The sequence below is a fragment of the Acanthaster planci genome, linkage group LG20, assembly GCF_054643075.1.
Source record: "Acanthaster planci isolate LZ-2023a linkage group LG20, COTS_SCS, whole genome shotgun sequence".
NCBI lineage: Eukaryota > Metazoa > Echinodermata > Asteroidea > Valvatida > Acanthasteridae > Acanthaster > Acanthaster planci.
This window is the reverse complement of record NC_141796.1, coordinates 4911252-5195758: the sequence shown is the minus strand read 5'-3', so window position 1 is coordinate 5195758 and position 284507 is coordinate 4911252. Positions and strand designations below refer to the sequence as shown.

Below are 284507 nucleotides of genomic sequence, written 5' to 3'. Positions count from 1 at the left end.
ATCTCACTACTATTTGAAATTAGAAAATAAAACGCTTACACTGTGGAACGTACAGCACACCCCTCTCCTTGAACCAGCCTGAACTGAGATTTTCATTCGTCACCCCGTTGTTCTATTTTGATATATATCAATTAAAGTCAGTTGTAATAGACCAGTTCGCCAATAAATTCTAATTTATGTGCATATGATTAGGATTTATTAGTGAACCGTCTATAGAGTGTGTCCTGCGGACTGATAATTAAATACACTGTAAAATAAACCGGATTTCCGCCTGATCAGACTTCGCCAACAGAGGGCGCTACCCCAAACAACTCATGCCATCTCTAAGTGCTATAATCTGTGCACAATTTACCTGCAGTCTCAATACTCAGGGAAAACAGAGTGGTAGAGCGTAAATTATTTTTGGTGGTGCATTTAATCATAATGAGAATAAACGTTTTTGAACCGTCAATTTTATATTTTGCAAGCCAAAATCTACCGTGACTTTTGTCCTAACAGTGACTTGGCATGTCCAGGGTGACTGAAATATCGACCGCCAGTGGGTTTCGGTATTGGCCACACGTACTGGCCGTTTTTCTTAAACACAGCATCAGATGCTCTCCTGATCTTCAGCAATGTATGCATGGGTGCCACGTCTTTGCCAATAATGTGGAGGCTTTTAGCTGGACACTCCTCGCTTGACGCACTGTGCATGAAATTGAACCACTCAATGCAACAAAAATCTCACCAGGAGATATTGATTCGAAGTGACTCCATTCCTTCGCGTTTTCGTTTTCTTTTTTCCTGCCTATATACACGCGCCCTTCTCTGATATTTGAGTTTTAAAAGGGCATTCTCGTCACGGCGCTGAAGATGGAAAATTTGCAAAAGCTTGAAACTCGAGTGTTATTCCTACTCAGCCGAGTGGAATTCCTCTTCATTTTCAGGCGAAGACACCAGGATTTGACGGCAGAAAGGGACGTGGTAGGGTTGAAATGGGCGGCAATATCGCTGGTGCTGTGAGGCAAGCAATCGAGGTCTGACGACCCCCCGTTGAGACCACCGTCCATAATGCATAGTAACTGGGAGACAGAGAGACACCATGTGTAAGGGCAGATGCGTGTAGGGATTATCTCTATCGGTACAGAAAAGATTGGGAAATTAGATCAAGGTCGAATACGCGCTTTTTGTTCCCAATACCACACCATGATTTTTCAGTTCTATTTTTTTGTCGCATCCATGAGTGACGCCGCCATCACGCTAAACAAAAATCCGTTAAACCAGCTGTTGTTAAGCTAAGCAACGGGTTGGCAAAGCTACATAAGGACACGGGTACCTCCCTTGCCCTATACATCCTTCGAAACGGATTTCTCTAAAGGCAACGTGTTTGACATATACCGAGTAGTAGACGTGATTCGATATTCTACCCCCACCCTCCCACACACACGCACACTGACCTCCCCCAAGGGGGACATCTGACGGAAGTTGTTCCATCGTCCCACCGATCCGCCAGCGATCTCATTCACGCCGGCATGGCTGCCCTACTTGACCGCCAGTGACTTGCGGTGGATTTTTTAAACATGAATTCTCGCGTTTTTATCACCGCGTTTTGAGAGGTTTTCCCCCTTAACACACAGTTCCTGGACCATAACAGGCGCTATAAGAGCTGTCATAATGTTGATACAGCGTTCGATTGGCCTAACAGTCATTGATTTCCTACAGGCATTTTTTTCACATTTTCACCTCACCGATTTGAGGCCATATTTTACTTCCGAAAAAGAAACAAATGGATACAGAAAGACCATCATTTGAAATTGTGTCCTCCACAAAATAGGGAGTTAAGGGGCATCATTTCAGAGAACTTATTCACACTCGGACAATGTGACAAACAGACCTTTAAAACTGACAGATGCGTGTCATGCAGGAAAAAATGCCGATAGACGTTAAGTCAGGTAGCATACCTCACAAATGCAATTCAGACCTTAAAACAACAGTTATAACAAGCAGGAAAGCAAACCTTGTAAAGGTGTTTCCCTTTGGAAAATCGTTAACTCGGACAAGAACTGACGAAAACACCGCGATCGTTGAACTCTAGTCCTTTCCAAGGAATAACCGAGCGGACGTCGGATGTCACACTACACCCACTGCTATGACATAGTGACTGCGCCATCGATTTGGCGGAAAACATTACTCCCGCGCGAGGGAAGCGCGCTCGTGTATCGGATGTCGCCGCGTATGCGCGCGTGTTGCAGGTGGCGCTGCCCAGGCAAAGAACGAAAGACTCGATCAGCAGCGGAAGAGTGTAGACATCATCAGGTCTGAAAAAAACTAAACTGCTACTGGAGTGACCGTGTGAGAGATGGAGCTGCAAGCAATACCTTAGTTTGCATCTTATAACGTTTGTCTACAAATTTTCACCGCCCTGCAGTGTTGGGCTCATAGAGTTGTTCTTGAGTTGCAATGGTTAGCGTGGACAGTCTTAGTTTGTTTGTCATGTCAATTCCTCCTTCTCGTGAAAACCCCATAAACACATGCAAAAGCTTTGAACAATTATTAATTTTCGGATCCCAACGAAGTATCATCACAAACAATACCTATCATTGCGTAGACACATGAAATGGACCCGTCCCTGATGAACGGCACTGTCATGATCAAAAAATGGAGTAAACCATCAAACACGAATGAAACATCCCATTGATCTTTTTGTCCAAACACTTTCATATGGTTGAAGACTGCTGAACAGGACGAGGAAGACAATCTGTGTAAAAATCAAGTCATCGCCCAATTATGTCCCTCCAAGAAAAAAATAAAATGTTGGAAACATTAATATTGTTCACAATCTCCATACACAGTCCGCAAGAAATCGTAAAACCTTGTCAGATAGGTTGTCTTGTTGGTGAAAATAGAATGGGACATGCCCAGTACAGTTTGAAAACCTTGGAAGAAAAGTAATAAATAATCAAAATCGAATGGTTTTGAATCTTCAACGCCACGTTGAGAAAGTACTTCGAAATAAAAACGGACTAACTGATTTCATTATTTCACGCAGTGGTCTAGTTTTATTCTTGTATCATGTGTATCATGTGTTCATAATTTCTTTATTTTTTCTTCATCCGATGTCATTTTTTTGGTAACGCATATAATCTGCTTGTCGCACATCAGCTCTTCAATTTCTGATCTCAGCTCCCTGTCTGTGGGCCTCTGTTCCCAAAGGCGGGGAGATAGAAGAGATTGTGTGAAATAATTGGCACATTTCCCCCCGAATCCTTCCGTCTTCGAAAACTTCAGCCAGGGATATCGTCGCTGTCTTTGGCTGAAATTCGATCTCGCCAAGCTCCAGCGGGAAGAAAGTTGGCTGAATTATTTAAGAATCCTGTCTGTCGCAATCCGGCTCATACATTTTGCAAGCACGTCGAGTTTTGAGGGTTTTTTATACAGGTATTAAAGAGGCAGACACTAAAATTAGCTAACAGAGAACAAACGATTTTCAGAGTAAACGTATCGTAGAGCAAAAGACACCACTAATGAACGAATTCCTCCCAGTGCGACCACTGATTACAACAAACGTTCCTGTTGAATCAATATTACAATGGGAGATTTGCTGCCAATCTGCCTGAAGTGCATTTCGTATACTGCGCGCGCAGTGCCCTCTCCTGAAACGAATATAATACGTACCATGGACTAAATTATGCCAAATTGTTTTTTCTGGTTACACAAGTCACCAAGATACGATTGGAATTATTCAATCCAGTTAGGTTAGGGGGAAATATACATTAGGCAAAAAATGTGCGATAAATGTTTACAATGCGTAAAATCACTGATTAATAATGTGCTCCCATATTGAAATGATAAGTCTTTTGTTAATTATTGCGCTTCACATCGTTCAGAAGTCAGAGAATGAAGAAAGAATAACTCAGCTTACCACATCCCTTGACATTTTTGTCTTTTTTAATGTCTAAAACCCAAATAAAGGAAAGCAAAACACTAGGTTAGAAAAATGAAAGATAACAAAATTGTAATACTGATATGTATATCTTAGCAACCAAAATTGCAGACTTGTAGACTGTCCATGTCAGTGCACCCCTTTAACCACACTTACCATCTCGTCATTAATTTTCCCCCTTTCTTTCATCTTGGGTTCATTCCAAGTCCCTTTTCCCTAAGCCTCAGTAGCAACTTTCTGATGCAAATGGAGCGTTGCGGGAATCTTCCAGAGTGATCTATTTCCTGCGGTGGTTCCATTCAAGATTTCATCTCTCCGGAGACAGTGCGATCTCGTCTGCTCGATACGGGTGCCCCACGAGGGGGCCAATAAAGCGAGCCAATCACGACTCGCGTCGGCCCCCTCCGCGACTGCATGCACCGGCTACCGGCCAACCTGAAGGGCCTAACCATTATCCAGATTTGCGTACGACAGATTGTTCTGTCCACAGGAGCAAGCGGTCTTTACTCTTTGCTCTTTCGTGTGTCCATGGAGAACAATTTTTTGTTGAGGATTTTGCTTGACAGCTTATAACTGTCATAGAAAACACTCCATTTGGATTTAGGGGAAAGGGGTATCGATTTTAAATTAACGGTGATTCTTGTACTTTTTTTCTACGGCGTCTGCTCACCCTAGAACTACGAGAGCTGGGTGAAAAGACCTCCCTGCATTATGAGAGACACTCGGCTGTTGCTCCAGGAAACGTGTTTGTTGGTCGTGTTGGACATTTGAGAGGCGTATATTAGGGGATCATTTTTTGCAGGTGCGAGTAAGAAGAGGAAATGAAGCGGGAAATGAGAGCGGATGAGGGAAGTAGGTTTACAGGGCACGCCAATCTCCGAGTGGAACAATCAGACTGGAACAGCAGGAACGGACCACGCAAAAGGTGAATGTCATTTCAGAACCGAAAAGGTATATCGGACTGAAACACTTCAAGAATAGTCATCTCTACAAAGGCATAAATTTACCTCCTACCGACCAAGTTTGTTCAATTTAAGCCATATCCCACGAGATTCTATAGCAAGGAACCGGGAACAAAACTTCTCGACATCCCCTCCAATTGTACAACCATAGTGTCTACGGTGGCCCTGGGGGGACAACACAACGACTGTCTCACGGCGTCGCACTTTTCGTTCACGATGTCGGTATAGTTTTTCCACGATACCGCGACTCTGTTGCGATGTGGTATTCCCAGATACGATATACGATATGCATGAAAGCATAACCAGGGCCAGTGGTGATCGTTGATCTTAGCTTGGACTGGAAAAACAAACTTTGACTATCGGGTTCAACACGTCAGCTCTACTCAACTTATGCACACTTACAGGCAGATTATTGTGGTTCAGTAAGCCTTATTCACGAGTTGGCCATACTGAATTTGAAAGTGAGGTTACATATTCATTTTGGGAACCTCCGAATGAAAATGAAAGCAACACTGAAAGTTCATCACAAGTTAAAGTAATTTAAACTGACGAAAAATAACATTTGTGATGAATTATATAAAATGTTTTAGGCTATATTCAAAAAATATAAATTGGGGCATTAAACCCCAAATAGTCTGGTACCCCATTTAACAGTTTACACCGAATAAGGCTGCATCCGAATCTTTTGTCTAGAGCTAGGTCTAGGTCTTCCCTCCATTTGAAATGCGTGGAGACGATAGACCTTGCCATAGCTCTGGAAGCCCGTTTCGGACACAGCCTAAGATAGATGTGGGGAACACAATCAAAAATGGCTTCCCTGTGAACAATCTGTTGATGTTGGACCATGTTCTGTGTTCAAAATTCGCTCGGTTTCACCGTACTGTTTTCAACAGGATTCCGGTCGGTACAGAGGAATGAGTAAAATACACTAAACATTTTCATTTTGGAACCACACGCGACACATATTTCAAAACAAATTTTCACTGTGTAGCCATTCGGCAGCAGTGCAACAAAGGTAACGGTGCGCTATCCACAATGCCCTGGGTTTCCTTCACAAGGGATAAGTCACCAACCGCGCCTGCTATTGGATGGGATAGTGGGATGAGTGGGGACGTATGCTATTGCAAGCCGTAACTCTCAGTTCAAAGTTTGACGTTTTTTCCTTTTGCAATGCTCTTGAAGCATTCATGAATCGAAAATTTTATGAATGACATGCTGCTTCGGGGCTACCGTATAAGTTGCAGAGTCGAAGTAATGGAGAAGGAAGTCACAGAGGGCAAAATCCGTAGAGGCAGGTGCCTTCACATCGAAGTGTCAACATCCTACACTCTTCTGTGTGGCTGCATTTTACACAGGTTCATTCTGTGAGGAACTGGTTTCCAGTACTCTGCCTCAGGAGGTGTAGATCCTGTCAAAAGATCCTGTTGTAAAAATTTCTAAAGACTGGAGCGCACAATGTGTTAATGAGCAGAAATGGATTTATCCAACACACAGCCGAACAAGCCTGACAATGAAGGGGGAAAAAAATCACTCATCAGCACTATCAGACAAGGGACCACACTCTGGGGATTTGCAGGAAGGTACATGGGCTTACTGTTGATTCAAATCTGCTCCAGTGTATGGGTGTTAGTTTGGATGAGATTTGATGGATGGAGCGCGCTTTGCTGCAAAATGTTATCCACGGGGCAAAAACCTATGCTGGTGAAAAGACGACGCGCACAATCGATCAAGGCGACGTGGGATAGGTATGGAGTGCCTGCGGGTAATAATTACGAAAATGTACAGTGCGCTACCGTGACGTGTAATGATGATATGCCTTGTTAGATACATGTTTTGTATAAGAGCAGCAGCGACGAAGGGCTAGAATGTCACGATGAATTATTTGTTTGTTTGCCTCCCTACCTGCGTGCACGCTATTCAGTCTGAATGTCCCGAGTCTTTAAAATCTTCCACTGAGCCACGTAGAGCTTCGATCTATTGCCTGCACCTTCTTAATCCAGAGCTCTAACTACTGCAGTTGGCAGGTCTTTTAACATTTCACAAAAAAGAATGCAATAATAAAAATAAAATGACACAGCTTCCAGATCTTTACAAACACAGAATCAAATACATTTTCTTTAATTGCTTAAGCTTTAAATTAATAATGCTATAAAATGATATTCTGTACATTTGCACTGCTGAGTATTGGTTAATCAAATATGGAAACTTGTCACAATGCCGACGGTCTAGTTCGTTGGCTCATCTGTGTCAATGACATCACAAGCTGAAAACCATTGCAAAGAGGACACTCTGCCCTTTCTAAAGACATATTTATCTGTCCCATGCATAAAGTAGTTTTGCCATTACAGTAATTTTTTATCTGGGTTATATTTTTATGTGGACACCCTGTATAATGGTTATGCCCATCAGTGGAAATTCTATCGATTATGGATATTTATCGTTGATACCTTAAAAATGGCAATTTTATTCTTAAAATGGTGTGACTATATAATCATGGATGGTGAAACTGCTCGGCGCTGTAGACGCTTAAATAGTTTTTGATATTACAAATTTTCACAAGTTGAAATGCAATAGGTCTCGTTCCTTCAAGGTCACCGTAATCAGACATTTCCTTTGTTGTAGCTTGGCATTGCATATGTGTGGATCATACTTCACAGACATAGGGGTAAATCTACGCACGTTTAACAGCGTGTGTTCAATTTGAATAAGATTTTGTAGATAAGCGCCCATGGGAAGATTACAGATGACATATCTCTGTATATTTGAAAGTCTAGTTTTTCTCAGACGCAACTTGGCAATATAGGCCCTAGTAGGAAAAGCTCAACCACAATGAGTGGGAGTGTTTCCTTTTCATTCGAAAGGAAACTAGAATCTAAAGAACAAACCCAAATCGTTTGATCACAATTGCGTAGACTGGCACCGTGCTGCCACAATATAACTCTTGTTAATTCAAGTCACCTGTCATGTGTATGACCATGTAAACAACCCGATCTCAAGGCAACATGCACGTTAAAATCCTTCCATGTGTCTCCCCATCAGCAGACGCTTGGCCAAAATAGTGAAGGATGGGGAAACAATTCACAGGCGCTTTAAGCCCGTTCTTTTCCATCTCAACACACCGTGACCTGGCCCGCGCCTCTAGCTCGGTGCAACACGTATTGGTAACTCCTTCATCAACTACCGAAGCCGTACGCCCAATTATCAATGGGTTAACAGTGAAATGTGCACTTTTGCATCAAAGGAAGCATGTAAGCGGAAGAAATATGGTTTAAGTTAGATCAACGAGGCGTATGGAGCACTCGACATCCCTCTGCGGTACTGGGTCACAGTCGTTAATTGCTGCGAAATGATTGTTCTGCATCGTCAATGGAAAAAAATAGGGCCTTTCATTTCAATACCTATTTTTGGTTCAACGCGGCCGCCGTTGAATGTGCAATATTATGAAAAACGTGTTTCACTAATTTCAATAATTCATAGCCAACAGTACAACATCCTGCTCTAGTGGAAAATTGTTTGAGTGAAAGCCTTTGTGCAAACATGACAGTGCGCTCAATGAGTCATAGTGCAAGGCAAATAATAGAAGCGACGATAGGCGGTTTCACATTTGCCAAGCATTTCAGCGCAGGTCTGTCATGGATTGGGTCTGTTGGTGACTTCATTGTGAGATCCAAATGCAGACAAATGCACGAGTAAGGCTTCCTTTGGGAAACAGAATATTCCTTCGGTTGAAGTAGGCGGAGACTGGTTGATTGATTAGTAAAGAATTTCTATTGAGACAACGACAGGCGTACTCTTCAAAGTGAACAATTCTGGCGAAAAAAACATTGTTATAATTTTCGCTTGTCGTGGTCCCTGGTTTTGTGTTTTCAAGAGTTCGTGCTGTTGTTGCTGATTCCTAGATCGTGCTAGGAGTTCATCAAAACTCACGAGCCCCCAGTTTTAAAACTCATTAACACCGTCCCGCATGAACGAACAACAGACGGCCAACCTTGAATAAACCCGGAAAGTGATAATTATGGCCTACAACTGGTCACCTGTAAACTGGTTGGTGCCATTGAATCCGTATAGATCAACCGCTACCACTCAAGGTGAAACTTAACTCATACAATGATCACCACATAATTGGCTGCATAAAATAAGCAGGTAGAAAAAATTTCTGAATGTAACCCATCAACTTTCAATTAAAATGTTTTTTTTGTGATAAGGATCATATCACCCGCTCTTTTTTATAAAGTCTCCCGTCTAAACACGGCAAATGTTTGGAGGAAATTCTCATTCTTTGCATTTTAGCAAGTGAATAACGGAGTGCTTCGAAGACAGAAAGTGGAAGGGGATATTTTCTCGAATCATTCTTCGACTGATCAGACTAACTTGCTGACAGGGGAGACGGACTTGCAACTGCTAGTGAAAACACATCGATTTAATACACCGTCCACGAGCCCATTTGGTATTTTAAGTGAGCATTTTAAGTATTTTTAAGTATCACAAAATTCGACGAGTGGAACTGCAGAATAAAAAAATCCGCATAAACTTACAGAAATTATAAAGGGAATACTATTGCTGAAAAAGTGTCTGATATGCATAAATAGAAACATAGTCTGCATTTCATCTTGTTTTAAACCAGCCTATTTCTTATGCTGCTATCTTTGATGAAAGCCGTCGTGTTTTAGATGGCACATAAATGAAACGTGCACATTTTCATTAATACCCCACAGATCTCTGCACATCTTACTCCCTGTGTACTCGAAATCGGCAACCTTCGAAATGTGCATGCGTAGATGGAATAAAGAACCAGCTTGTCTTACGGTTGAACGGAGTTCGGTATTTGGATTGAGGTTGAAGGCTCGGAAAGATGTTGAAAATGTCGCCATTATGTCATGTCTCCACTGCAGACGTTGCCAATTGGCCACAGTGACAGTGAAATGCAGAGTTGGTTACCATACAGATTGGGGCCTCTGTTCCAGTCCATGGAGTCACCATAATCACGTACATTGCAATTTTTGTAAAATTTGCGTTTCAGCAAACCCGGCAGGCAACGTCGCAAGAAAGGAACTCATCCACAATGCCCTCTCAATAGGAGGTAAAACAGATGTCCACGTGGATGCACAGTGACAATACGTAGATTCAGTAAAATGGGTAGTGCCGATTGACAAAGGTCTATCGCTCACCATAAACCCGGACAGCGTGCAAGGCCCTGAGAATTCACGCCTCGTCTGGCAAATTCGAGCCCAATGTATCTCGCCTGGCGGTTCGCTTTCAACCCTTGCAGGGAATGCGTCTTCATATCGCAGTATCATTTTTTAATGATTCGGTCATGTTGCTCTCGAACATTTTGCGACGAATGTCAGCTGCGCCGGTGTTAGCATTACTTACGGTAACTGACCCAATTTGTGCACCCATGAAGATAAACAGGAATATCAAGTTTTTGTTTCTTAGGAAGACCATAGAAAAGAATATAAATGACAGTGGAGATGACAGTGCACGGACTCAAGAATGAATGAGGCGATAGAGAAAAAATAACCTAAGTGATTTCGACCATGCATGATCACAGTGGTCCTAGCCTCTGGTAATGATGACCACGATTACAATAGTAAATTGGATGATATCAAAGGTATCATGATAGTGTCAGTGTCACTGAGTGACAGCAAATAAGGGAATTAGATACGATATACACGACAGGTATTTGACACTAATTGCAATGTTCAGTTGCACTTTGACTTTTTATGCCCACTCATTCAAACCTTGCATGGTTACCTTGCTATCAATTCAGAAATAAAGCCAAGGGTGGCCAGACAAAACCCAGGCTTGTTTTGGTGCTTCTCTGAACAAGCCGCAACTCCATCATTGTAAATTTTCATTGTCATGTGCACGTGCGCGCCATGAATTGTCACCTGTCGTATGAATAACGTTAGCAATCTTTGTTCATGATGGATGGACTTGCTTAACTAGGGGAAATTAACTCACATATTTGCAGACAGAATGTCCGTCCACTTTACAATTATAAGGATTTTAAAAGTCTTTGTTTCATTCGATTTTTATTCGACTCGTTGCCGGTGGAGTGAACGTAATTGCTGATGAAACAGGAAGTGCTTCTTTTGAGATGATTAACACTCAAGAATAAGCACTCGACGCACTGGTGCCATCTTGTAGGAGACGGTTGGCCATAGATCGAGCCGTGTTATGAAGGAACAGACTGACGCAAAACATCCATGGGCTCCTACAGACGGGAATTTTGTTCCGGTTTCCCTTTGTATGCTGAACTAAGCGGCTGCTGATTGGTTAATCAGGAAGAAATACACGGTGTGCGGTAGACTGAAATGACTAACTCATCACTGATAACAATATAAACAGGTAGTTCGTGAGATATAATTTATGAAGTAGTTCCTACTAGGAAAGTTCTTGGGAGTCGGTGATCGCGACAGTTCATGGATAGTTGAAATGATAAATCTAGGTACCATACTCGTTTTTGATGGCAGAAACAACCAGCCCGCACAGCACTGCGTCAAAGTTGTGACCTGAGTGCCCTATTTATACCAAGGAAATAAACCTGTCAAATTTTTGTCTTGCATTATGGGACTGGATGACGAATGAGCGATGCATTATTGGAAAATAATTGTCTTAGCGTAGAAACGTTTCTTGTAAAATGTGCGTGAATCTATGACTTGGTGAGAAAGTACATATATTATATTTTGAAAGAAAGTGCCACTTTACATTTGACTGTATGGTTCCCTTCCAACAAAGGTTCACACCGCTTTTTTGTCGTCCACTGTGATGCAGCGAGAATGCCGAAAAGGTTTGCAATGTATTGCCAAAGAACGGAGTATTTTTTTAACGAGAAACCGCATTAACAGTTTGTTAGCTGACAAGGGTTGTGTCAGATCAGGGGAGGATCCGGGATTTTTGCAAAGGGGGTTTCGGGAAATGTTTGTTCGTAGAAGGGGGATTTCTATAGTTGAAGCCGTTGGTGAAGCCGTTCAATCTAAGACCCCTACGTGAGAGTGGGAGTGCAGGCGCAGATCCGGGACAGGGGGTCAACTCCCCACCCCCTGCTCTTAAATAAGGTTATAAAAAGGGGGAAAATAATAAAAAATAACTAAAGTAAGTGCACCAATACTATTGTATACGATGGACCGCGAGTATTCATTAAATCTTTTATTATCGTTCCACTTGTCTGAAATAAATGAGATATTAAAAATTCTCCGGCCTGAACTCCCCGGAAAAATGTCTAGATCCGCCCCTGGAGCGTCACCTGCAGCGCAAATGTAAAATCCAGGCTAGCATTGGACGATCAACACAGAAACGATACGAGCAAAAGACCCACTGTTACAGATAAATATTAACTCTGGCGTAGTTTTTTCCAACAAATTTGGAAAATCTGTAAGCTTTTCTCCTCACCTTGGAAATTCAAAACAGTGTTAGAAATAGCCCCCTCATTTAGAAATGAGCCAATGTATTATACTTTTCTTTACCCGATGAAATAATAGCGGAGGAGTATTCCACGATCCGCTGCTAAAAACAATTCAAGGTTGTGTAATGCACACTGCACCGCCTCCCCTATCTGTACGAAGAATCTTTCTTCTGCTTTCTGTAGTTCATTGCCTCCATCTATCCAGGGCCCTAGGCCTTGCGACCAGGCAGAATAACTCACAGGTCTTTAACCACGAAATGTAAGTGAATCCATGTTGTAGGTCGTAATCCCGTCACTCCCTTGCAAAATTACCTTATTCGGAATCTTGGTTTACTTTCTACCTTGGTTCAGTTTTTGCAAGAGGAAGTGCTGCAGATGTGGATAACTTGTTGACAAACTTCCCTGCGGGTGACTTGTTGACAAACTTTTGTGGAGAACAAGGCTGCTATTATCCACGAATCACCATAGAAACGCCCCTTCAGCGTATATATAGCCTTGGCGATTTCTTCGAATGCCAGATAATGCGTCGACTGGCCTGACAATGTTTGGACGTGGTGTATTCACGCGATCAGACAGGCAGAAAATGCCTGAATAATGGTCATTTTACCCCCCATGCTCCTAACCAGTGCGCTTTCAAGATCACGCCTTCCTCTGCACCCTGGTCATCTCTTAATACGCGGCCCACGTTATACATTTTTTAAAACCGATGCTTGTGGACGGCTCGGTATTTATGTTGTGACGATCGACCTTAATCGAGACAGTGGTTCAATTCAGTCAAGAAACTTGAATTTCAAGTCGTGGTGCCGGAGGCCGAGTTTGACTCCACAGGCAGGCTGGCTGTTATGTGCATAGCATGAAATAAAGGGGACTGGTGCTTTGCCGTTGTTTGTGATAGCATGAGGGTAGTGGTCGGGCAAGAAGCACTTAACGGCAGGCGTGATGCCCAGAGAGGTTCACTCGGCAGCAGTCTAGATGTCCCGGGAGCAAGTTGATTCAGAATCTTGAAGGTGTACCTTTTCTTCTGTGCTAGAGGCATTACTACTGTTCCGTCGTTGACTCAGGGAACGCAGCGGAAATTTAAATCACAGTTTAAATCACAAATCCGTCGACTTCAACAAGAGGCTTACCTGACAATGTGGAAAAAGTAAGCTTAATAGGAACAGTTATTCCCTTTCTTTGGTTTAATGAGTTTTGAGTTTTTCAGATTCCTTTTATCTAGTCCAAAACTGAAGCCTGGCACTGTACCTGGCCCATTAATAACCTTTCCAAATGTTGACAAAAATATTGGTTGTTCGAACATTTCTGGATGCATTCCAGAAGGATTCCACGCGAGAGTATCGGCATATTCAGCTTCTATACTCTCTTGACCCTAAGTATACCACTGCTGTTGGGATTTTCTTGGATTTTCATTGACTTAATTGGGAAAAGGACTTATGAACTGCAAGTTGCTCTGAAAGCTCACTATTCACTTTCTCGAGAAGTCTTGTGGCTAATGAAAAAATACATGATTTATGTATAGAGAGCGCGAAAAAGGAAGAAAGAAAGAAAAAGAAACAAATCTTTAAAACGTGCACCGCTTTGGAGGCAACGTTTTCTAACGGTTGCGCACTCAACCTTCAGTGTGATACAACGGAGGCAAACAGTAAAAGAAAGTCCCACAACTGTAGAATTGAAGTGAAATTTTGGTAGTAAATCAACACGACAGAAGCACTACGTCTAACCTATACCGTAAAGCAACTGAATAGTTAAAGTTAAAGTTCTGGCATATATTTTGAAAGGATGTCTTTAAAGTCAGACACAATGATACTGTGCACGATATGGGGCCGATGGGCCCCCCCCATGTCCAATTCTTGTACGCCCTCTAGACTATTGTTTCCTAACACACACCCCTAGAAGTCTGTAAAGAAGTCCTGAGATTCCGATCAAACAATGACCAACACAAAGGCGGGGGGGGGGTTCTCTCCGCCCCCATATCTTGCATCATATGGACACAATCCCTCCATAGGTAAGTGTGCACCAAATGCCAAGCAAGTTAACATTCCAAAGAGCCTTTACCGTCGCAACTCGCATTCAACTTGTAAGGATTTAAGCTGGGGCCGGTAGCTGGGAACCAGCTAATTATCTCGCTATAGACTGACATTGCGTGATCTAGTAGCGTGAATTACACCCAGAAGGGAACGATTACCTGCTGAAATGCGTGCGGAGTCATTGCATATATACTAATTACTATATGCACAGTGTTTGTGCCGATGGGCTTGGACCGTGGGGAAGCTGGAATAGGCTGCAATATCAACTAAATACGAGGCCGAATCAAAAATGTGAGTGCGCGTGGAAGCCGAATATAAAATGTGTCTTTGTGGCATCAAATCTGAAATCCATAGTAATTGTCTACCTTCTCCAAACGTACCAGAATGAAAAACTCAAAAATAGACCCTATGCGTGTGACGTCATGTTTGAGGGTATTTTGTTTTTTTCCTCGTGGAAAAAAAAAAGATTGCCTCCGGTGACTTTCCCTTACCGCATTAGATCTACAAGGTATCATACGAGCTACCGATGCAGTGCCTTGTTTTATTTGAAACTTGCTGTGTAGTACCCTGTAAATATTATTGGTCAATTATTTCAAATTGCTGCTAACGCCTACACCACTAACAAAATTCCGTCAAGCAATTAACGGCTGCCAGCACAATGTGTAAAGATCTCATGATGTAAATGCGACAGTAACCAGACGCGCAATTTCACTAGCTGTTGACTACTGCTGTTGTTTCTGAACCTCGTTTGCTTCGGCCAAAAGCGCAGTTGTGCCAACTGATCGCCGTTAAAATAATGGCTGACCTTATGTACAAAACCAAAGGTGTGACACACTCGTCTTACTAGTGTCCTGTAAATATGAAGCACTAAATGAATGCTGAATACTTGTACTAGATATTAACAGAAGATACTTCCAGTATTTACACTAGCCAAGAAATGTTAATTTTTAGGCAAATGCTAGCCAAGGGTAACCTTTCTGCAAACTTTTGTTCCCCGCAAATTGTGACAAATGTTTAAAAAAGGAAAGGGTTACGCATCATTTTGATGTCATGGGGGCGCACTGCACGAACAACGGACAAACGTCCCCTGTGCACAGAGGGCGCCGTGCGAACAGAAATAAAACGCCCGCAAATATGGGCAACAGACAGGAATTAAACTCGAAGGCAAAATAGTTCTCACACTGTTAAACGTTTCAAATTTTTAAGATGTATGTCTTAAACAGTTTCAAATAGGGTATTGCTGACACTGGGTATATCAGTACAGCTTTAGAGGCTCATCTCAGACACTGCATGTACATGTAGTTCGAAATTGGATTTGCTTATTTTGTTGGTAATTTCAGGTTCTGCTCTTCCGTACGATTAAACTATCATATCTTGCAGTAACACACTTGACCAACGTTTAGAAATGTTGAGGTCGTGTTCATATCATTTTGGAAGTTGATCAAGCGTTGGCAATTGGTACGTATTCGACTTTTGTTCATTTGCTTTGTTAATTGTTTGTTGAACGGAAAGCATATTTAAAATTGAGCGGTTTTTAATTGCAATTTATTTAAGGGAGATATTCTATGTAAGTATTCAACGTATTCGGGTAAATTTATCTACTTCATGTCTACAACGCCACAAACACTTCGCTGATACTGTGGCCACGTGCATTACCCAAATGCGCTCATCGGAGATTTCATTTATCACCGTCGTTGTACGACAACAAGAAACGTGAATAAAGAATGGATTTCATTTCCTCAGTTAATCGACGGCTTTAGTGGCCTAATTTAACAATGTTAATGTAGTCGTTTTGATCTCAGTTACTGTACGATGATACAATATCGTATCGTGCCCTATGATTCTTCCGCATCATCGCAACCTAGCTCCCAGAATACAAGGAGATAAACACAGTGAACGGAACAGCTATTGAAGATGTCAGCTATTGTGACGGGCTGGCGGCATTATGACAACAGAAATGCTATTGCGTGCCTCCATTGTATGGTATCGATTCATTCTTACACCCGTGTGATTCACATGTGCATGTTGCAAGATGTCTAGGAGCACCCACTCCGGTGTAATAATACCGACCAGTGGCAAGCTACATCTTTTGATGATCTTTGAAAGAGTACACTGTCTTGCAATGTGAGCAACATGACTTCACCCTTCATCTTTGAAGACGACTGAAACACCAAAAGCGTGAGTAAATTGCTTCTTGTACCGTACCGAGCCTCAATGTATACTAGTCAGTCCCTCAACCTACACTGTCTGATCTTCAAACGTCATGGCACTCAAATAACAGTTGTATTCGTAATGAACTCTGATTGTGTTAAACTTGCTGATAATAGTGTGGAAACTTGATGTGCACACTGCCAAGGACTGCCGGTTTACGAGGCAGGTTTACAACTGTGGTCGGAGCCTAGGCCTGCCGTTATAACGTTAGTCGGTGAAACATCTATCCCTACCAGTGGCGTGGCCGGAGGGAAGGGCGTTGGGACGCACCCCCGCATGAAATATTGTTGTCCCAACTAAAAATGAGGAAACAACCAAACTACGGTATTATTAATTTAAAACCTGCGTCCCCATCGTAAAATCAAGTTCCCCCCTCGCCCTCTGCAGACAGAACCCTGGCTACGTTGCTGACCCCTACGCGTTTTCAGCGATTGGACACTGATTTAAAAAAAACAGAAGCCCAGTCTGACTGCATGCCGTTGCCAAGCTAGGTACTTTGGCACTGAGACTTTGAATGCTGTAAAACATGGAAAGCAAACCTGCGCTAACATTTCCCACGCTTTAAGGCAACAACATTATCCCAAGAAATCCCCACTGAATTTTCCAATTCTTCCCAAACTTGCATTTCATTTGAACGGTTTTCCTTAACGTTTGGCCGGGAGTGAGGACTCAAAGCAATTTATTTAAAATTGTGGAACTGGATATCAAGGTTTGACATCCAGTAAGCCGAAAGTGAACCTTCCGTTTGCTGTTGTTTCCTGCAGGATGATACGCAAAACTGCATACGTGCTGATTTCAACTTTGGCAGCGATCAGTTTGACATATATGTATGTCGTCTCAAAAAGACTAGGTGAGTGCTCATGAAATCAATTCATCTCGTATCAGATGTGTTTGGTGAGTCCTCATGTTTCAAACATAGAGCAGAAATTTGATGTATTTTGACGAGATCATTCTGACTTCTCTATGACTTTGTTTTTATGGACAGTTTTCTACTTTCATCCAAACGACGGAGGCTTCATGGTACGCAGTTTACAGCTAAAACATGCCCCCTCTGGGCATCTTCGGCCCAAGACCTTGTCCGATGGCGTCTGCACTGAGCATGCTCAGGGAAAGAAGTCGAACAAAGTTGTCTTGACAACGACCAATGCCGCTTTCCGAGATTTCACCGACAACTGGCTGGAAAGCATCAGGCGGACGAGGGCGTGTCCCAACATCATCGTAGTGGCCGAGGACGACGTCACGGTGACGTACTACTCCAAAAAGGTGCCGGATTACCCCGGCCTCCATGTCGTCAAAACAAACTCTGGTGTGGCCTCCTCCGGCCCTCTGGTATTCGACACGCCGATCTACAGACGCTTTGTCAATAAACGCCAGAAGTACATTCAGGAATACTTGCGCCAGGGGTACGAGGTCCTATTCACGGATGTAGACACCTACTGGTTCAAGGACCCGTTCCCTTTTTTTGAAGGCAACTTTGACCTAGCAGTAGAGGAAGACTTGCCGAGATTTTACTGCGCGGGGTTTGTGTACTTTAAACCCACTAACCGGACGCTAGCATTCCTTTCCGAGTGGATAGAATTCATGAGGTCAGACACCAGTTTAAAACCAGACCAGGTTGTGATGAATAAATTCATCGAGCAGAGGAAGGTGCCCAGGCTAAAGGTCAGGATACTAGACTCGAAGCACTTTCCTAACGGAAAGCTGTACTCAAATCGACAGTGGAGGGAATACCACAAAAGAGACGTGGTGGTCATGCACAACAATTTCATTATAGGGCATGACAAAAAACTCGAACGCTTCAAAGAGTACGGAATGTGGTTCCGTCGAAATGACACTGAAGACTTAGGGCCTATAGGACAACCTATTTACACGTGAACTGATCTTCTCCGAGTCTTAAGCACATTCCCAGCAGTGCAACAACCTGTTTCAAGCCTAGGTTTCCCATGTCTGCTCAGAAGTTTAGAAGGTATCGGCTGATGATAGCAAGCGGTCTAGTCTAGTTAATCCCCCTCCCAAAACCTGTAAGACTAACTCAAGCACGAGATCTGTCACTCAAAAGAAGTTTGAGAAAATGAAGCCCATTACTAACACTTTGGTTATCTTCTTACTCCTCCGTGCTTTATCGGTAATTGTGACCCACTCTGTGAAAATGAGTCTTAAGTTGCCAAAGTCACTTTGGAGTAAAAGTCCTTTAGAATAATTTCGCACGGTGGAAATCAGTAGGAACCCACAGTATTTTTCACCATGGAGTATCCACTTTTATCAGGATGCCAAAGTGAGTGATACGTCAAAAAAAAAACTTAATTTGCTCTTTCCAATACAAATGAAAACTCAAAATGTGGCTCTGGCGACTTATGACTCATTTTCACAGAGTGGGTCACAATTGTGAATGTTATGCATTGTACCCCGAATCCTTCTACGCCCAAAACGCCAGGAGTCACACAAGGTACCAGTTCTCTCTACTTGCGCAATGGTAACCCCAAATCCCGAATTCCTGAGACTGTTGAATAATATTGTGTTCTCCTTTAAAACAAACAAGTTAATTTGGCTTGTCTCAGCATGCAACCTTGTAAAGGAAAGATTTAACTGTAGACGTATAACTGTCCAAACCTTATGTGGATGTGTCTCGTTCGTCGACGCGTCGACCCTGTCGTTGTTTTTGAATAAAATCTACGATAACTGCTTTGTGCATATATGTTTTTATGCACTGCAAACAAGGTCATGTATTACTACAGAAGTGAATCCGCTAAAATAGGGTTTTGAGAGCATAACCTAGAATTACCATAATACTACGCGACCCCCAGTCTGTCATTATTACTTATAACTAACAATCATACAGCCGACACGTAAGCTAGCTGCCTGGGATTTACTTTCATCAATGAAAAAAAGGACAACTTTTAAACAAGATAAGTAAAAGCAAAACAACTAAACTTTGTGTACTTTGCATTATTTTTAACGATCTGTACGTGTGAGATTGTTTTCCGACGGACCGATTCAGTGACCTAACTTCACAGGAAAAAGAACAAAATGAGAGACAGGTTTGAATTTTAAAATAACGCGACGGGAACGCCTCGATGAAAGCGGTTTATCTTAAATACTGTAATCTGGCATTTCATGACGAAGTCATGACGTCATCACTTTGAGCACCCCGTCCGTATGTACCTGTCAAAAGATACAAGGCTTTCACACACAATAACAATTTCGCACAATTATCATCAGGATTTTCACCCGTAAACGTCACAGCTTGCCCGAATGATGACTATATCATCAGCGTGCGGCTCCCCGCATCGTCGGTGAGTGCATTGATCCACATGGGCCACCCAATGTTACATAACAGTTTGACTTCATTGTCCTCGCCTTAGTAGGCCTAACCAGAGTTTGAATGGGAGAATGCTGCTCACGTATTGATGGCCAGCTTCTTCAGGGTCACGCGGGAGCTGTACACAGAAAAATATTAATAAAGCTTCACATCCAACCAGTCGAAAATACAGAGCTGATAGTCCTACACTGCACACCCAGTTTTGGAGTACATGTACATGTAAACGCGCATGTTCAGTGAGTGAACTGACCGTTTGCGCGTGGGATTTTCAGGACACGCGCGAGAACCGACTGATGCCTTTTGTTGAACCATGGACGAATGAGTACATGCAGGGGTTGATTCGTCGATCAGGATCGATGCTTTATGTTTCCAACGCTGGCGGACGGAGCTCGGCTGATAGAAATATGGTGATGCCGGTCGGTCATGGAAATTCCTCTATTTGTGAGTAGTTTGAATCTAGACCAACTAGCAGTCCAGACTAGATGATGTTTGTTTCCTTGATGTAAACTGATAAAATTTGCCGCACGAAAAAAAAACTTTCCCAGTCTGACTAATCAACTGTCAAAATACTCATTCAAGAGATCAATTCCGTCTTGTGTTCAGCTTGGCTTTTCCTTCATCCCCATTTCGTTCAAGATTTCTCTTGTTTATTGCCATGTCAATTCGTTTTCCGTTCGCCTTGAAAACTATGTTTTTTGTAAATGGCCGGTCAGTCGAAGGGAAAAGTTGAGGCCATGTGCCCCACCATTTTCTTTTTACAAAATAGGAACGATATTTTGATACTACTGTCCTCCCCAAAGTATGTGAAACTTTACAAAACCTACCCTGACATTTCAGAAACAATGCTTACGAGTACATGAAAAACTCAAAATTGCTCAATCTGTAGGGCGCCCCCCTGGAAAAAATCGGTTGTGGGGTTCCTTCTTGTTGCAGGCGAAGTTGATCGTTGCTTGCGATGTTCACCTTCTATAAATGGAAAACTTAGATTCGAGTGCCCTTTCATGCTTTTGAAAACTTCTGATATCATCATTTACATCGGGCTATTGACAAACAATCGATTAAGCATAAAAGTTGAGAAATGGATATCGGGGAGACCTGATTTAACTACGTGACAATAGTACCAAATACAGAGCCATGCACCTATACGCAATTTTTTTCATAATGTGTTGCGTTCCATCTTTCAGAGCTCTCAAGGCACTCTTAATAAACAACCGTCTCGTCGACATTAAAAACTGAAGAGAAATGAGCTCTCTCAAGGGAAGCTCCCCGACGAACAGCAGGTAAATGGGATTAGTTTACACGAGTAGCCATGCAAGTTTGCATGCAGCGTAATCGTGTTACCAAACCCAGCAATAACAAGAAATGCGCACTGCATGGCTACTGTTCCAAAATGGCTGCTTCAGGGATGGAAACAATAAAACATGTTAGCGAATATATACTAGTTACTTCCCCTGAATCAATGGCAGCGTTGACAGGAAACATGGACACGCCCCCCATTCGCCCGAGGACTATTCGCGCTTGCCCCCCCTCCCGACCAGAATTATGGGGAAGTCAAAAGAGCACTCTGTGTAATGGTTGAATCTGCCATCAGACGTCGCTTGCTTTAAAATTCAAGTGATATCCCGTTAATTTAAACTCGAACGCAGTCACCGACTGACTGTACATAGGATGGAATCTGTCCCGACAGCAGTGAAAATGGGCCGTCACTATGGCATTAGGGTGGGACGTACGGTGACTTTGAAAGGTTAATACAATATATACACAATGAACTAAAATAATTTACATGGCCAAAAATACTATTTCACTAACTTTTTCCAAAAGGCAAGATCATAGTCCTGTTCAGAGCTGCAGTCCTTCATATTTATTTTTTTCCCCTACAAAGAATAGGCTGAAACTTCCCTGTTTTCAGGAGGATGTGTGAGGTTGACTTGATCTGCGTGGACATGTCAAGGGTCAAACTCGTCTGCAGCCATATATGGTTCTGATCAACGTCCCCCGTTTTTCAGACTATAATTAATATTTGTTCAAAACAAAGGACATTTTTACTTAGGTTGCACCCAATGGTCGTGCCCCAGCATTGCAATAACCCAGTATCTTGGAATTGAATTGTATTTTGTATTTCTCTGGACAGGTTTGTGCTGAAGATGGGCTCGGTAATCGTAGCGCTCCTGACTGCGGTCGGTTTGTTGTTCGCCGGTGTTGAACGTGGGTACAATTCATTATGTGGCCTTCGGAGCTGGTTCTAAAATGAATAAGCAATGAATCACTTGAAAAGATTTTTTTTAATCTATATACATGTAGATGCATTCCTCACTACACGTATGCCCCCCAAAAACATGTAGTAGCGCGTTTCAGTAAAAGCATTGTGTCTGAAGCCTTGTTATGCTCCTACAGTTTCAGGTGAGTACCGTTTGCGCAGCCCTGGAGCAGTTGTTGGCAAGAAAAACGATCAGGGTTCACTGCGCAAGCTTCAAATTGTTACATCGGGCTCATTGGATGGCTCAGATATTTCCGAGGATGTGCGGGCTAAGCAGGAGCGACGGGACCCATTGCCCGAGATCCAGCGTACGGCGCTGCCACGTGCGCCACATCATGACCAACAGTACTGTACCGACACTGATGTGGAGAGACGACCCGGTAAAATTGTCCTGACCACGACAAACATCGCCTTTATAGAACTGACCGACAACTGGCTGGAGAGTGTCCAGCGAACCAGAGCTTGTCCCAACATCACCGTGGTGACAGATGATGACACAGCAATGGCACACTACTCCAATAAGTCTTTACGATATCCTGGACTTCACGTCCGGAAAATTAATCCAAGAAAGATCTCCCGAAGTAACCCTGAATGGGCTTCTAAATCTCAATTTATGGACAATCGGCAAAGAGTCGCTCTGCCATTGATACAGAACGGTTACGAAGTTCTTTGTACCGATGCAGACATGTTCTGGCTCCGAGACCCCTATCCTTACTTTCAGGACGATTTCGACGTTGCAGTTCAGCGAGAACTCCCAAACCTTTACGACGCTGGTTTTGTCTACTTCAAACCCACCAGGAATGCGATTGCGTTTCTCATCCAGTGGATGGATGCCGTGAGGACAGGGGACGAATCACTAAAGCCCAGCCAGGCGATGAATGAACTCCTCAAGAGTAAAACGATCCCGGAGTTGCAGGTCAAAGTGTTACATTCGGACAACTTTCCCAACGGGAAGCTGTTCTTCAATGAAACATGGCGAGCGAAGAAGGGTGAAATTATAGTGGTGCACAATAACTTGGACACTAAACTTGATGTGAAAGTGAAACGCCTCAAAGAGTATGGTATGTGGCTCTCCAATTCTTGAACCCGTAGGCCTATTTATATTATTTTCGGAAGTCAATTTGGCAGGTTATTTTTCGTTTAGGTCAGGTAATTTTTAAGTTTCTATGAATTGATATGCTAGCAGACATTTTATCAAAGGCCTTTGTACGAGTTGAACTTTTAAGAAGGAACTGAATAAAAAAGTTATAAATTCCAAAAATGTTTTGCATGTTATTTTTCCTATAAAAGCACGCGATCAACTGCGATCCACTTGAGGTTTCGTCTAAGAGAGGGCGCGATTGTCACCTTTGCACTGCACACATATGCATGGGTGCGTCCCCGGCCCCGGGCCCATACATACTCGATCGCGCACAGGCCATGACTAGTTCAGGTTCAATAGGACATCACTGCTGCATCATTCAAGACGTGAGCATCGAAAGTGAATACTGTGCAAGCTTGTACCCGTAAGTTGTATTGAGTTTGTTTTTAGGCTACCTGATGCTGGTGTCTGTAGATTCTGACGACTGACACTTTCATGACATTTTAAGCCAAGGATCATGCTGAAATGCAAGACTAAGCACAGCCAGACATGCCAGATGTGCGGCAAATGGAGTCCAGCGAACGGCACCTTTAAATTTTATTTCTGGAAGCTTGTAAAAGTGTTTGTTTTTCAATCAATGGTTTCTGCCCTTTGTGCATCAAACTCTTACATTTAAAAAAGCAGTTGTGTTGTAAAAAAAGAACCTAAATTCGTGTTAGTACCATTTATTATGTCTGTTTGCGTCGAGTTTTGGGTGTAAGGTATGATAAAAATAATGTAAGATTGGAGCCACTTACACTAGGCCCTACTTAAACAACTGTGTGCGGCCATCTTTCTTTGTTGCCGTGTGACATAGGCTGCATCTGAATCTCTTGTTTAGAGCTAGGTCTGGGGCTTCGTTCCATTGGAAATGCGTGGAGACGCGTAGACAATAGACCTACATGTAGCCGTAGCTCTGGAAGTCCGTTTCGGACACAGCCATAGTCTCGTCTAAGCCTAATAATATCTCGCGAAACTCAACCAGGTTTGGAACAATGATGTCACTATCTTGTAGAGCTTATAATACTCTTTCATTTGATAAAGAACTCAAGGCATTTGACCAAAGCACCATCAAGACTTGTTTTGGTTTGTGAAGACTACAAAAAGGTAACCAAAAATGCGCATTTTTCTATTGAAAATCCCCCCAAATCATGTATAAGGAGTTGATGAAACATCTATGACACGGTGTTTATTTGGAAGAAAAGGAAAATGTTGTTTTGTCAAAAATCGATGTCGAACTGGTGCCGAACAGTCCCTTTTGTATTCGGGTGCTGTGGCACAACTGTGCACATACATGTACATGTATGGTGTACATGTATGCATGTGCATCTGATTGATGGATGATGCACGGGGAGCAAGATGCAAATAACAATCGCATAAACCACATGTTTCAATCAAATGTTATCAAAAGACCCTGTCAAACACGAACAGGCTTAAAATCACATTTTGACAGGTCTGAAGTAAGTTTCACTCAGGGACCGGTAGGCATGATGCGATGGTTGATGGGATTTCCTTGGAGCAAATAGTTATTCAGAAGGGGTTTTGGCTTATGAGTTGCAGCCATTCGAAAGCAATTTGATGTACATGTATGAAAACCCAGCTGCCATTTGGTCTCCCAACTGCATACATGTAGCTTGGTTATGTCCTCTTGAAGGACTTTTTGTGTCACTAGAATTTTTTACTTCCCTACACTGGATACAGTCATCAGCAAATAGGCTAACATTCGATGCCAGGTTTTTAGGTAGATCGTTAATATAAGTCAAGAATAAAGGTCAGAAGCACGGTACCTTGAGGTACTCCAAAAGAACGTGTAACTGGACACTGGTCTGGTGACACTCTTTCAACTACATGTACATGTATAACTCTTTGTTGTCTGACTAAGAAAATGTTCTTGTTAAAGAATTAATGGAAGCAAAAGCCTATGGAAGGTACTTGGACCCTACTATCGTCCAACTACCGACCATGTATGTACAAATGTTTTAAAAAGGCAATTTGTAGGATCCAAGTTACTTGGACTACATGTACATGTACTTCTGTAAGGGTCATAAAAACCTTACAGATAGCCATGTACAAACTCCCATGAACACATTTTGACTGTTGACAGCTATTTGTGCAACCAAATTTCATGTACATGTATGCCTTCAGATGTAGATGTCTGATGGGCAGGTTCATTCACCTTATAAAGGTTTATATCCTCATTAAAATGGTGAAATTCTCGAGCATTTCGCCCATCCACACTACAGAAAATCAGCAGCGTGTACTCTCAATAACTGTCAGCTGTAGGATAGCTCAACCAATCACTACATGTTCATAGCTCCTATCATTTCCTTTTGTTTTCCTGTCATCCACAGATGAAAGCCGCACTGTGATTTATTGACCCAGTTTGCTTCCATTCCAATGACCAATCATAGCTCAGCTTTCATTTGGATGGGGTAAGGAAAACAAAACAAAAAGAAAGGAGCTGTGTTGCGATTGGTCAAGCTGTCACATAGCTGACAGTTATTGACATTACTGTACTGTGGCGATGGACAAAATGCTCACGAATTTTAACCATGTTAATGAGGATACAAGGTGAATAAACCTCCCCATCAGACATCTAACTTCACCAAAAAGTATATTATTTATGTGTGTACATGTGTGACGTTTTGTTGTATATATCTATGATGGAGGAGTAAGTTGGCACAATCAAAACAGCCAAAACGTGTTTAGAGTTTTGTACATGGCTGTTAGTAAGGTTTGTGCATAAACCTTACAACTTCTGGAAGTATGCTACAAACACATGTAGTCCCATAGAGCTACATGTGTGTACACAGGTTGTTGGGAAACTGAGATAAATTTCTTGTTTCTTTAAAGACAAATCCGACAACCACAATTGGAAGCCATTACTACCCGTATGCCTACTGAGCCATCCTGTTCGCATGCAGGTGGAGTGCGTGCGTGAAATTCCTCCTTGAGTAGGCCTAGTCAAGTGCAGAAGTGTGCATGTGCGCTCAGGTTGAGACAGCTGCGTGAGTGTACATGAACATGGCCCCTCAGAATGGCATCTCATTAGATCTGTCCATTGTGACTAATTCTTTTGGTAAATGGTTACCGTAATTAGTTTTGATATGATGTTCTCTTTTGTATGACACCAAGAAATCCAAATTTCCCTCACGGATGATTGAGCAGAAAGTGGGTTAATAGACCGAGGCAGAAATGGCTTTGCCTCTCATAGGCCCTCTAGAGCTGTTTTGATGTTGAATTTGTCAGATTTGTCCTGTCCATAGATGGGTTTGCTAGCATTACCTTATGCTTGCTAGAATCTTCAAAATGCATGTTAACCACTCAAAAACAATGAGAGCAAGGGCAAAAGGTTGCATTGGAAGAAACAGAAGGTACATGTATGTTGAAGGACGCTCGGGTTAGGTTTGGCAAGAAGAAGCTTCTACTGGTAACTGTGGTTGTCTTTGAATGTACAGTATGATTTTGGTGGTGTAAGTGTACATACATGTACATTACATACATGTACCGGTACTTAATACTGTACTTCACTCTGTCTAAATCTGTATGTATGATGCATCTGGTGCAAAGCCACTTCTGGCTTTTTAGAAGCAGACAGAAACCTGACGCAAGCAGAAAAGCACACTCCAGGGAGGAGGAACAGCATTAAGATTGTCTCAGTTGTTGTGCTACACAGAGTGTGGTCAGAGCCTGGGGCCAAGTTATATGGATTGAAGCAAGGGCCAAAGTAAACAAATGGGGGGAATCACCAACAGGAAAATACACACTAAACTTTGTATTTTTATAGGGGAACTACGGTACTCACTATGAAAAGACGCTTACAAAAAGTCTAACAAATTTCTAGTTCTGCCACACTCACCCGATCTTAAATCATTGCTGTCCCCAGCAATGCGTCTACGGTGTACCTGTACATGGAAAAGTTGAAACTCTGTTTACCAAACTGGATCTTGGAATTCATCTGGTGGGGGAATGACACAGTGGCTTTTCTGTGGCACAGGTGTATATGTAGACTGGTCTTGTTTCCGATGCCATCTCATATAGCTCATTGTCTCATTTTGAACACTTGGCCAGAAGAATATCTGCCGCACAAGCTTCAGTACCCGTCCATACATGTAAGTCAAGTCTCCATGGTGAAGTCCCTGGAAAACTGGGGTAGCACAGTCAAGTACCAATACCTGGCCTTGGCTCCACCTGTCTTGTACAGAAGTAGACTTCCCTTCACTTCCAGATGCTCCCACACATGAAGTAGCCTCTGTTCCGTTTTTGGTTGATGTGCCATCTTCCTTCTACTGATCCCCTTGGAATTGGCCAACTTGAGCTCCACCACTCTTCTTATGGCTGGATAACTCCTCTGGGCTTCTTGTAGACTTTGGCTCAATCTTGTGCCTCTGTCATCTTTGCTTGACTTGCTACTCGACGGGGCAATGGTAGGGGCTTCGTCATCGGGACTACATGTAGATGAAAGGGTGTTGGATGTTTCTGCAGGATGCGGGGCTGCTGGCTTTCTGGTGGGGAAACGGGGGGTAGGATCATCTTCCATATAAGGTGCGTCTTCTGGTTTAGTTGCGACTGATGTACATGCAAGGTGCGCCCTAATCTCTGGATGTAATGCCGCTACCTCTGTTGCTCTCCAATAACTTGAGTTAAAACTGACTTCAGCATCTGGATCTGCTGAAACTGCAGTAGAATGATGCCTTGCATGCAGGCCTAATGACTTGCATGCAGGCCTGATGCCTTGCGTGCAGGCCTGATGCCCTGCGTGCAGGTCTGATGCCCTGCGTGCAGGCCTGATGCCTTGCGTGCAGGCCTGATGCCCTGCGTGCAGGTCTGATGCCCTGCGTGCAGGCCTGATGCCCTGCGTGCAGGTCTGATGCCTTGCGTGCAGGCCTGATGCCTTGCGTGCAGGCCTGATGCCCTGCGTGCAGGTCTGATGCCCTGCGTGCAGGCCTGATGCCCTGCGTGCAGGCCTGATGCCCTGCGTGCAGGCCTGATGCCCTGCGTGCAGGCCTGATGCCCTGCGTGCAGGCCTGATGCCCTGCGTGCAGGCCTGATGCCCTGCGTGCAGGTCTGATGCCTTGCGTGCAGGCCTGATGCCTTGCGTGCAGGCCTGATGCCTTAACACTTCCAGCATACTTGAACTCTGCTCAACTGTCATGACATCATCTGTCTTAGGGTTAGGTTGTCTTGGATGGGGTCAAACCCACAAAGTTGGAGTGGAGTCAGGATATCAGCTGTTGTACAAGTACCGGTAGATTCACAAATCCACTAAACAACATGTAGTGATTATTTTGACCTAACCTTTGATCAATTAACATAAAATACCATTGAAACCCTTAAAAAAGAACAAATTACATGTACCTACATGTAGTCCCTACTATAACAGTTTCAAGCTGAGTTTTGCTAAAAACATTCCCTACCCAGATCTTTCACCAAAACTAGAAAAAAAAGTAACCTAGAAAACTGGCATGTATATACTATGGAGGAACTTGCAGAACAACAAAAATCTCTTACAAAACCAAGGATCTTTGAGGGAAAGGTCGCAGGAAACTGAATTAATAAAGGGACTCAGAGACCAGTATTCAATTTCAAAAAAAGGGACAAAAACAAATTAATTAATTGAAAAGTACAGTACCTCCCCAAAAATGAAAAAAAAAAGACTATAAGACTGAAAAGACTTACATGTAACACCAAAAGACTACAACTTTGAAAGGACTTTGTAATGAAATTTGAAAGGATGTACATATACAAGTATATGTATAATATTGATTTTTTTAATACCTACAGTACATGTACTTACTGATGCACCTGTGTACATGTAAAGATGGGCTTTGCAGTGCACAAGACAAAAATGTGAAATAATTTGATTTTTTTATTATTATTTTTTCTGTTTCTACGTATACTGTATGTGTGTATTTTGTTTTACTAGGCCCATACCCCATAGTTTACTGTAATATAACATTTTAACTGTTTTGTGCTAGGCCACATGGAAGACCACATACTAATGTGAATGGGCAACCCTGGGTAATACAAGAAATACATGTGTAAATAATCAGGGAGACACTGGGCAGGACAGTGAGTAACTTTGTAACGTACATCTCTATTACTGTGTTGATTTTGTCAGACATGTACATTTCCATGTATATGGGACTGTAAACCAGTCACCAATTGGTTTTTCACAGGGCACTGTACAGTGAGTGATTAGGGGGATAATTTTGACCATCTTCCTCTGGTATCATCGCTTGCAGTGTGCAAATATGGTCATGTGTGAGATGGGATTTAGACATTGTACAGTTTGTCACTCAATACCGGTACAGACGTTCATCCCAGAAACAGATGTCTAGCCGTGTTTGCACTGGACTTTTTTTCCTGTGAGTTTTGCTGAGCCAATGGTCAAATAAAAAAATTTCAAATGTGACCTACTAGTACTGTTTGCACTTGGACTGTCAACACAAGAAATTTTACCAAGACCGCAGGTAAAGTAACTGAGCTAGCAATGCAGTGACTTATGAGGGCTCTTTGCGTGATTTTTCTGCATTCATTTTTGTCCTCAGACACAACGTTACAGTCCTCATTATCATCTGGGAATGGTGCACTCTTAACACCAGTTAATCTTACAACAGTGTCAATAACAATTTTTGGCTTGATTAAGACCAAAATAGGAAAAGATTTACAGGAAGTATTTGCCACATGCCATAGTGAGGCAAAATATGCAACGCGCATGTGTACAATGTAGTTTCCCCTGAATGCAGCATGCCGCTGTGCTTGGGCCAGACGTATATGGATCGGCCATTTTCCCATGTTATTACCAACTCGCACTGTCCGCACTGGACTTTCCATTTCAGGAAAAGTGTCTTGGTAATTTTTCCTGAGCAGAAATGACTGCGCGGTAGGAATGATCATCTCAGTAAGTTTGACCAAAATGTCCATTGTGAACACGGCTTATGTCTAAAGACATGAATGTAGATTGTATATATTTTAGAATATACATGTATTTCCTGGCTTTTCTTTCTGTTTTCAAAACGCAGCCCCTCTAATGATGGAGTCTTCCTCAGCATCTGACAATTTACTGGAATTGCCAACAGAACTGCAGTATGGCATACTCCAATATATCTCAGCCCAAGATCTGTGCCACATGGCACTTTGTAATCGATTCTGGAGGAATATGGCCAATCAGGATGCCCTCTGGCGCCCTCTTTGTCGGCGTAGAAGTTGGGAGCGTTTTGGCACCACAGAGGATCTTTGCAAGGAGGTGTCAACTGCTCTGCAGGGGGGCAGCACTAGTATTGCCTTCCCGAGGGAAGCAGTTGTAGCTGCTTCCGACTGGCCTACGCTGGCCCAGACCTGCAAATGGAAGGAAGTGTACATGAGAGCGCAGCACCTTGAGACCAACTGGATCAACAACCGTTGCCACACTGTCTCCTTTGAGTTCGGAGCAGCCGGCTGTCGTGAATATTATTATGATACTGTTGAGTCTGAGTTGTTGGATCCAAACAAAACTGATGATTTGACAGTGAGCAGTTTGGATGTTGAAGGAGCCTGCCTGGCTGGGAGTCTCTCAAATGGCACCCTGAAGATCTGGGACATGACAACGGGGGGTTGTCAGCACACCATTACAGTGAAGGCTAGCGGGAGCGCTAATTCCTTGAAGGTAAAGAGTGGCATCGTAGCAGTTGGATGCACAGATGGCCGGATCCGAACCGTCTCTGCCCAGACTGGAGAGAAGCTGCAAGTGCTGGGAAAGTTTTATCAGGAAGTGACTCATGTCCTGTTTGATGGTGAAATTATTGTCAGCACAGCCCATCCAGAGGACGAGCACCATATATATAATGTTAGTAGTAGTGAAGAGGAAAGTGAGGGTGAAGATGGCAATGACAGAGGTGATGGTGGAGATGATGACAGTGATGGGGATGATAAGGATGATTTTGACAATGATACACCTATTTGGAGGGCAGAGGAGCGACTGCGGTATAATCTTAAGGCGAGGAAGGTAAAAAATGAAATTAAGGTTTTTGGGTCTGGAGATACCTCCAATTTCAGTCTCCGTTATGGTATGGGATGCTCCCACCTTGTTCATGTTGACTATCATCATAAAATAGTTGCCGCTGCATACAAAGCTAAAGTAATTTGCTTGTGGGATGCCAAAAGTGGCACCCGTCTGCACACAATCAACACAGGGTTGAACTATTTGGTGTCGTGCCATCTTGGTGACGGGATTGTTATCGGCACCAACAAGAAAAATGACCCTGTCATGAAAATGTGGAACTTGTCATCAGGGCAGCTCATAGAAGCATATTACTGTCCTAGTGTCAGCTTTTTTAATGAAGAAGATGTCTTCGATGTTAGCAGTCGGATGTTGTATCACTTTGATCCGGGTAATGCATTTATTGTAGCTCGGTCAAAATGTGGGGAGCTGGGCATGTTTGGCTTAGACGGGGGCTACTATGGTGATACAAAAAGCTTCAAAGTGGATGACTCTGAAGAGCCCTTGAAGTTGACTGTACCCTGCCTCTACGGCAACAAAATGATCGGAGGCGAATTTTGTGATGGAAGAATGTTCTTGTTCACACTCAGCACTGCAGGCGGCTTCAAGCTGGTCAGGGAGGTGAGACCCATGATGTATGACTCAATGGCTGAAATAGATGATGCCAAATTTCAAAAGGCTTGGATGAATGCCACCAAACTGGTAGTTGTCTCTTACTTCCGGTATGAAGAAAAGGAGGAACCCATTGAGGAAATCCAAGTGCCCAAGATCATAGTTCACCATTACTGGTGAAGAGTACAGTGATTCTGTTCCTGCCTTGCACCTCTGTGACTGGGGCTCGAGTCCCACCCTGTCTGTGGAGTGTGGAGTGGGTTTTGCTCTGATTCAAAAGTGTTCTCCAGAAAATTTTTTGAGGGTTTCCTCTCACGTTTAAAACTGAGTATTTCTCCATTGTCTTCACAAATGTTTATTTAAAGCTTAAAGAGCTTTTGCAAATGTACTACATGTACATGTGTATTTGTAAAATGTTTCTTCATCATTGCTCATTTGTAGTAAGTGGCTTAACAGATACATGTACATGTGGGTACATGTACATGTATGCATGTACATGTATACGTGTACATATTGTTGGAAACCAAATTAAAATCATAGAGTTATTGTTTGGAGTCTTTTTCTGGGTTCATGAGAAGTAATTGAGCCAGTATTGGATTGCACTACATGTACTAGTACATTGTATTTCTCTTATAAAATTTGTCAGTGTTGATACAAACCTGGACTTTTGGGGGAAACATATAGCCCTCATGCTTCATCCAAAATAGAATTTCTGCATTTACTTGATTTTGACAGACACAGGACACAGACGCATTACATGTACGTGGACATTATTCTGTGTTCCACAAACATGACAAATGTGATAAAAAATTCATCTCCATGCAAACTTGATATGCAGTAAAGATGTTGTAGGGGCCTTTTCGCATGAATGCACTACCTTTGAATTTAAGTAAATGCTTCAGGTGTGCAGTGTGAGTCGGAAGCAGTGTACAAGGTACATGTATGTACATGTATCACACTGTTGCCATGGCTCTTCCTGTCAGAATTGGGAATCCAAGTTGCTTGAAGATACCGCGGTAAATTGAGAACATGTGTGTGCAGTCCTGCATGTCAAGACCTTTAGTTTATTCCCACTTTCTGGCAATACATGTAGGCCCATCATATGCTTAACTTAATTGGGTGATGTAAAATGTACATGTTTCAGTTACTATACAAATTGCTCCATGCAAATTTAGGTTAAGTGGGAACTACAAGCCTCCATGTGTACATGTACACTGTACATGTAGTTGCATAAAACAGGATTGATGACACCTTTTCAAAATGGTTACATTTACTATTTGCTTTTTGTATCTGGAAATGATAATCTGTAACATTTTTAACACTCTGCCATTCATGTGTACCATATTAGCACACTGTAGTGATATGCATAAATAAGCAAATACATTTATGTTCAAAGTAGTACATGTAATACATTCATGGTTCCCGCTAATTGGGAAAATGCTTTTGTAAATGCAGTCAGTTTGTCTGCATCTACATGTGTATTGTTCCAAGCAAGGTTAACAGAAATGGGCTTTACTGGATGTACTTGTTTAATGATTCAGCAGTTTAGGGTTTTGACTGGTCAAATTGGTGTTCACTTGAAAATACATGTAGATTAGCTTGAAATGTGAAACTTGGAAAAGTCAACTCAAAACTCAAAATGTCAGTTCACTTACATTCACTGACTCAAATATTCAACTTCAAATTTTAAAAAAAAATTTACAAGTCAACTCAAAACTTGAAAAGTCAACTTGAAACTTGGAGAAAAGAAACCCTCATTTGTTTTCCAAGTTGTTACAATTAATAATGAATACATGTACATGTACCGGTAATTAAGGCTGTAGGTAAATGATATATGCAATAGTCAGTTCTTGTACGGTATTGCGCATATAAATGGTAAACTTAGACATGTACATGCACACACACTCATTGTAAGAATGTATGTAGAATCAGAACATATTTTTGGTTCAAATACCTGGCATCAGGTTAAAGGGTATTGTAATGATTCACCCTACCACGCTCTTTAACTCAAGTGGCTAAGCAAAGAACGTGTGAGTGGTAGAGGCCGGCCGTTTTGAGAAAATATATCTCGGTGGTCTGCAGACTACCAGTAGATTGGGTGGGGATAACATAAAGGGTAGATGACAACAGCAATGATGATGTCTAGACAAATAAATTACCAGTAACAAAAGTTTAATTGGACTCACAATCACTGTACAATGCATTGGACCTGGTGCCCGCCTCCCGCACATGGTGGTGCTAGACGAACAGACAATCAAGAACACTCACGCCTCCTGCACGAACTGCAGAGTGACCTTGATGATGCACTGGTGCCTACATCCAGGGAGCAACTGCCCCACGTGCTCTGCATGCGGCTATACAGTACATACATGCCTATCGCGCTCTGGGTACGTCACATGACAATCTAGCTATAATCTATGTATTCTGCCCTCACTAATTTGCATTACAAAGGCGCCTCGTTAAGTCAGGACAGCCCGTCCTAAGAGCTTAAACTAACACCCAGCAAATTAGGATCCATCTTCAAATTATGTAACATACAAGATAGCGACCCTTCATAATTGATTTTAACCCAGTTTGTCAACAGTTAAGTAACACATAGACTTAGTCTTTGTCAAGAAAAGGGAAATTACCTTAAAACTTTGAGTAACAAAAGAGTGTCTCCAGGAGCATCACTCATAAAAACAACTTCTTCCTAATTCTTCTTAAAGTCTGCTTCAAACAAAACGTCATAAATGTGGGTACGTCTGCACTCCTCTTGCACAACACCGGACTGGTACTTCATCACGATGAGCATCTCTGTAACTTCCCTCTCAATGCCTCTTGCAGGTTGATGTTGGGAGTGAGCTCACCTCCAGACATCTGGGCAACAAGACGGGTTCTTGGTGTTCAGGACATCACTCCCTTCCGATGCAGATGAATCAGAGGGCTGCATGCTCTTCAGGATTCTTACTAGGGATTTTCCTCCTGGCTTTACATGGGGAGATGGAGATGTAGCTGGTAATCTTCAGTCGGCACATAAGATGCGATATTGCTGTTGGCTGTGGCTGGCTCTACTGTACCAGTCATTGCAGGTTTGGGGTTTGAGGTGGGGAAACCATCGAAATAGTCGAAGGTGCAAGGGATAGGGCGTCATCGGGATCTTGAGGCCTCTCTCACCCAGACTGTTGGGAGGTACCGTCACAAAAGCGGCTACGGTTTGCAGCTCACTCATCTCTCCAGCTTCAGCGGATGATTCCGGTCATGTAGCTGTCTCAGGTGCCCTTGGGTGCCTCTATCTGCCGCTGACGAGTAGGTCCGATGGCTCTGCCTCTCCAGCCATGCCTCCATGCCTACTTGGTGGAGAATTTTCCCTCCTACGACAGCGTTCGACTCGTTGATCGTGGCGGATCACATCAATGACTACCCGTCTCCCGATCATGGTGTGAAGGTGACGGTCCCTCTCACTCTCCGATTCTAGCTCAATGAGGTCCATGTCCTCCAGTTGTACTTCGTGCTCTTTTCGGTAGTGGCGGCTGAGATTATCTCAGCGATTGCACCGGAATGGGCACCGCCTGCACCACGTATAAACTGAAGGGCCATGCTCAATCTGGCGATGCCAGTTGAGACTTCGCCTCTGCAAGAAGACCTTGCTGCATTTGTCACATCGGTAGAGATAAGCTGTGTCCAGGTCCTCCGGTGTCCGTCCTCATTCTGTCCACATTCATCTGCCACAAGAGAAGATGAAAACAAAACTATGTGAATTACGCTGAAATTTCACATACCTCCTTACCTGCACCTCACTATTCACACTCTAACAGTACCGTGCCAGAGGCTTCCTCTCCCTTGGAGGGTTTCGCCTCTGTGGTACTACACATTTATCACTCGTTTGGCTCATCACTTTGTTCCACTTGTTTGTTTGAGTCGTTTGGGCGGCTGTCCATCACAACCCTTGCTCTGCTCTGCTCAGGTGTACATCCACCCTGTTGACTGCTTGTGGGAGCAGAGGTCTCTGGTTCTCCCGGCGCCTCTAGCCTGGGGCCATCCTCCTCAGGTGAGACCTCCTCCCACACCATTGGTAGTGTCCCCTTGTAGGGTTTCAGGTGATCATAATGCACCACCTTCTTCTTTACCTTCAGACTCTCCTGTATACGAAATACAACATCAGATAGCTTGGCTGTGATCAGGTATGGGCCTTCCCAACGACTAAACCAGTTTGGGACACACACCCTTCTTTTTCGTTGGGTTGTGAAGCCACACGAAATCTCCTTTCTTGTACGTCTTGCCGGTGGCCCTCCGGTCGTACTTCGTCTTCTGCCTCTGGGTGCTTTTCTGGAGTTGTTCGCGAGCTCTCTGGTGAGCTCCTCTTAGTGATGCAATTCATCTGCATAGTCGCTATCTTTGGGGCTACTCAGATGCAGTTCTGCAGGAAGTGACACCTCCCTTCCAAGCATCATCATCACCGGTGTCTCCCCGGTGCTCTCTTGAGGGGTGCTGCGGTATGCAAAGTTCCTTAACAGCAACTGCCAGTCCCAGTCCCTCTACTTCTTATGAGGATGGATCATTGTTGCCACCATGTTGATTAGGGTCCGATTAAAATGCTCGATGAGGCCATCGGACTTAGGGTTATATGGGGTGGCTCTTGCCTTTTGTATGCCAAGAATGTTGAACATTTCTTTGAAAACCTCAGATCCAAAGTTCCGGCCCTGGTCGGAATGGAGTTTGGAGAGGACTCCAAACCGGAATACAAACTCCTCTACAAACTTTCTGGCAATCGTTGTCGCCTTAGTGTCCTCAAGTGGGTAAGCTTCAGTCCACTTGGTAAAAGTCCCCTTCAACGAGGATCCACTCGTTTCCATCATTTTTCTCAGGGGGCCCTGACAGGTAACTGCTGAAGAGCTGCCCCTCTTTTCTTTGGCGGGGACATCCTTTGCGCACAGCGCTCGCATCCTCTCAGGAACGAATGTACTTGAGCGCTCATCCCAGCCCAAAAGTAACATTCTCTTATCCTAGCAAGGGTTTTTCTATACCCAAGATGTCCTCCGGTTCGCCCACCATGTAATTCTTTCATCAAGTCATTGCGAAGTGGCTCTGGCACCACTGCCTGCCACCTTATCTCCCTGGCATCATCCAACTCCCATCACCGATACAGTGCACCACCCTGAACTTCCAGCCTGTCCGTATTAGACCAATAGGCCTTGGAAGCGGGACAGGTATGGGTGACAGACTCCCAGTCTGGTCAGATGGAATCCTTCTCTTTGCCTCTGATTACCCAACTCATAGGAGCCCCTCGCAAATCCTGAACTGTTATGGCTGGTGTGGTTTGTATGAATCGTATGGTGGCCTCCTTAACTAATTGCAGGGCGGGCTCTCCTCACTGCCCAGTTGTCGACCTTCAGGGGTCCTCCCACACTGACGGCAAGGCTGCCAGGACAAGCCATCTGCATTGGAGTGCTTTCGTCCAGGTCGATGAACAATTGTGTAGTTGTACTCCCCAAGTACCTGCAGCCACCTAGCCAACTCCCCTTGTGGATCCCGGAAATTCAAAAGCCATTGTAGAGAGCAATGGTCGGTTCTGATTAGGATTTTCTGTCCATAGAGGTATTGTCTGAAATGTCTCACAAAGTGCACGACTGCAAGAAGTTCCCTTCCAGTCGTGCAGTAATTCTGCTCTGGCCTTAACAATGCTCTACTAGCGTAGGCAATGACTTTCTCTGTCCTGTCTTGTATCTGTGAGAGGACACCTCCAATCCCAACACCGCCAATCCCAACACTGCGGGCATCAGTATCGAGGACGTATTGGCCCTCTGGCTAGGGGTAGCCTAAAATAGGGGCCTCCTGCAGCCGGGCCTTCAAGGTGGTGAATTTCCTCTCACAATCTTCCTTCCATACGAATTCTCGCGACTTTTCAGTCAAGTGATGGAGTGGCCGTGCTATATCTGCAAACCCTCTGATGAACCTCTGATAGTAGGAGGCCAATCCAAGGAAGTCCCCGATTTCCTTGACATCTGCTAGGGTAGGCCAATCCTTTATGGCCTGGATCTTGACTGGGTCTGTAGAGATTCCACCCTCGGACACTATATAGCCAAGAAATTTCACCGTCTCTCCATACAGTGAACACTTCTCCGGCTTCATCTTGAGACCTGCCTCGCAGAGTCACATGAACACCTCCCTCAAGTGATCTGTCTCTTCCTCTACTGTTTTCCCGTACAGTATTTCATCATCCAAGTAGACCAGGAGGCATTCCCACTGAAGGCCAGCCACTACTCGCTCCATCAGCTGCTCGAAAGTGGCTGGGGCGTTAGAAAGGCCGAAGGGCATCACTTTCCATTGGTATAGGCCACCTCACGTGATGAATGCCGACTTTTGCTTCACCTCCTGATCCAGTGTCACCTGCCAATATCCGGAGGCAAGGTCAAGAGTGGAAAATCACCTCGCCCTGGATAAGACATCTAGCTTGTCATCGATTCTTGGCATCGGGTAAGCAACCCTGATGGTCGCTGCGTTAAGACCTATATAGTTAACACAGAAACGCTTAGTGCCATCCTTCTTTGGCACTAGTATATCGTTTGAAGCCCATGGGCTATTGGACAGCTCAATTACCCCTCTGTCAAGTAATCTTTTCACTAGCCGAGAAACCTCTTCTTGAGTGCAGGCCGGCTGTCTATGTAGCCTCTGCCTGATCGGATGGGCTCCGCCCGTATCTGTCTGATGCTAGACCAGATCTGTCCGGCCCAGGTCATCTTCTCCCTTAGAGAAGATGTCACCAAAGTCTGCCAATAGTTTCGCCACGACGCCATGGACGCGTGGCTCCAGGTTCTCTACACTGCGGTGCCAAAGGTCTTGGAGATGCGGAGGTACCTCTGCCTCCTGTTTCTCCTCTGGTGCCTTAAGAGGATGCGCTGTCTCTATCTCCTCTTTTTTTACAGGGGTGAGCATTCCCGCCGTAGTCCCACTACGAAGGCCACATTCTGCTCTGCCTGGGTTCAAAACCCTTACTACCACTGGTCCCTGACCAGTCCTCACTAGCGTTTTAGCTAGTATGAGCCCTCTAGAGGTAACTTCACCACCACCTTCCATGGGTTCTATCACTCCAGTCTTCACTCCGTCAGAGTCTGCCTTAACATATGCAGGAATGATTGCCTCGTGCCCTAAAGGGATTCTGGTAGTCTGTTCTACAACCGCCCTGTAACAAAATTAGGATCCAAACTGGTCTGCCAATTTGATATGCTACCCATTCAGGGTGAGCTCCATGGTACAAAAATCCAAACTTCCTTGGAAAGGAAGTCCATTCCCAGAATTACAGGGACACCAATATCTGCTACTGCCGCGTGAACAGAAACTGTGGTTCAGCCAACCTGAACATCAATGCTCGTGGAACCTCACATGCTGTCCATTGGGGTTCCGTCTACCTGCCAAACTGTCAGGTCGCTCATCAGTAACATCAGCATGATTTCTAAGTCAGCCTACTACAAGATTCCAAGGCAGAAAAGCCTTGGAATCTTGTAGTAGGCTGACTTAGAAATCATGCTGTTCGTTGCACCCGTGTTAATTAAAAACTGAATGTCGGTTGACCGCACAGTGCCGTTTGCAAACAGCCCTTGCTGCCGCCATGTGGCCTCAAGCTCTGTGGGTTCATTTCCCTGCATAGTTTTCTGTCTCTTTACACTCTGTCCTTCTGTGGACCCTGCTGTTGAGTCGGTTTCCCTTCGGGTCCGAAGGTCAACTGCTCCCCATTTCCCTGGTTCCTGGCCCTCGGGGTCGGGCATTCACGGGCAAAGTGTCCCTTATCCTCGCAATTGAAACAAACATTGCTTTCGTTGGCCTCCTTGTCACAGGCTCACTTTTGGTTTGTGCAGGGCCTCCTCGCCTCGCTCTCCTTGTGTGCCTTGCTTGGAGGAAGCTGATCCTGAAATTGTCTCATCTGTTTTTGTGGACTACTTGTTTTATTTGTTCTACGAACGGATCACCCTGAATCTCGCTTGCTCAACAGTGCTTTGGTCCTCTCTGACTGGACCTCTGCGCATCCATGCACTCGAAATTCTCAGTGGCGAGAGCTGCCCTGATTGTCTCATCCAGGGTCTTGGGTCTCGCCCTGAAAATTCTTTCCCAAATAGTCTGGCTCTCTATTGCATCTGTAAAATGCCCTCGAGCCAGTCTATCCCTGCCTTCCTCCAAAAGTTCAGGGTAAGCTAAGACTATGAGCTCCCGTACAGCTTGTCAGTGATTCCTTAGGGCCTTGTCTATGGATCCTGAGCTCCATCAGATAATTCTCTGCCATTTGGCCTGGGCCAAACTGCTCTCCAGTAATTTCAACAGCTCCACGTAAGTAGGAAATTTTCCCTCCCGGTGGCAACGGCCCAAAACTTTTGAGGCCGTGCCCTGCAAACTTGCCGCTAAGAATGCAGCTGGCTGGTCCTTGCTCCAGCTATTTGCCAACTGGCACGCCTCACAGTGCTGCTGGTAGTCCCTCCAGGCAGTCTTCCCATGATATTTAGTTGTCTGCTGTCGAAGTTCGAAACAAGCCTCAAACTCCTGCTTGTCATGTACCCGCTTGTCCTTCGTAAGAAGCCAAGGGGTCTCTAGCTTCCTTTTCTCACCCAACTCCACCCCAACAAATTTTGCGCCTCCATCCAATGCAAGAGTCCTCTGTACAGGACCTCCTTCTGGACTTCCCATGGACCTTGCTCCACAGAACTCGGGGAATTTATGACTTGACCTCATGGCCAGGACCTCTGTCCTTTATCCTGATGTTTGGTGTACTTCCTCACCCAAACTTCCAAGTTCCACCTCAGGATCATCCTTATCTGCTAGCCGATAAGTCCCTGGGCAAGGTGTTGACCGCCTCCACCCCAGCTCAGTGGAGGGTTCTCCCTCACCACAGCCTTGTGGTGATGCAGCAGTTAAACATTGTAGGAAATATGCACATGGACCAGGACCTCTAATGGAATAGAATAACATTCCACCATCAGCACTTAAGTAATTTTCTTCATTTTAAATATTTTGACCCATTGATGAAGATAGATGCTGGAAGGCACATACGCATTGTGGAATTCTGTTGGTTTCAATGTGAAGGAATGATTGGAGGCATGCTTAGGCAGTAGGCACTGTGCTTCTTAGGGACAACAAACAGAAGTCCGTTATAATACAGGTATGTCTTTAATAAAGAGGAAACAGAGATAAATTTGTTTCTTTAACATGTTGAATGTGACTAATTATTTTGGTAAATGGTAACCATCATCAGTTTCGTCATGATGTCTTCTTTCGTATGACACCAAGAAATCCAAATTGTAATCACATGACTGAGTAAAGTGGATTAATGGACCAAGTCAGAAATGGCTTTGTGCCAAATACATGTAGGTGTTGAGATGGCTTTTTGTCAGAGTTACAGGAATATTGTGCTAGAATCTCCAAAATGTCTGTTACCCATTTTAAAAGTGGTGAGAACAAGGGCAAAAGTTTGCATTGCAAGAAATGGGGGGGGGCTAATGTTGAAGGACACTGGGGTTAGGCTGTACGGTTGCAAGAAGAACCCTCTAACTGTGGTTGTCTTTGAATTAAAGATTTTAGTAGCTACATGTAGTACCTACAGGGTAGCCACAATTAATTTTTCTTAAGACACAATTTTTCTGCAGCTTTGTAGTTGTAAAAAAAAAATACATCTTGAAAATAGCTTCTTACTCTTCAATAGATGAACTCTCTTTGACACTCCTCTTCAGTAAACTACATGTACACTGAAAACTGCATTTTTGAAACACGTAAGATTATCCGAGCTTTCCTGGACAAATAAGGGCGCTGATGTTGCTGTAATGCCATCCAGGGAAAATACAGTTCCCCGCACAGATTTTTGTATTAAAATTGTGAACCAAAAATTTACTTACTGCAAAACATTTCTGAGAAAATCATTGGTGCTAACTTATTGCTACATGTACGTACATGCACATTGAGTGGCACTCCCCTTCAAGTTGCTCACAGCATCTGCACATTCCTGAGACCATCATACATGTACATGTCTCAGCTCCCTTAAGGAGTATACAAGCCTGATGCTGCCATGCCAGGCACAATTGTCTAAAAACAATAATTTGTCTACTGTACCCTCAAATTTAAAGGTTCACATGTACATGTACTACCGAATGGTGAGAGGCACAGAGAGGGGAGGAATGAAGTAACTTGTCCAAGGTCGCAAAATGTAACCACCTGCCAGAATTTGAACCCCAGGGCCCAGACCCTACAATTGGGTAGCAATATACATGTACATGTATGTACAAATGTCCCCCCAATAGCATCATAACAGAACCAGAGGTGAATGTAAATTAACATTAACGGATGTAGTGAAACTACAAAAGCCCTGGAGTGCCATGAATTTTCAAAAAGTGAAGTATATTTTAAAAAGTCTGTTTTTTAGGAGAGATGTTTTTCTCCTTCGTTTGTTCAAGACGTTCACGGGCGGCTTTAATATGGCACATATAGCTGTGAACTGTTCTAGAAATGTTGGACCAGTTCTCACAGCAAAATGTACAAATTTTGTACCTCAAACATACCAAGCCAGTGTGGAACAGCGATTTTGTAACTGTCTGCCAGGGTTACTCATGATAAGCCTTCAGAAGGAAGGTTGGACAAAGTGAAGTAACACCCAATTGCATGTTGTAATTAGGGCCACAAACTGGCAGTGTGGATTAATGTCGCGTGTGGGTTTAATCTGCTTATCTAGATACATGTGTGACGCCATAGTGTCTTTACTCATATAGGAGGGGAAAAAAGACTTCTGGATACAGTCTGTTCCCTGCATCTGCTTTTGAATATGATAGAAAATACCTGCGATACAGATCTGAAAGGCTCAGTAACAAATACTGTATCTCAATAATTGTCACCTTTTTATTGATGTTTGCTGGCTTTTCTTCCTGTTTTCAAACGCAGCCCCTCTCAAGATGGAGTCTTCCTCATTTCAATGTTTACTGGAATTACCAACAGAACTGCACCATGGCATACTCAAGTATCTCTCAGCCCAAGATCTGTGCCACATGGCACTTTGTAATCGATGCTGGAGGGATATGGCCAATCAGGATGCCCTCTGGCGCCCTCTTTGCCGGCGTAGGAGATGGGAACACTTTGGTACCACGGAAGATCTTTGCAATGAAGTGCCGATTTCTCTGCAGGGGGGCAACACCAGTACCGGTATTGCCTTCCCGACTGAAGCAGTTGTAGCTGGTTCCGACTGGCCTACGCTAGCCCAAACCTGTAAATGGAAGGAAGTGTACATGAGAGCGCAGCATCTCGAGGCCAACTGGATCAACAACCGTTGCCACACTGTCTCCTTCGAGTTCGGAGCAGCCGGCTGTCAAGGATATTATTACAACATTCCAGAGTCTGAGAGGTCGGATCCAAATAAAACGGCTGACCTAGTTGTGAACAGTCTGAATGGTGAAGGAGACTGTCTTGCTGCAAGTCTCTCAAATGGCTCCCTAAAGATGTGGGACATGTCATCAGGAGAATGTCAGCACACCATCAGAGTGAATGCCAGCAACAGTGCCACTTCCTTGAAGGTGAAGAGTGGCATTGTAGTGGTTGGATGCAAAGATGGCTGGATCCGTACCTTCTCTAGTGAGACCGGAGAGCAGCTGCGAGCTCTAGGGAAGCATCAACAGGAGGTTACTCATGTCTTCTTTGACGGGGAAATCATCATTAGCACGGCCCATCCGGAAGATGAACGTCATGTTGATAAAGAGAGTGATGAAGACAGCAGTGAATATGAGAGAGGTGATGTAGAGGAAGAAGAGCAACCACAGGACAATGCTGAGGTAAAGCAGGCAATGGAGAATGATATTCTTGTCTTTAGGTCAGGGGATGCCTCCAGTTTCCTCCTATGTTATGGCTCAGGAATTTTCCCCCTTGTTTACGTAGACTATCGTGACAAGATAGTGGCTGCTGCTTTCAAAGGCAGTATACTTTGCCTTTGGGATGCCCAAAGTGGCATACGTCTGCATACAATCCACACTGGCATGAACTTTTTGGTGTCGTGCCATCTTGATGACGGTGTTGTCATCGGTACCAATCATAAGACAGACCCTGTACTGAAAGTATGGAGCCTGTCATCGGGACAGCTCATGGAGGCCTTTGCCTTTCCAAATGTAAAACTTTTTGATAACAAAGACACCCTCCAAATCAGTTCTCGGGTGTTGTATCACTTCGACTGGGGTAATCCGTTTCTTGTAGCTCGGTCAAAATTTGGGGAGCTGGGCATGTTTGGCCTGGTGGGGAGTTTTTGCGATACAACAGACATCAGAGTGGAACACCATCTAGACTTCTTATGTGTGATTGTGTCCTGTCTCTATGGCAACAGAATCATTGCAGGAGATTACTGTGACGCAAGGCTGTTCTTGCTCACAGTCAGTGCCACAGGTGGCTTCAAGCTTGTCAGGGAGGTGAGACCCTTGATGTATGACTCCTTCACTGAAATGGATGATATAAGATTCCACAAGGCTTGGATGAGTGCCACCAAACTGGTGTTTGTCTCTTACTTTGTGGAGAAGGATGAACTCGAGAAGGAAATCCAAGTACCCAAGATTGTTGTTCACCATTACTGGTGATAGGAAAGTGCAGTGGTACATGTATACACCTTGTACTTCTTCTGTTGTATTTCAGCAAATGTGACAAAGGCTCAAATCCTACCCTCGCTGACTTTTGGAGTGCACATCTTACCCTTGCTGACTCCTGTGGAGTGGCTAATCCTACTGTGGTGTTTGCTAATTGTTTAGTGCTGTAGTCACTTGAGGGCGCTATTCATGTTGTCCATGAATCGCTCGGTACGTTGCTGTGTAGTAATCTTGGTGTTTGGGACATGCTATGCGGGCACGAGAGATAGTGCCAGGTTTAATATTGCATTCATTTATAAAATGTTAATTGTCTGGATTATGTGAGTTATAGATAAATGCAAATGGGTAGATATTTAAAAGTCCAGATCGATTAAGTTGCAATCAGTTAAGCTCCGGTGCCCATGAATATACGTGTAATCCGGTGCCCATGAATATACGTGTAAATTGGTCGTTCGCGCCACAACCTTGGATCTTTTCCAAAACTTCTAGACAACTTTGTAGTCGTCAGGTTCAGGGCCTGGAATGGTCCTGTGGATTTGCTGAATTGTACCAGCAGGGTTGGAGGCCCTAGGCTAGGGGCAGATTGGCTACATTCATGAGCGAAGTGGAGATCTCCAATAAACCAAAATTTGGGAGTACACAGGAACCCGAAAATTTGGCCTCACCGCCTCACTTTCTCTCGTCACCGGTAATTACACTACATACGTCAAATGTAGTTAAGAGATATTTTGAGTACATGTATATTCATTGACAATAACTGAGATACATTCATTGTATTTGGATTTTGATTTCTACATTTAAATGCGATTAGTTGTGCACTTTGTGGGGAAAATATCAATGCAGTAGATTAAAGAAGCCTCTTATAAATATTGTGGAAATATCGTGAAAAAAATTCTCATCTGTATTTTGTTTAGGCTTACATGAAAGTTGTTTAGGTAGTGACACCGCTTCTGGAGGTCAACTGATACTCCATCCGTTTGACGTATTTTGTCGATGGTTAGCTATTTTGTTGACAATGGGGACGTCGTCTGTTAGGAATAAAGGGGAAACAATATGTAAAATGTGTGCTAAAGCGAAAACGACATCAGCTATAGAGGTAACTCACCGATGCACATTGCAACGCAACTTTCCACTCGCCTGCCTGGAAACTCACCTGCCTACCTTGGAAACCGAAGAGCCTGTTGCCAAAATCAAACCAATAGACTTTAGTATGTACGTAAATGTCAGAAGGAAAAATCAATGAAGAACTGTCATCACTTAAACTGTTGTCCTCATATGAAACTTTTTTGCAAAAAGTTCATTTGAGGGCTTGTACAAACAAACACTGGAAGCGCACAGTATATGGAATACAACAATAACACGCAAAGCATTAATTGCTAAAAATATCCGAATATGTACCAGCATGGCTGTATAACAACATAGGGGTAACATGCCAGGTGTACTGCACTCTACAAAAGCGGGACGAGAGGCAGTTGACAATGGTCATGACGAACGATCTGATCTGAATTCAGTCTCCAAATGTGCAAAAATAATCAGGCCTGCCATATCAAATGTAATAAAGAGAGAGCTACAAGGACGCCTTGTGTTCAAAAGGCTTCATAAGCAGCCATTTTCAAGTTTAACGTGTGCCTGAATACCGGAATAGGAACTGACTAGGTTGTGTTTGGTCCTTACATGACTGCTACCATTGGAAAGGCTTAGTTCTTGTAGTTTATTTGACGGTTTGATGTAAGTGGAGACAACGCATACCCGAAGTTTAAGAGGGGAATAATTGCCTGTATTAAATTTCAGTTTAGTTCAGTTCGTATTTGTTGTCCAAATATGTAAGCATAGAAGAAAATTTGCTTTGTTCGCTCTTACATTTCTTACATTTTGTTACAAAACTGCACAGGTATTTGAAAAAAAAAATTTTAAAAATAAAGCAAAATACATAAATATCATTCATTAAGGAATTAATATGATCATTAAAATTCTTCATAAAGAACGCCAGGAATATGGGCAATTTGTGAGCCGGGGGAAATATTGTAAGGGAAACTTTAGAGGTAAGAGTTACAGGTGCGCATTGAGGTGGGAACAAAACACTTTAGGCATGTTAGGAATCGTGAGGTTGGGGAGGGCAATGACCTGAGTCGTTTTCCTGATTGCGTGAATTGGTAACAGTCGGAGAGTGGCTGAGAATCGTTACATAGGATTTCCTTTATTTTCTCCAATAGTTTGGTCTTGCATGCTTCATTTAGTTGTTTGTGTTCACCGATCATTTTGCTGGCTTGTTTTGCAATTCTTTCAAGTTTCTCTTTGTTTAAATATTATGAAATTAATTTAAAAATTATACCTCTAAAACTGGTGACCCTGAAGTTTGCAATATTTTCGGCTTATTTCGTTGGAAAATAAAAAGAAATAACCGTGTAAGTAAGAAAAGAAATTTCTTAGCTCATAATGACTACATTTACTAATGATTGATAACTCGTTCGCGACACATTTGCGAAGAAGTAATCGCCGATAGTTTGTTTTCAGAGCTGTTAAACATTAGAATGCAATTGTAACTGCACGGGCCACAACTACATGTATATATTTATAGTTATGTTTGATTGTCATTCTTTGATTTTTGGCATTTCTTGTTTGTTACTTCTGTTATCAGAAAAGCACATTGAACGATTAGCCGAAATGCATTTTTAAATATATTTTCCAGCTTTTTTGCTACGTGAAAATCAAATTTCATTTTTTTTCTGACAGACTGATTGTTCAGAAATGGACATTATGCTTTGTACTTTTTGTCAGCAACTAAGCTGATTGACATCTTCGGCAAAAACGTTGTTCTAACTCAGCAGCCAAGCAGGTTACATTGATGGTTTGTCAGATACATAGTTAGAATATGCCCACTGGCGCAACGGGATGAACAAACGACAGAAGCACCCGATGGAAAAAAATATACCGGCAACACTGCGCGCGAAGGCAATTTGAAAACTTCTCACAGTGCTGCTCCTTTGTGCCTGTCTGTCAATGGCGTAAAATTGTATCGGAAATTGGTGTGATGGGGGTGGGAAAAGGTAGGGGGATGGCTTGCCCGGCCATAAAAATTTGAAAAGTGGGGGGGGGGATATGACTCTATAATAGCGGTCGGTGTCCGTGATAATTCATGGATGTACATCTGTAATGTGTATTCATAATGGCATAAGAATGACTTTAAAAGTTGCTTTCCATTTTTGAAGTGATACTGAATACCTTTTAGTCATTCAACATCGCAGAAATTCACAAAAAAGTGGGGAGGAGTTGAGATGATTCACTAGCCCGTGGGGGTGGGGTCGAGGAATGCATGTATATCCCCACTGCCAAGGTTTTACGCCCGTACTGTGTGTCGTCGACTGAAGTATGGCGTTGGCGGAGCACGGTCCATAATTTTATGGGTAATGGAATGGAGGTAACGGATAGCAGGAAGGCAGATGGCCACTTTGACATCACGGTGATAACATGTTCAATCCAATCTCTCGGAGAGTAGAGAAGTGGAAAAACACTTTTGTAGAAAAGTGTTCAATCAGCTTTTCTGGTCGTAAAAAAGCATGCTGTCTTTTTTGAACCGTCATTTAAGGGTAAAAAATTAATCTGACTTCTGTGCTGCAGAAATATATTAGCATAATTTTTTTAAAATGAGATTTCAATAATGTTTAAACTGTTTTGTGACAGTAGACAGGCAGACGTTCACTTTTGGACCTCCATATTGCCGTCACAAAGCGTAGACCGTATGTAAATTGTTAGCGTGCTTTCATTGTTCGTAGCAATTATTCGAATTAGATGGCATTGGTAATCATCAGTTTGGATATAAACGACAGTAGTGAGAGTATAGTTATGTTTCGTTATTACGCACACCCGATGCATCATTTGTGTTTCGATATTAAGAAGCAAAAATTGATACTGTTTGGTTAGATTGCGACACGTGACCTTTCAAAAAACAAACCTCATGGACACTGTATTTGAATTCGCATTTTGAGAAAGAAGTGTTAAGTTGCCGTGGTGGCACGTCGAGAGATTTTCTGTATTGTGGCTAGGTACAAAGCAGTAGGAGAACTCGGTGTGGAGAGAAATCACTGAAGACATATTGTTCCATCAAATTTGTTCTGATCCAAAAACTCCAAACTATTTATGAATATTAATTGTTCCAACGCTTTAAGTTTCTCTGATGCAACAAAGAAGTCAAACGAGATACATTGTAACACTGATATAAGGAACAACTAACAAGAATGATTTCATGCGAATGTTGCACTAAGAAAATAGTAAGGAAATGTTGATTGGAAAAAGTTGACAATGATAAGTAATATCTTACATAAACAAGGTGTTCTTACAGGCGAGAACTTCGCAAGGCACCCTAGTGAATTTTGAAGAACGCTTGTCTCCACAGATGGCGAAAAACAGTTCAGTCCATGACGGTGCAAAATTGAGCCGCAATGGGGACGAAGACCGCGTCCAAAAAGAGTGACCTTCCTCGAGACGAAACGGAGAGGGCGTGATGACCGTCGCAAATACGGGACTTGTGCTCCCACAAAGTGGAACTGAATTCAGTTCCCAAACTGTGTTTCCAGGATTAAAATTCTGCTCGACATTTCACTTGGTCTGGACGAACTTACAAGTGCCGCTCCAAAGACGACTCGCCACCACATGTTAAAATGGTGCAGAAGTTAACAAGTCGAAGACTTCTCACAGCCCGCCTACGGTAGAGTTGCCTTCCAAAATCTCTCTTGCAGGGTGTGTCTCTCTCTCTGTCTCCCCCGTTTTTATAGTCTACAGTTCTCCTAGAAACTTCTTCTCATGACGTAAGTTCCTTAAAATAAACTTTTTAGCATTGCTTAATCTTACGAGAAACCTCCGAAAAATACACTACATACCTAGAAATATTGTCAGCCTACAATACATGAAATTTTCTGGACGTACCATGAAAATATTCATGACTACTCATTCACCGTGGCTGGCCTGGGGTCAAATGTGGGTCTCACACACGATCGTGGGCGGTACCATTACGTTAATCTGCCACACGTGCAGGCGTGGCATACATAGTGTGGACCTCTGCATAAAAGAAGTCCACATAAGGTAGGGTGCGATGGCGTAGTGTGGACTCGCACACGTCCACACAATGTTTCCCCCTCTCTGAAAAACAGTTTCAGAGGCATTTTGGGGTCGAGGTTATCTGTGGCAAAATGAAGAGGAACAGTCCAGGGAATCATCATTATCCTGGTTGGAGAAAAAGGAGCATTGTTCTCAAGTTTCCTTAACCACAGGAGAACAAAGGAAAGTCCACACTCTGTATGTAAAATAGGTATACATGTGTGTGCAAACAAATTCGAATTTTTGAAAGTGTGGTGTTGAGGCAATGAACTCACATTTTAACTATTTGTCCGTTCTAATTATCTCTTTGAAATGTCTGACAAATGGGGAAGAATACTTTTCACATATAAATGTGTTTACTGTAAGTAAACAATTGATTATTTGAGAATGTGACTTTATTGTTCTATTTTTATCAACGACGAAACGTGTGATCTGCCAGCACAAAAAGGCGCTGTCTGAAGCATTTCATCATTGAGCATGCGCAGAACTGAATTTCCGTTTGGACAGCGTGATTACCACCTTTGCACTGGGATGTTCGGTGAGAATGCACGCCTAACATATAAATCACAGAAATTGCATTTCTATATATAGGTTTGTGGGAAACGGGACCTAGGCCAAACAGACAGCCTATCTCAACTTATTTGAATATTAATGAGAGGACATCTCTACTGCAGACGTGAGTATGTCGAAAGTTTGCAGTAAGTTGCTTCCATCGATTTTGTGTTGCGTTGTGTTGTATTTGCTGCTGGTTGTAGACTTTCATGACGTCTGACACATTCATGACATTGTCCATTTGGATAAAAACGTAATTTTCCCAGTTGAGCAGTGTTAGCCAATAAATAAACACCTACCCATACCGTAACTGTGGCAACTACGACTAAACCCAAATGGCTGTATTGCATTATGATAAGATACATGCAGGGTACCGTATCCACATTTGCACGTACCCTCATATTTGTGTTTTTATGTGGCATTTCCGGTCCTTTGTTCTTTTCTTAAAATTATTCACTGAGTTTCAAAATCACTCCCATTTGAACCAGGCTATCTTTCCTGGGTTCACTTGTGTTTCCTATCTTCTCGACTAATATGCAAAATACAGTTTCCAATAGGTAAAATTTATACCTTGGAAATTCCTCATTCTTGGGTAAATTCCAGAAATCTATTTCGTTAAATTCTTGTGGGGTACCCAACAAGGAGCCCGCAAGGACAGCGCATGATCATTGACGGATATATTACTTCCGATTGGTCTTTTACAGTTGTGTTTTGCTTCTAATTAACAATTTTTACCATGCGCGTTGGTTAATTGACCGGACCTTCGTGAACCAAACGGAATACAAGCGCTTCCCAAACTTTGTCCTCCAAGAGTTTTTAACGCGTTGGCCAATCGCGGTAATTGGTAATGCTACATGATTGTGAAATTTAGCCTCAAAGTGGTTTGTATAAGGTAGTGGAATATTTTCAGTTTCGGCTGACATTTTGTTTTACTTTTTTTCAATTTTAGAGTTTTTCCGAAGAAGTGAGATCTTGCCTACGACAAACCAGACTGAAAACTACAGAATCCGGTCAATTTCATCTAGCTAGATTTTTTTTTTGGGGGGGGGAAGGGGTCGACATTCATGAGTCTAGATACCATCTGCGGAGCGCAATTGTTGTATTATACTTGCACCAAATCGATCCAGCCATGAACGTTGCACTACGACCAACGGCTTGTTGTATAATGGATGAATGTACTGACGTCCATTAGGCGTGGTGGTGTGCATAAAGTTCACTTGTATAGTACATGTACCGGCACTGGGGATATGTACCGTCTCCAAATGGCAGTGTCAGAATTAAGAAGGAAAATCACTATTACAAGGTCTTTTTACAGAGCACTATTCCTGCTTTGATGGGAAAGTAATAGCAACAACAATGAAATGGGATTTTCTGAAGAAAAAAAACAGAGCCAGAAAACCTAAGAAAAAATTATCGTCAAAATTGCGCCTTTATACCTTGTTGATGGGCCCTCACACTTCTATCCACCAAGACCATTTCTATACATGCGTGCATAATTGTGAATTCATTGTGGAAAGGTCTATCAGACCCGATTAAACTGTCTCGTATCCATGTGCCAGCGCGTGGTTTACGCAGCGACCATAGACTTCTTCACTAATTCATAATGTAACCCGTATACAAACCCACAAAAAGAACGGGAACTGCTTCACTGTTAAGGGCACAAAAGTGAGCTTGAAATAACTCTTTTATTTAGGAAGAACTCCTCAATCTAGGAAACTCTAGTTCGAACAAATAATGAATAAATGAGCGATTTATTCGTTATTCGGATTTTAGGCCGACTTCAGCCCCTTCTTACAGCCAGAGTCAGAAGTTTCTCAAAAGGATAAACAGTTCCGCTTCCTCCAATTTCAGTTCAGTAGTCAGGATTCAGCTGAAACTGTGTCTGGGATCTGCGACCAGTCTATGTGACGGCTTGAGTCCGTTCACCACCAGTCCTCAGGTTTAGAATCTGCCAAATATCTTGTTACTGCGAGTGAACCACTGAACTATCCACTATCAATGTAAATTCACTGATTTAGGAAACTGACATATTCAAAAGATATGCCTTGACATAAAACGATGTGTGAATAAACCCCATAGACTTTAGCAATGTATGTGTGGGACCCTATACAAAGATAACCCCCCCCCCTTTGCATTATACAAAGTTACATACATGTATTATCCAGCACTGCACATGACCATGCGCAAGAATTGACTGTACATACACTGAAAGCTCTTACAAAAAACCTCCTTTGTCTTGGGTACCTTATTTCAAATCATGCAAATATATGTATTAGGGCCTAAATGTATCGTTTTATCCTTACTGCCACTCAAAACAAATTATTAACCCTAACACTCCTCAATCCTTCACCTGTTGGAGGATTGAGGCGTGTTAGGGTTAATCATACACACACTTGGGTATGGCGATAGCGAAGCACGCAGAGACGTTAGAACACTAACAAAGCAAGAGCTCGCTTAAAGTTTAAAACATATAAATTTAGAACAAATTGTAAATACAAGCTAACCTAACCTACAAGCACAACGTTTGTGTGATTTCTAATCCCTTTACAGATGAATCTTGAAAGCCACCTTAAATTCAAAGTTAGAACATTATCAGCAAAATAGGGCAAATTGTATACAGAACTTAATTTAACCTATAAGTCCAACTTCGGCGTGATTTCCAGCCTCTTCTCTAATGAAACTTCGATATACCCGTCCGTACTCTCTTCTCTTTTCCACCTTCAGTGCCTCTTCAGACATCGGTCTGCCACCTGACTTTTGGCTGCAGCGGTTGCACCGCCCCTCCTTAGTGAATGCAAGCCCAAGTTAAGCGAAGGTGCCTCTGTATGCAATAATTTCAAAATGCATTCTCGGGCTCGCGTGTAGCTTAATTTCTTATCCTTATAGATTAATCTACAAACTATATTAGACCTAAACACGGGCCGGAATAGAAAAACGTATGTTTCAGTAGTCATACCCACTACGGATATATATTTAACCAACATAGTGTAGGGACAAGCCGATGTCGTGCCCTTAGAAATTATCACCTCCTGACCCGACTTATATTGATCTACTTTGCTCCTTTGTAGTACAATTTAAAAATAATGATCTGAAAACGATAAATCACGACATCTTATGGCGCTGAGCTCATCGAAACGCAAAAACCCAACAAAAGCAGTTGTTATGATCATACATACATCTCTTAATACCAACAAATCCTGATTGTCAGCGATTTGTCGCAGAGCTGGATGATTAAATCTGGGGTAATCGCGTCTTTCTTCACCGCCTTTCTACCCGTCGCACGTTTAGCTGCTTCGTGAAGGTTTCTAACGAATGAGTTATCAGTGCAAGAGTTCGTCTAGCCCATTCATTTGGTGTGCCCACCTGATGGCGTATATAGCCGACGATATAACATGATGTGAACTACCTGTGTCCAGAAGCTGAGTTGCGTAGATTGAATAGGCTCGGCTGGTATAGCAGAATAGCCGCACTTGACGCAAAAGCTCTACCATCTTTTGAAGCTCCCGAAGTACTGCTTGACCGTATTATCACACTTGGATGAACACATGTGTGCACACATCCTTACTGCCAAATCCGTATCATGCACTCTTGTGCGGTGTAGTGCATCCTGGACGCTGAACGTTCCCTTTCAGACCGATCCCTGTCATAAAAATAAAAACCTAGTTAAGTCAAACAATCCGACTCAACCATGAACAAGTTTGCAAAACAGATTCAAAAATCGATGTTCAACGCAATCATTTGAAATTTTAGTTCACCCTGGACGAAAATACCCTTATTACCATTATTAGCATTATTAGTCTCTTATGTAAGCGGGATTTTAGTACTCTGTAAAACAACTTAGCATTCATACATTCTCATGTGCGCACGAGAAAAATCCCGCTTCGATTAGAAACTGCAAGCAAAAATGATTTAATGGGGTTTTCTGGAGGAAAGAAAAACTGAACAAAGCTTCAAACCTGAGAGAAAAAGATCGAAATCGCAACCCCGTACATTTCCAATGGCCCTTGCCGCCAAGGCTATTGGTGCACACGCATGCATAATTGTGAATTTATTAGTGAAGAGGTCTATTGTCTCAACGGGCATTATCGAAATATTAATACACGGTCACGTGACGTGTTTCGACCAATAGGAATAGAAAAACTGCCCCAGGTACATGTATGTATGAATGGCAAGTGGACCTCGGTTTCATTGAATTAATGAACTTAACACGTAAAGTTAATGTACAGCACCTTTGTGTTAGTCTTTCATTCCCCAAACACTGGATTTATTGCGCTCGCAACGACGTACGATTAATGCGGGAATGAAGGTAATCGTTGCTGAGCTGGATCGATGTGCAAACGCTTCCATCCACTCGGGACCAAAAACCTTCACACTTTTCTCCACTATAGCCCGCGCTTAAAATTTCAGAAAAACTTCTAATTCTGTGGTTCACACCTGTAAATACTGTAGTGAAACAAACAAGTTTTACGCTAAAATCACCAGTTTTGACCATTCTGGTTCTAATTCCAATTTAGTTTCACAAAATACGTTAGAAAAAAGGCCTAATCAAACCATGCATGGGTGGAAATCCGGGGGGACATGTCTCCCATGAATTTGGTACGGGAGGACACAATATCGAATCCCCCCCCTATGTTTTAAGCAAAACAAAATACTAAAGGAATTGATGGATCGATGGATGAATTTCCCTTTTGAGTTTTTTTTTATGGAATAAGATAATAATAACATAAAACTATTAGTTTTTGTTTTACATGTATACCTATTCAAAGAAAAACCTCGTACAGAAGTCATACGTAGACAGTTGTTTCCGTAGGTGGTATGCACATAAATAAACAGGTTTAGATATTCGAGTTATTCCCTCAAAGTCTAAACCTTCGAGTCTTTCACTGAAATCTGAATTTAGAGCAATTTACTCCAAGTAGGAAGTTTCAGTTTAATCTGGAAGTCTGCAGTTTCCAGTTATTCACTCGAAGTCTAAATTTCATACCGAGAGTCGAATTCCCAGTGACGAATTTTGAATGAATACCTCTAAATTGAATTCAGACTTCGAATGAATGCGTCAAAAATTACTCTGTCGAGTGAATGACTCTGGAATTCAGACCAGACAATTATGGCTGTCTTACACGATTGGACTATTCATGTAATTACTGCAGAACAATCCTTTATGCTTCTGCATGATCATGGAGCTATGGGTGGACTTTCTTCATGCTCCAATTCAATCATCTGCATCCGGGATGGCAATTTAAGTGTGTACATCTAGAACACATGATCGAATTTTGGAACAGTTGAAGGCCTGATGCACAATGCCCTCCTTACACTGCACCGAAAAACAGCAATGAAGTAGCAATGCTTGTTTCACCACAAGAAAATTGTGCTCTTGGCTTAATTGGCAGTCGGTCAGCCAACTCTCTGGCCTGATGTGAGCACCCCTGATAAATTGACATGTTTCAAACATCTTTTTTTTTTAAATCAAGCGACACTTGATTCGCTGGGTGGCGGTATTTAAACTTAATAGTCGAAAAAAGCGTCTTTTAAACGTAGTAAAAGTTTTTAAAAATCCCATTACGCCAAGAAGTCTCCGCTTTCTGGTCAGGGCTCCAAACGTGTTGCAGTGACATTTTTTTACCTCACTTTTTTCCCTAGAAAATAGGTGTACAGGCGTGGCATACATAGTGTGGACCTCTGCACAAAAGAAGTCCACATAATGCAGGGTACGATGGCGTTGTGTGGACTTGCACATGTCCACACAAGGTTTCCCCCTCTTTGGAAAAGAAGTTTAGAGGCATTTGGGGGAAGGGGTTATCTGTGGTAAAAGGAAGAGGAATAGTCAAGGAAACCTTGTACAAAAAACTAGCCAAAAATCTTGTTCCTGGTTGAAGAAAAATGAGTATTTTCACTGAGTTTTCTTAACTGCACGAAAACAAAGGAATGTCCACAGTATGTGTGTAACGTAAACATGGGTGCACACACGTGTTTTAGAACACATGGCCTTGCTACTGTGAGAAGTGTCAATAAACGACTTTATCTTAATAACTGAAGTTAAAGATGGTACAGCTTGTCAATACAGATCTTTAAAGTCCGAATGTACATTGTTCTCTGACTTTTCTTTTCTGTTTTCCAAACACAGCTCCTGTAGTGATGGAGTCTTCGTCATTATCTGGCAATTTAGTGGCATTGCCAACAGAACTGCATCATGTCATACTCCAGTATCTCTCAGCCCGAGATCTGTGCCATATGGCGCTTTGTAATCGATCCTGGAGAGATGTGGCCAATCAGGATGCTCTCTGGCGCCCTCTTTGCCGGCGTAGGAGATGGGAGCGCTTTGGTACCACAGAAGATCTTTGCAAGGAGGTGTCGACTGCTTTGCCTGCGGGCAACACTAGCGTTGCCTTCCCGATAGAAATGGTCGTAACTGATTCTGATTCATCTACATTGATCCAGACTTGCAAATGGAAGGAAGTGTACATGAGAGCGCAGCATCTCGAGGCCAACTGGATCAACAACTGTTGCCACACTGTCTCCTTTGAGTTCGGAGCAGCTGGCTGTCACGAATATTGGGAGAATCCTGCTGAGTCTGAGTTGCTGGATCCAAACAAAACCGAGGGATTAGTAGTGGCCGCTTTGGACGCTGAAGGAGCCTGTCTGGCTGGGAGTCTCTCAAATAACACCCTGAAAATCTGGGACATGTCAACGGGGGATTGTCAGCACACCATCACACTAGATGGTTTCTCTAGTGGGAGCCCGAATTCCTTGATGGTTAAGAGTGGCATTGTAGCAGTTGGATGCTGGGATGGCCGGGTCCGAACCTTCTCTGCCCAGACCGGAGAGAAGCTGCGAGTGTTGGGAAATTTTTACCGGGAAGTAACCCATGTCCTCTTTGACGGGGAAATAATTGTCAGCACGGCCCATCCCGAAAACGATCGTTATACATATGATGATAGCGGTGATGAAGAGGAAAGTAAGGGTGAAGATGGTGATGACGATGATGGTGGTGATGAGGAAGGAGGTGACAGTGGAGCCGGTGGCAGTGTTGGAGGTGACATACGAGCCTATCTTACTCGTTGGGGGGAGCCACGGACCTCTGATATGATAGAAAAGGTAGGAAATGAAATTAAGGTCTTTGGGTCTGAAGATACCTCCAATTTTCGTCTTCGTTATGGCTCGGGACGGTCCCCCCTTATTCATGTTGACTATCGTGACAAGATAGTAGCTGCTGCGTACGAAGCCAAAATAATTTGCTTGTGGGATGCCCAAAGTGGCTCGCGCCAGCATACAATCAACACAGGGTTGAACTGTTTGGTGTCGTGCCATCTTGGTGACGGAATTGTCATCGGTACCAACAAAACAAATGAACCTGTCATGAAAATGTGGAAATTGTCATCAGGGCAGCTCACAGAGGCTTTTGACTGTCCCAGTGTCCGCTTTTTCGATAAAGCAAACGAAATAAGCAAAGTCTGCGGGCGGATGTTGTATCACTTTGATCCGAGTAACGCATTTATTGTTGGTCGATCAAAATATGGAATGCTGGGCATGTTTGGCTTAGACGGGAGCTACTATGGTGATACAAAAAGCTTCAAAGTGGCTGATGACTTTGAAGACCACTTGAGGTTGATTGTACCCTGCCTCCACGGCAACAAAATCATCGGAGGTGAGTGTTGTGATGGAAGAATGTTCTTGTTCATACTCAGTAGTGCAGGCGGCTTCAAGCTGGTCAGAGAGGTGAGACCCATGATGCAAGAACTTTTTGCTGGGCTTGACAATGTCAATCCTCTGCATGCTTGGATGAGTACCACCAAACTGGTATTTGTCTCTTACTTCCGGTATGAGGAGAAGGAGGAAATCCAAGTGCCCAAGATCGTCATTCACCATTACTGGTGAAGAGTACTCACTGACTCTCTCTCTTGCCATCTGTGACTTGGGTTCAAATCCCACCCTGGCTCTTTGCCCAAGACTGGTTCAGCTGTATGTTTTATGTTTTTTCCAGGATTCCTCCTAACTTCAAAACTGATCATTTCCTCGTTATCGTCAAAGGTTTCACTTTTATTTAAGACTTTAAGAGCTTTTCTGTGTCGTTTTTGAGACATTTGTTTGAAATTTTCTTGGAATGAAAGTACATGTCTTCACGGGTTTATGTTTTCAATAAGTTCACTGACTTTGACATGATTCAGCTGTTCAGGGCTCTGGCTGTTGAAATAGTATACTGTCAATTCCGTGGGGGTGTATTTGGTACGCGTACGTGATGAAGCTCAAATCGGACAAGTGACACTTCACTTTTCAAGTTACGTCACATAATCAAAATATTAAAAAGGATGTAACCAAAAGTATATACTCGTATGATATAAAAAAAACGGAATGACTGAAGTGTGATAAGTGAAGTGTGCAGACTGCACTATCTATCGCTTCAGGGCTTAGCATGATAAACCAATTGAGTTGCATGTGCGAGTAGCTCCTGAAAGTCAAGCATTTTAGTTTATCCTTACTTTGCGACATAAATATTTACTTACGTGAAAGAATGAGTAACAGGCAGATTACTGTAGTAATGATGCATCATACTTGTGAGAATAGCTAGGCTCCTCAGCGTGAGCATAACGTAACCTTTAAAATGGCATATACACTGAGATCTATAATGGAGTGGCTTCCACGCGTACACAAATTTCAACTGCATTCAAATTTCAAAATGTATTCATTTGTAGTTGCTAAATCAGTCCATCAACCAAACGCCACTTTCTTCTTGAAACGTTTTTTGGAGGGTATATAATATGTTTGACAGATTTCTATGCTATAGATCATAGACAATCAGATTCTACATGATGATCTTTAATAACGTTTGGGCATTTAGAGATAGAAGTGACAATTTTCTTCATTTTGATCATACTTCAAAGAGATTTTGCGTTTTTTGAAACATTTATATTGTAAAGTTGAAATTTTATTGCAGATTCTTATATGAAACCATTGGATACACACATAACATTTAAAAACGCAATAATTTTATATTGTTATTGTTTTTTAATCAAAAAATTAAACAAAATTGTTTATCACGTGAAATAAGCATACTTTTGAAAGATTGACCAATTTGATCGGTCTGGTGCGGTCCAGACAGGATGTGCTAGGACTTTGAAATAGGTTTGGGTGCACAGACTTGTAAAAAATGTTTACTGGACTGGTCCCAGTCCCTATAGCGACCGGTAGCTAGCTGCAGTTTAATGGGGTAGAGTAGCCCTGTCACTTTGGATGCTGAATGTTTTGTCAGGCCGATGGCAAAGCCTGAACACAAAATACGTATCAACGGGGAGGCAAATCAAACACAAGTACCTTTCCTTGTCAAGCCTCTATTGGTCACATTGTACTCATTTATTTTCATAGATAAATCATTTACAACAATTTATTTCAAACCAGTAGTCACTGTGTCACTGTGTTTAACTTTAGACCAATGAACAACTTATGGTGAAGTTTGGAAACGAAGAAGAAAGAACAGAATATGTTATGATTTGTGCATGGAGCGTGCATCGTTTCCTCAATTTACATTCACCCGACAAGATATGGGATGCATTATACTTGGTACCAGTCCCTGCGTCCGGAGAAAGTCTGCAAGATGCCTGGAGAATAAGTATAGGACGGGGAACAAGTCTTATTGTTCATGCGCATGCTGCAAATTATGACTTTGCTGGTACCTTTAGTGGGAATTTCGTTGAAGTTTTAACCGTAAATTTGCAACCGAAATGTGACAAAACTGATTTGGTAAGCAGCACATTATCACTAACATGTGTAATTGTACATTGAGATGTCGTATTTTGTACGCAAAGTTCAATTGATACCAGTTTTATCAGGCTTCTTGCGTTTGAATTATCCGGTAATAAGTTTAAACGTTACAGCTTACACTGAGTAACGTTATAATGCTAGTGTTGTGACGGTTGAGGCAGTCCGCTGGCCTTATAAGGAAAAGCCAGTTTTAAATTTGCCCAGCCCAACCGTCAAATCAGAATGAATCAAACACGCTCACCCATGTTGTTTTAATATTCAAACAATTAGTTAGCATCCGAATAAGACACGGAAACTTTTATGATTGTGGAAAAACTGAATTCATGTCCATTACATGTATGTATAAAAATGCAATGAGATCTAGTAATCATGCAGTAATCATGCATGTCCAATAAACCACATCAGCTTCAATCCAACCTTTGCCCAAAATGTCGTCTTGTGTCGAACCATAACCTGTCGTGTGTATAGAAGAAATAGGCCGACATTGGGATGGTTTCCGTGAGAAGTTAATAGGTTGCAGGAACAGGATAAAATTCCATGGCATAAAATACTACAATTACCTTCTGCGCAGCCCTGGAATTGTAATGGCGAGAAAAGGATCAGAGTTCACTACGCAAGTTTCAAATTGCTGCATCGGACTCATTTTGATGGCTGATATATTTCCAAGGATATGCGGGTCAAACACGAGCACGTCGAACTGCCAGCCAGACAGCCAGAGTGCAAATATGCCTCATAATCAACGGCGGTACTGAACTGACGGTGATGAAAAGAGGCAGCCTGGCAACTTGTCTTGACCACGACAAATGCTGCCTTTAGAAACTTGCCTGACAACTGGCTGGGGAGTGTGCCTGGCGAACCAGAACTTCTCCCAACATCATCACCATTTTGACAGATGATGACTTAGCAACGGCACACTACTCTATGTCTTTACGGTATCCTGGACTTCATGTCTGGAAAATCTATCAAAGCAAGATCTCCTGAAGCAACCGTGAATTGGCTTCTGATTCTAAAATTTATAGACAATTGGCAAAGAGTCGCTCTGTCATTGATACAGAACAATGATGAAGTTCCCTGTACCAATGCAGACACGTTCTTTGCCTCCGTGCATAATCCCTTTCCATAGATTTTAAGACGAAAAGGGACCGCCCAATCCATCTGCAGGTTAGCGTCGATTCACTGGGAACTGTGTACCGTGACAGCGCGATGATGGCTGAAACCGCTCAGTTAAGGAGAAGCAACGAAAAAGTGGACATTCTTTGATTCAAATGGGCGAGGACGGGAGTCGTTTCTCCGACTTAAACCGCGACCCTCACACACCCATTTGGAATACAAAAACTGCACATTCTTACTAATTCGTTGAGGCATGACATGAATGAAACGTTGGGTATACTACCTGGTACCTACGGGAAAACTCTGCTCTGGTCTCCTTATTGCGTAATGAAACAAAAGACTAAAAGGTTCAGTTCTTGCGAGTGAATTAAAAGTGGGGTTTAAATGCCCAGTGCCTTGAGCATGCAGGTCATTTGTTGTCGAACAAACTATCTTCCTTCTGCTCCGCCCTTCTTGTCGGTCAGTGCCAGCTCCACCATAATGTATTCCAGTGATGACGATTTGTCCTTATATCTGACTCAAACTTCATTTCAAGATAATGTTGAGTCACCCTCAAGTAATGACTCAAACTAATACCCGATATTTCTGGACGTATCTGATGATGAAATACATGCTACTAGCGAAAAGTTAGAAGTGGCAAAATCAGTGGCGAAACAACCTCGAATACTCTCTAATTTGGAAGGCCCCAGCCGATTCTGGACCCCAGTAACCGACCAGGAAATGATGGCAAAATGCAAGAGAAGGTAACAAGACCATATTTTTTGTTATTTCAACATTTGGCACGGTTTGTTGCACGGGGACATGTTTGATGACTTCGAAACTCGAGTTCATAACACGGTGTATTAGCACGTTATTTGTAAAGTTTTCTACATTTGTATTTCAAATATGTTTTCACCAGCTACCGGGCAGAAGTGTGTATGGGCCGTCGGGCCTTTTGATGTGTAGAAAGCGGAGAGAAGTAGATCAGCCGTTATACACCTAAGAGCTAAACACCACTCCACTACGTGTAGCATTAGTTGAGATGTCCAAAGACGAAATCTGTTACTCTGTTGCTTCGTCATGGCGGCTAAGAAGGAAAAGGGACAGGACTACCCAGCCGAAACACTGTACGAGCTCATCATTTCCTTGCAACTCTATCTGGCAACGAAGGGTAGAAGTATGAAATTCGTTAATGAGGAAATTTTCAAACCTCTCGAAAACACTCTCGACTCCCGCATGATGGAGTTGTCAGCCGTTGGCAAGAGGGCACCACGAAAGCAGGCAGAAGTCATCACTGACGAGGAGGAAGCTGAGCTGCGGTCCAGAGGAACCCTTGGCACTGACACACCCGAAAAAAATGGTGGACACAATGCTTTATATGATCGGTCTGCACTTTGCACTCTGAGCAGGAAAAGAACACCTGCACTCCGCTTTGTTAATTCCCAACTGCCTCTCCACACCGAAAATCATGGGAACAGATTTCTTAGATACGAAGAATATGTTTAAAAAAACTGCCAAGGAGGTCTACGGCTCAGGAGAGTAAAACCAACAGTTGCCGATGCATACGAACAAAAGAGACCTACATCAAACATCGACCGACGTCTGACAAGTGTTCGCCTGCATTTTACCTCCAGCCACTAGCGAATCCTACTAATAATGTGTGGTACTCCTGTCAACCGAGGGGACAGCATGAGTTGGCGAAGATACGCGTATACAGCCTCTCTTAAAATTTTGCATGAATTCCAATGCCAGAAAATATGTGAACGAGGGTATGGTTGAGACCTTATGTTGAAAATATTTTGACGTACGTTTAGCATCACCCTCATACTTGTCATGATAAAAATTGATTAGAGCTGTTTCCATACTTGATAGTGGATTAATTTTTCATTTTTTCTTTCTGTGATCCTTAATTTTTCCATGGAGGAAGGACACAGAAGGAGTTGGAACTCAGGCACTTCAAAGTGTTCAATGGCGGTCGCCGCCGAGTCAGATGGATAATACAAAAAAACATTTCAAAATGCCTGATACTGCCAGTAACCCGGACCAGTAATATCGTAGGAATACTTGTATTTTTTTGCTTGCAATTAAATGCAAATTATCTATGTGACCAGGAATAAGAGAGAAAAATTCCTGATATTAGGCCTACTTTTTGCGAATTGCCATCGTAAATAAACTTTTTAAATTTTGATACACTGTTCCATTATCCATGCAAAGTTTGTAATTTTATTCTCCTTCGTCCAATACATCAGTGATCAAAGACTTTGTACGAGTTTGGCTAAGACTGGCCAACAAAATGTTCACTACAACTGGAAAGCTAAGTTCATTAGGAACAAAATGCGCTATTTCATCACAGAGAGTGATCATGAAATCTCATAAAATACGCCTTTGTACAAACGCCATAATAAAAAAGTTCAAACGAAGAAAACTGAATATCTTTTTGAGATGCAAAGGAAATCAGTTAATCCTTGCAAGTCAACATAGTAAAGTTTGGCCTTTCTGTTAATGAGGTACTGGTATCCAATGGTATCTCAATGTTTTAAGCCACACTGAAAAAAATGAGGCTTGGAGCTTTGGAAACCCAAATGGTCTAACACCAACCCATTTAATATATTATATTGAACATGACAGATTCAAGAAACAGAAGATAGGAAAATGCTCCCCGTAAAATAAGGTCCATTCATTATAGAGCATTTGCTCCAACCGAGAGTGAAAGGCCAGTCCTCAAAGGTCAGTGAACACAGGGATATTTATTGCCATAAAAACCAACCTAGACTTAGCTTGAAGTGTTGGTCTAAATAGCGATTGATTGTCAATTTTAAACTTCTCTTTGAATGAAAAGTTGCAAGACATCAGTTGTAATGGAGAACAGATCATGGGAGATTTAAAGAAAACAAAATCTGGTCTTTCGCAAGAGCTGACACTCTGTGATTTGAGCAATGGAACTGGTTTTAAAAGAACAATACGTGTACATGCATGTGTATACTTTTTCAAATATGATCGTTTCTACCAATATTGGTTTGAAATAGACATCTCGGTGTAGCCGTACTCAAGTCAGTAACTTTTCTGGCCCGTTTCAACAAAGTATATCATTTTCATCGTCACACATGTACATGTGCGTACATAGTACAAATTGCGATTCTCACAGCATAGTTTCTTTTCACATTATGAAGTGGAAATTGTTTCTGTGCATGTACAATGTAGTGTGTCACAGAAAGACTTCATTTCACAGGTCCCCAAACTTTGTGCAAATTTGTGCTACAAGATTGACGTTCATCGAGGCAGAAAGGAATCTGTCGTGAATTTAATTGTTTTTAATGTGTTACTCCATGCATTAAGCCTATCGGAATCAATTATTTTTCAACATTTTTCAACAATAGTTTTCCAACCCGTCAAGTTGTGATCGGACACAGAGTGGCGTAAAAAAGGCCCACAAAGTTGCTAAGAAGGTAACAAGATCCTAGGAAGGTAAGTTCTATTCTGGGAAAACCTACATGAATTCGAGGAGGAATCCAGTGGCGTAAATCTGTGTCGGAGATTGGGGGTCGAAAGATAAGGACTTGCCCAGCCATGGAAATTTGAAAAGCAGGAGGGGGTGACACGCTAAAATTATACCCTATCGGGGGCGATTTTCATGCTAAAGATGTATATCAGTATGGCCTTTTAAAGTTGCTTCCCCTCTTTATATTCAATTCAATATTCAACTTTATTCTCCCTGATAGGAAATTCTATTGACTAATCACATTAAGATACACGTCATAATTAAAAATCACAACATTGATATAAAACGTTAATTAATGAAATATTTCTGACAAGAAACACACATAAAACACAAAACACAAAAATACAAACACCAAAAATAAATCCAAGAGCAATATCACACACATATAAAAACCCATATAATTTCTAGTAAAAGCTGCAATAAAACTTGTGTATCACTGTTATATGCAGAGTATATCATTTACATGGACATCACTGAGTCATCGCTCACACTGCTCGTTAAAAAATTGGACTGCGGAAGGGACGAATGTTTTGAAGAATCGCGAGGTTCGAATTCTCCGCTGCTTCTTGCACTTCTCCTTCAGTGGGTGGGTGTCATCTAATCAAATCGTTTCAACCTTATTCAGCAGACATGTACAGCCATTGGTCAATACTGATTACGCTACTCACTTGTAATTACTCAATCCAGTTTAATTAACTCGGTCCAGTGTTCACATGTTTCCAAAAACATAAATAAGACAATAGGGCCTAAGTCCGAATACTTTGCATATAGCAGACTAATAAAACATTTTGTAACGATATAAATTTCTTTAAAAAGAAAAGTCGCTGTAACTTATTGCACTTTGACGTAGCACATTTATGAAACAACTTTCATTGTTCTCAATATCGACTCCCAATAGGCCCTACTTAATTAAACTCTGTATCTCTCCAGAGGTTCTCGAGTCCTTTATAATCACAGTGGCCGGAATGTGTCTTATATAATGGGCCTTCTGTCCCCTGTTTGTCAAGAAATCATTGACCTGCAATATGATGTTAGAACTGACATTAAGATCCAGCGATTTCTGGACCATCAGATGCGGCTGAATGGCGAAAGCACAAGCAAAAGCTACAAAACAACTTAGTAGCCCTGGCCGTTTGCAAATACCACCATTTATCAGTGCGATAACTGCATCTTCGGAATTCATTTGTGGTCGATATGCAAACCGATAATTATCAACAGAACCCCAAATTTCAGCAATTAAACCATTCTGAATTATTTTCCCCAAACATTTCACGGGTACCGAGGAGAATGGTATTGGAACAATCGCTGACTTTTTCCGTAATGCCAGAATCAGTGCCCTACTTGCCGATTGCTGAAACAATGACCGGAAAGGTGAGGCTAATTTCCTAGAAACTGACCTTCAATACCTTTTAAATTCAAACAAGAACACAAGATCAATTCTTGTTTAAAATTTAGCTATGCAGACAACAAGTACCCGCCCTCTCTCGACGAAAACTAATTAAGTGGACCCAGACTCCGTAATCTGGCAGAATTTGGGCTGAGTTTGGGCGGCTTGTTCTCGAATGTTAACGAACAGCTCGATTTGTTGTTCGTTGGTCGGCCGCTCGAACGCCGGGAACAAACAACCGGTTAGTCAGTTAGTGGCAAGCAACATGGCGGCGTCCATGTAGGCTACGTTATTCTTGAGTTAATGTTTGGATGGGCTGAATTCTTTTTTATATTAACAGGAGCATTCATTTCTGTGTTAAGGAAAATAATCAATGTTAATTTTGCTAAACTTCCCATTGTCTATGGCTTTGGAAGCCATCTCTCTACTTTTTACAGCTGTTCAAAAATCAAAATCTCACGAGTTTTTTCGTGTGTTCCTGTAAACCCTGACGAGGAGGTGGTGTGTGACCCTGTCCCGAGAACAGTGTCTTGAGTCGTGTTCCCACCGTTCGAGCGCGAGAACAAGAAACCCGTGTCAAGAACAGGCCATCCGAACTCCACCACGGAGTCTGTGTCCACTTAATTAGTTTTCGGCGAGAGAGGGCGCGATTTTTACCTTTGCACTGGAATGCGTACGTGTGGGCGTGACACGCGTACGCGACGCTAAACGAACTTTGGGTGCCGGTAGACCTGCATAGACCTAGAGGAGAAAGACACGAGCTTCTGAGGGTAAATTTGTGTAGGCATGCTAAGTGCAAGTTGTCGTAAGTTTGTTTTAGGCTACGTTGTGTTGTCACTGTCGGTGTGTATAGACTCAGTCTGATGACTGAGAGTGACATTTAGGATCATGCACACACTCGTTACAACCCATTGGCTACCCCTACCTACATGTACATGTACGTACTTCCTGAACAGTGAGGGCTTGTTCTAGCCCCACACGTACGTGGGGCTGTAGTGGCTCTCTTTTACAATCCATCACATATCTGTCGCCGCCACCACATGACTACATTTTGTACATATTGCATCAGGTGCTTACATGTTGGGTACGGCATAAATTTGCATTCAGTTTATCAAGCACATGATGGTACCTGTACCATGCACATGCTCTTTGTATTCGTGTGGGGTAGGTACATGTGTTTACCCTTTATTTTTGTGCCCTGAAAATTAATGTGTGAAGTGCACTGAGTTTCCAAGTCACAGCCATTTGAATCAGACCACATGTGCAATGTATATGCATGTATGTTGTATCTTTTCTGGTGTGATAGTTAAACCAACATGTAAGCACCTGTCATACTACAATTTGTGATGGATGCCTAATTCTTGTACAGTAAGTCAGGCACGCTCATAAGGAAAATGAATGTTTCCTGTTGGGTACATGTACATGGACTTCCTATTGTTTTAGTTCCCCAAACTCAAGTAAAGGCTTTAATCATTCAAATACCTGTAGAAATTGCTCACACATGCTCAGTGCGTCCAAGCTGACATGCGCAGGAGGCATGACATACCCCAAGGACTGCCACTGCTTTTTCAATAAGCCCTCTCTCATTCCCACTTGGAGTGGATTGTATAATGTTTCCTTTCCATGATTATAAAAATCACATGTACAGTGTACTAGTACTGGTACAGCTACATGTACATGTACATGTAGGTTTGACACCTTTTCAAAATTATTACATTTTGTAAGTTGCAGTCCGCATCTGATAATGATAAATCTGTAACTCTGCCATTCCTGTACAAGTACACCTTAACCCTAACACTCCTCAGTCCTCCAACAGGTGAAGGATTGAGAAGGGTTAGGGCTAGTAATATGCAATCAGTGAAATTGGAGGGTTGGGACTGTAAGGATTGTTCACACAGGTGTACAGTGTGTATGGGTTCATGCTCATTGAGAAAGTGCTCAATGTCCATATTGGTACTGTTCCAAGAAAGCTTAACAGAAACAGGCTTTAATAAATGTAATTGTTGAATAATTTGCTGTTTAGGGCTTTCACTGGTCAAATGGGAAAACTTGTAAAAGTTAAATTGAAACTCAAATAACACGTCAACTTTCAACTCGACAAGTCAACTCAACATGAAAAGTCAATTTGAAACTTGGAGGATAGAAATCTTATTTTGTTTTCCAACTTTGTACATTCAATAATGTAAGGCTTTACATGTGCATATACAACCTTTGTTTGCTTTGAAACACCGGTACTCATAGCTGTAAATACCGCGGGTGGCATTAAAGTTCTGTTAATGCATGTACAGTAGTTACATGTACAAAGGTTACATGTAGATTGATTGGTTGATGGAATTAATAGGTTATCAGGTCAATCAGTGATTTCTTTTCCTTTTTGCGTGTAAGGGACAATGGATGTTGTCTTTATCTGCGATAAAAATTACCCAATTATTAAACGTGTGTACCAGTTTTTGTCATACTCTCTATAAATGTCGACCCGCCAGACTTATTTCATGTATCATACTTTGTATAGGGCGACCCCATTTGTTCATTCACAAGATTTAGATTAAGTGTGATGCATGTTATACTTTGATGTCATTGTCGAAAACGGTTAATGTTAAAGTCCAGAAACAGGTGTAATTTTCCCCCAGACTCGACACGATCAGTATCATAAAATATAAGCCTTGAAGATTTCAATTTAAGTAAACTCAGTTGAGGCTTTTTGGCAGTGTTGGAGTTGAGTTCTCAAATCCGAGTACAGATCACTCCGAATACTTTAGGGGCCAAGTCCAAGTACACTCGTGACCAGTCCGAGTACAAATCTCCGAAGCCAATTACTGGGCTGAGTCCAAATAGCTTAGTCCGAATCCAAATACAATTGCAAAGCAGTACCATAAACAAATAAGTAAATAATTAAAACTGAATTATACAGGCACGTGGTCTTCATGCAATACAATTACCTTGTATACATTGTCGCGTTCCCCCAGTTTTGGGATAAATTAATACTAGGATCAACAATGAAAATCATGGCAGGAAGCGGGACTTTCGGCTGACAGTAAGACTCTGGTTTATTCACAACTTCTTCCTTTGATTATACACAGTAGAATAAATAGCAAGGGTGGCATCCGCTGATACATGGTAGCGTACGGTATTGCAACTTAAGATTTAAGAGTATCGAACTGTTTACCACCAGGCAAGGCACACGCGTGAAGTTTAACAACTGACCACGTGGTGGAAGTTCCGCCAGGTGGCCTGACCGTAGCGGGAGTGGGCTGCTAAGGCTCCGCCAGCTAGCCACACAGCTATGTCTGCCGGACCAGCATAGGCTACTACCCTGAACCGCACAGCACTCTGTTGCCTATAACATGTATCCACAGCGTGAAAATACTTTCTCTAATAATAAAATATATATTCCTGTCTACCACTTTGTTTTCTTGTTGTATTTTAAGTCAGGGTACACCCTTTCTAAAAATATGCTGCTCAAGATATTTCATCCTATACATTCTAAGAAAAGTGTACCACAAAATTAGGGAATTTTGCCTCATTAAAACTTCGTTTCTCCTTGAAATTGATAAATGAAGATTTATTCGTCAAAACAATTAGATATAAGCACCGCGTCGGCGCGTCGTTTCGGCATAACCACGGCTGCACTGTACATGTTGCATGCTGCAATATAATGCGTGTCGTGGTCGCGATTTTTTTCGAAAAAGTCGAGAGCGCCTGCAGGGGTTTTAACAATCCGTAACGCACATGGAACCAAGGACGTACATGTACATGTATTTGCACTGGGGCTGCTCGCGGTTGCACATGGGTAAATGGTCCGTGACTGACGCGAGCGATCGCAACGCACTGGGACACTAGTAGCATGCATTCCCGCCTTGCTTTCATGCTGAAGTACATGTACGTGTACATGTACCAAGTTTGAGCTCTTAAAAAATTATACTGTCCGTGCATGCATTCTCAGGCTCTAGGCTATCTAGCAAGGTCTTTCATTCAGCTTTGGGGAAGGCGAGAGAATGGCTGAATCATCTTGATGTTCATGGCGAACGAAGCAAAAATGCGCCATGATGCGTGGGTGTTCTCACAAAACCTGTCCCCCTTTGAAGTAGGCAAATGCAACTATAGGTCACCGGCTTGGGAAGGTTGGGTCATCGCAGGTTAGTAGCAGCGTAGGCTTTAGTATTATTATTTAAGCGGGAAGAGTTTCATATAGGCCTAGCCTACCCCCAGAACTGTGGGGTCTGAAGTCTGCACTGCTCCCACGTTCGGAGCAGGGCGGACGTCGGACCCAAAGTTTTGGTGGTACAGTAGGCCTAGGTCTATGTTCCGTGATATAGGCCTACGGCCACCAGAAACTCTTCCCTTCACTTCAGTAGTCAGAAAGCAATAACGTGACCTAATAGAAATGGTGTTTTATACACTTGCTAGAAGTTACAATTGGAACTCAGATTTTATGATGTTGTGTCTTTCTCTTATTCTTAAAAATAATGAAGTATTTTGGGTCAGAAGTGATGTTAGGACTTACGTGTAATTTTCAGTAGGGATAGTTGCTGAGTTCTGATGGATGCCACTACTTATGATTGCACAACTTTTGTGTGATCGGTCAATCAACCTTTAATTATCAAGTTGTTGGCATTTTCAATCCAACTAAAATAAAAACTCAGTTGACATTAGACATTCGGTCATCATTTCTCACATGCTTTCTAAATTATCCCTTAATTTGGTTTTTATTCTAGGAAATACATGTACAAGCATGACATTTTCCTATGGGAACCAGGTAAATTCAACAGAATGTGTGCTTGCCATTTTGAGGATGGGAAGAAGTGTAATGAACCCGTTCTGATCACAGGAGGGGACTACAATAAGGAAAACAAGGAATATAAGATGCAGGTACCTGTACAGACTCCAGTAGCACCTGCTGATCACAACATCTCAGGCCAGCTGATCCCAAAGCAGAAAACTGAGAAAGTGCATGTACATTGACAGATTCAAGTCAATTTTTCTGAACAGATAGGTTTACATGCCGTGCACTGGCCCAGGAGCTCATGCATATCATGTAATGTTGTCCATGCTATGTTACATGACTAGTACTGAGGCTAGTACCTAGACATCTTTCTACAGAGAACCCTGCATTGGACACACATAGACAAAAGACCAGTGCATGGAACCAGATACTGTACCCGCGTACAGGAGAACCTCAAGTGCACTCGTGGATTTCATGAGTGGGACGGCACAGATGCAGCTAAAGACAAAATCCATGACCTGACAGGTGTGTAGCTGAGTGTATTTCTTCTCCTCTCAATGCTTTATGAAACTAAAATAAGATTAGTTTATATTTTAATGAAAATCATAAACATGTATTTAATGTTTATTAGTACCAGTGTTTGTGAAAAGACTTAATGGATGTGTGTGTGAATTTGTTGGCATTTAAATTATAGTAATTTTTTAGTTTTCGAACTTTGCTGGAAATGTAAAGCAGAAAGTAATAGAATAAAAGTTGTGTTTATCTGTCAACACTTTTGCACCCTCGTATTTAGGCCAGAAATATGTCTGCCGAGCTCATTAATAAAAGTTATACACTCAAAATATTCTATATTAGAGGGTCCTGAGAGCCATGCAACTGAGGACTTCAAGAAATATGAGACTGGACCTCTGGGCCGGACTCAGGGCTTCCAATTCTGAGCTATTTGGATGCAATCGGGTTTGAAAGTGGCACTATTTGAGCCATTTTGCTGAGGGAGGGTTTTTCAAAATGGCTACTTTTCTGGACAGGGACATTTTCTGCATTTTAGGGGTGGTCTGCTTCTGGTGAAAATTTCTCAAAAATTCATTGGTCAACCCCCCCCCCAAAATTGAAAGGAAAATGAAAGAGGACATGTGGAACATCATTTTTCTGTGCAGCCTGAACACCTGTGAGGGACTCTCTAATAGAGGAATATTTTGAGTGTGTAACTTTTATTAATGAGCTCGGCGGACATATTTAGGGCTTTTTTGCAAGGGTGCACCCTTTAATAGCAGGCAACTTTCATATTTTGGCATGAGAGTCCAATCAGTGGAAGCAGAATTATCTGGGAAGTAATTTTCTGCAAAAAAATTCAAAAAGTACTGTTCCTCTGAGAAACCACAGGGCTTAAGGTGTAGGGGTGTGGCTATGGTGTTTCCCAGTTGTTTCAATGGGAAAGCACGACTGCTGTGCATGTCTTGGGTATCATGAGGGCACTCAATTCTGTCCTTTCCACATCCAATTGAGAGAAATTTTCCCTCATTTACGCATGCATGTTATTTTTGGGTCCATCTGGGTTCATTTTGATGTGATTTATTTCCACTTTAGGGGCGGAGGGAGGTTAAAAAGTGGGGGGTGTCTAAGTAGTTTTCAGCACAGCTTAAACACATATTGTTGAATTGAACAAGGTTCTCTGTATTTTACAGGTGACTGTTGACATATTAAAGATTACAGGACATTTGTGAAAGTTTATTTCAGCAACTAGACATTCTTGGAAAATCTACAAGTGCGCACAATGGGCCTTTGATGACATGTCTTAATTCTCAGATGTGGCTGTCCATTTGATTGCCTCCAACTCCCAGCTGAAGATTTATTAAACCACTGCCGAGACTTCTCCTCTTGACAACCTCCAACACAAGACGAATGCAGAAGTCAAGTGCCAGGGAGCAGCGGATCAGTCCGAAGGAGAGGTCCGAGCGACATACCGGTTTGTCGACATCCATTCTGCAGTGGACCTGGGTGCCCAGGCTATTCTAGATCACCAACAGGTGCATCCAGATTGCGATGGCCGCCCCACACTGATGCCAGATGCTGAGGAGCGTCGAGGTTTGGGCGTGTCTGAGATAATGTCCTGCCAGAAGTGTGGGTTTTGCAGCGAGAAGAGAAAACTGTTCACGGAGATTCCACAGAGGGGGCGAGGACGACGGACCGCCGCTCCAAACATGGCGCTCTCGGTGGGCCTGTACAACACTGGAATTTCAACAGCTGGTGCAAGGAGGCTCTTGTCAGCAATGGACACGACTGTTCCTTCGGTGAGTACCCTGCAAAACACATCAAACAAATGCGGTGAAATTATCACCGCAGAAAATGAAAGAGACATGTGCAACAAGAGAACAATCGTGAAAGACATTCATGAACTGCAGGGTTACGAGCGAGAAAGTCCAGTTGCAGTGGAGACCGACAGACAATATAACAATCCTCTTCGAAACTGTCGCAAGAAAACACCCTTCATCCCAGCAACGCAGACAAGAGATGTTGTCTGTGAAAATGTCACAACCAGCAAATATGTCATCATGTATCACCACGAGAACAAACTATGCAAAAAAATGTGACAGTTCCAAAGCAGAGGATCACAAGCATGCCGGGAAATGCACAGCCACTCGCCTAGCGAACTACAACATGGGAGACGAACGTGAAGGCGGCATTCAGTGTGCACAAAAACTTTAAACTGTAAAGAACCTCTTTTTGTAAATAGAGTGACAACCGATGCCGATGGTTGTCTGGCAGAAGGTGTAAGCTCCCATATGCAAAGTAAGACTGCAGGTATGGAAACCGAGCATTTATTAGACCCCCCTCATTTAAACCGATCCCTCTGTGCAGCCTTAAGTCGTGCAAATTCAGTCCAGAGATGTTTCCAGGCCAAACTAAAAAGGAAAAAACAAAGCTGCAGGATCGATTTGCCGATGATGTCAGCCACAGGGCACAGGCCGAGGCTGCTGCCATACTCAAAAACAGTGGTGGGGACTCTTCCAAAATGAAAACCATGTCTGCAAATGCAGAAAGTGCAATCGCTCAATGTTACATGGGAAATCACGACCTTTGCAAAAAGTGGTCACCAATTTGTAGGGGTAGTAAATATAAATTTCCATACCTGCCAGTCAATGCCCGTGGCAAACTGAAATTGTCAACTTGTGACGAACAGACTCTTCTCAGAGTACGCAAGAGACTTTGCCAAGAAGCCATGGACAAAACTAAATATGGTACCAGTACTCAGAAAGCTGAATCTATGAATCACGCCTTTTCTGTAACCAACCCAAAAGGAACACAAACCTTCTCAAGAAATGGAACTTGTAGGGATCACAGCGCAGTGCACCTTGGTCAATAACGGACACGCCAATTCAATAGTCCGAAAGTGTAGAGCTGCAGGTTGCCCAATAACTGGTGGCTCGCCAGCTGCCAAAGCCCTTGCTGAAATGGATAAGAAACAGGAGTATCATGCCAAACGTGCAAAAAGTCAGCAATACAGATCACACAGGGCTCAGTTGCGTTCACAAAGGTTCCATCTGTACTATACCACGCAGCCACTTTACAAACGTGGCCAACTAGATCCCAAGCCAAATGATGATTTGAAGTGTGACACAAACACTGACTGGCTCCTCATCCAAAGTGAACATAATTACTGCAAACGTTTTCCAAAAAAGTAAGGTATTGCAACACTGACTAATTTTTTTGGAATGTCAACAGCAAAACTACCTTTCAGAGGCTTAAACTCAAATGATGCAGTCCCTGAGCCCACCGTGCCCTTGGCACCTATGCCGTCTTTTGCACACTTTTAGGGCATTATTTTGTGCTCTTGTTTCCAGGGAATGATGGCCGAAGCAGACACACAATGAATTATGGCACAGGTGACTTACATCGCACTGCCGTGGCAGATTTAAAGTTTCCAGTGTGTACCATGTAAGCCACCCTGTGTACAGTCTTCAGAGTGCGTTTGTTCGAGCCGAGCATTTTTACAGAAATCATTCCATATGTCACCCGCTCCTGCTCTCCAATCCTTCTCACACACCCATGCCAAATAAGGCATCCTTTCCACGACTCCAGTCTGCTTTTTTTGGCAATTATCAGCTTGACTCGTTTGCACCATAACTCCAGTTCGGCCATTTTGCGCTGTGTTTTCAAACTTCTTACCTTGGACAAGCCACACATCGTCCATGCTGTCCAAACTAAGTCAAGTCTATACAGGATATTCGCCACCAATCCAAAAGTAGACTTGAGTGATTTTTAACTGACTGAATAAAAAAATATGTCTTTTCTGTGTACAATTTCAATAATACTGTAAAAGAATAGCCCAAAGAAGACAGAAAAGAACAAGCAGTGACTGAGGTAAAAGACTCTCTGTTTACAATTTTCCAGCAGTACAGCCATGTACATGCTTACTCCATTGTGGTGTTTTTGCAATAAAAACCTCAAAATCAGAGGTACAGAGTGTCAAAGAATTTGTTTTCCTGTCTATTTCATGTTAATTATGTCCATTTCAGCTTAGTTGAGAGAAACAGCTGCAGAAGGCAAATGTTTAAATCCCAGTCAGAACAACATGGCCGCCACCATTTTCAAGATCTATAGGGTGCACCACTACAAATAAATTCCCATAGACTGCAGTGATAAATCCCCACACTTTGCAATAATTTTAAAAACACTCACAACTCTCACAGGTGTCCAGGCTGCACAGAAATACGATGATCGACTTGTCCCCTTTCATTTTAGTAGTGCACCCCGTCTGTATAGTCGATATTACGTAATCATTTCGAGCCTCTCGACCAATCAGAACGCTGGATTTGGCCTCATTAGCATAATTTGAGGAGCCGGCTCCTCATCGGACCGTTCCATGTTTGGTCAACGAGTAGGGGCGTTCTTGTGTGTGAGGGGTGTACTTATGAAAAAAAATTCTTTAGATTTCTACTTTATGTGTGCCTAGTGTATAATGTAATCATAAAATACATAAAACAGCTCCCATACCCGGTGGTATTTTTTTCTATTTATATTTAGTGTAGGATTTACGTTCACATATGTAGTAACGTATTTTTCGGAGGTGGTGTGCTGTATTTTTAATAAATAAAAAGTATCTTATAGGAAATATAAATAGGAAATACGAATAAGATGCATACACAAGTAGTGGTGGGGGGGGACTTTTTATAGTACACTTTTTATAGTACACTTTTTTATAGTACAGTTGTTAGAGTACAATAATGGTAGTACACTGTTTTAGGGTACACGTTGACCCAAAATCTTAAAATGTTCCCCAATAGACCCATGGCCCGGCTGGAGGTCCGGACGTAAACAAAGGGATTATAATCCTTACACAACAGTCCGTGGGTCGACTGCTCCGAAAGCAATTATCGGATTGGGAGTACTAATCCTAACAAACCGTGGGTGTTTGGTTTCGGACAATAGGCGGCTCGTGCCGCCGGTTAATGAGAGAGATAATCTCTAGATAATAGACTGTACGTAGTGGCTGAGCTGTGTCGGCGGACTATTGTGTTAATGATTACATTGTGTACGTTGCAAGTGAGCGTTGGTCTGACTTAACCCTTTGGACACTAAGGAAGAGAGGGCGCCCACATGCTAGCGGTCTTTGGGTTTAGCTTACTATGGCTACCGAGATTCGATCGATACGAGAAGAAGACTTTATTGTCCCTAGTAGCTCAGCCACTACGTACAGTCTATTATCTAGATCTATCTAGTGTACCCTAAAACAGTGTACTACCATTATTGTACTCTACACAGTGTACTCTAACAACTGTACTATAAAAAAAGTGTACTATAAAAAGTATACTATAAAAAGTGTACTATAAAAAGTCCCCCCCTCCACTACTTGTGTATGCATCTTATTCGTATTTCCTATTTATATTTCCTATAAGATACTTTTTATTTATTAAAAATACAGCACACCACCTCCGAAAAATACGTTAGTACATATGTGAACGTAAATCCTACACTAAATATAAATAGAAAAAAATACCACCGGGTATGGGAGCTGTTTTATGTATTTTATGATTACCTTATACACTACGCACACATAAAGTAGAAATCTAAAGAATTTTTTTCATAAGTACACCCCTCACACACAAGAACGCCCCTACTCGTTGACCAAACATGGAACGGTCCGATGAGGAGCCGGCTCCTCAAATTATGCTAATGAGGCCAAATCCAGCGTTCTGATTGGTCGAGAGGCTCGAAATGATTACGTAATATCGACTATACAGACGGGGTGCACTACTCATTTTCCTTTCAATTTTCGGGGGGTTGACCAATGAATTTTTGAGAAATTTTCACCAGAAGCAGACCACCCCTTAAATGAAGAAAATGTCCCTGCCCAGAAAAGTAGCCATTTTGAAAAACCATCCCTGTGCAAAACGGCCAAATAGTGCCATTTTCGGACGCAACTGCATCCAAATTACTCAGAATTTGAAGCCCAGAGTCCGGGCCAGGGGTTCAGTGCCATATTTCTCCAATTCCTCAATTTCATGGCTCTCAGGACTCTGTAATATAGAATATTTTGAGTGTATAACTTTTATTAATGAGCTCGGCGGACATATTTAGGGCCTTTTTGCGAGGGTGCACCCTGAGTACCGCAAGAGGAGTCACGGTTGCTAGGATGAGCGTACCCTCTCTTGGTCAAGCTCGAGGCCCGTGGTGATGAAGAAAACTTTTAGGCATAAGTGCAACATAGAATGAATAACAGGATCAGAGATACGCAACGATATTTACACCTTTTATTCATGTCAGTGAAAATGTCGATGCATAATTTGCAATGATTATTATTGTTTCTAAACAAACAATGTGGCTTATGAATACCTGTGCAGAAACCTTTGCCAAAGACGTAATTAAGTACATATAACGAAACCCCGAGATATCAAAATTGAGCAAAAAAAGCAAGACTGTAAGCCTACGTGTAAATAAAGACGTACTGAAATAGAAACCTTACCCAGTCACCTTATAACCTGCTGTTAAAACCCAAACCTTAACCATATCTGATGCCAAGACTGAGACCAGACTAAAAACTTGTACATTAGTTGAATCACAAAACAAAAACACGAGCGTTGAAGAAATGGCTTGAAAGAAATCTGAATGCACCTCAGGTTTAATTATTACTGCTGAACACTTTGTACTTTAGAATCCTTTTTTCATATCAATAGTAATAATGTCTACTGTGACTGATACACAAGACACCTTTTGGATGATCTCGCATTTACCAGTCTCCATTATCCGTGGAAGCTTGCTCATGGGCAATTCCACGCCAACTGTGACATGAATGCCAAAATTCCAAATTGGTGGTATTTTTTTCTCCTCTATGGTTTGTTAGGGGTATACCTATATGTAATGAATCTGAAAAGATTTTACCTCAGAATGTGCGCTTTACTAATTATATTGTCTGAATGTGGGTGTGCCAAAATGCGATGTATCCAAAAATAATCAAGGAAATGAAGGATGCCATAAAAATTCTTCATTTATCTCTTTAAAATTGCCGTGAGATTGTTATTTGAGATATTGGATATAAGAAAGCAAGCTTCAGATGAATGAAAAAAGAATAAAAATCTCATCAGCCAAGTCAAATATGCGTAAATAACTTCCCGTTCCATTTTTCAATTGAACTGTGTAACGTATGTAACACTTCATGTATTTTTATGCATTTTTTAGCTACAATGAAAAATAATTGACTGACTTTCATCATACCACATATTTACTGCCAACTTACTATGGGTTAACTTAGAGAGTAAAAATGTTTCAATTGTGATAATTAGAAATAGGCTAACGAGCGTTAACGGACGTTACATTACGGACGTTACAGCTTTACTTAGGACACGATAGAGCTTTATTTGTCACCACCTACATAAGATATCATCCCGAATGTTTTGTCCTTTGCTGTTACACCCTGGGAGTGCCTGCAGCATAACTCATGACCCTGAGGTCACAAGGTCATGTGGTCACTTTTCAGGGTGCAAACCACTAATTCAAGTGAGAATTTCAGGCCAGCTCATTAGCATTAACAGTGCCCCCACAGAATCTTTTGAAAAAGGAAATTGTTTGGCCCCCAAAATGGTGAGATTGTGCAAATCGTTGCCAGGATCAACTCCCTGGGTCTTTCAGCTTTCATATGAGACCACAATGCCAAAAACAGTCTTAAGTGCGTGAGAAAGTTGAGGGTTGCCGCTTGAAAAATGGCTCCAATCAGACTACGGGAAAATCACTTTTCCGGGTGATTTTGTTTTGTGGGAATAATTAAAAATGTAATTGGTAAACCCACAAAAAAATGGAAAAGAAATTGAAAGATTAGGAACCAGACAATTGAATAATTCCATTTGTGTTTGTGAAATCTCAGGGATGTTGGTATGCATGTTATTGGGCCCTGAACAGTGCTGATTTTACACTCTTTTCAATGAGGCTTGAATTAGTAGACTACCCTTCAAGATGAACACATATGGATATTGATGAGCACATGTTGAGCTGACAATATTTGGACAGCCCTCTAGAGTAAAATGTTATATCTTTTCTTCTGATATTCAGGTGAGTGTTCTCATTTTTATCATTAAACATTATCTTTGAGTATTGTAGATGAATTGCAAATAATTCAATTGTGTATCATGAAACACTCAAGCCATAGTGGGTAGGCCTATATTAGCCTATAAAAAGTTTTAAGAAAACATGTTCTGTGTGTACACAGGCCAATAAATGTACCAGTAGATACATTTCTCAATATCAAATATGAATCCATATTCTAGAAGAAAAAAAATGAAAATTTAATCATTATACATGTAGATCCTGCATCATTAGAGTTGATTAAAATATAATTTTATTGTGGCTATAGTCAATAAACTACATTGTAATATTCCTTTTCATGCATCAGACAAACAATTTAGGCTAACCATAATTCTTTTAACTCTGTTTGGTTTACCCTCTTATTAAATCTCTTTTACTGTATAATGCTTCGTAATATTCATTTGATTATCATTTTTTAAGAAAAAAAAATAACTTCAAATTTCAGTAATTGTAACAAAATTCAATGGTCCCAATTATTATTTTCAGAATGGGAAGACCAGTAAAGAGCGAGTCCTGGGAGTATTGTAAGAGACTTAAAAACAATCCTGAAAAGCTTGACGAAGAAAAGAAGAAAGTTGTCTTACGGAAACCGCAAGAACGTCAGAAAAAAAATGACACCACAAGAGCTTAGCGATCAGAGCACCAATGTTGGTAACAGAGTTCGAAAACATCGAGAACTCAAAGCTAAAATAAACAGAATGGCTTCTCTCCAACGTACAAGAGAATTAACACCCTTAGAAAAGCAAAAATCAAAACATTGTAAAACTACTTTTTTATCCGTCTGTTACGAGTGGTGTGGAAAACTGATTCCACCAGGTTTAATTGTACCCGATTTTGTTTTAGCAGAAAGTGACTATTTACCTTTTTCAAGTTCAAGTTGTGTAGGGGTGTGTCTGAGGGGTGTAGGGGTGTGTCTGAGGGGTGTAGGGGTGTGTCTGAGGGGTGTAGGGGTGTGTCTGAGGGGTGTGGGGGTGTGTCTGAGGGGTGTAGGGGTGTGTCTGAGGGGTGTAGGGGTGTGTCTGATGGGTGTAGGGGTGTGTCTGAGGGGTGTAGGGGTGTGTCTGAGGGGTGTAGGGGTGTGTCTGAGGGGTGTAGGGGTGTGTCTGAGGGGTGTAGGGGTGTGTCTGAGGGATGTAGGGGTGTGTCTGAGGGGTGTGGGGGTGTGTCTGAGGGGTGTGTCTGAGGGGTGTAGGGGTGTACAAGAACCTCAAACGGAGGATATTCTTTCCCTGTCCTTGTAGCATCACCACTTAATATTAATTACTTGGATGTATACACAAATGTATGTTTAAAAGAAAGTTGTCAATAGATGTTGTTCCCTTGCATTTTCATACACGTAACGTCCGTAACACCAATACGTCACGTCCGTAACAACTTAATTAGCCCACTTTGACAATAGAAAATGTTTAATTCAAACTTGCTGTTTACGATAACAGAGAGTGAAGTCAGACCTATTTGGGAATAGGTGGTGAAAAATACGGAAGTAACTAACTACACAGAGTTTTACCGTTATGTTCAATATGCAAAAAAGCCATGTCATAATGTGTAACGTCCGTAACGCACGCTTCCAACGCTTGTGGTTAATTACCTAATAAAGCTATAAAAATATAATTTTATTATGTTAAACACTAAAATGTGTTCTACAAGTGTAAGAAGAAATAAACTGTTCTTCCAATTGCAAATAGATTTGTTTATCAATTAAATGTTTGAAATTGTCGATGAATGTAACGTCCGTGACGGTGGAAATACCCTCATTATGCAGATGGTCGACCGAGCTACAGGGGTGTATCTTTCATCAAGAACCCTGAAAAATGGGAAACGTGGATTCTCCACAATAGAGAGTGCATGGTAGACTGCGTCCAATGATCAAATCTTGAATAAGTGACTGCGTAGTACCTCGCTGCCTTGAGCTATTTCTATCATAAGTTTTGAGAACTGAACCAAAAGACCCATCCAAGGCAAATGCAGTTGTTTTTTGTACATGCAAAATGCACAGTATATTTAACAGTATCTGTTTGAGTGCAACTCCCCTTCACGACGCTCACAGCATCTGAGCAATTCCGACACCGTCGTGCATCGCCCTTCGTGCGTCGTATTTTTTTCTGTCACGCTTGCGCAGTACTATTTTTTACTTTGACGCTTGATCTTTTCACATACTTGTTCGATCGATCTTCCATGCCTGTCTGTCCTTCCACGGATCCTAACAGATCATACCCCGGGAAATACAAGAGAAACTTTGATCTGAATGTATACAATAAATTACAGTGTTTGATTTCTTAATGTCTTTTATAAGGGACGAACTAATTCAACATTCAACATTAATCGTATTCCTTTCGATAAAATCTGCTGTATACTCCAAAATTAGACATGACTTGAGTTGCATTTATGTTATTTTGTTAGCCCCATAAATAGTGCTAATATGCTGGACAACCTGTTCTCGTTGGTCTATCCACCATGGCATACACACCCACAAAAACCAACACGTCGTATTTTCTGAAAATTAAACCAAGTGATAATTGCCCCCTAACATTCAATAAACAGTTACTTTTCCAAAGCACAATTGACAAAAACAATTTGCTCTCTAGTAGGCCTATTTGTAGATTTCAAGGTGAAATTGAGAGGAAAATATAGGATGTCTGTATCAGCTGGCAGATATTCTTTTTTGAATGTCGTGAAAACAAGTCAGCACATTTTTATACATGTAGGTCTAGGAGGAAAGAGTGAATTGTACTGCGGATAAGTTTGTCTGAACATTTTTGCGGGAATTTTTTTCCCTATTGGTTGGATTTTTAGAAAGGCGACGCACGACGGGTGACGCGCGGCAGATATGGAATTCCATACTTTTGAGTATTCAAGCCTGATGCTGCCAGAACTAGATCAGGCACAAATATAGGTAGTTTAATTAAAACAATAACCTATCTCCCTCAAAGGTATCCATGTACGGCTGAATTGGGAGAGGCACAGCGAGTCACAACATGTTACCACCTGCCAAATTCGAAACCCAGGGCCCAGATCCTACTTATAGGTTTACAAACCCCAATTAAAAGTTTAAGGCCACATTTACCAAAAATAGCCAAAACAGAACCGGAGGTGAATATACGCTGAACATTACCATAACTTCACAGATGAAGTAAAATATTTACATGCACCTAGTTAAAAGCAAAATACGTTATGTGTGATCGGTGGGTTTACAGTGGCACATTTAGCTGGAAGAGGTCCAGAAATGCTGGACTAGTTCACAACAAAATGTGTGCGTCTTGTACCTCGGACCTTACCATCCAGTGTGGAACAGTACGCTTAACTTTCTGTGTGGGTTACTCATGATATACCTTCATAAAGAAAGGCTGGACAAAGTGAAGTAACACCCAAGCATTCCACACTGAGGGACACGAACTAGCAGTGGGATTAAGGTTGTACTAGGTATCCCTGATGACGAGCGTCAAATTGGATGTGGGTTTCCTCTGCAGTTCTAAATCTTACGTCAGATTTGTCTTTACTCGCATAGGAGGAAAAACAAAAGTTACTGCATGTAGTCTGTTCCCTGATTCTGCCTTTGAATATGAAGGGATGATGAATATGAACTTAGGGCTCCATAACAAACACATGTGTTGTCCATTGTTTACAATTTATAACTGTTTCCTGTTTTTCTCCCTGGCAGTTTTCAAAACACACAACCTCTTATGATGGAGTCTCCCTCACTATATGACAACTTACTGGAATTACCAACAGAATTGCAGTATGGCATACTCCAGTATCTCTCAGCCCAAGATCTGTGCCACATGGCACTTTGTAATCGATCCTGTAGAGATATGGTCAATCAGGATGCCCTTTGGCGTTCTCTTTGCCAGCGTAGAAGTTGGGAGCGCTTTGGTACCACAGAAGATCTTTGCAAGGAAGAGTCAATTGCTCTGCCGGCGGGCAACACTAGAGTCGCTTTCCCGACGGAAGTGGTTGTAGCTGGTCCCGACTGGCCTACGCTGGCCCAGACCTGCAAATGGAAGGAAGTGTACATGAGAGCGCAGCACCTTGAGACCAACTGGATCAACAACCGTTGCCACACTGTCTCCTTTGAGTTCGGAGCAGCCGGCTGTCGTGAATATTATTATGAGGCTGTTGAGTCCGAGTTGTTGGATCCAAACAAAATTGATGGTTTGACGGTGAGTGGTTTTGATGCTGAAGGAGACTGCCTGGTTGCAAGTCTCTCGAATGACACCCTGAAGATCTGGGACATGGCAACAGGGATTTGTCATCACACCGTTGTGGTGAATGCTACATGTAGCTGGAGTGCAAATTCGTTGAAGGTGAGGAATGGTATTGTAGCCGTAGGATGCATGGATGGCCGGATCCGAACCTTCTCTGCCCAGACCGGAGAGAAGCTGCGAGTGCTGGGAAAGTTTTATCAGGAAGTGACTCATGTCCTCTTTGATGGTGAAATTATCGTCAGCACGGCCCATCCAGAAGACGAACGTCATGTGTATGATGATAGTAGTGGTGAAGAGGAAAGTGAGGGTGAAAATGGTGATGATGACAGAGGTGATGGTGGGGATAATAAAAGTGATAGAGAAGACAATGAAGATTTTGATGATGGTAATAGGGGGGCAGAACAGCTACAGCGAAACAGTGCTAAGGCAAATAAAGTAAAAAATGAAATCAAAGTGTTTGGGTCTGGAGATACACGTACCTCCAGTTTCCGCCTCCGTTACGGCTCGGGACGCTCCCCCCTTATTCATGTTGACTATCGTGACAAGATAGTTGCCGCTGCATACAAATCCAAAATAATTTGCTTGTGGGATGCCCAAAGTGGATCGCATCTGCGTACAGTCAACACAGGGTTGAACTGTTTGGTGTCCTGCCATCTTGGTGACGGGATTGTCATCGGCACCAACAAAAAAAATTACCCTGTCATGAAAACGTGGAACTTGTCATCAGGGCAGCTCATGGAGGCCTTTGACTGTCCCAGTGCCCACCTTTTCGATAAAGAAGATACCCTCAGAGTTAGCGGTCGGATGTTGTATCACTTTGATCCGGGTAATGCATTTATTGTAGCTCGGTCAAAATATGGAGTGTTGGGCATGTTTGGCTTGGACGGGAGCTACTGTGGTGATACAAGAAGCTTTAAAGAGGATAAATACTTTGAAGACATCTTGAAGTTGACTGTGCCCTGCCTCCACGGCAACAAAATCATCGCTGCTGATTACCGTGATGCAAGAATGTTCTTGTGCACACTCAGCGCTGCTGGTGGCTTCAAGTTGGTCAGGGAGGTGAGACCCATGATGCATGATGATGATTCTGAAGTAGAAGACGTTCGATTTCACAAGGCTTTGATGAGCGCCACCAAACTGGCATTTGTCTCTTACTTCCGGTATGAGGAGAAGGAGGAACTCAGGGAGGAAATCCAAGTGCCCAAGATCATTGTGCACCATTACTGGTGAAGAGTACGGGGACTCTCTCTAGCTTTCCACCCCTGTGACTCGAGTTCGAATTCCATCCTGTCTGTGGAGTACGTGGGGAGTGGGATATCTATCTGCCCACGACTGATTCAGCTGCATTTTTCAGAAAGTTTTTCGAGAGTTTCCTCGCACATCTTCAAAACTGAGTATGCCTGCATTGACTTCACGGGTCTCAGTTTCATTTTACACACGTTTGAAGAGCCTTTGCATGTGTTTTTTAGACTGTTTACTAGTTTCATTCCTATGTACAAATGTGTGTCTTCGTCAGTCAGTACCTCCTTCTGTAAAGGGGCTTGATAGAGGCACGCGTGCGTGTGTAATTGCAAGTAAGTCAAACCAGACAGAAAAATAACCGTAGTGGAGTCCTTTTTCCGGGTTCATGGAGTGTAATGAATTGAATGATACTGAGATTGAGCTGTAATATATGGCAACACTTTTTCTGTAAAAGTTAGACTGTTGATGTTGACACAAATGTAGATATTTGGGGGAAAGAGCATCATCGGCCATAGAATAAATTTGATTGATTTTGACAGATGCAGGAGTAGATGGCCCGGCTACTACGACTAGGGTTGAGTCAGTCGGAATAAATCAGAAGTGAAATATTTAACCGTCATTTTAATGAAATATTTTCTGTTCTCCTAAAAAATCCTGGATGACATGTGGAAAGGTGTAGAATGTTCTAACACAGCGATTATTACTATATTTCAGGTATAATTATTATTCTAAGCTACATGTAGGAACAGGCTTCGCTGACTTGTGACACGATTCAGCTGGTCAGGGCTCTGAATTGTTAAGTGGTAAAGGATCAACTCGATAAACTGGGGTGAACTCAAACGTCAGCTGGAATCTCGAGCAATCAACTCAAAACTTCAAAAGTCAACTCGGAACTCCAAGATTCAACTTAAAACTTGTAAAGTCAACTTGATACTCGAATATGAAATCCGTTTTTGGTACATGATGAATGGTACCAGAGGCTTCCAACTTTACCTTTGAAGAAAAATCATTTTATTGGAAAAAATAGAAAATGAATGTAACCAAAGTGCCCATAATACACTGGTAAAACAATGAGTACACTACTTATGTAGATGTTCATGACATGTAGATCCAATTTAGCGTACACGTATTATTCCTCTAAGTCAAATAGCTCCACATATCACATAAATTACATGTACATGCTGGTAGCTTGGGCATGATAAATCAATACATATTGAGTCAAGTGAGTGTTGCTCCTAGAATGTCAGGATTTTTAGTGTATTCTCACTTTCTTACACTGTACGCCTGACTACATACATGTTGGATGATCAATGTAAAGTGTGCATGTGATAATATCGAGAGCAACTTACCTGCTTTACATGAGTTTGAAAGCATGAATTACGGCAGGATAGATTACTTTATTATATTAATGATACACATCACTCCACAGAATAACTACATGTACTTCTTGAGCACAGCATAGCATTTACTAATGGTCACGTTAAGATTCATGTACACACACATGTACCGAAACTGCGCACTTGCATGGAATGTAGTGGGCTTCCATGCGTACACGAACTGCAGCGCACAGTACATGTATGCGTTTTCAGTAATCCTACGAAGATGCCACACTGATCTGCACATCATGTTATCAACAGGAGCTGTAATATGTTTGCCATTTCTGTCTCTTCTTCATTACAAGAAAGCACTGATGAAGACTGAGGTTTTTCGTAATTATTTGAGAAGCGTTTCACATGCATGTACCGGTACACGTATTTTAAATCATAGGCATGCATGGTTCAACACCAGAAGTGTATAATTTTCTAATTTGCTGTATGGAAACGATCATATGTATAACTTTTAAAAGTCTATCATACATGTACCTGTATCTCGTTTTGAGCGCCTAGTAATATGCATTTTTTATGCAAATAAAATTATCTTCAAAGCATTACATGTAATAATGTATTGGCTACTAATTGGGAAAGTGCGATATATAAATGTACCGTAGTCAGTTTATAGATCTGTATTGACATGTACATGTTTACTGTTCCAAACTGGGTTTCAACATGGGCTTTACTGACAAAGTTGTGAAACGATTCTGCTGCTTGGGGCTTTAACTGGTCAAATGGGGAGGTCAACTTGAAAATATCAAAAAGTTAAAAAGAAAAAAGTGAACTCAAAAAGTCAACTTCAACTCAAGAACTTGAAAAGTCAACTTGAAAATTGAAGAACATACCTTCAGTTGTTTTTCAAGTTTTTTACAATTGCTGATGTAAGGCTGTAGGTTTATTTGCCCTGAAATACAATGTAGCTCTAAATACTGTAGGTGCAATAAAAGTTCAGTTTACATACACGTATATGTAGTTATTCACAGGCTAGATTGATTGAGTTACCGTGGAATGGATGGGTTTGTCAAGTTGAACTGTGATGTGTTTTTTTCTTTGTGCAAGGAGCAGTGGATTTTGTTTATACACGTATGGAGTGTAACCGTGGTTCACATGTCAAAATAGCAGGAACCAAGTTTCATATTACATGTAATTTAATCCCCCTTGGAAAACTTTTGACCTCTCACAATTCAGGATTCACATACAACAGAGATTTTACTTTATTGGAGGGAATAAATTCAATCAATATGAGAAATATAAAAATGCAGAAAACACTAATTCAGATGGCCATAAATTAAAACAGGAGATTTGCAGAAAATGCTGGAGCCGGCAAAGTTAGAATACACTTTGAGGTAAAACAAATGGCGTTAGAGTTCTGGATTCTGAGTTGAGTTGCAACGCGTCTTTCCAAGGTGGGAGAACAGGAGTCCATCATGTTGTGTAGCCGTTTGACAAAAATGAAGACCAAAAGTTCGGTGGAAGAAATGTAATGCAAAGGAATACTTGAGGATCTTGCAAGATTGATGCTGGTGATTAATGCCACGGATGCCTTAATTGTCGTACTTGTGCTGTGTCTGCAATTCACAATAGCTTGGTGGCTGGGATGCCTGGGGACAGCTCTTCAGGTGGACTACAGAGACTCCCCTCAAGACCCTTTTTCAGAATATGCAGATTGCAGTTCTGCAACTAAAAGAGAGAGTATAATGGTCCATGCCACATCATTGATATGAATACATACACGAAGTCAGGCCAAAATACCATCTTGCATGTAAGTTAACATGTAAAGGAAAAATATATCTAAGGCATTCACTAAGAACAAATCTTAAATTAGACAGGATCACCTAAGGAATACATTTCTCAGTCCCACATATCATGCATGAGGTAGGAATCAATTGGTGAAAACTCCATGTTATGTTCGCTCCTGGCAGTGTGACCCATGGACGTGTATAATAAAATCTGGAATCGCAATGCCCTTTATCAGCTTATAGAGTCATTGAATCCACTCGCGGCCATTTTACCGACCCGAATACAAAGCTTTCCTAGCAATGCCAGCCTTTGTTCTTCCTGACGTCAAGAGAAGGGATCCAACCCACACATTTGTATTCGGCTCGGTAAAATGGCTGCTGGTTGGCTTCTTTTTCATACAAAGGCGTTGCAAGTCCAGGTTTTTTTTATATACGTCCGTGGTGTGACCACGGACAAAAATAACCTATAGACTGACACCAGGCGACAGCGCCTATGTAAGTCAACGTCTGGATACCGTAATGAAGACGGCGACCGACTAAACATGAAACCATCGGCGAAAGTAGTTCAGAAGTGTGCACAAGTCTATGGAGAAATCTCAGGATGGGTGATACGAATCAGAAATTTGGGATGATAATGCCCTGACGGCGACTGAAAACCCTGTCCAGCATTGGTTATGTGCTCCACTGCAGCTAGGCATTTTGTTAATTTTTTTAGAAATTAATTCGGTCTTTGCACAATAAATAATTGAAATTGGAGCAAAAGAATTACGTCCCTAGCCTGTAGCCATGGCCGCACAGCTTCTACTTTAGAATGACTTTTATGGGCTGAGCTGTGAGCGGAATAGGCTTATATAGCAATGTTAAGGTGTTGTGAATGAAAGCCTGAGCATGAGTATTGAAGAACAGGCGCTGTCTTATACTCACCTGCTTGGAATCGGTTCTCTCTTGTTTGCGTCTGAGGATGATGCTTAGATGGCAGCGGTTGTAAGAGGGTAAGCGGCTGACGGTGCCTTTATATTTGCCATTAATTTGCTGAGCCTGTGACAAGCTTCTTGATTTCCCTGCACTGTGACAAGTCCCCTCAGGCTGTCAGTCACACACGACAGGAGCGCTTTTCGCACCCGGATTGGTCGACGGGTTTGTTGATGCATGTATGAGGTTGGTGCATGTCACATTGGTGTGCAGACTGACCAGAAACCTGTAATGTCAGTACTGTGACGTGCCCAGTTCTAATTGGCGAATAGGACTTGGGTGTCGAAGAGAGATTAAACAATGAGCCTTGCAAGCTATGAAAACACTGCAATGTTTTACCCTACTTTCGATTGGTGCAACCGTGACCGTATGGGGATATTTCATATATACCGTCTTCGCTTTCTTCAGTAAATTTATACGTGTAATTATAACCCCTCCATAATTTCAATAGAGAGGAACGAACAGTAAAACCTGTTGAAAGCTGTGAGGATATTCAGCTGCAATACCTTTAGGAGCTGCTACCAGCCAATATTTACATTTTCAGAGTTAAAAAATTCAATACATACTGACCTAGCAAGGCTCCAATACTCGGCACAGACGACCTAGATACGACACAGCAAACGCAAGCAATCAATTAAACATGAGTACTTTACACTTTCTAGTTTATCTCATGACCTAACTAAAACAAAATAATGAACATTAGTTTAAGCTTTATGGTGTGATTTCAAAGGAGATACCAACAGCATGGGACGCCGTTGCTCTTTACCGGAATAATAATAATAATAATTGCCAGAGACGTAGCGGAGACGGTGCAGTTTTGGGTTCTTTTCTTTTAAATACCCAGTTCTGTTTTCAAAAGGTATATCACCCAAAAAGTAATTCAAACACCAAAATGTCCTGAACAAAAGCATGAAATAGAAGACAAGGAGGAGACTTGTGAAACATTCAGTTTTGTTTCATTCATTAATCCAACCTTATTTCGGCAAGGATACCCCAGTATGAGTTGCACAACTTATCAAAATTCCAGCTTCACGTAATATGGGCCCATAAACCTCTTACATGTACATGTACGTATATCCATCAGCGGACCACAATTCAAGTGGATGTGAAAGACAATGGAAAACGCTAATGGTAACCGATTAATTCACTTCCGTTTACTCTAAAGTTGGCTTCGGAGGATGCAGACTTAGAGACGTCCCGTAGTTATGGAGCTGCTGAACCGTTCATTACGAATCTATTCAGCGCCGGCTTGAGTCAAAAAAACGGCAAAAACGTATCAGAAACAGCCTAAAAAATGGGAGATACATCTTTCACATTCTTCCCATAAATGACCTGAGGCCGATGTACTGGATGACACTGACAATTACCAGAACGATGTAAATATTGTACAGAATGTTGTATCGATTTAAAATAAAGAGGACGTGAATAAACCCCATCACAAGTCCAACTATCATTCACAATGGACAATTAAACGCAGTCAACCGTGAATGCCATAGAGTTTTGAACAACTCCATGCCGTTTTAGGAACTCCTCTCTCTCCACATTTGAAGAGTTTTGTAACACACTTGAACACCGACAGGGCAAAGTGGGCATGGGGCGAAGCGACTTTAAAGCATCCTACTGCCCGGTGATGTGTTTGTTGCGCTTGTCTGGGGCTGAGTCAATTCGAATAATTTACTTTGTCTGAGGCTGAGTCAATTCGAATAATTTACTATTCGATGATTCGACCTTCAATTTGACCGAATATTCGGTCACATCGAACGGCAGATTGTTGATGAACAAACCATATACAAAATCAGTGGCAATAGCACACACAATTGTTCATTATGATCAATATTATAGTGTGGCGAAATTATGGTAAGGCGTTAGGACGCCCTCTATTTATTTAATTTATGCTAATGTTACCCGGGCCGCACAGCTATAAAAACCGCGTGCGGTGGCGAGAAAGTCAGTCTTGTCAGTTGCGTGTTTCAAGTCGGTCGCGTGTTCCACGTCACTTCCGTGTTTCAGAAGTCAGTCCCGTACGTGTTCCACGTCAGTCCGGAGTGAGTGTTCCAGTCAGTTCCCGGTGAGTTTCTCGTCAGTCCTGAGTCAGTTACCAGTCAATCCCGTCAGTACGAGTCAGTTTCCTGTGAGTTATTAGTTAGTCCGCGTCAGTACCCGTCAGAAGTCCCGTTCTACGTTGAAGATTTTTCCAGCCAATCACCCGATCTTTAAACCTTATTAGGCGACCCAATAAAGGCAATACCCGTCTCGTAATTATATGGATTTATTTTACAAGGTATGCAAACGCATTCGCCTGTCGAGGCGACCAGAGCTGAATAAACCAGGTCCTACTTATATGGTACATGACCAAGTCAGTGTGTTGATTTAGAAGGTCCATCCCCGAGGTTGCCCCTTCCCCGTGCCATTGCCCGATCCTGCAGTACCGAGAAAGTGACTGGAAGTCGTCTGCGACCGCCTGGCGGTAGACTGCCGCAGAACGGACCTGCACCCCTGGCCTACTCCACTGCCGCTCGTCGGGTGGGCCGAGGGCAAGCCCGGGCATCGTCAGACCCGACCGCCACAATAGCTTTTCACATCTAGGATTATCTCCAGTCACGATTTAGAAAGATTGAAGATATGAACAAGGCTCATTGCCCTGTTGAAAATTTCTATTCTTTTAAATTGTTTGATGAATAATTTACTTTTTAAATCTTTGTAAGATTTCTGATGTTTTTCATTTAAATTTGCTTGAAACAAGCCTCCATGGTGCAATTTTTCTCACTTAAAAACAAAGGAAAAGTAAGATGGAAAGCTTGCGGTAAACACCATGCAATATCTCTTTTTGAGTCTGTGTGGTTCTGATAAGAACCGGAGAGGCTCAACGTTTCGGACAGTGTGCTCTGTCCGTCGTCAGGAGACTGAAGAGATGCCGACAGGGAGTGGGGCTTATATGCTGGAAAAGCATAAAGGAAAAGTACACATTAAATTTCAACCAAGGTACCTTTACATGTACTGCATGTAGGCCTATGTGTACATTGTACATGTACGTTGTAAATTGGAATGTTCCATCACTTTCGGAGGCAAATGCCATGTGACCAGCTCTCAACCAATCAAAATGCAGAATCATTGAAAGAGGTGTTGTAATCCACAATATTTAAAGCAATGAGCATGATCTTTGTAGAGTATAACAAAAATGGTTTGGGGTGGCAGAAAGCTTGGAAAAGTGAAGATGTGCTAAATTAGGATGTACGAGAAAAAATTCCATCGGATATGTTCTAGCCGTACGTGTAGTTTGTATCTACATGTAAATGTATTGCAACCAAGGACATTTCCTGAAAGAGGTACAAATGTACTTGTATGAATGAACATTTCTTCATTTAATACTCTGTACAAGTACGCACGTCAGATCACGTGTTCAAACGAGAATGTACAGTAAACGTAGTTGTACTGCATAGTGACACAGAAATTGACAGTTGAGATACAATGTACATGCATTTGCCTTTAAACTAAGCAAATAGACAGACTTTGTATTTCTAGCACTGAAATTCCAGGTTTTTTAAACAATGGGACTTGATTGTGAAAGGTACATTGTGAAAGGTATAACGTGAGTCAAATGTTGCATTGGTGGGGTCGTTTTTGCCAAGTTCATCGTGCACTGAAATAAAGGTGGTAAAATTTAATAGGGTATAACACCACCAAAAAGTACATGTACAGTGTACTTCTGTGCAGTGTACTGTGTACGTGTACATGTACTTTGAAATTTGACTGCTGGTGATAAGAATCTGGATAGTTGGGGGAAAATAGAACCCGCACGAGCTGAAATCAAAACCTACATATGCTGTAGATGTGATTAATTTTGACAAATGCAGGACTGGATGACCCAGTCAGCAAAGGTTGAAAATTTTTGTAGAATCTTTCGTGAAAATAGATTATTGCTTTCAGTTTTTTACCTTATAAATCAAGCCAGTGTGTGAAATATTTTGATCTGCTTTTATTTTGGCTTTTACCGACAGACTGCTATAAAATTCCAAACTGTAAATGTTCATCTCTTACGAGACCGCCGCAGTGGACTGTTCTTCAGGTATTTTAGATTTTCGGAAGTGACGGGTCAATTTTTGGCAGGATATTTCTCTTTTAAATCAGGTAATTATTCAGTTTCTGTATATTGATATACTAGCAAATATTTTCCAAAGTTTTTCCGAGTTGGATTTTTTTAAGAAGTAACTGAACAAAAAAAATATTAATTCTAAAATCTTTGCACGGGTTTTTCCTATGCAAGGGTTCCGGAAGTGCGCCATCAGCCTGACGGGTCAACTTTCAGGCTCTTTTGTGAATAAGGTAGCACTGGAGCAAAATTGGACAATTTTACGAGCGAATAGGCCTAAATGTATATGTGCATGTACACTCATTCGAAAGGACTGTATTCAAGATCTGGCTTACATGTAAAATACCCGGCATCAGTAGACAAAGTGAAGCAAAGTTTGTTTAGAATGTCTTAAGTTGGGACTGTCAAACAGTGGCGTAAAGTGCTGGAAATTGGAGGGTGGAAAAAGGAGAGACATGAAAATCCAAAAAGGGGGGCATGACTCAATATGACTGGAGGTTGATGTTCATGATGTACATCCTTAACATATATCCGGAATGGCATACATGTATTTATAGCTTAAAATTGTTTTTTTCCCATTTTGAGTGATATTGAATGCATTTTAGTCATCGGAAGTCTCGAAAATTATTCAAAACTCACTTTAATTTTTCGCTCACCACAAAAAGTGGGGGATGATTAAATTGCCCACCCCTTCCCCCTCTGAAAGTGGGGGGGGCTATTACCCCTCCCCCAGATTTACGCCCATGCTGTCAAAAGAAATGGACAGGCCTGCTAGAGGAAGAAGAAATTCGTATACATGTACATAGAACTCTTGTGGAATCAAATATTGGACTATCATTACCATTTAAGGGATCTACTGAAACTTCGCTTGTTTAGCATCTTTGTAAAGCAAAACGATGGGTGCTTGTACACATTTTTTTTTAAATCAAAGTTTTGTATCAGCAATAAAAGTAAAGACTACCTAAAACTTGAAGGTCATTCAGTGTACATATACTCATTATTTATTGAAACTTTTAACCTGCATCCACCAGTTACAATCTCCTTTTAGCCAGTAGTTAAGCATGGCTCTAACTTTTCAACAAACGCACCCCCGTACCACGGATACACCGTCTCAAAACCCACAGGACGCACACTGACTGTGCCACATGCTAATACCGTACAACTGCCGTGGGACAGTTTTTCCTCTGGCAATTAGGTGCTTAGTTGAAGTCGTGGTGTTGCTACCGGGCACTGTGGTGAGGTCTAGGGTGATGTCCCGTGGGTGCGTGAGCAGTGAATGCATTCCCAGTTTTGTTTCTGTACATTACGTCCCTAGAAACGTGCAGTTGGGATGAATTTGGAATAAGACTACACTGGACTGTTGGACCTCTCTTCCAGAACAACTCTGTCACCGTCCAGTGAAGATGGACCCATTTTATCTCAAACTTGCCAGTTCACACATTCGCCATTCCTATTAAAGTTTGGAATTGGAAACTGAGCACCATGCAGCAAGATAACGTCCAACAATGTGAACAGGTTTAGAAAGGAACAAATTTCACAAACTTGGAAACTTCGTTTAATCAGAGATAGAGGACGGAACTAATAGGCTTTTTGAAACTTTACATACAATTGTACATACATGGCTTTAGGTACAGCCACACCTGCCAACAGTTGGTAGCCGGCTGGAAAAAGTGGACAAATGTGTCCAATTATGTACCAATTAAGGATAATGGCATGAAGATACTCTCAATAATCATAATGGACGGATCAAATTCCCATGGGTTCACATGGCTCTTGCTGGCAAATTTCAATAGAAGCTACAACTGTATCTAAATGCACAACTTGCAGCCCACACAGTTTGTTGACAGTGCTAATTGAAAATATTTTCTTTATCACCAATTGCTGAGGACTTTGGATCAGTCAAATGCACTGTCAAAAGCTGATTAGTGATGATAAGTTAATTCCATAATTATCCCTTCCTCATAAGCCCAGCTCAAAGTCGATTCCAAATCATCTCCAAGTAGACAAGCAACTCATACAGTGACAAAGGCATTTTGGGATTCTTGCAACAACTGTGATACACCTGTGATTGACTTGTGATCTATTCAACTGCCGCACAGGTGCTTTACTTAATGTCCAAAGCCATCCAAATATTAGTCTATACATGTTTACAGATTTTACAACAGAGAGAGGTCTATATAGAAATGGGTTTGCCGCTGGCATAGGTCTGGTACTCAGTGTTGTACATAGAAGGCACGGAGAAGGTCTCCTTGGGTCCGGATCTGGGGATCACCCAGGGCGTGTCGACGGGGCAGGAGAATAGCTCGCGATTCTTTGGATCGGACGGTGGGACATAGGAAGTAGTCATGATGGACTTGATGCCGTTGTGGGGGACGCGGGGGAACTTCTCAGGCCAGCGGACAGGCTCCCGGATGGGTGTCTTGAAGACCATGTCGTCCCGCATCGGTGGGCACTCCCGAGGCACTGAGTTCTTGGGCAGCGGGCTGGGGAATATAGCAATGATTGGAAAACAAAAATAAGACTCTAAATTGCAACATCTACCAATAACTCTTTTCATATTTTTTAGACTATTTTTCAGCTTTTGAAAAAGAAATATTAAATTCTTATTATGAATACAATGATAAAAGTTCTACACATACACAAATAAGAACATTTCTTGGAAAGCTGTCCCCCCATTCCCAAAAAATATGGAAAAAAACCCTCCCCTCAAAAAAAATCTGAAAAAAGCAATGCGCTTTCAGCAAGTTTGAAAAGGTCAACTCACTTGTGCTTGGTGCCGTGACCCCAAGCCTGGGGATAGTCCTCGCACCGCCAGTAGGTGGCGGCGTCTTTCTTTGGGTAGCCACCCAACTCGTGTCGGCTGAAGCGCTTATGGACTCGGTGGGAGGTGGGCACGTAGGGGTCCAAAAGCTGAAGGGCGCCATCATCACGCACCAGCGAGGGATTGTATTTAGGCAACTTGTCCTAAAAATAAATACAAAACAAAAACATCCTCATTAATTCATGAAATTCCAAAGGACTGGTAACATTGCAGTGAAAATTTGACATACAGTTTGACTGATGAAAGTGTTAAGTTACAATATTTAAGACTTTACCCATTCTTGGCAACTATTCATTTTTTTCCTGGCTGATCAACAGTAAGACTTTATTGTGCAGATTCAAGTGATAAAAGTGGATGAGCTGGCTGATCAGCTCAAGAGGAATATTTGTCAAGAATCTGTCTTAAAAATGCAATTAGACACATCCAGTCAAAGTACAGTGTATATGTAAAACATTATGAGCATGCATGGAATGCTTTACGTGCTGTATTTGCAGTATTATCTAATGGGTCCCTTCTGAGAAACACTCAAGCCTTCACAAGCTGGCTTCGGTAAAACACAATCCGTGGGGTTGTAGTCAAGTCCATCACAAGTCCCCTACAGGTCTATCACAAGTCCCCTACAAGTCCATCACAAGTCTCCTACAGGTCTATCACAAGTCCCCTACAAGTCCATTATTCCTTTGTCCTGAACAGCCTCTTACTTGTAAGCAGGCTGTTGAGAGGGCTTAGCATGGGCTCAGCAAGTACATCCGTGACATACTAACAAGGCAGTGACCTCTAAATACATCTACAACCTCCATTATTTCAGTAAAGGAGCAGGACCAGTTATGAAATTCAAACCATCAGAACGCCAAAAAAGATTCCATTTTGAAAAATGCCATTTTCAGTTTGACAACCCCTTTCTTTCATCTCGTACATGTAGCTGAGCCACGTACCTTAGGTGGGGCTGGCATGTTCCTGTGGTGGTCTATCAAGTCAGTGGTTTGAGGCTTGACAATGGTATTGAAATCAACACCTGGCTGGGTCTGAGCTCCCTTGAAGTTGGACTGCACTTCGGATTCTTGATTACCCATGGTCAACGGTTTCCTCCACGGCCGATTCTGGAGCTGTAGAAAAGGGAGGCAAAAGATTGTGACGTGTCTTACAGGAATATCCAACTGCTTTTCTTCACACGATAGACAGCAGTATGGTACTCGGTAGCTGTTTCTACATTCCAGTTTCTCTTCTTGCATTTCTGTGCTAGCTGTATAACCCAACACTCATATGTCTACTTAATCAAAGTGGAAATGTGAAAGTGTGTTGCACGAGAGAGATTTGGAAGGAACACTTTTTTAAAGGGGCAATACTTACTTTTTCCCGTAGGTCTTTATTATAATGGATGTTCCAGTGTCCGGGTGCCTTCTGGTGCTGTGGATTACCCAGTATTGCATCATGGTGTTTGAAGTCATGAGTCTCTCCCGTTGTGGTTGTGTAGGGCTTGATGATCTCGTCTTGTTTAGCCAGTTCTGGCGGTAAGGGATTACTGACTGTGGTCTGCACAGATGGATGGAAGACAAAATGGTTTAGTTCAATTCAAGGAGCACAATGAAGAGTGGAAACTTGCCATTCTTTATTTGCATTCAAATTTGCTACAAGACAAAAATGTGGATTTTTAGGACCGTAGACTTTTAAAAACTATCGTACAATTTTTTTTCAAAGACTTGCTTTTACTGGAGATTTTTCTGTTAAACACAGAAGTTTAAAAGACACAAATGATTAAAACTTACAATGTTGTTACAAATTTCCTGCAAGCCATGAGTTGCAAAAACTATAACACTAACAGGGACTAGGCCCTACATAAAATATGTAGATGGACGGATTGTCAAATTGAAAGGAGTGTTTAAAAGGCATGATTTTGGACTCAATTTATGGAAAGAGGCATTCCGAATGAATTCTCATGATCAGACATGCTGGAACTTCTGTACATTATTGAATAGAGTATCGAAGTGAATATGTCATACGCACACTTATGTGTATAAAAAGTGCCAGTACCAGTGCGTGAACCAATACCTGCGGGTACTCCATTCATTTGTACGGCCTTAACTGGTTCTAAATGACGTCACACTTTGGTACTCTATAGCACAAAGGCTAAATTTGGCCCTAGGCCACGTGTTAAAAGTCCGTAGTGACAATCATACCGACAGTAAATGCTGAGACAAGTGTGATTATTCACGAACTGAACACATGACTTAATTTAAGGTCTAATTGAAAGTAAACTACTGAAGTAAAGAAACAAACTTACCTTAAAATCTGAGGCCGGAAAATAATACTCTGGCTTGTAGTCGAGACCTCGCCCAGAACTCGTTTTGTGCAAGTCAAATCTTCTCTCTGGAGGCATTTTCAATTTTGATAGCTCAACAATTCTACAATACTAAGTCAAGAACTGAGAAATGTATGACTTGGACAGTTTCAGAAATTCCTGTTTAAAGAGCAGTGGTGCGCTTACAGCATGAGTATGACAACATGGGTTCATAAAACAAATATTTTCCAATCGACCCTGTAGGATTGTAGTGTAAGAATACGGTAGGCTAGATCACAGACTGCATAAACTTTGTTGCATGTGCATTGTTTACCTGTGCTAGACAACGTCCTGGCAACAGCTGTCGATCAACAAAGAAGGGCGCCACCAACAGTTATACATCATGGAAGTCCCTACTGAGGACGCTCTTCTTGTAGCTCTCGGCGAGCTGGCTGCAGACAGTGCCTATTTTAAACCCCCCAGGTGTATGTAAAATCATATTGAAATGTGAGGATTGACGTTGTTAGGGTTAAGAAAATTTGAGAAAAAGGATAATTCTAATAGCAAAAAAATACATAGAAATTGCAGGGAATTCGAAAGTGTGAAAGACAATTCAAAGAATTTGAGAAAACAGAAGCAAAATGAAAATGGTTTATAAAGATAATGGAAAACGAAACATTGAATGTCATAAAAGGGGCTTCTGTGGAATTTGCAAAAAAAGCCAGGGAAAAGAAAAAATATTGTCACATATCCACTGAAACAATTCAAGCTAATGCAGAAACGTTATTGAGCAAGCTTGGGGCTAAATACTTTATTTGATAAATTGAGAAGCCGACACTGAATATCAATACCAAGATGAATTTAAGGTGAACAAATAAACAAAAATACTCAGAAATTCCAAGATAATTAAAAAAAGGGGGAGTTCTAGAATATATCGAGAAAAATAGATTGATCCAAAGAATTCAAAAGAAAGTGAGAGCGCTACGGAGAGTTTGTCTCCCTGATTCCATTGCCCGAGCCTATGTGCGAATGTATACTCTTGATACCTTTGCACTTTCGTAAAACGATCCTGCCAACTCTTCCTTTGAATCAATCTTGAAGGACAACCACCAGGAGTAGAAACATTTTAGTGTTACAAGCCATACCAATGTGAAGGCCGTTTGTGTTTAGTTTAACATGCGGAAACAACTATTTATTTTAGGCACAATTTTATCTCGATGAAAAGTAAACATGTAACAATGGATTGTTTTAATTTCTGAGCACTTCTTAGTAGTCCAGCTAAATAAACGTGATTTTGAAATTAGTCAATTGAATTCTACCTTTTTTGCATTTCCACACTGAAACCGTCCATGTCAAACGTGTTTTTCAGCAAGCCTTTCTTGTACATGCGAGGATTCTTTTATAAGATCCAAACAGAAATTTTCCTTTAAACAGGCCTAACTGTGTCTATGCTGAAGCTTGAAGGAAACATAGAAGATTATGTCCGGGCAAAACAAAACTGGTTTGTTAGCGCCCTCTGCACGCCGTGTCCATTGTGTATACACAATGAAAACGTAATCCGCAGCCGGGACACAATTATCCCCCTCTTTTTTTTCTCTTTTTTTTCTTTTTGTTATGCAGTCTTCGAGACATTGGTTTATTAAACTCATAGAAGCAGTGGGTGATTAGAAAGTGGCCTAAAAGAGTGAATTCTCATAATTCGACGTTATGATGGTGATGATTGATAACTCAACACCTGCAAAAAAAGTACAAGAGTTGAAACTACGCTGCAAAGATCAGTTACGTTAGTGCCAGCTGTTAAGTAATCAGTCACGAGTTCCAATCTAGTTACTGAACCTATTCCAATTTATAATGGTCTACTTCTACTTTGGGTGTCAATATTCAAGTGATTTTTATCATTGTTAAAGATTATTTAATTGGTCTGCATTTGAAATTAATTGTGTAAACAGCCTCATAATTACACGATGTTAGTTTGTAACACATTTTCCAACCTGCCAACATCATCGCACTATGACAGGGCTAAAACATGGCTTCAAATTTGTTTGTCAAAAAGGGGCATGATTAATTTAGCTGTAGGAACGTTAAAATCAAACAAGGAATTCGGAGTTTGGACTGACGTTCCGTCAGAAGCTTCCGTTTCATAATTCCCAACCATCGATTAATCATTGCAAACGACTCCTTGACAGTGCGACATTGTGGAGCCGCAGGTGGGCTAGATTGGTGTGATTGGTCCGTATCTCAACAGGTGTTTCACAGCAATCGGCGTACTCAATGACTTTGCTTAGCCATTGACAAGCTTGGGATGAAGCCACAGCTTATGCCTGCAAATAGGTAAGTGCTGCTGGAATTCTTGATCAGTTAAAACTGTCCTTTAGTTTTAAAACCAGAAAAAACTGTCTTTATTCTTCAGAGTTTATTTACTGTCGTATTGGCTGCAGTGGCCGTATCCCACTGTTCAAATTAACTGTCTGACGAGACAGGCTTTGAAACTGGATTTCAGTTTCTCCTATGTAAATGACAACCCAGCTACATTCACACAGATCGAATCGCAGTTTTCGAACCCCATGCATGTTTACGTTGGAGTATAGCTGTGACTTGTGGGGACCAGTAGATCAAATGCCACACAGCCTACACATGATGAAGCATTCTGTGGGATTTCAAATGAATTACCCTGTGCAAAACTAGTGGGACTTTTAGTCTGTTTGTTTGATTTGCTGTCTTTATAAGATGACGAACTCTGTCAAACTACTGAGTATAAGTATGGATAAATGATGCATAAGCCCATGTCTACTGATGCTTTAATTACGAGCTTTCAGAGTGATGTCCTTCGAGCATTTCGACAAGAATTTCATAAATCTGCGAGCATCAACTCCGTATAAAATTACTATTTTTACACAGGTTTACCACAAAAATCCTTATTTTGTTTATTGGTCGTGTAAACGAGATACTGCTGTATCACGGGTGAAATTAATATTAGAACATTAGCCTAAATCTTTTCACAAAAACAGTACTTTATCTATTTGCTGAAGCTATACTTCTCCAAACCAACGTGGTTTCTTTAGCCAGGATTCGGAATTTATGTTCAAACTATGAGATAGTGCCCAGAGCATCCTACTGTTGTTGACATTGACGAGGTGTGTATATGCAAAAGTGGTAAATCCAACGGGTCTGGTCAAAATAAATTCAAATCACAAACTAACCATTATAATGTAAACGTCCAGAAGAAGGTGTGAACTGAAAATAATAAATTAACGAATCATATTTTTTTTTAGTTTCCAGTTCAGTTAAGGCGGCAAACGAGATACGGTGGTCCAGATATGCCAGGGCACTGGGATCTGTTTGCTGCTGATAACTATTATACGAGTGCACACACTTGGGTTTATCTCGAACGTGCTCAGGCCCTCAAAAAGTCAAAAGGGCCAGAACGGGCATGGTCGAGTTACCTTTGACGAGAGCAAAGTATACAACCCGTAAAGGGTATTCTGTTTGTCTAGGTCTCACTTTGGGTACAGATAAGGGGATAATTTCGGTGTCTGCTGAAGGGCTGCTGTGTGATAAGAAAACGGGAACAAGAATATTCGATAACAAATTTGAATAAGAGTAAGGTATGTTTACACTGCAAACATACCTTACTGTTATTCAGATTGTGTACATGGCACCATCATTATTCTGTCGCCCTCATTGTAACCATTGTTTGAAATGGTGATATGATACAACTTTGTTCCTTTTAAGTTTAGGTTTATTCATAAACGACTGTTGATTGCAATTCCGTGGAAGCACGTTACTGACCAACAGTGCTTATAAACCAACGTCTCCGTTTTGGAGAATTTTACTGCATTTTTCAGCCTTTGTTTCAAGGAGTTTTCCGTTTGAGAACCCGTTGTACTAATAAGCCAGAGATGGTTTGTCGACAAACTTTGATGGAACAGGTTATTGATTAAGCTGGTTGGTAATAATAATCGACATATCCCACAAACAGCCTCATTATAGGGTAGAAGGCGCAATGTCAAGGGGGTGGTATACATGTCAGTTTGCAGACAACTTCTGGTATAATTTTCTTGTCTTTCCAAAATTCAGTTGGGGCTAGAGTGCTCATTTTGTTATTCTCGTGGGAGGGCGTGGGGCCACTATGCAACTGTATAGAGCACATGTTCATGTCTGCACGTGTACTATGATGGTTTCCTGACACAGATTAAAGTCCACTAGTCTTCATTGCATCTTTATCGGCCTTGCCTCGATGGGGGTGAATCGGCGTTATACGATGCATCATGATTGTCGACACCATCTCCCAACCTCCTCAATGCGAACAAGCCACTTCAAACATTGGTATACAATCGGATTTCCGTCTGACATTGGGACAAGTTTGGTTACGAGTTCAGTAACGCCTAAAGCAAACACTATTTCAAGACTATATTCACTCGACTGCAAATAATGTGACACGTGATTTGATCATACGTCATTCGATCAGACGTGCTGTGACTCTGAAACTCTTTCAATTATTGATCTTATCTCGCAGTTCTGCTTGTACGTCAGCATTCCCCTCCTCATCTGGCGATGCGGGAAATATTAATTGTGACTTATGTGGCCACAGATAATTCCATGCGTGTTTTGTACATTTATACATATGCAATGTTTCATCCCAGTCAAACAAAAAATATGTTGAAATTACGGTATTCAGGATTTCAACGTCCGAGGATCATAATATTTTTACTACAGCAAAAAAATATGCCAATTTGTGGGAACCTTGCGGTGAAAAGGGGATATTTTCATCAAACCGGACCAGTGCTGAAAATCTGTATCAAAACTCGTGCGCAAGACAACACTCTGCGTACTCATAAAGGCTCGGCGAAAATGCACGGGCGGGCCTTACTTCCAACCGCGCACCTTTATCGATTTAGGGCAGGCACTAACTCGTATAACATCCTGATCGGTGTAGCCTCCAACTCTAGTCGAGAAAGTTTTGTTCGTATCTGTAAACATTGTTGGGTGCCAGCACTATACCACACAAGACTCTGGATTCGAGAGCTTAAAACTCGACCTCCTTGTTATTGAGTAAAAGACTAAGCGGTGGGTGTCGATCCAAGTATGCTCGTGTAAACTGACGTATTAATATTAAAAAGTGTCAGCTCGTGCAGCAGTGTCCTCCAATTAGTGGGGGCGGCGTAGCCACAATATTCAGATAGCATTTGTTGAGTCGAAGCAGTCCACTATTTGGCAAAAAAGGTCGGTTTCATAAATATTCACGACTTGGATCAAAGTCTCCCGTATTTTAACTGTTCAAATTTCTGACAGAACAAAATTTATTTGCAGACTGAATTTAACAGGCTATGGGAGGGGTGTCACATTTACAGTAGATTCCCATATTCCAAACTGCAACCCGGACAGATTTATTACCCAGTTTAAAATATTTGCGGTTTTCGGCGCCTTGTGTTTGTTTATAGTCCACCAGCTATTTGGACGCAAACGCTCCATTTTTAGACAATTTATTAGCTTTACATTTCAAGGTCATTTCCAGCCGTCGTAATTGGCGGCATGGGTTGTTTGTTGAAATGTTTCTTATTTACCACTCCTGAGGAGATGAAAAGTTGCGAGACCGGAAAGTTTGTATCATTCCGCAATGGCAGCCATAAATTATGTCTAGACCCAGAAAGCTTCTTGGATTACTAAATGATTCGTGTTACAGGTTGCAGATTGCTCTCGGAAGCCCAGACAGCTAACTGCTCGATTCAAAATTTGCCAGATGTTTGTCATTTTCTAGCAGAATTCGTTGAAGTTGAAATCATCAATGACGTGTGACCAGTTTATATCTTCTGTTTTATTCAATCTGGCATTGCCAGTTGCAAAACCCTAGATTCAAAACAAATATCAAAGACCCCACCCTATCTAGCTTAGCCCTACTCAGTCCAATCATATAAGCGACGAAGCCAGCCCTACTCAGCCCAATCCAACCAACGAAGCTCGATCGGCTCGGCCCAACTCGATCCAAATTAACCAAGCCACACTCAAAATCCTAAACCCTATAGGTAGAGCCAAAACTGAGTGAAACTCCAACCCACGAAACGAACGCCAACAGAACACCAAATTCAACAGCCTAGTTTACTATGTACCACCGAGCTGTCAACCCTTAACATCGAAATTCTGACTTTCGAGTCCTTAACGTCAACCGCAGAACTCTAAAACGTCAACTGGACCCTAAACCCATTAACTGAAACCCCAATCCCCGATGAACCTCAAACCTGAACGCCAAAACGAAATTAAACCGCTGTCCTCAAACTCAACATCACAGACACCCTGAATTCTAATTCCAGGCTTACAGGCTGTGAACACAATTCCTAATCCCCGAACCCTAATGATCCTCGTTAGGCATGAACTCCAAGTAACAAGCGTGTGGTACTTCTTTTCTTGCAGGCCCCAAACACTCCTCCGAACCAAAGCCCAAACAACATCTGATGTTAGAGTTCCACAGTTTCAGCATTTTGTCCCGAAAGTTCAATTCTTGCCTTAGAATATAAACTTCAAAATGAATTTTTTTTTACTTAAAAAACCCAGCATATCTAAGGGAGTAATATTGTTAGTCAAGAGGTGACATCCACACTAAAGCCAGACACCACGGGTGTGAGTCTCAACCGAGTAAGCGCGACATGCGATTTTTCTTCCAAGCCTCAAGACAACTTCTGAATGCATTGATCATACAGTCCTTAAATATTCGAAACGATTAAGGGCAAAAATAAACCACATTATTGAAATTTAGCTGTCTCCCTGCTTTAGATCTGGGTTGATTGACGGCAGCCAAATATTTTTCTCTACCATCTTTAGCCCTTCCTTGGTCAACATCCATAAATCAACCCCTTTTTGCGAGCTAAGGACGACAGGGCATTTCCTGAAAACTGTACATGCCGTGCGACTGGTTGACTTATCAGCAAACACGATGTAAACGAGTGAGCAATTGTTCACTTTCTTTCTGTTCCCTAGAGGCAAAGGAGGAAAAAATCCTCCAAAATGTAAATATAAATACTTGTCACCCTAACCTTCCATGAACAAACTTACTGACGGAGATTTGTGGGTAAGGGTTTCGAGGCAAACTAAAGCACGAGTTTGACGAAGAGACGGGACTATTACTTTAGGTCGGCCGAGGTCACAGGGAGACGTCAGCCTGGTGTTGACAACACGTTGTGGTGAAGTTCCCTGCTGCCTTACCGCACGTACAATGAACCGTTGACTGATTGAATTGAACCCAACAACACCGAACAACCTGAAAGTATACGATTTGAAAAATGAAATGAACCTGAAAGAGGGGGTACAGTCGGAGAGAAAATTTCAAAGGCGTAAAAAATATCAACTTGATTCCAAATGATCAATTTAAATTTCGAAATTATTTGGCGACTAAATTTAGGTATCACTCAAGTTCAAAGGCCAGTCATGGCGTTCAAGGAACCGTTTAGCAGCCACGATTGTCACCATTTTTGTTACGTGTGCTGGAACCAGGTTTTCTTTTTTTAAAGACGAAAGTGTATTTATTTTCAAAATATATCGATAGAATCAAATTTCAAGCCTCGTCTAGTTGACTACTAGAATAGAAATGTTGCCACAATGCAAATCTCACTGGGCCTCCTACCCCGACTCCCTTTTACTGCCGACTCTCATTGCACGGTCCATGCTCCAGCTGAATAGGCCTACAACAACATTGACTGGGGGTGTGGGGGACCTGAGGAGGGTATGCTTCATGTGACGGGTCCCGACTATTTTGGCAGAGATTGTATTTTGTCTTTATGTTTCAAGTCTGAGACAATGGATGTAGGCCTATCCTGTGTTTTTCTAACATACTGTGGTTTTGAATAAGCCCGACCTACAATTTGTGCAAATATTTCGTACTACTCAAAACACTAAGGATTTATCACTGTTCACAAATACGTTTTTTGTTCATCCCAGTGATCTCTTTGTCGCTGGTAAATGACCTGCAGAGTGTGGGGAAAAGCACTTCATGTGTGAACTGAGCTATTCTGTAGTGGTTAAAAATGTGACGCATCACTGAGAAATATTTTCTGCTTTGTTACGAGAACGATGTGCCTTGCATGGTTGGTGAAAACAATGCTGTTAAACCCATATTGGAATGGGGTCTTGTTTAAACAGGGAACCGATTTATCATAAATATACCGAAATCCAGACTTTTGTAAGGTGTTTACCTTTTACTGTGTGCCAACTTCGGTATGCGACCATTAGCTTCAAAGCACAGCCCCACTAGCCCTCTTCGCATTTTGAATTCGAGCATAAAGCTCAGATTTACGCGCATTGTGAGATCAGCGAGTCCCAATGGGTAGGTGTTTCTACCCCCAGCCGGTCCGTCGGTTGGAAGCACGTGATTCTCTTCAGTGTACAATGAAACTTCAAACACAACAAACAGTATCACCCATTGGAAGGTGAGACACCGTGACCGATGTACTCAACTCGCGCGCGTTTATTGCTACCTGTGTCACACACACGAGCCGACGGTGATATCGGCACAGCAGTTTCCAATGTAATCAATCCCGGGAACGATTCTCTGAATTCATTTTGTTCAGCCCCGCACACCTGTGTTTTGAAAAGGAAAACGTACGCAGTGTAATGCGTGTCTTTCATTCTTGCCAGAGAAAAATCATATAAAACTTCTTAGCGAGTGCAGCGCAGTTTCGCTGACCGACTTTTCCACTTAACTGTTCGCAGGATACGGCGGTGCTCCAAAGATAACTCACTACATCTGTAGTGTGACATCAAGAGCTCTGATCGAAGAGGGTAAGTTTTCAGTCCATTATAATAAAACTCGTCCTTAATAATTAGAAATTGTCCATTGATTTCTTGCATGATCTTGTACCTTTTCGAGTAACTTTCTACACATAGATGATGGATTCGCTTATAAAAGGCAACTGTGCTACAATTTATATAATCTGCAACGGTGGCGTCCAGGAGGTGGTCATCCCTGGACTCCTGACGCAGTCCTGCTGAATCGTTCCTTTCCCATGTATCATAATCATAGCATCATCGCAGCACCCGATGTGGTAACACGTTATCACACTCGTTCATTATTAGAATATTATTTTGAAAGTAGCCCGTTTAGAAACACCAGAATTAAGTTCCAGTTTTTGGCATTTCAAACGAATTTTAGCCGGGCTTTGTGTGAGGCGGCCGGGGATGGGGTCACTAACGGTATATAGGCTGAAATGATGAGTGGAAGTTGGAACTTTAGAGACGTGGATTAGGCAGTAGATTGTGAGCATAGGCTGAAATGGGGTTGGAGAGGGCGCAAGCCCGAGGGTAGATCAGAGGAATTGAGGAGCTGGGCGTTTGCCGACCTTTTGTAAATCTTTTTTTCAACGGAATTGATTTCTTATGATGTGAACCATATTAGATTCATTACTTCAGAGTACTAGTGTCACTAACAGACAAAGTTAGTTTCCTTCAATGTTTCAGCACATTTCGTCTCGAAAAAGCACCGAGAAAATGAAAATGGCGAAATAAATTCTCTTCGATTCTGCAATACATCAGGCCCCCCACTACGCCCGTTGAGCGATTGGACAAAAATGAGAAATTTTCTTTTGTGTTTTCTTTTGGAGTAGAGTACCATGAGTGTTCCATTCAAACCATTTTGGTCAATAGCCACTGACAGTGATGTATCCCCATCACGTGAATTTTCTTCATAATCTTGAAAGCTGGGCTGGATCAGCGTAGTCACACCTGCTCTTCATTTCCAGACCCCCTGCCTGCAAAACAAAAAAGTCATAGCAAATTGAAATTCGATTGACCTCCCAATCACCACTTTTGTTCTCCTTTACCTCCTGGCCCTTTTGAAAGGCGTGACCCCAGCTGACCCCCGGTGGGGGAGTTGTCATGACGACAGCAACGATTCCTGCAATTCAGTGCTGCCGCTTTGTTCCAGCCGGTATCACTTTGGAGGTTAAATTGATGTGACTTGTCCCCCACAACAATGCAATTTGTATTGATGATTTTAATAGTGAACTTGAACAGAATAAGTTTATGAGAGTTTATAGGCTTCAGTCATCTCCTGAGTCGATATTCAGGGCTGAATTTGAAAGCCGTTCTCCCTATATCTGAATACTTTGCTTAAATTTTCTGAATGGTGGCTTTCAAGAGCTTGATGTAAAGCACTTGATTAAAATACAATTGTTGGTTTTTCTGCGTTGATAGTATTTTACCTATCGGACTCGCTCGTAATTTCCCTTTCAAATTAAGGCTTCTATTGCCTGGTACTTCCGCCACAACTTCAGTTCTGCTGGTGGCGATTCCATTGGTATTGGTTGGTCAAATTTGAAATTTAACGATAATTATTTAATGTTGTCTTTAGTCTCGATGCCAGAATTCCTCGGAAGTTCTCTAGTGATTTGTAAGAAAAAAATGTCCCATGACCTTATCCCAATTCCATCTGTGCTTATCCCAATAAAAACAAATGGCTTTTTACCGCATGTCCTGATATACCTTAATGATCCACGCCCTGTCCGTCATCACTTTCTAAGCACTACTCACTTTCAGTTTCCATCTCACCTAACCCGTTCAGTCCATCGATACTGACAAGCCAACATTCCGAAGAGGCTCAGATGTCACGTCATTACCCCTGATCTCTTTGCCCCTGCTTTCTCCACTTTGCCTTACATTCTCTGCGCTACTGGTGTCTTACAAAGGCATCTTGAAGAACATTCGCGAGATTAGCCTCATTCGAGGTCCGCTCAGAGCCCGTCCGTGCTCGCTTGCCCACACGCACGGTGCTCCTCATAATCATATGGACTGTGGAAAGTAAAGGCTTGCTGTGCCCTAAAGAATCGGAAATGTTGCATCAAGCATGTGTCTGTGACCTGGTAGACAAAAAGGCTGGACTATTCATGTAATTTGAAAATAACTATCGTGCATAGAAATGACGGAACGTCTTCAAGATGGCCACGGGGATGTTACTCAACAGATAGTGTGTCCTTTGCTCACAAGGATGACCTTGCATAATATTGTCATCATGGATGATTGCATATCTGAGCATTGTTAACCGGTAGTTCAGGCAAACACTTTATTGGCTTATTTGTCAACCGGCAGTCTTTGATGCGTGTCGGCGATCAAGATGCATCACATCATGTAGTACTTTGGATGTTCTCTGCCTCCCTTTTCTGAGAAGTGCATGTTAGAAAAGCTCACTATTTCTTCTCAAAGAAAACCTTGTCATGCTGTCAAACTCTGCATTGTAACGGTCCAGAATGTCAGATAATTAGCCGGTCAAACGGACAAGATAGGATGTCAGTTAAGTCAGCATGATCTTTAGTTAGATCGATTGTCAAAATATCCATTTAGCATTCAGGTTTCAGTGTTAACAATTACCGTGGTTTTTCTCCGAATAACACGCCGGGTTTTGATCACTATACGCTCTTGCGTTCAAACCAGACAGGCAAAATACATGTATTCTACTCAAGTTTGCACTATTGGGGCGATAGTTGCCGAACGCATGCACGAAATTGACTGCTTACTCATCGGCCTAGACGACATGTTTACCAACTACCATTCTACAGTTTTGTGTGACAAACGTTTCCAAGTTAGCCGAGGGCATGTACATTGTATCCCCGTCGTTAAATCCCATTTTTAACACACGGCACGGTGGCGATTCTCTGTAAGTCTCCTTTTGCCACAACCCCCTCCCTTTCATGAAGCTTTTATATTATAATGATGTCAAAACTTGCTCAGTGTGTATATATCTAAGAGTTTGTGTTTATTTAGTTTGGACAAGTTTCACATCCGTCCGTTTAACTTGCACAGACAGAGGGTTCTGTGGTATATCATTACTTCGCATAAAATATTTGAAAATGGGGAATGACGGTGCCTCCCAAATGGTATCCTGACGACACACTGCTACACGAAACATGATGCAAATATTCACCGTTTTCGACGTTGAGGATATGGATGGTAAGTTTGACTCTCGGGCCCCAGTAGCTGGACATTAAGTGGTTATCCAACACTGTGTTATAGGAAGCCCACTTAAGGCCATTAACAAAGAATATACGCGTAGTAATTGTCGACATGTTTTGGGGCATTATTAACCCCATTGCTGGAATCAGTGAAGTATTCACAGAAGGTGGTTTAGTGGTGCTTTATAGCTTCTCCTGTGGCAATGCATATTGGTTTCTTTCTTTGCCGCAACAAACTACCAGTTAAAAATCAATATCAAGTCATACAAAGAAACTTTCATGGCCAAAATGCCAGAGCTGTAAGCATGAGTCAGCAGTTTTATTTAGATCTGCCGCTTAGATGAAAGAGAAGCTTCCGATTCTGTATGGCGTAAAGAATGTTTAGACTTCCAAACTTCTCGCATGTTTAACGACAAGGCTTTGGAAGAAGGCAGATTTATTTCCAAACAGGTCATCTATATTTCTCGAATTTAGTCCTCCACTTCTGTGCTCTCAACTAGTCAAATGAGAGCCCCCAGTTCTACGAATTTTTAATTGGAACAGGGTTGGAAAATTAGGCAATTTCAGATGCGCCAAAGTTGACTTCCTTGAGGCATATTGACTCAAACTTTCATTATCTGTCTGGTTGTCGATTGTGAGGTTTCGCTTAACGTAAACAGGTAATGAGGTTTATGGGAGCTTTAAGCGGAGGGTAAGGGATAAATCAGAGAGCAGGATTTGTGGGACTTCATCGGAGGCAAGACTTTGATCCGTCCGGCATGCCATAGCTTAAGACGGGATTCCTCTTGGAATGCGAAGATGCTTTTGAGAACCAATGGCCTCTGGTTGATGGGGAGAGCTTGACGTCGAGCCCATGGCTAACTAACATTAGGCCTAAATCACTTCAGACACATTTTTTCGTAGCGCATGGAATGTTTACGGTGTAAACCTGGTAGTCGATGAAACGTGTATGCCACAGCTAACGGTTGTTTGCACCGCAAGCAGGCTCTACAGCATGCTTTAGCTAGCTAGTTTGCTACGGACCTCAGCTGCAATCGTTTAGTTTTGTTCAATTTCGGTAAACAGAAATAAGATCATATGGATATGATGCTGGACAGAGCTCCAGTATCTGGTTTTCGATGGATGTATGAAGGGTTAATTTCTGAATGTTGGAAATTGTAAACTACAGAACATGTACGTATATGAATGCGCGCGCTGCTCAGGTTATGACCTAAGGCGATCATTTCGTGTTAGACATTGAATGGACATTGTGTTGTATCTGTAGGGCCTATGATAAATAAATCACCCAGTAATTTTACCGTACATGATGTGCCCGACACAGCAGCTCAGAAAGACTTGGACGATTTTCTAGTCATTATTAGCGTAGCGGGCGAGGTTTATCGGACTTACCTTTGAAGTTCATTCAGTACAACGGACAGCAGCAAGAGCCCTTCAAGTTCATAATTATTGAGTTGTGGTCTGCGGTTTGAAACCACGTGGCTTGTGGGAGACCCCTTGAGGCACAATGAATCTTAAAAATCACTATTGAAGTGTGTCAGATTCATCGTGACACTACCTATGTCTATACCTTGGAAGCCTCTCCATTTAAAAGATTCTCTTTTTTAAGGCTGAGGATTTGAGGAAATTATAACAACGTGTCTGAGCCGCTAAGGTCACGGATGACCTCTTGACATGCATCAAGGAAACTCGTCTGGATTGAAATATCAGAGAATATTTATCATACAGACTGTGTTTTTCGCCGTTGCGACAAACTTTGGAATGCCAAACCGCTTTGCATTTCGCAACCAATCCTTCGGGGAGTAAGTCGTTACCCGCAAAATTGATCACCTGAAACCGGTATGGAGTACTATCATCGCAACCCTTGCCAAGAGATCGTGATCCGTGCTGAACCGCCAGCGATATAGTATAGGGTTGTCTTGGCAACGGTGTTTGTTTACAAGCACGTGCTGTCTTATCGCGTGATGAGTACTTATTGGGTTAAGTCCTGATGTGATGAAATTTGTCTCGGCGAATATAGGGCGGAAATGATTCTTGACTTCGACTTTCAAAGGGTAGATCATGTGCCTATTTTTTACTAGGCCCAACCAACTTATTCTTTAACTGGACAACAGATATAATGGGTCTAAGCGCACTGCATACGGAGTCCTGCCCCAGCGTTATCACGCTGGCCAAAGTGCAACCTCATTACACAAAAAATGTGAACTCCAACCCTCGTGGACTCATCACCAGTCAGTTGGAAGACGAGGATAATTGCCTTCTTGACTTGGCTTAAGGAGGGGCGCGACAGGAGGCGGGGATAATCTGCTGTAGGTAGGTGGTCCTTACGTCTTACAGCATTGCTTACATTTAACAACATTGTGACTAGGGATGTTATTACGAGGAATTACTTGCCCTGCACTGATGACGATTTACCGTGTGACTGGCTTTGGGTTTGAGGTGGGCTTTGGCATGGTTTTGACTTGATCTGTGTGTGAGCCGCGGCCCCAAAGGAGAGCAGTCAGTGGCAGGAATATTCTAACATTCACAGATATTCAGTGGCATGGGCCTGGAGTTATTTCGAGGAATAAGTCAGATGTCGTTGAGCAGTGAGCGATCGTATTGCAATTAGTATTCAATTTGGCTCCGTGAGGTTTGCTTTGCAGAAATCTTATGACAAATGTAAGGGCTTCAGTTATGTTACTCTGACTGCAACGGGCAGTCTGATCTCGACAAGGCCTGTTATAATTAGCTCGTCCAGGAAACATGAAAAAATATGTCGTAAAAGGATACCAGCTTATACTGGTATATTTGCATAGAAATCATCGAGGACTTGAAACCACAATTGAATCTGTCCAGAATTTGAGTTTTGGGGGAAAAGTTTGCACAGGTTTGAATCCCTCCGAAAAGAAAAATAGAAATCCCTATCTATGGACAGTCACCATTCCTTTCAGCACACTTATAACCACTGGTATACGGGACACATCACTGTCAGTGCAGAAACTCTCTTCATTACATGCTAATCGCGCATTTAAGTCAAAAGTGGGCATACCCGATGCCGGTCATAAGGGTGCAGTGTCCCAATTCAAGGAAAATTCTCCGCCGGGCCGAGGCGCAGAAAAAGTACCCCCAGAGATTGTTTCGAAAAGAGGGGTCTGTTTGGGCCAGGAAATGGTGGAATTGTGTCAGTATGGCCCAGGATCATCTCTGTAGATTCAGGGGCACCCATCTGGGGGCAAAGCAGACAAAAATGGGATTGAAAATTAGTCAGAAGAGCCCCAGGAAGGTGAGGGATGTCATTTGAAAAATGGCCGCTGGGAGGGCTTGGCAACATTCACTTTTTGGGGGGTGAGTTTGTTTTGGGCGGATAATTAAAAAATTCATTGGTTAACCTACTAAAAATTGAAAATCAAATGAAATCTGAAGGACCAAACAGCACATTGATTTTTGTTTGAGAGGCCTCAGGGACTTCAGTTGCCTGCCATGGGGCTCCAAACTTGGTTGATTTTACACTATTTTCAATGGAGCTTGAATTAGTTCAGTGCACCCATAAGGCCTCAATAGAGCGGCCATAAGAGAAATTATTTGACATCACCAAAAATTCCTGACAATAATGTCCTTGAGTGGCCACCGCAAATATAGCCCTACCGTTAGCAGGCCAGTTAGTCTACTGCTCAGTCTTTGCGTTTCTCATGTCGATTTTTCACGGCCTTGTGGGAAGTTGCGCTCTCCAGTATTCACAGAGATAATCTTTTCCACAGCCCCGCGTGGTGAATTTTATAGACACTAGATCCTATACGACTTGGACGTCGCGATAACAGTGGCAAAGAAGCTCTCGGTGATCTAATGGGAAAGTACCACCCAAGCACCAAACAGGATTCCTGCAAATACAGTGTGTGTGTGCACTCCGCTCCGCAGGGATTGATCCAGAAGACTCACGTACGTTTTTAGCAAGGTTACTGTGGCTGTGATCTCATATTTGTGGGCCAAATGCCAACCCTATTGTGCCATGTGCCAAAATATTCTAGTTAGGCCAACCTGGCTATAATTACCCTTTCTAAATTGCCTGTAAACCTGAGGAGGAAGTTTGGCTAGTCTACTGAATTTCTGTGCCAGCTTATGCTTACAAAAATATAACTTCCAAAAGGTCATTTCCATTTTCGTTTTAAAGGTTTTTTTTTCTGTTTCCACACGACTTTATGAAAGCTGGTTTGCAGCACCAAATGGAGGGCAGATTCTACTTCATGCTTCCTTGGGTTCTTGACGCGCCAGGTGAGCCCACCTTAATTTCACCGTTGGTGGTCTCCTTTAATGAATTAAAAATCTGTAAAAAGGACAGTTCCAGAATGAAGGCTCTATATGCTCCAAAGCATGTGTTTTGTGGCGTTCCTCCTCCAGACATCGCTGATAAAAAGGGCAGAGGGTTGCACCACACGCACACAGTGATCTTTAATCCTTTCATTTTCGGTTATAACTTGGCCAAAAAAATTGAATTGTTTAATCTTTCCGACAACCAGATGATTATTGTGTGCTCGAATCTGCCGCAAATACCACTGTGTACAGAATAATGTAACGTTACCCTCAGCTTTGGTTTGGTTTACATGTCATTGTTCAGCGAAATACAACAAGTGCTCCTCAGGTCAACCAAGGTTTTGCCCTAAAAAATCAGAACCTAAAATGCCATTTGTAATTTTGGGGACGAGGGAATTCCTAAATAAACATCAGATGGCAAAAGCAAGGCAAGCCAAAATATCAGCAGTAGTGTTACTTTAACCGCGTCTTGGAATCTTGGTTGTTCCAATGGTTGATATTTGGAAAAATGGATCAATCAAAGGAGCTTTGATCTTTAAAGCCGTAAATCGCACCGCAAAACAAATTTGTTTTTGGCAGATACACTAATAAACACATTTAATAATACTCTTCAAACGATTTCTTATTCGGAGGACTGATCAATCGAGGCTATTTCATGGCACTATACAAATGTCTTTCATTGCCCTGTATATTTAGTAGTTGCCGAACTCAGTTTCCTGGAGTACTGAAAAGTTTTCCGTTTCGGGTTTAATAATACACCCGTACTGTTCCTGGCACAAGTGCTGCACGTGCACAGTACATTGTATTCGAGTGCATAGCACAAAATAAAAAGTTCTCTCAAAAGCAGAAAAAAAGAGAAAATTGACCCATAAGGAAATCTGTCGTGTGCGAATATCTTCTTTTCACGTGTACTTAAATTGATATAAATTTCACTTGCTATTGAAAGCGAACAGTATTAGGATAGGTGTAGTTTAGAGTAGGGATACAGGGGTCCGTCGTCTTGGCCAGTAGGATTTACTTCAAGCTGTCTATCACTCATTTCAACCTCTTTTCAATTATCAACACCCGTTCTTCGTCTTGAAAGGGCAGGATACCCATTATAGCAGGCTCCCTGCAGGCATGTATCTCCGTATATCTCCCCAGGAGAAATGGGCCATTCTGTGCTACGACAAAGGCAGGATTTGAATGCAGGCAGACCGGAGATGAAAAGACGACGTCGGTTGGAGTGGAGGCAGAATTGCTGCAAAGAGATGGCAGGGTGAAGTCATTTACGCGATCTGAACGTCCTGGATACGTGCAAGTTATTTCCCCTTCTTCATCGGAAAAATTAACTTCTCTGCAACTGACAGCAGACCCAAGTTTCCCATTTCTCTGTAAGGTCATTCGGTCAGTTGTTTGTAAAAGCCTCTTTATCGTTTCAAAGACTCTGTAGGACACACGAGTCAGCGTAGAATTCGACAGTTTGATGTTTTTTTAAAGTTAGACTGCGAATCGATGGTTACTCACTCTAAAAGCTGTGTTCTATCACTTTTCACACCTTATGCTCAGAAGCCAAGCCATTATCCAAGCCCTAAACATCACATTGTTCAAGCCCTTAACATCAATATTCCAACTCTAAACACCGTTTTGCTCCAGACATGTGCACAAACTGGTAGCAAGAAAGTGCACCCAAAAAATGTTTACTTTCAACCATGATGCCTCAGGCTACTCGTCATCGGATTTGACTGGATACAAGGCAATGCAATAGTCGTGAACTACCTACGCAAGGGTAGCTGTAATTAACCTGTTTATTGGCTTAATCTCGGACGTCAAGTTTCGGAGAAAGTCCTAAAGACTGTTGCAGAGGAAAATACGACCAACGTTCTAACAAAAAGAAGCAGCCCTGTCAGCACCGTCGAGTTGCCAGCATCTGGCTTACCTGGACTTTTCCCAGAAATTAGTGGAGAGATGAGTTCTAATTTGGTTCTAAATACCACGTATAACATGGGAGCCTATCTGTTTTATTGTGTGTTTTCTGAGAATAGCTTACTGGACTTCACAAATTATACCGGTATTATGTCCTTTGCATCTGCAGTGGACTGAGATCTTGTTGTGATAGATGTAGTAGCTGACTTCAGCATGGAGCTAATAGACCGACTGCGCCCTTTGAAGTCACGTGACCTGTAGTGGGTATTAAATATCAACCGTACACGGCGTCCACCAAAAGCAAAGTGTTTCCTAAGTATCATTACCCTATTAAACCCCCCCAAAAAGCCAACGGTAGGAACCGTACTCAGACTACTGATGTGCTGGGTAACGGTAATTTACCGTAAATTGGCTTGTAAACAACACCAAAAACACACGTTGCTATGGGGTTGATAATTGTTATGGGGTTGATAGTCACTGTAGGTCACGTGATTTAGCGAAAACAATCGGGTTATAGCTCCATGATTTATGAGTTCCTTAAGCAATGCCTGCGTGAACCCTCCTTTGGAAGTTTTGTACGATTCCGGTGGGTTTTTTTGCGTGTGTTTGTCCTGTTTTGTTTTGTTTTTTTTTTGTTTTTTTTATTTATTTTTACATACGTCCACTACAGTTACGCCTATTCGTCTAGGCCTGAATGCAATACTTGTTATCCCATTCTGTCAAATTGTCTGTCTTCAAACTTCCTCTAAATCCTCTTATTTGCCGCAAAATTCTATATTAAAATCTTCTTTTTTTCATTGGTCTAGTTCGGTCTAGTTCAAAACCGGTTCCTTGTGATAAAGTTTCCAAGGAGGGTATATAGAGAGCCACCGTACAAGAAGTTCCCTATGATAACCACGCTCAGCGACATCCCAGTCTATCCAATGTTAGACTTCACACCTTGCTGGACTTTCTCAAGCCCTGTCGGCATTTCATCAGACTAGTCCCGCATCTCACCTGCCACAACATGGGATTCTCGCGGGCTTATGTCAATCGAAAACTGTGAACGAGTTCCTCTGTTCTCTTCTCCGATCACCATACAAATGCCCCGCCTGCCCCCCTCTGCTCTGATCCTTGCAACCGAAATACAATTCAATTTTGTTCTGCAAGATCAATAGCCGTGGGCGCTGTCGCGGAAGAGGCGGGAAAATGGAGAAAGAAACGAAGAAAAAAGTGAAAGAAATAACCGAAAAATAGAGATGAAAAAGGATGAAAATAACGAATTCAAGTTCATCCGCCAAACCCCCCAAATTGACTTCCTCCCAATCTTAATTGGAGTTCTTAGTTGATGAATGCTATTAAGCCTCCAAACACCCCCTCCCCCGAAAACGTGGTTGGTTGCCACCCCACCGACCAGAAAATAGAACACTATTTCCAGACCAGTAGTGTATCGGTGCAAGCAAATGAAAAATTCGAGTTTAATTATATGATACCTTCTGAGTATGCGCACCCTCTCGTGTCAGTTTTCATAGTCCAAGCCCTTACAGTTATGTGGAAGCAGCCTTGGACCAAACCTGTAATTTACAAGCTCTAATCAACCTGGCGGGAATGCACCGAAGCCTCCCTTCAAACAAATGCAACGGTCGTCGTAGCTTTAATACACCCGACGAAAACAAATTACAGCGTGTCCACGCTGACAGTGAACCTCAAACTAAATATGTTTCCTCCCAGTGACCCCTGTTCGGGTCGACAACGGCAGTCAGTGAACCCTGCCGAACCCTTCCCCAGTCCCACTTCAAGACCTCACCCTCTGACCCACAAATGCCTCCCAAAAGTAACCCCTGAACGCCCATTTGACCCTCGCTAGGACAAGTACCAACCACAAACATGCTGTCTCAAAATAACAGGATTCTTGTGTCCGGTACAGAATGATTAGTGAGGTGATCTTAAAAGAACTGCTTTTCCGGATTTTTTTGCCAACTTGTCAATAATTACGGCCTTGTTTGCATTCTAGCTGAAAAGCCGCTGAAGACACAAGCCGGCTGTTTTTCGGCAAGGAGGCTACTTTAGGGATCAGATCTTTCCTAGTAGTGTCAACACCAAGGCCAATAGCTTTATGGTAATGTACCATCATATTCATTGAGTAGTAACTCACAGGCATGGTTCCCCTTTCCTCTGACTTTATCCGTCTTACGTGTGGGAAAAGTGGCCAGTCAGTTGTCAACTAAAAAGTGCCTCTTTCAAACTCTTAGCCAATGTATCCCAATCTATATCATGAACTAATTTGACAGATTTTGCCTCTGAAATAAATTCCTTAGCCCATTCAAAGTGTCCACGAGGACCTTATGCTACTGGAAAAGTCGTACATCATTTTGCGGCTGTCAAACACCCAGTTTTATGATTTTGGCATAATCCAGTACATTCCCCTGAGGTCATTTTCGGTAACGTGTATCATTTGCTGTGTTCCTATTTTACTGTCCACAAAACGCGCACGTGGTGGTAATCGAGGTAATTGGCTTACACACACTTTACTGTACAATTTCATCACAGGCAGTCGGCAAGGCAGAGTGACCGTGTATATCGAGTTCGGTGTTTGCAAGGTGCAGCAAACACTTGACTGAATTCTGATTTGTGTCGATGGATCCATGGATTTCCCTCCTGAAAGGGCAAAGTCCAAAATTGCATTTAATGGCAAAGTTGGCTTCCAGAATGGGAAGAATGCATGATATTAAAATGTGTTATTTCGTTATCCGATAACATTTCATTGACACTGGCTGAAAGTCTAAATTGATTGTACAGTTTTTGCACTTATGACTTGGAGAGCCCCCAATAGACGAAGGAAAAGTGAGGTAAGGTGGTGCTGGCGGGCGGCCAATACATGTACTGTACATGTATTTGTAGTCACTTCACGCTCCATTTGCCGGGAGACCTCGCATACCCTTCTCACCGACTTCATTTTCTCAAAAGTAGACAGCCAGTTCACTTGTCAATCATTGGATCTTTCCCAGAACCAGAATAACTGGGAGCCACTGACTACTCTGTCAGTCTATAATCTCTGAAACTGTATCAGTCTACGACAAAGACTGCCAAAGAATCAGAAGTTGCAACGTTATAACCTCTGGTCAAGGAAGCGTCTGTGCTTTCAGTATTCAGCCAAGCCAGTTACTGGATACGATAGCACTATTCTTCCTTAAAAATCCCTTTGGAAACTTGCCTACCTGTTATTTTGGATGCAGCTGGTCCTTACACTTCAGGAGATACGGTAAGAACCCATTGTTTTTACTCTTAGGACCTCTGGAAGTCGAGTAGGTTCCTCGCTTTTAAGGTTTACAGATTGTCTTCCACCCGTCCTCTCTACATTTTTGTTCTCGTAGTTTTTTTTTTTTTTTTTTTTTTTTTTTATCCTCCGTCAAAAGAGAGAGCGGATATCGTGCACGAGGGATATTCTGAACACGCTTCGCACTGTGGTTGCAATATCACCGAGACAGTGAGCCATGAAACATGCCAAGGAACACTGAGGCTCGCCGGATCATTATAAGGGAACTACTTTCAATGAGACATCGAAGCATGTTCGTAGAATGTACGGAGCCACTTTAACAGTTACTCAGAGAGGAGGGTCATGAAACAGACCTGAACTGTTCTCAAAACATCAAAGGAATGGCTCATAGAAAACAAACACGCTGTTCGTGGTATTGTAGTTGATAAACTTCGGCGATGGGATTAGCTTCGGGTCATTGCCACATTTACACCTTCTGAAAACTATTTCTGTCTCAGTTGTACTACGAAAAACTGTGAGAGTCTGTATTAAATTTTATAGCGTACCTTAGACAGGAGTTTTCAACCATACTAAACGGGGGTGTCCTGAGTCACATGCCATACTTGAAGTCCTTAGTTGTTATCCAGCTAACCTTTCATAGTAAGAAATGCTGGGTAGTTAATCCAGCGCTTGAATCCTTGGGCCAAAGAACTCTGTGCTTGAATGAACTGAACAGACAATCAATGGCAGATACATGCCGCACGTCAGTTGTTGTCATTAAGTCATCACCCCAATAATGTGAAGCCCTGGACATTTCGGTATTCTCAGTCTCTTGCTGTACTGAGAATTTTGATTTTGTAGGGGACGCTCACAATTTTGCATAAGATATAAATTCCCATAGGTAATAGTCTGGAGATCGAGACCTGAGCTTACCGACAGGCAATTCTTCTTAGAATGTGAGTTTTCGTTAGGTACTATGCGCGCTCAGTATTAAAAGTTTTGTGTTTTGTTTTGTTTGGTGTTTTTGCTGGTTGAGTTGACCTGTCGTCAAGATTTTAGCCTGTGAAGTTTCCAGGTATGGGCTCACCACTGGTGGATATTCACAGTTCCTGGTTCCATAGTCCTCGTTTGATTTATGAACACTGGGGAAACAGACCGGGTCATGCCCTTCTAACACGGTTACTGATGAAGTTGGGAACTAAGTCATTGGCCCAGCCCCTATATACATGTACTCCTCTTGTTCTCTGATGAAGGGGCGCGTGTGCACGTAGCCCACTGTCGATGTCACTCAGTGTTAAGACTACGCATGTACATGTAGATATGGTGCAAGATTTGACCACCTTTAGCTTACAGTAAAATTTTCTTTCAACGACGACCCCTACCGCGGGCTGTTGTATGCTGTTGAATTAAGATAGACCCAATCCCATTAACTGTTTAAGTGTTTGTCACACCTTTTCAAGGCTGCATTTAGTTGCAGTCTTTGGGGATTACTGCTTAAAAAAAGGAAATCCCCTCTTATTTTTGCATTTCCTGACACTGTTGTCATGACAGTGTTTTAAGCCGTGGGTTGAGAGACAACTTTCACGTAAATCGTCTTAAATTTAAAACGGGTGTTTCAGGAATCGACTGAAACTACAAAGATTTATTTTGACATGAATTGACCTTGTTTTCACTATGAACTGTAGAACACGCAATAGTAATCTGTGGGAGTTGATGTGGAAGCTCGTTTTTTGAGGATAGTTGGCAAGATAAAAGGGCCTTTTCTGCTTGTTTTTTAAATGTTTAAGTTTCACTTCTCAAACTTCCCGTCATTATTTCAGGACTTTATAAGTGAATTGAATCATGATTGAATCCTGTATCCCGTTACCTGGTTACTATTTTGGCAAATGTGTAAACATATATTAACCGTCAATCTTGTTGTTTGTAAAACCATTGCTTTGAATCGTTTGTCCAAACCCTCTCAAAACAGCTTTATCTCTTCTACAAGCGGCGAAGTAAACTAAAAACCCACACTGCAAATGCGGCAGTCTATTATTGGTATATCATTCACGGCTAATGGCCAACCTAACGGTCGCGGATAATATCTTAGGAAAGCAGAGTTTAACCGCAAAAGTTTGTACATGCTGTGGTGACGGTCGCGAGCGTGTTTGGCCTAACGAGGTTAGGTTGATAAGCGACGGCCTCTTGGGGTAATTCATCGACAATGGACTGATTGTTGTAAACGCTGGCGGCCATTGTATTCATTGTCACCCTCTGTATTATTGGATAAGGCCCCAAGAAACCCTCATATGGTTGCGATAGGCGTATACATAACGCCTTCGTTATTATGTCAAGCCCTGTTTCCTAGAGTACAACGACTCGGGAGACTTGCGCTGGGGCAATTTATCACTCGTGTATAATCAAAGAGGTGTAATGAAGTATAAGGAACTTCTAAATTCTGACAAGGACAGAACCTACGATCAGTGACCTGCGATGTTACAATTGTAACTTTAAAGAGACGAATGTATTAAGGTCATTCCATGTTATGATATCATTATAGTTCATCCTTTCAAACCAAGGAGAAGAAAACATCATATTGTCATATTTGATTATTTGGCTTGAAAACGATGCACTGTCTGGATGGAACTGTAGAGTTCATCCACAGCGATCGAGTTTGATGCGGGCCGTGTTTTGAAGGTCCCACGAAGGAAAGTTGTTGACTCGAGTCATGCGATTTAGACTCGGGTCGCTATTTTTTGGCGAGTTTTTTACATGACCTTCGTAATATTTGACCTGTGACTTGCAGAAAGTGACTCGCCGCCTTGTCTGCCTGAAGGAGTACTGTCGTACTCGTACACAATAAACAGTTAAGAGTATAATCAAGCGAGCCAAGTTCAAGTCCTAAAGTCATCACTCTTAAGTTGACACCAGGCCCTGTTTGCTTATTGTAGCTGGACAAGGTGCTACTTGACTCGTGCACAGACAAACAGACTTCTGACTTGCCTTTTGTTGAACCGAATGATTTGTGACTTGACTTAACCTGTGACAAAATAATTTCTAACTTAACCAAAGGAAAGGACTTGTGACTTAACTGGGACTGTGAATTAATGACTGACTGCCATGTTATGAAGAGACAGGTGTGATGACCCAACGTTTTTCTTATGTTGTCATTATCAATCACCTTGCCTTTAGCTCTGATTAATCTTGAAAATGAATGATTTGAATGTATGGAAACGTTCGGTTGCTGCCTGCACCACAAAGTCACCCGGCGATATCGCACCTAATAATTGGCGAAAGCTATTCTTGAGACATACATGTACATTCAAAGCGTATTCAAGTCATGGGTTTTGCTGCTACGTTGGTTTTATTGAGTGTCGACAAACTTTCTTTGTTTTTTCGAATGCTGTCTAGGCTATGACGGTACCTCGCCTGTAAGAGCTCAGATGGATCGCCTCGCTTTACAATCCCCCTCTTGGCGTGAGGTCATCAGGGGTCGTGTGTGACAGGGCTCATTCTTCATTGACATTCGCCCGAGTTTGGAAAAAAAAACTTGCCAAACGGGAACGCCATCCTTCTGGGGTCGGGGGGTCAGACGAGCTTCAACGGTCGAACTTAACAGCAAGTCCAAAGTGAGGCATTTTTCACCTGTCTGTTTTCTAGAAAATCGTTGACGTTAATGCTCTCTCACAGTTAAATACGCAAGTACTCAAGTAGTCAGTGACAGTTCGGTACGGTTTCATTCAAATGAATGGAATCGTAGTGGGTACGGCGTAAAAATTTATTGAAGGAACATATTCACAATAAGCTATGTTCTCCCGATTAGAAATATGTGTGAATTCCGTGGAATTTTGGCATTTGCCGAGTTTGTTAAACATCCAGAAATAAGATTTTCCTCTAAAGGGAACTTGCCATTGGATAGTCAGTTACCGTACTCTGTGTCATCGTCACCATCTGCAGTAAATGAAAGTGCTCCACTGCAACCATTTCACCAAATTTTTCAGATGGTCCGACACCTTTTAACCTATTGTTTACAGTTTAACTGAACGCACCTGCAGATCCTTCTAATTTGTGTGAAATAGCTTCTTTTCTTTGGTTGAGAATCTGGATCCCTACAAATGCCCCTTAAGCACGGGGATGCATTCTTGGCCCTCGATGAGGAATCACCGAACACAAATCTAAAGGCTTATGTTGAATTTTCACCCATTATTCACAGCACTTTAACCTTAAATACATCGCCCCAATCCGATTATGTTGGACCCAGTTTTCACTTACATGCACATGTGTAGAGTACGTTCACACGTACATACATGTTACCCCACTAACCGACTCTTGTACAGGTAATCCAATCATAACGCGTAAGTGGGACCCATGTGAGCCTAACGGCCAGTCAGGTTGCGTGTATTGGAGTCACGTGCAGTGGAAGCGACCATTATTGACTGGGCGGGATATTGACTGCTGAGTGGTATTATTTCGCGTTTGTGTGCTGATCGTGTTGGATCATAGAGCTCTATGGTTGGATCGATCATCTGGGCGGATCAGTGACAACGAACCATGCTTGGAATTGACAGGACCAGATGCGAAGTTTTCGCTAGTGCTTTGCGAAAGACTTGCTCATAGGCGCGCACACAAACAGTGCTGTATTTTGCTCTGGAATTTCAACCGTGAGGAACGTATGAATGGGAAAAGTCAGAACTTTGCTGGTAAGGAAATTGGTGAGTCGTCTGTTTTGGCAGATAGCACGACAATTTTTTCGTTCATCGACAACTCTGTCCACTGATTTGATGGATAACATTCATGCCTTATGTTGTCTGAGCAATTTTCGGAATGGCACTGGCAATGATAATGATCATGATTCGCTGGAATTTACTAGTTGGTAAAGGTTAATGGCTAAATTTATAGAGCAAAAGTCAATATTGCGGGGATATCTCAGGTGAGTCGGCCGCAGCCATTGGCCTTATTGCGTCTGGAATAGGCCAGTAGAAATATAATGAGGGCTTATAACAGAATTTTTGCCATGTCGAACCGAGATGAGGGGGTCACAGCAACTACATGTATATATAGTAAAAGATCTCTCCATTTCCATATAGACTTCGTTAACTATTACAGGTGTGTGTAGTCAACCCATAGTGTACACACCTACAAGACAATCCGGATTGTGTTTACAAATATGACTTGATCAGTAGAAGTAAATGACATTGGTGGGTCACCTAGTGACATCATGCATCAAATTTTAATTGAGTCATAAATGATGGATGCGGTGTGTACAAGAAATCGATACATACAAAGGAAAAGATATCGATCCGGATTTCAGAAATTCCGGTAATGTGCCTTTTTATGTATAAACTAGGGCATGACTGGCGTTAACGAGACAGTACCGCGCGAAGCTAAATGGAACCAAATGAAATCGCATGCAATTTCTCTTTAAAAAACTCTTGTTCGTAATCATAATTATTCGATAAGTGTTTATCAACTTCAATGCATTGCAGTATAGAAATCAGTGGAGTTGCACTAACAAAACGAAGACAATTTGCTTAAAGTTCAACTGCTGATGGCAACTTCGAGACTTCTATTCCTGAATGATGGTATCACCTGTTGGCATATTGACAGGTGTCTTTGTAGAGTGGAAGAAAAAAGAAAGTGATTTCAGATTCTCAAACACATGGCAGATTTTCAATCTTCTCTACAGAGTGTCACCCTGTAGAAAGTATTGAAGTTTTAGGAAGAGCGAAGGTTCCTGTTGCAGAAGTTTTCACAAAATATTTCGCGTTTTTTCTCACTTGTCACGAAACACCACTTGCTTCGTCTCGTGCCACTAATATCTTTCTTGGCACAACCATAGAGCTACACCCCCACAACACAGCAAAACTCGTTAAATTTAGCAGCAGGGGATTGCTGGAGAGTGCGCTGAGATAGGTAACACCTGGGCAGACATGACTAATTGTATTTGAAATGAACGGTCGAGGCCACAATGGGGATCTTTATACATCCCAAAGTACATGTATATGAATGGAGCAGAGGTGGGTCGTGGATAAAACTTCTCTCAGATTTCTAAAACCGGATATTTACGCATGAAACCTACTTTTCCAGTTTGAAAAAGGCATGAGAGACGATTTGTCACGAATGTCGTCCGCGAATTGAGCGTAGTGTTCAGTTGGAAAAAAGAGAAAGTGTAAACAGCTTTCCCTCCTGTTTCTCGAACTATGATCCTTGCAGTGAGATTGTTTTATCATTTGTAACAACCCGAAATGGAGGAAAACGTTTAAAGCCAATGTAAAGCGATCTGGTGTGTGCATTTCTGTATGATCACTGCACAGTGGTCTTTGTCAGACAAATGCTAATTTTTTGTCCGCACATGCAAAACCCAAACAGCAATCAATGGACATTTTCTTTGTCTGAGGAAGGAAATGTTTTCCAACTGGGCTGGGATCAGTGCAACACAAATTGCAGATAAAATCATGGTCAAATGCCTTTTATCCATGATAATACGATTTGGAAGGAACCCATAAACCATGACGATATATCTGAATGTTAAAATCTGATCCAATTATATACGTTCAAGAACTCAGCTACCCACAACAAGATAGTCCATGCTCCGTTGCTGAGTGTGAGGCGGCAGGATAAAACAGAATGATACAGCCAACTGTGTCAATTTAATCTGTAAATAAACCTGAGTGCTTGCATATAATATCGGCCGTTTGCTGACACCCACGCAACTCCCAACCATAAATTTCTTCAACAATGTTTGCGTGTTTGCCCAAACTTTCAGTCGAGAGTGTGCAGTTATATGGCTTTACGACACTTCGCGCCAAGCCACTACACGATTTCCGAATGATAACCTCCATTTCAACTCGAAAACTCAAAGTGCTTGCACACCTTCGCCAATCAAGGATTTTGTCCCAGATCGGGACTTTTATTAACAAGTAGTCCTGAGATAAGAGTAGAGGAGTTCGCTCCAAAGATGTCGTGACCACCCAGCTATTGATAGTTCCTTGCCGTGACTCTGATTTTTTTTTTTATTTTTTATTCTTTTGCGGTGGGATAAACCATTCAGAGATCCCTTTTTGTAACGGGCAAACTGCCGTGTGCTCAAATCAATATCGATTCTTTGAACCCTGTAACAACTGGCAACCTGTGTGGACAAACGTTTGGACTTACCCGGTCAGTATAGGTTGCAACACGGTGGGTTTTTTTAGTGGTCAGTGATTGGTTCATGAGACCTGGAAGTCGTTTGCATTTTCCAAGGAGTTGATTTCGATCCAATGATAGTATTAGTAACCGTTAGAGAGGTGGACCCCGTTAGAAATGATCCACATTATACACCAGTGTGTGTAAGGGACTGGTTCAAACTCATGCAAGTCCAAAACTCGAGCAATTTCGCACAAGGTTTGGGAAGATGACAAAATAGCTTCATTTTACATGTTCTTGGGCTTTCCCCATATGGCACAGTCTTCACAAACGCAACGATGCATGTTCCAAAGGGAACATAACACTCCATTTTTTTCTTGGTTCAGTTATAGCTTTAAACCTTGCAGAGCTAGCTGTTTGTGTGAGAGCCTCTGCCAACTCAGAAAGGGGGTGAGGAAAAAAGCAGGCTTTGAGCGATGCCTATGTCGCCTCACTCCCTTGGGCTAGCCCATTGATGCACGATGTTTGGAGTGGTTTAATCTGTTATACGGCAGTGCGACACTAGCCCATAGGCTGGTCTCGTCATTAGTTCTGTCAATAGTCACAGGTATTGCAAAGCACGGCAGGGAGGCAGGGTTCATAATCGACTACCAGTGGTCCTTAACAGAACATGTTGCAAGATGAGTATGCTGCAATAAGTTAAAAGAAACACCCAGTCTCATGTTTCTTTTTTCTTTCATCTTTGCTAGAACTTCTACCGAGCATGCACATAGACGACCACAGCGCCCTAAATGTCAAAAATGGCTGAAATCACTGTTTGGGTTAACGGCCGAGAGAAGCGCATCACGGGGGTGGGCCGCTCGACAACCTGCCGGGACGTGGTCACTCTGCTCCTCCGAAACCATCTAAAGACCGAGGAAGTCCTGCCAAGTTACAGCCACTGCTTCTCTCTCTTTGAACGGTGGCGAGGTTGCGAGAGGGTTCTGAGCCCGAGAACCAGGTTGTACAAGCTGTGGAAGGCTTGGGGCGACGAGCAGAAGAACGTCCGCTTTACCCTGAAGAGATCCACTTCAGGGGAGCCACATCCGGAAGAGATCGGGGACGAACTGATCGGACAGGGCATAAGGAAATCCGCTACAGGTCACCCATCGGGGAAAATGCCGATCCACGTTGACAACAACGACAAAAAGGTCAGGAAAAGCACAGTGAGACCTCTCCGAGTTAAGGACAAGACAAATTCGCATCGAAAAGGTTCCGAGTCCTGTAGTACTCGACACAAGGACAAAAGTCGAAATTCAGAATCAAGTGAGCGTAATCAGAGTGTGCCGGTGCAGGATTTGGAGTCACTCGTCCAAACTGTTGTGAAACAGAGTAAGCGGTTACAGGAACTATTTGAAATGATTCAGGAAATTGACATGGAAATCGAATTCTACGAGACCAAGGCCCACTTGCTTAGGGTGGAAGAGAAAGGTAAGAACTATGTACAGGACGCGTATTTATCCAGACTGGTAGGAGATAACAGCCAGTCAGATGACACGGATGATACTTTATGCGAACTGGTAACCAATGGCTGTTCCGATTTGGAAGCGTACATCTCATTATACGAAAAGCTATTAGATGTTGAGTCCCAGCTTACAACAAAGCGAGGAACCATTTCGAAGTTGACAGAAACGATTGAACGAGCTCGCTTACTACACATGGAGAATCCAACAGCAATAGAAAATGACAAGACACAGATTCTGGCGATGACGAAAGATAAGTTGACAAATCCCGAAGAAGCTCCCTTGAAAACTGACGACGAGAAATATCTGGCAGACCACCAGCGGGAAGTTGGTCTGGTACGAGCTCAGCTGGAATGGTACACAGATGTTTGTATTGCGCAGAAATCTGAAATCACGACCATGCAAAACAGGCTAGCCTCTGCCGAGAGTCTGTATAACGATAAGTGCCACTGGCTGGATATCTTAGTGACGGAGTTGACACGTTTAGAACGAAACTCGCTATTGGACTCGCCAGATGCTGTCGATACCGAAATTGGTGCCGAGCCGAATAGTCAAACTCATTCGGCTTCAACCGAAGAATGCGACACCAATGATAGAGGAGAATTGAAACCAGACGATGGACACGACAGTGGTATATGTTTGAGTCCAGACGAAACCCCAAAGCTTCAAACTCGAACAGGAATTGATAACGATTCCAGTTCGGATACAGGTCTAAGCTCGTTGCACAGCCAGGAGGATGTAGAACACTTGCCGGTTGTAGCTGAAACTCTGGTTTAGCTGCACAACAAATCACTGTTGAAAACGATTATTCCATGAAATAGTTCTCACGCTATAGCTTGATAATAATAAAAACGTGTAAGAAACAGGGTGTCCGCCCTTTCAGTTTTGTTGAAGCTCTTAAAATCTCTTCTGAAGTCAGAAAATGACGATCTACATAACTGTACAAAAGCAACTCTGACTTAACATGTCCATTTAATAACAGATAAATAACTTCGATGGTTGTTAATTTTTTAAGTTAACACCTTTTAGAACTCTGAATGTAGTTATAAAGTCTGCACAACGTAGGGTGATGAAGTGTGACGTCATTGTCATGACGAGAGGTTTAAGTTGTAACTTGCGTCGCACGCTATGAAATCAAAGCGTGCGCGTTTCTGTTGTAGGAAAATAGTTGACAGCAGGTATGAGATTTAGATAAGCTGTGAAAGAGAAAAAAGCAGTGCTAATAAAAACGTTCCTAAAACTGGAGCAAGTGTCACTCCAAGCAATAATTATTTATATTGTACCTGTTAAAATATCCAAAACCTACGTTCTAGGACAGACTCTTGAAAAATCTGGTCAGTTCCACTCGAAGTGACTAAAGCGATAGAGACAATTGTTGGCAAAATCAAAAGTGACAGATTAACCCTTTTTATAGACGTTCGTAGTGCAGCTCCGTTAAGCCGTAAAAAATCGGGTTTCGTGTCCATTGTAGCGAATCTGCTACAATACGTTTTGCTCATTCACTCAATATGTGCGTTCAGTGAAGTTAGTACGTTTGTATTACGCACGATGTAAGCGCAAATTGGAATGTAATTATGGTTTAGAACTAAGGCGGCAGCTTGAGTTAATCATTGGAGAAATTTTCATTTTGTGGCTTTACTTCAATGAATCTATTCTTTTCTTGACGGGAAGCTCAAAGTGTATGGTGAGCTAAAAGATTGCAATATATTTTCAACATTTCTCCGGTGTTGTTTTGTTTGGGCTTGTGTGATGCAGCGTTATAGTATCTTTGACAAACTGAATTACTTGATTCAGAACTACATGTGTTTTTATTGTAGTTATTTGATGTAATTTTGAACTGAAGAAAGTTCTGGTCAGGATGGTAATATTGCACTAAGTAGATGCTTGTTACTAAACAACCATGAAACACAAGCCATGCTGTCAGGACTAGGGAAAGAAGCTGACTTCAGAGTTCTCAGTGTAAAATGGTTGACTGCATTAATCAATGCAATCACCTGCAGAATTTTACCAGATCTGACTACACTGCCACTTTTAGCAACAGATACGTCCTTAGCATCTAGTAGGTAGTATGTTTTAGCAAGTAGATATAAGCTGAAATGAAGGATTTTTCTTCTTGGGAAATGCATCATTTTATCACTTTAGAGTATTCACGATAATTATGGCGAATTTACCCCTTCTTCAACAACTACCGCAGCTTGTAATGTTATTTTGAATAGCAACTCCTGACTGAAAAAGGTGTGTGTGATTTGTGCCGACCTGTACAAAGTTTCGTTGCTACTGAAATACATCAGCAGAGCCAGAAAGCCTTGAACTCTGCCAGTCCCTTGTTGCTGTTTTTATGCGTGTAACATGTTCTTGTCAAATTCTACAGAAACACAATAGGCCCAGGGCAAGCCCAAACACTTCCAAGTTGTTAGTGTCGCGGACTGCACGGTGTTCCACATTCCTTCCACAGCATGGGTGCCAATCCTGCCGTGTGGAGATGAATGCCGCTCTGTTTGGACTACAAACAAGACCTTGGCCTTCAGGACAGCGACGTGATGAGAACAGGGTCGACCTTTGCGAAGACGCCGAGCGGAAGTTAAAATCACTTCAAGGTTCACATTGGGGATGCATAAGCTTAGTCGCCAACAATATATAATGCCAAGCAAATGGAAGGCTAAATGCCATCCCCCACTCGGTTTACACCATGGCAATATTTTGAGCGGTAACTTTTGGCTGATAAGAAAAATTGCCTGTACTCAGAGCACGGCACGGATCATAACTTTTGTTCGCCTTCTTTAATGAAATGCAGGGTAGCGTTCACGGGAGGTTTGACATGGTGAGTTGGTTGGAATTCGAAAGAAAGGAAGGAGGGCATGCATCCTCGTATAGAAGACCTATAAAAACCCATTTGACCAAATTTAGAATTCTACAAACATACAAATGAAAACCGGCAGATATCCAAACTACAGTGCAACTGAAAAAGCATCTTTTTGATTGGAATCAATCTCTTTTAGAAGAGGTGTGGTTCTTAGAAGAACCGGTGAGTGTTAACTCGACGTTTCGGCCTGGATGCTTTGGCCGTCGTAAGGAGAGTGTGTCGGACTGGAGTGGAGAGCTGAGTTATAAAGGTTATATTATGGTGCTCTTGGGGCCTGGTAGGGCGCTCATGCCAGTTTCCCAGTTCTTCACTCGAGTCCGGCACATTCCCCTGAGGACGGCTAGAGCATCCTGGCCGAAATGTCGAGTTAACACACACCAGTTCTTCGAAGAACCGCACCTCTTCCAAAGAGATTGATTCCATGGTGTACCCGCAAACCTATGTCTCATGTAACTTCCACCATGCAAAGTTAGAGATCTTAGTTAGGCATCTTTTGGTTCATTCTTCATTTTTCACGCGTTAAGTGCCCATAAATTTATAACTATATGTACTTATTCCTGTAAAATACAAGCCCCCAACGGCCATTCTTGAATTAACATGGATGCAGAGCTATAAAAAGGCCGGGCCCTAACATTCAAAGCTTCTAAATCATACTAGTACTTGAGAATTGGTAATAAAAATACTACTTTTGCATTTTGAAAAAAATAAACGAACAAAACAAAACAAGAAAACGGGCCAACCCTACTAAAAAAATGTGTGGATTCAGAAGGGGAAGGAAGTCAACTCCTCTGCTCTAATACTAAACAATAATAAACATTTATATTAAACAATAAATAACAATTATAGTAATTATACGTGTAATAAAGAGGTAATAGCATAAGGGGGATATTAATTGTATATCATTATCAATGTTATGCGTGACTAGACTCGTGTCCAGCTGCCTGCAACTATATATCAGACGTAAAAATCAGACAGGCCTGAACCCCCTTGGAAAAAATTCCTGGATCCGCCCCCTGTCCCCTGTTTGGGAATTTCCTGGAATTAGACATTCATCAAAAATACTTCAATGCCCAAAGCTGATTAGTTCGCTTCTAAATAATTCAAGGTCAGTATAGAGTTGACAGAGCGTGTATTTTTGATAGAGGGAAATCTCCACAACCTCTTAAGAAAACCCTCAACTTTGTGGCGAACCATAAAAATATCATCAACCCTTGATTTTAATTAAGACTTTGGCAAATATATTTGTCAAGGATTACCTACACAATGCAATAATGCAGGGAAAAGCAGTAAAGCATGGTCTTTCCTCTATGGAAATGAAGTAAGCTTAGAAAACCAGCAAATCAGCAACCATTTAAGTGTCAGTTCATGAGACGACCATGCAAAATCTTAAAAATTTGACAAGGTGGGGGTCAGCACTTTGAGTTCAAATCTTGGCTATTCGATCCCCACCCAGCACAATATCACCAGATGGAGTAACTCGATCTGTAATACTACAGTGGCCGAGTGCGGGGCATCGGTAATTTTCAGCAAAAAGGGTACTGTTCTGGGACTCCGAGTTATTTTAAGGCATATTTAGCGTGTATTTACAGCCACATTTGTACCCTTAAATTTTATCGCTTATTATCAAATTATACGTCAAAAGAAAGAGCTGATTCTCCTCTATACGATGAAATAAAAATCGTTGATGTGCAATAATTGCAGATATCTAAGGCATTAGAAAAACGTGTCAGCTCTGTGGAGAAAGAGTCATTTACTTGTCAGGCCATAACTGAATTAGTGCAGGGCTGATGGTAACAAAACTTGGCTAAAATATGGTTTAGGTATACATCTACAATTATAAAAAATAAAATCTTTGTCAGCTCTTCCCTCTTTTGTTTTCGAATGGTCAACAAAAAGGAAAAAAAATCTTCAATTTGAGATCACCCTAATTTAGACAGTTCTGAAGGCAGTTGCTTCCTTTTAATTCACATTTTTTAGTAGATTGTTGTTATGACCTGGCAAAAACCTACTTTTGCAGACCTCACATAAAACCTTTGGTGTAAATACATGTATATCAATAGGTGTTGGAGTGTACCGTCAGGTTGCCGCCCACTCAGGTTGCACTGCAGACACAATCACCCGTAAACAGTATCAAAAGAGGGCGCTATCACATAGCTGGTCAGTGCGGCTTGAAGGCTCGCAATGCGATGAGCACTGCATGCAAATCTATCGAATGCAGTGTTAGGTAGGTTTGTCGCTGCTACTAGTCATATCCTCAGGAAGCCTACAGTGCGTCTTCGTCAGTGTACATAGAATATACGATGCCATCTGCAAATGCGGAAAGTCTCCGTATCTGATGTGAGCGTTGAGTGGAAATGTCGTCATCCACTCCATGAAAGGAAAGGCGGAATATTCCGTCATGTTTGTGGTGTAAACAAAACAACCAGTCAAGAGGTGTCTGCAAGATGGAGCATGTTGATCCATTGATCCCAAGTCACTGAGGTAAGATAATATGCCTGATTTATGATACACGCCTAGTAACGTGCAATTGAGCAAATGTTTCCTATAGACTATATTTGTATGCTCAACTGATCAAGGGTATGAGTTCCATATCCACACCTCATTAATTTTCCCTCGTGGTTTACTAGCCATCAGAAGTGATAACGTCCTGAAAGTCAAATTTAGTAAGGACAATATTAAAGCATTTACTTCAAAAACATTTAAATTTTTCAGGCAAGTGCCCTAGGCTTGTGTGCAGGATTACGTACCGTGTATGGCACTTTTTCCTGATCAGGCCTGCAAAGGAAGATACTATGACCTTGTAGTCGTCAGGTCCCCAATGTCGCCACATATCAAGTCTGATTGTTTTTCACAGTTAATGGCAAGTGCCTCCCATTCCTGAAGTACTGGTAACTACAGTGAACTAAATCCTGACATTTTGCATCTCATGTTATTATAGATAGATGATAAACTGTATGCAAACCTCTTATTTGTTTACCGAGGTGTGGGGGGCTGTAGGTGGGGCAATCCATTTTATCATTTTTGAAATCTCACTTAGGGCAAGGGGAGGGTTTTGCAATTGCAGACTGGGTCTCCATTAAAACTAGCACAGGCAACCACTGCTCAGTGATTATAATGAAGTGTCAGAGGCAAACTTTTGATATTTCAGGGGAATGGAGGAAGAAATTTTCCAAGATAATTTTTTTTCAACCGTAAATTTATCCAGCCCAGCGACCCATATTTTAGTCAACAGAGGCAGCCCACCCTGCAATGTTCTCCATAACAATGCCCAGGCCTCATGGTTGTGAGTGGATGTGGTCCACTGCCCCCTCTGGTTATGTCACAGCCTTCTGTGTGTTGCATTATCTCACAAGATTTATCTATTTTCTCATTTTCCAACTTACATTCTCAGTCTTCACCAACTGCCAAAAAATGTTACACAGGATTTAGGAGCCCTGGATTCTTCTTGGGCTCCCACTCCATAACAAAGAATTTAGAGCTCAAGTCCCTAAGCACCTTCCTTATCAAGGATGGATAGGCACCTGTTGATGGACGGTTATGTTCAGGCCTTGCTCTCTTACACAAATCAGGTACACTGCCATCCAAGGACTGGGCTTTGCTGGAAAGGATAATGCTGTGGAATCGGTTGAGAGATAGGTTCTCAAGCATACCGTACAGAAGCAGCATAAGCTATGAGGAAATATGGCTCGATGCCATTCATTGATTGCTTTGATTTATGCATATTGATGTGTCATTCCCAAAATAATCATTTCCAACCTGTTTCCCAAATAAGGCCTGGTCGTGTCGTGGTGGAAAAGGTTTTATCTGAATGGACTTATTGAAGTTTAAGGTTTTCCGTTTTTGTGGTTTTAAAAAAATTGGGCTTTTAGTGTTTCGTTTCATTAGTCCTCCATCACTATTTTCACACTTCAAAGTGATCCACGGTAAAAATTGCATCTGTGGAAGGCTTTGGTAGTTATGGGCAGTGAGATTGTGGAATTTTCTTAGTAATGGTTGAGAAGCCTTCCGCCCTTTCTTTTTACTTACATGTAATTATCTTCTCTTTTCTAAGTTTATGCTGTTGTTTGGACCAATGCGCAAAAAGTGCATTAACCTTACACTCACGATGCTGCACTTCAAGGAAGGAAGAAAGGAAAGGAATGACAGAAAACTAAACGAACTACAGGCGCTCCTTTCATTTTGAGTGGAAGAACATTGACTGACGTCAGACTGTCCATGCGTTACATCAGTTTTGTGCATTGATTGATTGTGATTGATGGGTCAATAAGCCTCAAGCTGCACCAAGGCGCATTTTTCTTTGTATTTTCTTTGAAGGCTCCTTCTGTCGAACTAAATTTCGCTTGTTCACCGACTATGATGCACGCATTACGGTCGCATCACTACAAATAAAAAATGAGCACTCCCGATCAACATGGCTCTTCTCAACCGATGAGGGGGTGCTTTTACTCGAGGCGGATAGCCAACACTACAAATAAATAAATTATACATGTACACACAGCAGTATATATTGTCCGAATACATACATGAACACAAACACAATGGTACTGTTGAATTTTATGGCACAAATATCTAAACCGATGAGATTCCTAAAAACTGGATAGAAGTGTTGTACTGAAAATAATTTACGGTCATATTTTCACAAGTACTTTAAAAAAAAAACTTCTTCCATGTATTTCTTCAGAAAAGTGCATGTATGCTTACCCCAGAAAGGCTGAGAATACTATTTCGAGAACACTAGGCAAGCAAGCATGAATATTAACGCAGGTAATCATAAAAAACAAGCACATAATTGCAACAGATACATGTAATAATGGAGTTTTATGTGAACAATAAATTATTATTTTACAGCTATGCTGAAAAACATCTACGGAAAGTTCATTAAAATATTGTTCAGTAATTATGTCCGTGCATTGGGGTTTGACAAAACTGAAAAATACACTGTGTCCAAACTTATTATGCAAATATGTGTCCAAGCTTATTATGCCAGTATGTGTTTTTGTTGAAGTAACACACTCACGTGTTCCGTACGCGTAATGCCCCAACTGCTCTCCATGCCTCAGTGGACATGTGAGAAATGCAATAGGGGAAGCATTGTCTGTAACTCATGAGATACAAGTCCAAATGTGAGTTATTTTCAGAAAACACTGTCCAGAGTTATTATGCAACAGTCCACTGTACAGTGAAGATGGGTTAAAAAGGTGATCTCTAGCCTGCTGAAAAACAAGAAATTGTGCAGTTGCTTTCACAGGGCCAATCTACATTGGATATTGTGCCTTTCCAGAGATCACCGTACTGTGAAAAAAATTGTGACAAACAGCGAAATTAGTCAAAAAAGCGACTTCAATCAAAATATCAAAAAATTAATGCCCGGCACCTTCGACAGATTCGCTGTCATGTTACCAGAAATCCTCTAGCAACCAGCAGAGAGGTATTCGAAGCATGCGAACTCCCAAAGTATCCAGAACCACACGCTGTAAGGCCTTCAGTGAGGTTGCCAAGGTTCGAAAGGCTCAAAGACGACCACCTCTCAACAAAAACCACAAAGCCAAACGCATTTCCTGGGCTGAAAAATATATGAAAATTGACTTTTCAGGCGTTATTTTCACGGACGAGTGCAGAGCAACACTGGATGGACCAGACGGATGGGCCAGAGGATGGATAACTCAGGGGCAGTCTGCACCAGTGCAACTACGTCGACAACAAGGTGGGGGTGGAGTCGGAGTCATGTTTTGGGCTGCTATCGTTGGAGATCAGATGATTGGACCATTTCGTGTTAAGGACGGTGTTAAACTGAACTCTGAAGGATATTGTGATCTTTTGGATGCCAACTTTGTGCCATGGTGGAAGCAGCATCCGGCCAGACAACGCAAGCTGCTGATTTCCATGCACGATAACGCACCTTCGCACGCATCCCATTACATAAAAGCCTGGATGGAGCGCAACGGATTCAAGCAGGAACAGATCATGGAGTGGCCTGCTTGTTCACTGGATTTAAATCCGATTGAGAACCTCTGGTCGGTGTTGAAGCATACAGTTTATGCTAATGGCGCAATACAACTCCAAGGATGCATTGTGGGATGCGATTAAGGAAGCAGCAGCACGTTTCGAAGGAAACAAAACAATTTGACAAAATCAGTGGACAGCAGACTGTTGAAAGTCATCAGCAAACAGGGTGGCTATATTGACATGTGACGTTTATTAGCATAAAATAGGATGCTCAGTGCAACTGTTTATTTTTTTGTTTGTTTAGTTTTGTTTTTGATATTTTGATATATTTTTCTGAAGGTGCAATCAAAATGATTTCTGCTTAATAATGACCTATAATCTGGAGAAAATAATAAAATATGACTACACTGCACACTTGTTGTTACTATGTTGCATAGTATCTCTGGACAGTAGAAAACAAACGCTATGAAGAGATGACAATATAGTGATCTGGAGAAACTAATTGTTTGTACTGAATTTCATTTGCAAACGAACATATAAAAAATAATATTTGAAACCAATAACTTTACCAAAAGTGGTGTTTCGCAATGGAATTTTAATTTTAACACTGAACTTTGCATTTGCATAATAAGTTTGGACACAGTGTAAATCACCACGACATTTATACCATCAACACTTCGTACCGTATTCCCACTCCATAAACCCACTTCCAATTTTGTTTCAAAAATTCCTAAAGAATTCTAAGGCATATGTATACGGAACATTATTATGGTGTATACTGTGACAACCAAGTGCGTACGTAGTTGTGTTAGGATTCTTACGTCGTGGGTGTCAACACTGTCTCAAAGGAGGCGCCGGCTTTGTATTTCCCAAATGTTTCAGTAGAGGGAAGTTTTACTATAGGTTTTCCCGCCCAACTTTTTAAAATTGGCGCTCCAATTAACGTCAGGCTCATTCAATTTAGCGCGAAATTGATTGGCGATCCAGATCAACATTCAGTCAGCCAAAATAATCATTCAATTTAACTCCATGAGCACGCGATTGCAAATTCCTGTGAAACAGCAAAGTCGCTATTCAGTTAAGAAAACCCCAAGAACAGAAGTCAAATTCGCACGGTTACTCTGTGGTACTCGTAATAGGCATGCGATTTCGTGAAAAGCCAAGCATTTCTGACATCCGTGAAATGTTTTTCATCGAAGTCTAATTTACAAATTTGAAATGTTTTATGTTTGACTAATTTATTCAAATTCCATCATGAAGAAGAGGGGTTTCACTCGCAGAAAAAATCTGTCTCAGTACACTAATATCACCTTGATGGGAGAACCTCTTGTCTATAATGTACGTATTTATTTCTGCTTAAAACCAGAAAAAGAAATGATCAAATTCTTCTTATCTGGTTAAATAATTGTTAAAGCAATGACCAAATACTCAATCTTTTCAGCAGTAATCTTGTAATTTGTATTTTTCCTGCTTGAAGATTTATAAAAAGAAAGAACAAAATTGGTTTCATGTAATCCAAAATTTTTTACTTCAAAAAAACAACTCGATATTATCCCCATAAGCATTTAACAGAACAAAAGTATACCAGTATAAGTTAAATGAAAAAGTTGGGGGTAATAAAGAGCCAGGGCAAATATCGCCAGCAATCAAGATGTCTCTGGAACTGTACACGTATCATAATTATACAAAAACTCTATCTTTTCTCTAATACTTAAGGTTCGTATACTTTGAAAAGCTAACATTGCAAATATAAGTGCCCATTGACGGATATGACAGTAAGTTTCACCCAGGGCAAAATTGAGTGACGCTTGTGAATTGTGAAATTGAATAATACTGTTACTAAACTGTATCCTTGGCAGTGCATGGTTGGACGTCCACAAACGAAACTGAATGCGCAAAGTTTCGAAGATCAAGCATGGGAGTAACGGGCTTCGAGAAATCGCTCGAAGGTCAATGCACTTTCATGAATTTGGAAGCTGTTTCAACAAATTCGGCCGGGAAAACCTATAATAGAATGCCACATGCTTTTTACTGCATACGTTGTAGATTTCCCCCTAAAATGTCAACAGCATATCACGCCGCTTACAGAATTAGCTGATGGGGGAATTTGGAATGGGTCTCTTGGAACACTTGCAACATCCATTTGGTTCGTGATGCTGGATCGTGTACACGTATTATTCCACTGGTCATTTGACAATGAAAGTCCCTTCGGAAGTGATTGTTCCAGTAGGAATTGAAACATTTTTTCTTTACCATGCCTCGGAAACGAGGAAAAACCAGCTCATGACGATTTCTGTTTCTTATTAAGCCCTTAATATACATGCACGTATATTAACATACCGACATTCCATACCTTCTACCTCCAGCTCCATTTCTACCCTATAATTCCATTTCTATTTCAGTGGAATTCTAGTTCCATTTCAATCGATTTTACATTTCAGAATCTTGTGTGTTGAAGTGTAATCATCTAACAGCAAAGGCCCTTTTGCCGACTGCAGCAGAATAAATATCCTAGCGTATTCACTCCAGATGCGTGTGTGTGCACGACATTTCCTTCAAAGTGGACAATCTGGCCCCCCCCCTCAAAAAAAAACCTAGGCCCGCGCCATATTTTCTATTTGGTGAGTTGGGGACCAGGGGCAAAAATGATATCCCCGATGAAAACTGCATTACTGAAAGGATGCGTTGAGCCTAATCTGTGTTAATATCTAATAAGTTTCAAGTTCCCCACAGTGCTTGAACGTCTCCTCCCCCCCAATAAAAAATACAAAAAAAAATTCAGGTGGGGGGATAGTCGAACGAATCATTTCCCCACTGAGGGGAAAATCGTATTGGGTAAGTACCCTTTGGAAATACTTCCCAGAAAAAAGTTGAGAAACCTTTTTCAACTTTTGTTAAAGTCTCCCGCTCAAGTGGCACTATATCAATCTCCTTGTTCAGAATATTTAAAAGGAAACCCATTTAATATTATAATAATATTACGTGTGCATTTTCTGTTAGTCTTGCACTTGGCTTCCAGAGCCTCACATGAAGAGAATTAAATCGGCGTTCCTCCAACTCAAATATTGCGTGTAACTTGCTCAGTTCATTACAAACTGGCGAGGAGGATAATTAGTGACTATGGCTGCCTTGATCGGTAAAATTGAAGAATTTCGAGAAGGGAAGGAGGACTAGCTGCAGTACGTTGAAAGGTTGGAACATTATTTTGTAGCCAACAATGTAACTAACGCAGCAAAGAAACAAGCAGTTCTACTGACTGTGATCGGTCCTCAGTCCTACAAACTACTGCGGAATCTCGTGGCTCCTGAGAAACCCGGCGATAAATCGTATGATGACCTGGTACGTTGCACGACCCAGCATCATAATCCGGTGTCATCGGAAATCGTCAAGCGATTCAAGTTCAACAGCCGATACCGAGAAGAGGGTGAGTCCGTGGCCCGATTTGTAGCGGCTCTGCGCTCACTGGCAGAGTTCTGCATTTATGGCAGCACGTTAGACAACATGTTGCGCGATCGATTAGTATGCAGCGTCCAAACCGACCGCATCCAACGGAATCTCGTAACTGAGAAAAACCTGACACTAGAGAAGGCAATGGCAATGGCCCTTAGCATGGAAAGGGCGGCTAAAATGTAAAGGATACGCGGGGATTGCAGGCAGCGTTGTCTCAGAATGACAGAGCCGTGAACAAAATATTGAAAAGCCAATCAAGGGCCCGCAAACCTGCATACAGCGCAATCAAGCAACCTGACTCAAAAGCAATGGGAAAAACGCTGAAACCCTGCTACCGTTGTGGCAAAAATAACCACCATCCTGACATGTGCAGATTTAAAACTAACACTTGTTTCAACTGCCAGAAACGTGGACATATCGCGAGTGTTTGTAGAGGTGGTAAAAGTGGGAAAATGCCACATCAAGTAAAGCCAATGAGTGCCGCAAGAAACATGAGTGACACTAACAGTGATGGGAAAGAGTCCAATTTTGACGGCAACAGTCCAGTGTACACTCTCTTTGAGTGTTCCAGCAGTCGTTCGGTCATGAAGGCCATCAAAGTCACCATGTCTGTCGACAACAAGGATCTGGTCATGAAGGTCGACACCGGTGCAGCGCTCTCGCTGGTGTCGGAAAAGACTTTCACATCGCTTTGGCCAAACACGACACTGCTGAAAACGGAAGCGAGACTCCGCACTTATACTGGTGAACAGGTTTCGGTCCTCGGAAACTTCAATGTTGAAGTCGAGTATAACGCAAAGACGTACGGTACGACCTCGCACTGCTCGTCGTCAAAGGTGACAGACCAAGCTTACTTGGAACCGGCTTTGCGAAATTAAACTGGACTGGCAGCAAATCAATGTCCTCTATGGAACCACCAGTGTCAATAAATTACTCAAAGCTGCCGTTCAACGTTGTTCAAGGATGAGCTTGGTACTTTGAAAGGCACCACAGCCAAACTCTTTGTCGACAAAGATGTACAGCCGCGCTTCCGTAAAGCACAAGTTGTTCCTACGCTATGCGGAAATTGGTGGAAAAAGAACTGGACTGCCTTCAGGCTGCAGGAATCGTCGAACCGGTTGAGTTCTTGGAATGGGCAGCGCCCATCGTCCCAGTCCTAGCCTCAAGCCAGACAGATCTTCCGTGAGAATTGCTGTCGACTGTGTTGGCTCGCTTGGAACAAGCTGGCCTTCGTCTGAGGCTGAGTAAATGCAAATTCATGGCCGCTTCTATCGTGTACTGTACCTGGACCATACAATCGACGCACAAGGTCTGCACCCGACTTCTGATAAAGTAAATGCTATCTGCAATGCACCAGCACCAACAAATGTGACTGAACTGAGAGCATACCTAGGGCTGCTTACCTATTATGGTAAGTTCTTGCCTCAACAATCGACAACCCTTGTTGCTTTGTATCGACTTCTCCGCAGGACACAAGATGGAGATGGGGTGCCGCGGAAAGGAAAGCCTTCAGTGCTTCCAAAGATCTCCTGCTATCATCAAGTCTATTGGTGCACTTCGACCCAAAGAAAGATGTAATTGTATCATGTGATGCATCGCAATATGAAACGGTGCAGTCCTTGCCCACAGAATGCCAGATGGTTCGGAAAACCCAGTCGGTTTTACCTCGCGTGCATTGTCTCCGGCAGAGAAGAAATATTCGCAAACTAAAAAGGAGGGCCTCGCCTGCGTGTTTGGTGTAATTAAGTTTCACAGTTGCATCTATGATCGTCATTTAACGTTAGTGACCGACCATAAGCCTCTCCTGAGCCTTTTCAATGAAGGAAGAGCGGAACCACCTCAAGTCTCTGCTTGCATTCAGCGCTGGGCTCTGACCTTGGCCATGTACGAGAACACGCTGGTCTTTAAATCAACAACAGCCCACGGAAATGCTGACGCACTGAGTCGCTTACCCTTGCCTACCGCTTCTGCCAAAGTCCGAGTTCCCGCTGAGACTGTTCTGCTAATGGAGATCATTGACGCATCTCCTCTCTCCACATCGCACATTCGCACTTGGACTAGACGCAATCCCCTGCTGTCCAAGATACTCCGCGTGGTGAGGGAAGGATGGCCTTCACATGATAGGGTGGAAGAGGATATGAAACCGTACAGAGTTCGTAGTACAGAACTTTCTGTTCAAGATGGTTGCCTCATTTGGGTCAATCAAGTGATCGTCCCTCCACAAGGGCGAAATAGCCTTCACGAACGTCACCCCGGCATATCACGGATGAAAGGCCTCACCAGAGGGTTCGCTTGGTGGCCTAAGGTGGATGCAGATATAGAAAGTGGAGGTTAAAGGATGCCACAACTGCCAGTAAGATAAACCGATGCCTCCGAAGAGCGAACTGGATTCCCTGGAAATGGTCTGTCTGCCCCTGGTCCAGATTGCATATTGACTGTGACCCCTTCACGGGTAAGATGTTCCGTGCCGTGGTGGATTCGCATTCCATGTGGATGGAGGTTTTCTGATAAACCACGCCACCACTCATGCAACAATCGAAAAACTGAGACAGGCATTCGCGACCCATGGATTGCCGGATAAAGTGGCACCCGACAACGGAACAGCATTTACTAGCGCGGAATTTCGCGAATTCAACAAAGAATGATATCCTGCACATTCGCACATCTCCCTATCACCCGGCCTCTAACGGACTGGCCGAACGTACTGTGCGCACCTTCAAGCGTGCCGTGAAGCAAATGGAGACAGGAACAGTTGAAACCAAGGTGTCCAGATTCTTGCTTCGGTACAGGATCACTCCGCACAGTGCTACAGGAGTATTTCCCGCGGAAATGTTAATGGGTCGTCGTCTACGTTCTCTTCTCGACCATCTTCGATCCGATGTCACAAAGCGAGTCATTCACCATCAAGAAACCCAAAAAAGGCATCATGACAAGAGCGCGAGGACACGCGTTTTCCAGACGGGTGACACCGTGCTCGTTCGTAACTTTACAAAGACCGGTTACCAATGTTTACCTGGCACCATCACAGGTACCTCGGGTCCGGTGTCCTACCAAATCCGACTCGACCATAACAAATGTGAAATCTGTCGTCACGTGGACCACATCAGCAATCAAGAACGTCTGGTCAAACCGGCTCGCGCCTCTCCAAATTCGGACAGTGACATTGACTTAGGAACGGGTACTAACGTGCCAATCCCCAAACGACAACCTGAGACTGGAGTCAATCCTCAAACGCCCGACAAGCCTGCAACTCTCAATAATCCTCCAGCACCACAAGTCTCAACCGAGCCTCCGTCACCATCAGATCCACACCCGAGAGAAAATACCCTATGCGTATCAGAAACCGCCTGATTGTTATGGCTACAAATAAATAGCCAACCTAGCAGCTGCACACATTGGAGGCGGGATAATCCTCTGTGCAGTCTGTTCCAAGTCTGGGTAGTCTACCCCTGCACTTGACTGTCAGCATACGTGTATATAAGTAGCGTTAGTTTTAAAAAAGTAGTGGCTAGTTAATTAAAGGAAAAAAAGTTGGATTCAATTCAATTCATTCTTGACGCATGTTGAAAAACATATACATGTAGATTCAGTTAACACGTCACTTGGACATTTCACTATAGGGAGGAGGAGTGTATTATCCCGACTACCGAAGGACCTAATGCCAAGTCTATGGAAAGCAACTTTGTTCCCTAACCTCTTGAACTTCACCTTTTAAACCGGCTACTTCTAGGACTGTGGACACTATGGTCGTAAATATATTGTTTTACATGTACTTTCTTTCGGTGTGTCGCAAATGCTACTACGTATGCATTTTCTGTTAGTCTTGCACTCGGTTTCCAGAGCTTCACATGCACATGGTTTCCAGAGCCTCACATGAAGAGAATTAAATCGGTGTTCGTCCAACTCAAATATTGCGTGTAACTTGCTCAGTTCATTACACAGGGTTACAATTTTTAGACACCTCAATAGGACAAATTCACTCTGCAGCAAGGAGTTACTTGACAGCATAAAATTTTCAGTGATCAAACCGGGCTCTAAAACAAAAAAAATATTTAGTAATAATAAAGTCTTGTGATCATTTGCATCAATGCTGACAGTTAAAATGTTTCTAATAAAATAATTGCACACACTGATATTTACATGTATAACGTGCAGAACTCCAGTTTTAAAAATACAATGGCTAAGATTTTAAACTGCACAAATATGTACACACACCGATTAAAAGTCATATTTCGTCCAGTTCCATCCTAGTAAGATTAGCTAGGTATAACCCCCAGTGAAAGGTGACCAGTAAAGCTTGAAGCATTTACACATAAGCATTTAACTGTTTAATACTGTGATGGTATGGAAACCTTGTAAAAAGATCTTTTTTGTATTTTCAGTCCTAAACTTTCAGCTACAATATCCATAGGCCTACACAATCGATTTTTCATTTACAAGGTGAATTCAGAATTCATATTTTGGTGGCCACCATCTTAGAAACTTCAGAGGTCTTTTAACACTGGACAAATCTTGGGGGGGCCAATGCAGGGTTGTTGCAGGGTTGAAAACATGGGGCTTCTCACACTTGAAATTTTCCACCAATCACCAACCTCTTGTCAACCTGAGACTGATTTTTGCCCTGAGTTGAGAGTCAATCCTGCCCCTGATGACCACACTTGAGAACCGTTACACCCAGAATTGGAACAGGTTCAAAACTGTAGTGTGAATTGAACAGGGTTGAGTTTGCTGTGGGTTGGAGGATGTGAATATTGGGAGGCAACGTCATGGCACAGTGTGTACTGCATGTATGACACCTATTTATGTACTTGCTTATTAATGGCCAACACCCAAAATGTTTGTACATTTATGCAATGTGTTCATAGCACACCCAAGTGTTTCCCATCGTCACCCTCCATCGTTTTTACTCTTTGCATTTTACTCATTTATCAGAAATAGGCATGCTAATGAGGTGCAAATGAAAGCTTCTATCATGGACTTTCCTGGCCACAGGAAAATGTTATGACTTCTTTGATTTTCAGTGTAAAACACTGTTTTCCCTGAGCAGGACACACCCCTTGTGCAGCAAGTGGAAGGACTCAGCTTAGTGCTTGTGCTACAGAGATCACTGGGGTCGTACCACTTCGTGTAGGAATGCCAACATTTCTTTGATGACTTGCTCCGGGTAGACATAATGAACCATGTGTGTTCCTTTCTCAAACTCAACAGCTCGCTTGAGGCTGCCCTCTATGAATAAGATCCATCAAAATAAAAGTTCACCATTGGGGTCAAAACATTATCACTATACACATGTACAATGTGACTTCATTTACTTCCTTCTAAATTCTAGGGCACTGCTTTGATCTAACATGTCTAATGGGAAAAATATAAACAAAGTCTGGCATGAGGCTTTGGTAACAGTCAAGTCAAGGTTATGCAAGAACAAAGCACCTGATGTCCTGCTGGTTCAAACATGTTTACTGCATGTGGGTAGGCATACGGTCACACAGACAATGCGAACTTTGCTTGTCCGTACTAATGATCTTCAATGACCTACAGTGCACTTGATTTTGAGCATGCACTGTTGGTATACAGAACCAGCTCATAAGTGGAAAGATATTTTAATACAGCCTTGGCAAATACCTGAGGCTGTGTCCCAATAACATAGCTATGGCTAAGAGTAACACACACTCTTATGGAAGCCACTGGCTACAGCTGCTTCAGTCATTCCCATAGGATTGTATGTTATCACCAGCCAGAGCAGTGGTCAGGTACATGATCATAGTTGAGCTTACCAAAATGAGTACAACTGTTTTGCAGAGTGGCCAACCTCACTTGACCAAAAATCCTATGATGTTACCTTCAAAGCCCTATTACAAAAATCAGTTTCTTCACTATTGCATAATTCCCTACACAGAACGATGGAGGGAACACGATGCATAGTCTGGGCCCAAGACTGATTTTGCTTATACATCCATAGTTTATGTATGGCGCACAGACAAACTGCACAAATAAAGCAGCAATGGACAATAGAGGGCCCCGTGGATGGACATCGCGTCATACATGTTGCATGCATTTGTATGGCATTTCCAACATCACTGACGACTGATGTTACTGTGCGAACTTAACTTGTGAAAAATGCCAATTTTCAAGCCAAACAATAAGTAAAAATCTAAAATAACTACAAAGTTTCTTTTGTATTTCTTTTGGTTAATATTTTATCAAGAAAAATCATAGTGTTGTATTGTCACTGAGAAATCATACGAAATACGATAAAATTGTACTGGTTGGCAGCTCTGGTTTTGTGACGGTTTCCTAATACCTCGGTCTTATTATGGGATGGGGAGTCACATGTATATTAACAGATGCCTGACCTTTGAACTTCTCCATGGTAACGCCCTCCTCGTTGTACTTGATAGTGTCCTCCGGGCGCATCCCTAGTCGTAGAATAGTATCTTCCAGGACAGGCATTTCTACAAACTTATCATTGCTGCTGTACACGCACAGTGCTGGTAGGTCCAACTGCACCAGTCTTTCCACATTAGTAGCAAACTGTATGTGGTAAAGCGTACACACTATGTAATGTTAATAAAATACATCCAATAATGACAATTTTGCCAAAGTAGGTTCACACTGTTCAGACACTTGGAAACAACCTCTTTCTTACTGCAAATGTAAAAAGCTTCACAGACCTCCATCATGGGGCAGCCATCTTGCTTTTCTTGTATTCAAAGTAATGTAACCAAACTGAGGCTGGAAGGAAAAATAGTCTGTTCTCTTATCACTTTCTGAAGTCGTACAACTTTTGCCAATGGGTCTGAAGGGAACAAGACAAACATGGCAGCCTCATGACAAAGGTCTATACAGACTGATCTCAGCTTCATGAGAGTATGTATGTATGAGATCTACAAAAAAATAGTCACAGAGGAATATAATCCTGCAATATCCTAAACTGAAAGAGGAAGATTTGCAGATCTGCCCCAATACCGCTAAATGCCATGAAATCCATCAGTGGCAAAAAGGTGAACATTCGATGGATTTTGCTGTAAAGCCAGGTGGCAGGTTACAATAGCAAAGTGCAAAGGTCAGTGTTTGTCCAACATGCCAGTGCTCTGTGTTGAAATTTGTTGCATTTCACTTAGCTTAAGATTTCGTAGCACTGCACAGGACACCATAAGAAAAGCCTGGAAAGGGGTCTCTCGTTAGAAATACATGTAGCACAGGACACCATAAGAAAAGCCTGGAAAGGGGTCTCTCGTTAGAAATACATGTAGCACAGGACACCATAAGAAAAGCCTGGAAAGGGGTCTCTCGTTAGAAATACATGTAGCACTGTGATTCAGAACTACATGTACAAGTAGAGCCATTTGCACTCAAAGATTAGTAGGAATGGCCTAACCAACTTGGGAAACGGTGATCAGCTCATACATGTACTGCCCTAGTTTGCATTTACAGTTCTTGTCAGACCAGTCTCTACATACATGTACATGTAATTGTACATGTTTACAGTTTGTTACATGCTTGATCTGAAAATCTTTCCCAATAGTGCACTTTCCACCATGCGGGTCTTCACACTGCCCGATCTATTAAGCCCCAACCCCATGGTCTTTTGTCCAATCACAGATGTGATTTACTTCTTACAGGTGTGCACTATTGCGTGCCCATATGATGTGTGTGGCTGCAACAGCTGTGGCACTGGAGAGAAGCATGGTTTATTACCCACCTGCATGCAGTGGGCAGGGTTCACTGCTTGCAGTGGGCAGGGTTCACTGCATGCAGTGGGCAGGGTTCACTGCTTGCAGTGGGCAGGGTTCACTGCTTGCAGTGGGCAGGGTTCACTGCTTGCAGTGGGCAGGTTTCACTGGACTGATATCCTACATTTCAACTACATACTTTCTTGAAGTGAAGCTGGGAGCCCTCGTACCACGAGAACACCTCTGCATCTCTTGTTAGTCCCCTGAGTCCAGCTGCAGCGATGAGGTTGGACACCAGACGCTTCACTGCGGTGCCAATGATAGGCAGTTTTATGGAGAAGTAGATCAACTGGCCAAAGATGAAATAAAGCCAGTAAGGACTAAACAACCTGCACAAATTCACAAATAATACAAAGGAAAACTTGATTTCAGTTTTAAATTTGACAGAAAATTGGATTTAAGCAAACAAATCCTGGATATTTGATGCCATCCCAGCTATTAATATCCCTGTGTTCACAACAGAGTTAGAGCCAAATACTTCACAAGTCAGGTTAAGGGTCCAATCAGCAATCTGGAAAAATGTTTGAACTCAGTTGCCCTCTCTTGTCAGCACAGCTGTGATCAAGTCCATTCTAAGTTAATCACAGGTCAAATCACCAGTCAATCACAAGTCAAATCATTAATCAATCACAGGTCAAATCACTACTCAATCACAGGTCAAATCACCAATCATTCAGAGGTCAAATCCCTAGTTGATCACATGTCAAATCAACCTCCAGTAACAGGTCAAAACACCAGTCAATCTGGTCAAATCATCAGTCAATTACATGCATATGGTCAAGTCTGGTCACAAGTAATTATAGTGATGACCAACGAATTTCAGGTACACAGTGTGCATTTGTCACAGTTCATTTGAACAGTTAATGATAAATTTGAGATTGTTAGGAATGAAGATGACCCATGGATATGTGACAGGTTGACAGTAAAGTCCCCTTCAACCAAACTTCAATTGAAACAGGAGGTACCTTTGCATTTTGTTTTGAAGAAATATTGCAGAGTGCAAATTCCATTAGTAGAGCCTCACAGACCAGCGAACGTTTATCTACTCAAGAACAACTGTCACATCCTGACATAAGCATGTGTTTTGTGTTGTTTCAAACTGGCTGTACAATATACATGTATCTCCATGCACCAACACGCATGCCAGAAATTCTAATAGAAAGGCCTTTTGTGGTAAATCATGGGAATTACATCCCTTCTTAGCCAATGACAGAAAGTCAATGTATTTTAGGTACTGCTTGTCCTGTACGCCTGACAAGGACTTTAATGTACTTTTTTGTCAGACACAATGAAGATTTGGATTTATTTGTGACTACCAATGGTTTTAAGGTGTTTTGAACTCACACACAATCTGTTTACATACATTGTAGTGTAGTGTATTGTTCTTCTAGTTGTGTGTATAAATTGCACACAACTTCAGAGTGCTGTAACTTTAATAATGATTGGCCTAAAACTTTTATTATTTCTAGAAACTCCAAAAAAATCCTAATAATTTTGAAAAAGATATTTGAGGAAAACGCATTTTGAAATTTTATCCCTTGTGGTAATATGTCGCACTTTAATAGAATTGCCCATGTGTTTTGATCTTCAAAACCGCGACCTGGGTTGTGTACATTCTTTTACTTTTAAGGAAGAGTGAATGAAAAAATGCAGTGACAAAGTAGTATGAGTCCTCTAGATGAGTGGTACTCATATCTTCAGTGGCAAGCTTTATGGGTGTGCAGTATCGAGGAATTGCTCGTACAAGAAAAGCCAGATTGCTGGTATAATACCAGAACAAAGTGTTACCGTGGAAAAGTACATTCACACATATTTTTGAAGACTCCCTTACCTGTGTGGTCGAGATCCTGCAGAAGATAGCAAGCAAATTGACTTTATGCTGCCCTCTAATGCCGGATCCGCAGCCAGCTGGCAAGTCACATGACCTCCCATGGAGTGGCCCACTACTGTGGCAACACTGTGGGCAAAATGATCACAGGTGGCAAGAGTATGTTTTCAATGCATCCAATGCATTGTGCTTTTGTTCACTTAGCCTCGAGCAAATTTGTAACAAGGGCTTGGTCACTCACAACCGCTTGGGAATGACTGTGACTACATAATACATGAATATCTATAGATATAGCAATGATCCTTCAATGTTACATTTGCATTATTTCAAAGATTCATTTCAACCCTAAACCCTCCTACGTATTTTGGCTGAAAACCCAGCCAGATGCATGGAACTGCATCACTAGTCAATGTGGCTTGCCTGTCCAGTGTAACAACATCTAACAGGTCTACTGTCCCTAGAGGCTAAGTGGCCTGGGAGTCTGTGGTTGCCAGCCACCAGCAAGATCTAACAGTGACATTAGTCAGTGGGGCCAGTTCCCATTATCTCAACATGGCCAGTATGTTCGGCTGCTGTTGATTACCCTTTACAAAAATAAAACCCCAGAATTTTCCACCTGCTACATTTTGCTGAGAATGAGAGGGTTAGCTGGTTAGGGTTCATATTGACGCAAACAATAGACACTGCCAAATATATGTCATGTAAAACATCAAACATAAGGTAGAAATACAGGTGCACATGTCTTCGGGGAGGGGCAGGGGAAGGGTGATTCCCTCCCCAGGTTCTCAGCTGTCTCATGCTTGATCTTTTTGAACCAGACAGACAAACCAGAATTCAGACAAATTTATTGTGAGTACATCTCTGAAGTTTCAAGTCAATCCAAGACTTGGTTATCATGCCTTACCTTGTTTACATGGAACAGGTGAATATTTTGGGCCGACCTGTCGTAGGAAAATAGGCATTTTGCAAAAAGAAGATACATCTGATTGTCCCGAAAATGGTGTCAAAATGATGGAGCGGAAAAAGAAATCATTGTGATGATTTCGAAAAGAACTTTGTCCCAAAAGTTCATGGGAGTGGTCAGCTAGTATTACCAAACAGCCTGAAGAATTCCAGCCACATTGGCAACTATGCCGCTGTTGATCTTTCAATTCAACAACGTTTGCCCTGATATGTAGGCCCACGTACATTTGTACATGTGCTGCATCCACAATGCATGCACATGCGCATGGACTTTCAAAGATAGTGAACTGTGCAACTACATTCAAAGTACATTGTCAATTTGTGCGTTTTTGACAAGGCCTCACCTTTTGATGCCAATCTTCTCCAGAAGTCCTTTAATGACCTCAGCCTTGTGTTCGGAGGTGTGGTTGTAAATTCCATCTGGGTCAAGAGCTGTCAGGCCCATCCCTTCAGAAGCGAAATTGACACAACTGCTTAATTTTTCCATTCCAGTATTTACGTACTGTACATTGTACATGTACGTCTTGCCTAATGTCACTGCATTGGTCTGGGAGAGATAAACATATCTACCTTGCTTATATTGTATGCATATTTGAATGATCTCATAAAGGATATAGGCATAGTTTGCCCAATCAGATTATCACCTTGCATGTTCTTGTAATGTACATGTACATACAATAGCGACTCAGTGTCAACGATGCATGTACAAGACCTTCTCTCAAAAAAGTATGTTAACAGTAGCAGTACATGCAACAGGGCTTCCTTCTCCGGCTTGTCCTGTGTCAGGCTTGAAGTCTGCGATATATTCTAAATCTGGAGGTGCAGGGTACCAGCCTCTATTTTTAGTGTCTCTTGTACATATTGCCTGTCAAGCGACATTACAACTCAAGAAAAACGTAGGCCACATCCAAAAATGGGCCTCAAGAGAGTATGGCAAGATCTATTGTCTGCATGTCTCTGTGTATGGTATTTCCAATAGAGGGAAGACCTAGATCTAGCTCTACACAACAGATTCAGATGCAGCCTACATGTACATGTACAGTACATGTTTCATACATCCTGTACATGTATTCACCTTGCTAGGCTACAGAGCGCTCTCTTTGGTGCACGCTCTTCACAAACTGAAACTGTACCTGGCATGTTTGGAATGATGACCCTGTAACCCTTTGATGTCAAACGCTCTACAACGTGTCTGTACGCTTTGTGAGTGGCCGGTGCCCCGTGCACACAGACAATGACTGGATCAGTTGGTGACCCTTCATCAGCATACACCACCTGCAGTTATGGAGAGGAAAGGAATACTGAGACTAGGACTGCGCCAATTATTCCAATATTTGGATATTCCACCTACCAAACAATGAATATGCAAAGATACATTTTCAAGATTGAATACTCAGAGACTAAAATCAATGAAATAAAGACAGGGGAAATGCATTTTTACAATGCATATGGTTGTAACATTCTATTCAAAAAGCATACTTTAAGGTGGTACAAGTAAACCTAAAGGAGCTGGATGTATGCACAGGCCCAACAGTGACGCCAAAAATGAGTTTTTCCAATAAGATTTGCTTTTGTTCACTTTTGTAGAAACATGACTATTTAGTTTCTGGTTTTCATGAATGTTTGAATATTCGATCAAATTGAAGGTCCAGTAATTGAATATTGAACTATTCAAGTGGACTTAGCCTTAACAAAGGTGCAACCAATCACACACAGTGGTGCCTTCTAGGGGAAAAATACAAATGTGAATGTACATGTATCAACAAAAAGGCAGATTTTTGAAATTTAGCGGTACATCTACACAGGAATGGGAAAAAATAATCCTTTAATGAAAAGTGTGAGAGTACAGTGCAGTGCAGAACAACCAACAAACCAATGAATTGAACATGAACTTACACTGCTGATATATGGGAATTGACACCTTCTCTAGTCTCTAGGGGTAATCCTAGCTTGAAAAACCCTCTCCATGCCCAGGGATAAAAAATGGGTGACATGCCCAAAAGGCAGATTTGAGGCACAGATTGTCAAATGCTGGGTGTTCTAAATTTCTGCTTCAATTTGCTGGACACTATGGAAATGCCATTAGACTTTTCCTTCAAATCTCTGACAGCCTACAGTAATTTTGTCCTGCATGTTCTAATTTGTTTTTTTCCCCTTTTTTGACCTAACTGGAACTGTGCAATGCAATTAGCCAGAGTGATCCTTTCAAGCTCCTGCTGACTTGCTGAGTATTTTTGTCTACAATTAAAATACGTGTCAGCCCCTTCCTAGCAAAATCTGTGAAACTGATGATATCCCTGTTGGTGCTATCTGAATCTACATATGTTGCCATTGTACAATATTACGGAAGGATATAACATTTAATTCAACATCGTTAAGATTCCAGGAGAAAGTTTAAATGTTACATTGATCTATGCGCAAAAGCGGCTGGATTTTTTATATTTTGCTGTCCTAAATTTCTTTTCTTTGTTGATTTAGTGTTGGGTAAGTGATCCAAATGCCAGCAGGCATGAATAAATGAAATAAATTGAGAATGAATAAATGAGATCCATACAATGTATGTAAAGCTGTAAACAGGTACATTAATTAATACCTGAAATGATGTTCCTAGTGCATCTACCTCCTCTGTCTGCAAGGTGAAGCTGTAAGGTGACTTTGCCCCAGCGCCATCTCTGCTACTAGAGGCAGGTGGTGCAGACATCTTGACAATAATAAACAAAAACTACAACAACGACTGCTGCTAGATGTGATGAGGTGAGGAGAGCTGGCACGGCATAAGGCTGGGAGAATGGCAGGTGTTGTGACAAGGATGGAGTGAACAGCAGTTCTCAGACAAGTGATTCACTAGTCACCACCTCCTTTGAAAACGAAAAAGAAGAATCCCATGAGAGCTGTCCTGAGGTACAGGCATGAAGTACTCTTGAAAATTGGCTGAAGAGTGTTTTTTAGATATGAAATTAAACTTCTTTTTTTCAAAATTAGTTTTTACGTGCCAATTTCTCGTTTTTTGCATGACGATGACCACATTGTAAATTTCATGGTGCATCAAATTGACATGACTGTGCATGCGTTGGGCTTGTGGGCCAACGCCACAGGGCAACTGACTGTCTAGACCACTGACGATATTGACTTAACAATTTTCAGAGGCAGGGGATGGAATGTAGTTTTCATGCAACCCTCTCTTACAAAAACAGCCCCAAATCAAAACCATGAAACATTTCCTCATTTATGTGGTTCAAAGTGTAAGTCTTCTCTAGACTATGTATAAACTACAAAATCTGATAATTTAGAGATTTGCAAGTCCTACATGGTTCATGCCATCCATAGCTTCACACTGAATGCTGCATTGATATGGCGCACGCAAAATTACATCCCGTGATTTTCATCCCGTAATGGTATAGCATAGAGTACCGAAGATAATGTGTATGTCATGCATACATGTGTGTAATTAAAAGCCATTAGCGCAAGAAGCAGCCCATGAACCAACACACATGGGTACTCCATTCGTTTGCACTACACTTCCTGGTTCAAAATGACATCACAATTCCATACTCTATCATAGTTACATGTAGTCTCTAATCTAGTTATACGCCCTCTAGATAAGTTGATTAACATCTATGACGGTTACCCAAGAACTGCAGGGTTATAAACATTCACCACTCTCCAACATGGGAGCACAGCAGACGTCGAGCCGCCAGTTCTGGGGGTACATGACAATATCCATGGTAAAGTCATAGGTCCCTCATTTCGCCACTTACTGTGAAAACCAAAGACACTTAACAACAGGTGGCGAAATGAGGAGGACCTGGCAATTTTACCACATGGTCCCAGTCTACAGACATTAGTCATAATCAGAATGAGTTCCATATTACATGGACAACACAAATTTTACCATAAAACACGCCTAGGCCTAAAATGTTATAGGCCTAACAGCTGTCAGAAAGTGATAATATGCCCCAAAACATGAAATTAATCTGAGAAAATTCTGAAGCATTTTCTTAGCAAACAGTTCAGGCCTAGATTTTTCAGACAAGTGTGTTCGCCTGCATGACATGCAAAGCCCTATAACGCAGCTCTTTCTGAACACGTTAGTGTGTACATTGTATTTGCAGGCCTATTCCCCAGTATAGTACTAGTAGTCAGGTAGTGAGTGGAACATGTACAGTGTACAATGTATGTACATGTAGGCCTACATAAACATGCAGGAAATTCTGAACAAAGATCGTCATAGCGCCGCGTAGGATCTTTGATACTGACTATGGTCGGGGTTAATAAATGAATAGCTCACCAGCATTTAGAGTTTCAGTTACTCAAGCCAATACTGTACCTCTTAGTACCTACCCGACGATATTAGCTTGGAATAATGCCATCGTTCGTCCTGATAATGTTACATACAGTAGACAGGCCTAGGTCTACACCGAAATGCACAAAATAATGCTAGCGCCAGCTCGCGCTTCAAGTACGTGTATACTCCCGCCGGCCCAGAAGTACAAGCCTAATTTTCCATTAATAAACCACGGGCATTGCTTCAAATGTGGGAACTTGAACAAAATGGGGCTCCTCGAAAAAAGCTGGAAAATACCTCAGAATTGACCCTCTCCAGTCACTGATGGATTGCCAGTTTGCTGCCGTTGACTTACACTGGCGTAACCACGTAACTACGGAGCAGCTCATTTTCTTGTGATGCCGCTTAAAAAAAACATTCGTGCACCTCATCAGCGGGTGCCTCGCGGAAATTAAGCACTAGTTACGGCGCGCCACACACTGCTGTCGAGTGCTTAAATTTGCAACACCCGGCGAAGAGCTCTTGCCTGGGATATGGGTGTGGACAACCATAAAAACCAGGATAAAACTAACGGGGAAAGTTTAAATCCACAAACGGTCTTGGGACAAAAAGCAATAGAAAGAGAGATATGGCCAATGGGCGGACTGAAACAAAATCATGTCATATTATTGAGGCAATTTTTCTTCAACTTCAGGAAATAAATCTAGCCATAAATGCCTACATTACCTTGCTTTTAAACCTCCGTTATATGATATTGAGACATAACATTCATATATGTGTAAAGATTGAAAACATGGATTTTTTGCTCAATGGGATGGTATTCAAGTTTATTTCTACAAAAATTCAGTGATGTTAACAGATTAGCTACAGATTAACTTGTCTGTTGTGACCCTTCTATGTTTAACATAACCTTCAACAAACCCAAGCCTTAAAAAATATTTTTAGAAAAATAAGTCAGTTTTTATCTTGTAATCATTTATGCCTCAAAACTGTCAAAAAGGCAACAAAACTTGACACAGAAAAGTGAGTTTTGTTTTGACATGCCGCTATGATTGCATTATACATGGAGCCCTCCTATATATGAAAAAACAAGCGAGCAAAAAACCCAACAAACAAACAGATCATATTACAAACATATATCTTCATGATTTAAAGCTTGAAATATAATTAAAATGTGGCAAGGAAACACAAAACAAACGGACAATGTCTATCTGGCTTATTGCACGTAAGTGGACTAAACTTCTTGAGAACTACATGTTTTTCAGTTAAAACTTATACATGTTAAAGCTACCATATAATAAAAGATAGAAGCTAAGACTGTTGAAAAATTGTTGTGTTGAACAATCAAACTTGTTTAGATCATTTACAATTACCTACATGGATAACCTCAATACAGTTTTAAAACTAATGTTACAAAGATTTGTGTTGTGTACATGTAACTAACACACAATGTCATACACTATTTACATTGTATATCGTTGATACATGTCAAACATAATAACATACACAACTGGGTGAATAAATTAAGTATTACATACCAAATCTTTACAATTTCACAAATAGATAGTTATCACAAATGTGCAGCACCTGTGGCTAGGCCAATCTTCGGTGTCTCTGTACAGGATTACTCCAAAAATAATGTTGCAATTAAAAATTCAGCAAGAACTAGAGAAAAAAGGAGATGAGAATACCAAAGCAACAGCGGACTGAATGAGTTGATTTCATTAAACAATTGTCTTGCATTTTATTGAGTTAAAAATTAATTAGAAGACCTTCTCGTACAACTCACATCCAGACCACTCAAGGTAAAACTTTTGTAAATTTGATAATTTTGTTTTCCTTCAAAGTGTGTTCTTTACAAATGAAATGTAACCACTTTCCAAACGGATGCTCAAAACTCTCTTAGAAGATCTTGGGTCTTTATTTGACAACCAGAATTTGGTTACTGCTGTGGTGCCAAGCTGGGTGTCACTGGCAGGCATATTGCATGCACATGTTCTTGCCTTACGGCCAGTAGAACACTGCAACTCAACAAAACTGCACAAAGATAGGTCGAAGAGCATGTAAGACATACACCTGAATGTCACTATTCAGTTTGAGGCATGGGAATCAGAGTAAGAATACGATCGTCTCTAATGAGTAATACTGAAAAAGTAGGCAAAAGAAAGCCCTCTTCATTGTTGCATGCAGCTCACAATCGTGTACACCTTTTCATAACAACCCAAAAAGTTGGTAATAACTTCGGTATCCAACAAGACTCAACTTTTCCTGTGTAACGGCACTGACCAATAGGAAACTCATCTTCACTTGCTCTAAAACACAACAGTGCACGGTTGTTAGTCTTGTGGTCAATCATATCTCTAGCCAATATACAAATTAAGTATATCTCAACATATTCTGAAACTACGATAGCACTGTGGTGGACAATCTCGGCTCATCAACAAATCATCAAATGGTAACCTGTAGCTCCTGACCAGATTTTGCGATACAACATGTGTGCATGGCTACAGGTACATGTAAATCCTCAGACAACCATGTCTTGCTGCCTGGCTGCCAAGACTATTAGCCTTCACGGCTCACCGGTCATCACAGTTTGGACGATGTCCAATTGCATTCACTTGTAGTCATAACCCTCATGCAAGGAATGCAATGCTGTACTTTCTGTACCGGAATGGAGTTTATGAGAAGACACAGAAGACTGACAGCTGCCGTTTAATACTTACTTGGCAGTCGTTGCATTGTAAGTGCTGAATGACCACTGACTCACTGAAACGCTGGACTCAATCAAACGACACCGCTTCCCATTCTTCCACCTGCTGCCTGCTCGCTTGTGGATTCCCTCCTCTTCGTTGCTCCTTGCTGTCAGCGATGCTCATCAGGTAAGCTGTCATCTCGTCAGCGTCGGGTTTGTCCGGGAGTGCCCACAGGTCTTTGGCATTGCCCATGTCATCCATGCACATGGGACAGGTATTGTGTTGCTTTCTCCTGCAACAGTTTAGGATGGAAAAGAAAGCTGGACTGAAGCGACTGTTTAAAATGGAATATCATGTAACCATAATCAGGGGTGGATTTAGAGGGGGGCCCATTGGGTATGCCCCCTCTTCCCACCTGCAAGATAATGAATTTTAAATTGACTCCAGTGGGTTGTGTCATGGGTTTTGCACAGCGCTCTGGCGTTTGACCCTCCCAGTGTGCTCAATGCCCCCCCTTCTGAAACTCCTGGATCCCACCCTGATAATCGCCCAAAAGTTTAGGTAACATGCAAAAGCAAGTGACTGTCACAGGCACGCCTGCATGGATGATGCCTCACCAGTCTTCAATGCACAGCTGACAGTAGGTGTGGGTGCAGCTCAGGACTATGTCGGCTTTCTTCTCCATGCAAATGCAACAATCCCCTTCATCGATGGACTCAAGGGAGACTTGCTCCACACTGCCAATAAAGCCACACAAGGACAAGGATTAATTGGCCAAATACAGTGGCATGGGTTACTTATTTCCTGACTGTAGACCTGAAGCATTGAGATTAAATTGCAGTACCACAATGCTTTGCTCTTTTGCATCTTATTTGATGTTCCTGTGGCACTATAGGACCTACTATTGTGCTAACAACTTCAAAGTCAAGAGGCAAAAAAAACGGATGAAGCCTAAGACAGAGACAAAGTTGAGTACTGAAAAACAGCCCTGGTTGCAAAATGCTGCTGTTTGGATCATAACCTTGCACTTAACAAGGGTGCTACAGTGATTGCCATGTGATAATAGTTCATGTGTCATAATGCCTTCTATTCCCTCCGTTTGCCTTGCAACCAAGATTCTGCTGATACATATTTCTATGTTTATAAGTGTATTCATCTTTGGCAATAGCTTTGAATTTCTATAGCACAAAGTTGGCAAAATTTCCTTTTTCTGGAGAGAAGGAATGCAGGGGTTTGTTTTGTTTATTTATAGTTAACTGAATGAAAAACTTAGGTAAAAACTAAAATTATGGTAAAGCATACATTCCAGGTTTATCATTGGACAGTTGGCACAGTTTCACTGACAAAAAATCGCTTTTCTTAGGACAAATAGGGTAAAATGTCGGAAAACAATAATGACATCTCCAGAGGAAACCTACGTTGCAAATATTGTTGATACCTCCAGCCAACCACCTGGCGTCCTTGACTGTGGTTGGTCATCCTCCTCCGATTCACCTAGCTCCTCCCTGCCTTCTGCCCCTGATGCTTCTTCCTCTGGAGCCCTGTCCAGGCCGCACGTACACCTCGCCGCGTCATCGTTACCACCTCCTGATGCTGCGTCCTTGCAGGCTTCGCTTGTGTTCAGTCGATCTTCAATACTCTGGCACTGTTGCATGATACTGTCGTAGACTTGCACGAACTGTCGGAGTGTCATTGTCCGCGTAGATTCACACTTGTCATCACCATACATCATCTGCAGAAAACAAGGCACAATCTGGTGTATTAACGTCACTGGGTACATCAAAACCAGGGTAAGAAGGCAGCATTTCAGAAGGAGAGAAAACATGCTGGAGTAACTCAACCAATTCCAAGGAATTTCTCAAAACCACCACTGAATAACAAATATGGACACATACATTTGTTTAATGTGGCAAGTTGACATTTTCTCAACTGATCTACAAAGAGTTTTTCTTGACTTCTGGAGAGGAGAATCGCCATGGGTGTCAAGATGAGGGGGAAGGAAGAGGTCCCCCCCAAAAAAAAGAGAAAAAAGGGGAGCATAGAAAGAGATATTAAAAATGAAATGGCATGAAAATAATCAATTTGCTTGAAAAAAAAATTGAAATTAACCTTGTCATACTATTAACAGCTTCAGGTTGACAAGTAGATGTATCTCTCTCTTTTATCAATGGGGAATTCTAAGAAGAGGGGGTCGGGCAGATGGGTACAGACTACCTCTTCTGGTTCCTTCTCACAGTTTCTAGCCTCAAATAAATACAAAATGCACAGACATACCTTGCAACACTGAATCCTGACACGAGACTTCCAAAGTATTGTTGTGCAGTCAGTCCCTGGAATGATGCTGAAGATGAGGTACCTGCCTTTGGAGCTGCTTAATGTGTTGGAACTGAACAAACAGGACAGAGAAACAAAACTAACTGCTGTCACTTACTTTCTTCTTTTGAGAATCCATAAGTGTTTTTGTAACCACTTGCTGATGGTATCATTCAATATTAAAAAGAACTTGTCCCAGGTGTGGTATACATTATTTTGGGCCAAAAGTACCAACTTTTTGAACAAAAAAATACAATAATCGCACTTAGACTTTAGAAATGCTGACCCTTGGTGGTCATTTGCTTAAGATCTATGAAACATTTCTTGCTGTTTTGCTACTTTTTGAAACTCTAAGGCAACTTCATGGAGTGATATTTGCTACAATTGCTTGAGAGCTTCAAACATGCCAAACCTCCACACACTGCATATAGAGGGTTTGCATGGCTGCCATCTTACAGGCAAGTGGCTTTGTCCCTCAGGGTTTGAACAAAGGAGGTTTCCCTGTGGGAAAAAAAGACCTTCCCTGCAAGATGGCTACAATGCAAGGCCTCTATGCCAGTAATTAGAGCCATGATGTATGCATACAAACTCTAGTGGAATCACTCAAGCATGAGGAGTACAGACTTCACCTGACACTGCTGCTGAATAAAGAGAGTCAAGTCCGCTTGAGTTTTGACTTCACTTTATTCTGACTGTTTTGATTATTTGGAAATATTTGATCAAATGTTAAATATTTAAATATTTGTTTTCAAAATCAAACAAACATGAATATCTGTGAGATAATAAAAGGAAAAATTCAAAAAATTCAATTATTTGGATATAAAATTGCATTCTAAAAGCTATTTCAAGATGTTGCAAGTAAACTCAACAGAGCTGAATATATTGACACACATGTACAATTTAACCTCATTAATAAGAGGTCCTTCGGACTTGGCAGATTACCTTGTTAAAACAGGAACCTTTTATTATCAGGAATGAAAAACAGACGACTGGGACCTCAAAATTGCCTTGTTATAAGCAGAATCTTGTATTAGTAGTGCTCTGTAACGACGTTTGCTGTACATACTCTGTATCATGCCAAAGAATAAGGCCAACTGTTCAACTGTTTTCAAGTCTTTCTTGCTTACTTTCTGAAGATACGTGCATATTTTGTTTCCACAGTGGATATCTGACAGTGAACTTTGGCTTTTTGCCAGCACTGTAAAATGAACATCTAAAGTGAGTATTTTCGGTACTTTTTTTCCTTCTTACAAACTCCTTCTGATCAAGCCACAGATCACAAAAAAAGAAGTACAATATCCCGCAAGTTAGCTTAGAAGTTGATTTAAAATAATGAAAGGTTGATATTTGGAACTTTTCTGGGTAATGACACAAATTGCAACTTGCCAGAGTGGCTGGGGGGGGAATTCCTGTGACAGTGTGCTCTTGAGGTCAACTTGACAACCACTGGGCCAAGCACTCACTCTCGATTGGGGAATGGGGCAATTATATGACAACTGTTTAGTGCCGGCTGTTTTGTGACAAAAAGTGATGTGTGATCAGCTGCCAGAAAAAAACACACTTCCTTGTATTTCTGGTTTTGTGGGAATGTGATTAAACTTAATATTTAAATGTGTGATCAAATGAATGGTTGATTAGTTGAACATTCAACGTGACTCAGCCTCCCATCATGGAGTTCTTGTTGTAAAACACTATGACTTCTATATCTCATGACAGTGAGGAATACTAGATTTGACTGTAAGACTGAATAAAAATAGAATAAGATACAAAGTGAGGGAGTTTTCCACAGCTCAATCCTATCTCAATGTGTTTTACCATGACTTTATTGAACAACTTGCATAATGTTTGAGACTCTCAATACCCACTGTCAACAGTCTAAAACCTGAACATTTACAATGAACCTGACATAAACAAATGCAAATGGCCCCTACGCACTCACATAGTGTTGAGACTGTCTACTGCCTGGACAAAATCTGCATATTTAAGTGTAGCCAACTGCTTGAGCAGATGTCCCTGTGAAAAGACAAAGTCTCGCCATTCCCACAGACTACCATGCTTGCTGGCACCGCTGCTATGACTGTGACCCATCTACATATACACGGCAGGAAAAAAGAGAGAATCACACCCAATTTTGGACACAGGCCTCAAGTGCCCCCTTAGTTATGCCACTGAACACAAATGTTCGAAAACAAGCGACAAGTAGAGTTCTAATCATGCTAATTTACTTGGACTAATCCTGTATCAGGAGTATTACCACATGAGCACAGTGGCCTTTCTCTCTGCCCCTACTCAATGAGTTTTGTCTAACTTCAACATTAAATATCTCAAATTGGCAAAAACGAATTTAAAATCACACCGGTACAAACGTGTTTTGAATGTGTAAGTGTAGTTGATGTCTGTAATGATTTCATTTCTGCACAGCCAGTCAAACTTTTGCACAGAATTTGTGTCAATGTTCTTTGTTCCATAAGCTTCAACGTTCACGACAAGCACCCCTGAACATGGAACCACCCACAATCCGTCGTGGTTTGCTAGAACAGGCCTTGTGATTGGTCAGATTGCATGAGATTTGTGTTATAATATCCTGTCCAAATATGGTAATATTCCAAACTGTATATATGCAAATTCTTTCAAACATTTGTCCAAGCAGGAAGTAAGAAGTAATTTCATTATAGGACTATGCACTATACATGTACATGAGGTTAGCGGTAACACACAGCATTAAGGTTTCACATTCCACTTGGTTCCAAGGCATTGCTTTTTATTTAGTTCACAAACCCGTTGTCATGAGGCGGCTTATCATGACCAACCATATCGCTCAAACCAACTGTCAATTGCGGCTTTGTGGGTGGACAGCACTTAGAGGCAGTTCTTTATTTTAATTGGCTACAAAGAATGCAGGAAACTTTTATTTGAGCCTATCCGTACGATATGAAGCCCTTGTCCTCCAACTCTGCCTTATAACACATTACTTCTTACAGTCAACATCATGGTTATAATCATTGTACAATGCAATGACCTTGTGTGGTTTAAGGATGGATTGCAAGACTTCAATGTACGTGTACATGTGTCGTGACACGCATTTTCTGGAGGACTATGAGGATTTTTGTTTGGTTTTTGGTCCACACGGGATGTAATCATTACAGACTGGTCAGGTTGGTCGGTTCCTGTTTGCAATACATCCCAACTGATGCTGTGCAGATTTGTACCACCAAAAGTTGACCACGTTGACAGCAAACTACATGTAAACATGGTGAGCGTTCCATTTTATACAGACATCACTTTAATATTTTCCCTTACACCAGTGTTTTTAAGCCATCAGAAGGTGACAACAAGCCTTACTGCTAATACCGCATGAGTGATTTTGCACATTGGTAGAAAGGTACTGTGGGAAGGAAAAAAGCGCAAACATTGTCCCCCTTCCGAATTCCCCTTCCCACAATGAATTTCTGCCATTGTGCAAAATCACTCATGCGGTATTACTAATAAGCAGAAAAGGCTTACACGTACATGGCTTAGGCCTACTGGTCTAAGTCAAATTTTGCAGTGAAAATATTGAGGCGTTTATTTAATTTAGAAACCACTTCAAACATGTCAAAATTTCATCCTCATCAGCTCATACTAGAGAGATAATGTCTGTCATGTCCGTGCAGGGAACTTAAAAGTTTAACCCAAGCAAAGGGTGCCATAACTGAATAATGCTGATTGTTGGGTGTCTGTGTCCTTGCTCTATGATCTAGCCCAGCATGCCCACGCATGCCATGTGGACTCCCCTACCATACTACTTCTGGGCCTAGGCCCTAGTTGTAGTAGTATACGCCAGCCATGTCAGTATGACTACTACAATGACTGCGCCTCAGTAATGAGTACTTGCATGACTTGTTTGTTTACACACAACACAAGCATGCCTTGCCTTGAACTCCAGCTAGTCCAATATTACATTTAAATCACGTTCTTTATCAATCGACAACTAAGCCTAAGTCCCGACAGTGGCCGAGGAAACAGTGAAAGAGCGTTTCAATGCACGCTATGCACAGTATTGACCTACAGTATGACTTCTTTATTCTTGTTCAGTCGATGGACCTGTTGGAGGCGACATGTTGGAGGCGGCCATATTTTTAGGCTTTTCCAAATTCACCTTTGCAATGATCTTTTAAAATTAAGTTTTAATTATACAGTATTCAACAGGTAAGCTTTAATATCAACCAAAAATTTTTAATTTCAATATATAAGAGAAGAGATTGATAAATCTTTTTTTGATAGAACAAGTTAAGGCTTAATAACTAATATTATTAATAAACGTGAACTAGCCTCTATTTCTGAGGTCATAGAACTTTAAGGTCATAGAAAAAAAACGGAGGGAAAATTGTGCTCCGTAATCGTCAGTGTGGTAAGTTTGCTTTCTCTGGTTTTCTGGTGAACATCTCTATTTTGGTCTTTAGCCATAGCCTGGTTATTCATGTTATTAGCTACGCCGAGAGCATCAGCCATGTTTTAAGACTCTGGCCAGCATTTGTGGTTGCACTACACCAAATTAAAAATAAGCACCACAGTGCCACGGTGCAATATCTGACCGAAATAGCGCCGCCTGTTGACAGGGTTGACTTTTGGGAAGAGGTTGGCCTCTGGTTTTTCACTGGAAATTCAACTTCACTTTTCATTTTATTTAAATAAACAAAGTGGCTATCTTTATGGCAGCCGTAATGCATCTCCCATTTTCTATCGTTACGGCACTGAACTGTGCAAGTGCAATACTAGTGTAGCTGATCATCATGACGGTTTATAATATATATTTTAAAATATCCTGGATCGCTGAACGCTTGTGGCCAAGTGGTCAAGGTGGAAGGTTTGGAACTACTGGTGTGTGAGTTTGAATCCGCGTTAGACCAATTTTGGGTTTTTTGGCCTAAATTTCATGTTTTATACCATAATTGTTGGTTTCTAATTGTATAGGCCTAAGCAGGAACCTTTTTGCTTTTCTCATCGGAGGCTTTGGAGGATTTTTTTTAAAGGGAAATCAGGTCCGAAATCTGAGCTTAAGTTGGCGCACTTGCACAGTTGCAGTGCCGTAACGATAGAAAACTGGAGATGCGTTACGGCTGCAGTGTTTTTTTATTCACCTTTCATTGTTCATGCCTTTCTCTGATTCCCCTCTGTTCATGCCTTGCCAGGCCTCTTAAAGGCTCTCTTAGGTCGAACGTTCTCTTCTACAGTAAATTTATAGCCCTCCTCGATATAACGCTCTTATATAACGCTCTATTTTCATTTCTCCAACTGCACGCCTATTCACTGTGGTCACAATGCTTTTTGGGATATAACGCTCACGATTTTTGACTCCCAGAAAGCATTTCAAAGATGGATTTGCGCCGGGAAATGTAAATTATTTTGGGATTTTTGCCCTGCCCAACAAGTATTTTAACATTATATACTCAGTGTGTGTCCCCGAAGGCTTGTGAAAAAACCACGAACATACTGGACTCGAACCCACGACCTCCTGCTGACTAGTGCAGACTTCTTAACCACTCGACCACCGAGCTTGCCAGTGTCGGCTGGCTGGTTCGAACAAGATGTAGCAGCAGGCACCGTGAACAACTATTAAGCATATAAAGCATGCAATATAATTCCAGTTACAACGCTCTTTACCTTGGAAAATCAGATTCTTTGAAAATCAGTGCATATGAAACTGCATTGCAAGGCCGCTGCGATTGGCCGGCCATCCTGGACACCAGTAGTTTACTGATCACACAGAGTGCAGACACTCACTTGGCCGGCCATCCATGCAGCGCTTTGCTGTGGCGACACTGTAGTGATTATTTTCGCACTTTTTATTTATTCTTGTGGTGTACATGTAGTTTAGGACACAATAATCCACATTGAGATACTACTGTACATGTAGTATTTTGTTACCTAAAGGTTTCTTTTTACCAATAAATAAAATCAGCCGCTTAAATTGGACATGTATCTTCGTGCAGTATATCTCATCTTTTCGCCGATCGTGTTTGATGTGACATGTCCGATCTGTTTTCACTTGGGATTTCTAATGACATAACACTTTCTGTGGTCACATGGTCATTGGGAAAAGTCAGCAATTGGACTGTCCATGAATGGGTACGCAGTAGCAGTCAGGATGTTGCAGTTGGTGCAGATGCAGTGCGTGTGCCGCAATGCAGCATGCACGATGTCCCAAGGCAGTTTTTGAAGAGAATTTTTTTTTTTCTTTATTGGTGTCACAAGATAAATGAATACAAGGCATATATTCTGAAAATTGTGGTACATACATCTGCCAATACATGTACATGTACACAAAATTCACATACATGTACACGAAATACATGTAAATACATGTACATGTATTTATAGCACATGCACATGTACTGTACATAGAGGTACATGTGCACATGTGCGTTGCACATGTAGCGCGTGCATCCAGTCAGTTTTAGCGCTGTGCGGTTATAGCACTCAATTCTGTTAGGTCCCCTTGAGAGCGCTATAACGGGAATCTACTGTAATTGCTTCTTTTTTACAATTTTAGTGTCTTTCCTTGGTGCTCTTTTGTTAAATTGTGCAATTTGTGTATTTGTAAACTTCTCCGACATGAGTTTACAACTTCATTCTTTCTGAGCTTTTGATGTTTCTTATTGACAATTGTTTGATGTCAATAAAGGTACATGTATTTCAAACACATTCATTACCTTTACTAGCACCCTGTTCCTACACAAAGTCCACTTTCTTAAAGGAGGGAGTTCGGTGGGTTTGCATTTTTTTGGAATCCCAACAAATATGGTACATGTATTAATGAAAAGCTTTTTTCAAGAGAAATTCATTTGGGTGCGAACCAGATTCATATCTCAAACTTTATTCAAGTTGCGTCATTTTTATAGAAAAAAATTAACCACTTCCTGTCCGTAAATTTGGACTTGACACCACTCTCCTAATATGAAAAGGCACTGTTTTTTTGTTTCACTAAATGAAAGTCAACCAACTGAGTATCATTAAATAGCCCTTTTAGAACTGCAATTGCTGGTTTGTCAGTCATATTTTTACTTTTCAATTTAACATAGATATCGATATTTAAAAATGGAGATTTAATGTGTTGCTTTGGACAGGTTTATAGACAGCATGCTACCGTACATGTAGAGATATATGCAGTTCCCTCTCCAGTGCAGGAACATAACTAAGAAGAGTAAATTATGCTTACCTGTGTAGCGGGCATAATATGATAATCATGACACCTGCTTACATAATTTATTTTTTTACAAGTTTACGCCTTTTATATTGTCAGCCAACCAGTGGAGATTAGTTCGTTGCCGACTAAGATAGCGAAAAGTTTTCACACGCTTTACAAAATACAAGCTTTAGAGAATATATATATATAAAAAATAACGAGAAAAATCCAGGGATTCTATTCACAGAAAATAATTATTAATTAACAACGAAAATGAATAAAGGGCCTAGCTTGAAGATGTGTTGAAGTTGGGGATGACTTGTCTTGGCTTCACTTGGCAAGAAGCGGCAGAACTTGCAGTTGAAGGACTTGCAATACAAGGGGGCTTGAATGAATTCCAAAGATCATTGGCTAAGTGCAGATGGTGTGCAGATGGTGTGCAGATGGTGTGTAGAGCTCGATTGCACAGTCTCTCCTTCCCCAGCTTGAGTAAATCAGGTGTGGGGAACAGCATTCATGTGACTCTGCTGCAAGTCACCCACTGTCCAACAGTATATGGAGCTCAATAGGCTCACTGATGTTACCCCAGTGCCTCAGTACTAGTGGTGTCTTTGCCTAGAGCAGGACAGGGACGAATATGTAATTGTGGCAGGTTCAATGCAAGGAAAGATCACAGATACTACAGAACAGTCTCTTTGGAGTCCAGTAGCCAAGTGGAGTGGAGGGTCACTGGCCACTGAATTTATCTGCTCCTCCTCAAGGACTCTTGTGGTTGGTTGCAAGTTCTGCTACCAACCTGCCCACACGCGCTGCCAAGCAACCCACACATTTCTAAGAAACTGCATGACCTAATCCTGGGGGAGTTAGCATTTCAAAAAAATAGGGGGCACAAAATTCATCCTATTACACCTGTATTAAAGAAGAAAAATAGAATAGAGATAAGAACAATGAACCTGCAAATTGAACTTACACTTACTCAAGAAAACTTCTGCAAAACTTTCCAACAGGCAAGTGCACTAGGTCTCCCCCCCCAAAAAAAAAACTAATATAAAGCTAGATGTATAATATTGCTTTCAACAGGAAAACAATGTCTATAATCTCAAATGTTGAAAAAAAAGGGAAAAATGTACAAAGGTTGGGCTTACATGAAGGAAATTAACCCAAGCCCCCACAAATGTAATTTATTAAGTATGAAGTTCACAAGAGTAGTTGAACTTTTGCAAAATAACCCCCCCCCCAATTTGACTGTACAGTTTTTAGTTAGAATTGAGAGGAACAACAGAACATGTGGAAAATTATGGTGTACTTTATCGATCGGCGATCAGATGCGCTCACACTCAAGATCTAAACCTCAATCTTCCTAAGGTGTTTCTGACCCAAATTTTTCAAAATGATAGCTACATGTAGTTTCTTGTAGATGTACCGGAAAGCCTCTAAAATGTCACTTGAAATAATGCTTGTTTTTAGCGGATCAAAACTTCCAGAAAACTTTTCTTACGGAACTTTCATTAAAGGGTTTGGTCAACTCAAACTCTATCCATTCATGCAAAATTGATGAAAAACGTGTGGTCCCTGGGGCTAGAAATTGATTTTACTGTGTCGTGTCTAGGGGGAGTCAGGTAACCACATTTTTGTACACAAACATGATCTATGCGCACTAACCCATTCACAGATTACATGTATATTAGCTGTTTAACTCCTGCTTGGCCATGCTTGGAAATGCATAGGCCTTTTAACTGTTGTGTCACCATTTTTCACCGGCGTTAAACTACCATTTCATATGTCCTTAATGAAAAAGTCCAATTTTTTCATTGGTAATGGTTTCAGATGGTGTCTCAAAATACTTTACTGCTGAAAACCATCATTTTTAGAAGAAACCGAGAGGAAAAGATTTCCTGTTTTTGGTGCAAAATCAACGGATTCTGCCACGCTACTGATACCTCCAGATTGAAATGCAACAAATTTGGTATCAGTGAATAGCAATTTTCACAAACATCACAAAAATCCTTTGTAAGGCCATATAACAGGGGAAAGGTTATTAAGACCCTTCCATGATGTCTTTCCGCTACGCCGTGAAGCAAGATCATAGCCACGCCATTTGGCAAGTCTTAAACAATACCTTGGACGTCTGCAAAATTAAAAGTTAAAATTCACAACGTTTCACCACATATTAGCCATCAATTGAAAAAGGAATCCTCCAACTCTCCAGAAATTATTTCAAAATTGAATTTGAGCAACAGGAACTATTCCCGAGAATGCAAAATTTGCAGTCTTTTTTTACACAATTCCAGATACAATCAATTGACCTGTTTTGCCTGAACTCACTACTCAAACTACATGTAACTAACAGTTTAAGCTTATGGAACCATTACTCAATCCTGACAGGCCTAGTTTAGGTAGATTTGACAATATTTTGAGTAAGAAAACCACACATTTTTAACCCGAGTTTGGCAAAAGACAACTGCTCTGTCAAATCACGCCATTTTGTGTCTCATCTGGTCACCCCACTCAGGCATGTTGGATTCACCAAAACGGATCTCCGTCCAGGTCAAGGAACCAGACTACATTTGTTAATTTGTCATTGTTCACAGCTCTTCAGGGCAGTCATGTACACGTATGCTGCTGTTTAACCCACGATTTCCCTCAAAAACCAAAAGCCCTGTTCTCTTTTCTTTCTGATATGAAAGAGGACATCACCAACAACTTGTGTCGATCAGTTGTTTCGAAAAAGTAGAATTTGTTCCTTTATCATAGGAACAGGGTGGTAAAGGTAATGAAACACCCAAAATAGTAGTAAAATTATCCACTCAGCTACATGTAGCTGCCCACTTCTATCCAAAATATGCCACAGGTTAGGGATTTTTGTGAAAGAAATACCCCGAACTGGAAACTACATGTACCGATCCCAAATTGGTGAAAATTATAGAAATATCGCTATCATGTCTGTTCATGTTTGATCCCTCCTGATTATGTTCTGTCTTATTGTAAAAACTCGCGTGTAGAAACCCAACGATTTGGTTGAATACATCCTTTAATATCGAGGGACAGTTTCACAGTCTAAAATACAGAAACCAATTCCAAAAATTGAATACTCTTTCCTGTTTTTCTGAAGAAGGATAACACAGTTTGTTCCATTGCCACTGAATGCGGCAGTGTTTTGTGTGCAGTACATGTATGTGTGCTTGTTTCACTAAACAAAAGGGAAAATCAAACATCGTCTACAAAACTATGGGACGTAGAAAAAACTACCAGAAAGAGGACAAAAAGACAGAATTTTTGATTCAAACTTTCTGATTTCCATTTCCCTGGTGTCCAGTTTTTTTTTTTTTAAGAAAACATGGGGGAATTTCAGGCCCCGTTTCCAGTTATTTTAGGACAGAATAGTCAATAAGCCCCTCCAGGAGGCCCAGTATACATTCCTCTGATATTCTTCTGTAATCTTCACTGTTTGGACAACTTCCATTGAAGACAAAAATGCTTGTGTTCTCCACCTGTACATAAAAAAACAAAAAAGGGACAGGCCGCCCCCTTTTGTTCTGTACATGGGCGCCGCCATCTTGTCTTTACAGGTTGCACTACACCAAACAATATCCCATAAAGGGTACATGTAGAAAACAGTGCAAAATCGGAAAAAATTGGCATGGCCTGTTGACTCTGGGGAAGAGGTTGGCCTCCGGTTTTTCACTTGAAATTTGAGATTATGGCCAGAAATTCACTTTTTGTTTCAATTTTATCAGTGTTAGCCATGCGATTTTTATTATTCGCCTTTCCCCGAAGATACCCCCAAAATAGCAGTTAAACTATGCGCTCTGTACACATGTATGTGTGTAATTCTTAGCCATGACTGGACTGACTGGTTGAAATGGCAGTTATATGTAGCTGCAGCGCTCTGGGGTTCAAACACAGTGACCAATCACAGGGTGCCTCATTATCTATGCCCAAATGGCAAGAACGACAAGCAACAGCGCGCATCGCACTGAAGATTGCTGCGAGCCACATGCGAGATAGCACTTGCTGTACAAACATGGTAAGTTTGATCAGCAGCAATTTGTTAACCACTGGTCGATTTTCCATGGTGCCCGATATATATTTAATGCATCGGTTATCAGTCAAAATTGAACATTGGTTGATTATTTGTCACTGATCGAACTTTCCCCTTCATTCACACTGCAAGGGCGCTGGTGCAGACGTGCACTCAGACCCAACGGCTGTCGCTAAGAGTTGCTCACACACACATACAGAAAGTGGCAGCAACCAATTTCCATATCTTGTGTATCAATCGCTGCCGTAGACAACAATTTGGTTGCAGCTTGTCTTCACAAGTACATGTACACATGTGAACCGCATGACTCTTGGACGGGAACTATTTGCACCTTTTTAAAAAAATTAGCATGGTTTTTGCCCGTTTTTTTCTTGGTACAAAGTACATGTACATGTACGAAGGAATGCAAGCTACGCGTACCATACATAAAACTCTTGGGGGCAATGGAGCAGCATTTCTATGGGTACACAACCGTCATGAAATCCCTGTTCATGCCCTGTCAAACGTCATGTACATGTATATGTACAGCCTATGGCAAAAAAGGGTCGTTTTCTGTGGGATTTGTGGGAGCAGGGCAGATGTCAGACCCCACAGTTCTTGGGTACAGGATTGTCACAAACTTTGAATCTTAATATCTTCTGAAATGGAAATGACTGGACAATTTTACTTGCACCAACATATTCCTCAGAGTTTGGACTTTTCACGGGCACCCTAAAGCTTTCCAAAACCGTAAATTTTCCAATGTACATGTATGGCACCTTAAAAAACCCGGCCTGTGGTACATGCTTACCGTGGATGGTTGCGGATGGTGTAGTGTAGTGTACATACATGTATATGTATTAATGTTGCTCAAATTTCATTTCTCTGTTCGTCTGTCACACAAGCAATGACTCTCAAGGTGACAGGAACCAGTTTTGTTGTGACTGTCGCGAGCCTTGAAATCTGACGCACAAAGCGTTGCCTTTGTTAACAAGCATTATTTTCAATCCCGCAGTTTGGATTTCACGCATTAAAGTCATGCCTTGAAGTAGGGCTGGGATGGCAACAGAAAACAGATTTCCAAAGAGAGGCATTTGCAGCCCTATTTGTGGGGCTAACCAGGAGGATAAGTGCTTTACTAAATATCAATATGCTAGGCTTGTTGATGGAGTAACACGAGAGATTATCTAGCTCCGTTAATTCATTAAATTTCACCTAACAAATCGCCTTAAATCTCTGCGAATCTTGCCCATCGAGCAAGGAAATTATCGATAACATTCAATACTATCCTTCGCTGCATTCTGGATATCAATATGCCGCCGACAAAAGATAAAAAACAACCAGTTACGGTTGATGCAAACAGCATGCCCACGCCTGAATCAACCGACAGTGCCTATGAGTCCACCATTACGCAAGGTGCATCAGCAACCAAACTTTCATTGATAGAGGTCCTACGAAATGAGCTACAGGAATCCCAAGCAGGAATTCCAGGTAAACTAGACTTGGTTATCTCCAATCAAGAATCCTTGCTGCGAAGAATGGACAGTATGGAATCCAGACAAATGGATATGGAAAAGTCAGTAATCCACACCTCCGAATGTATTGATGAAATCAAGGCCAAAAACCAAGATCTCCAATCAAAGTTGGACAAAGTCACAGTACAGTTGTATGAAGCAGAGAAAAAAGTTGCCCAACGTGAAGCCTCAACTCTCAACCCAGAACACTACTCCAGAAGCTACATGTATAACATCAGATTCGGAGGGATTCCGGAACTATCAAATGAACCACCTGCTACCCATATAATAAAAGTAAAGAAATCTTGTCAGAAAAATGTCAACTGGAGCTTAAAATTGAGAATGCCCACCGCTCTGGACCTCCTTCCAGATCGCCCAATAGTAGACCTCGGCCCATCTTAGCCAAGTTCAAGAAAGCACTCAAAGAAGTCATGGACAAAACATTCAAGGCCGGCAAGAGACCCGTCTTTCGCAACGGACAGTTATTTATCAATGGTCAGAGGTACAATGTATACTCCCACTCGACCCTCCTAACTCATAAAAGCTTGCCAAGAGACCAAGGTGATTATATGTATCAGTATTTCCATCCATATCATCATTTGGTGTCCTAAGAATCTGATTACTTGAACGGAGCAGTATGAAGCTGTTGTGTTACCCCATCATAACATGCAAAATTAAATATTACTATTATCACTTCACTGATCTACACTAGCAGGAATTCATACATGTAATCTTACTAGCCCTGTTCTCACATTTATTTCCTTTTGTGACTTGGTAGTGTTTGTTTTTAATTTTAGTACTTATGCCTGTTAAATTTCCTGTTAGTAACCCTGTGAGACGTAATCAAAATGGGATTTTCTGTGATAATTGTAAACTTTGGATGCACCTTAAATGTACTCATTTGGACCTCACTGACTGCTATAACTTAACGAAAGATGATAATGCTTGGCTCTGTCCACAGTGCCTACATGTAGTTGATACTTTACCATTTAATTGTTTAGATCCTAAAGAATTTGATAGTGTGATAATGGACTTGTTCATCTACACCTGTGCCTATGACATTAGAGACCATATTAGACTTACACCCTGATGACTTACCATTTCTAGAAGATCCAGATAACCCTTAACCTACATGTGTACATGTACATGTATGACGAGTAACTCCTCTTACTCTTCACATAACAACTTTCAGGACTACTTCAGTGCTAACCCAGCGGAAATTTTCGCGCTTCTACATGTACATGTAAACATGAGAAGCTTACCAAAAAATAATGATTCTTTGAAACTTTTGCTTCATCCCTTAAATCATAACCTTTCCATCATAGGTTTGAGTGAAACTTGGCTCAACGCTAACTCAAGTATGAGTGAATTGAATATACCTGGGTATACTCTGGTAACTAAAAATAGACAAAATGGAACTGGAGGTTGTGTTGGATTATATATCCTAAGTAGCCTCCAACATGTTCTGAGGCCAGACCTGAATGCCATTAATGATAGCACTCCAGAATATTTCTATCAAAATTATTACCCCTCATAACCAAAAGAACATAATTGTTGGGGTTGTATATCAACCACCAGATGCTAACTCTGATGTTTTCCTAAGCTCACTTAATGTAATCCTCCATAATGCGACCAAAGATAATAAATATGCTGGACAAGCTGTGCTTCTTAGTGGCCCCTCCACCTTTGTGTGGAAATAAAGTCAAGTAAATAAATGAATGAATGTTAGGCCTACCACTGGCTATCTCTGACTACCTCCGGCTATACACCAACTTTTACCAACTGCCCTAATTTTTGCATATATACAAGTATTCGTACATCCAGCTTTCTCATAAGGTATGCCTAGTCTGGGTAATTTGGACTTTGCAAATCACCTTTTTTAACATAGATTTAGATATGATCAAGCGATAGTAGAGTATGAGTACCTTCCATACATGTAAAGTGTACATGTACTGTAGGTTTTCCGTCCCATTCATTTCACTCCAAATACATGTACATGTAGCTTGTACCACGAAGCAAAATCCTCCTAATTCACCTCCAAAACGGTCACTAAACTGTCTAATGTGTGTGGCTTAGGAGATTCCAATATGATGGTAAGATTTACTCACATTTGGGAAGAAAAGAGAAATTTCCCCTCCAATTTGGAAACACTCTTGTTTTCAAGCTCGAAGTCGCCATCTTGTTCCAGTAGTGATTTAAACCATATATTAATGTCCTGGAGATGACATCATGATGTGCTGGCCTCTAGCAGCCCATGTGCGCCGACTGATTCCTGAGCCGCAATGTTTGATAGCATAGTCACATTGAAAAAGTCACAGTACTTCTCTATGACATCAAGTTGTGTATGGTTTGTGTGTTTCCAATCTGTACATGTATGCGGTTTGTGGCTTTGAAGGATTTCTTTTTTTCTCAGACTTTGGGAGCCCTTTACAACATTCAACATTAGTTTGTAAAAAGTGAACGATGAGAGAACAAATAAGAGGTTGATTGAAGATTTGTACACAGTTGGAGAGGAGTTGAGTCACATGTACAATGTACACCTACATCAGTCCTTACACAGCTGTACTTGTGGGCTATTTCCTTTGTTTTTGTGTACAAAACTCCCACACAATATGTAAAAAATTTCAAATCACTCCAATTTAAACCAAATTCCCTTTCCTGGGTTGAAATTTCGACCGTTTGTCCCTTATATAAAACACTTCAATTTACGACAGATTTTTACCCATCAAAAGTTTCCCCATTTTGAGTTATTTCCAAATATCAGTTACCTAAAATTCTTGTGGGGTACCAATTTTCACAAGGTAAAATCTGGCCTTGTGGGTTACTTCCCATTGTTCCGGTACCCCACAAGGCCCTGTGTATAAGTTGATGTACGTGTTCGTGGTCCCTTAAAGTCACTGGGTTCCAACTAGAATGTTATTCATGAAGGTACATGTACTCTGCATACATTTATTGTAGGCCTGTGTTTCAGTCTGCCTGAACTGTAGCTAAATACATATGTTTGAACTCCTGTTTTTTTGTGTGCATGTAGATCAAGATGGCCCATGCTGAGGTTGTAGATGTAGATGACAGTGCTCTGTCACACAGGTTGCAAAAGCCACATGGCATGCATGCAGCAGTCCTACTAGACCTATGGAGCAGCAGTGATGAAGAAGCTAGCCACAGTATTCACTCTCACGAACTGGCGCCTGACACACCGAGGTGAGCCAGGAACATTGTATTCTAATGAAAAGTCAACCATAGTAATGCTTGAGGCCAGAGCAAACTCACAGAACATAGACCATTAGAATATGCATGTCTGTCTACCATCTCCCAATGCTTTTCATTATTGTACTGCCTTGTTTGCTGATTTATGTAGACCATTATTGTTTAGTTCACTTTATTCGACAGTGTATTTGTACAAATACAAAGGTACATGTACGATGGCATTTGTCCAGTTCCATTTGCCTGTCAATTTATCTCAAGCCCTTTCCACCACGTGTTTATATCCAGCATGTCCATTGTCCAGCCATGGAAAGTTCTGCACAGGACATGTACCTGTACATATGCAAAGCTGCTGGGACATGGTCAATAAGGACATTCATTTGATGTACTTTTAAGATTGAGGACAAAATTGGTCAAGAGGGACATGCAGATTATCATTCAACATATTTCATTGGGATTAAGAATATCTTAACACTTACAGTGGAACGTCGTTAACAAGGGATCCTTCGGACTTGGCAGACTAATTCGTCGTCACAGGAACCTGGTATTATCAGGAATGATCAACCAATGAAAAACAAATGATTGGGACCTAAAAATGTCCTTGTTATAAGAAGAATTTTGCATTAACAGTGCTGTCATTAATGAGGTTCAACTAAGTATCAATATATTTTTGCCACCTGTCGTTTCCTGATGACAGGCTAAAAATGTTTTGGACAGGTAGATTTTGCTTGTTCGGATTCCACAATCACACCTTTTTTAACACAAGCCTTCACACTGAGGAGCAGATCATGAAATTTTCTTCCAAATATGGAGTGGAGTGAAAATATTACCTCAGATACAGTAGTACATGTACGTAGGCTGTCAGTTTCAAAGATTTACTGGGAGTTGACGGGCAGTTGGCTAGGAAAAGACTTGGGCAGACATTTACTCCTTGATGAAACCCTACTAATTTCTAAGCATGTTTCTTTTTTATCTGATCCTGACAGCCCTGCAGAAAGATTAGAGTCCCGGTTTCCAGCAGACAGCAAATCAAGTCTTCAACGTGTACATGAGGATGATACTAGTGAGATTGTCTCACACCAGTCACAGACATTGCTTGTCAGATCCCGGCATGCTGCGGCCAAACACATCTTACCCAAGAGCTTGCTGACACAAGTACACAGCAGGCACAAATCAGCGGCACCTTTGCGAAGCCAGAAAAGAACAGCAATGAACTCAGTTTCTTCATCCCAGCTTGCCAGGAGTTCCTCACCTGTTTTCCTTCACGGACCTAAGACAGTCTCCCTGCTTCCCCACAAAAAGTTACCCACTCGGACACCAGAAAGTTCAGACAGCAGCACTGAAGAAGATAGTGATAACGAGTCAAAGAACACCACTGCCAGGAAGCACAATACGTATTTCAAGAAAAAAGGAAACAAAGCAGGAGTTCTGAAGAGGGCAAGTAGCTTAAATTGGGAGAATAGTTCTGGAGACGCTGAGTTGGTGTCTGTGAGTGTGAAGGATAGTACAGATACATGCAACTCTTACCCAGGGACCCAAGCCAGTTGGCAGTCAGAAAGGGAGCCTAAAAGCTGCAAACTCAACCGGCATTTGTTAATTGGAAGAAGCTCAGGCAGTAGTAGTTCATCAGATTCAGAATCACTTCTCTCTCCAGCCAAGTCACAGCGAGGAAAAGTACAAAGAACCACTGTAAGAACAGTTCCCGAGAACTTCTGTGAAAATGCAGCCACCCTGGAGACAGCATCATCTTGCCACAAGCATGGTGAACACTTGGAAAGGCCAGGAAGAGGCAAGCGGGAACTGAGCAGAGGTGAGGGTCAAGTCCAGAGGGCTAAACGGGTCAGAGTGTCACTGACATTCAGCAGTGTGTCATCTGATTCATCAAGTTCCTCAGACTCTGAAGTAAGTGAAAGTACCTGTACCAAGTCAGATTGGTCATGTTTCAAGTCTCAAGAGAACACCCTAGAAACAGTCTGCAGAAGCAAGGAGTACATCAAGCCTAGATGTGGCCAACAAAGCACTAGTCCTAAAAGGGCAACTAAACAGAAAATGGTGACCCTGTTTGGAAGGACATCAAGTGAAGATGGCGAGGATACAACAGAAGAAGATGTTCAGGAAGTCTTGGATGACCAGAGGGATGATACAGAAGATGCCCTGGCAAGCTCTGTTGCATCTGGTACTTTCACCATCGGGAAGAAACCATGTTCTGGTTCAGAGAGGGACGACTCAGTCATACTCATAGACATCACTCAAAGTGCTGAGAGAGGGGCTTTGGCTGGACATTCTAGGCCAAAGTTGAAAACAAATCCTTTGTCTAAACAAAGATGTGGCAAAAATTCTGAAGGGTTGTCCCCTGTCTTTCCTGTACATTTACCCACCCACAAGGGGCTATCTGGAAGATTTGACGATACTTGTGCACCCTTGTTTGTCAATAACTTGGCAGTCGATGGAGCATTCAAGACTACTCATACCAATTCATCAAAAGCAGCAAAAAGCTCACACCACATTCTTGGCCATATCCCAAAAGATGTGTTGTCCATGTCACCTGTTTTGGAAACAGAAGGATCGCAATCAGGTAAATTATCTTCTTGTGCAAAGCAACAGATTAATACCGCTGTGGTCCAGGATTATTCTCAATGTCGATCACAGTCACCAGTCTTTGGTTCTCAATCACAAGTCATCAGTTCTCAATCACCTGTCATCGGTTCTCAATCACCAGTCATCAGTTCTCAATCACCTGTCATCGGTTCTCAATCACCAGTCATCAGTTCTCAATCACCAGTCTTTGCTTCTCCATTACCAGCCATGTGTTCTCAAATGCCAGTCATTGGTTCTCACTTGCCAGTCAGTGGTTCTCAGTTGCCTGTAATCGGTTCTCAGTCAACAGTCATCAGTTCTTATTTGCCGGTCTGTGGTTCTTCATCACCAGCCTTGCATGTAGGTTTTCAGTCTCCAGTCTTTGGTCCCACCTCTGCCGGCAGTGGGAGTTTGGAAAAAAGGGATGGTAAGTTTTCTTCAAACCAAGGCAAGCAAAGCAGCCACATGTCATCTGAAGCAAAGTCATCCAATTCCCAAGGGAACACAACTGCCACAGACGTGGGCAATGAATTCTATTTTCCCACAACCTCCTTTGAGGAGAATCATCACCAGTGGTTGAAAGAAGTTCCAAATACAGCTCACACTGAGACTCCTGCAACATCTGGCCCCTCTAAAAACTCAGTCACTATTTTCAATAGAAGCTTCTTTGGAAACTCACAAGAGGAAGAGGAATCTGTTTGCTTTCCTGATGCAAAAGATACAGGACATTTATCTTGCAAAGAGGATTGCCAGCAAAGGTTGGGGCAAATTCCAAGTCCATTAAAAGCATGCAACGAGGGCAATCCAAAATCTTCCCTCTGGCCAGTTGGTGGTAGGAGGAGACATAAAGGTTTAGAAAGCAAATTTAGGGCCATGCACTCATCTCATTCACAAAATGCTCCACATTCAACGGAAGATCATCATCAGCAGTTAGGCCAGATGAGGGGGGACATCGAGATTGTGTTGAGCTCTTCATCGTCGGGTTTTGACAGGACTAGGCATTACGGCAAAGGGATAAAGAAAAAAACATTTCACCAAGATGCTAAACAAGACAGAAATCAGAGCTTTCAACGGCACAAAAGATCAAAGGGTAGTCCTTTGATTCAATCCAAAGGGCAAGTAAACAATGCACATGCACAAGACCGTCATGTAGAAGAAGTCAGAAGTCAAGCAATAACACAACAGATCCACAGTGCGAGTTCACAGACCACTGTTAATAGAACATTTCCAGATTCCCACCTTGATGTTCAAGTGCTAGACAGTCTCAGCTCCACCCAAAGCTCAGTCAGATTACCTGTGAAGGCACGGCAAAAGGCAAGGCGCAGTGTGCACTCTGAAGTGTCTGGAAACCAAGGGGCAAGACAGAAGAGGAACAACAAATTTGGCAGGAGCACCACAGTCTCACAACCTGACGTCCAAGTTGTTGAGAAGCAGGGCTCTAGACTAGATGAAAAAGAGCCGTCTGAGAGAAAAACAAGAACTGGACGTGTGGTGTTCTCTGATAGCACTGATTCAACAGACATTGATGTTGTGGAGCTAGTGCGACAGCTGGATGAAGATGAGAAGATGGCGAAACAGCTCCAAGTAAGTTTACTTACACTCTGCTGGTGGTGGATTTTAAAGCTAAAAGCTAAGGATAAAATATTTCTTCAAATTTTGAACAGAATTTCTTGAACATTTTTCTTTCAAACTTAGCTCATCAGATTGTTCTGAGCAGGGTTGTTACAACACATGCACTGTACCTGTACAGTGGAATGCATGAAATTTTCTTGTTACATGTATTTTGAGACAATCTAAATATTAATATGTTGGTTAAAAATTTTTCTAGGAGCATTTTGATGCAGAGCTTGCCAGACTTACCCAGCAACACAACGAGATAATGTCTGATGTTCCAGAGGTGAGTTCTCAGCTTTTATTTGGTTAGACGTCCTGTTCGGACACTTCAAAAAATTCACCACTTCCTGCCTGGCACTTTTTGATGTTCAGGCTGCTGGGCCAGGTGCTTTTTCATTTGTTTCCGTTTTTCTAAATTCTTCAAAAATTCATATCTTCATTTATTGATTGCGTGCACCCAAAAGAATGACTGTCCTGTTGCCACTCTAATCTGACAGCTAACCTACATTGACGTGTGAGTATTGTAGCCACGCATGCTGCCCAGTAAAGAGCCCCCATTATGTCGCACAATTTCCTCTTAGTTTGGAAATTAGCCCAGTGCGTTGGTACACTGGCTGGCCGGGGTTGCTATGCAGAGCGCGTGGGCCATGAGGCTGAACCGGTCCATTCAACGGGCACACTGGCACAGTGAATGCTGCACAACACGGCCAGATTCCACAAGTGCTCAGTGGTATTGTATCGCTAATCGCTGGAGCAAATGCTTTTGTCCATGCTTATAATCCACTGGCGCTGGCAGAGGCAAACAATTATACTGTTTCAAAACAATGACGGATTATCTAAATATAAATATATGTTGAGTAAGGACAAAAGCCTCTTCTAATGGCCAGCACTCTGCAATGACAGCATATGAACCTTCACTGGCAAGTCCCAGCAGCTCGGTCTTTTGTTCCAAGTTCGGTCAACCCGGCCATTAATAAAGGCCAATTTTCCAGTCCAGTGAACCCATTGTTTCCCATCAATGATGGAATTGCCTTCGCTGATGGCCCAAGCTTTCTACTTACAGCAAATAAACTTTTCTAAAAACACCCAGCAACTTTATTTTTAGTTTTAAGAGAGAGCTCCGAATTCGGGAACTCCAGCCTTGCGGCACACACCGTGTTTCCAGTACTGGGCTCCCCGGTACCGGAGACACAGTGTGAAGTGTTTAATGGATTTGCATTATGTACGTGCACTTCATGACTGAATTTTGTGCATATCACTTTTTTAGTTTAAATGTTAAACATGTGATTGCCAGTCCTTCCAAATACTCCTCTTATTTTCATTTTGCTCATTATTTTTTAATACATTTCAGCAGGTTATTGCATGGCATCTTCTGAAAAAATCACTCATTTCCTGGTTCAACTTCAAGAGAAGTTGCTGTAGTCCCCCAGACACCACATTCAAAAGCACATATGCTAACTGTCAGTATTTCAAATATGATCGGCCCATTTCGGAACTGTGTCCATGAATGACATCCAAGATATCTGGGATGTGTGAAGGTCCCAATACCAAGGCAAGAGAGCAACTGTGTTGCCCATCAACAGAAAAAAAAGGGCTGTGCAATTCTTGAATTAAGAAACTCTGGGTTAGGCAACTTCTGGCTTGACACAGTGGCTGAGATTTAACCTTTGAAAGAAAGCAGACAATATTTTCAGAAGTCACATTTCTGATAACCATTTACATGTACAGTGTGTATAAGGACTTACCATGGGTGTTACTCCCCAGCTTCTTGAGCCCATTGCCATCCCTCCCCCATTACCCACTCTGCCACACCCCCCACCACTCTTTCCCAATCCCCTGACCATCATACCCCCGGTGCCAGGCAGAGGGCAGGAGATGAGATGGAGGGATGACTTGATGGACATGAACCCTGTCAATGCTTCCATGATGGCAGAGATGGGACGCTTCCTGAATGCCAACACGGAGACTCAACCCGGCTATGGCTATCGCGGGGTAAGAAAACTAGTTGTGTATCAACTACACCATGGACGGGGGACTTGACACCAATGATGGTAGGGGTAGGGTGAATTCGTTGTGTGCTAATGAGGGAGACGCTATGTGTGCGAGTGCTCATGCTGCACCTGTATTTGACAATCATTCTGATATTTTTGGGGTCAATTTTTCGTCACTCGACCATATCTTGCAGTGTATTTAATTTGTTCAGTGATTCAGTACTTCAACTATTAGGTTGCTGCCCTCAGGTTGTTTTGATCACAGTGTCTCTCAGAATGAAGCCTGCCCTGGTTTGCATCATTATGAACAGCTTTTCAGTCACTAACAAAGTTCATTTGATTTTTTTGGCCAGAATAATTTTCAGCATTCTTCTATTAAAGATTTCCCACCCTTGAAGGTAGTGTTCCACAAGTTTTTGTATCAGTTTGAGCATATCCACTCTCATAAGAGCAGTAGTTGATTCCTGTACCATAAGTGGACATTCAGAGAGTCAATTTTAATGTCTATTTCAAAGATTGGAAGTTGGATCTATACTGAGAGTACTTTTTTTGGGATTAAAATCTGTAGAGACAACGTAGAGGTCGTGCCAGGGGTCGAGGTAGGTCACGAACCAGAGGTCATCACCAAGTGGAGCCCGATGGGAATGATTATGAGGTTTGTATAAACCTAAGTGAGGAATGCACACTTTTTCCGCTTCCCACTTACACAAATGACCAACCATTATTTATGACTCTTTTTTGTTGAGCACCAGATTAGTACGAGGTCGATTTTTTTTGGGGGGGGGCAGTGTATACAAGTATTTATCCAGCGCCAGCAAATTTATACTGAACAATATTTTCCTGAGCACATGCGCAGGTTTTTTTTTGTGTGTGTGGCATTCGAAATTCTTACCATAACAAATCTTAGTCTGGTTCTAAACCAACATAGTCATTGTGACTTCGTATTTACAAGGTAGGGAATAACACCATTTAATAATTTCAGACTTTTTCCCTTTGATTTGGAAAAAATCCTCCATAGCTATGAATTGGAAAGAAAATGCAAAACCGTGGATGATAGAGATAATTTTGAATTAACAAAAGAAGAATATTGTTCATTTTTGGTACCAAAAAAAGACAAATGCTGGGATTTGAACCTACATGGATGTCGTGTGATCTTGTGATGTATACGCTATCCACTATACCACTAATGCTTCTCAAAAATAGCTGTAATTGTTAAGCTTTATAGTGTCACTCATGTATATGTGTCAAAGACTAAAATTGGCTAAATACTGTTTAGATAAATTTTGCCGGCACTAACTATATATACACATAGTTCTTTTGTTGCTTTGGTTCATTGGGGTAAAGCACATGCCGCATATTAACAAGTTAAATCCTTTTCTCTGTTTAACCCTCCAAAACACCATTGTTAATTGGTAGTTTGTCAGAGAAGCTGTGAACAATGCAAGCAGGGAAACTGCTTCAACATGGCCAGCATCTGTGAACATGTGTAGTGTATCGCATGTCCATCTAAAATGTCATGGTTTAGAGAAAAGAAATACAACGTTTTCTGCACAGTGTTTTACAGTGCCAGGTTGTAAGCTAACACAGATTTGCATACATTCGTGAGCAAAAGTGTACTTCAAGAGAGAAATTTTGTAATCAAGATATGGCAGAACCTTAGATCTTGTGCTGTCATAAAGTTGTTGTTACTGTAATTGATTGCTGTTCAGCACATGACAGCAGACCATTGAGCAAAGTTTGGGGAAGTACTTATTGACTGAATTCTGTTTGCCATTTGAAGCAGAGACCCTTCCCTCAGTAAACAGTATCTGCTTTTATTAACATAGCAATTGTGTTCTCATTTGTGAAGAAAAAGTTGGAAAATTGTAAATGTCAAAAAAAGATCCACTTTGGAATAAGGGGGAGGGGTCAAACAGTGATTAAAGAGGAGTGGAATAACACACAAAATATATTCCACTGTAAAATTAATGTCACACACCCTTAAAAAGTCTCATTTTCCCACCATTGTCCTGTACCTGTAGCAACTCTGGAACCTAGTAGAGAGGGTCGGTGATGTTGTGTCCAAGGGCCTGCCAGCCTCCTCAATCAACCTGCTGCCCACGTTCCTCTACTCGTCAGGCCAAGATTCCAGCGAGAAGGAGTGCTCCATCTGCATGGGCGACTACGAACTGGGCGAGAACATGCGGCGCCTTCCCTGCTTCCACTTCTACCATGCAGCCTGCATCGACAAATGGCTGAAGGTGAGTTTTTGAGTGTCGTTAGGTGGGTCCCCCACAGAGCGAGTCCTTCAGCCTTTTTCTCAGTAATTTTGCACCAGTTTGCATGAGCAAGAGCAAACTGGGTTCTTTGTTCTGGCATCACTCAGTCTGGTATTTTTTACCAAAAAGTAGACATTGTGTGGGTGACAGATGTTGATGCAGGTGAACCTCGTTAATAAGAGGTTCCTCAGACTTCACAGATTACCTTGTTATAACAGGAACCATGTATTACCAGGAATGAAAACAATGAAGAACATTAGGTCTGAGGCCTAAAATGTCCTTGTTATAAGCAGAAGGTTGTATTGACAGTGAGTGCTTTTATTAACCCCTTGACGACGGGAATTTCTTCCGGAAAGCTGACTCCAAGAATTCCAGCCTCGCTTGGCCACGAAGGCCACCTGCCAAACTGCAAAATCTCGCTTTGTGGCCCTGCATGCTCTGCACGCTTTGAATTACACTGTGAAAAGGCTGATTGTTCGGTGGCTCTAACCACCCTTCCTCATTCCCATTGCCTCTTTTCAAAGTGGGGACTATTGTGAAACTGGTGATTATGATGCAAATTCGGTCTTTTCATGTCTGGGCTACGGACAAAGACCAATTACAATATATACAAGAGCCAGGGTCTGCCTTCTTTCACCGTGTTCGCTCGAGCGTGGGCCGAGAATAATAGCTGCAAAGCGGGCTGAGGATCTCAATTTTTACAGCGTGTTTAGCCGCCTCCCAGCACGAAGGGGTTAACAAGGTTCAACTGTATTTGATATTTATGCACACTTTGCTAAAATCTGTTCAGGTCTTTGACTCAGAAGTTGGCTGTAGTGACTTCCAACTCATTGTCTTAGGTTCGGTCATATACATACAAGTACAGACAACATGTAACTTGTGTGCTACCAAATTAAGAACTTGGCAAATTAAGACCTTGAACTGAATTACATGTATGTTTCTACAGGAAGACCCAGATTAGCTGGGCTTTGCCCATTTAGGGTTAAAAACTGATATTCCCTAAAGTCAATGGACAGCAACTCCAGACGAGTGAGTATTCCAACTGTGATATGCTGTCAATCACTCCTGAGTTTGTACTGACCAACTTGAATGTCCATCAGAGTACCTGGTACGTTGTTTGACATCATTTTACTCTCATTTTCCTCTTCTCATTGTCTGTGTAGGACAATCGGATCTGCCCTGTTTGCCGAGAAGAAGTCAACTTTGAAGCAGTGAATTTCACGTGATGACATCTCCCGCCTAGACTAAAGATCTGTCAATGCCACAGTATCCCCGCAGTACTTGTACATCAGTAATAGCATTGAAGGCAGCAGAAACTCAGTGTAGGAACGCTCCGTTATCACTGTAATGGTGTAATGGTGAACAATTCCGCCTTGGATCAACTGAAGATGTTAACAGACTGCAGTCACAGTTACAAGCGTGAGGGGTAAATACGCTTTTTATCAGGCATGTAAGAGTCCATTGACTTCTGTGCAAATGGTGAATTGTTGTAGAGGCTGTAGAGGAGCATGGTTCAATATTCATCTGCAGGTCTTTGATATTTCATATTTTACCTTACCTCTCCAATCTCCCGACCCAGAAAGGGCTAGGGTATACTCAGTTCCAACCATTATCGCAGTAACTGTATTATCGCGGCATTGGAAATTTTGAATTTTGCATTGCCAGTGAGTTTCCACTTGGCAAAATTCACCCTTGTAATCAATGAATTATGACCCGAGGATATGTTTTATTAAAACACAGTGAAAAATTTTGCAGGTTTCCGTAAGGTTTGATAGTTTTCAAATTAGATGTCACTTTTCTGAAATTTGAAAACTTTTCTTTGTCATGTCCTTCATTACCTACCATCTGTCTCTTTAACAGTTATTTTTAATGCCACCCTGCCCTCAGATATGTGTTGATGGGTTCCCATATGTCACTTTCAAAATGGCCAAAGGTGTCTAAAGACACTAAGGGCTTCTGCGCTGAAAATTTTTTGTTTCATGAGTAAAGCGCGCCCCCAATCTCAATTAGAATAGACTTTGCATCAATTGTACTTCTACCCCCGGGGCAGTTATGATTGAATCGACATTAATATCTCAATTTTTTTGCTTTCCTTAAACAACTTGAAGAATTTGCTAGGGATATTTCTAACTATAGCTATCCCTAACAGTCCCAAATCCTCCGATTTCAATATGATTTTTACATACACCCTAGGGGGTTATGGTTAATTTTGAATGAAATAGTTCAGGTCTAATGAAATGTTTTTAAGTTTTGGGGAATTTGAACTCAGAAAGCAGACATTTTTAACAATTGTTTCAGACATCTATAAAAGAATGAGGCCACCAAGAAAATGAAATATGTGATATTTATTATTCCTTTTGCAGACACCAATTTAAGTAAATAAGATGAATGTCAAAGTTGTTGCTGACAAAAGATTTGGGTAAAAAAGTTCTGGCGAAACAAATGAAGTCATTCCTTGCGGATTAATAAGTGTAAGGTGACGCGGTGCAGTTGTTCCCATCTTGTTCTCTCAGCATTTGGCATCTTTAAGGAAGAGACTGGAAACAATAGATTCAATTACAGGTAAAATGGAACATATCACAAAATGAGGCTATTTTATTTCCTCTGAAAACTAAATCATTCTTTTTATTTAATCAAAGACAAAGTGCTTGAAGGGCCATCGTAGGAACCATTTCTGAATACCACGATAATAGAGACTCCTCTGCTTGCATGCTGTGCGCGCACACAACTTTTCTGAGCTATTGGAGAGGAATGTAAATCGAACCACAAACAGAATCTCATGAATCAAGTTAAAAAGTAAGAGTTAAACAACGAAAAATAGAATAATTCAGGAAGGTGAGCAAGCAATCTTTATTTTGATCAGGAAATTTCATAACTACCGCCAAAAAAAGAGTAACCCATGCATGGGAGTGGCTATTGGGTCTATATCAGGTTTTTGCACAGTGGCAGCCTCTAGATGTACATGCATATAACATGAACACTTCTCAGGGAACTTGTATCGGTACTGACGAGAGTCTGGCAAAGGTTTGGTTTTATAGACAGGTGTTAATAATGTGAAGTACATGTATGTTGGTCTTGTAAAAAAGTCTATAATAGTAATGAGTGAATTATTTTATAGCTTGTTATTAGATGCATCCAGTGTTGTGTGGAGGGGGTCGAATTTGTTTTATTAAACATTAATAATAATAGTTTATCAAATATTAACACCAAAACCCTAAGAAACAGCACCACGAAATAATAGCAAGGATGTGACCACGAGTAAGGATTTTGATATTTTTTCTCACGCGGCATCATGTTGAATAAAGCCCAAAATGTGTTGGCTTTTGAATTTCTGCACTTGCTGTCATGGGAAGTACGGTTTATTAACAATGTACATTCATAATCCCACGTTATAACCTCCACTTCTCAGCATTTGTTAACACTTCTTGCAAGGTATTGAATATCTGTTTACCTTTTCATTTGCTGTAACCCATATCTTATTTTATACAATACCTGCGTAAATGGGGTGAGGTTTAATTGATTGGCCTGTTTATGGATGATGGTCTGACAACTTGCCCCCCCCCCAACTTTGAAAATCCTTCTTCCGTAGGTGTTGGTTTTACCTCGGCCTACCCCGTCAGGGTGTATATTCTGCATGTTGTAATAGATTAACATAAAAATGGATGTATTGTTATAGAGTCTTCCCCCATTAGACTTTTATTTGTACTTTTGAATATTTAACAAATGTGTACTCCCACTTGATAATAAATTAAGGCAACATGATATTCTGCTTGATTGATATGATAATCATCCACTGAATGATGAATCCATATTCCATAACCACTGAATAAATGAACCGTCCGCCAACTCCTTGAACTGCTGCCGATTTGTATTCAAGAAGTGCCACATCAATCCTCCGTTTCGTCTGTGTCCGTCCTTCCATCATTGTTTCAGACTTTCACCACCGGTGGCGTCACGTACATTGTCCTTCAGTTTCGCGCGAACATTTTCTGCTTCATATTGATGTTTTCTCTCCTGTCTGTGGCCCGTATGCACATGTATTTCTCGGTTACTGTACAAACAAAGTCCTGGTTCACGTCATCAGAAAAAATAGGCTAATGGTCTTTAGGCCTGGGCCGATTATATGAATATTGGATCGATCAGCGAACATTCTAATACCCTGCAAAGCAAATGTCTGAAGGTAGTAATGAATGAAACAAAGAAAAAATGGTTTGAAAAATAAAAGTGTACATACAGTTTCAGGTGTGATGAGTAAACTTAACGGTAGCTGAATGCCAACAACAGAAGCACATGGACAGACAGGTTGCACTCGTTGCTTGCTGTCATCAGGCAATATTGGGGGGCTGGGGGTGTACCGGGCTTCCAAAATATTCTGCAGCGGATGTGTCGTTGCACATATAACAACGCGTTTTGTTGTATTCCCGGAACCACCTGCTTGTTCAATGCTGGACCTTTATCTTTTGGTGGGTTTTATATGTTTGGTGCATCACCGGATAAACATGATTGAAATGATACCCCGCATAGACACAGATTACATTATAACACTTGTCAAGCCTGCTGTCGCCATGGCATGCAGTAATTAGCGTCCCCCCCATGCAAGAAAAGATCTAATGTGCGCAGTCAAATGAGTAGATGTCGCATGAGTTTTGGATCGCGAACAATCAGGTGGCTGATAATTGCATGTATTTCTCGTCTTGTTTCATTTTTTACCGACTATGTACAATAAGGGATGTGCGGGATTTTCTTGTCGTTGTCGCGCTCTGCGAAAGTATTTCCAACGCTCGTAATCGATAAACGTGCAGAGTCTGGCAACTTGCTCCTTTAAAATAAAACACACCGGATAATCAGCTCAATTTGTATTCATTCATGCACATGACAAAGTGTTACACAAACGAGATCTAAATCCTTTTCATAAGAGGGTGGTGGTTTGCAGTTCTTTCACCAACATAATGAGGTACGAGGGCGCCCTTTTGACGTCATAAGACACTCCTTCCAAAAGAACGTCAATCCTTCGAAATCACCAACCAACAATGTTTTCAACACAAAGCGGCCGCTGTTGTCCAAACAATCTGTTCAACATGAAAATCATAAAATAAAGTTGAACCTATGCCAAGAAGATGTAGAAAACTGCGCGTAATAATTGTGCACAAAGCTAAGGAGACATTACTCCGCCCAGACATCAGACTTTGCGCTTATTAACATGAGAATCATCATAAAATCCTAAATTTTGAGGTTTCTCGCTTTTACCGCTACAAAGGCCATGCTATATGATGTACATGCTACATTCAGGTCAAAGAAAATCCTATTGCATCTGTACATGGTTCCTTTAAAAGTGTACCTCAAATGTGAAATCTGGATGATTTGTTGTTAGAATTGACGATACAGTTTGAAGTCGTTGGGCTATTCTTTAAAATGTTACTGAGCTTGCACATCTTCAGTGTACCAACAAAATCTTACAAATAAGATATAATAAAAATAAACTTAGGCTGAAGTTTAGAAGTTCGTGCGCGTTTTCATGCTCCATAGGGCAACGGGATATCAGAACAGTTAAAACGCACCTCGCATGCATGCACGCCGTGTTTTACGTCCGGCATGTACGCGCACCATTGTAATTTATGCATTCAACATTGAATTGTGGTCATTACAATTTGAACTGTTTTGGCCACAACACATCCATCAAAATCTAGGTGCGTCTGTGCAGTAACCTTGCGCTCTACAGAGTTGACGAATCAGATTAGACATAGGCCTAATTGGGAATCGTCGGTGGCCTCACAGGTCCTTTTTCTTCACAAAGATACTTACACTATGTTTATAGCCTATTTTAAAAGCCGTATGAAGTGCTCTATAGAGGCTTTGCGTAGCAGCCATCTTTCAGGACAGTTGTTTTGTTCTACAGGAAAACCTCCTTTGTGCATACCCTGTGGAACCAAAGCACCGGCCAGCAAGATGACAGCCATGTCAACCCCCCGTGCTTATATACGTTTGCATGTGACGCGGCTGACTCTCTGCAACCGTTTGGCCATCCTTTCTTTTACATGGCTCTTTTGCCCAGTGCAGTAATACAGCGAGCCCCTTTTACGGTCACTGTGGCAACGGAAAATTACAAAATTTGTCGCGGCTGTCAGGGGCGCTGAAGCGCACACAAGAAGCACGGCGTGTTCTCTCGCAGATGTTTCCGGATCCACCGTGTGACTGAACTCTCAAGCCTCTGCTGCGTCAGATGGCAAGTCAAACGGAAGTTGTCTCTCTTTACACCTGCGCGACGGCTTGCTTGCGAGCTTGCTGTTTAGTGAATCCGTCGGGGAAGGGGTCTGGCGCAGACAATTTCTGTAGACTTCAATAACTCACGCAGGAATACATTTTGACGTTATACCCAGTTCCTGCCTCGAGCGGGTAGTGACCACAGGCCAAAAGGATCGGGTGGAACGACTTCGTTAAAACGACGGAGACACGAATCCGAACGATTCCCGACTCCAGGCAGTGCAGTGGAACTAGTACGGACAAAAACCGGACGGCCAGAAGCTGATGCATTTTCTTGAGTACATGGAGGCCTATAGTTGTTAAAAGTTGCTGTGTGTGGTTTAGAACCAAGACTATTAATTCTAAGACACTGATACTGCCACACTGATTTGTGAACGCCATAGTCTCAGTACCAAGAGTAGAGGTCACTCAGCAGCCCAACCTACCTCATGCTAATTTATCTCGTCGAACAGCAGATAATGGTAAGCACATTCCAGTTTCATGTTGATATTGGGCCTACTATGATAGACGAAACACGGTATTGTGTGTGTGTTTGTGTCTTCGTTGGTCAAAGTGTATCAAATCGATGAACAACTATTACGCAGCATCCATGTTAACATACTAACTATACTCCATTCAACGGCAAAAATCATTGTCTGAGAAAATACCTCGAAAGCCAACACTAAGCATCCAAGGAGCTTTTCTTATTAGAAAGGGCACTGTTTTCGACCAACTATACAGTATACATTTCCACAGAAAGCCTGTCGTCGTTGAATTAAGAAAATTTCCACATACATGTTCATTACAGTGTTTGCAGCTTTAAAGTATGTTATTTTCGTGCGACTTTTACGTATCCCATCCCAGACATCTCTTAAGAGAATTGGAGTTTTCTTGCACAAGTATCCCACTGCATCGTCGGTACTGTTTCAACGCTGACACTGTTCCTGTTTGCGTATGGCCTTTCGTTGTAATGCATTATCTGAAATGATATGTCTGCTAGAAATCCAATTACCTAGCAGTCAGTGGAGTGAAACGGCAGGGTGATTATCTGTAATAACGTGGCTGGTGCAATTACAGTGTCGACAAAGATGATGAAGGCTGCAGTCATCACTGCATGCAAGACCTGGCTTCCCAAATATATCAGCTCAAAATGTGCCTCTTGTCGTGTAATGTGACGCTTCGCATGAAACCCATTCAGAGCATTTCATTGATGTTCAAGTAGTTTATGTGAATTGTTCCGTTGATTTGTCGTTTTTAGTCAGGGAGACCTTCCTGTTTAGACGCGTACCAAGAGCAGAAAGCATTAAAAAGTGAGTTTGACAGATGTACATGAACTAAAAAAAAGAGGTACGTTTTGTGTCTTTATTTCGTTGCTTTGAATTTGACTAATTTACATGTATCTGTAAAACCCAAATGAAGTGACAAATACCAGAAAAATAGTGTGCCTCATGTGACAGGCTTGTTCAAAAGATGAAATCAGAATTTGAGCAAAGGCGCCTCGAATTTAAAATTAAACTATGAATGAAAACTGAAAAAAATATTGTTTAAGATGCTATTACTTTAATCTCAAATTACGCCTATGACGCTTTAAAAAGTTGTGTAGGAGTAAGAGTGAATAATCCACATTTGGGGTTTTATTTATATGTTTGGTGTTGTTTATATTTTTACATTCACTTTACCAAATGTCTGTTGTGAACATTTCCAAATGCGGCAACTATGCCCAACCGCTGTCTCTGATGTTAAAAATAGCCCTTGACCCGTCGTTGAATTGAAACCCTGCTTGGTGCATAATCAGAATCTGGTTTCTACGATTATAGAGACGCACCTGGTCCCTTGCAGAGTCTCAAATTTTGTCAGATTCACAGCCACGCGTGGTTGAGTTTGATCCTCGAAGAAGAAATCCAATTATAAAGTAACTGGCTTGGTATTGAACCAAACTCACTCTTTCCGCACCGATTTGAGAATCTCTTTAAAAAGGAAATGTGATACAAATTAACATGTCAGATAAAACAGGAAAACTGCCCTCGTCAGTGAATAACCAGTGAGAAGATAGCTATGCTCCTGTCGAGTGTAACACTTCTTTGCTGAAGCTCCGAGAAAAAATAATTACAAGTCCATCAAAGTTTAATGAGCCGAGGAGAGACTGTCACAGTTGGGTGGTGCGTACTAGCGACAAGACGGGCGTGATAAGCCAGAGAAGACTGGGTGAAGAATGTCGGGCTTGTAACACCGTAAAGACGGGGCGCGTCGCCAGCTTCGGGCATGGGGGAAGTACATTACATGTTGGGGGACATCACAAGAACAACAGATAATTTTGATGCTTGTGGTTTTTGTCGACGGAGCAGCTAATCGACAAAAGGCCGCCCCTGTATGCCCCCTGGCGACTGCCCTGCTGTGAGGTAAAAGACTTCGATGACTACAGCCATGAGCGTAAATCCAGGGGAGATGGGCTATTGAATTAACCCCCACACACTTTTGTGGCGAGCAAAAAATCAAGCGGACTGTGAAGGTTATTTGAGACTATCGACGACAAAAATGCATTCAATATCACTCACAAAAGGGGAAAAATAAAAAGGCATAAATATGCCCTTCTGAATGCACAGTACAGAGGTACATACCATGAACAATATCATGAACGTCGACCACAGTCATATGGTGTCAACCCCCTCCCTGCTTTTCAAATTATTGCCGGGCAAGTCATCCCCCCCCCACCTTTCCACATCCCTGCCCCAATTGCCGGCACAGATTTACGCAGGGCAGGGCAGTTATTTTATTCCACAGGGAAACTTTCTTTGTGCCCACCCTGTGAAACAGATGCACTGGCCTGCAAGATGGCAGCCAGGCAAACCTTCCACAGAGACGATCTCAGTCAACACAGCAGTCTTTTCTAATTTGTTTAGGGAAATGTTTTTATTTTGCCTTTTGGCTTTGTCTTTGTTCAATTAATCAATTAATTAATTAATTAATTAATTAATTAATTAATTAATTAATTAATTAATTAATTGTTTGATTGATTTGTTTGTTTGTTTCTGTCTGTCTGTCTGTCTGTCTGTCTGTCTGTCTGTCTGTGTCTGTCTGTCTGTCTCTCTGTCTGTCTGTCTGTCTGTCTGTCTGTTTGTTTGCAATTACTTTTTCTTTAGTCTTTTTCTGAGATTTCACATGGGAGTGAACAAGCTTTAGCTGGGGATGTTCACTGCGCTATCGATTTGGTATGACTAAATTGGAATAAGATAAACGGTGTTTGCTACTCACCTGCGCTTTTAAGAGCACTTGCTATCAGGCCAAGACGACACCTTTCTTTCGAACTCGGAGAATAACCGGATGTATTTCTGGCCTACCTTTTCCTTCTTTTTTGTCTTCTTTTTGTCTGGAAAATTGGATATGAGGCCACCGGCCTAAGTCAATATCCAAGCGGAAAACAAGATTTGATGCCGTTTGATCTGGTTGGAGCTTGACAGAATCGGTCTCAGGGGTGTATTTCGTCAGCTCCGCCGGATGTATGCCGTGTCTCACCGGGAAATCCAGGGCTGCAGCTTCATAACCACCTCGTCTTTTTTGGCGTTGTCGGTGAAATCACGGCGCGAGCTATATAGGTATAGCGGGTATTTGGTTTTGAAGTTTTGCACAGGGGCAGAAGTGCGCAAATAGAGAATTCCAAATGATGGAAAAGGAGGAGCATTAAAGCAAGAAGGAACTGTCACAGAGGTTCCAGGCCCGTTGAGCTTAGTTATCAGCTGACGGATATAAAACGGCAGGAGGAAATGTGCGGTACGTGGAAATCCGTCATGCATGGCGTTAAATTTCAGCAGATTTTCTTTACTTCTTAAACATGCATTTTAGAAACCAATATCCTAACTCAATGAAATGTTTACAAAGAAATTTAAATCAACGTACGGTAGATTTCCAGACGACTTCTCTTGTAGAGAAATAATGATGAGGAAACGTTCAATTTAGATGGGAAAAAATGGGAATAATGATATTATTTTGCAGAAGCACGTTGAGTATATATCGCTAATGCACGCGCAACCCCAAGATTCTGTCTCGTTATTCATTTTATTAAATGAACTGTGCTGTAATTTATTCACATAACAGAGTATATTTTAATCATCATACTTAGTTCGCTTGATCTTGATCGCGAGTTTGGCTACTCGGCAGGCTTGCTTGCTTTTTATTTGTTTGTAATACAGTGCGTTATTATTCGTTCACTTTCGATGTTTAGCGCTCAGAGACTTCTAGTTGCTTACGTAATGAGTGGCAGTAGATATGGATCTGCTCTGCCCCCTCGGCCGATTTTTCCTCATAAGCCTCCCTTCAGTTTGTAATTGCGTCGGGTTTGACTTGTATCAAAAGATGCACTCTTTTTTTCTCTCTCTCGTGAGCAGAGTTGTTGCGCACTTTCAGGGTTATTTGGTGGTTGACAGACACTCTGCTAATGAAACTTGCCAATTCATACATTTGCTTTGTCGTACTACACATGAGCAAAGGCGGATCTAGAACAAAAGTTCGCAGGTGGAGCAATATTATTGTTTTTGAGGGGCCTTAAAGTTTGAAATTTCATCGTAAATCTTTTATGGCTTTTAAGGGAGGCAAGGCTGAATTAGGAGCTTTTTGCCCTATTTCGGAGGGAACAACCCTTTTTTTAATTACTTTTCGAAACTATTATAATTGACTGTTTACTTTTGGGGGCGTGGCCCTCATTACAGCCCCGGATGCCTTTTTGGTTTTTATACTGATGCAAATTTCAATATTTATGAGCAAAACCATGATGCCAGGGATAGATCTCAATGTTGCATTGATTTGGGCACAAATAACTGCTGGAATTTGTCATGTTTTGCTGTTCTATTTTTTTTTTATAATTTAAAAATGTTGCATAACACACGGCAACCCTTTCTCAGAAATGTTTCAATAAACAAATTCTGGGTTCACAATTGGAATAGAAACATTTATCACTGAACATCGTCTTCCCAGAATGACATGACATCAACAACAGTGCCCACAGCTGTCCGCAAAACATGGAGAAGTTTCAATATTTAAAAAGAAATACACCTCTCCACACATTTAACCTCAAAGTGAACTTTGTCACACACTGACGACCAGTGTAAAGTAGCACATTGGTGGGCACGGAAGTTATACTCATCATGGGGACTTCCTGCGTAAAGAAATAGAAGTACTGGAGCAGCGGGTTTGGTGTTAAAAATGGCCTCTCTATGGATTGGAAAGAACCCTTTTCGCTCACGACATTCGTTTGATCCTTCATAGAACATTCCTCTCGCTGTAACCTTGACGTCCAGGCCAACTGTCTCACTTGCCTGATCCACTTGCCTGAAACAACTGAATGACATAACAACCGAATAAAGTAATACAGGTTGTCACATTTTCCTGTCAAAGATCTCGCCAAGGATCACGAGTCGGCTGTGTGTAGGGACGAGTGGCAGGCAATTAATCCAAGGGGCACTCATCTCGAAGTATGCAAATGACATGAACTACAATGTATAAGGAGCAAGTCATTGTGGACCCATTTTGTTTCCTGACGAGTGTTCCTGGATAAAGTGTGCATTGCTTGTACATACGTACATGAGAGAGAAATAGAAAAGAATCATTTGTAACATAAATTTTAGTAGCATTTAGACATGATCAGGAAATTTAAAAACAGCGGCTAGTTTGAGACTTAATCTACCTAATTACGAACAAAGTTGTTTCTAGTGCTGATAATGTTAAAAATTCATGAACCCAGCGTACAGTGAAGTTGTATTCAATTAACTCTGACAATTGAAACGTCTTTACAATGGATGCTCACAAGACGAATGATACGAAACTAGAAATCGGCCTACCACGGTCCCCATGATAATTTTGGGGTCCGTTGAGCCTGAACCAGTGTGTCCTGAATCCGTGCACTATGATAAATTTCTCAGAGCCACCTTACACCAACAGTACCGGTACATGAATGGCAACTTTACGATGGCTATACTACACTCATCGATAGGTCTCAGGAGTGCATTATGGCGCCGTTTTCCCAGCCTGCCGTCAAAGTGTTAAAAACGAACCCGTAGCCGATTCTGTTTGCGGTATTTCGACACCTTTCTTGCCAAACATATTCAATTGCATTTCACACCCGGATACCTTCTAACCATTCAGTTGCAGCAAAGTGCAAACCGTCAGTACTGTTATAACACGGCTGTGAAAGGCAAATAAATTTGAGCTGTTTGAGCAAACACCGTGGATGGAAACTAATAGAACTTGGGACATTTCAAGAGCTTTGTCGTGCGTGGAGATGAACGGCAGCAGGTGTGTTTTGCAAAATTGAGCTGGCATAATGACAACTTTTTGTCAAATGGATTTAGGGTTAACCTATACATTAACATTTGTACCAGTGTGCAATACACGGTTGCAACATGGCAACATAATGGGCAGTTGTTGTCCAACAACAGGTAGAATAATTAATGAGATCTTGTGGAGGGATAACAAGGTTAGAGTATTATTTCATCCTACCCCAAAGTGTTGGTGAAAACTGTTCCCTGGTTTCAATTACGACCTCTTTAAGCTTTAGCGAGAAACTCAATGCAGCCGCCTGAAACGCTTATGGAAGGCACGACTGACAACGAATCATGGGGTGGATCCGTGGAAGTGGAGGACAGGAGAAATATATTGGTAGACAATTGAAGAGCTGTGTTGCCGTGTTCTCGGCACCTGCGCTAATACGTTACTGAGGGTTTGTGCAAATTCGAATGAAAGTTCACATTGATTTTCGCCCAACAAGGGCAAACGAGCACGAGCTGTGTGTTTGCGTCTGCTACATGAATAAGGATAAAAAGAACTAAATCACACACACAGCTATATAAACGCTCGAAGTATAGTGACTCTTAAACTCTTGAAAAACAGTCATTACTGGAGTCAAACTCAGTGTTTGCGAGTGACTATGTCCTTAAGGTATACTGTTTTGGCTAATTACAGTTCCCACATGTTTTGGGTCGTGCATTTGTCCTCATACATACTTGGAACTGTATTAACAATTGGGAATGATTGTCTTTGAAAAAACGAGAACGGTGGATTCAATCTTTAAGCAACTGCTTCGAAATTTCGCCTGGGCCTTGTAATGTGCTCATTACTCTGTATTAGCGCGTTCGAATACTTCTTCCGCGCATACTAGGATAAGCCACGACTATGCCCAATTTAACACTCACTTAGCGTTTGCTTGGGCCTGGCTCATGTACCAGATCCTGGATGTATCTGTGTCAATGTCACTTGCTCCCGACAGATTGAATTCACGTGGCAATCTGAATCCCTGTATGACCACCTGACCCAGTTTGGGAACCTCGATTAACCCCGAGGTCGTTCGTTTATTGCCACACATTGCACATGCCTACCTAAACCAATGAGGACATCACAGGTAAGCGCTTGGGAAGAAACCGAATGGTCTGCATGAGATTGTCGTTAAATCCGTGGAAGCAACATGATTTCACGTGATTCCGTGTGCATACAAATTTTTGCATTGTGAGCATTTAGTTGCCCGGAGCTTTTTCCACGAGCCGAAAGTGTGATTCCAAGCGCTAGTGGGTGTATTGTTCACTGTTTCCTGTCATCGAAACCTAGTGATTTGAGTTCCTTTCATAGTGAAGAAAGGTGACAAAAGAAATAAAAGATAAATGTCACATAAATAAAACAGAATGAGAGCCTTGTTTACCAAGTTAGGAAGTATCATTTCCATTGGTTAAATCCTCACAAAAAATTCTTCATAAAACGCACCAATGAAACACATCGTGGTATTGAAACAAGCTGGAAAATCCTGTTGCGCCGTTTGCCTGGCTTTGAGCCAATACCTCTTCTCGAACTCTTGAAATATTCCGAGAATGCATCGAAGGCACAAAAGGCAGGAAATAGATAAGGAACAGACATAATTTAGTTTGTGAACTTTGCACATGCCGGGCAGAAACCTTTCTTTATGAGAGGCTATTTAACTTTCAGAACAAGTCACGTAGATTTTATTTGCATTTTCCGACTTCTCTCGATTTAGCTCTGAATAACCTCAGTTATTTAATTCAAAGTCAACTGTCACCATCGTTAGGAGCAAAATGTCCTATTTGCTGACAGTTGATGTATGAAAACAACGTTAGACGAAGATATTAACAGTAGTTTTTCCTGTGAGGGGGATTAAGGTATGGTAAAAAAGACGTGTTTGTTTTCTTGCACTACTACAATGTTGGCTTACACACGGGGCCCAAACCAGATGCTGTTCGTCTGAAAAAATCATACGCCTGAAACACGGAAAGTAACTCCCCACACAGATAATTAGCCACGAAGGGATGCCGCTTCTCACTGGGTGATTACAGCACGTCCTAGGAAGGCTATCATATTGCCATGGTAACCGTATTCTGTGTTGCCTTGGTGAGCGGCAGAGATGATTGCAAACGTATCCAAGCACAGGATGGCTTGGCCAGAAATGCAATCCCCCAAGGTAAGCCTTGGAAAAATACACCCTAATGAGTGCCCTAGGAACCGTGCAGTGAGCTATTGAAAGAGGCTTCTGAAAAAAAGGGGGCTGTTCTCTGTCGGGGACACGAAGCCGTGGTTTGTCTGTAATACATATCGCCCTGTATCTGGTAAACTTTTCACCGTGAACACGCTCAAGCGGACAACGCATAGCCTAATGTGACATTATGGCTTTCTCCTGTGTCACATAGCCAGACCTCGTTATGTATTTCAGAAATGACCCCTATTGATGGGCAAGCACTGATGTCCCGGTTCGTCATAGGACGGCTTCAATCTCACGATACTTGCGCCCATACATGGCCCCTTCCCGCTGATCACATGCCTTAACTCGCCTTTACGTGAAATGTTTGCGGTGGTAGGCCTATATCTTTATACTGTACTGAAGTAGGTCAGTATACTTCTCACTCGCAACGCCGTTTCAATGTCCAGTGATGTTTTCTCCTTATAATATCATGTTGGCCCAGTTCCATAATTTATGTGCCATGCGAGCTAAATACACCTGAGAAGCGGTCATGACCAATGCACTGTACCGAAAGTCACTGTGACTTGCAACTTGTTTTTTGTGTAATTTTAAGTAAAATCCATCCTTTCAGTATTGGTTTTGAATATCACTGAATTCGATTTTTCCAAGTATCATAATATTTCTAATGTATGATTTAAAACGGGTATAGTGTATTGATTCCAGCTATGGGTTTGCAATGTCCTTTTTCGGCCGCGTATTTTCCATTCAAAAGAGTCCCACTGCGTGACAACATTACAGAGATCAGACTGAAAAAGGGGTATGAAGTACGTACACGTCAGTCCTGACCAGCCCAACGAACCCAAACCGACCCACACACACACACAACCCAACCCAACCCTACTTAACTCAACCCAACCTAACCCAAACTAACCTAAACCAAATCAAGCCAAACCAAACTAAACCAAACCAAACCGAACCAAATCAAGCCAAACCAAACTAAATCAAGGCAAACCAAACCAAACCAAACCAAATCAAGCAAACCAAACCAAATCAATCCAAACCGAATCAAATCAAACGAAACCAAAACAAACCAAGCAAACCAAACCAAATCAAGCCAAACCAAACCAACCCTAACCAAATCAAGCCAAACCAAATCAAGTCAAACCAAACCAAACTAAATCAAACCAAACCAAACCAAACCAAACAAACCAAACCAAACCAAATCAATCCAAACCGAATCAAACCAAACCTAACCAAATCAAATCAAGTCAAACCAAACCAAACAAAATCAAGCAAACCAAACCAGACCAAATCAATCCAAACCAAACCAAATCAAGCCAAACCAAATCAAACCAAACCAAACCAAATTAAGCCAAACCAAACCAAATCAAGCCAAACCAACCCATTAACTCGATTCAGAGTAAGCTTGTGAGGTTTTTTTCGCAAGCTCTCGGACAAGCACTGAGCATACAGTGCTTATTAATATACGTTGGGTAAGGGCAAAACCGTTATATATAATTCGATTCAGAACGACAAACCCAGACTCAACTCAACCTATAACTAACTCACCTCGCCCAACTCATGTCAACCGAACACCCATCCTAACCTACCAAACCAGGCGCAGGCCCCCAGCCTAACAAGCTGAAGTTAGATTGTAAAAATGAAAATAACCCAATTTGTGTATGACATTTACACTCACCGTATTCTACCTTTACACGGTTGCTATTCAGGTCTTATAATACTGTCTGAGGTACCAGTACTTTGTTTTGGCTAGGTGACAAGTTAATTCATTTTTTGCCAGTATAATTATAAGTCTTATTTTCTCATGACTTTCTGACAAGTTGCAGAAAAAAACCACCCCAAGGAAGACTGAGTGTACTGAAGAAGAAACTCAGGTATCACATTGAAATATCATTTGCCTTGTTTGACTGGACAAAATTTGAAAGAGAACAATAAACACCCTCACTTTGTGTATGGATATGTGGGACTGATTTTGTTAGGACAGTATTCGTAGAATGTTCTTTGTCTAGACACCTGATTTCCATGTGGCCGTAACGAACGCCGACAGCAAACACAATGTCAAAGACGATGTATGACGTCATTTCACCCCACAATCTGACAAACTGGTGTTCGAAACTCCAACCCCATTCTTGTAAAATGCCTAGTTGAGGTGATTGTATCATTTTGTTCACGGAAATCTTTTTTTTATTAATTCATTTTTATTTTATTTTTTTTCAAGCCAATTTGGTGATTTTCATCCCCTTTCATCTCGTGTTTTCCTTCCCTTTATTTTCTTCCCCCACCCTTTTTTACTTTTTATTTTGGGGGAGGGGCGGGGGAAGCGCCCCTTACCCCGACGCTCGTGAACATGTATACACGCTGTTTATTTTCTCGTGATACCACAATAGCATGTGTAGATTTTTGTCAATCATTTTCCGTGTAAATCAAATAGATTTTGTGAATTCTCCTTATATCTACTGCAAATTTTGACAGCTGTGATGTTATGACTTTTAAGCTCTTCGTAATTCTTTCCTTTTTAAGCGTGACTCAATATGTTAATTGTCTCCTTTGACCGTGTATGAAACAGTTGCGTACTTAAACCTATTCACTTCACGTTGAAATACTGATGACGACACGTAAAGACATTTTGTCTGATTGGTGCATTTATCGTGGATGTTTCTGCAAACACTTAGAGTATCTATATATCTGTCGTAGCCAGGCTAAACTTTGAGCAGTACAAACCTCCATCTTAATTGACTCCAGGTCCACAGTCAAGGGTAAACGTATCCTGTTCGACCCCCAAGCGTCTTCCAGTCCTGGCCGACTTAGGTTTTATTTTGACGCTAACTTGCACATAATACGACCAAGCTGTCGTTTGATCAGCAGCACGGAAGTGGATCGAAAAGGTAATTTCTAAGAGCTATTCGCTTGTATGCGCAAATTGACAAGAATTAACTTCTTAAACACTTTAAATATGGAACTGTACGTGTAAGCATCAAAGGGATCCCTGTAATCCTCCTTATTCACAAGTCGGACATACTGAGCTGAAAGCGAGGTGAACTTTTTCTTGTATTTTTGGAAACGGTGAAGGCAATGAAACAAGTTCATTTCAGAGTTTTTTCATTTACGATGATGAGTAATTTACTGTATACGATTTATTATATCTAAATGTTTTAAGCATCATATAAAAAAGTGAGGCTTATAGCCCCAAATAGTCTGACACCACCCACTTGATAGATTACATTAAATAAGATCGATTCTGGAAACATTATTACGATGGCTTCCTTCACTGTAAGAACGTTAGGCAAAGAAATGCCCAAGTTTTTGCCAAATGTTGGTAGAGTAGTCAACTTGATCGTTGGGTAATTATTACCCAATGGGCACTGAGTAATGGCTTTGCTCAAACGATAGCGTAAACGAGTTGCGCAAAAGTTGGTTATTTTCATTACTGCGCAACGATTGGTTTGCAAAGCAACTGTTGGTTATGTAGGCAGTAATGATTAAGCTTTTGTTTTTCCTTATTTATTTGGCAAAATTCAACGGCTCCGTGTATAAGTTGGTACCTTGCTCCTCAGTAGTTTTGCAATTCTGTGTCCAGATATATGTGTGACCACTCGTTGGCAACTTCTTGATTTTCCCTTTCGGTAAACATCCAGCGCGAATGCTCAGTGGTTGAGACTGTATATTCACATAAAAATGGGCACCCATCAATTGGTGTGGTTAGAACTATGTTCTTAATGAACGAATGCCAGAAATGTGGTTTGGTTTCCCTCTTATTGCGGAACAACAAAAAAAACGGTGAGCTCTTTTATATTAAAGCAAATGCACATTTTAACCGGCTATAAAATTACATATTTGTCTGACTCAAAGGAATAGGACCTAATTTGGGCACTCACTTGGTTGGGCAGTGATAAAAAAATAACGAAAGACCGAGTATTCAGTTCATATATCTTGAGCATATAGTGCGGTGGGCATATAGCCTATGTTTTAATACACCGGGACCAGGCCTAGCCCAGCTGAATTTAGCGCCCACTAAACAACCATCTAACAACGCAAAACTTTTCCATCAGATAGACAGGCATATATGTGAGTTATGATGCTTGTTCAAAATATAAAATCATAAAGACATGTTTTACAGTTTCCAAATCGTCAATTACGTTGCCAGGGCCCCACTCCTCCAACAACCACAGGACTTGATGATCCACCACCGTTGCATTGAGATCTACAGATACAGGCCGATCATTCCTAAATTTGTGGATGTTTCAACCCTTTCGTGCCGTAAATGCCCATTCGCTGAGATAAGTTGCCTCACTTTTTACCCAGTAATAATTCGTGGATGGATTCAGCAGAACAGCCACACAAATTAATTGGACCATATTTATCCAACTATCCTGACTGAAACTGTGACCAACACTGGTCGTTTTATGGATTTACCCAACCACGAAATTTACACAAAGGTTGGACAAAGAAAGCCCACGAATTCGCCAATAAAGTTTACCCAGTCTTAAATTACTTTGCCCGGGTCTTTTAACAGTATTGCTTATTACACCTCCATTTCTTTAAGCGCAAGCCTGTCGCTGCTTCACGCCTTATTTTGGTGATGTATAGTTTTATCCTTCAATAACTGGTTGATTACAATATTCACAGGCAAAAGCTGTCAGGTGCAGAATTTGAAATTTATCATTAAACGTCAAATTTAAATTTATCATTAAACGTCAAACGTCTATTCAAGTGTAAAGTCTAATTTAAGGGGGTGAAAATGGCATGGTGTATGAGTCTAACAGTGTGGTTATATGCTCAAGTGACCATTTCTCACTGATAATGCCTTGAATAAAAAGTGAGCCAACCTATACAATACACCAACCTGTCATTACTTTGTTGACCATCCTGTATGCGTACACGGTTGTGGCAACGCATGTGGATCAACCTCTTGCTGCTGCCTATGCGCATTTCGGATATCCCCTCCATAGAACAAGATCATATTAGCCAGACTCATTTCCAATCAATTTCATTCCGTCTGATGGCTTTCCACAAAAGCAATCAGGCGAGCTTGGATCTGCAATCAATGCTCGTCTAAACCAACAGTCTTTTCCACAATTTTTTTCATGGGGCTGATTTCATGTGAAAGACCACAGAATTATGATTTAATTATATAAATGCCATGCGATTCATGACGTCACTATATAGGCAGGATATTGGATGGGGTCAGCAATCTTCTCAACTGGGAAGAGAACCACACTCTTCATAATAAAACTCAAAAGGAGATATTTCTACTGGGAACTTCCTTTAATCTAGGCCCATTCAGACACCAGTTTGCAGCATTTAAGAAATTAAAACAAAAATAGACAAACAAACAAAAAAATCCACCCTTTCGACAAGTACGCTGTCAAAGTCTGTTCTGTTCCTTAATTAGAGTAGCATTGCCATTTAAGTAACAGCGCCCACAAACATTTTATAAAGCCGCAACAATTCCATGGTTGAGTTCAAAACCGCAGAATAAACTTGCAATCACAGTTACCTCATTTATACGTTGCAAACAATACGCTCATTGAGAGACCATTTTCAAGCAAGCAGTATAAAGTCAAGAACACGCACAAGGCAGCCCAAGTGAACCCGTGTTTTAATCATATTTTGAAGACATGAGGTCTAATTTTCAAGATGTATTTTTTTTTTGCGTTGGGAAGATGTTAATTATATATAACGGTTCGCCCGTACCCAACGTATATTAATAAGCACTGTATGCTCAGTGCTTGTCCGAGAGCTTGCGAAAAAAAACCTCACAAGCTTACTCGGGTGGGACTCGAACCCACGACCTCCTGCTCGGTGGTCGAGTGGTTAAGACATCTGCACTAGTAAGCAGGAGGTCGTGGGTTCGAGTCCCACCCGAGTAAACTTGTGAGGTTTTTGCAAGCTCTCGGACAAGCACTGAGCATACAGTGCTTATTAATATACGTTGGGTACGGGCAGACCGTTATATATAATTAAAATGAGGTCTAGCTACCTAAAACCGCCCTCGCGCAAAATAGTTGACGGTAGTTTATCCAATGTTCATGCTAAGACGTTTCGGGTTTTCTCACCACAGTTTTGAAAGACTTTTTTGGGGGTCTTCAGGGCTCTGCCAGGCTGCCCTTTACAAACGATAGAGTAGTTTCACTGTCTGCTCGGGATGGTGTTTTGTATGATGTCGTGTGTCCTCAAACCCGTGAGTGTGGTCTAGTAGAAATATGAAGTCTTCCAAACGTTCTTGCTGTGTTTCTGTAGGGGTGTGTCCATGGTTGCCGAAGAGTCCACGGTTGAAAAACGTGTACAAAATATATGGGAGGTCTTCCGAAAAAGTTGAAAAAGAATGAACAAAAGAGGAACAACAAGGAGTCCACGATTGAAGGCGTTTACACACTTGTGCGTTTGTACGCGGTGCCATGTGGGGTACCGGAACATTGGAAGGTACCCCACAAGGCCAGTTTTGATCCTTGTGGGGTACTATAAAGTGATACCCCACAAGAATTTCACGAAATAGACATTTCAAATTTACTCAAAAAGGAGGAATTTTCAAGTGCCATTCATTTGTCGCAAATTGAAGTGTTTTATATAAGGGACATATGGTCGAAATTTCAACCCAGGAAACTGAATTTGGTCGAAATGGCAGTGATTTGAATTTTTTTCCGTGTTGTGTGAGAGTTTTGTACACGAGAACAAAGGAAATAGCCCACAAGTATACATATGTACATGTGTGTGTGTTTTTTTTTTTTTTTTTTTGGTTTTTTTTGGTTTTTTTTTTGGTTGTTTTCTTTTTCAGGTTGTTTCTTTCGCCAGTGGAAACATATGACATGACACAAAGAAGTAACGCAGTTATGAAATCGTGTTTCTCTATTAGTTATTTCTATGTTAATTTTGATGTATTGTATCACATAATGAACTGATTGAGGATGCGATCTCAATTTTTAGTTACATTTAATTACGTCGTCCAGACGACATCAGTCTGCTCCAAAGTTGTTATTGTATATAAATTGTTACATATAGCTGAATCTTTCTAAAAAGCCTTTAGGAAAATTTGTGTTAGAATTGATACATCAGGCCCTCCTTATTTTGTGATTTGTATTGTAGGTCACTGCAGTCAACAAGCAGTAATGCTTTTTATGTCAAAAAGTCATAAAAATTGTCATAAATAGAAGGAATCAAATATTAATGGAAGCATCTTTCATCCTTCAAATTGGAATAATTAACTGCCTATCAACTGTAAATTAACTATTGAACAGGCTGGGATGCAGTCCTACCTATTTCGCAATACCATGGCTCTGTACGTTTTCCAACGCTGAGCGTTTATTATACCATTTGTCTTGCAGCTCGGCCGCACTGTTGGCTCTGACTTGTTCTGCCAACCGTTTAAAACCCGTCGTCAGCGTAACTTATGTGCATTTAAGCACATCACATGTTTAATGCATTTAGCAAGGTATCGTCTGATATTTGGATAACCATCTTCTGACATTCAGCAACTTGTCATTGAATCTCTCTTGTAAATCTCCGATGCGTTGGCGGTGTTTTGTGGTACGATAACGGACATCACTACATTTTAGATGCACACTTCATTGGTAATGCACAGACACTGTCTCGTCATTTGATCTTGACTTTGCATTCTGTCTCATGTTACACATAAAAAGAAAAGAAGCAAATATAAAAAAGACAACGACACAAAAAGTCTTGATATCTTAGTAAACATTATATGAATTGTTACTATCACCTTTAGATATCGGAAATCGATAAGAAGTCTAAAAGTGGGGTGCTGGCAATATGCTGTAGAATGGTACAGCAGAAAAGAGATATTAAATTTGGAACAATTAATATTATTACGATGATAATATATGTATATACACATATACAATATTACATGTATCAGGTTCTATTATGAAAATTACATAATTTGCATGAAATTTTCAAGTACCTTGCTGCTCAGATAAATTATCTCGCAGGCATGTAATACGAGATAATTGAGAAATTTAAACTAATTAAATTAGAACACCAAAATCTGTGTATATCATAGCACGAACTTTGAAAATGTCTCATGAAGGCGAAATGGGTGAATCTGTTAAATACCAATTCCTTTCCAAGAATAAAACGTATTTTTCTGTAAATATAACTTGTAAAAAAATACTTCAAGGAAACCATTTCTCGCAAAACAGAATTGTGTAAAACACAAATCCCTTGTAAAAACGTGCGTATAATTAAGTGTTCTCCAAAACAGTCTATAATTCACACCACATGGATCTCCATGCCAACATAGAGTAATCTTTGGTTTCTATTGATACTGCAGTGGTCTTGTCTTATGCATTGATCAGCTATACAACATGTTTATATCTCTGCATACCATTAACCGCGAGAACTAAACCGAGTAATTGCGAAAGTAATCTTAAATTAAGGAAGTTCCTGTATTTCCCTCGTATGAATGAAGCTTGGAATGAGTGTCAGGCAGACTGAAACAGGGACATGATTCAGTTTATTATGCATTTCTATAAACTGTACTACACCGGTGTGTGTCGCACTATTTCAATGATGTGTCTCTCTTTGTCCGTCCCCGTTTGGGCCATATTTATTCTCGCCATCATTCCGCTTTCGGTATGAGTAATTCGCGGTGGAGTAATTGAGGTACATTTTGCCGGGGGGGGGCACTTGGAGACCCTCGTTTTGTGGTGTGGAGGGAGGCAGTCAATGGGTTCAGTCGCAGTATTGTGCAAAGCTGAGTTTCACCAGTTTTAATATCTGAGCGGCAGGGCACTATAATGGGCACGAGCTTGGAGTCTATGGCCCCCCCCCTTTAGTTACGCCACAGGTAATTCGATTAGGGCTTTTAAGAAACAAAGTACATTTACTTTCATTTCGGTTCATGGAAGTTACGCTAATGCAGCAGACACACAAATCGCGATTCCTCCAGAAAACCCCACACCAATCGGCAATCGCAGTAACAGAAAAGGTGACATAAGAGTATAGGCAAATATCATTTTCTTTTTTGTTTCATATTGGTAATTAAAATTGTCAATCGGTTTTCTGCAGCTCAAACATTATTATACACCTCTCAGGTGAAAATGTGTTGACATTTGTATTGAGGAAATAAAAAGAAACCAAATGGCCACACGTTACCAACAATATGTAATGTACTCAGTGTTCTACAGGTTAGTTTGCTCGGATATGATGTCTCACACACCGGAACTGGGCAAAGAGCTATGTTTGTATATAAATGTGTCCTATGTATTTTTAGTACGCGTTAACAACAAAGAATTTTGAAAATATCAAACACGGGTCATAATGATAACATTTACATCTTACTCTGAGATAACACTGAGCAATTTTTTTTACAACTTTTCATCTGTGAAAGCTGGATCCTTTGCGTAAAATAGAAATTCTCAGTTACCAATGTTTCGATACATGTTACCCTTTCTTCGTCTGTTTCGACCGTTTGTTTTCCTCTCAAATAAATTTTGAGTTTCTGTTAGTACACCACCGCAGTGATTGTGCCAATGGACTTTTTTCACTGGAAATCGCTAGCATTTATATTAAAGCTTGCGCGTGCGAGACACAGCTTAATGCATTTCTCCACATCCCCATTTATCTCTCGGCGCATAAACACCGAAAGCTAGATCGCAAAGTGCTTTTTTCTCTTTAGTTCTCCCACGATGCATTAGGCCTTCTCCTTCTCTGCGGATCTCTGGTAGATGATGCATTGCTGTTAGAAGTATTTACATCTTTCCTACGCTGTTTTCCATTAAGATGGAAACATCTTTACTTTGAGAAGGACATCATTTATAATAATCCAATCACACAGCTACGTGAATGAACCTGACAATGTACACTGTAGTCCGTCGGAGTTTCTAGCAAATTTCATCAGCGGTCGGAGACCACGTGCGAACTGGATAAAGCACGAATTCGAATTAAATTGATGTAAACCCGTACCGAGAATAAATGACTTATAAAAATACCTTCTTCTGAGGAGTTTATTTGTGTGTTGTTCGGTTTGTTTACATTTTGACCGAACCCCTCCCCCACAAAAACAAAACAGAAAAGAACCACTATGCATGTGGTTCTCTTCCCTTTACGCTACGAACTACCGAGGGTCAGGTGTAAGTAATTACGAGCAATCAAACCTGGCAATTCTGAGCCGAACATTTTGGAAGTTTCCGTACGCTTTCACGATGACAGTCGATCCACCGTACAGGTCACGTCTAATTGGCGTGTTTACCGACAGATTTGCTTACCATATATTAAGTGTTAGCGTTTGAAACAGTGGCGTAAATCTCTGTTGGAAAGTTGGGGTGGGGTGCATGTGGGATGGGGAAAGTTGGGGGGATGACTTGCCCGACCATGGAAATTCGAAAAGCGTGGGGGGACACCATATGCACGATGCGATGTTCATAATAAAGATGTACAGCTGTAATGTGTATCAAATTCATGCAGAATCTTACATCAGAATGGCATATGAATGACTTTTTAAAATTGATTTCCCTTTTTAGTGATATTGTAAACATTTTAGTCGTTGGGAATTCCTGTAAATTCTTCACAATCCACTTTAATTTTTTGCTCATCACAAAAAAGTGTGTAGGGGGATGATTCAATAGCCCACCCCCCCTCAAAGGGGGGTATATACCCCCATCACCAGGGGATTTACACCCGTGGTTTGAAACAAATCGCACAGCAGATTTATAAAGTCCTGACAATCAAAGGATCTGATTCAAGTCTGCATTTGGAGGATAGGCTTTCTGCCTCTGCATGTATTTATATTTGACGATGAAGGCTACCCGGTCCCAACCTTGCACCCCCACAGGTTACTTTATTTTCACTTTGTTAAAATAGTTGCCCCTGGTTATACAACCTTTTCCCGCCCGTGCAATACAGCAATAACGAGTTATTCATTTGTATCCCGTACTTGATGTGAATGGTTTGTGCGTGTCCCATGCATTGCAATTACATGACGCTGGGAAGGAAAATGCATGACCTAAGTTTTGTCGAGCCTCCATTGCATGAAATTCATTTATAATACGGGTCACCATATCCGCGTGCGCATGACACGAGTGCACTGAATCATGCACTGATTAGGAGATCAATCAGCCCCAAGCGGGACCAAGAGAGGGCGCGGTTATCCTAGCAACGTTGACTCCTTTATTGGAAACTGCACTTCGCTGGTTCGCGAACGATTATGAAATGCACTCCTCGCGCACGCGTTGTTACCTACAATATTGCGCTTGGTGAAAAATTCCCCACCAACATGGCTCTCTTCAACCGATGAGGGGATGCTTCTGCACATGGCTGACACCCTGCGTGTTATGCCTTTCCCTACAGGGCGCTGAGACAAGCGAATGTCAATCATAATCTTTTGAGATGCATGGTGCCAGCAGAAGTAACGTTTCAGCTATTAATTAAGCGAATGTGGGACGCTCACAATAGAAGAGGGACCGTTTTCGCTTCCCACCCGCGAAGGGGCGCTCGGAATGGTAAAAGTGTGTCACAATTATTATTGTTTTTTTTGTGAAGGCTAAACGTCACAGCTATGGTCGAGCAAAGGATTGTGGGTTATTCGCTATTGAAATCTATACATGTGTTTATTAGTGTATAAAGTACATTTACCACGATATCAATATCCCTATGTTTGGCATTTTCGTTATGAGTATCAAACAGCTTGATGTTGCTGTTTGGGCAGGCATCTTTGGCGTCAGATGCACTAGGCGGGCGGGGGGAGGCGGGCGGGGGGAGGGGGCGGGGGGAGGGGGGAGGCTAAGGAAGACAACTACAGAGTTTCTTGCAATCTGCTTCTCCGCTCGCTCCACCCTTACATCGTGTTTTCGACGCAGTGGTAATGAAACATGTACTACAATACTAGATCTGTTTTTGTTAAGTCGATGGTGATCACACTCAGGCCATAAACCTATCCCCAGTTAGCCACTCGGGATAAACGTTAAATTTTGGTTTCACTTTGCGTTTAAATTACCACATTGTGTAGGAGCTACGGTATAAAGCGCGAGATCGCGAATTATGGGCTACTTTGCCAATGGACATTTCCGATGGTCGCCTCTGTTAGATTTTGTTTGGAACAACTGCCACGGAAACCTGCTGCATACAGTCGTCATCATTATGCATGTCACCATTGAAAGGGGTTTTATATCGGCATTATCCAGCGACAGCGAAACCTTATGGCCACCGCCGACTGGCATACAATAAGATCGGCCGTTATTCGTGAGATGATCAGGCGATGTTTGTCCGTCGCAGTTGGAACAAGTACATGCAGCAAGAAGTTCATTCGTTTATGCTTTACCTTTACACACTAAGATGCGCAAACTGAGAACGTAAAACACGCCTCGCATGCATAACTTCCCCTCACCCTGTGCCGTGTGATTTGCACGGGTCACTTTTGTGAAGCATGCAGATCAGAAGATTTATTCCACTCCGTGATCAATGCAGTCCTTTGAACAGACGCCTGCTAGACTTTCGATATTGTGAGTGCTGGTCCACTTGACGGCAAATGACGAAGCAACTACATGATAGGTCAACCGCCCATCAATTTGCTTCCAGCATCATTAGTGCGCCCTCAGTAATCACAGGAATTACGCTTGACCAGTCATGCACGGTAAAACCTCATCATTCTCATGAGCATTCATTGTGAATAACGAATTCCTTCTCCACCCCCACAGAACTATGTTGTGAGTTTACGATGAACACCTAGATAACCGGAAATCCAAGATGGCGGCGGAGATCAATCGGCCTATCTTGAAGGGACCGAGAGTTATCCCCCCGCGGCTCACCACCAAGAGTTCGACAGATTTATTGCCGCTGGAAATGAGACTAGGCACAAGCAAAGAAGCGGTAAGACCAATCTATCGCTTAATCTGAGTGCTTCGTATTAATGTATGTTCTGATTTATTAAAAGTTATTATTGTGTGATGTTTGTTAATTTTGAATTATAAGAATAGTGACATTGACATTTTGACAGAACTTTTGCTATGAGACAGCAACAAAAACAGTGACCGTGGCATTGGCAAAGGCCTTTTCTGCACAATTGCATGGATTTAATCGCATCGCCAAATATGCAACATTTCAGATTGTCCTGTTTTACACAAATTATTCATATATCAAATTTGTAGTTGTCTTATAACAGCAATTTGGGAAAAAACACGAAATGCAAAATGTCTTATGACCCTTTCCTATAATTGGCAGTCTCGTGCGATTTCTCGAATAATTACCTCCCTATTTTTCCGCCCATAAAAATGCCCTGTTGATGTGACGCTTCTTTCGTCTACGCCTGTGCTGCGTCTGTGTTTCCATGGTTTCCGCTGCACAACTGTAATCGGTGCAAAGGGAAAACAGCAGGATCGTAATTACCAAGCTGTTGGAAATGGTTATTAGCTCTGCTTGAAACGGTAGCATCAGACCGTTTAGAAAGTTTGCGATTATAAACAATCCCGAAATTGCATGACTTTGTGTTGTTGGGGAGAGAAGGTATACGGCCTGAGCTTGTGGACGACTTAATTTGTTCAGCTGCGCTGCTGAATAATACACCGATATCATACAACCAGTCTTTCTCTCATTTTGCCAATACTTTTTTTTTGCGGAACGAGGCCCATCAGACACCAATTCTAGGCCTCCTATAGGCGAGGATGGACGCGTTTATCAGCTGACCGGAATTTGTGCCCATAACACTGTAAAGATGCAGAATGGGGAATAGAATAAAAAAAACTCCCTCTAGATATATAATTCCGTAGCTCTCCGTTCATCTTTGATGTCATACCAGATGCTGTATATGTGGTATCAAAACGCAATTGACTGATAAGGCCCAAGGTGTTAATTTCAACCTTGCTAAATCGATAGAACGATCAAATTGGCCACCAAAGGAGAGCTCTGATTCGAGCAATGTATGTAGCTGTTTCCCAGCGAGGAGAGATTGCGTCTTTAAACAGTTTCTTGTTACTGGCTTGCCCCCGATGCATTCATGGTGAAATTAAGACAACTTTCGGGATATGCATGAAACCTGTAGCGTTTTAACGGTGTGTGTAACAAGGATCCCGACTTCTCCTGGTCGAAATGTGGTGGGTTTCAGTTTGAAAGTGAGTAATGTGGTCAAAGTTCAAGCTAAATATCTTAGCTAATATTCCATAATGCATATAATACAGATGCCGTATTGTAAACTTCCTTGATATAACCGCCACACTTGATGCATGATGTGGTTTGTCAAATGCTACTCAGTAAACCGATTTAACATGCTATAATGTAGAACGACAATACCACCCAGTGGAGGGACTCGTTTTTTACTGATGATTTGGGACATTTGTTTGTCAAAAATTCATTCTTGGGAATTTTTTTAGTTCCAAATGACTCGATTAGAGCCCTACTACGTACTCGATTTTCTTGACACAGGGATTTCCCGAACAAAGACAAACAAAACAAAACCTACACTTTATCTATCTGTTGATGTTTCCCCACGCTCTTCCGACTTTGATTTTAGACTCGCCTCAAACTGCATAACGAATATTTATCCGGTTACTGGTAGTTTGAAATTGATTTGACTTGGTTCGATTCGATTTGATTTTGATTTATTCGCTTTTCGTCAGTGCAGATATTACTTGCAGATACTAGATACGGACAGGTGGAATGAGACGGGAAAAGAAACAAACAAACAAACATCATTGGGAAAAGAAAGCTGGAAACCATGTTGAGAAAGGTTTTGACTTGGTTGAATACTATCCAAGTGCAACCAAGAGTTAAGAGACCCCAGGGGATCACATTCTATCTAATTTTCTGCGCTAGACAGGTTTGGTTTCTTCCTGTCTATCCCCATCGGGATAGTTAGCATAAAAGGCGCGCTGCGTGCATCATAAAGTTGATAGCAGTGAGCTAATGTTACCGTGAATTTTCCCACACCCGTCCTCCCAATCTCAACTCGTGTCAAGTGTGTGCTGTTGAATACGGAGGGGCTCCGACAGAAGGTGCTGGGACATGCAGGCGGAACGATTCTGGTGTGCTCCGGAAGATTAAAGACAACACTTGGCGGCGCGGTGACAGAAGATGCTATCTTTCTCTCGGGACAGTTAAGGGGGCATCCTAAGGGCAGTTGCTCCTGAAAAGATCTGGAAAAGTGTTTTGAAGTACGCCTACCATTATGACAGACAGTTTTCGTCGTAAACAAGAAACCAAAAGACTGATTAAGCCTGTTAAGTCACGTGACCTATAGTATTTATCAAACGTCAACAAACACGGCGTCCTCCTGTAGCAATGTGTGTTTTAAGTGTTGTTTACCAAATATAAAAGCCATTTTTCGGTATAGTACTCAGTACATCAGTTGTCTGAGTACTTTACCGACCGTAAGCTAATTTGGTAAATGACACTTATGACACACTTTACCATGGGAGGACGCCATGTTTGATGGTGTTTAATTACCCACTTGACGAACTGGGCGCAATCGGTCCATATGAATTATGATCCTTACTACTGTTTGAAGTGACGTCAAATCTTCCTCAATGTCATTTCTACCATCACGGCCGTCACTGTCGTTCCACTTGCACTGTAGTCACCATCTACTTCATCCATATAGCAGTTCTTAACACTACATGCAGCCAGCTGTGTCTTTATTATCGTATACAGGCCTAATAGCGTCACCGCCGTCTGGGGGAAATGCTGCAAGGTTATAAAAGTGGTTGTCGAAATGGTGTCAGGAGCTCTGCCGGACCAATCAATCGGCCACCTGGCTGAAAACTGACTGATTCAAAATAACAGGCTAAATATGATAAGGCAACACTTTGGAAGTTGTCAAAATAGACAGATTCGGAGGCTGAATACAAAAAAGCGTATTTAGGGTATTGACTTAACCCTAAAAGGTCATTTGTCCCACATATTGTAGGATACATGAATGTTCCCAAGTTTGTCCCACATATTGTAGGAGACATGAATGTTTTCAAGTTTCAATAACATCTCCCATTGTATGGTCGCAAGATGTTGAGTTTGACCCGTTCCATGGCTTTACAAAACTTAAACTGGAGCTTAAGGCTCACGTGTCCCCTGTGTTACAGGTTGGAGCTATTTTTAGTCCTCTGAAGAGGTCCACTCTTACAATTCTCACAGTACACCCTAAAATGACGTCCGCGTACGTGGGGACTTTCCTCATGTTGTGTTCGTCCCCACCCTTTAACAGCAACCGGCAGCCATTCTGAAAAAGAAACTAGTGCAGAAACTAGACCTTCCTGCGCCGCCGCAGGTGAGACGGAAGTCGTTCACGGACGTTGATGATAAGAAGAGAATGGCAGCACTGGAGCGGACAGAGCAAGTCGCGGCTAGCCTGCTGTATGCTCAGTGTCAGGTGGGTGACCTATGGGGAAATTTGGCGACATACTGTACATGTATACTGTACATGTAGTCGATTTCTTGATAATGTCCATGGTTCATTGAACTAGTAACTCATGCAGCCGATATGACTCGATCCTCTGGATTCGCCGAAGAGACTGCCAGTATTCTATCCATAAAAAAACATACGTCACATGCGTTAAAAGAAGGAATTTTTGTCTAATATTTACATGCGTGATAAATAGGTGCTTTGCAGCTATATGAAACTTGTTAGCTGCACAAGATAAAAAAAGAAGCTGACACCCCCCCGAGAGACCAAATAAGCATGGAGCTTTTCAAAAACAAATACATGTATGTTAAAATTTTGTGTAACCAACCCCCACACCTACTTTTCTCTGTCCTATTAGTCCTCATCACTTTGACCCCTCCCCCCCAAAAAAAGCAAAAGAAAATATTCCGGAGGAACGTCCCCTGGCATTATAAGTCAGAGGCGATTCCATATTTTTGTTTTTTGGGGGGGGTCTTTTTGCTGGGAGGGTCCGGGAAAATGTTCGAGGGGGCACTACATCTAGTTGTCGCCGTTTGTGAAGCCATCTAGTTTCTTTGTTTTGTCTTTAACCGTACACACAAAATAAGACCCCTATATGGTTTGTACTTTTTAGGGGTCATCCATTCTTTAAACGCAGGCCCATATAAATAGACACAAAATGACATAGAGTGGGGTGGAGGTTGACTCCCACCCCGGATCCGCACCTGTAACTGCAGGCTTACTCAAGCCTATTGTCAGAAGCTGTTGAAATTCAGTCACGGTACGGAATCTTATTCTGACCATGTCACCTTATTATTTTGAAAGACGTATTGGTCATGGAAAAGGGTTTGATAGCAACGTATTCGCTTGTTTCTTTTTGTATCGTCACTGTCACCGTCAGTTTCGTTTTCTATAATGTACAGTTGAATGGAGACGAAGCAGTTGCTCTCATAGACACAGGACAGATGGATTCAACCATACCACGTGGTATCGCACAGGCATATGGGTAATACTGGTGATTCACAATACAGTACGTCACTAAGAGATTAACACGAAAAGGCCATTTTTGCACTGCATTGTGGGAAATGATCGACAAACACCATTTGTCAGCTGAGCGCAGGGAATTGGAATTATTTGAAGATCCAATAGCTTATTTTAATTCATCCTTTCTTCTCTGTGTTGCATGCATGGTAGTTTCCCAATACTTCCCCAAATTCCCCAAGTTGTCCACTGACACACGTTCAAATGCAAAATTGAGGCAAGGCGGCCATGTATTAATTTGTTAACCGTAAACCTGGCGAATGGTCTCTCCCTGGAATTAATCTCTTGGTGACGCAATGTATTTTGAATCGTTCCTCATAGGTGCATTTCTCCAGTAAAAAAAACAATGTGATCTAGAAGCACGTCTAACTCAGTCATGTACATATGTAAAATCAAAAAGCCCATGACATAATTCTACCAGGGAATGTCCCCCCCCCTCTTGTTCTAACCCATCCCATCCCATCTCCTGACTGAAAAAGCTAAGGCTTGTAGGGGTATACATCATGCCGTGTAAATTCAAAGATGTATGGGAAATATTGAGAAATTCCTAAGTTAATCCTGCTGAACATTGCACTCCTGTATGCTTTCGACTCGCGTGTCTAATTTGAGGGCCTCTGTGGAAAGCAGTGCTGAGCTTCCCCCCATTAAAGATGACATAAGTAGATAAATATAAACTTTCATGTTCTTTCTGGCAAAGGAACGTGTTTTGGCTTTGATGTAATCTCTTTTCTATGCCAAAAACATTATCCATTTAAGACTTTTTTCGAAGTGTAAACTCAAAATCTTTCTGCTGAACTTACTCATGAAAAAACGTTGCTCACTGACATATAGGCCCTAAAATGTACCGAAAAAATTAACAAAAATACACAAGTTCTAGCAAACTATGTCACCCTTATACTTAAAACTATGCAGATATTTGAGTGTCTTCGAAACTCGAATGGCGTCAAATGCCCTCAAACAGGCAAAACAAAAAAGGGCTCTTAAAAGAGCCAGAACTTTTCCTTTTAAAAAGATTGCTCCCATACCCGCACACATTCGTCTCTGAACACTACTCCGCTATATGCAAAACTTAAAATGAAAAGTCAAAGCATGGTCAAAGTAAGGTTTAATTGAACACAAATGTATGTGCATAATAAAATAAATTGCAGGAGCCCTCTTTATAAGTACAGACTCTTATGTTTTCTGTTTATTGGTCATTAACAAAAACAAAACTAAGCAAAACCAAAACAAACTTTTGTTCAATCAGATTCGTTTGAAAGAGGATAATAGCTTATTGCGTAGTGCCAAAACCATTTCCCTGAACGAAGCAGTGATGTCTTATCTTTCAATTAGTTATCACTTTTAATGATGTGTTCTCCTAGTAGTGTCTCCCTGACATTGTATGATGAGATCCCTCCAAACTAACTTGCTGTCTTCCTCCACAGGTTAATTGGCGTAGACGGCAAGGAGATCATTAAACCTACCAACGGAGCCACGCACAAGAGCATGGAGATACAGACAGATGATTGCAGAGTTAGTACTCAGCTTCGACTTGGAAGGGCGCCATTGGAATGTCACCTTACCATCGTGCCTGGTAAAAACACTCATAACATCCTATAGCAGTGAGGTGGGACCACAAGGCATCGAGGTTCCATAGGAAAGCGCACTTGTGAACAAAGTGGGACGTCATTATGGTCTAAATCTGCAGTATATAGATCTAGTTGCACACCTGCAAAGTCGTACTAAGGACAAAAAATCATAATACTTTGTATGAAGAATTATGCCCAAATAAATATTATTAAGTTAGCATACCAACGCACTTTCAGGCAAAGACCCTGATAAAAGTTAGACTCCTTTATCGAAATCTTATGCTGACGAAACCATTTCCATTTTTAAAAAATCTATCGTAGATAATACCGCCGTGCTTTTAACAATCGGGATGGATATCTTACATCGACTTAAGGTAGGTTAATCACAGGGTCTTTAATTTATGTTTTTTACTCTAAAACTTAAAAGTTAACGCTATCTTAATGTCATTGCAATTTGACATTCTTTGTAAAACACTTTTTTTGCTGTACATGTAAAATATAAGTATTTTTGTGACACAAAATTGTTATTTTCAAGTTGCATAACTACAGTGGGCAGCGGCACACGCCATCGATATGTATATTTCTATTGGGAGATCCCTTTTTTTACTAGTTCTGTTTGTCCACCCATTGGTCGCTTCATATCTTTCACAACAGAAATGTTTTATTTTCTTTGTTTTCTCCGACCAGTGCATTTTAGACGTCTCTTCCCGTGTTCTGTATCTAGACGGCCTGTCGGGCGATGCCAAGCAGCTCCTAACCCACGATGAAGTCTTTGGCGACACCAGACTTGTTCGCTCGCAGTCATCGACATTGTGAAGCGTGGTTAGCCAAGTTCATCATCGGCAACACATCCATAGCCATCTTACACTGCGTTTAGCTGATCGAACTTAAACACGTAGGCAGAAATATAGACAGGCTTTTTTCAATTCATTTGTTGTCAGTTGATCTCATCCCGATTTGACTACATGTTTTCAAGTACACATAATGCACTGAGGGATGACACTAGACCCTTCATCTGATACATCGCAACTGCACTTTTTGCCAGATTGGCAAACTATAACAGCTGTGAGCACATAGCTCAAAGGGTAATTCACAAAGTGTTGAAAAGTCTGCCAGGCTTGTTAAAAAAACAAATATTATCACTTTATACTACGCGCAAGTTGTGGCAAAAGCTGTCGCCAACCACCGATGAAACTTTCACGAAAACGTTAGCTTCCCTTTACAGTATGGTGGTCAGTGTTGGTAAACAAACGAAAGGTCAACACGAAGTAGGGCACGCTCTTGGAGTTGTACGGCGCCCTTGAATATATTTTAGAGTAGAGACCGCCAGAGGGGGTGCATCATATCTAGCACCCCCTCTACATATTCAGAAAACAGAGGAGTAATCTGTGGCCGGAACGAGCTTTGAACATTAAGATACGTGTCTCATTAATTCTCAAATTCAACGTTACAGTGTCATTTGAAGGTGAGAAGAAAGGCTCCCGTTCAACTAGTCGGTCCAGAAGGACCTACATTAGTGGTGGTTAATTGTAACAGGGAATTTTGAAAAGGCAAGGAGTAATCATGTGAAGCATTTGAAGTGTAAAAGCCGACCTGGATGACTTACCCTTAGTTTATACTGACCAGATGAACAGATTGTGTTTTCTTAATCCTGAATTTGGCAGTTAGTTTTTGTCTTTGACGAGGGAATACCCTCGAATCGTGTGGCAGTCATTACACCGCACCATCTGCACTTTGTGGAAAACAGCTTTTTGCAAAGGCGCCCTCAATCCGGAATGCCTGTCACAGTTATTTTGTGCGCAGAGCTATGGTTGCTCGCTGTCCTTGTATATCCACACATATGCATTCTGGGGGCTAGTTTCATAATGCTCGCGGAAGTGTTGACCAGTGGTATTGTTCGCATGAACTCTTTCCATGACAAAATAAGTACGTCAAGTATTTTCCTTTCCTAGGGCCGTAGGGGAAGAGCAGTGATCTCTATACACTTGATAGGCAGCTCGGCAGTAACTGCCTATGTGTGAATTGAAGTGACCGCGCGACCATCTTATGCTCTCCAACTTCAGTCCATTCATTAGGTGCATCCATGCACGGCGCTAAAGCCAGTGAGTCGGAAACTGCCATTGCATTGAATAGCCTAAGAAGGCCTCGCATTCACTTCAAGTCGCAGAGCAGAGCTGCCTATCCAGTGTATAGAGATCAGTGGGGAAGAGCGACAACGTTTACCTGTAAACACCACGGCCTATTCTCGACTCTTGGTGGCGGCAAATGAGCCACTTTCCCGCTCATAGTTTCCTCCCTGCTCGAGGGTGCTACTGACCCCTAACTATTCCTCACAAAAGCTTTGAAACAACGTTACAAACTGTAAGAGGGTATATCAATGCACGTTACCAATTTGTTTCTTGTCAGTTGTAAACCTGTAAGAACACTTGGAGCTAGAAGAAATTATAAGCCATCCGGCAGCTGAGCCTATAAAGCATTGTGGTTTGTGAATATTTTCACTACAAGAATAAATAATATTGAGCACAAACTTTGTACAATTAGGAATTTAATGACGTCCTACTTAAGTATTTTAACCGATAGACAGAGTGTCGTACAGATCAGAAAAATAGGAAAGGAAGAACACGGTATTGAGGAATTATTCCCAAACGCATAAAGAGAGACAGTGAAGCTATCCCGGGCGATGCGGTATATATCCCCACACACTTTTTGGACTGGGCAAGTGAGTAATTTGATCATCCCCTGCTTTTCCATCGTGAGTAAAAAGGTTGATTTTGAGTTATTTTTCCAAAGTCCCAACAACCCAATACTGAAAAAAGTGAGAACAAGTACAACAGCTTTATATATGCCGTTTCGATATAAGATTGATGGGTGTAGGTACACATAAGATGTGCATGTGTTTCGCGTGGTGTCCAGACCCCCCCCCTTTCGAATTTCCACGGCTGTAAAGTTTGCGTGTAAGCCATCCCCCATTCCCCATGGTTCCTGGCACAGATTTGCGCCACTGCATTCTACAGCGACTTGTAATATTGTGTATCATAAAGCTTTTGCCTCAAAAAGCTTGCCTAATAATGATAATGGCATGATTCGTCTTGCTTTTAAAAATATTTTTCATCGAGACTTTGATTTTGATTTTTTTTATCCCTACACGTACGGATCCGGAGAGGTTTGGAGGTCACGTCCCCCTTCGCTGAAAAAAAGAATAAAAACACTATTAAAATAACTACAAATAAATGAAATAATAATAAATATAGAAAGGATGACAACCTGTAAGGATTGTTATATGTATTGTACATCAGTAACAATATAATGCATCTCTTCCCTGTCCGCAAAAATCATGCGTACAAAAATCTTAGGGGCTTAGGAAATCATGCCAAAAAATTGTGGGGGCTTGAATCCCCGGGAAGTATTCCTGGCTCCGCCCTTGCTTTAATTTGTACTCATTCATTGGAGCACCATGAAGCTGATCTGTAATTTGCCTTATTGTATCTCCTTCCATTGAGTTTGTACACCACTGAAGTTTATAGACAATATTTGCAGAGACCAGTTTGCTTGTGATCAAATCGACTCGTGAAATAGGGGAACAATGAGTGCCCGTGCAACGAATACGGCGCCTATTGCTGCAATGGCCCCAACTCATGACGAAGGTAACCAAGAATGAACATTCATAACCCCTCGAATATAAAGGCTGCACAAGCCGCACACGCACGATGCTTTAGAAAACAGAACCGTTATTCTAGCAGTTTTGAAAATAATCGGTGCTAGTTTTTGAAGTTGTGAAATTTAATTTTCTGGAATTGTGTTACAAAATAAAAATCACAGGTGCTGTAAATAGTATCAAATGCTCCATCTAGTCGTGCGTTTATGGGTGGTTCAAATGTACTATATATAGTCTGAGTATCACCCATTAATGATTCTGTTAATGATTCTACTCCGCCGAGAATTGTCTGCAAGCAAGCGTCTATTAAACAGACACTAAACGCACTAATACCGGCAAACGAAAGCATTTACAGGCATGATGACCATGGTGGGCACACATCTTAAAAAAAGTTATTGAACCGCGATTGTTTTGAGCTAAAGGAAATCGCATACGAACAAAAGAATCCAGAAGTTTTGGATATCCAGAAAAGTAGTTCAAAATATAATACATCACGTAGTGGTATCCGTATTGGATATTTCGAATTATTCGAATGAAGAACACGTGACTGGGCTTGTCCAGGTCGGGGAGTACTGTTTTATTGTCTTGTCTCCACAATTTGGTATATGTACAAAAAAGTCTCAAATGTTGTACACACTCGCCCTGACCATTACATCTACTACATTTCTTCATATCATTATTCCCCGGGCGAACTTATCGTTAAAATGAACTCTTCGTTTCAAACTAGCCTTGGAGGTTTTCAGTTCTTTCCTAATATAATTAAGCCATATCATCCGGATGGTTAGCATTGCTGCTTTATTGATATTATTCGCCGATATGTACATGTGACCAGATGCGTTTAGTCCCAACCTTATGCGTATAAAAAGGTTTCCTGCAGCGTTTGTTTGGAAAACAAAACTGATGTCAGACAGTTCAAGTCTTGCTTATATCAGAATAAAGATTCACGTTTCAGTTATTTTGCTTGCCCTGTAGTTTTTGCACAGTGACCTTTGTCATTCTTTGCGAAGGAATAAGACCCTTGTTCACTGTGCCAAGAATATCAGAGAATAACGAGGGTGCATTTGTGCTACTGACGCGAACGACTGACGATTGAAACTACATTTAGTTTCTGCTCCTGTGCACAAGGTGCACAGTGTGTAATGATAGCGCCTTTAGGGTGTTATTATTCTGTGAATAATGACCACGCTCCGGCTGTCAGAGAACCCATGGCAACAGTCAACAGAAAATGTACAAGTCATCTACAACATCTGGCAAATGACCTCTCTTGACAACGAATTTCACTCAAAAAAGTGACATGATTTCTGGACAGCCAATCCGCAATTACCAAAGATCAATGTTTGCACTTTAAAACATGGACTTGTGTTATTAGTTCTAATGTACATGCACGATGCGGCCATATTTAGTTTCAGATGCAGTCCAGTATTATTGATATTACGTCATAATTATTCAAGCTATTATTTACAAAAAAATACAGTCTTTTTAACTGCAAAAATATCCCTGAAATACGTAATGCTGTTCCATTAATCCTCAGTTTCTGTGTGTGAGGATTTATTCTAAAACTATAAATTCTACAAAAGTCCCCTGTCTACGCAAGAAAATTTAAAAACAGCTTTTAACATTACGAACTATACACTTGTTGTCATGTGTAATAAAGACGCCAATATCGAAATTGCTAAGTTTCTCAGATTTGGTTTGTTTGAAATCATTCGACAGTGTTTTGTTAGCATGGGCAAGAGAGCAAGTGAAGTACATAAAACTCAATTCACAAAGTGAATAATAAAATCTGACGATCCTTCCTCGCATGTTAAACTATCAAGTCAGGGACTCAGACGTATCACGTTGTATTATGATTTTATGTGGCTGTACATCCATTATCACGAATGTTACAACTAGTGTGTGTGTGATATTAATGCATTCACTTCGTAAGAAAAGGATTTTGTACAAAACTTGCAAAGTAATGGAATGCCATACAAATTTCGATTCCGATATTTTTTCAAAATGGCGAGCTCAAACCCTAACCACTGCCTGGTTTGTCAGGTGAACGAAAAATGTAACCTTCAAAGACTTCTATTAAAATCGTTCACTGTAAACCGGGATAATTCGGCCACCGCTTTCCTATGCATACACATGTAGTATTTTTAAATGATTGGCAAGCACATAGCTGGTTGAATTCGTACGTTTCATCACCTGCACTAGTATCGAAACATGACATACGTGGTAATGTAACCTGTACATGTATAGTTGACATGAATAAGAAACAAAAATAAGAAATCTTTTCGAACAAGCAGAAACACTCATGGTAAAATACAAACCTTTGCCTTACTATTTCAAATTTCCATTTGTTTCTCATACAAATTTTCCCCCTTTACCTCATATTGGCCCAAAGATTTTACCCTTATACAAATGTACTACGTCACAATAAGATATTACAATAGCATTAAATCTCAATCTATAAACAAGATGTGTAATAATCTATTAAACTGGTCCAATGACAAAATAATGTACAACAGGTCAGCAAAATAATTAATGTTAAGAAATACAACCAGAACCAAAAATGCACGATAACAGAAACATTTAGCTATAAATACTCTCCATCTTATACCGTAAATATTACAGCTCCTTGCTTGTGAGGGTGAAGTCGGAGCTTTGAGAGCATGTCCTACCATTATTCCAATAATTATTACCATCGAGAATCGGCACAAAGTATAGCAAATTATATCAGTCGAATGTGCTTTGTTTTTTTTGTTTGTACGTAAGGTTGATACAAATAACTCTCATATTGTGGGTTTCCAAACAGTTTGTTAAGTAGCAAGTTTCAATGCATGAACACGGTGTCGAGGCACCAGACAGTCGTGTGGTTTCGACCCCTAATCGATATGTGCAAGACAATGAAGGGCGGATACGCTCAGAACATTTCTACGATATTTGACCGCAAATTGAAAATTGGAATTCTCCACAGTGACTTCTCCCAGCGGCCGAAAGGTACTGTACAGTGAGGACAACAGTGTTCGGCTCGCGTTCGCCACCGCGTCCCACATCTGCCACCAAATGTTGCCTGTTGCTTGTCAAAATCTCACTGTGATTAAAATGACGTCCAGTACTAGGCATGGAAGAATTCGTAGTCAGCAGCATCTGCAGCCTTGACGCCACACGCGAGAAGTTCATGAAAATCACCTCGAGCAGTCGAGTTTTTATTAATTCTAAATTCTAGGAATACCCATTCATCATACCGACGACACTGCTATGTTCCTTTGCTCTCAATCTCAGTGCAGCTATACTGCTTGTTCTTCTGTCGCCGCCATCTTGCCCACAATGCATTGCTCCAGTGTCCGTGTACTGTCCGTTATATGTATTCATGTTCTGCGCAGCTGCAGCATGTGACATGAACTGTGCTGCCGCATTGTTGCCAGCCGCGATGGGACTGGTTGCCTGGCTCAGTTGGTTAAGCTGATTGAGTTGGTTCTGGTTAGTAACGCCCATAAAACTGGGAAGGTTGGACTGGGGTGCCATACACGAGTTGTGGGGGGACTGCTGCATCTGCATAGGCGCGGGATTCATGGTTGATGTCAGAGGTGAAGACATGTTGTGTCCCCATGGAGACGCCTGCATCTGGAAAGGTCAAAAGGAATACAAAATTTATCATAACATTACATTTGTAAAGTTTGTGTTTATCACATTCCTTCAATGGCAAAAGCGTTGCGCTGGGTTTTGTACGGCGAGATTGTCACGGAACAGTGACTCCGTATAATTATCACAATGCTTTAGCGCCATTGGCGGGGGCCACTGAAAATGGCCAGTGGCAACTTTGCTATGGTAACCGGATTCGTTTATACACAAGCTTCAAAATAAATCAGGCTTCATATTCCAACTGCGCGTGCTCAAGCCATAATATGAAGATTTTCCCAAGGAATTCTAGAGAATGACATGAACGTGTTATTTGAAAACGCAACTTAACCCTGAGCTGTATCTTTTTATACTAAATGCAATCAAAACAAAGAATGGAAAGTAGTGCGCTCATACGATAGAATCTATCACAAAACACGGCGCAGTTGTTTCAGTGACAATCTCGTACTGATGGAACGGCAAGACTTCATTTCTTTCGCACTCTCCGAGTGTTGCTAGCATAAGAAAGATTGCTACTGTCGAAGTGAACAAATATTCATATTATGATGTGCACACGTGCAGCTGAAATACCGAATAGGCAGTCATAGACTAATCCAGCAACCTAATAAGAAGTCACTCGCTCCGTGCTCAAGTATCCCCCTCATCGGTAGCAAATGGAGAGGCTGAGGATCTACGTGAGAACTCGTGAGGTACAATCTCTGACCCTATAATTCTTCATCACGTGCTTAGCCTGTTGGGGTCGCAAGTATGCGTTACTCCAAATTAAACCACACCCACTAAACACGGGGTGCTTCTACCCACACATTTTAACTGTACCATGGGAACCGGAAATAACAGTGGTTATGTTCTGCTGATGCGTGTACTCGTGAGGTAGATGCTGAGATCGTAACCTGCTTGTGTGTACGTCCTTTGGTCGATGGGTTATCAAAATTGGACGCCCGCCATATACGGCAAAAACTCATGGAATCTCGCGCCGCCACCTCCGGAATGGCTTCGAATCTGGATCTCTGGATTAGTCCATAAATGTTCCGGTGCAATTTCGACGTGGAGGTCTCTGGACGGACGCCTTAATTAAACTGAGTGCATGCTTCAAGGTTTGAAGTTTAAATTGGGTTTATCATTCGCTCCAATGACCTCCAAATAAAGGAAATGTGAGTGTCAATCCCAAGCTTTAAGTAGGTTTTTCTTGTCAGTTTGGTAACAAAAATTCAACACTTTTCGATGACGTGTGCACGTCATTTTAACCATTTTTAATGAAATGCTTTAATATGATGACTCACTTGAAAATATACGTGGGATTTAACTCATCGCATTTCTCTATACTTTCCATATATATAGGTCTTCATCTTCCAAATGACTTTCATTAGAGCCTCGGATATCCAATGACGATTTATCACACACACAAACACAGTACTCAAGTGTATGCGTTATTGTCATAAAATTCTTGAAAATCTCGAAAGTGATGTGACTACTTTAAGATTTGTGATTTATCCACACATCGTGGCGACCCTGAAACATGCATTTCAGCTTCCCCGGTGACCACGAGGCAAAAAGCAGTATGTCATCAGTAAAGATTAAAGATCAGTTAAGTCTTTTTGTGATAAAGACTGTCCAATTATTTAATAGCCTAAGAGCACATTTTGGGCTTTTCATGCCATGACGTACCATCTGCCGTCAGTATTTGAAAAGATGCTGTGACCTCTGTCCTCTGATCTCGGAAAAACCCTTGGTCATTTAAGGAAACCTCTTCTCTAATACCCGCCAAAGTTTACTTTCAGAGGAGATAAGGACGCTTTGTCTTTCACGAAAGTATCCTGCATCACATCAGAAGCCCGGAATGACCCAATTAAGGCCTAGTAGTTAAATCTTTACTGTTGGTCAAGAGTGGTCTTTGCACTTTTTAACATTTCCTTTCGCTAAAAGTCGAGAAGTTAATGCATCTCTTATAAACGTTTCCTCAATAATTTGGACAATACTTATGAATAATCTGACAGAAGTCACACCATCTTTGTATACAATCACCTGTGGGAAACCCTGTGGGAAAATATGCCAACTCTCTCAGAACATGCGAGAAAATGCAAACAAAATCGGTTTAGTTCTCGTTCTTTGATATGGCAATAAATCGTCACAGTAAAAATCAACTGAAAGGAAAATTAAAACAGCGATTAAGATTAAACAATCATGCAAAGTGCCATGCAATTGCAACCCTGTGATGAACGGAAACTTCACATGTTTATGAGCCAAATTTTCAAACTGCCAAACTCTCAACACCGCCATGCAATGTTCGTGATCAGTTGGTGCAAATATTTGTTTGGGGGCATTTGCATAAATGAAATACACGGCGTGAAATCGAAATACATTTCGCTTTCAGGTGTGTTTGATCTCGAGATATAGCGTAGAAAAAAAGGCCTTCGCCACACACACAGTGAGAAACTTCCAATGGATGGGTGGCAGGTAGGATCTGTACTGAAAGAACTTTGCTTCTCGTACCTTTTCACAATGAAAATTCCGAACCCACTGTCCCATTAGTCCATAATCTGCATGCTTTGAACGAGAAACAGAGGAAGATAAAATTAAGGTGTGTGAATTTACTTTTTACACATCAATCGCACTCACAAAAATGATTTTTTTCAGGTGTTTGTTTTCAGTAGTTTACTTAGTGAGATGTAACCTAATTTCGGCGAATCAACACACCCCAAAGTGTTCTATATTTTGTCAGACAGATTTTGGAGATTCGTAGCATGAATAGTGACTTGAAAAATGCTTTGCTTATACTTGAGAGATTTCTTAGTACATGTATTTAAAACACTCTATTTATCTACATATAAAACTTTTAACCAAAATCAACTAAAGAAAGAAAAAAAATTCTCTTGAACTCAAATAAAAAAAGGAAAGAAAATGCTTGATCAAATGCCTGCAGGCAAGTAGGCGGGCTCAAAAGTCCGACGATGCGTTATTGAAGAAGAGAAAAGTCGAAACTAACTAGTTACCATTGGAGACTGGCTATCAACAGCGCCCTCTCCCGCCTGCCCGGAGGCCAACTTGCGCGTGTCAAATTCCCGCCGCAGGTTTTGCAGGTTTCTGCAAATGCGGAGCATTGCGCCCTCTACGGGCGCTGGTGGCTGAGTGATGTCGCCCACGTGGAACCCGGGGGGACTCACCTGTGAGTAGGCGTCGGGCCGAGGGGCAATGGGCATTTCGTAGCCGCCGCCGGGCCCAATTCCGCGCATGCCCTGAAGCTGTTGAAAGCGCTCCCTTTTTCTCCATTTGGCGCGCCGATTCTGGAACCAAACCTGAGGACAACACACGAAACAACCAACCATTTATACATCTAATAACACAGTACCTAGTTTGAAAGCTTACCGGAGTAAACAAACAAACCAAAAGATAACGCCCTTCAGGAAAAAATCAATATATCACTTTGGTTTAAAAGCAAAGTTATTACAGTCAGATATAGCTAAATTCAGGACATGACATGGAATCGCAATAAGCAGAAAGCAACTTGTTTTGTTGTTTAAAACTTATGTGCAATGATTTCGTTATATAGACAAAAGCGAAACCTAAAGAGATATTGAGAATAATAATACTGAAAAGTATGTCAAGACAGTGATCACAATAATGTAAGTTGCAGAGACAAAACCAACCGGTATAACGTCTTAAAGACTGGTGAAACTGGCACAAGTATTTTCTGTATAAGTTACAGTTACGTAACAGTGCATCAATACTGTCCCCAACATGTCTTTTATGCTGTTGTCACAGACCTTTTGCCCTTTGATCATGGGGCGTCAAAATTAAATAGCGCCCCCTGTCAGCCCATTGCTAATTTCCCGGTTCCACACAGCCGCACAGGTTTCTTGTTCTCGCGTTCGAACGGCTGGAACACGACCCAGGAACGCTGTTCCTGAAACAGGATTACACACCACCTCCTCGTCAGGGTTTTACAGGATCACACTGAAAAACCCGGGAGATTTTGATTTTTAAACAGCTGCAAGAAATAGCGAGATGGCTTACATGCTGGAGACAATGGGGAGTTGTGCAAAATCAACAAAATTAATTTTCCACGACACAGAAATGGAAGTTCATTTTTAAATAGAAAAGAAATCAGGCCAGTTACCCAAGCATTAACCCTCCAAAACCGTAACGGACGCCGCCATTTTTCTTGTAGTACTACTAGCAGCGATAACCAGTTTCACGCTCGTGGCGTTCGAGCGGCCCACCCACGAATAACATATCGAGCTGTTCGTGAACATACGAGAACAAGCCGCCCGAACTCCGCCTAAATTTCCACTGCTTCAGTAACACAGCGCCCTCAGTCGTTTGGCAGCTGCGTAGCACTGTTTCCACCGACTTAACATGAACAGCTGAACAACTTCGTGCACGCCGCATGCACGTCACGCATCGAAAACCTTAAGGACGAGTGGTTCGCTTACTGCCACAAAGATTTTCCATCATGCAGAATTCTCACTCAAAGTTGAACATTTTCCCTCCGCGTGATATACAATGGCACATTGCATTGCGGGCCATATAGGCTACTTCACGACTGTTGTCTGTCATGAGCATAAACACATCACAGTAAGCAGAACTCTATAACGCTCGAACCCTCAACCTCTGCTCTCAGGGTCCGACGCGGGTAGTTAGCTAATTACAGGGTTTTCACAATCTCCTCCCAGTCCTGAACTTACCAGTGATAATGTCAATCGTGGAAACTGCATACCGTGAATCCATTAACTGTCACCTGATCGGCCAAAATGAGTCTACTTTGGCCAAAAAAAAATCAATAACTCTTAGTTATATTACATGCACGAAAAATTGCAAGTCCTTTTCAGTAGCCAAAATTATTAAGCCATCAACCAGCTAACATCCCGTAGGTTTCTTTCTTCAACAAAATGACACGGCAGCTGAAGTAGAAATGGCTAACAACCAAGTCAAAACAAACTATTTGACAAGCAGAACTATAGCCATGTCCAATTACAAGCTTTGGTTTGATTGCTTAACTTTCACTTAAGAGAGAAAGACTACCACGTTACGCTGTGAGACATGAGCAGACGGCTTTTTTACCGTACCATTCCCGTCAAACCCAAAATAAATGGCTTCCAAAAGTCAATGGACAAAACTAACGTTTGTTGTATAGAGACACAGCTTCCTGTTACCATCTTCAGACAAAAAACAATTCCCCAGTGAAAACTTCAAGAGTGAAACTGTTTTCGTGAGTTCAGAGAGTAGGATGATTTTTCCCCTTCCATCCCGGGCAGTTATTGTTAAGGAGGAGTTCTGGACGAGGACGCGAATGGAGAAAAATATTTCCCCGAACAGCTGGCTCCAGCTGTCGATGGGCCATCGACGAGTAACCATGAAAATGACAAGAAGTCTCGCTGACACAACACGATGACAGCTCAATGGAAAGCAAAATACACGACATACAAAATGTTTAAAAAGGCCGATCTACAACCGATCATATGCCTTTAACAGTGATGTACCCCCACCCTGGGTACACCTGTCGCAACCTATCATACACCCGTTTCAGATGAGAAGAAAAAAAAAGTTTCAGGTTACGGGAGTCTGAGGAAAGAAAGAAAAATCCTTGGTAGTAACCCAGCCTAGCAGAGCGACTGGCGTGCCGGGTCCGTGGGTTCGTTCGCCGTTCGATAGGGGCGGGCGGGGAGGTCGGTTTACGCTCGCTGTTCCCTCCCTGTGGTGTTCGCTGCGGCGTTGGAATCTGCACGAATGTGAAAGTTCTGCTCCCCGCGACCAGGCGCAAAATAACAAGAAAAATGGGTCAGGATAGTATTTTTATGGCTTGTTATTCCACAATAGGAAGGCAATTTAATTAGATCTACAGGACTGCAATCCTAGTGTGCAGACTAGAGTGCATCCCTTTAATAAACGGTCTAAAAACACCATTATGAGAGCACGACGCAAACAATAAACCAAGTCCGAGTGTGAATACGTAAGATTCTGACTTATTCATCCTGTTTGAATTAAGGAGGTAAACAAATGTCCTTGTTTTTTGTCTTGTCGACTTAAATACAATGTGTTAGGTGTTGATCTTATTTTACACAAATTCAGTGAAGAAAAGGTCTTCAAAGTTAGATATTCTCAATAATGTTATAAGGCTGCCTTTGAATGAAACAAAAGGAGAATACGGTTTCTATGAAACGCTACAGAGAGTATCCATGAAAACTTTCGTTTTTACAGCCCACTATGGGCTTTCTACTAATAAAAAAGGGAGTGTATGGCCCCCCTTTGCAACAAAACAAACCCTAAGCTCGAGGAAATATCTCCAAACGTGGTGGCGATCGGTCAACGTTGGACGAATAACTAATAAGCCACGTCAAGGATGAGTGTGCAAGTTTAGGATTGCAAGTTATTCCCTTGTTCCAGTCAGTCTGCAAACCCCGCAAGGTCTGATGTTTAGACCCACGCCCCGTGCCCTGATAAGACAGCAACTTCCCCGCAGAACCAATAAGGATTTCCCGGAGATCAACAGACTGCCGACCATCTTCATACTCCATTAAGATGTCACAGGGCTCAGCGACCGATGATCTGGAGGACGCGAAGTGGAAGGCCCGAAGTAATCATGAACAATCTGGCCCCTAATACTTTATGGACGCGGGACGGTTTGAGCAAAATGGCATCCTTAAAAATCCCTGAAGTTCTGGCTCGTAACTCAGACTGAGAGGAATGAAAATGATAAAACAGTGATGTTTTAAGTTATACAGAAATATCCACACGTTTCACCCATAGACTGAATGAATAAATTCCATTACAACAAACCATTGTTCTTGTGAAAAATATGGAGTAGGTTATTATTGTTTCTTTCCACCTTTTTTTGGTGTGTGTCTTCGAAACTTTAACAGTTAGCCAACTACACACTCCGTGTGGTCTGCCTTTTGCGGATTACCCTGTGGTTGACCGTAGACAACTCGTGCGTGTGATCGGCAGACGGTCGGGAAAGTCACTGTTTTCGCGGAAGCACCGAGCCAGTCATTGTTCAGAATAAAAAAATCTCACCAAAGGTTTATTTTGTGCACAAAAACTGCATGTTACTTTTCTGGTAGCCTTCCCAAATTAAAGTTTGCACGAGCCAAGATTCGTGTTTGCCGAATCTGTTAGCTGTTTGGATCGGGACATGCGCAGAACCTTCGTTTTGTGTGGGTCGAGAACAGTGTTCCATCTTCGAACAGCTCAGTCGGTACTGATCACGTCCGTGAAGCTACAACCTTGCCCAAGACACACGACGCCTGTAGGATCCACCAACTTCCGGTGACCGCCTAACCCCCAACATGTTACCGTGACGTCACCGACGAGCAGGGGAGCTGCTCGTCTCTGCTCCTCCACGATTCCCCTAACGCCGCCACCCCCCCCCACCCCTGAAAAATGAGTCATCCCCGTTGAGCTGCTGATTCACACATGTTTTCGACTGGAAGATTCCATGCTGTAACATTTTGAGTTTGGTCGGAGGATGTGCTTTGGCAACGACAGAGTTATACGAAAATATAGATAAGAATTGAGACATCGTGTTACAAGAGAGAACAAACGTGACAAATAGTTCTGCTTTTTGATCGAAACTGATCAAAAGCTCAAAAGATAATGGGAATGCATTCATCAATAATCAGCCCGTTTCGGACACGGCCATAGTATTGCTCACTTTTTAAATTAATTCTATTTCTAAGGTGCCTGATCTTTTCTTCTCCGCTGTTATTTCTCACTAATGCTACTGCACAGAAATGTTGACATGATCATGATCAGTGTTCAGTGCGTGTGTGTATTCAACATGAATGTCTTCGAAAAATAAAGGCGTGGTGGCAATGCACTTTCAATCGCAAAATTTTTGCAAGTGATTGATTACATTCGCATTTTCCTCCAAATTGCTTCACTTTAAACCCTCCACACCCAAACGATTAGTAGACTGTTTCTCATCCACTTCAGATTAATTGACACGGCGGTATTTAATGTGAAACAGTATTCGTAGCGGATCGGATGGTATTGGAGGTTAAACGACATGTCCAGTCGCTGACAATGTATACTGCATGTTCCTAAATAAATTCTCAGATCGCCTTGGAATGCATGAGAGATCACGATAGATTCGAAAATATTATACACAGAGGCACGCCTTCACTCAATACTGAAAAAAAACGTTTACAAGACAAGTGTAAACACCTATTAAGAAGCTAATTGGAAGACCTTAACATGCCGCAAATCGACTACTATTATACAAATGGCGCTCTCAAAAAGCAAATCTATAACACAAGATCAACAAATTTATCACCATGTCAAATTCACAACAATGGTTTTATTGATCCGAATAAATCTTGTTCGGTGTGACGGGGGATGCTGGACGCCGGCTTTTTCAGCAGGATTCAAATCCCTTTGTAGTTTCGGAGGGTTAGAAAAGCAATCTCGGTTGAGCGGTAGAAGGGGAGACTTATGAGCCGCAAGGGAGCGATACGGGCCCGGCGAAGCCGCTTGGGAACGAGCCCCTAAGGGACGAAAGACGGTACAGGCAGTCAAGGCGAGCTGTTGGCAGCCCAGAAGGGAAATCAATAAAACCACAGCAATGGGTCAGCTGGAGTCGTAACGCCAAGGTGTTTACAGATCTAGGGTCTTGGGAAGAAATTTTGGGGACGCCATTCATTCTCGTTTCAGTACAGAATGTTAGTTGCCGTGGCGTTGGACGATATGTGTTGAAACCGGCGAGACAAAAATGTTCATTAATAGGGGAACTTTCCAGTCAGAATCTTATATCCAGAACTCACTCAGTTAGGATATCAATGTCGAGCAATATTATTTTAATGGAAGTTTTGATTGTTGGAGCAACCCACTTTTTTGTGTTCCTATTTCTCCACGCTTTGACCTCTTTGAGCTGCTCATCAGACCAGAGAAGAGGATACCAAGCAAAAAACCCTTGAAACAAGGAGCTATGCCAAAAACGCTTCATAGCTGTTTGACTTTCGTACAAACAACTTCCAACCGAATGAGGCTGCTGTTTAAAGTCCACACTGACATCACGTTTGTGGGGCCAATGATTTCACATCAGGTTCAACACAGTATTCTATAACATTGATTCTTTAAAATGAAGTGACTCACTGCAGTCCACTTGCAGGCAATGTGGAGGTTTCCCCTCCAACCCACTCAAAACAGCCTCTGACTGGGTTTCTACGTCAACCAAAATGAAGCCCATTCGTGAGCTGCGGAAGTGTAATCCATAGCGACAAACCCGGACGTTAATATGTTCTCACACACGGTTAATCATACGGGTCTTCAGTAACGGTGGAGACTCCAAATCGGAACAGCCATCATTTTTCGTTTAACATGCGCTGTTTGTCTAATCACACAGAATATGTAATATGGAATACGAAATATTCTCTTTCGGCGCGAAGACAAGGCTTTTTGTAATTCGAAAGACTGGGTGCAGCGTGACGATTTGTAGGTCATCGGAGATGCGCTAGACATCCAAATAACTGTCATTACGCCGAAGGAGAGGTAAATGGTTTGGAATAGAGGGGTCTTTCCCCAGCAAGCTCTCACTTGTAGCTTAAACAATAAAAGAGAGAAGGCAAGACTGCGTGAGCTTCCTCTTCTGACAAATAGAATATTGTTCAGTACTTAACCAAGTTTGGAACAATTTAGCCGTTTTGGGACCCCAGAAAGGAAACTGCCGTCCATCCAGTCGTTTACAGACATGATCTTTTAGCAGGACGTTTTTAGAGGTCAGACAGCTTCGGGTCATGATGCTTGGAGGTCAAGTTTGTACTTGGTTGCGGAAGATAGGAGATTCTGCTGCACGTGCAGCACCTGACCTTTGATTCTGGGATCTATGACTCAAAGAAAACACACCAGAACGAGTCGGATGAAAGAAAGGCGACGAGCCTATCATGTGATGATCGGCCTGATGCTGGCATCACCAGTAAGGCCCAATTAGTAATCGGTCGTAACACCGACTTGAAACATTAATTGGATTTGACCCTCACTCTTTCAAATGCTAGTTCTAGTCGAAGTCATAAGCGTGCCGTCGAGTGTGGGCCGTGGACCGTGGGAGAGTCCGTCACTCGCGTACTACCTCGACCCAACGTCCTCCTTCCCCAAGCCCGTCAAGACCAGTTTCCGCTGACCGTGCTTGCAGCGAGGCCCGAGAGGGGTGAAATCCCCCCGCGACGGTACTGGCCCGGTTCAGAGGAGGGGGAGGGGGAAATGTGAAATGACGGCAGAGTTGCGGTGGGGTTTCCGACCAGTCGCGAACGGGAGAAGTGATTGGTGGGTGGATTACTGTGTGACTGGTTCAACCTCGTCTGGTGAAATGATCTGACATGTGTACCAGTCACAGTTTAATGATTTGACATTTGGGTCTCTGATGCCATAGGAGATAAAATAAGGGGGGTTTGGGTTTCTCTCTTCATTGTTCCACATTACAAATGACCTCTTTCATGTTATTGTGTTAACCCGTAGAGAATGCTATTAACAGGATGAAGCTTTCTGCTACAAGACGCAACGGAAGGCAGTCTCTTTTTTTCAGACTGAAAGGATGTAGGCCCTACTAAATTATTGGAAACAGCGGATATGACAACGAAAATTTCTTTGATATGTTCTATTTTAGAAGAAACTTTCCCTCGTTTACCAATTTCAAACTGACAACTGATTTCTGAAACGTCAAGATCCCTTAACGTCCTCAAGTAATTTAAGCCTACGCTGCCATTAGTGCATCGCACGGCAAACATATTTTGAAAGGGATCTTTCACTATTATATAATCTCTGTTGAATTGGTTCTTGCATGTGTTTCAATGCAATTGCAATAATTTTCATCCGGGAAAAAATGTTCGGACTAGGAAACTACAGGATAAGGTGAAAAATATGTACACAGCAGAATTATCCATACTGCCGACAGCTTTGGACACTGCATCACAACATGACTTTTACGCGGTCCCCATACCAGCAATGGCGAAGTCCTTCAACGACTTAAGAACAAATTCACCCCCTCAATGTTTCTGTAGTTATTTTTAACAACATCCAAGGCACTGTTTTGGCCCCCTTAACGGTGGAACTACATCCAAATCTGCTCTCTAGTATATGAAAGCCAGATGTACGGCTTCGCCTATCAGAAACAACGCGAAATGGAAATACCCCAAGTTCGTAGGAGCGGGGCGGACGTCGGGCCCCACAGTTCTGGAGGTAAGATGGATGCGGCTGAAAACAGGCAGGTACCGTAGCTCTGTAAGCCCGTTAGAGATACGGCTCAAGTACCTCAACAAAACCCAACTCCGTGCTGGGATTACCCTATTACCTTATTCACGAGAGAGCCATTTCTGATCATGTTCGGTAAATCGTTGTACTTGTTGAAAAGGATGATGTCAGACTTTTTATAAATGAATCTAGTTGTAATACTCAATTCCAGGTTTTTGTTGTGGTTAATGTTAATTTGTTTCTGTTTGTTTATGTTTTAATTTTTATATGTGGCTTCAAACATGAAGGTATGTTTGATCACAGTTTTAAATCATCCACAAGACTCGACCTAAATGAGCAGCGCGTTATAAACCGAATTTGGGAAATTCGAAACGAAGGGCAGTGCATTCATGTTGTCTATTCACAGCGTAGCCAAGAGACAGCGTAGTGTTGCAGTGGCGTCATTGGTCAACTTGGGATCGTTGTGACTGAAAACGATCCAGGGCAAAAGATAGAATGTCGTCCACACATCAGGCAGCAACACCGGACCACTGGAACGGACCGCCGTATGGTTATTTCTATAATTGGAGATCTCGCCGACCTTGCGAATTAAAAACTTCGTTAAGTTGATTAAAAACAAGCGCGGGGAACATGTTAAATTTGCCTCTTACGCTTCCATCTGGATAGCTACCGCCGGCTGGAAGCGACGTGTTGACACTTAACAAGTCACACGATGTTACGGCGCCTATTATGACGAGAAATGACCCCGTTCAAGGGAGTTGATTTGGTTGGTCCGTGGTCCGAAGTAAAACCCTTCTGATTAAAAGTAGGTCTAGCGGCTCGAGACACGGTTAACCCCCTACTGAGGACTGCTACGATTCGACTGTGAGAAACCACTCGGCTGGAATTATCTCTTTAATTTCTTCAAGGTCTGGCGTTGTCAGCGCCGTAGGTCGCGCAAAGATCTAATCCTGTTACTCGTGATGCCGGGAATGAGAGCAATGGAACGCGCCTGTGTATGCCATGTTGTACAACACGAGAAATGAAGTACTGGCCGTTTGAGAAATTCTTCGGGCGTAATTTTGTTAGTTCGGCGTCGCGATCTTGTGAATGGAGAGCAAATGGAGTTTGATACGGTAATGATGCTGACTTTGTGTAACTGTCATCCGTCTGGTCTAACCGCGAAACATATTATAATACGTACATCAAGTTGATTACACCGGTTGAGAGTGGTATGTGGAGCCGCGAATCATGAGATCGTGAGGGACAACTTCCTCAATATGCAGAGATTATAAACCAAGGGAAAAATGGAACAGATTTTAATAATTGGAGTCTGCATCTGTAACCGATTTCGGTCCGTGAGGAGTGTGGGACGCGGCACACTGGGCAGAGGACGAGAGATGACAGCTGGTCTGAGTAAAAGACATCTCAATTAAAAATCAGTCCGTCAGATCTCCCACGCCAAATGATCCGTACTGGGGGGGTGTTCAAGTTCCCACCGAGAGACACGAGCAGACGATCACACAGCATGCACACAGAAAGCATGACCGACCCATTTTCGAGCTCCGACTTAGACACTGGCTTGGAACCTCGCACGCTGGCGGGACCAATTTATCTCATCTAGACCCCGGCCTCAAATTGAATGGTATTGACTAAGCCCTTAAGTCCATTACAGGCTTGACCACATTTAAGTGTATTTTACCTGCGATTCGAAGTCTACTAAAAGCCCGTGCGCAAACGGATGGAAGGCTAAAGGTGGGAGAAGGGGCGTCGGCGTTCACGAGGAAAGATAAGGCGACGGCCCGCACCAAATGACAGTAGTTGGGGTGGGCGGAGGGTCTGGAATTTCAGGATATATGACATTCAAATTACTGAGTGCTGGGTGGGGCAGTCAATCCAGTTTGAACAGATTGCAATTTACCATCATAGCATAACTTTGCAGAGTGGCCTTGCTGAGGTAAGGTGTGGGTTTAAGTCAAAATGAGGGAAGCTCTAACTTCGAAGGCGTAAAAGATTTATTTTAGGGAATACAAAAGACATGCAATGCATATATTCATTTCCTTAATATCATTTCCAAACAATATCCTTATATGGACCTAGTTTTGATTACAAAATATTTCATTTATTTGTTTTTACCAAACATGTTCACATGAAATTATCTAGACATTTTGCTTTTTGTTTTCATTGTTTTTCCCTACTTTGCAGGGGGCGGGTCGTAACGTAGGAATAGTATCAAATGCAAAGGATTTCCTGCAGGAAGGTAGAGTGTACCGTAATCTCTCTGAATGAGAAACGAGGAATGACTAACAACCCCCCACCAGCCCACCGTGAGCAGTAGTTCCCCTGTATCTATACTTCAACCTGTCTCAGTCTGACCCCATTACCAGGACATTTTTCATCCTCGATATCTCAGAAACTTCGTCCTCCACGGAAATAGCATCAACCCGTCCCCGCCCGATTTATATTTGGGATGTCATATATTTCACCCAATCAGCTAGACAAAAAATCTCTTTTCTGTACAATGCTACGGGCAAGAAACCACTTCAAACAGAAACAAACCCTGAAAGCCATTAATCTGCAGGCATTTCAGTGCTGCTTCGTTGCTCGGACATTTTGCCTCGATTCGCGGGCATTTCGAGAGCGTTTTACCCCGCAAATGCACCACGAATCGTGAAGCGGCGAGAGCGCGTGTAAGACTCCGTAATGGAACGACTCGAGTGCCTCGCGAAATGCCGTCGAGATTTGTTTTTTCCAAGCCTTTCGTGGAGAACTGTCAGATCGCTGTGGAATTGCCGATGCGGCTGGCTGGAGATTGCCGCTCGGTCTCGGCTCTCTGTCAGCCCGGTCCAAAGGGAGGTCTTTGTACAGATTAAGCAGTTGTAACGATCTCTGAAAACTGTAAAGCCCAACAAGTCATCACAGATAGGGTCATGACTCTTCAAGCGTTGATAAAGTGTGCAGATCAAAAATGCCCAGTGAAGCACCTTTCTTTTTTTTTTTGGTAAAGAATTAAATCACTGAATAAGCCGTGTCTTCACACCAATCCATGCATCAAACCCTGCATACTTAATCTAGCAGCCCTGTCTGCAAAGGCTAGGCGGGTAGCACTAAACTGAACACTGTCCAGGAGAAATCGTCAGGTGTCAAGTGCAAGGCTTTTGCATAACACTCAAATTTTAGTTCCCAAGCTACGCAACGTCAGAATGTCACGCTTCTACAGCTCCATCATGGTATTTTTTCATGGAACTCCTTGCTTTTGTCATGGAGGAAGGAACACATGTCCCGAAATAGTTTGAAATTATTCTCCGAGATGTCTCCCCATGCCTCTGTCGTCCCATATACCGCTGGCCTCTCGCCCGATTAACCGCCAGACATGCACCTCATTTCACACTTGATTTCCTTCCCCAAGGTTTCCAGTCCAGACATTGTCGAGTCGCAACCCCAGGGCGTGTTTGGGTACAATTAATAAGTTTTCAAACAAATCAATTATATCTGTGATCTCCATCATCATCTGTTTCCAGTCGAATGTGTCTCAGTTTGGATATTTAATTTCCCCTCAATTCGAACACAAAAACTTAATTAAAGAAAAGCAAGCAAACAAATGTTATCAATAAATATAAATGCGTTCGAGGACGCAAGACGTGTTCTACTACTCGTTCTTTGAAACGACGTCGTTTTTCATCAGATTGTTGTAACATCTTCTGAAAAGTACTGTATCTGTTTTCTTCCGTAAGTCCTGAATAAATTGACTGAAATTTGGTGGAAAATCAGTACTGTATGGGCCGATTTTCGGCCTTGCTCCTGAAGTCATGCTTCAGGATAGTACAGGAGAACGGCCATCTTGGGCTAAACGCGTAGCGGCCAAGCGAAAGCCTGCTGCAAGAAGTCACGATGTCAGAACACGACAAGTGGTCACACTTACGCGCCCCAACACAATTGGATTCTATGCAAATCCCCTTCAAAGAACAACAGAGACAATAAAATGTATTGCAGCACTGAACAATGGATGGTAAAACGTTACTTTTGACAACGAGATCGACTGTTAGAGTATAGCCCTGGGAGGGTTTATTTTGCAAGGGCAGTTGGTGCAATGTGAACGAGCTAACATGATGAACTCAGTAGTCGTGTACGGTGAAGCCCCATACAAAATGTCGGATGCCGTTGTTGTTAATGCTTTAATACAGTCTGTTACAGTCACAAATATTGGACAACAAGTGTAGGCCTACGACTTCGACGAAAAGGTGGAAACTAGTGTACGAAGTGTCCTCCTGAAAAATGTTTAAAAACCCGTTCCTAGCTTCATCAGAATTGGTGGCTTCACTCTTGCAGTTCGGCATCGCGGTCAGGAGAAAACATGCAAACTGGTAACCAACCTGGACATTTTGTTCGGGATGGTGACCTACGAAGCCGACGCATCGTGTGTGCAAGCCGTAATCATCAGGCTGCCTGGTATCGAGATAATGATGACGTCAAAAAATACGTTGCAGGGGAGGAAAGGGAAATGGATAACTCTGAGGAAGAAATGGAGGAGGCAGAAGGAAAGAAGGAGGGAAACGACAAGGAAAGAGACAACGGAGCAGAAACGATGTACAAGCAACCAAAGGTTGAAGGTTTCTGGGATGAGGAAATATGAAAGAACACACCGAGAAAGCGGAAAGTGAGTGAGGAAGAGGCAGAAGTAAGCTGGCACAGGAGATCAAAGGAATGGAAGTAGAGAGAGACGAGGGGGCAGCAAACAAGTTGGAGCAAATGAAGTCGCTTTGGAGACTGAAGGAATGGCTGATGTAGATCAAGACCTGAGAATAGACAATAAACAAGACAGCAAGCAAGACACAGAGCCCGACATAATAGAGGACAGTCAAGATAACCAGAATGACAAGGTCCCGTACATGAGAGTAGGCGTCCAGAGATTTAGGAAAAGACGAACATCGTGGGAAAGGAAATCAACTCCTGCTAACCAACAGGCTACAACGAGCACACGAATGGAGGAGGACCAGATTACCAACACCAGTCGGTCAAGTCAATCAAAAAAGCATAGCCGAATAAACAAGCACAGTCGACTAAGGGACGAGGGTCAGGACAATCTTGATGAGCAGCCAAAATTCGACCATAGTCAGTTAAGTGAGAAGTCAGACAACAGCGGGACTCCCTCCAACCTACAGATGGACAGTCGTTCAAATCAACCAGAGGTGAACCAGTCCAACTGTGCCAATCAATTAAAGTCGAATTGTCAGAATTCACCCGGAACCAGTCCCCTAGAGTCAAGTCGGGAGCCGGCCCACCAAGACAGCGAGATCATCTCAACTCCAAAACCAGCATGTTCAAATTGGTCAAAGAGGGCGAGGAAGACGGCGGGTGGACTAGGTATTTTCAAATTTTCCAATCTTTCAATGATGATGTGGTTTACATTCGTCCTTTTTGTGATGATGGCTTTTCTTCCAGTTGCCACTCTCAACGTTAATGAATTAAGGAATGACATAAAATGTAATGTCTTTTTTGAAAACCTTAAACGGAAACAGTTTTACAAGAAACTTATTCTGAGGAGGGTGATGAACAGGTATGGGAACCTGAATGGAAGGGCGTAATTCATTTCAATCATGGTAGTTGAAAATCCAGAAAGGTTGCCATTCTCTTATCAGAAAAATATGGGTTGAATATTACAAACATTAATAAGGATGATAATGGGCGGTGGATTTTGGGCGAAATAAGGTGGAACAATAGCACTTAGTATGTTGCTTCGGTTTACGCCCCAAACGATATACACAACCGAACGATCTTCTTTGACAATCTTGTTGATAAAATTGATAATGAGAATGAGTGGATTGTGGGAGATTTCAATTGCGATCTTGATAGAGATCAAATAAAAGATGTGAATAAAACCATTATTCAAAATATCATGAGCGAAAAAGACTTTTTTGACGTATGTCGCACTATGAACAGCAATATCTCAGGGTTTACTCATTATCACAAGGGGACGAGGCAAAAGACTAGAATTGACTATTTAATGGTTTCGTCTAATTTTATTTTCAGTATTTCCAATGCTAAGGTTCACCCGCTGGGATTAAGTGATCATCATATCATCGATATGAAACTTGAAGATCCTTCGTCCATCAGTTATGGACTAGGCAGATGGATATGCAATAATAGTCTCTTAAAAAGGAAGAAACACTGTTTAGACTAGTTCCTTTTTGGAGTTTTTGGCAGGCAAATACAGTCATATTACTGATTTCTAGGGAAGTAAGGAAATCTTGAGTGAAAGAAATTCTTAAGGAATTTGGTAAAGAAAAGGTTCAAAAATAAAAGCGGGTTCGGAGTTAGAGTTCGAAATGTTATGAAGGATGAAGGAGAAAACCTTCTAAATTCTTCCTTCTATTAGAAAAGCAAAACAGAAAGAGTAGTAGAATGGACAAACTTCTCAGTCAAGATGGCGCTATGCAGATACTCTAGATGGAACGCTTAATATTGCTAATACTTTTTACAGCAATCTTTATAAGTGTGAAAGCGTATCAAAAGATTATCTTTAAAACATTATTTCTAATATTAAAGAGAAAGACATTTCTGATGATATTTATAATGACCTGGAAAAAGGTATTACAATAGAGGAAGTGAAAGGGGTCCTTTACTAAATGAACAAAAACAAGTCTCCTGGTATTGATGGTCTTACCGTAGAATTTTATCAATGCTACTAGGATATCATTGGTACAGATTTGGTCGAGGTTTACAATGCCTGTTTCAAGTCAGGATCTCTAAGCGAATCTATGAACAGCGCCCTATATGATTTACAAAAATTCTGGGAATAGACACGAATTGAAGAATTGGCGTCCAACAAGCCTCCTTACAATTGATTATAACATTCTCTCCAAGGTCATTACTAACAGGCTTAAAGTTATTATGCCAGTTTTAGTAGGTGAAAAACAATCTTGTGGTGTGGTATGTAGAAAGATACATCATAATTTTATGCTCATACGAGATGTCGTGGATTATGCCATTTGGGTCAATTTAGAATCTGCTTTTATTAGTATTGATCAAGAAAAACATTCAATCGGATAAATTGGAATTATCTTTTTGCCGTGATGGAGAAAATGAAAGTTCCGGCTGTTCTTATTAAGTGGATTAAACTTTTGTATGGCGATCCGAATTGTCGTATTATTATTAATAATAGCATAGGTTCACCGGTCAAGGTGGAAAGAAGAATAAGACAAGGTTGCCCTCTGTCTCCTCTCCTGTATTCTATTTGTGCAGAAGGCCTTGATGCTCTTGTTAGAAACAATTTGACTTTAAAAGGAATAACCCTATCTGATGAGAAGAGTAGTGTTAAAATTATTCAACATGCAGATGACACGAGTTTGTTTGTTGGGAAATGACAATGATTTCCGAGTTATAGACGATATTTTCAATATCTACAGTACAGGATCCGGTTCCAAGGAAAACGCTGATAAATCTAAAGGTTTAAGGCTAGGGAAATGGCGGACGAGGGTGGATAAGCCGTGTGGCTTTCAGTGGGATAATAAATTGAAAATTCTTGGAATTTATCTTGGAAACGATGTCTTCCCAATGCTAACTTGAAACCAAGAATTAGTAAAATGCAAGGTACTTTAAGTAGGCCTAAGTGGTCTCGGCGTAATTTGACGTACAATGGTAAGGTGGTCATTGTCAACAGTTTTGTTGGAGGAGTGTCCGACAATCTCATTAAAAAATGAGTAATATGATCAGGCATTACTTTTGGAATGGCAAAATCAATCGAATCAAACAAAGCATGATTGTTGGACCAAAATCCATGGGAGGAATGGGTTTAATTGACATTGAGTCAAGTTTATTGACATAAACTATTGAGTGTTAAATTACAGTGGTTTAAATGTTACTGTAATGAGCAGGGAGCCTGGAAAACCAGCTCGACTATTGGATTAAGAAAGCCAGCGGCTCTGATAAGCTTGATTGGTATATTTTGGCCAATGTCAAAAGGCCATTACTGACTACTGATTTTTATGTGGACCTCATTACCGCTTTTCAAAAGGTTGGAGGTCGGGTGTCAAAAGATTTCCGTACTCTGTTGGAGTGTGAAGAAATTCCATTATGGAACCGTGTAGTTGTTACTAGAGACTCTTCTTTTTTAAAGAGTCAGATCCTAAAAGCAAAGGGCTATTGTTACTTAAAGGATATTACGAGAGACTACGAATTAATAACATTTTAAGAAGCTGGTCAGAAGTGTAATGTAAAAAATATTATTTCCGGACGTTTAATGGGCCGAATCCGAAAACATATAGACAAGTCTTTAATTCAAGAAAAGAGACTGGGTCCGCCTAATCATCTGTGCAAGAGGTTGACTACACTAAATATTCGATTCTGCTGCAGATTCTTCCTTATACGTATCGAAGATAAATACAAAAACTGTGTATATAAAGTTGATCCTACAATGTTTTGTTAACCCTAAATATCTGGCAAAATGTATTGCACCTAGGGAAAAGTCCTGAGTGGCCTTGTGTATGGAACAGTATTTGGTGAAATAAGTTATTAGATCCCGAAGATAAACAATTTTGGTATAAATTAAAATTTCCAATTTTGCCCACGAAGGATTTGTTGTTTAAGATGGGTAAAGTTGGCGATGTGACTTTCCCCCTCTGTAAAACTGAAGTGGAGACTCATAAGCATTTATTTATATACTGCGTATACACTCAAGATGCGTGGATTTTTGTTGAACAAGTGCTTCAGAAACTTTCAAGTAATAACCTTTTTTCCTTAATGATATAGTATTAAAGTTAATTCTCGGACATAATTTGAAGCCGATTTTTGGCGTAATAGTATGTAAAATGCTTCGTCAGATTTGGAGGATTAGATGTGATATTGTCTTTGATATTGTCTTTTGACAATGTATCAAATGATTTCTTTTCTGAGCACACAGTGTTTATTAATAATATGTACGTTGGGTAAGGGTAAAACCCGTTATATAAAAGTATCCAATGATGTTGACATTGTTGTACTGTTCAAACAAAGTCTGACATGGTTTCTGTCAATGGAAACGAGCAGACTGGGAGAAGAGTTGTTCGATGCAAATTACGGTAAAAAAAATCTCCTTGTACATGCATAGATAATGGAGTTCAGTATTTCTTTTAGATTGACACATTATGATGTATAAACGGGGACTCATTCTCTCATTACACAAAATGTAAGGTTTGTTATTTTGTTATAGTTTTCTTCCTTTCATTGTTTTGGAAAACCAATTGTGACCCATTTCGTTTCATCTTTCTAGTATTCTTGAATTTCCTGTTGTAGTTTTATTTTATCTGCAAATAATTTTAATCCTTGCGTTTATCTTTTGTTTTATAAGTGATCAAAAGTTGTAAAAGAATGAAGTTCCTCTTGTACTTACATGGAATTAATAAAAGGTGTCGTATAACTCCACTTTAAAACCCAAAAAAATAAATAAAAAGCCCCATTGGAATGTAGTGAATATAGAGTTTGAATAGTTTCCAACTTGTAATTAGCTTAACGAAGGAAACTGTTTTCACGACTAATGAAACAATTATGTTCTATCCAGTTCAGTCTGTAAAAATAGCCCTCCACAACCCTTTGAACCAATTAATTGAGACTAAAAATGAACCCTGATGAACATAACCAGGCCTGGTATGGACATTAAGTCAGAGAAAGAAATAGAGTAAAGAAACAAACGTTTTTTAAAAATGGTTTTGCAACAATATTTCCTTTTAAATTTCTTGACAGTTCTCGTATATATTTATGAGGTTCAAATAGTACGGTTCTTGATTTTTCGGGGAAGTTGAAACTTTTTTTAAATACCAGGAAATAAAATGTTAGAAGGATTCAAAGATCCATTCACAATTAAAAATGCAAATTTCCTGTTCAATGAAATTTCTTCAAAGGGATCCGGTAGGGCGGTGGTTTTTATTCACCATTCTGCCTCTCTTGCCCTGCGGTTAAAGTTGTCCGCATAACATTTTCTTCTTAATTCTACAAAAAATGAACAATACTGAAGACAAATTGGGATAAAACAATCTGTTTTGCCATATACTTTCCCCCGTTACTACACAGGCGTCGTACGATCAATCAACCTCCGATCACTTCAGGGATTACTCCACGCAGGTCCTCGATAAGAAAAAAAAACCTCTCCCATTTTAGAAATGGACGGGAGACACCATTGCAGACCCTCTCAGGTGAACTCAGTCACCGGATTAGGTGTTTCTTACTCCCCAATGAAACATTTCCTAAAGGCTAGGGGGAACATGTGTTTTTCGGTCTCCGTTTCCTGTAGCGATTGATCACAACATGTCACGGCCAAACTCTCGCGGAATCCTACGTCGAGATTTACCAAGTCCCTGACTACGTGAATTTCCGAGACTTGATGATCCAAATATTTATCTGGGAAGGTTTTGTTCTGATTTAAAAGCACGAGACAGACAGTTGGCAACCTTGAATTGGAATAAATCTAAAAAAGATGGAGCACATGAAAAGGCTAGTGTGACAATATTGATAATTGTGACTACGATGTAGAGAAAACCGTCTTTCATCTCGTTCGAACACCATCCTGAAATCCAATTTCTTTTCCATCCACATGTCTGCGTATGACCTTTCAGAAAGCTTGGCATTTGACCTCGTAGGTGTGACCTCTGTAACTGACGTGATCGAATTCCAAACCAAGACGTCCATGCATCTTCGACAGCGTGTCATCAGTGTGTAATTGCACGTTGTGTCATCTCATTCCAGGATGTTCCTGGACTAAAGCGGCCGTGAAGTCCAGGGCATATTGTTTTCATCGTCGAGCTGCAGGGTAGCGGCGCGGTTCGCCGAGGCGGGCCGCGCCGGGGCGTGCTTAAATACAGCTGGCTACAAGCAGCAAGCGGCCGGCCATACTGGCCCACGAATATTCCGGCGGCCGGTCGCGAACACGGGCGTGGGCAAACTCACTGCATTCCGCTGTTTATATCTTGTTCCCTGTCTCGTACTCCAGGAGAAGAGCTTGGACACCGCAAGAGGGTTAGGCCGTGCTTGAAGTCGGGCATTTATACTGGGGCCAGGGCAGAAACCAGCTTGGAGGACGAGAACGGTCATTTCTAGTATTCAAGTGTACCATGAGGTGTCATCCGGACCCCGAAATGAAAGTTTCGTGTCTAATAAACGGTTGATTACGCGTAGAATTCCAGTACATGATGCACTTTTTAACATAAATGAAAAAAAAGAAAAAGGTGACAGCCAGGGCGCATTTGCTACTAAGCTAGTATTAGAGTTCCTGTTCATATGCATATTCTTCATTTGTTGGAACAATTTCCCCACATCAAAAACTGGCACGTGCGAGCATGCTGGTGTCATTTTCAAGAGTAACCACAATATGAGTGAGTGACCACGGTGGTGTACTCAGCAAGCAGCTTTATAGCCTTTCCAGAGCCGTTCACCTTCACGGTTGTCAAACCCAATCAACCTGACTGAGCCGTTCATGTTACACACCTCGACATCTCACCGACGCCGGCGAAACGCCAAGATCAGCGAGACTCGTAGAGTCCCCTCCCCGGTCCCCAGGGCAGGGCCCCTAGGGCTGGGGCTCAGAGACCTCCGTTCATTAAGCAGCCTTTATCTCAGTTCAGCAGCTCAAAACTCTGGAGGGGTTTTTGGTACAGTCACCCCTCGTGGCACGACAGGAAGGCCCAACTTCAGAGAGTGGACAAACTCCTGACGAGGTAGTGAAGAAAAACCTGGTCATGCCCCCTCCCCCCATCAATAGTCGGCGAAGACATAATGTTGGACGATACAGGTGTACCGGTGCAGAGTTTTCTTTGCGGGGGGTTCTTGTACAGTCAGCCTAGTGCCGACGACAGCCTGCGAAAAAGGGCAAACTCTACGACAGAGGTCATGCACTTTATCTCTTCGCGCCAAAGGTAGGACCAAAGGTTGCTATCTCCAGATCTTGACAACAAATGTCTTACAGGTGTTGTCTTGCCTGCGCTTTTGCACAGTCACGGTGAGCAGACGATGACGTGCCTGAAGCTTGGCGCCAATTTAAGACCTTTCTCAAGGAAGAGATTTCTCCACAAGGCAACCCTGCAATCACGCTTTGCTGATTCGATCCTGATTCGATTGACGTCATTGGAAGAAAAACATCAGTCACCTTTTGTGTTATACAACTGAGCTATGGTGATAGTTAATTTTATATTAGGGGCCTAATTTCATCTTGGCGCTGATTACCGCAAAATTCCGCGCTTACGATCTCCAATCCGCGCAAACCGCGCTAGCAGAAAGTTCTACGCTTATCTTTTAAGCACATAATCCTTAGTTGGGATATACGCATGCGCACAAGCCAAAATTCCTCACTAACCCGTGAAATACGCTCGCCGTCAGCACAAAAATTTCTGCTATCGTAAGCAGCCCCATGAACTTGGGCCAAATACTGATAACTTTATTAGTTTTCACATCTTCTGGTTCACAGAAGGTGTGGAAAACATTAAAAGTAGCTACGGGACCTTACGTTGCTGGGATCCTAATTTAAAACTGGCAATTCACAATAGCGCGCCTCTAAGAGTTTGCAACACGTTGACCAATCACAATGCGCGAAATCTGTCGACCCTTTCCAAATGAAAAACAAAATCATCAAGTGCCAGGTAGCTAGCGATTTGACAAAGAGGGTCTAACTTTATGTCGTTATTTGTGCTCGAAATTTTTCTTAATTGTTTGAAAGTTTTATGTCCCTTCAGTACTTATGACTTTCACTTAACTTTTAACTGAGTCGGGGTACCATACTGTGGCATTTATACTGTATGATGTTCATCCATTCTATTGGATGCTTGTTAACTAACAATGTACACGTCAAGTCATGGGATTCCAATTTAAACGAGGCCACTGCATCGCCAAGGGATATGTGTGTACATTGTATTTTCAATCCTTGAGAGGTCTATACCTCTTGACTCCACTGTTTCCAGTTGACCTAATAACGCAATAAGTCGAAATATCGGATGGCCCACGTGTCATTTCAATTATCCCCACTGATGCTTTGTGTCAACAGAGACGCAGTTATCATCGAAATGGTCGAGTTACAATTAACGTAATTAGAGTTGGCAATCCACGATCAACAACAGTTGAATAGAGCTGCTTGTTAAATTAAATTATCAATAAAATTTCAAGGCATACATGACAACATTAGACATTTCAAGGCGTGTCTACAATATCGTTTTATGTGTAAAATTGTGTTACGTTTCTGGAGCATGACCGACATTATCGGAAGCAGTGCTCCTTTGGTTTTGAAAATTCCATAACCCATAAATTGAATCAAGAGCGCCATCAGTTGGTCAACAACTAACATGTGTCTACTTGTGAAATTCCTATGTTATTTTACACAGTTCAAAGATAAGATTGGAGAATGCAGATACTTCGCACGAACTATTGCCCAAACTGGCACTAACGGCTCCTACTTCAATGGGAATCTTTCAGTTGAAAAAGCATCTCTTGTATTTTTACTTCCATAACTTACGACGGGAGCGACGATTCCGACATACCCACATTTGTTTGAAACCTTCCTTCGTTAGTGCATCAACGCAAACGATATCTGCCACGCGCAAATCACATGGGACAAGCAGTTCAACTTCGCTGCTGGTCATTTGCAACTTCACCCTGTGGATTGCGAAAAAAACAAGTTTCAGCCTCTCCTGCCAGTGGGACAAGTGCGGTAGAAATCAGGTCTGATTCCGATTCTGAACACCGCAACATGGCTGAAAGATTGTATTTGAGGTTGGTTGGGTTGAGAAACGACAACGAACCGAGTCTTCTCTTGGGAATGTAGGTGCACACAAAATACCAGTTTAGAAAACAGAACTGAAACTGGCAGGATATCACTAGATACCGCAGATAATCTTTTAATGGTATCGTATTTGAAAAACAGGTTTATAAGCTTTTGCTTATAAAATGGTGGATAATGCACTTACTTGAAAACAAACTAGGCAAATTCACACTTTTAACCAGTGGAAAGAAAACGTTTTTGTGTCCTGCTCACCATCTGAGAGCATTGAAAAAGAAAAGAACACTGTAACATGGCTGTCAGTGTTCTGAGAGCATGAAAAGTGCAGCACTTTGCTGCACTTTTAATTCTTTAGGCCAAGTTTGGGGTGATAAGTTACCGAACAACACGCTGTCATTGCCTTTAAAACCAGTGCCATCAGAGCTAGGAAACAAGTCGCACCCGGGGGAGCATGACCTATTGACACCACGGAAATTGGTCCTGTGCCTCTGGGATACGGCGGGGCAGAGTTTGGATAAAAGAGGTTTGCATACTTACAGGTTGCACTTAGAGGGCTATTGACTAATGAATGAGGAAGTATATACTTAACACTTAGATTCGAACACAAAAGCTTCCGAAGTGTAATGGCAGATTAAAATCACTCTAACTGATGAAATAGAAAAATTGAAGTTGTTTACCATCCCAGAGTTAACGTTTATTAATTACATAGGTAAAGACAGACTGAAACAGTCTGGGTCTGTCTTAACAATACACTTCGCTAACGCAGTAGAGACACCGCAACCAGTATGAAAAGAACACATGAGCAATGTTTCGACGAAAACCTTCCTTTGAAAATTAAAAACGAACAGGCGCTTGAGGGCGCAATAGTCTCGGTGACATTCCAACTGCTGTCCTTTTGGCGATATTTAGAAAGTTCAGGGTGAAAACAGAAAAAATGAACTTCAGATTAAAAGTTTGTTTTCATAACAAAACAATTAAATTTGCATGGAGTCAAAAAGACCCTTTTTCTACTATGTTGTCCACGGGCAATAACGGCATTTTAATGATCAAGCGAAATTGAAAATCCTTGATGGCGCGGTCCTAGTAGTGTACGGTCGCACCACGCCAAAAACTGCCTTGGCGAAATATTTACGGTTAGTTCATTATCTGATGTTGTTGTCGTTATTGCTTTTCCCCCCTCTCTCTTCCGATCGCCAAATAACTTCCACATCTGTTCTCACAATCCGAGGCCGGTGCCGTTTATAGTGATTTTAGAGTTTCGGCATAGAGCTATTGCGACAGTTGCTTTAAAACGAAAAAGCTTAAGACAGCGCAATTTGCATCGCACGTGGCCTTGTCTACTGCACCACAGTTCATTACATGGCTAGTAGTGTGAACTTAAGCACAAAGTTTTAAACGACGGTTAGCCTCTGGCTGTTCAACTACATAAGAAACACGGCAAATCAAACTTCAACCACAGCATCAATTATTAAAGAATGGCAACAACAAAACCAACAACAAACGATGTGTCTAATGCGGGACGTTTATGTTTGAATATTATGACACTTTTTACTAATGGCATTTTGAAGGGACACCAACAGAAATGAGCCTTATTATTAATAGTATTAGGGGGAAGGGAATTAATAATCTTCTGTTCTCTATTGGTCAATTTCAGTCAAGCATCACCATCGTATACTTCCATGTGGGTACACAGCATTGGCTGACGTTGAAACAAGCGTCGATTAAACACATTCGTGTGTCCATTGGGTTGGTGTAACCATGGTGTAACAAAGAAGCTGGGCCAATACCGAACGTGACAAGGGAGGCGACAACGCGAAAGGCTGCAATGCAACGGCAAACTGACGATAGTGAGAAACGACAAAGACAGCAAATGAGTAGGCAGCAATATTCAACATCACAGCACACACAGGACTGCTCTGATAGACAAGCACAAAATAAGCGGGTGGGATCCCCAGTCCGGCATTAGGCTAGCTGTGAAAGCCAATGACGTCACAGTCAAGAAGAAGGATTTTTGTGGGCGGAGCATGAAGGATGCTACTTTCTGTGACAACCCTTATCAACGCAAAAGAATACTTCACATCTGTTAGTTCTAAAATGTTTCCTACATGCCAATTCTGCAAACACTTGAGGACATATACAGATTCGGGACTTTCTCAGCTCGATTTGTAAAAACGAAAGCAACAACGAACACAAAATCGGGAACGCCTGTTTCACATCTCGTCCCCCATTTCGAAATGTTGGGAACTCCATTCAACTAGTTTTATAGACACGCAATTATGTATTCGGCGGTGGCCTTTCGATATCACTGCTGAAAATATCAGCGCTGGATGAAAAAGACATTATTATTAAATACATCGTGTCACCTGACGGCTTCTGGAAGTAACATTCGGCTGCAATGACCTTGACGAATGTACTTTAAAATGCGACCTCTTTGCACTTTCCACGGCGGATCCGCGTCTTCCCAAATCTGTTAACATCTCTCCCAAGTATTGCAACAGATGTTGCAATGTAAATTTGTTTTCTCTTCCCTCCCTCTCCTTCCCTTTCTCTCTCTCATTTTTCTTTCCGGAGGTTTAAAGTTCAATACCGGCTATCAAGATGGCGGGATGAAGTTCTCGAGGAAAAAAAAACGGTGTTGGCAGTAACCTTTTACCTTTTGTTTAAGGCGCCATCCGAGTGTCAATATTGTCCCTGTGGCGTCCTGTCTGGAAACTCGGGTATTGTTCTCCAGTGACAAGATGATATCTTCGTAAGCAATTTATACATTTGCAAAAAAGAGGGTGTATTCGATTGCAAGCCTGGAGATGAGCTGTAGTTTTCTGCAAAGATTATGTCTTACGCTAAGACTAAAATGACATACAAGTAAATCATTACAAAAATTGCCAGGGCTACTGTGGCAAACAATTTCAGAACTTTGACTTGAGAAACTTCGGCGAAAGAAGTCATTGGAACAGAGAGCTGGAGTATACCCCTTAATTATGTGGGATGGAGCGATGACATGAGTTATTTGCTCAAGGTTAGGGAGAAGCCGCTTCTGTCGGCGAGCAGTGCTCAGTACCAGGCCTACCGAGTACCGTCTCCTTCGCGACACAGACGGTAGATGTAACGCCACAAAACACGCTGATGACATTCCCACGTGCGGGGACGACACGCTAGACTGCAGCCGGGAATCGCAGCTGCTGGCTTTTCGCCTGGCGCTCTCTCCACTGTTTGGGGAAATAGCGCACAGTACATTACACTTGATCGCACGGTGCTTAAGCCCCAGAATGAATATTGAATTATACCATTATTTCAACCGTAACACATGTCCTCAGTGCTAGCTGTCCAAAAATAACCGGACATAGCAATGTGCCATGCATTATAACCGCACTGTCTGTTACACCCTGACAACAGTTTGTGTGGACGGTTCGCACAGCCTGCTTCGCATAGATTCAAATTATCGCTCACATTATTGCTCATTAGTTTCATATTTAGGAACAAATTTAATTTTATGGTCTTCTAGTTCAACTTCTGTTGCTGTAGTCAGGCCCTGTGATTCAGAACACGCTAAAATTCAGACGCATCTGTCTACGACAGGTGATTGGAAAACTCCCTAGAATTAAGTACAGTCGCCAACACCACAGTTTTATAATGAATTAACCTGCTCTAGCATGTAGAACTTTGCCATAGGTGATGTCAGGAACTATGCAACAGAGAAAAAGTGTTCATTTTGTTAACAAAATTAGGAGGAAATCCTCACCTCGTACTATGAGTTAACTTTCCTTTGTTGAGAATAACAATGATCATTACATCTAGGCCATCTAGTCAACCACAAGAGGCAAATGGAAGCATGGCGTGGATGGCTCAAAAGGCTGGCTAGTTTCTGGGTATACACTGCGTTATCACCGTGCAAGGGATCACCCCCTTTGCCTGGGTCCTCCCCCTCTAGTGTACATTCACAGAAATACTGCGACACGACGGCATGCAGTCGAATAAACAGATCCCGACTCTTCGTGCCCATCGGGGATATTACCCAAATTAATTTTGCACCTTGGGTTATTGGCAGTAAGGCACCCTACACAAGAAAGGGAAAGGTTTTAGGGAAAAGGGGGGCAGGGTGAGAGAGATGAAACTCAAATAAAATGAAATCAGATTGATACAGAGCCGTTAAGCAATTTGCCGTGATACAATAACACGGTTTATGCTTGACAAGGTTAACGGGTTTAGGGCTTACACGGTGATCTTGTTAAACAATTAGAGGGAAGTAGGCAGACGGAGATCTACAGCAACCGGGCTGCAATCATCCCAGAAAAAAAACCGACATGTGATCTGTTTGTCTGCGCAACCTGAGCCTGCCTCGAACTTGACCGCCAGTTGTTCAAGTTGTTTGCTGGGACTCATAAAAGTTTACTGGGTCTAAACTGTCCAAGGTTCTGTTGTACAATGGACAACGGACGATTCCTACCGACGAAAACCTCATGGTATTTACATGTAGGCCTACAGCATGTCTGAGAGCTTTACAAAAGTACCCATAGGACGTAAGGCCAAAGAAAAAGGAAAGTGAAAGACAAAGCATTCGGGATGTGAGAAAAAAAGATTGACGAAATGCGTTGAGTGTAAAATATATTTCCGTTTTGCGCAATTGCAGCTGCTCCCTCTTCTCTTTTTCAATTCATCATCGAAGTTATTAACCCTGCTTCACGCAAGGATCTGTATTTTAATCCAATTATTTCAGATAATCTCTGTTGCATGTCGGACGGTATCCCATGGGTGACCCTTCAAGGCGAAGGACTTAAGAAATTAGCAGGTCTTTTCCCCGTTTAGCGTAGAGCTTGCCATGTTTACGCCGCCAATACTCGACCAGTGCCCCAGGCTTCAACGCTGCTTCCCGCAACGGACCCAAATGGAAATGCTTCGCAGCGGTTGACAGTGATTTGATGGTGAATGTCCAATTGTTGGGACACGATTTTTTGCGCATAACCATCTCACTTAAAATCAGATGTGTTCTGAAGCTACCAGAATCCTACAACTCGCCTCAGGACACATTCAAGCAAAAGGGCCGTCTGTTCGCTTCAGTCTTCACCCGGCGATTTGCGGACAAAGTGCAGAGGTGGGAAAAGTAAACCAGAGAGATCAGAAGAGCAGATTTGTTTTTTCTCTAATAACATTGTTAAGGGCCATCAGATTTTGGTTGATTTCTTTCCATAATACGGAAAATTAAATTAAATGGCCTAATGTCTTTTTTTTTTGGAATTGTTACGAGGTTTGGAAAGGACCAAGACTACATGCATCTTTTAAACTGTGTATTTGGCAAACGAGATTGAAAGAGTCGTGAGCGTTTTGAAATGCATTTTGAGTTCTTTTCCGATGTGAGCTCTGTGGATTTGAAAAAAACAGATGTGAACGTCTAGCCGAGAGCAACGAGTCTCAGTGAAAGGTACTAACTTACAACCTTATTCATGTCACTATCACTGCGTCGAAATTGAGGAACGTAGTCGGAAACATCAATTAGGTACGATCCCGAGTGAGCTTTGGAACGGAAACGGAACGGATAGACATTACTGTGAACACGGCGGAAAAAACAAATTAGACTTTATATAAACAGCCCCATTGTTCAGTTTTTGATGTGGGAAATGTGACATACAGAACGTATGTCTGCATATCTGATAGAGTGTCATCGAATACGCCCGAGATGAACTAATTTTCGACCCAATATGTTTATTTGAGTCTCGGAACTTTTAAAGTAAGAATGACTTGTGAGTGGTATGACGCACGTAAGGTAGATTCCCTCAACATTATGCCTACAAAATGTAGTCCAATCTGATAAGCAAAGTAGTGTTTCTAATTAGAAATTCTTTGTGCTGAATGCAATGCAGTCTGAACGCACATACACGTGTGCTTGTTCGTCTATAGACTCTGTAGCGCAATTTATCTTTTTATAAGTATGATTAAACTTATATTCTAATACTTGAAAGTGTAAAGATCAAAGGTACTCTGGCAGATACTAAACTAAAATACCTCGATACAGAATCAACATTAAGCGTAGTAAATAAGTACATTTCCTAACATTGAAAAGTCGTAACGTTTTTTACAAAGCAATAAAAACTGATGTATTCGTTTGGTGCTCTAGTTTCCTGCAGCAAAAACCAGTAAATTGTTTTGTTGTTATTTGTAGCTATTGACGTCGTCATTTGTTGTCATCGTGGTCACATGGCCTCCCCATGCACCAGACGGACGCATGCTCCCCACGGTGCAAAAGCCTGGGGGTCAAGCCCTGGCTGTGCCCCCACATTGCTTGTCGCGGTGTGGGGCACTGACTACACGCGGCGAGGCTTTGTTGCACGCGGTTGCCTGTCTGTTCCAGTCAAGTTTGACCCCAAGCTAACACGACCGACAAGATTTGGCAGGGGACGATTGAAACAAGCTGAGGTTCGGTAAACAACGCTATATTTGGGGAACGACTAAAAAGAGGCGGGGAAATCCCTTCATTATCAACTTCGAGTCCGGAATATTCTCAGCCGTCGTTTACTTTGCCCACGATGAAAAATAAAATCAAATAAGTGCATTATTTCGTATCTGAATATAAAACATATTTAATGGCTGCTACGTTTTTAACTGTTAGAAATGATACAAACTTCTAGCAATAGACAATATCAAGCATCTTAACGGACATCAACGATACTAGCATTCACAACATCGACAGAAGCAAATGCAACAAAAGGCAACAACAGTGCCAACGTTAGTAATGAATGATGGAATTATGGCCACACTTTACCACCAGAATGATCAGGTAGAGGCTCACCATTACACAAAGGGACAACTCAACTTCAAGGAAACTCACACAGACTAGATGGCCAGTCTAATTTGTCCCCAGCTGGCTAGGTTCGACCAGCAGACCCACCGGATCGCTGTAATTATTATTTTGACGTTGGCCCACATGCCGGCAAATCAAGGGTCCATGCACTTTCCCCGCTTCAGGTTTGGCGTGTCCACGTATTGGATTGGTTTTTAAAAGGGGTCACTAAGGAAAATCTGATCTCTGTTATAAATCCATTTAGATGATTTTGGATCAGTCTCCACAAAATGCAAAACAAGATTATGCAAAGTGGCAGTTAGGGGCACAATAACAGCCTGAATGATATTGTATTCTTATGTGGAACTTTTCGACATAGAGTGAGTCATAAGTCTTCATAGTAGACAAAATTGTTACAAAGAACAATAAATTGCTTCTTCGAACCCAATGGAACTGTTTCAGTGTATTTCTAAAGCCTTTGTTTTGGTATTTAACCTCAGCCAATAATCAGATCAAGAACATGGCCCTATTTCAAGAATATGGCCGTATTTGCTGTAGCACTATTATTATGTGGTCGGTATGATTAGTGACAAGACAGTGGCATATTAACGAAACTTCTGCTTACAATGAAAATCTTAAAAAAAAATTAGACATGCATGTACATTTGCATTCTAGTTATCTCCGTTTAATTGACAGCAATTCCTTTCTCGCTTGAAATTTGCCATTGTTGTTCTTATTCAGCGGTATTGCGATGGAAAACTTACCCAAGCACAACTCCACGAAAACCTGTTTCAACAAAAATGTAACTTTAACACCAAGGAAGTTGGAGGATCACTTACGCACTACTACTTGTAGTTCCGAGTACTACGACAGCATGTTCTGTTTCGTGTATCATGCGACGTGATCGAAGGCACGCCGTGCGTAGCCCGGGGCTACACGGGGCCCGCTCGTCCGCCCCGGTCGCAGAGCTGCGCTTTGTTTTACGGGCGGCACGGCACAAACTTTGCCGACCTGGGTGAATTGTCCTTCATTTAACCTTTTTGCACACCCTTGAAATTGGTTTTCCCTGGACCACTCGGGTATTCGACACGTGGGAAACTGGAGCTTCTTCGGGGAGCCGGAAAGGCTCGCCGCACGTTTGCCACATCTATGCAGTGGCTTTAAAGTTGCACTCCGACTAGATGAAAGCACCATATTCAAATTTGGTTCTCACTTTCACAAGCGCCCAAACAATCAAGAACTCGGTCCCCGATCCTTCCTAGTCCCTCCCCCCGTTATTCTTATTTAAATAAAGTTCTGTGTTAGAAATGTTGGAGTGAGCTAAATGCTTACTTTAACATTAAACATATCTTGCTAGGAAGGAATTTAAAAAATTAACTTTATCTGTGCTTTTTGTTTGGAAATGTCACTCAAACCATGCAGAGGTAGACCTACTCTGATGAAATAGATTGCTTTGTCAGCATACAACCAAAGTCCAGGTGCTACCCAGATATATCTTCTAATTTGCTGGGCTCTGTTGAGGCCCTAAGACAAAGAGTCAATAAACCGATGATATCCGTGCAAGGCTTGGGCACAGTCAACAGGACTCAGGTAAGCAAATACCCCCTACCACACAATGTTCAGAACGTAACACCTCACGGATGGAGATACCACAACACATGATAACTCTGATAGCTGGCACGGCGCCCATAATGCCTGAATAGTGAACACCGTGGGGAGCAGTGTCTCATTTTAGGCGGCGAGAAGTGACAGTTGAGTTTGTTGTTTTCTCGCCGCCAGGTGTCACCAACGGGTAACGGGGCAGAGATCCGGCATCAGAGCGCGCAAACCGGCAGGGGATGCGCGCCTGGTGCTAACGTTGAGATAACACGAGGGGTGTAGTTGTTTGTCGCAGGGGTGGGGAACAGGCCGGGATAGCGTTACAAATTGCGGAAGAGACTGATTGGTTGAGGTGGGTGTTTACGAAGTTCAGAGGTTTGTACAATGGGACAGAGACATCGTTCGAGACGTCACCTGTTTGTCTTGTTTACAGGAACTTACAAAGTTTTATTTTAAAGCGTGCCAACACAGGGCGGCCAAATATCACCTCCCATACATTTTTTTGATTCAGCACTGTTCACACAACATCCCATAAGTCTTAATACTACCAACAAAGCCAAGCAGAAAGAAGTATCTAAAAAATATAAATTGGCAATGTGGCATGCACATGACTGTTGTTTCTTTGCCGATTGCATTCAGATGCTATGGGAGCCAAACAAAATCAGTTGCACAACCATAATACGCGCAGTAAAAAAATACTTCACCATCGGTGGTAACCAACGATTAATCATAAGACCATTCTTTTATTATCAATGCTATTTCGGAGCGGTGTAAGGTTGGACTTATGTGTAAAACCCTGCCTCTTGGTGGCAGCAGACAAAATGCCACGTGTTTGGTGGGACACTTGCAAAAAATGATGACAACTCACCTGCACGCGCGCCTCGGTGAGATCACACCGCAGGGCCAACTGCTCGCGACAATACACGTCCGGGTAGTGAGTCTTCTGGAAGACCCGCTCCATCTCCTCCAGCTGGAAGCTGGTGAAGGTGGTCCGGTTGCGACGCTTCTTCCTCTTGGAGGCGTCGTCCCCCTTGGAACCCTCTCCGTCCTTGCTGTCGTCCCCCTTGTTGTTGTTGTTCTCCTCGGAGGCCTTGTCCCGGGGGCTGCCGGTCGAGGCATCGTGCGGGTCGGACTTGGCACTCGCTAGGCCCACCCCAGCCTGGTTAGGGTTGTCCGAGTCCTTGACGGGGTCGCCCATGGGTGACGTCAGAGGGGCCATGTCTTTATTGTCTACAATAAAGAGACAAAATGTATGAAGGTCAAATATTGTTATCTGGCCAAAATTTGAACATACAGATCAAAGCATCCACTTTTCTCTCATATAAGGTCCCAGATACATAGTGAAACAGCAAACTGTAGAGACGATAAAAAGTTGTCTCCAAGGGTTCATTGCTGCAACATTATCTAATCGTCAGGACACCACTTAAACAATACTGTAACATTATAGTAGTTCAAAACTTTTTTTTTCATTTCACATTTGCCAGTGATAACACGATACCTACAAGTAAGAATTCAGAAGCGAGTCTCTGTGTAAAATACCTGCACTTGTGCCAGAAAGTTTACCCCTTATACCAGAAAGCTTACCTCTTACGGCGTCTTTTCCACAACATGAAATCGTATGTAAATATAGTAACTTCAGACGCATGCGTTGAAACAGTTAACAAGCCATTTTAGATTGCAACCTTAGCCCGGGTATAGTGTCAGGACACCTGACCCGGGGCAGCTTGAAGGCACGAGCCGTGTGCCCGCCAGGCCGCATGAAGTTACCTTTACTCGCCATGTCTTTGGTTAATCCATGAAACATATCAGTCTCAGCGTAGCGTGGCAGGCAACGATGTGAAGGAAATCCTCGCAATTAGTGGGGCCTAGCAAGTCAGGCAATGTGCTCAAGGGTGCAGACCACTAATTCAACTGAGAATTTCTGACCAGCTCATTAGCATTAAAAGTGCCCCCACAGTATCTTTTGAAAAAGGAGATTGTTTGGCCCCCAAAATGGTGAGATTGTGTAAATCGTCGCCAGGATCAACTCCCTGGGTCTTTGAGCTTTCATATGAGGGCAGAAGGGCTGAAAACTACGGTTGAAAAATGGTCTTAAGTGCCCGAGAAAGTTGAGGGTTGCCACTTGAAAAATGGCTGCAATCAGACTTCGGAAAAATCACTTTTTGGGGGGGTGATTTTGTTTTGTGGGAATAATTAAAAATGTAATTGGTTAGCCCACAAAAAATTGAAAAGAAATTGAAAGATAAGTGACCAGACAAGAATTTCATTTGTGTTTCAGAAATCTCAGGGATGTTGGCGTGCGTGCTATTGGGCCCTGAACGGTGCTGATTTTACACTGTTTTCAATGGGGCTTGAATTAGTGGACTGGACCCTCAAGTCAACAGAGAAATCTTAACGTGCAGTAGGCGTATGGATGTTGACATGGGCTGGTACCTTGACTTTTGGCGTTTCTCTTAATGCAAGTGGGATGCGGGGCTTCTACTAATGCTCAATTTGACGAGTTCAACAGCGAATGAAGATGGTTATTGCAACTGTATGAGTTGATTTTGGTGATGGTATTTATGATGGTCACGATGGTAATTTGAGTGATGAAGATGTTCGTTTTGGTGATCCTAACAATGACTGCAGTGGCAATGATGCTGCAATGTGGTCACAGAAATAATGACGAGGATAATGATTTAAATGACGATGACATTGAGAAAGTGAAGAATGGATTTAAGAAGCTCTGAAGGGAACCTAACACACTTGAGACATTGGTAATGATCAACCTTGAATCTTGTGATTTCCGTCGAAACTACATGTCCTTGCATGAATGACCAGAACACGTTGTTGACCAAACTAGCACACCTATGGCTAACTTGCACATGTGCCGAAGAGAGCATCAAAGACGGTGATAAAATTGCTTATTCATTTCTTAATGCTATATCGACAAGCCATAATAAAGGTAAACATGTTATCCTCGCAACGAAAACACCCAAAACAAGAAGGTTACATTTTGTATAGCCCCCGGGAGCTTCAGAAAAAAACACACCATGCTGTCTTGCGAATAGAACACCGACACCGCGACCACATCCACAAACATCGGTCCTCACGTTCTGACTACCCATGATGCCGACGCGTCAATCTCTCCCCTGGGCTGGCTGTACTTTCCGCCCTGGTAAGCCTCGCCTGGGCAGCGCTCGGACGCTGCCAAAATGGCCCCCGGCACAGTGTTGCACCGGCACGGGCCGACAGATCCCTTCTCCTTTTCTTTCTTCTTCCTTGACCCCACGAATGCAAGTTAGTGACCAGGGGTGCAAGGTCTAGCCCCAGGGGTGGAAGGTCGACCCCATGGGTGCTCAATCGGCAAGCGGAGACATCGTGGGACCACGCGGAGATGAAAGACTTACTAGTTGTTTTTGAGTTCCAAATCCAATTGATTTCAAAGTGTTTTTCCCCATCAGCTGCGAGACAGTTAAATTTAACATCTAAATCTGCCAGGATTATGTACCGGTAGATAATATAAAAATCAGAATTGAACTGGTTTTGTCAGTGTGAGGAACTGGTCATGGATTTCGGGTCACAAGCGTGAACATTGGTTAATTAAATGCTAAGTGTTCGTGTCAGTGGATTTCAAGAAAAAGACTTGTACAAATCTATAATGGATATCACACCTATTTTGACCTACTTGAGCCGTTACATGCATTATTTTGCAAAACGTAACCTAATCTATAAAGCCATGGTCGTGCTAGCACACAACCGTCCAGCAACAAACATGCGCAACAGCTGTGTACAAGACTCGTTGGTGCATGAATTCAGCGCAGATACATGTACTTGTAGCAGATATCATACGTTCCCATTCAAAAGTATTGCTACTTAGCAATCATTTAAGAATATCTAATAGATAACATTTTGTAACCAGCTAGGGGACGTGCGCCACTGACATGGATTGTTAATCATGCTTCAGCTCTTTAACACAGCCGTCTGTACATAGACATGCAGGAAAGCTTTCTCACTTCCAGTTCTTATACTGCTGACTCAAATATTTTTGTCTTTTAGATATTTCAAGTAACCTATATTGCCGTGTGCATATACATTTTTCCTGCAGCGACCACGTTTGTTTCCGACGTCGTGGTCTATGAATTAAGCCGTGAGGCCGGCCACTGCGCAATGTCAACAACATGATATCATCTCAGGCCCTGACTAAGAAAACAAACGACCTCCTCGGGGTAAATGTACACCACGCCCCGCCCTTCTCCAACTTATTTGCAATCGTAACCTGGCGTTTTTTGGATGGTTTTTAGCAAAACACTGGCATGGAGATTTAAAATCCAACATTTGTTACCAATACCTGAAATTGAGCCAATTGCAATAGAGAGCAAAGCAGCGAAAGTAACAAGATTAACACAACAGTAAAAAAAAATAATAAAAATAAAGTCAACGACATCACTGGTCACAACCTCACAAGGGAAGACACAATCCGAACGAAAATGACATCTATTCAACAGTGAGTTAAACTCGCCAACAAGAGCAAAAGTCTACCTCAAACTTCGTCTGATGGGCAGGCGAAATTGGAAATTGTAATTAAATTAGCACCGCCGTTTGATTGACCTTTTGGGTCCACGTACACTAAGATGAGACTCGAAGAAATATGAACCGGATTATTAAGTATACCAACAATGATTCATTTTGCAGACACACGATTTCGTCTAAAAACGCCAAAGCAGTTGACGCTCGACCTTTTCCATCCACGGCTGAAATTTCAACAACCTACATTACCTATATATGTTATTAAGGATAAGCTAAATATACACCAAAATTACCAACAACTGTTGTAATTCACAACAGTTATTATTTAATAAAATATTACCGGAGAATTTTAGAAACTAGATGTTAGGCCTAAGTGTATAAGAGCAGCTCCTGACAAGTAAAGATAAACATTAATTAACCTGGTCCGTCAGAGAACCATGCCATGGAGGATCCTTTCGAGGGTATTCTGTTTAACCGTATGTTTCTATCTCCATATTTAACCCTAACACTCCTCAGTCCTCCAACAGGTAAAGGATTGAGGAGGGTTAGGGTTAATGGAAAGAGACTTGTGATGGAGTAATGATTACATGTACAATCAACTGGGATACCGCACCTTGGGTCCGGAAGACTGCCGCGGCTCCGATCAAAGCGTGTTTCTCCAAGTAGTATCGGCCAACCAGATTGAGCATATTACGGTGCTGCATGGAAGGAGTGCACGCTAGAGTTGGGGGAGTGTTAAACTTCACACGGAGGGTGGTAATATAGCGATGGCGATGTGGCTTGTTGCTGGTTCTGCTGACACGACCCAAATGACAACAACCTGGCCCAGTGCTTGCTTTATACTGTCAACGAGATATGGTATAGATAGTGGACCTGTACACATATCCGGTCTGCACGGAGTATGAGTGTCGATGAGGGGCCGAAGGAGACACGTGGAGGTCGTGCACCCAATGGAATCACCAAGTGTCCCATGAAGTATCACGTTATTGTTCCCAAATCATCATCTTCCGGTCTTTCCGTGTCCCGCCCCCGTTCGCGGCGACGTCTGGGTAGCTTCACGTGATGGCAGGAGCTTGCTGACGTCATTGAGCTTTTGTTCACTTAATTGGAAGGGTCCGGTAATTCGGAGGAAATCCAGGCTCCTTATCAGAAAAACCAGGGTATTTGGGTCTTTTTTATGGTAAAAACAAATTATTTTTAACCCTTTTTTGTAAACAAGAATTATCGCCAGATGGTAAAACTGAACGAGGTTAAGATGGAAAGTGGTGCCAAGAACAAAGTATGCGGGGCTTACCCTTGCCAACCACGCTTGCCAATTATCCAACTCCGTCAATTTCGTTGTGATTTCTGATATTCAGCATCAATACAAAAAGTTATACGAGTCACACTGTTCGCACAAATTCCAAGCATTAACATTGCTGATAGTATCACATCAACGAAGAACAAAACCTCGCATTAAAATCTGCATAAACAAAACGCAACGGTACGCCAAACTCCACATCGTTGTTCACGTGTCATTTTTCGGCCTTAACACCGCACCACAAGGATCAAAAACATTCTGCTCTTTCAAAGAGCCTCAACATATCTTACGTCAAAGAAAGACTAAGTTTCTATTTTCTAGTTCCTAAGTTTTCTATTCCATTTTCGTCCAGTTCCACTGCAGTGTAAAGATGACCTCATCTTTCTACGGGAAACGTGACGTGACGATACCAAACATCGCAACTTGGGAGGAGAAGACCACATGACGGGGCTATTTTCTCGACTTTTCATCCCCATGAGAGGCCGTCTGTCCATGAGCTGTCACTGAGCGAGTTTTCCCTCGAGTTACTTTACGAGATGTACATTTGGAGGATACTTTGCAGTAAATAACCAACGTTGGATAATCTCAGTTAGCAAAGAAAGATTAGCAAAGTTTACTTGGTATGTATGATGTTGGCATTTTTAGAGTTCAATAGCATCAACGTTTGTTCACGAGTCTTTGGGAATGTCTCCCTTAGAGTATTGTGCTTGTTATCTTCCTGGTTGTATATCCGTTCCTAATGTCTTTGATTGACATTGTACTTCAACTCTGGAGTCTACTGTTCTACACTGATTGCAATTAATATGAAGAGTCCCGAGCTTAACAATATACAGAAATCAGGAATATAAAGAGGTAAGCGAAAGGAAACGATTTGTTTGCTTGGTTTTAATGTATTTTGTTTTTGTTTTTTACGCATTATCGTAACAGTTGAGTCGATGATTCTTTGCCTCAACGTAAATGTGACAGGCACCTGTCACCAATTCATGTTTGCAACACAGAAACTAGCCACTAAGCGGGGCACTATTAGACGGTTACCAAACTGTCCCGCGACAGGGGAAATTAATTAACCAAGCCTCTGTTTTTATGCGGCGGTCGGTGACACGAGCGTGGCACGCGACCCACGGAAAGAAATCGGCAACACCCGTTGTGACGCGGACTATTATGCGCAGGGGCATCCGGCGATTCGCGCCGTTGAACGGCCAGGAAGAGGCTGTCATCACGGCAGCTTTGAGCGGCGTGGCCTCGATCGGTCACACAGGCTTATCGAGACCAAAGTATCCTCCCGAATGGTCTGGGAGGGTCGTCGCCGAGTTCAAGGAGAGTTTGGTGAGCATGGTCAATGGGGAGATCGGGTGGGGACGGCCCTCAATCAAGATAAGGAACGTGATGTTAAGAATCGACAGGAAGAGGTAAGCTCTGGGGTGGGTTCAGCATGATAGGTAAATGAGCGAAACAAGAGTCTCTTAGGTCAATTTGACCTTAGAGAAAAAAATCAAATCAGGAAATGTGCAGCAAAACTCGAAAACAAGAACGAACTAAAAGCACAGAATAAATATCAAACCAAGAATACCCGGACGTTCAGTTTAATACCCCAATAATTAAAATAATGGTCTGAGCTGAATGAAATACTCCTATGTTGATCACTGGTCTTGTATAGTTCATAGCATTTTGACCCAGGAATACCTTATCAACTGACATAATACAAACAATAAGTTGCCCAACGAGGATAGGCGTAATGCTCAAATTCAAGTCCTATGGTTTCTAGACGGGAGTTTGGGGAAAAGGAAGGCACAACCCTATACCCAAGACCTGCAGAGCCTTCAGGAAGGCAACGGCGACGTAAGTATGGGTGTTTCGTAGTTTTAGTTACTACCCAAATTAACGAACAATTGACCCCCAATTGGGTCCGTAATTCGGCGTTCCTGTGTGTGTCACCCCTGGGAGTTATCGGAGGGTTCCTTCCACGACACCAACAACGGACGAGCCCTCCTTCTTTTCAGCGCAATTCTGAGCGCTCGTTTCTCCTCTCCCATCCCCCTTCTTTGAAAGGTAATTATACAGGATCTGTGTCAACACTAGGCGAAGGTGTGAGATGACAAAGTGCACCCATCGTTGAAAGGTGACACAGCATGGTCAATTCGGTCAATCAGGCCCAGTTTCCTTACTTTAATAATTTCCGTTCAAAACTATTAAAATGGGTCTGAGATACTTGGTTCAAAACAAGTATCACGGCAAAGTTGCTCCGACCACGAACTGGGAAAGATTACACCTTTTCAATTTCACCCTAAAAGAGCTGGGTGATTTTGAACCATCTCACAGCTGGGAGTTCCACCCCAAAGAACTTGGCGCGGTTTTTTTTTTTTTTTTTTTGCTAGTATTATTATTATTTTTTTTAGTTAACTTGGTGTACATGTAAAACCGCTCATCAATACAAATGTGATGTTTGAACCGATGCGCGATGGGTCTGACATTCGAAGTTGTTGTGCCAGTTATTTGAAGTTGAAGGCCATACGTGCCAGCCCGCGTACACTGAGCACGGCAGATGAATAGTACACAATTTTAGATGGGCGCTGCGCAAGAGTGGTACCTTCGATTTTCACACAATTGGTATAAAAAGGACTTCAAAGATGTACTGAAAAATCTTTAAGGCTCGATTCGTGAAACAAAAATGCACTGTGGTGATATCGGAAAAATGTTCAGGGATTGATTCTGCCCCGACTCTTTAAGAATTAATATGAGCCCAGAAATGTTTTCCAAAAACCCAACCCCAAACTCTTTTCTCTCTTTTCTCCCAAAACAACTGCCAGAAAAAATTGCTTTCTTAAATATCAAGATAAAGCTTATCTTATTCATTTAAACCCGATGGTGGTTGCAGAGTAACCTCGATTTCATAAGACAGCTGCTTTCTGTTTTGTCAAATCGGATTTACCATAGCAACCACTATGTTAATTGTTGCCATTTAACATCCTTTCAACATCCTCTGGACAGACCAAACAGGAGTTGTGTTATACGCATGAAAATATCTCCGCAACATCAACTTCAAATAAAATGTTCAGTATACGTGGAAAACACTATAAGCTTTAATTTGATACCAGAAACAACCATTTCTGACAATTTTTTTCAGGAGAGAAAACTTACTTTGGGGTATCTTTTAAGGGGGGCATCCAATATTTCTTTTCCATGTGGGTCGTTCTATAAATTTGGGGTCCAACGTGTAATTTTTTTCTGTCCCTGTTACACCTGACGTGTGTATTAATGGACAAGGAATATACTGTTGCAATGGACATGAAACTACTTTTTTTATATGTTTGGCGGGTCATTTTCGTTACTTGATCACTCTATGAGATCAAAGAATATGTTCTACACCAACAAAATCAAACGACAGATGTATCGGGGACGATTGGACTCCAAAGTTATAAGATGACCCACAATTATTAAATTAAACAGGCATATCGACTTAAATTACAGTTATGTGTAGCTATAGAGAATAGGCCTAGATGATTGCCAAGAGAGTAGGTCAAGTCTTCCAAATGTGTTCACAATCCAACTGTTGTAAATGTAAAATATCTACGACACGTATCAATCAACAGGGTGGTGCAACAGCTATTGAACGTACACGATTTCTTGTAGACGAGTAAATTCATCCATAGTTGTCGGGTTTTTTAATCTGAAAGTAACTTGTAGATGGATAAAATGCACTAATCCCAAAAGCCGATTGTCACAAGATTCCTTCTACGGTAACTCCGCATATTTTTCCTTCTACAGTGTTCCCTCCAAGGGCGTACGTTCATTTTTAACTGCATCCAATACTTCTGAACATTGACTTGACTATGTTGGTCGTTTACTCATGGCTAACTTCCAGCGCACACTATAATGGCATGCTGAAATGGCTTCGTTGTCAGTTATGACGTCATCATACTTATGGACGGGTAGTTGGTGCCATTTGATGGATGGATGGGTGTATCAAGGGAGGAAGGAAGCCCAATCAAAGATGGCGGCAATTGTTGAAAAGGTGGATGACGCTAGTTAGCGAACTGTACTATGAGATGATGCCGGGTGCATGCAGGGTGTTTTGTGTTCTCGGATCTTGTGGGACAATCAGAGAGCACCAATTTACAAAAAAGGGATTAATGACTTGCCCCTTTGCGCCACAAGCAAACAGACGCTAAACCGAAGAGAAAATAATTCTGCGCTTTCTTTTAAAAGGTTTATGCTGTCCATTCTTGAAGATTTTAGTCTTCTTTCCTTATTTTTCATTGAAAGTCGTAATGAGGAAGAAGCGTTACTAAGGTGAGACGCATGCGTCAACAAATTTTACTTGTTAGTTTTAGTCGGCTTGATGTATTAAAGGGGGTATAAGCTTTGCTTGTTTTTCCCCCGGTGATGTTATCATTTCTGACTTCCATTCGTACATGTTCAATAAGTCGCAGATTGCAAGCAGTTGCTTTATTGCATCCCTTACATGTACACATGGTCGTGCTTCCGCGATTTTCGTTACTGCCACATTGCATTGGATTTCCCCACCAACCTCTTTCCAACACTTCCAAACATGTAATTATTACACGTTAAACAAGCATTGTTGGGGTGGATTGCGTGCCTGCGTGTCAAAACGCTTATACGAATTTCTTGGAATTTTCATAATTGAGTGTGGCTGCGTTGAGGTGGGGCGGCCTGATTGAAAATCTCTACAGAGGGAAAGACAAAAATAAGCCAGTCTGGGAAATTAATAATGTTGCTACGTGCGCGCATGCGTTGGCAAAAGGGGGAATTTAATACTGAGTAAAACCACATGGCTAGAAAGAGAGGGGGAAACCAGGCTATACAAGACGTTAGGGCAAATTCGTGCAGGGTTTGATGCCTTGGCGTTGCACTGTCAAAACGAAAGAATCATTCGCCACTTCGGCGCCACCGGCGGCAGGTTTGGAATGACTACCTTCAGGAAGGAAAGTTAGTCAGGAAAGGCAGAGACCTTGGCGGAGAATGTTTCCTAGAGGAAACGGTCACACGCCTAGAATACAGAAAACAAAACCGAATCCGTCCGTTGACTTAAGGGAAATGATCTTGTATCTCAAATTCATGTAAGGATGTTATAGATCACAGCTAACGTTCAAAGCACTGAGGACAGGATGTAAATCCCTCGGGATACGGATATATATTCCTCCTCCCAAAATTTTTGACCAAGTGGGGGGGGGGGGGTTGCTATTGGATCACCCTCCTCCAACCTTTTTTCTGTGGGGAGAAAAGATGGATTTTGAGGGGTTTTCTGTCTTCACAGCAACCAAAATGTATAATAATGAAAAATAAGAAAAATTTGAAGCTCTAATTCCCGATGTAGTGCAAGAATACATGTAATGCCCATCTGTATCATGAACATCGCCCCCAGTGTCATACTATGTCCAGCCTTTTTTTATATTTCTCACGGCCGGGCGTTGTGTTTTTTTTTAATGCCAATTCATGACCTACCCCTTCCAGCTACACCCCAGTCACTGAGCGGGGAGCACGGTTTGGATAACATGATGGCTTGCATTGTATTATTGCTGAAACAATCACATTCGACTGAGAATCTCAAAAAAATACAGGCCGAAGTGACAACATCAACGTTTATAAGCAGGCACTAATGAACTGTAAATTTCCACTCAATGGGTCAAACACTTCTTAAATCAGCCGGCATCTTATGTCATGAAGATGGCAGTGTCCATCCCTGCCCGACCCCCCCCCCCGCCCCCATGATGTAGGTTTTTTGTTTTTTATTTCTAACAGAAACAAGAAATTATTAAATCTGGATTTTTCTACATTGCCTTCGTATATTTCCTGCATCCTTTTGCTAAACTGAGACACAGACTCGGTTATTTTTAGCTTTGTATCAATATAAGTCAATCCAGATTGTCGCTTTTTAATAGCATTTGCTACTCCCAACCCTGTATCATACTAATTTTTACTCTATTAATCATTTCATTTGTTGATTTTTAATTCTCAATGTCTCTCTGTTTGTTTACTGCATTGCCATGATTGTCTACTCGTCAATCAAACCCGTTTACCTCTAGCTCTCCCCGTCAGCCTTAATATTTTAGCTTTTAACTCTTTGCCCAAATCCAGATTCTCCACGACATGTGTCTTTATCTGCCACCCCTCAGCAAACATTTGCTCTATTTTTATTTCTTTCGAATGTCTCAATCCGATTTCACTTGCCTGCCCAAATCAACAACCCCCCAAAAAAAAAAACAAAATATGGGCGTGTTCCCCCTTTCAAAACCCCTCATCGTCAACCGCTGAGGGAGCCGGCCGCTTGGGCATTCTATCGCTCGTCTACCGGGCGTACCTGGGCTATTTCGGGCGTGGCTATATAGAAAGCTGTCTGCGGCCCCCTGCGTCCCGTTCCAGTTGATAAGACTTGCACCGCTTGCGATAAACAAACACGTTGCAGAAAATAAACCTGTATCTTCGGCATCGCAGGGCGCTGTGCCGTACCCTAGCGAATCGGGAGGCTTAACAAATAAGCGATGCTAGGTTAGGCGATAATAAAAACCAGCCAACGACTTCAAGGGAATTTTCTGCACTGTCATTTTGTACAGACCTCCTTGCCCACAATACTGGGGGATGACTGGTATATCGTGGAGGCTATAACATAACACCGGGCTGATTCTCATCCAGAAACACTATTCTCGTCAGTTCCACGAGGCATTTCAGCTGCTGTTAAAGTAGAATCGAGTGACAGACAACTTTCTTGGCCATTGACTTGTAAAACAGTCGATGAAAAGTGGCCAAGAGCATTGAAGAAGCCTCATACGTTCACAGCGAGTTCACGTCATACAGGATCCTCAGTGGGGACCTTTGTGATGTATTATGTACAAAATATATATTGCAATGCGTAAGGTGAATACTCTCACAACAGTCAAACGTCAGGACACTATCTGTTGCCGCGCGGGTATCAGCGGCGAAAATGGAAACTAGTATACATTTTTGTGCACAAAAAGTCCCCTACGTTAATTATTCCGCAGCAGTTTTGCTGACACATTGTTTTCATGCACCCCTCCTTTGTGTCCCAATCAACTCGATTATCAAATTTTGTTGTTTCATTTCAAAGATATTTTGTGGGGTTTTTTTATTGTGATGTCATCCACGGGAGGAACACTATTGTTACATTTATTCGCGTACTAAAAGATTGTCGGAATTTTGGATAATTTGCATACTGTCGACAATTCATTGCACTATGATAAAACTTGCTGTTTCGGTTCATTATAGGCCAGTCAGTGAGTAAATTTTCCCACAAATATTTTCAATGGGCAAATATCTTAGATTCACAACCCCCCGAAACAGAGAGCCTCTCGAGTCTTCCTGTATTTACACCACAGAAACAGCACCCCTAATTTGTCAAGAAAAGCATGGACACCTTTAAAAGTGCACTCTTCAATAATGGTAGTAACGACAAAGAGATGTCAGACAGAACCGATGTCCGACATTAAAGAGGTGAATGAATCGCACGAAACACGCTCCAAAATACTATAAGCCACGAACAATTTCAGGTAAAGAACGTGTCCTGCTGTAAGGCAACCAACTGTAACGCAAAAGGCTAACAAAAAACTAACAAAATATTCTACGAGCCTTATTTTATGTTATTGCCTAGCTACAAAACGTTAGGGGATTTACTTTTTCAGTAAACATGGTCAATTTTTGCAAAAAACGGGCAATACCTACTGATGAACCAGTAAAATGTTGATCCAAACCCCATTCTCTTTCCTCTGACTGAAGGCAGGACATCATCAACTTGTTAACAGATAACAGTACCTAGCACGGACAATTCACCAAGAGAAAACGAGGATAGAACTCGTGCAGTTCCTATGGGAACAAGACAAGCGTGTCACGAACGGTCTGCCATTCATTTCCTACCGATCCTCGGGGAATAACAAAGGACGTGCGTACATTGTAACTGCGGTCAGAGACGAAATTAATCCTGGGTTGGCAACAACGTGATGGAAGCGAATGGCTTTCAATTTTGAAATCATACTGGACATAACAAGATTAACAATAAGGAAAAACTGACGAATGTTTTGATCTGTTTGTTGGCATTTAATTATCTTTTATTTTTTTGGCTGGACGAGTAGGGGTATCAGGAATCAAACATTATTCTACTCTTTTGAAACGATAGAGCCTTTAAGCGAAGATATTTCCAAAATCAATTCCCCCGATTTCAGAATTCCGCAGTTTGATTGTAAATTCGCTGAATGCCCGGTACCGTGCCCGCCCGCAGTGCCCGGCCGTCGTTACGAACCAATTAACGGCAGGGCCACGCAAGACGCGCTCGCTGCTGAGTAGCGACTCTCATGATTGAAATCCACCAACTTCAAGTCAATCTCGGGCGGGTGTAGACACTGTATAGTATGACATGGCATCTGATACACTCTGTCACTTTTATTTACAACTGCTCGCTAGACACTATTTTCAGAAATAACATTCAGAGGACTTGTCTTCAATACCGTACACTAGTCTTTTAAGTGAAACTCGTCCGATTGTTTTTTATTATTATCTGTTTTGGGGGGTTATAAAAAACGGTTTTCTTTGTAACCTTTTTTTATTGACACAATTTTCTATATTTTCGGCATTTTTTAGGAGTAGGTTTTTTTAGCTAATCTGTTTTTTAAAATTCTTTTGACAACTGCGTTGTTTGGACCTATTTGTCTTGAAGAAGGTATTATTGTTGGGCATTGCATTCTGATGTCCAAGAACCTCTTGTAAAAATGTCAGCAAGCGATTGTGACAAAAATTGTGTTAAAAACGAAATGAAAGTAAGCTATGAATCATCGAGTATATTTTTGTCACGGACAGAAATTCAGCTGGGCACTATTCAAAGTGCACAGCACAGTTCATCGGATGTTGACCTCCGTAATACTAACCGGTAGACAGAAAACACGGGAGGTCAAGAATCACTTAAAATCTTAACTTAATCTGCAACGATTGTGCACCTTATTAGATTGTTACCAAGTGACTTATCTCTGAAAATTCTTTCTGTATGTTTTTTTCCAGAATATATACCAACACTGGCATTGGGCTTAAACTCTAGTTTAAAAGGTTGGTTTCGGCTTCTCTGACCTCAGCCGATTACCAGGGCTCTCCGACGGCTGCTGCAATAAGGACAGATCCCTATAATTAGATGATCATTTCCACTGGAACTGTAATTACATCGGGCAAGGTAGAGTTCACTCGGCCGAGGGATTCGGTCGTGGGGACCAGTAGGTTTTGGTGCCCACCCCCGATGGATCATTCCCGGATCATCTCTGTCCAATCCTATTGGGCGGATGCCATAATCCCTCTCTGGCATCCAAGATACAATTATTACTCGGCAATATTGTCGTGTATGGTGGATTGGTACGAGTGTGGCCCTGATTGTTGCAAAATAGTACAGAATACAGTGTTGTGGCAAATGTCCTCAGCCCAATTGCGCCAGAGGCAACTACTGTATGAGACCTGCAAGACATCGTCATTCGCCAATAATTTGTTACATTATGGAACTATTCAACTTAAGAGCTCCATGGTAACAGGCCTATTGGTCCAATTTGACCAATTTTTAGTGCAGGGAACCAATTTAAGATTGCTTGTATGTGGGGGTGATTAAGAACGGATCAAATTGTTTTTACAGAAGGACATTTATTCTGTGTTTGCAGAAATGATCAAGCATATAATCATCTACCTCAGGCTGACACTTCGGTGGTTGCTATCCTATGTGTAAATGCCTGAAGACGGGTGAAGTTATCCAGTACAGTCTCCTAGACCCAAAAGTGCTCGGCAAGAGCCACACTGAGCGCGCTAATTTAGCGCGTCTTGGCGTTAATTGTAAACATGTAACCGTAAAAACCTTTTTTGAAATTGACGTCTTACCACGCGATAAACATGGGAGTTTTTTGGTCTTGTTATAGAAACACCCAAATGTATCTTTGTGGTTAAATTTATTTACAACACGTTTTGTAAAAAAAAATAAATATCACAGCGTGTCTAACTTTCGTTTGTGGACACGACAACACTTTCATTAAGTGTTACCATTAAGGCGTTAAAACATCAACACTTGTTTTTACATTGTGAAACATGACTACAATTTAAAGCAGTTATGCATAACCGCCCGGACGCTGGAGGTCTAACAGTGATGGATATCTGGAATTATTACAGTTTGCTTTAAATCGGTGGATTATATTTTTTAAAAAAGAAAAAAAACTTCCTTATTAACTCAATTTTCTGACGGTTTCAAAAATGTCGTGCAAATAGAGGCATTCATAAGTGAATGGAAACTATATATGACAAATAGTGGACAGTTAGGAGAACGGCTCTTCAGGCGAAAGTTTGTTTTCAAGTAGTTTTGTAAAATTTTGACTGAATAAAGGGGTATCAATTTCACGACATAATAATACTACCGTTGCTCTTTGCCTAAGCCTACAAATAGTGTCACATCATTGGAGTTTGGGGACTAGCGGGATACGGTATAAGCTTTCTGCTATCAAGTAGATCTGTGGCCAATTTAATAATTGGCAGGACAAAGCTTTCAAAAGCAAGGCTTTAGAAAACCGGAACGACGCTGCTAATCTAATCTAGAAATAAAACTGTGAGAAAAAACACGTAGTCAAAACCTGTGTTTGAGCTGTAGAATCCTTAACCTAAAGGAAAATAGACACAGTGGCCTAAGACTGAAATTACATCTTATATTCCATTTGCGCAGGGATTTGAATGAGGGTTTACACATTATCCAATAACAGGTATGAAGTAATCAATTGTTAAAATTACACTGATAATCCATTTTAATTGGCGCGACACAGCGCTGTATCATCTCAAGCATGTCGATGTACTACCAAATATAGAGAGATAACCTCGAAAAGGTAAAAGGAAAAGATGCCACAGAGAGAATTCTTGAACAATCAAGAGGGAATGATTCAGCAGAAAGGTCCGGACCTACGACGGGCAGGTAATCACGGCATTACGGGTCATTATTGTTACCCTCTTTGTCGGTAGTAACTTAAACCATTTTATCCACCCAACCCCCACCCAAGAAAAATGATGGAGATTTCGCAGACCCCCTCGCTCTCTCCCTCCCTCCCACCCACCGCATGCTCAAGTCCACGTCATAGTATCTGCAGCCAGGCCAAACCAGTCCCAAGTCACTCAATGTTTTAATAGTCCAGGCTCCGACGCGGGGCAACACCCTTCCTCTCTGCAAATTGAGGCTGCGATAAGGCGCGAGTTGCCCGTGTAGATTTTGGGCCCGCACGCCGCGGTCACCTTTTGCGGGGTTTAGAAAGCTTTATTCGCGGTCTTCCTGTCGTAGTAATGACTTGATTGGGTAAGGGTGAAGGGGGATATATCTCTTGATTCACTTCTGAACTTAACAACCTTGGGGATACGCTAAGGTATTCGGGAAGGGAATTGGTTGAGGAGAGGCGTATTCATCAGAAGGGTCTTTGTTCCCGAATACTCTTCACTTTGTCAAAACGTCTGACATAAATAACATAGGCTTAAACTTTACCTTAAACATGACATACAGAGAACACCGTAATGGTTAAGTGATAAAGAAAATACGCATCTACCATGACGTTAGTTAAATGTATAGCATTTCTATGCTCAAAAAGTATCCTAAGCTTTCCAGGAAGTTTAGTAATACGCAAATCAAATCAAAATTCTAGACTACTTCAAACCCCCGGCGCATATTTTGTAAGAAATTTGAACGGGACAGGGAATACATTCTTACGCTGCAAAGACGCTGCTGATAATTGACATCCTTGGGAAAAAAGAGCAGAACATACGCCCAGTTGTCCTCCTTACATACTGGTAGTTAAATTTGACACCCCGGTGGTTTGGAGGGTTTTTGTTTTGTTTTTCTTTCTTTTTACTGTAGATTTCCTGTATTAAAAAAAGGTCTGTACTTACAACTGAACTTTCTTATGCTAGAAAAACTACGTATCCCTTATGGGTCGTTAAAAAATGTCATTTTTCAGAATTGCAACATAGCGGCTGTCAAGGTCATGCTTTAAATTCAGAATGTTTCACACAATCAATATGCTGAAACCCGAGTGCCCACGCATATTTTTCTCGTTCAGTAAAGTTCCTTGTTACACAAATTCTTGACGGTTCACATTCCCACTTTATATAGTGGTGGGTAGCCGTGTCAGTCAGGTAGAATACAAATATAAAGAATCAGTAGCACTTTAATGACTAACTGTTAAAGTAAAACTCTGCATAAGCTTTCACAGCTACAACTACTTGCATCTGATGAAGTAGCTATAGCTACGAAAGCTTAGGCAGAGTAGCTGTAGCTGTGAAAGCTTATGCAGAGTAGCTGTAGCTACGAAAGCTTATGCAGAGTTTTACTTTAACAGTCATTAAAGTACTACTGATTCTTTATATTTGTATTCCCACTTTAGTAAAACATAAAGAAAATATTAACAATCAATGAACATAATTAACTGCTACTTTCATACTACGTCCACTGCAGCCTCTCTTCCTGATAATGCATTGTTTTGTTCACAATTCATAAACAGCTCAAAAGCAATAATTTTTTACCGCTATACTGACCAACAGAGGGCGCTGGTAATTTTGATTAGGAAGCTATACTGTAACTCAATTAATAGTCATATGGAGGTCGATCAGAAAGCCCAAGAGTCTCCCTAAGCCAACATAACAATGTGGTGGACGCATCCAATGTCTAAACGCTATCTATAAAGGACAATGCACATAATACAACGTATGAAAATCAATCTAATCTGCGAAGGAAAGTTTAGTTATGAAAGACCCAGTGTTTGGGAACATGACTGGAAAACATTAACAGCACTTTATTTGAAGAAGTTACTTTACCTCAATGTGCCATCAGTAAGCATCTTTATGTAGAAAGTGGAAACGGGACTGCGAGGCACTATATAAGCGAAAGTAAAGAAAATTAAAAGTAGTGCTCACCAATGTAAGCACTACTCTTTGTGGATCCTTTCCCTCTGAACATAAATGCTGACAGCATTATCGATTACAAAATATCACCTGCGTAATAAACAGCATCTTTGGAAGTAAAACAAAAGAACTACAATTTTATCTTGTGCGTAATCTCAATATCAACGTCTCTTGCAGAGAGGAAATGGTGTTTGTATGGTGACAACTTCACTTCGATCTCTTCCTTTACCAACCGATCATGTCATGATAACATCTTGTATTCGCTTGAAATAGCCACGGATTACTTCCGTGTGGGTATAGCAATGTGGTAGTGGCTCTGTGTAACTCTTATCTAGATTTACAATATTTGTTGTCTTATTCTCAGGAGTCAGTGCCCCCGGAGCTTATTTTGCAACAGTCGGAAAAAAATGCCTGCAGTGTGATTCGAACCTACACACCCTTGTGATTCGACAAAGGTGACTCACTGTAGCACAATACAACTCGAGCCCATCAACCGTACCGGTTATTTTCGCTGCAAGGTGGTGGACATCTAACTTGAAGAGGGAAATCCTCTACTACCGACATTTGGAGAAAACAAAGGAAATGAACCGATCACAAAGGGATAGCTTTACACAGAGTAATGCTGTTCCTCAACGCCTAAAAGTGTGCTTTATCAGAAAGAAGTACAACATGATACCAATAGACTTGGGAAATACATAAATATATTGCGATGCATTGGATATAAATTAATATATACAGTCGATGGCGTTTATAACTATAATACATCCCCTCACAATACTATCAGTCTGAAATGGATAGCTTGATCAACGGCCCGCTGACTTTTCCAGTCCATTCTATCATTCAGCTAAGGAAGGTTTATTTTCCTAAACGAGTAAACCACATTTTGAAGGGTAGGTTCTAGCTCTATTAGCCTGTAGTTTACATCTATGCTGAATAAAAGTATACGCCGCATTGAAAACAATTCATCCAGTTTGTCGAACAAGTGTAAAAAGCAACAGAAACATTGACAGGCAATGACATAAACATATTGTGAAATTCTTCAGCCAAGTATAAAAAGACAGAAACATGCATAACTAATGATTAAAGAAGAAATGAAACCCCCGGGTGAGGAACCGGAAAGCATTCACTTCAAAGAACCAAGTCGAAAAAAAAAAAACCTGACACCAGATAAAACAAAATTTTAGAAGACATGCCTGAAGGAGAACAAATTTGAGATATAGCAAAATTACCGATAAGAATGAACAACCAAACAACCAACACGAGGATGGTCTTTGCAAACGGTAGTCCTCAAGAGATATTCAAAACTTCGCGCCCAGCTGTAGATAATCGAATTGTACGGATTTGCTCAATCAGCCGGTATACCACGCTTATATAACCAACAAATTAGCACAAATTAAGTTACTGGGTGCAAGTTGGTCCTAATTTGGACTGGCAGTTATCATTAGGCGCACGGAAGAACCGGTGCGGGCGCCGTGCTCGCACGAAAAGACAAGCAGGGGAAAAAATTCCAGGTCGACTAAAGTGAATAATGAGCGACACAAATTGGAGTGCATTTATGTCGTAGTTGGAACTGTGAGTTCTGATCAAGCCAATGATATCATCAGCTCGCTTAATGAAGAGTCATTATCCCCAATTGGCCCACGTGCTCCAATTGATACACTCACTGTGCGCTGCTTCTTTTTTGCGGTTTGTGACCAATGGATGTGTTGTGGGTGGATATTTAAAGCAACGAATTCCGTTTGCTGTGAACGATGGAAGAATTATCACCTAATAACATCAGAGGATTGGACTGCTTTGGTTTCCTACAAAAGACAGATAAATGCTAGTATATTTTAGCAACAGCAAAGTTTTCCTGACTCAAATACGTTACAGTCTCGAGATGGATATTTAAATATTATTTAAGTGACGACATAAATTTAAATTGATTACACTGTCACTCTCCTTATTTTACGTAATGCCTGTCATTGTATTAATCATTAGTTTGATTTCACCCTTTATCTCATTTTATCGCTCACTAAACTGTCCAGCAAGATAACCTTTCACATCTGTTGTATTTTTTAAAAATCAATAAAAACGAGACAGCTTTTCTAACCTGGTGAAGGCGACTCCCCGCTACCATTTCTGCCTCTGGCCGTGCCGTTACCAAGAATTCCATCGATGGAGTGGGGCATACCGTAGCCAGGCCGGCAAGGCCCGCCGGTCAACGCGCCGCCAAGCCCCGTTGTCTGCTGCGCATGATGCATGCTGGACTCATCAGACAAGCCGGCGAAGGAAGACTTATGCAGTGTGGCCATATCCTCGGGGGTGTTAAAGATCATCATGTGTACGCCCGGGCTCGTCGAATGGGTTCCTCTCAAGGTTTCTCAGTTATCTAGCGTTTGATATTTGTTTCTACAATTTTAGGCTCGCAAACCACTGATTTCGTAATTCAATGCATCAATGAGGAAAATAATTCTTAAAACTGGCGTTGAGCAAATCCAGAAAATAATCGAGTAAAGCAGTACAAGATGTCCAAGGTGCGCTAGACAGCAGGTATCCCTCTGGACAGCACAGGTGTATCACAAACGCCGAGAACTCAAGCTGGACTCACGCTGGGCTGGTGCGTCGTGTAGCCTGTTCGTATTAAACCTGACTTGTGCGAAGAATGCCAGGCACCGCACGATGTGTAACATCAGTCGCTAGAGCGGGGCACAGACCCAGTTCACTGGAAGCTGGGGCAACCGGCACTGCTTGGCCAAGAGAAGGCTGTCGGTTCTTGTTTAGTCCGTGGCTGACGCAAAACACTGAGCCTGCTCCCAAAACCTGTCGGGGACTATAGGTCGTTATCGGGTGTGGATCGGTTTCCAAGCTCGCTAAAGCCCCCAGTCGACCCACGGTGTAGGCGGCTATGTATGGCAAGCCATGAATTCCCATAAGAGTTGGGTTGGTATATAGCCCAAGCACAACACGTATATCCCCAAACAGGAATCGTGTCATTACACTACAACACACGGCCACTACTCCGACACTGCCGCCTGGATGCCCCACGGCGCATGCTCGGTAAGGGGAAAAAGTGCTGGGATTGGCTTGAGGTGGAGGATCCAATCAGAGAGAGCGACAGTAACGGCGTGTGTTCCCATCTCGTGTGTGGGTTGCTATGCTTTCATGTAGCCGCCATTACGGACGGGCCACATTCCCTGGAGGAATGCCCCACCGCGATTCCTATGAACTTTAAATTAGATTTGTTGTTATGCATCGGCCTCGGGCGCCTATCCGATACAGTACTGAATGGGTGGATATTGCACAAGTACACATTATGAAAACTTTTGGAAGCTTTCTTTAAAAGGAAAAGAAGGGGGAAAAGTGTTTCCCCAAGTGGATGACGATAGATCTAGTAAGGGGGTGTAGATGGAGAAGTACCTGTATGTGTCTAGCTCCCGACTCCTAGCAACCCTGGAAGGAAACGGGAACCGCGCGCAAGTTGTTCATTAGTTTTCAGAGGAGTCAGACTACACCGAATTGCAGAGCGCCCACAGCTAGTTCGGCAGGTTTTTCGGATTTCCAAATTCGGCGTTCGGTGAACGTGAACCGAGGCTGTACTTTAGAAGGTTTATGGAAGAAGCCGGGGGCGTGATCCCAACCAAATAACGGCAACTTTGTGACAATGTACAATGTAACTGTGTTGGACAGTGATGAGATTGTTGTTTCAAAATGTGGTTTTTCCCCGTTGATAGAGAGACCAATTCCTCACAAATCAGTGCAAATGATGTCTCATTTTTTCTGTATAAACTTAGTTTTGTTGGCGGGTCATTTTTTAAAATGCAAACTGTCATTGTTTGGTTGAGCATGCCTTTTCTTTTGCATGATTTTATAAAATTTTGCTTGATGCATCCTGAACCCTACAAAATGGAAAAGTGTATACAAAATTAATCCTACCGCTTCTTGCTTATTGTGAGTCTGAAATGAGTTGTGTTATCATTCGTGCAATAGTATAAGCATCCTTTTGCCTTGAAAGACAATGGATTCACCTTTGGTCATTAAAAAGTGCGTTTCGTTTACAAGCGACCCAATCAGCAATCTGATCCTGTCATGGCAGTCTCTGCCACAGATATTGCACTCAGAGTAAGAGCGGAAACCTGGCTCTGCTATGTTCCCTCTGTTCTCTCCTGTCCTCCGTCTGGAGGTTTCTCTTGTGTTCTTTTCTCTAATCGTGTTTCGTGTCTACACGTAATTATGTTAATTGTCGGGATAAACTAGCAGATTGAAGTATTCTTCTCCGTCCATATTTTATAAAGGGCCTGTGCAATGTAAGTTTCCCAAGCAGTTCTTTCAATGTACCATTTTATTTCAAATATTTAAATGTTTACAGAGGAAATTTGTGATTCACAATAGGTAGGCCTAAATAGAATACCCACCAGAAAATGAACAGTGTCTTCCTGAAATGACGTCGCAGCAACAGCGCCCTCATTTGTCACGAAAAAGTACGAAAAATTTCAAAGGTTTCAAGTTAAAAAAAAGTGCACTTTTCAATCAAATTAACCAGCAGGGAATGTCAATTACATGCGCTTTTTCAGACATTTAAGAGAAGTAGAAAATTTCTCAAACTGTGTTCCTGAGTGAATTCATGGTACAGTCCCCTTTAAAGCACCTTAGCCTATCTGGCCAACCTGACAAAGGCAGATTCACCTTCTCTGCGGTAGTCGACCAAATAAACCTTGATTGATACGAACGGATCGCTATCGGAACATCAAGTTCACCAAGCAATCAATTCTATTCAAGCTGCAAGCGTAACGACTCGCCAGCCAGTATGTATTTTTCTCACAATTTGTCCCAAGCCAATGAATACCTCCTAAGCGGCCGACGAGACACCGCGGGGAACCCGGGGTCTCTGTAATTGAATTCATTAGAAAATAACACCGAGCGATCAGACTGAATAAGAGTCTAATAAATTCAATTATTATTGGGGGCCGACCCCTCCGCTGATTTGAGGGGAACAGTTCGAACATGGGACGGACAACTGGACATGAAGCTGGGGTTACTTTCCAGACGGACTGGGGATGTCATTTTGTGTTTACCGATCTATATTCCGGTACATGTGTTTAGGTAAAAGTACAGTTTAACATGTCGGGTTTTGACGATGGTGTTTTCGTCTCTGCTAAAGATATCGTCACCTTGGACACGATTTCTTAATTTATTCTGAGGGAGCATAAAGCTGAGTTTCTCCGTTTAATGAATCTAGTATCTTTGGATCTGTTCTCTCTCTGTAATGGTTGTCAGTGAGTTCAAATCATTCATTTTTATATTCACTCTCCAATTTTGCAGCATCAGAATGCAATTACTAACTGTTCGAATAATGTAAACAAATAAAGTAATCACCATGCAGTAATGCTATGTAGTCCAAGCAAGAAGTGTAGATATTAGGGTTTTACTTTTCATAAACGTTTCCAGTTTCAACATTTGTACAGAACTCGTTCGCGTCTCCCTAAACCTGTGAAGCCTCCAACATTTGTTGGCCACAGAATAAGCCGGTATAACTTGTCCTAATGGCTATTGTATACACACGCAAGTACCGAAGCACCATGAATCTCAAGTTCATAACAACTCGATCACGTGCGGCAGAAGGCATTTGCCAACAGGAAGAGTGTGTCTCCCCCCACCCACCCCCTAAAAAGCAAGCTGAACGTAAAAGCATTTTATCGCACAGCAAAAGTCAGAAGTCATTGATTTGTAGCAGGTTAAAGCTTGTTAATTTCTATGATAAACTTATTATGAAAAATCTCCTTTGAAGCCTATGCTGCGTTATTACGTGACACCTATATCTTGCAAGGTATGCAGTGACTGAATTCAAATCCAAAATTATCACACAATTTTTGGGTCCTTTGTCTCTTTAGAATTTCTTTAGAGCCCTTTAATTAATCTGGTAAGTATTGCGGAGTGCTATATTTACTTTTTTATTATTGTGCAGTTCCAGAGTTGAATGAGTTTGTTAAAAAAAACTTCAGTTAAATTTATCCAATTTACCTCAGTCAAGTTGTAAACTAAGTGCTGACCTTATTTTCTTCAGTAACATAACGCCTTTGAACCATTTCAGGATCCGTTATGTTTGTCGATGGAAAACAAAAGAAGTGTTACAATAACTCAACGAAACCCTGTGTAGGTCCATATTCTCAATTCTCATTCTGTTAGCTACTTGACTCCATGAAGTAAGGGGTGTTACGTAGCGCAAACATACCATTTAGCTATGCTATGCTACAGTTGGACAACCGAAAAGCATTTGTCTTACGTAATCAAGATTACCCCAGAGCACATCATTAGATTTAATTTAAGTAGTTTTGAAAAGATTAAATTCTACGCTTCAGTCCAAAACTAAACACATTTTCTGAGAGTTATTTTGGGAAAACCTTTTTCTGGGGGGTGCTTCTTGGAGAGTACCCGGTAATGGCCTGTTATTGGAATTTTCGGTGATGGCTTTTTCCCTCTGGAATTAGAAGCCCTATAATACGGGTTTTCACAGTAATGCGCCTCCAAAAGTTTGCATTGCGTTGGCCAATCACAATGCGCGAAATCTGTCGACCCAATACACGTTTGGAAAGGGTATACAGATTTTGCGCGTTGTGATTGGCCAAGGCGTAGCGAAGTCTTGGCGGCGCACTATTGTGAATGGCCCGTATGGAGGTGCTTCCTACGGTCCTTATATAAAGGGGGTGAATCGTAATATCAAATGCATGCTATGTTTGGGGGGTGCCTATTAAAAGATTAGACATTGATTTGACGAATGAACTGACATTTTGCAAAAACCTTGGACATCTGGTTACAGACAAAGATTGAAATAAAATAAATAAAAAAAACTACCACGTGTCAAAAGGTGGCTATAAGATAGTTTGCCAATTAAGTTAGTAATATTTGCTTCTTTTGTGATGGCAGTGGTTTCAGATCCTTTATTCAGATAAAGTTTCCTTCATAGTTTTGCTAATCTAACACGACACGACTTTAACCTCGGGCGCATACTGTAAACGCCAACACTTTATGGAAACTTGAGCGTGTGGAAGGTTTTCGTGAGAGTAGAGTCCGCAGACGATTTTTTAAGCTGAGCGCACCAAAACGAAATTCCATACTCGCGGCTTTCTGCGGAAAGATTTACTGCGGCGGTAAAAAAAAAACACTTGTGTACCTCACCATCTTGCAATGATTGGGTATTAATACTTTGAATGTGTGTTAGAACTATTAGACACCGAGACCTCGTGATCTCAGATGTGTCTCGACCAATACGTTTCGTGCACTCTTCAAACTTTAAAGTTTTGTAACAAGCGGTGGCCGGGAGCTGTTTTTGTCGTTTAGGTAGCTTCGGTTGAGCCGTATTGGGCACTTGGCCCTCTCCACGCAGAGGGGCCAGGGACGAACCCCGTCGGGTGATGTCATCAAGATTTTTCTTAGCGTGAGAACGGTGGTCTGCTCGTTTCCAGCGTTT

At 41.8% G+C, this 284507-nt stretch overlaps 11 protein-coding genes across 42 annotated transcripts; 7 read left to right on the top strand and 4 right to left on the bottom strand.

The window, feature by feature from the left end:
- The first annotated feature begins 15492 nt into the window (after positions 1-15492).
- LOC110977965 (uncharacterized) lies at positions 15493-19486 on the top strand. Its single transcript, XM_022232518.2, has 3 exons — positions 15493-16497; positions 17295-17380; positions 17516-19486. Exons 2-3 carry the CDS (start codon positions 17296-17298, stop codon positions 18403-18405), a joined length of 975 nt encoding a protein of 324 aa, XP_022088210.2. The 5' UTR covers positions 15493-16497; position 17295; the 3' UTR covers positions 18406-19486.
- Positions 19487-19926: 440 nt separating this feature from the next.
- On the top strand, positions 19927-60206 carry LOC110977971 (uncharacterized). Of its 6 annotated transcripts, XM_087130218.1 has the most exons (7): positions 19927-20290; positions 21034-21129; positions 21981-22054; positions 22244-23611; positions 48782-49193; positions 50074-50158; positions 51886-51971. In XM_087130218.1, exons 2-4 carry the CDS (start codon positions 21092-21094, stop codon positions 23188-23190), a joined length of 1059 nt encoding a protein of 352 aa, XP_086986344.1. In that variant the 5' UTR covers positions 19927-20290; positions 21034-21091; the 3' UTR covers positions 23191-23611; positions 48782-49193; positions 50074-50158; positions 51886-51971. The 6 variants fall into 6 exon arrangements, with proteins under 6 accessions (XP_086986344.1, XP_086986345.1, XP_086986346.1 ...); XM_087130219.1 differs by lacking the exons at positions 48782-49193; positions 50074-50158; positions 51886-51971 and adding an exon at positions 25578-30244; XM_087130220.1 differs by lacking the exons at positions 19927-20290; positions 21034-21129; positions 21981-22054; positions 51886-51971 and adding exons at positions 56159-57129; positions 57720-57852 and having other exon boundaries at positions 23187-23611.
- Positions 31093-44799, top strand: LOC147795861 (uncharacterized). 2 transcript variants are annotated; one of them, XM_087130222.1, is made up of 2 exons: positions 31093-31213; positions 42713-44799. In XM_087130222.1, exon 2 carries the CDS (start codon positions 42724-42726, stop codon positions 44380-44382), a length of 1659 nt encoding a protein of 552 aa, XP_086986348.1. In that variant the 5' UTR covers positions 31093-31213; positions 42713-42723; the 3' UTR covers positions 44383-44799. The 2 variants fall into 2 exon arrangements, with proteins under 2 accessions (XP_086986348.1, XP_086986349.1); XM_087130223.1 differs by lacking the exon at positions 31093-31213 and adding an exon at positions 31717-31828.
- A 4050-nt stretch (positions 60207-64256) lies between the features above and the next one.
- LOC110978015 (uncharacterized) lies at positions 64257-86845 on the top strand. Of its 5 annotated transcripts, XR_015423434.1 has the most exons (3): positions 65355-66535; positions 70481-71013; positions 72174-74963. XR_015423434.1 is itself a non-coding variant. In XM_087130221.1 (2 exons), the coding sequence occupies exon 2, from the start codon at positions 82746-82748 to the stop codon at positions 84495-84497; it is 1752 nt and encodes a 583-aa protein (XP_086986347.1). In that variant the 5' UTR covers positions 64257-64344; positions 82724-82745; the 3' UTR covers positions 84498-86845. The 5 variants fall into 5 exon arrangements, 2 of the variants coding, with proteins under 2 accessions (XP_086986347.1, XP_022088331.2); XM_087130221.1 differs by lacking the exons at positions 65355-66535; positions 70481-71013; positions 72174-74963 and adding exons at positions 64257-64344; positions 82724-86845; XR_015423436.1 differs by having other exon boundaries at positions 64371-71013; positions 72330-74963.
- Positions 86846-93658: 6813 nt separating this feature from the next.
- LOC110978037 (stabilizer of axonemal microtubules 3-like) lies at positions 93659-98117 on the bottom strand. Its single transcript, XM_022232673.2, has 5 exons — positions 97783-98117; positions 96852-97034; positions 96437-96607; positions 95445-95644; positions 93659-95163 (listed from the first exon to the last, which is right to left on the bottom strand). Exons 1-5 carry the CDS (start codon positions 97876-97878, stop codon positions 94854-94856), a joined length of 960 nt encoding a protein of 319 aa, XP_022088365.1. The 5' UTR covers positions 97879-98117; the 3' UTR covers positions 93659-94853.
- Positions 98118-99959: 1842 nt separating this feature from the next.
- LOC110978029 (ras association domain-containing protein 9-like) lies at positions 99960-130053 on the top strand. 9 transcript variants are annotated; one of them, XM_087130640.1, is made up of 4 exons: positions 99960-100110; positions 106480-106548; positions 122527-122744; positions 126990-130053. In XM_087130640.1, the coding sequence occupies exon 4, from the start codon at positions 127032-127034 to the stop codon at positions 128517-128519; it is 1488 nt and encodes a 495-aa protein (XP_086986766.1). In that variant the 5' UTR covers positions 99960-100110; positions 106480-106548; positions 122527-122744; positions 126990-127031; the 3' UTR covers positions 128520-130053. The 9 variants fall into 9 exon arrangements, with proteins under 9 accessions (XP_086986766.1, XP_022088352.2, XP_022088350.2 ...); XM_022232660.2 differs by lacking the exon at positions 122527-122744; XM_022232658.2 differs by lacking the exons at positions 99960-100110; positions 122527-122744 and having other exon boundaries at positions 106191-106548.
- A 4960-nt stretch (positions 130054-135013) lies between these two features.
- Positions 135014-155275, bottom strand: LOC110977988 (uncharacterized). Of its 5 annotated transcripts, none has more exons than XM_022232580.2 (8): positions 155108-155275; positions 153119-153383; positions 151659-151800; positions 150870-150972; positions 149566-149691; positions 147874-148063; positions 146355-146532; positions 135014-145227 (listed from the first exon to the last, which is right to left on the bottom strand). In XM_022232580.2, exons 2-8 carry the CDS (start codon positions 153224-153226, stop codon positions 145106-145108), a joined length of 969 nt encoding a protein of 322 aa, XP_022088272.2. In that variant the 5' UTR covers positions 153227-153383; positions 155108-155275; the 3' UTR covers positions 135014-145105. The 5 variants fall into 5 exon arrangements, with proteins under 5 accessions (XP_022088272.2, XP_022088273.2, XP_022088271.2 ...); XM_022232581.2 differs by lacking the exon at positions 155108-155275 and adding an exon at positions 154853-155025; XM_022232579.2 differs by lacking the exon at positions 155108-155275 and adding an exon at positions 154867-155025.
- A 200-nt stretch (positions 155276-155475) lies between these two features.
- LOC110978031 (RING finger protein 141-like) lies at positions 155476-163973 on the bottom strand. Its single transcript, XM_022232666.2, has 6 exons — positions 163865-163973; positions 161756-161904; positions 159778-159889; positions 158922-159235; positions 158121-158240; positions 155476-157795 (listed from the first exon to the last, which is right to left on the bottom strand). The coding sequence occupies exons 2-6, from the start codon at positions 161902-161904 to the stop codon at positions 157591-157593; spliced, it is 900 nt and encodes a 299-aa protein (XP_022088358.2). The 5' UTR covers positions 163865-163973; the 3' UTR covers positions 155476-157590.
- Positions 163974-164129: 156 nt separating this feature from the next.
- LOC110977989 (uncharacterized) lies at positions 164130-188015 on the top strand. Of its 2 annotated transcripts, XM_022232585.2 has the most exons (8): positions 164130-164206; positions 175548-175717; positions 176707-179881; positions 180126-180194; positions 181676-181903; positions 182471-182557; positions 183924-184142; positions 185324-188015. In XM_022232585.2, exons 2-8 carry the CDS (start codon positions 175554-175556, stop codon positions 185384-185386), a joined length of 4005 nt encoding a protein of 1334 aa, XP_022088277.2. In that variant the 5' UTR covers positions 164130-164206; positions 175548-175553; the 3' UTR covers positions 185387-188015. The 2 variants fall into 2 exon arrangements, 1 of the variants encoding a protein (XP_022088277.2); XR_015423555.1 differs by lacking the exons at positions 183924-184142; positions 185324-188015 and having other exon boundaries at positions 181773-181903.
- A 1663-nt stretch (positions 188016-189678) lies between these two features.
- Positions 189679-223128, top strand: LOC110977983 (nuclear receptor-interacting protein 3-like). Of its 3 annotated transcripts, none has more exons than XM_022232571.2 (7): positions 189679-190882; positions 211521-211692; positions 215012-215176; positions 216112-216194; positions 217654-217802; positions 218119-218171; positions 218522-223128. In XM_022232571.2, exons 2-7 carry the CDS (start codon positions 211570-211572, stop codon positions 218552-218554), a joined length of 606 nt encoding a protein of 201 aa, XP_022088263.1. In that variant the 5' UTR covers positions 189679-190882; positions 211521-211569; the 3' UTR covers positions 218555-223128. The 3 variants fall into 3 exon arrangements, with proteins under 3 accessions (XP_022088263.1, XP_022088261.1, XP_022088262.1); XM_022232569.2 differs by having other exon boundaries at positions 189691-190882; positions 218485-223128; XM_022232570.2 differs by lacking the exon at positions 189679-190882 and adding an exon at positions 201503-201755 and having other exon boundaries at positions 218485-223128.
- LOC110977982 (aristaless-related homeobox protein A-like) lies at positions 222006-280054 on the bottom strand. Of its 7 annotated transcripts, none has more exons than XM_087130805.1 (5): positions 279153-280053; positions 259205-259566; positions 228067-228369; positions 227567-227620; positions 222006-225061 (listed from the first exon to the last, which is right to left on the bottom strand). In XM_087130805.1, exons 1-5 carry the CDS (start codon positions 279379-279381, stop codon positions 224660-224662), a joined length of 1350 nt encoding a protein of 449 aa, XP_086986931.1. In that variant the 5' UTR covers positions 279382-280053; the 3' UTR covers positions 222006-224659. The 7 variants fall into 7 exon arrangements, with proteins under 7 accessions (XP_086986931.1, XP_022088259.1, XP_086986933.1 ...); XM_022232567.2 differs by having other exon boundaries at positions 228238-228369; positions 279153-280050; XM_087130807.1 differs by lacking the exon at positions 279153-280053 and adding an exon at positions 263459-263807.
- Between the last annotated feature and the right edge of the window lie 4453 nt (positions 280055-284507).

Bases quoted from the DNA above. Each gene is read 5' to 3' on its own strand.
- LOC110977965 (XM_022232518.2), top strand. From the start codon at position 17,296: ATGATACGCAAAACTGCATACGTGCTGATTTCAACTTTGGCAGCGATC. The intron at 17,381-17,515 runs GTGAGTGCTCAT...TTTTATGGACAG, and splicing joins TGTCGTCTCAAAAAGACTAG to TTTTCTACTTTCATCCAAAC.
- LOC147795861 (XM_087130222.1), top strand. From the start codon at position 42,724: ATGGAGTCTTCCTCATTTCAATGTTTACTGGAATTACCAACAGAACTG.
- LOC110977971 (XM_087130215.1), top strand. From the start codon at position 50,134: ATGAGAGGACATCTCTACTGCAGAC. The intron at 50,159-56,158 runs GTGAGTATGTCG...TTCCAAACACAG, and splicing joins AGGACATCTCTACTGCAGAC to CTCCTGTAGTGATGGAGTCT.
- LOC110978015 (XM_087130221.1), top strand. From the start codon at position 82,746: ATGATGGAGTCTCCCTCACTATATGACAACTTACTGGAATTACCAACA.
- LOC110978037 (XM_022232673.2), bottom strand. From the start codon at position 97,878: ATGCCTCCAGAGAGAAGATTTGACTTGCACAAAACGAGTTCTGGGCGA. The intron at 97,035-97,782 runs GTAAGTTTGTTT...CCATCTGTGCAG, and splicing joins TTCCGGCCTCAGATTTTAAG to ACCACAGTCAGTAATCCCTT. The intron at 96,608-96,851 runs GTAAGTATTGCC...CCTTTTCTACAG, and splicing joins ATAAAGACCTACGGGAAAAA to CTCCAGAATCGGCCGTGGAG.
- LOC110978029 (XM_022232660.2), top strand. From the start codon at position 127,032: ATGTCAAAAATGGCTGAAATCACTGTTTGGGTTAACGGCCGAGAGAAG.
- LOC110977988 (XM_022232580.2), bottom strand. From the start codon at position 153,226: ATGTCTGCACCACCTGCCTCTAGTAGCAGAGATGGCGCTGGGGCAAAG. The intron at 150,973-151,658 runs GTACAGTTTCAG...TCGCTTCTGAAG, and splicing joins CATCATTCCAAACATGCCAG to GGATGGGCCTGACAGCTCTT. The intron at 145,228-146,354 runs GTCAGGCATCTG...TCTTATTCATAG, and splicing joins TACCATGGAGAAGTTCAAAG to AGGGCAGCCTCAAGCGAGCT.
- LOC110978031 (XM_022232666.2), bottom strand. From the start codon at position 161,904: ATGGGTCACAGTCATAGCAGCGGTGCCAGCAAGCATGGTAGTCTGTGG. The intron at 159,890-161,755 runs GTGAGTGCGTAG...CTGTTTGTTCAG, and splicing joins GTAGACAGTCTCAACACTAT to TTCCAACACATTAAGCAGCT. The intron at 158,241-158,921 runs GTAGGTTTCCTC...CTTTATTGGCAG, and splicing joins GTATCAACAATATTTGCAAC to TGTGGAGCAAGTCTCCCTTG.
- LOC110977989 (XM_022232585.2), top strand. From the start codon at position 175,554: ATGGCCCATGCTGAGGTTGTAGATGTAGATGACAGTGCTCTGTCACAC. The intron at 180,195-181,675 runs GTGAGTTCTCAG...GTTACTCCCCAG, and splicing joins TAATGTCTGATGTTCCAGAG to CTTCTTGAGCCCATTGCCAT. The intron at 182,558-183,923 runs GTTTGTATAAAC...CTGTACCTGTAG, and splicing joins CCGATGGGAATGATTATGAG to CAACTCTGGAACCTAGTAGA.
- LOC110977983 (XM_022232569.2), top strand. From the start codon at position 211,570: ATGGCGGCGGAGATCAATCGGCCTATCTTGAAGGGACCGAGAGTTATC. The intron at 215,177-216,111 runs GTGGGTGACCTA...TATAATGTACAG, and splicing joins TGCTGTATGCTCAGTGTCAG to TTGAATGGAGACGAAGCAGT. The intron at 216,195-217,653 runs GTAATACTGGTG...CTTCCTCCACAG, and splicing joins GGTATCGCACAGGCATATGG to GTTAATTGGCGTAGACGGCA.
- LOC110977982 (XM_087130805.1), bottom strand. From the start codon at position 279,381: ATGATGATCTTTAACACCCCCGAGGATATGGCCACACTGCATAAGTCT. The intron at 259,567-279,152 runs GTTAGAAAAGCT...TCTTTATTGTAG, and splicing joins CGGGGAGTCGCCTTCACCAG to ACAATAAAGACATGGCCCCT. The intron at 227,621-228,066 runs GTAACTAGTTAG...TCTCGTTCAAAG, and splicing joins TTGATAGCCAGTCTCCAATG to CATGCAGATTATGGACTAAT.